This window comes from Festucalex cinctus, chromosome 10, assembly GCF_051991245.1.
Source record: "Festucalex cinctus isolate MCC-2025b chromosome 10, RoL_Fcin_1.0, whole genome shotgun sequence".
Lineage (NCBI taxonomy): Eukaryota > Metazoa > Chordata > Actinopteri > Syngnathiformes > Syngnathidae > Festucalex > Festucalex cinctus.
The window spans coordinates 25,485,118-25,729,388 of record NC_135420.1 but is presented as its reverse complement, the minus strand read 5'-3'; the positions used below and the strand labels follow the sequence as shown (position 1 = coordinate 25,729,388).

General features: G+C 40.1%; 20 protein-coding genes and 1 long non-coding RNA gene across 46 annotated transcripts in view; 11 read left to right on the top strand and 10 right to left on the bottom strand.

The window, feature by feature from the left end:
* Positions 1 to 4,223: 4,223 nt before the first annotated feature.
* Positions 4,224 to 59,327, bottom strand: palld (palladin, cytoskeletal associated protein). 4 transcript variants are annotated; one of them, XM_077533327.1, is made up of 21 exons: positions 59,189 to 59,327; positions 51,382 to 52,203; positions 29,679 to 29,854; positions 29,418 to 29,484; positions 29,219 to 29,336; positions 29,065 to 29,127; positions 28,400 to 28,541; positions 28,223 to 28,246; positions 27,518 to 27,637; positions 26,069 to 26,465; positions 15,059 to 15,733; positions 12,766 to 12,910; positions 12,488 to 12,589; positions 10,496 to 10,711; positions 10,270 to 10,419; positions 8,912 to 9,000; positions 8,568 to 8,700; positions 7,148 to 7,355; positions 6,052 to 6,217; positions 5,817 to 5,950; positions 4,224 to 4,938 (listed from the first exon to the last, which is right to left on the bottom strand). In XM_077533327.1, the coding sequence occupies exons 2-21, from the start codon at positions 52,200 to 52,202 to the stop codon at positions 4,775 to 4,777; spliced, it is 4,110 nt and encodes a 1,369-aa protein (XP_077389453.1). In that variant the 5' UTR covers position 52,203; positions 59,189 to 59,327; the 3' UTR covers positions 4,224 to 4,774. The 4 variants fall into 4 exon arrangements, with proteins under 4 accessions (XP_077389453.1, XP_077389452.1, XP_077389454.1 ...); XM_077533326.1 differs by lacking the exon at positions 59,189 to 59,327 and adding an exon at positions 53,190 to 53,212; XM_077533328.1 differs by lacking the exon at positions 59,189 to 59,327 and adding an exon at positions 53,101 to 53,121.
* LOC144027767 (uncharacterized) lies at positions 56,831 to 64,571 on the bottom strand. Its single transcript, XM_077535572.1, has 5 exons — positions 64,299 to 64,571; positions 61,724 to 63,633; positions 61,646 to 61,655; positions 60,211 to 60,468; positions 56,831 to 59,476 (listed from the first exon to the last, which is right to left on the bottom strand). Exons 1-5 carry the CDS (start codon positions 64,489 to 64,491, stop codon positions 58,128 to 58,130), a joined length of 3,720 nt encoding a protein of 1,239 aa, XP_077391698.1. The 5' UTR covers positions 64,492 to 64,571; the 3' UTR covers positions 56,831 to 58,127.
* A 602-nt stretch (positions 64,572 to 65,173) lies between these two features.
* On the bottom strand, positions 65,174 to 66,963 carry LOC144026584 (uncharacterized). The gene is made up of 2 exons (XM_077533332.1): positions 66,678 to 66,963; positions 65,174 to 66,451 (listed from the first exon to the last, which is right to left on the bottom strand). The coding sequence occupies exons 1-2, from the start codon at positions 66,868 to 66,870 to the stop codon at positions 65,589 to 65,591; spliced, it is 1,056 nt and encodes a 351-aa protein (XP_077389458.1). The 5' UTR covers positions 66,871 to 66,963; the 3' UTR covers positions 65,174 to 65,588.
* A 317-nt stretch (positions 66,964 to 67,280) lies between these two features.
* LOC144026585 (uncharacterized) lies at positions 67,281 to 69,537 on the bottom strand. The gene is made up of 2 exons (XM_077533333.1): positions 69,232 to 69,537; positions 67,281 to 68,725 (listed from the first exon to the last, which is right to left on the bottom strand). The coding sequence occupies exons 1-2, from the start codon at positions 69,422 to 69,424 to the stop codon at positions 67,872 to 67,874; spliced, it is 1,047 nt and encodes a 348-aa protein (XP_077389459.1). The 5' UTR covers positions 69,425 to 69,537; the 3' UTR covers positions 67,281 to 67,871.
* A 1,359-nt stretch (positions 69,538 to 70,896) lies between these two features.
* LOC144026583 (uncharacterized) lies at positions 70,897 to 73,308 on the bottom strand. Its single transcript, XM_077533330.1, has 2 exons — positions 72,838 to 73,308; positions 70,897 to 72,558 (listed from the first exon to the last, which is right to left on the bottom strand). The coding sequence occupies exons 1-2, from the start codon at positions 73,028 to 73,030 to the stop codon at positions 70,925 to 70,927; spliced, it is 1,827 nt and encodes a 608-aa protein (XP_077389456.1). The 5' UTR covers positions 73,031 to 73,308; the 3' UTR covers positions 70,897 to 70,924.
* Positions 73,309 to 73,804: 496 nt separating this feature from the next.
* Positions 73,805 to 80,997, bottom strand: anapc4 (anaphase promoting complex subunit 4). The gene is made up of 28 exons (XM_077533496.1): positions 80,834 to 80,997; positions 80,625 to 80,741; positions 80,438 to 80,543; positions 80,225 to 80,357; positions 80,048 to 80,122; positions 79,942 to 79,968; positions 79,810 to 79,854; positions 79,616 to 79,700; positions 79,374 to 79,481; positions 79,090 to 79,260; positions 78,940 to 79,004; positions 78,820 to 78,862; positions 77,918 to 77,994; positions 77,743 to 77,843; positions 77,624 to 77,675; positions 77,479 to 77,534; positions 76,887 to 76,933; positions 76,656 to 76,712; positions 76,527 to 76,583; positions 76,343 to 76,436; positions 76,148 to 76,245; positions 75,962 to 76,023; positions 75,827 to 75,865; positions 75,151 to 75,252; positions 74,898 to 74,975; positions 74,641 to 74,808; positions 74,426 to 74,549; positions 73,805 to 74,112 (listed from the first exon to the last, which is right to left on the bottom strand). Exons 2-28 carry the CDS (start codon positions 80,730 to 80,732, stop codon positions 73,903 to 73,905), a joined length of 2,388 nt encoding a protein of 795 aa, XP_077389622.1. The 5' UTR covers positions 80,733 to 80,741; positions 80,834 to 80,997; the 3' UTR covers positions 73,805 to 73,902.
* Positions 80,998 to 81,237: 240 nt separating this feature from the next.
* LOC144026645 (uncharacterized) lies at positions 81,238 to 84,187 on the top strand. The gene is made up of 2 exons (XM_077533497.1): positions 81,238 to 81,488; positions 83,127 to 84,187. The coding sequence occupies exons 1-2, from the start codon at positions 81,296 to 81,298 to the stop codon at positions 84,140 to 84,142; spliced, it is 1,209 nt and encodes a 402-aa protein (XP_077389623.1). The 5' UTR covers positions 81,238 to 81,295; the 3' UTR covers positions 84,143 to 84,187.
* A 560-nt stretch (positions 84,188 to 84,747) lies between these two features.
* On the top strand, positions 84,748 to 90,725 carry LOC144027766 (uncharacterized). Its single transcript, XM_077535571.1, has 5 exons — positions 84,748 to 85,033; positions 85,685 to 87,042; positions 88,007 to 88,013; positions 88,114 to 88,308; positions 88,784 to 90,725. Exons 1-5 carry the CDS (start codon positions 84,841 to 84,843, stop codon positions 89,830 to 89,832), a joined length of 2,802 nt encoding a protein of 933 aa, XP_077391697.1. The 5' UTR covers positions 84,748 to 84,840; the 3' UTR covers positions 89,833 to 90,725.
* Positions 90,726 to 90,837: 112 nt separating this feature from the next.
* On the top strand, positions 90,838 to 97,467 carry LOC144026642 (uncharacterized). Of its 3 annotated transcripts, XM_077533493.1 has the most exons (3): positions 90,838 to 91,474; positions 93,173 to 93,355; positions 94,069 to 97,467. In XM_077533493.1, exons 1-3 carry the CDS (start codon positions 91,282 to 91,284, stop codon positions 97,197 to 97,199), a joined length of 3,507 nt encoding a protein of 1,168 aa, XP_077389619.1. In that variant the 5' UTR covers positions 90,838 to 91,281; the 3' UTR covers positions 97,200 to 97,467. The 3 variants fall into 3 exon arrangements, with proteins under 3 accessions (XP_077389619.1, XP_077389620.1, XP_077389621.1); XM_077533494.1 differs by lacking the exon at positions 93,173 to 93,355; XM_077533495.1 differs by lacking the exon at positions 93,173 to 93,355 and having other exon boundaries at positions 90,875 to 90,970.
* A 1,136-nt stretch (positions 97,468 to 98,603) lies between these two features.
* Positions 98,604 to 102,816, bottom strand: sec22bb (SEC22 homolog B, vesicle trafficking protein b). The gene is given in 7 exon segments (XM_077533257.1): positions 98,604 to 99,350; positions 99,536 to 99,682; positions 100,219 to 100,379; positions 100,468 to 100,577; positions 101,652 to 101,663; positions 102,528 to 102,657; positions 102,659 to 102,816. Coding segments are annotated over 7 exon segments (858 nt in total). The 5' UTR covers positions 102,802 to 102,816; the 3' UTR covers positions 98,604 to 99,195.
* Positions 102,817 to 103,314: 498 nt separating this feature from the next.
* Positions 103,315 to 111,472, bottom strand: npl (N-acetylneuraminate pyruvate lyase (dihydrodipicolinate synthase)). Of its 5 annotated transcripts, none has more exons than XM_077533253.1 (12): positions 111,321 to 111,472; positions 109,956 to 110,028; positions 109,076 to 109,149; positions 107,425 to 107,512; positions 106,403 to 106,460; positions 105,317 to 105,392; positions 105,130 to 105,222; positions 104,907 to 105,052; positions 104,780 to 104,826; positions 103,935 to 104,019; positions 103,805 to 103,844; positions 103,315 to 103,575 (listed from the first exon to the last, which is right to left on the bottom strand). In XM_077533253.1, the coding sequence occupies exons 2-12, from the start codon at positions 110,024 to 110,026 to the stop codon at positions 103,430 to 103,432; spliced, it is 924 nt and encodes a 307-aa protein (XP_077389379.1). In that variant the 5' UTR covers positions 110,027 to 110,028; positions 111,321 to 111,472; the 3' UTR covers positions 103,315 to 103,429. The 5 variants fall into 5 exon arrangements, with proteins under 5 accessions (XP_077389379.1, XP_077389380.1, XP_077389378.1 ...); XM_077533254.1 differs by lacking the exon at positions 111,321 to 111,472 and adding an exon at positions 110,989 to 111,187; XM_077533252.1 differs by lacking the exon at positions 111,321 to 111,472 and adding an exon at positions 110,279 to 110,844.
* On the top strand, positions 110,347 to 125,634 carry edem3 (ER degradation enhancer, mannosidase alpha-like 3). Of its 6 annotated transcripts, none has more exons than XM_077533246.1 (21): positions 110,347 to 111,948; positions 112,041 to 112,086; positions 112,455 to 112,555; positions 113,185 to 113,224; positions 113,376 to 113,488; positions 113,595 to 113,748; positions 113,825 to 113,959; positions 115,227 to 115,332; positions 115,500 to 115,597; positions 116,532 to 116,657; positions 116,745 to 116,828; positions 117,282 to 117,365; positions 117,612 to 117,736; positions 117,912 to 118,083; positions 118,151 to 118,308; positions 119,368 to 119,512; positions 119,736 to 119,927; positions 120,572 to 120,737; positions 121,487 to 121,672; positions 121,924 to 121,971; positions 123,032 to 125,634. In XM_077533246.1, the coding sequence occupies exons 1-21, from the start codon at positions 111,860 to 111,862 to the stop codon at positions 123,328 to 123,330; spliced, it is 2,667 nt and encodes an 888-aa protein (XP_077389372.1). In that variant the 5' UTR covers positions 110,347 to 111,859; the 3' UTR covers positions 123,331 to 125,634. The 6 variants fall into 6 exon arrangements, with proteins under 6 accessions (XP_077389372.1, XP_077389371.1, XP_077389373.1 ...); XM_077533245.1 differs by having other exon boundaries at positions 121,487 to 121,678; XM_077533247.1 differs by having other exon boundaries at positions 110,348 to 111,948; positions 121,487 to 121,678; positions 121,924 to 121,938.
* A 1,872-nt stretch (positions 125,635 to 127,506) lies between these two features.
* Positions 127,507 to 154,417, top strand: LOC144026773 (uncharacterized protein C1orf21 homolog). Of its 2 annotated transcripts, none has more exons than XM_077533761.1 (6): positions 127,507 to 127,715; positions 144,393 to 144,525; positions 149,578 to 149,663; positions 151,439 to 151,503; positions 152,941 to 153,001; positions 153,631 to 154,417. In XM_077533761.1, exons 2-6 carry the CDS (start codon positions 144,435 to 144,437, stop codon positions 153,679 to 153,681), a joined length of 354 nt encoding a protein of 117 aa, XP_077389887.1. In that variant the 5' UTR covers positions 127,507 to 127,715; positions 144,393 to 144,434; the 3' UTR covers positions 153,682 to 154,417. The 2 variants fall into 2 exon arrangements, with proteins under 2 accessions (XP_077389887.1, XP_077389888.1); XM_077533762.1 differs by lacking the exon at positions 127,507 to 127,715 and adding an exon at positions 138,854 to 138,970.
* LOC144026774 (uncharacterized) lies at positions 149,756 to 179,564 on the bottom strand. Of its 2 annotated transcripts, XR_013285296.1 has the most exons (5): positions 179,396 to 179,564; positions 178,926 to 179,045; positions 173,241 to 173,405; positions 166,628 to 166,735; positions 149,756 to 150,812 (listed from the first exon to the last, which is right to left on the bottom strand). It is a non-coding gene; the product is annotated as an uncharacterized LOC144026774 (long non-coding RNA). The 2 variants fall into 2 exon arrangements; XR_013285295.1 differs by lacking the exon at positions 149,756 to 150,812 and having other exon boundaries at positions 165,591 to 166,735.
* colgalt2b (collagen beta(1-O)galactosyltransferase 2b) lies at positions 159,098 to 178,269 on the top strand. Of its 3 annotated transcripts, none has more exons than XM_077533759.1 (12): positions 159,098 to 159,733; positions 166,301 to 166,411; positions 166,621 to 166,738; positions 166,928 to 167,062; positions 168,259 to 168,463; positions 170,091 to 170,210; positions 171,760 to 171,833; positions 171,932 to 172,038; positions 172,398 to 172,530; positions 173,283 to 173,410; positions 173,594 to 173,800; positions 174,583 to 174,922. In XM_077533759.1, exons 1-12 carry the CDS (start codon positions 159,501 to 159,503, stop codon positions 174,629 to 174,631), a joined length of 1,620 nt encoding a protein of 539 aa, XP_077389885.1. In that variant the 5' UTR covers positions 159,098 to 159,500; the 3' UTR covers positions 174,632 to 174,922. The 3 variants fall into 3 exon arrangements, with proteins under 3 accessions (XP_077389885.1, XP_077389884.1, XP_077389886.1); XM_077533758.1 differs by lacking the exon at positions 174,583 to 174,922 and adding an exon at positions 176,637 to 178,269 and having other exon boundaries at positions 159,104 to 159,733; XM_077533760.1 differs by lacking the exons at positions 159,098 to 159,733; positions 174,583 to 174,922 and adding exons at positions 159,773 to 159,885; positions 176,637 to 178,269.
* Positions 179,565 to 179,942: 378 nt separating the features above from the next.
* rgl1 (ral guanine nucleotide dissociation stimulator-like 1) lies at positions 179,943 to 211,955 on the top strand. Of its 3 annotated transcripts, none has more exons than XM_077534134.1 (20): positions 179,943 to 179,980; positions 180,330 to 180,468; positions 181,744 to 181,948; positions 200,482 to 200,592; positions 203,180 to 203,388; positions 203,565 to 203,639; positions 203,729 to 203,919; positions 204,084 to 204,208; positions 204,299 to 204,514; positions 204,603 to 204,706; positions 204,796 to 204,880; positions 205,749 to 205,838; positions 205,948 to 206,034; positions 206,925 to 206,957; positions 207,035 to 207,156; positions 207,422 to 207,511; positions 208,520 to 208,700; positions 208,789 to 209,040; positions 209,860 to 209,974; positions 210,279 to 211,955. In XM_077534134.1, the coding sequence occupies exons 2-20, from the start codon at positions 180,347 to 180,349 to the stop codon at positions 210,479 to 210,481; spliced, it is 2,616 nt and encodes an 871-aa protein (XP_077390260.1). In that variant the 5' UTR covers positions 179,943 to 179,980; positions 180,330 to 180,346; the 3' UTR covers positions 210,482 to 211,955. The 3 variants fall into 3 exon arrangements, with proteins under 3 accessions (XP_077390260.1, XP_077390259.1, XP_077390261.1); XM_077534133.1 differs by having other exon boundaries at positions 179,956 to 180,073; XM_077534135.1 differs by lacking the exons at positions 179,943 to 179,980; positions 180,330 to 180,468; positions 181,744 to 181,948 and adding an exon at positions 194,301 to 194,749.
* LOC144026951 (uncharacterized) lies at positions 210,843 to 214,590 on the bottom strand. Of its 3 annotated transcripts, XM_077534138.1 has the most exons (5): positions 214,269 to 214,589; positions 213,668 to 214,057; positions 212,150 to 213,589; positions 211,830 to 211,923; positions 210,848 to 211,471 (listed from the first exon to the last, which is right to left on the bottom strand). In XM_077534138.1, the coding sequence occupies exons 1-3, from the start codon at positions 214,462 to 214,464 to the stop codon at positions 212,802 to 212,804; spliced, it is 1,374 nt and encodes a 457-aa protein (XP_077390264.1). In that variant the 5' UTR covers positions 214,465 to 214,589; the 3' UTR covers positions 210,848 to 211,471; positions 211,830 to 211,923; positions 212,150 to 212,801. The 3 variants fall into 3 exon arrangements, with proteins under 3 accessions (XP_077390262.1, XP_077390264.1, XP_077390263.1); XM_077534136.1 differs by having other exon boundaries at positions 210,843 to 211,471; positions 212,150 to 214,057; positions 214,269 to 214,590; XM_077534137.1 differs by lacking the exons at positions 210,848 to 211,471; positions 211,830 to 211,923 and having other exon boundaries at positions 212,074 to 214,057; positions 214,269 to 214,590.
* A 481-nt stretch (positions 214,591 to 215,071) lies between these two features.
* plin3 (perilipin 3) lies at positions 215,072 to 223,487 on the top strand. 2 transcript variants are annotated; one of them, XM_077533785.1, is made up of 9 exons: positions 215,072 to 215,202; positions 215,430 to 215,500; positions 217,801 to 217,876; positions 217,965 to 218,160; positions 218,406 to 218,488; positions 219,491 to 219,722; positions 220,234 to 220,568; positions 221,864 to 222,082; positions 222,160 to 223,487. In XM_077533785.1, exons 3-9 carry the CDS (start codon positions 217,823 to 217,825, stop codon positions 222,310 to 222,312), a joined length of 1,272 nt encoding a protein of 423 aa, XP_077389911.1. In that variant the 5' UTR covers positions 215,072 to 215,202; positions 215,430 to 215,500; positions 217,801 to 217,822; the 3' UTR covers positions 222,313 to 223,487. The 2 variants fall into 2 exon arrangements, with proteins under 2 accessions (XP_077389911.1, XP_077389912.1); XM_077533786.1 differs by lacking the exon at positions 215,430 to 215,500 and having other exon boundaries at positions 215,078 to 215,202.
* A 20-nt stretch (positions 223,488 to 223,507) lies between these two features.
* LOC144026784 (AN1-type zinc finger protein 5) lies at positions 223,508 to 229,561 on the top strand. 3 transcript variants are annotated; one of them, XM_077533781.1, is made up of 6 exons: positions 223,508 to 223,656; positions 225,454 to 225,654; positions 225,895 to 226,009; positions 227,318 to 227,451; positions 227,778 to 227,882; positions 228,572 to 229,561. In XM_077533781.1, the coding sequence occupies exons 2-6, from the start codon at positions 225,495 to 225,497 to the stop codon at positions 228,718 to 228,720; spliced, it is 663 nt and encodes a 220-aa protein (XP_077389907.1). In that variant the 5' UTR covers positions 223,508 to 223,656; positions 225,454 to 225,494; the 3' UTR covers positions 228,721 to 229,561. The 3 variants fall into 3 exon arrangements, with proteins under 3 accessions (XP_077389907.1, XP_077389909.1, XP_077389908.1); XM_077533783.1 differs by lacking the exon at positions 223,508 to 223,656 and adding an exon at positions 223,686 to 223,872; XM_077533782.1 differs by lacking the exon at positions 223,508 to 223,656 and adding an exon at positions 224,784 to 225,053.
* A 3,215-nt stretch (positions 229,562 to 232,776) lies between these two features.
* Positions 232,777 to 239,377, top strand: abhd17ab (abhydrolase domain containing 17A, depalmitoylase b). Its single transcript, XM_077534972.1, has 5 exons — positions 232,777 to 233,351; positions 234,481 to 234,842; positions 236,556 to 236,750; positions 236,918 to 237,097; positions 238,016 to 239,377. Exons 2-5 carry the CDS (start codon positions 234,487 to 234,489, stop codon positions 238,227 to 238,229), a joined length of 945 nt encoding a protein of 314 aa, XP_077391098.1. The 5' UTR covers positions 232,777 to 233,351; positions 234,481 to 234,486; the 3' UTR covers positions 238,230 to 239,377.
* Positions 239,378 to 240,620: 1,243 nt separating this feature from the next.
* Positions 240,621 to 244,271, top strand: part of LOC144027503 (uncharacterized) — a 5,245-nt gene continuing 1,594 nt past the window's right edge. Inside the window, exons 1-4 of the mRNA XM_077535088.1 lie at positions 240,621 to 241,097; positions 241,332 to 241,538; positions 241,648 to 241,941; positions 242,734 to 244,271. The exon at positions 242,734 to 244,271 is cut by the window's right edge and continues 62 nt beyond it. Of these exons, the coding sequence (XP_077391214.1) occupies positions 240,911 to 241,097; positions 241,332 to 241,538; positions 241,648 to 241,941; positions 242,734 to 243,068 (1,023 nt within the window). The 5' untranslated portion in view covers positions 240,621 to 240,910 and the 3' untranslated portion in view covers positions 243,069 to 244,271. The remainder of the gene's footprint in view (positions 241,098 to 241,331; positions 241,539 to 241,647; positions 241,942 to 242,733) is intronic.

Genomic DNA, 244,271 nt, shown 5'->3' with positions numbered 1-244,271 from the left:
TTGTTTTTATTTTTTTTTTAAATAAAGACCATGTATAGTAGGGTGTTTTTTTTTTTTTTTGTTTTTTTTAAAAAATAAAGACCATGTATAGTAGTGTGTGTTTTTTGTTTTTGTTTTTTTTTTTTTAATAAAGACCATGTATAGTAAGGTGTTTTTTTTTGTTTTTTTTTTAAATAAAGACCATGTATAGTAAGGTGTTTTTTTTGTTTTTTTGTTTTTTTTAATAAAGACCATGTATAGTAGTGTGTGTTTTTTTTTTGTTTTTTTTTGTTTTTTTAATAAAGACCATGTATAGTAGGGTGTTTTTTGTTTTTGTTTTTTGTTTTTAAATAAAGACCATGTATAGTAAGGTGTTTTTTTTTTTTTTTTTTTTTTTTAATAAAGACCATGTATAGTAGTGTGTGTTTTTTTTTTGTTTTTTTTTGTTTTTTTAATAAAGACCATGTATAGTAGGGTGTTTTTTGTTTTTGTTTTTTTGTTTTTAAATAAAGACCATGTATAGTAAGGTGTTTTTTTTTTTGTTTTTGTTTTTTTTTAAATAAAGACCATGTATAGTAAGGTGTTTTTTTGTTTTTTTTTGTTTTTTGTTTTGTAATAAAGACCATGTATAGTAGGGTGTTTTTTTTTTTTTTTTGTTTTTAAATAAAGACCATGTATAGTAAGGTGTTTTTTTTTTGTTTTTTTGTTTTTTGTTTTGTAATAAAGACCATGTATAGTAAGGTGTTTTTTTTGTTTTTTTTTGTTTTTTTTTGTTTTTTGTTTTGTAATAAAGACCATGTATAGTAGGGTGTTTTTTTTTTGTTTTTTGTTTTGTAATAAAGACCATGTATAGTAGGGTGTTTTTGTTTTTGTTTTTTGTTTTTAAATAAAGACCATGTATAGTAAGGTGTTTTTTTTGTTTTTTTGTTTTGTAATAAAGACCATGTATAGTAAGGTGTTTTTTTTTTTTGTTTTTTGTTTTTTTAAATAAAGACCATGTATAGTAGGGTGTTTTTTTTTGTTTTTTGTTTTTAAATAAAGACCATGTATAGTAAGGTGTTTTTTTTTTGTGTTTTTTTGTTTTGTAATAAAGACCATGTATAGTAAGGTGTTGTTTTGTTTTTTTTAAACGACCATAAATGGTGAGGCATTTTTTTAAATGACCATGTATAGTAAAACTTTTTTTCTAACAAAAATGACCATGTATAGTAAGACTTTTTTTTTTCTAACAAAAAATGACCATGTATAGTAAGGCTTTTTTTTTCTAACAAAAATGACCATGTATAGTAAGGCTTTTTTTGTAACAAAAATGACCATGTATAGTAAGACTTTTTTTTTTCTAACAAAAAATGACCATGTATAGTAAGGCTTTTTTTTTTCTTACAAAAAATGACCATGTATAGTAAGGCTTTTTTTTCTAACAAAAACGACCATGTATAGTAAGGCTTTTTTTTTTCTAACAAAAATGACCATGTATAGTAAGACTTTTTTTTTTCTTACAAAAAATGACCATGTATAGTAAGGCTTTTTTTTCTAACAAAAAATGACCATGTATAGTAAGGCTTTTTTTTTTTCTAACAAAAAATGACCATGTATAGTAAGGCTTTTTTTTTTTCTAACAAAAAATGACCATGTATAGTAAGGCTTTTTTTTTTTCTAACAAAAAATGACCATGTATAGTAAGGCTTTTTTTTTTTCTAACAAAAAATGACCATGTATAGTATGGCTTTTTTTTTCTAACAAAAAATGACCATGTATAGTAAGGCTTTTTTTTTCTAACAAAAATGACCATGTATAGTAAGGCTTTTTTTTGTAACAAAAATGACCATGTATAGTAAGACTTTTTTTTTTCTAACAAAAAATGACCATGTATAGTAAGGCTTTTTTTTTTTCTTACAAAAAATGACCATGTATAGTAAGGCTTTTTTTTCTAACAAAAACGACCATGTATAGTAAGGCTTTTTTTTTTCTAACAAAAATGACCATGTATAGTAAGACTTTTTTTTTTCTTACAAAAAATGACCATGTATAGTAAGGCTTTTTTTTCTAACAAAAAATGACCATGTATAGTAAGGCTTTTTTTTTTTCTAACAAAAAATGACCATGTATAGTAAGGCTTTTTTTTTTTCTAACAAAAAATGACCATGTATAGTAAGGCTTTTTTTTTTCTAACAAAAAATGACCATGTATAGTAAGGCTTTTTTTTTTTCTAACAAAAAATGACCATGTATAGTATGGCTTTTTTTTTCTAACAAAAAATGACCATGTATAGTAAGGCTTTTTTTTTTTTTCTAACAAAAAATGACCATGTATAGTAAGGTTTTTTTTTTTTCTAACAAAAAATGACCATGTATAGTAAGACTTTTTTTTTTCTAACAAAAAATGACCATGTATAGCAAGGCTTTTTTTTTCTAACAAAAAATGACCATGTATAGTAAGACTTTTTTTTCTAACAAAAAATGACCATGTATAGCAAGGCTTTTTTTTTTATTTTTTTTTAACAAAAAATGACCATGTATAGTAAGGCTTTTTTTTTTGTATTGTTTTGTTTTATCAAAAATGACCATGTATAGTAAGACTTTTTTTTTCTAACAAAAAATGACCATGTATATATAGTAAGGCTTTTGTTTCTAACAAAAAATGACCACGTATAGTAAGGCTTTTTTTTTTATTCTAACAAAAAATGACCATGTATAGTATGGCTTTTTTTTCTATCAAAAAATGACCATGTATAGCAAGGCTTTTTTTTTTTTTTTTTTCTAACAAAAATGACCATGTATAGTAAGGCTTTTTTTTTCCTAACAAAAAATGACCATGTATAGTAAGGCTTTTTTTTTTTTCTAACAAAAAATGACCATGTATAGTAAGACTTTTTTTTCTAACAAAAATGACCATGTATAGTAAGACTTTTTTTTTTTCTAACAAAAAATGACCATGTATAGTAAGGCTTTTTTTTTCTAACAAAAAATGACCATGTATAGCAAGGCTTTTTTTTTCTAACAAAAAATGACCATGTATAGTAAGGCTTTTTTTTTTCTAACAAAAAATGACCATGTATAGTAAGGCTTTTTTTTTCTAACGAAAAATGACCATGTATAGCAAGGCTTTTTTTTTTTTTTTTTTTTTCTAACAAAAAATGACCATGTATAGTAAGGCTTTTTTTTTTTTTTTTCCATCAAAAATGACCATGTATAGTAAGACTTTTTTTTTTCTAACAAAAAATGACCATGTATAGTCAGGCTTTTTTTTTCTAACAAAAATGACCATGTATAGTAAGGCTTTTTTTTTCTAACAAAAATGACCATGTATAGTAAGGCTTTTTTTTCTTACAAAAAATGACCATGTATAGTAAGGCTTTTTTTTTTTCTAACAAAAAATGACCATGTATAGTAAGGCTTTTTTTTTCTAACGAAAAATGACCATGTATAGCAAGGCTTTTTTTTTTTTTTTTTTTTTTCTACAAAAAATGACCATGTATAGTAAGGCTTTTTTTTTTTCTAACAAAAAATAACCATGTATAGTAATGCTTTTTTTTTCTAACAAAAAATGACCATGTATAGTAAGGCTTTTATTGTTTTTGTTTTTTTAATAAAGACCATGTAGTAAGGTTTTGTTGTTTTGTTTTTTAACGACCATAAATGGTGAGGCTTTTTTTTTTAAATGACCATGTATAGTAAGGCTTTTTTTTTTTTCTAACAAAAATGACCATGTATAGTAAGACTTTTTTTTTTCTAACAAAAAATGACCATGTATAGTAAGGCTTTTTTTTTTTTATTCTAACAAAAAATGACCTTGTATAGTAAGGCTTTTTTTTTCTAACAAAAAATGACCATGTATAGTAAGGCTTTTTTTTTTCTAACAAAAAATGACCATGTATAGTAAGGCTTTTATTGTTTTGTTTTTTTAATAAAGACCATGTAGTAAGGTTTTTTTTTATATATTTTTTTTAACGACCATAAATGGTGAGGCTTTTTTTTTTAAATGACCATGTATAGTAAGGTGTTTTTTTTTTTTCTTTTTTAAACGACCATAAATGGTGAGGCTTTTTTTTTTAGTGACTTGTGTATTATCGTAAGGCATTTTTTTAAATGACCATGTATAGTAAGGTTTTTTCTTTTAAATTTTATTTTATTTAATAAAGACCATGTATAGTAAGGGTTTATTTTCTTCTTCTTTCTTTTTAAATAATAAAATAAATAAATGCAATGCAATGCATATGTGATATACAGAAAGAGATCAGATCATGTTGTCGTAAGAATCTTTATTTGCAACGTTCATGAACTAAAATAATATCGTCAGCGGCGGAGATCATTCCATGTACAAGGCACGGCTGGGCATGGAAAACACACAAACACACTTGCTGATGGATTAATAACTAATAACCATAATGCGCTTATGACAGGAAAGATGGTAAATGTTTTGGCACTGTGTGTCCACGAGCACATGCAAAAAAAAAAAAAAAAAAAAAAGTGTCATTGTGATATAGGCGGATGATATAATTTAAAATGTCGGCTATGGAAATAGTTTTTTTCTTTTTAAATAAAAAAATAAACTGGACAATTTGTGACACTGAAAAGCATTCACATCGAACCAAAACAACAAACAGTTTGTCTTTCCAGAACCAAAACCGACACAACTTTCTCATAACTCATCCTTTAAGGCCCGGCCTCGCTCGCTCGCTCGCTCCACTTCTCCATCTTGCACTTGCCAGTCCAATTTGGAAGAAAAAAAAAAAAAAAAAGAAAAGACGAAGAAGAAGCAGGAAGGTGTGGCCATGGAGGGAAGGTGGCGCCCCCTACAGGTCGTCGCTCTCCACGAGGGAGCCGGGCGGCAGAGGGCTGCTGTCGGGGAAGAAGGCCGCCTTCACGTCCAGGCCGCGCTCCGTCAGGGCGGCGTAGCGGCTGCTGGACGGGCGCAGCGACTTCGCCTTCCGCGCGCTCGCCGGATGCTGCCACTGGCCTGAACGCGACCGCGAGCACGATCAGGATGGACGAGATGACGCACAGGACACAAAAAGACAACGTTAAAATTCATTCTTTTACATGAAGATATTTATCATGAAAAATGATGGGGGGAAAAAAATACCAATATTAAGACTTAAGTTTAAATTTATTTACAATACTGGGACTTCTTGAAAAAAGCAACTTTTAGACGTGGGATATTATCACTTTTACTCTTGAAATGTTATGTAAATTTGCTGGGAAAAAAAATTCATTCATTTTTCTTAATTTTTTTTTCCCAGAACCTTTTTGCAGGGTACAATACTCTTGTTGAAAAACAAAACAAAAAACAAACCAAACAAATAATGATTTTTTTTTCTGAAAAAATTGCAACTTTTTTTGTGCAAGATTTTTTTTAAATGAAAATGTTTTCTCGGTTTTTTTTCGTTTTTTTTTTTTTTTTTAAGAGTTTAGAGCTGTTTTTTTTTGTCTTTTTCCTGAAAAAATGCATTTTTTTTTGTGTGAAAGAATTTTTTTTAATGATAAATAATAATAAAAAAAAAAAGGTTCATCTTTTGTCTTTTTCACATATTGCATCTTTTCCCGGCCATTGTTTTTCAGTAAAAAAAAAAAAAAAAAAAAAAAAAAAAAAAAAAAAAAAATCATATTTTGACTTTTTTGAATTAAATTAAAAAAATTCATTGAGACATTATATATATTTTTTTGTTGTTGAAAATTTACAACTACTGAGTTTTTTTAAATATAGAATAAAATATTTGATCTTTTTTTTTCTAATATTAAAAATTGCTTGCATAAGAGTAAAAAACAAAACAAAAAACAAACAAACAAAAAAAAAACAAAAAACTGTGACATGTCGATGTTTTTTTAGTTTCTCACCGTAGACGTCGAGGCGTGCGGTGCTGGAGACGATGCCCGCCTCGTTCTTGGCCGCCACGGTGTACCAACCGGCGTCCTCTTTGCTGGCCGGCTGGATGATCATGCACAGGTAGCCGCAGTTGTCCTGATGCATGCTGGGACCCCCCGCCACCAAAAAAAAATGCAAAACAACACAGTGAGAAGAGCAGCCCAAAATTAAAAAAAAAAAAATAAAAATATTTGTTTTTCTTTTCACCTGATTCTATCGGTGTTGTGCGTGAGCGACTCGTTCTCGCGTTTCCAGAAGATCTGCGGGTACGGGACGCCGCTGATGCGACACTCCAGACGCACGGGGTGCCCCTCGGCCACGCTCGTGTTCTGCAGCTTCTCCGTGAACGACGGAGCTTTGTGCAACTCTTTGGCTGCGCGGGGGATAAAAAAAAAAAAAAAAAAATCATGTTAGGGCTCAGTTCTGTCTAACATTTATTTGGGGTGTAATTTCACTGTTGACCACTAGATGACAGCAACTTTCTTCCGTTGTATGACATTTTCTGTTAATATTAAGATGTTTTTTGAAACATTCTAACAACATCTTGAAAAAAAAACAAAAATCTAGGAAAATTTCTTGGAAAAAATTATAAATTATTTTTGCAATAGTCAGATTTTTCCCTCTTGAAAAATTACATTTTTTAAAAATTTCCTTTGCAGGGTATTATGGCATTTTTTCCTTGATAACATTATTTTTTTTAAGTTTGACCCACAAACCAAAAAAAAAACAAAAACAAAAAAACACAAAATATTACAACTCCATTGAAAGTCACGTGTGTTTTGGACTTTCCTTTTTTTTTTTTTTTTTACCTTTTTACCCTAAAGTTATTTTCTTGTAATATTGTTTTTTTTCTTAAAAAAAAAAAAAACTAAAATACATTTTTCTCTTCTTTTCACAGATTATTACTATTATGGATTTTTGCATAAAAAAAAACTTTAAAATTTACAATTTATTTGAATATGAATTTACAATCAGCAAATATTAAAATTATTTTTCCTTGAAAAAATATAAACCTTAAAAAGCAACTTTTTTTTTTGCAGGTTTTATCTAACTTTTTTTAAACAAGTTTTCTAAGATTTTTTTTAAACCTTTTTTTTTTTTCTTTTGGAAATACGTTTTTCCTTTAAATTCCTGTTGTAGATTTTAGTTTCAATGTCTATCATCATGCTGTCCAAAAAAAGCCAAAGAAAAAGCAAAACACACTTGTGAGTGTTTGATTTTTCACGGCCATTTTCACGTCAACGTTGCCGTCACCGAGCGTCCATTTTGGGTGTCGGCGTATGTCGTTTTGTTTTTTTCTTACCCGCAACGATGAGCTCGAGGTTGAAGGAGTTCTGTCCGGCGCGGTTGCTGGCGATGCACGTGTAGATGCCGGCGTCGCGGGCGCCCACCGGCTCGATGACCAGCGAGTGAACACCGTTCTCGCGCACCAACATCTTGTGGCCCGAGTCCGGTCGGATGGTCTGACCGTTGAGCTGCCAAATCAGGTCCGGGGTGGGCAGGCCGCTCACCTGCAATCAAGACAAACACACACGTCACGTACAGCTCAGTGCTGCCATCCATGTTGTGGCACAACATGGTACTGCAACATTCAATTCAAAACATTTCCCAAAAAAAGTTTGTGTGATCAAGTGGGAGTTTTGTGTGAGCGACTTTGTGCCATCTGGAATTTCCTCTGGAGAGTTTTGGCTGCCTCGGCACGGCGTGGAAATAAATAAAAGTGCGCTATAAATAGCGTTGACATTCAGACGCTGAGCTGGAATCGCAGCAGGAAGACGTTTTGTTTTATTACCTTTTGACATTTTCCGAAAAAGAATTTCTCAAGGCCAGACGACACGCGAGTGGAAAACAAAGAAGAAAAACAACAAATGAAAACAAACGTAAAAAAATGTTCCATTGGCGTGACAGCCAGTTAAGACACAAGCAAGTTTAGATTTTCATCTTGGTGATATTGGGATATGTTTATTTAATTTTTTAAAACTTATATTTTTAAATTACATAAAACTTCCTTGTACACTGTTTATTAATTGATGTAGTTTTATTATTTAACAAAGGTTTATTTTGATAATATTGTATATAATATAATAATATAATATATATAATATAATATAATATTATTTTATCTTATATTTTACTTTGAATTTTTTTTTAATATTAGAGATTTTTTTCCAGCAGGTTTAATTAATTATTTCATTAATATTATCTAATTATAGTACTATTTTGTTAATAATGTAATTTGGGACATTTGATCTTTTTTTTTTAGGTGGGTACATGTTTATTTTATTATTTTAAAATGATATTTTTAAACTACATAAAACTGTTTTTTTGTACAATGTTTATTAATTGATGGAGTTTTATTATTTAATCAAAGGGTTATTTTGATAATATAATGATCTTCATTATTTAGTCTTATATTTTATTTTGGAAACATTTTTCATTTTATTTTTATTTTTATAATAATATGAATTTTTTTTCAGCAGGTGAGATTTCTATTTATTTTTATTTATTAATATCTAATTATAGTACTATATTGTTAATACTGTAATTTGTTTGCAGATTTTTTAAAAAAAAATTTACACTTAAAAAAAATATATATATTTTTTTTTGTTTTTTGTTTTTTTTTCACATGGAAAATTTGACTAATTTCCCACAGGATGTGGAAAGTAGTCGTGTATTTGTTTATTTTTATTGGTAATTTTTTATTTTTTTATTTTTTTTGATACCTTGCAATCCATGCGACACAGTCGTCCCTCCTGCACGATGAGGTCGCCGGGCGCCTGCAGGAAGTGCGGGCGGAAGTGGCGCTCCTGGATGTTGTCGTTCTCGTCGCCGCTGTCTCGGGACCGCGACCTCGGCCTGGCGGTCCGCCAAAAAGAACGCATCTTCACTTTTCACGCGCATTCTTTCACTTTATTCACGTACAGTGTTTATTGTTACTAGCCAACGTTGTGCTGTGAATATTCTTGCCGGTTTGTACACTTTATTTGATATATTAGCACAAGACATCCGCAAAAGAAGCGCGCCGCAAGCGGCTGTCGGCCCTCACACGTGTGGTGCTGCCTCTCACCTGCGCATGTGTCCCGGCGCCGAGCGCTGGCTGCGACCTCGCTGGTTGACCGCCTGCACCATCATCCTGCCCGTGCAGCTCACTCGGCCCTGTGTGTAATACAGGCAGCAGTCACCAGAGGGCGCTCGCAAGCAAATAACAGGAAGGCATGAGAAACGACAACGTTTGGATTATTTGAGCCCTCCCACGCACTTAAAACAAAATGTATTGAAAGAATAATAATAAAAAAAAATCATGAGCTTAGCTTTTACTAGCTTTATTTTATCCATCCATTTTCTTGACCGCTTATTCCTCACAAGGGTCGCAGGGGTTGCTGGAGCCTATCTCAGCTGGCTTTGGGCAGTAGGCGAGAACATGCAAACTCCACCCAGGAAGGCCGGAGCGTGGACTCGAACCCGAGTCCTCAGTACTGGGAGGCGGACGTGCTAACCAGTCATCAAGCTTTATTTTATTTAATAAAAATAAAAAAAATAAAAAAATACTTTTTACTCGCTGCTATGCAAGCAGTTTCGAATATGGACATGAAACACAATTTAGCTTGTCATATCTTGAGAAAACTAATATTGATACTTTGTCTTCTTTTTGGGAAAGCACAACATCATTTTTTTTCTCTTAGAAATATGCATCATCACTAGTTTTTCTTATTTTTATGAAAGAGAAACATTGACAGATTATCTTCTTTTTAAAGGGATTCTTGACTCATTGAACAATTTTCAGCAGTGAAAAGTTCATATTATGTCCAGAATTAATTTGATTTTATTTTCCATGTACAATCAAATACATTTAAAAACTATTTTTTTCCTCTTGCTGTCGACTGATGATGACATCACCTATGTTGAGGAAGTCGGTAACAACCAATCATGGCTCACCTGTTTTCGAGGGTTGGTCAGCAAAGTGAGCCATGATTGGTCGTTACCTGCTTCCTCAGCACAGGTGATGTCATCATCAGTCGACAGTAAGACGAAAAATTACTTTTTAAAGGACTTTTTAGGGAAATGCTGCAATAATATTTTTGTTGTTTTGATTTTTGGTCTTTGGATGAACAGTGAAGCATCAGTAGTTAAGTTTTCTTTTTAGAAACGTGCAAAGTCGTGCAAACGTGCAGTTTGTTACGTTTCGGAAAGTGGAGCATCTTTTTTTCTTTTTAGGAAAGTGCACATTTACACTACCAGAAAAAAAGAAAATAAATAAATAAATAAATAAATAAATAAATAAAATCGCACCTGACTGAACTTAACATGGAACGTAACCGCAACCTGGATTCGAACGTTGAACCTCACAAGTGCGAGGCGCACAAGCTAACCGCTAAAGCCGGGAAAACACGTGCGGATGATGAAATGACGAGAGGCGCGTCCCACCTGGGGGTTTCCCGCCATGATGGTGTAGTTGCCGTCATCGTCCAGGGAGGCGGCGGCCGTGCGCAGCGTGCACGTGCCGTCAGCGGCGCGGCCGATGCGGTAGTGCTCGCTGCGCTTGGAGATCTGCTTGCCGTCTTTGAACCAGTACACCTGCGACACGCGCCGCCGCGTCACGTACACTCGACAGAAAAACGCATTTTGGAAGTTCATCTCCAGGTTTTCTGACCTTCGGTTTGGGGTCCCCGTGCACCTTGCAGCTGAAGGCGACGGGCATGCCTTCAAACACTTTGTAGTGTCTGAGCTTGCTGTGGAAGGACGGCGGCGTCCCGCAGACGTCCTCGTCGTGCTGCACGTCGTCGTCCGACTCCTCCACCGGCGAACGCTCCAGCCGGAACTCGATCTCGCTGATCAGGCGCTGCTCGAAGCTGGACACTTTGTACTCCTGACGCACACACACAGGCGGAAAAAAAAAAAAAAAAAAGTGAGTGTTACGACTCATTAGCGCCATGCTAGCGTAGCGACATGCGTGGATCTCAAAAAGCAACTTCCCGCCAAGCAAAGCGCTGAGCAAGGTGCAAAAAGAAGCACTTCGTTAAAGAGGTTCGAATGGACCAATCAGGGACGATGAAAGTTTTCATGTGACACTGGAGGCCGAATGGCGCCCATGAATGAACAAGAACCTTTTGCCAGAGGTGACACATCTGCATCAACAGGCCACTTGAAGGAGGCCTCCCTCCATTTTGAAATGTTTATACATTACACACAATATGCTGTGCAAAAGTATTGGGACACCCACAGGAAGCGCGGAGGAGGACACCATACAGACACGTAACATACAATATACGAATTGTGCAAAACTATTGGGACATCAACAGTAAGTGAAAATGGAAGAAAAACAAGACAGCAGTTGCCCTAAACGTACACTTGTTGCACTGGGCAAAAGTATTTGGACAACCACATAAATTATAATTACTGGACACAAGTATTGGGACACCTACAGGAAGTAAACATTCAAAAATATTGGTGAAAATATGTCATTTGTACAGTTTACTAACACTCAAAAAAGCTGGCACACCAACAAAAAAAAAGTCAAGCACATGCAGTTTGTATATTTCAAAAATATTGGGACACTTACAGGAAGTAAAAATTCAAAAATATTTGATGAAAATATGTAATTTGTAGAGTTCACTAATACATAAAAAATACTGGGACATCAACATAAAGTAAAGCACATGAAGTATGTACATTTCAAAAAATATTGGGACACCTACAGGAAGTAAAAAATGCAAAAATATTGATGAAAATATGCAAGTTGTACAGTGTACTAATATGCAAAAAAAATACTGGGACATGCAGTATGTACTTTTTCAAAAATATTGGGACACCTACAGGAAGTAAAAAATGCAAAAATATTCATGAAAATATGCAAGTTGTACAGTGTACTATTATGCAAAAAAATACTGGGACATGCAGTATGTACTTTTTCAAAAATATTGGGACACCTACAGGAAGTAAAAAATGCAAAAATATTGATGAAAATATGTAAGTTGTACAGTGTACTAATATGCAAAAAAAATACTGGGACATGCAGTATGTACTTTTTCAAAAATATTGGGACACCTACAGGAAGTAAAAAATGCAAAAATATTCCTGAAAATATGTAAGTTGTACAGTGTACTAATATGCAAAAAAATACTGGGACATGCAGTCTTACTTTTTCAAAAATATTGGGACACCTACAGGAAGTAAAAAATGCAAAAATATTCATGAAAATATGCAAGTTGTACAGTGTACTAATATGCAAACTTTACTGGGACACCAACAGGAACTGAATCACATGCAGTATGTACTTTTTCAAAAATATTGGGACACCTACAGGAAGTGAAAATGTGGTATCGGCTGTATAATGTTATAGAGGTATTGGGACACCAAGAAGAAGTAAATTGCACAGTACAAGTACTGTGCAAAAGAATTGGGACACTTCCTAACATGAAAATGAAAAAAAATATGGCATGGACATCAATATAACAGCTAAATATTATGTGTACGGTGCAAAAGTATTGAGACACCGACAGGAACTGAAAAATGGAAGAAAACATGGAAACTGATGATTGTGCAAAAGTATTGGGACAAGAACAGGTAGAGAAAATAGAGCGAGAAGGTCTTTGGAAGGGCCACGTGATCCCCGCGCGTCGATTCAACTTTCGTGTCCGCGTACCTGCGTGACGGGCTCCTCCTCGCCGTCCTGCGCCTTTAAGACGGTGGCGGCGTTGTCGGCGCCCAGCAGCCTGCGAGCCATCTTCTCCTCGTACGTTAGCCTCTGCAAGCATGGATGCATGTGGGGCGTCAGCGCGGGTTAGTGTGTCAGTAGCGCCGCACACACGCACAAACACTGAGTTGAAAACAGTTAGTAGCCGGATGTTAAGGAGGGTCCTGCTGCTGTAGGGTGTGCGTCGGTGGCCACGCACGCACGCGCGCGCACGCGCACGCACGCACCTGCTGGCCATTGCTGACGCGCTCCTCTTTGAATCGAAGCTTCCTCTCCAGGTCCTGGATGACGGCGTCCTTGGAGCCCTGGATGTCCGAGTCGGAGGCCATGCGAGGCGTGCGAGTGGCCGGAGACTTCTTGGGGAAGGCTTTGCTGCGCACACAACACATTTGCTTCAACAAAACGCAAAGGAAATTCAACTAAATTGGTTTATAGTAAATATACAAATATAATTGGCTAATACAGTCAAAAATGTGCATTTTTAAATTAAATTTGAATCTTAAGAGTGCGACGAGAACAAAAACAGGAGTGATATGCTCCCTCTTTTATGCTCCAGTAAAGAGGATAGACGACGATTTTTTAATGGAAAAATATGCAGAAATGTTTACATATTGAACTATAATTTACCTTGCTGCTGCTGTATTTTCTTATTTGCTACATTTGAAGAGCTTGCTAATAAAAATGTATTATCACATAAACACATTTAAATAAAGGCAAAAAAAAGTGTTCTTAAAAAGTATTAGTTGTAAATTATACATATTTTAAAAATTATACATCTATTTATTTCTATTTTAAATTATTTTATTATTTAAAATCTTGCTAGTAGAATCATTTTTTAAAAACAAAATGAGCAAGTAGGCTTATAGTTTAAGCCAATTAAATACAGACAAAAAAGTATTTTTTTTATGTAATTTTAGCAGATATCTGCAGTATTCTTTATGATTGTTATTTTATTTAAAATCTTGCTAGTAGAATCATTTTTTAAAAACAAAATGAGCAAGTAGGCTTATAGTTTAAGCCAATTAAATACAGACAAAAAAGTATTTTTTTATGTAATTTTAGCAGATATTATCTGCAGTATTCTTTATGATTGTTATTTTATTTAAAATCTTGCTAGCAGAATCATTTTTTAAAAACAACATTAGCAAGTAGGCTTATAGTTTCAGCCAATTAAATACAATTTTTTTTGTTAAATAATTTTAGGAGGTATTATATGTATTTTTCTTTATTATTATTATTATTATTATTATTTTTCTTTATTATTATTATTATTATTATTATCATTTATTGTTATTCTTATTTAAAATTATGCAAGTAAACTTATTCTCAACCAAAAATTAACAAGGTTGCTTACAGTTTAATTCAATTAAAAATAGCACATTACTTTTTAAAGTTGCAATATTATAATTCATGAGCGTCCCCTCACTACGACATGGTTCACCTCGTTATTTTGTAGATTTTTCTTTTTAGGTGCAATTTTCCAAAAATGTAAAAAAAATACAAATACTTCACGGATTTCATCTATAGCAGGTACTTTATGGAACGTTTCCCCAGCGCTGTTTTAACACTGTATCACATATATTTGAAATGATGCCTCTTTGAAGGATGAGTAAGTTAAGACGACATTATCTGAGTCCACACAATTAGGCCCGATCGACCCGCCCACTAACTAACTGGCTTCTATCAGCGCCAACATTCCAAAGCGGGTCGTCTTATCTCTGGCAGGCCAAAAGCAGAAATGCCAGGATGAACTGATGAATATTAATTGTTGAAGGTGGGGAAATAAAATAGTTCATGGCAAAGGAATGTACAGTACACCATTTTAGAGCAATCTACCAAATGAAAGAATAGAAAAAAAAAATAAGCCTTTTCGTGCTTTTTTACATTCTTTTATAATCAGCACCAGAAAAAAAAAGTAGGTAGCTCAAAAGGCTGCCATTTCTCCCAGTGGACTCACAAACAGGGATATCATAGTTTTGGAATTTTTCATTTTAGTTAGTTCTTATTTCGTTTTGAATTTTTTTGTATTTTTATTTTTTTGATTTAGTTAGTTTTAATTAGTAAATGCTTAGTTTTAATTTAATTGTAATTAGTTTCAGCATTATTAGTAGTTTTAGTTTCTGTTTTTTTTTTTTTTTATGTGTATTACTTGTGCACAATATTAAAAAAAAACAAAAAAAAAAACAGTGGGAGCGACATCATCTAAAGGTGCTTTTTCAAACGTCCTTATTCTGGTTAATATCTAAATAAATTAACATAAAATGTAGTTTCAGTTAGTTTTTGTTTTTTAAAAAACATTTTCGTTGTTATTTTATTTCGTTAACGAAATTGTTTTTTTTTTTAATTGTAGTTGTAATTTTTTTAGTTAGTTTTAGTGAACTAACATAACCTTGCTCACAAACTGTGCTGATCTCGTATCTAAAACGGGGAAATGCTGCCATCTACTGGTGGTTGTGCATCCACGGAGTCGATCCCATCCCCAGTTGTGACCACATCACTGAAATGCATTTGAGAACTCACACAGTGCCGTTTCCTCTGGGGAGGCCCAGCGCGTTGACCGTGGGGCTACCCGGCATGGTGGGCGTGGCCGGCAACACCGAGGACAGGAAGCTGGAAGCCGGAGACGGCGGGACGGAGGAGAATGGCGAGGATGCGTCCGAGAGGGCGGGGGACACGCATGCGGGCGGGGGAGGAGGGGGCGGAGGCGGGGGAGGCGGAGGAGGAGGGAAGTCCTGGCCGCCGCCCGACGGCGAAGGCAGGTTGGCGGACGCGAAGAAGGGCGGCGGCGGGGGCGGGAACAAGGGCGAGCCGGGCGAGTCCGCGGCCTTGGGGAACGGCGGCGCGGCCATCTTGCCGAAGGCTTTGTGCGAGGTGGGCGGGGACATGGGGGACGACAGGCTGGAGGCCGACGACCCCGAGGAGTGGGCGGCGTACCCGCCGCCGGCCCCGCCGCCGGGGTTCTGGGCGGCGATGAACTGCTTGGGCCGCGCGTAGTTGAAGGTGCTGGCCTGCATGGCGGTGCTGCTCTCCAGCTCCTGGAAGGAGGGGGGAGGAGGGAGGGGCGGAGACGGCGAGTCGGACGGGAGCGCTTCCTGCGGCGGAGGCGGGACTTCCTGGTTGTGCTGCTGCCAGAGGGCGGCTTCCTGCTGCTCCAATAGAATTTGCTCCTGAAGCTGCTTCAGCTGCAACGCGTTCCTGCATTGAATGGAAAACAACCCTTTGTCAATTTTTTTTTCAGAATCCGAATAGCTTTATTGACACAACTGTGCATAACAGAACAGGAGTCCGCCAGTTTGCCCCTTAGGGTGTCAGGTTTTCACAAATCAAAAGGAAAAACATAAAAAATGGGTGAAGGGGAAAAACAACAACCCCAGACTAAGCTTGGATGGATTTAGAAAAAAAAACTCAGCAAACAGGCACACAGTGAAAACAACAACACAGGAGAGCGGCACTGTATTAGCATTTGTGCTATCATTTTTCATTCAAAAGATTTTTGTCACTACGTTAGAATCGACACCCAGCCCTAATTTCCTCTATCGATTCAATTTTGTTTCACAAAAGTTCAGTTCCATTCGATTTCAATATTTTCGATTGCATTCAATTCACTTCACTTCACTTTAATCCAATATGGATTAATTATGGAACATCAAGTCTTAAAAAAAACTGCACAAACATTCAATTCCAAATTCAGTTTTGCCGAGTAAGTAACTGAGTAAATTATTTAGTTTCACTGGCATCAGCAAGGATGAGATGAAAAATAATTTCATAATTCTAATTCAATAATTGTAAATATATATATATATATATATATATATATATATATATATATATATATATATATATATATATATATATATATATATATATATATATATATATATATATATATAAACTGCAATGAATTAAATTCATGTGAACAGTAAATGTCAAGAAAACAGTAAAAAAAACTTGGCCTTTAAAATTCGATTTTCTTATAAATATATTGGAAAAGGAGATATTAAAATAATTGATTCCTGGATTTATGAATCAATTTCAGCCTCAAACAGGAAAATCGATTCAATACACATTATTCAATTTTTTTTTTTTTTAAACCCAGCCCTACTTTGCGTATAAAACAAGCAAACGGGCTCACAAAGTCACATCGCCAACTACTGGCCTGGCATGTGCAATGCAGTGTATTTGATCATTCAACTCAACTCAACTCGTTCCAAGTTACTGTCATCAATTCAATTTAGATTGCAATCAAATCCCACAGGTCCTCCTCGTCATGACGCAGCGAGTCAACCACGCTGGCGACCGCACCTCAGGAGGTTGCGCCATCGGGGGGGGGGGGCAAAACAGACTTAAACAATTAGAAACCAAAACATCAGCAGTGACACACGAGTGGCGAACAACAGGAAGCGCTGGTGTGGCGCTTATCTCCTCCGTGCATTGTCAACGCGTTTTTAGCCACACTTCGTGGACAGCGGCAGGCTGATAAGATATCAGCGCTGCGCCGCCTTTCCTTCACAGTCACACATGCAGACGAGGACATTGAAACCGTCCTACTTCGTCTGCTCCAGCATCCCACAAAATGAACAACAATGTGTGTTTTTAGAAATTAGAAAATTTGCAAATAAAAGCATACCCTTGTGAGCCCTTGTGATGTCATTTTCAGTCGACAGCAAGTTGCAAAATGTGTTTTTAAAAGGTACTAATTGTACATTAAACATAATGAAAATATCTAATTTATTATAGGCAAAACAATGTTTGACTGCCAAAAATGGCTAAATACGTAAAGTATCTCTTGAACTTAGTAATTGAATTACTTCATAATAAAAGTAACTAGTTACCAGGAAGAGTAACTATTTTCACTACTTAAAAAATAAATTATATCAAATATTTGGATTTTTTTTCAAAAAAATTCCATTATTACTATGATTACAATAACGATAACAGTGTTTCAAATATGGGGGGAATAATTTGTTAGTTAATTAGTCCATTTATGAAAAAAAGAACGCCACAGTTTTAGTTTTTGACTGTGCATTATTTGTAGTCCTTGTCGATTATTTTGTTTATATGTATCGCATGAAAAACCGGCGAGCCGTGCAATTGCTTCAGTCCTGAGTGAACACAAGAGGACTTATGACAATAAACATGAATGTAGGTCAGTTTAAGGTTGGAACTTTCAAACTAAACTCAGCGCCTGTTGAGTACAAGGCAAATCCCCAAGAGGTAAAGATAATCAGGAGTCCCCCAGGGTTTCGTTCACGTGCCCCTCACAATCTCTTCCAGATGTCCGACAATCACAACCGCACAGTCCTGCGACCCTGAAAATTATTTTCCTAACAATCCTGCATCCCAAACAATGATTTCTTTTTAAAGAGCCACGCGCTCGCGTGCGTCCAGCATGTATATACATTAGCTGCTCGCATTCCCCAAAGAGCGAAAGAGTGCTTTTTACTGGAATCGTTTGGCAGCTGGCGCGAGTTCTGCAGCAGCTCGATTTCCTTTTTTGGCTGTGCGCGAGCGTCGTCAACACTCGAGCACCAGCGGAGGGGAAACTTTTTTTTCATCGCGGCCTCGTCTCGCACTCCTCGCACGACACAGAAAAGCACATTCGGCAACTACACGTCCGTCCATACGTCCATCCTCCCATCATATAAGACAAGGAAACCGATGATCCAAAGCGTGTCACATCATTTGCCCTAAGGCAAGGAAAAGCTCATGATCCAAAGCATACCACATCATACATCAAAAAGCATGAAAGTAAGAAAATAACTGGGTTTATTGGAAGCATTTCGACATTTTAGAAAGCCCATATAAAAGCCATTACAAAAACAAAACAAAGCCGCCGCGTGTGATTATAAGGTCCGCCGCTGCTCACACGTCCCGAGGCCTCAACTAAAGGAGGGAAGTGTTCCTCCGTCGCCATGGCGACGCAGCTGTGTTTGCGCTCTCGGGCCGATCCAAGCCGACCCCGCAAAAAGTCGCTTTGAAGGCGCTGCCCTCTGCCTGCTCCTCGTTCCAGCTGTGACACCGCATTTCGGTTTCGCTCGGCTTTCAGTATAAATAGCTGCCGCCGCATCGGCGCAGCTGGCCGCCTCATTTGACAAGCCAGCTGATGACAGGAAATGTTGGGGACGGGGGGTGGGGGGGACGGTTACAGGAAGTTGATAAGTGCGCACGGCCGCTAATGAGGCCGTGCTGGATGTTTGCAAACAAAGCCAGCCACGCCACGCTACAGGCACGAGACAAGTGGTGCATTCGGGGGTCATAGGAAATGTGAGTGTGGACCAATAACAGACTCTCCAATGTGAGTCAGGCATCGCTAAAACGCTGCTGCAGCTGATTCGGGCCTAGGACAGGAAACACGTCATCATTTCCCAACAGTGGCTTGACACCAATGGCATCCGTCAGCCCCAAAGATTTTGCGTACGCAGGGAGCCATGTGACTTTTGCCGGCCAATCAACAAACAAAGTAAAAGTTGTGATTCAATATCGTGGAAAATAAAATGTATTAACTGTATATCCCTACTGGTGTGAAAGTAAGCATTGAATTAAAAATAAAATAAAATAAAATAAAATAAAATAAAATAAAATAAAATAAAATAAATAAATAAGGCATAATTTTTAATAAAATTAAAATTAAATTAAATTAAATTTAAATTTAAAGTAAAAAATAACAAATGAAACACTAAAATACAAAAGAAATCTAAAATATAAATACACTGATCTTATAAATACATCAAAATGGAAATGTAAAACAAAATATTTAAAAATAAATAAACAGAAAATAAAAAGTAATATACTATATAACAAAAACAAATATACAATATAAACTCATCCATCCATCTATTTTCTGACCCATGGCACCATAATAAACTATAACGACCATCAATCCAATATCTACTAAAATAGAATGAAAACAAGAAAAAAAAAATAATAGAAAAAAATAAAATATTAGAATTAAAAACAGAAACAAACAAAACACTGAATAGTAAAATAAAAAGGTAAACAAAACAAAATAATTACAATAAAACATTTAAATATATATATATATATATATATATATATATATATATATATATATATTAAAAGCAATTCGTTATGCTGTAAGTAATACAATGCAAATTATAACAACTATTTTTAAAAAGGGGGAAAAACTATAATAAAATGGTCGTGATCTGCCCTGAGAATCAAATGACCTGGTTGAATACTAATAATAAAGGGTGCATGGTTTCATAATCCCCCACCCCTCCACCTCCTAGCCAGCACAAAGCTCCCAAATATGGTTCCATGTCTCATTCAATGACAAATTTGACCCTGAAAATAACGGCTGCAACCTTTCATTTTTATTTTTTATTTTTTAAAGGAACGCTTATGTAATGAAGTCATAACTCATCTGAAAGTGGGACTTTCAAGCCTCACCGACAGCTTTGGCAAGAACTCTGCTGATAGGAATGTTCCCGGGACAATCTTGGCTGACCGTTGCCCTCCTAAACATGAGATGACACACATTTGATCAAAGAGAAAAAAAAAAAAAGTTTCATTCCTCACTCGCCTGCCTTGTCAGCTGACTTGGAAAAGACTTTCTTCACCGAGGCCCATTCTCAAAGCAACCCCCCCAAACCCCTTCAAAACCGCTCCTTGGCTCTACGCGGCCTCTAATTGCACACACACACACACACACATGCACACACATAAAATAGAACCAGACTGTTTTCCTTTCAAAGGCAGCACATAGAGGCTTTTTTCTTCCTTTTGCGTCTCACATTTCACGTCCTCCAACCATCCTTCTGCACCTTCATCCGTCCTCCTCCTCCTTCTCTCTCCCTCAATCACACAAGGAATGCCGGACGCATTCTTGTCCGGATCGCAACGGGACAGCATCTCCATCAAATGGGATTAGCGGCAGCAGGAGAAGCAGAAGCAGAAGCAGGAGGAGGAAGCACTTAAACCGAGTTTGTTATGAGAAGGAAAGCAAAAACAAAGCAGGACAATACTTTTGTCTAATCCAAAACACACAAACACGGGAAACTATTCCAACTTCATCAAAGTCCAAAGAAAGGCACGTCAAAAGCGGTTAACGCAGCCCGAGGCGCAACTTTCAGTCCAAAGCAAACGATCGGGATGGCTTTACCTTTTTTTGGAGCGTTTCGCGTCCTTTCCGTGCAGGAGCGTGCGGACGTCTGCGGCCCTGTCAGGTAGGAGCGACCTATATAGAGAGCGGCTCGGAGGCCCAGACGCTGACAGACACGCTCTGACTCCCTCCCACCCTCCCTCCCTCTCTTTTTCTCGCTCCCTCACCCTCCCGCCCTCCGCATGAGTCAGGCTGTCTGCCAGGCAGGGCCTCCTCCTCCCTCCCTCCATCGGCCTTCACAATAAAAGAACTTGAAGAGTAAAACATATTCCCTGCTCTCTCTCTCTCTTTTCCTGCATAAAAGAGCACAAGTGGTTCAACATCCATCAATCTAATCCAGGGGTGTCCAAACTACGGCCCGGGGGCCATTTGCGGCCCGCCGTCCATTTTTCAGTGGCCCGGGACATGTGCTAAAAATGGCGTTTGACTCAGTTCAAATAAAATAAACAAAACAAAAATGTTTGGAGATGGTCAAAGTAAGAAGGGAGGGTATCAAAAACCAGGTGCCATTAAAGGTTATTTTAGTTAACTAAAAACTAATGAAAAAACTAAAACTAAAATTCAAAAGATAATATTGTGACCGAAATAAAATAAAAACGAAAAAATAAAATAAAAAACAAATATGAACTGAAACTACATTTTATGTTTACAAAACTAACTATAATTATAGCAAATATGTCCGTTTTAGCCTTTGGTAGTTCATTTAATGCAATGAGCCTTTTGGGGATGATTTTAAATGTGATTTTTAGCAGATTTATTTTGATATTACCCGGAATGATGACGTTTGAAAGTATGTCACACAGAAGTGACATCATCTAGCAGCAGCCAATAGAAAAGCACCAAAAGATGACGTCGCTCCCATGCTGTTTTTTTAAATATTGCGCACAAGTAATACACATAAAAAAAAAAACCAAAAAAAACAATACTAATACTGAAACTAACAAACTAAACAAAAACTAAGCAACCCTGAAAACTAATAAAAACTAACTAAAATGATGAATTCCAAAACTATAATAACCCTCCTTCCATATTACAAATAAATTGGTTTATATACTGCAGCATTTTTCTAAATATGCAAAAGCACAAATCAATTATTTGTATAATTTTAGGACTAAACACAATTTCTCTTCATTATGTGGCCCTCAAATGAAAACATTTGGTCACCCCTGATCTAATCTATGGAATCAAAATGGGCTTAATCCAAAGCATACCACATCATAACTCCCTCATCTGTCTCCGGAAAAGCAACAGAAAGGAAAAAAACAACCTCATTATATGGCCATCATCTATCTATGGAAAGCAAACGATCATGATCCAAAGCATACCACATCGCTCCTTCTCCTCTATCACAACAAAGCACTTTCAGAGTAAATAATCTTCCCTGTGAGGTCTCCAATCACTTCACTGTCTTTGTCTTTAAAACGCAGCTCGAATGCGCTCGAGTTTGACGCGTGACAGCGTCATAATGGAAGACGGGTTGAAGGCGTCGTTCTCAAAAGTATCATGTGAAACGGGGGACAAATGCAAAGACACACGAGTCCTCCTTTGGTCCATTGAGGGTGATTTGTGTATGAAACATTATGGTTTTATGTGACCTGGACTGCAGTTTGAGCCAAGTGTCACTTTCATTGACGAGAAGCTTCAGCACGCAAAGTGAATGAAAATTTCTTAAAGAATCTATATCGCTGTCTTCAACTCATTCACTCCCAGGACATGTTTGCTGTTTTACTGGATTTGGACTGATTTTGCAAGGCCCATAGAATATTGTGTCCTATTGCTATAAAAACATTGACCCTACCAAAAGAAAGATTAGAGCCTCTTCTTTCATCAGGAAAAAAAATGTATTTCTATCTGGTTCCATTTTGCATCGATTAGCATTAGAATATGGCTAAGTTTCATCATTATTCACAAATCTGTTTAAAACTGTAGGGAAAAAGAGCTTTTTGGTCTCTTATACTCTGCTGCCATCTGCTGGCAGTTTTTGTAATAACTACCATTGCTCAAGCATTCCCTTCAGTTCAGAGGTTGCATTAAAGCTAAAACGTATAAATACATCATTGGGAGCATGGTAATAGTTAAAATAGAACGTATTTATACGTTTTTGGGAGTAAATGAGTTAAGAGAAAAACGCTCGTGATCCAAAGCACACCACATCATATGTCTAACATGCATCCGTCAATGAAATGAAATGAAATGAAAATACATAATGTACGTAAAACATTGAGTGGGACGTTTACGACATAATGTCCACCATGCTTCATGTGTTCAGAAATGACTTTATCAACTTTATTTTTTTTAAATACCTTTGTGAGTGACTCATTTCTATTTTTGTGTCTAATAACGCCCCCACCACGCTTTCAGTGTTTTCCAGCCTGTTGATGAATCAGTGTTGATGGATGCTGATGGGAGTGGGGGTCTGTTGGGGAGTGGGGGGGGGGGGGGGGGGGCGGGGGGGTCAATATGTCAAGTAACATGAGGCCGGGTCTCTGAGTCATTGCTATTGTTGACGCATTACAGTAGGCAAGAAGCCAGTCAAAGCGTAAAACATGATAGTTTATCAGACCGGCAGCATGACACAAGAATGGAGTTTGAGATCTGGATCAGGAGCAGCATTGTAAGGACCAAGACAGGAGTCAGGGTCCACATTGTTATAATTATGACAAGAATCCCAATTGAGATTTGAGAGTAGCATTATCAAGTAGATTTGAATCAGGAGGAAGAGCAGGAATTAGATTGAGATCGTGATCAGGAGTAGAGTCAGATTTAAGATTTGGGTCAGAATCAGAAACAAGATTCTAACATCAAGTTAAGATCCAGTTTAAGATTTGGGTCATAATCAGAATCAAGATTCTAACATCAAGTTAAGATGCAGTTTAAGATTTGGGTCAGAATCAGAATCAAGATTCTAACATCAAGTTAAGATCCAGTTTAAGATTTGGGTCAGAATCAGAATCAAGATTCTAACATCAAGTTAATAAGGACAAAAATCCAGTTTAAGATGAGCACACTCAACAGTGATCAGGATCAGATCAAGAAGACAAACAGATTAGAATTGGTGCTAGAATCGAAATTAAGATTGCAATCTGAATAAGGAATGCTTTTTCACAAAGTGAGAATCTGGATTAGTATTGGGATCGAAATGAGTTGCAGTCGTGAGATTAAGGATCAAGACTGAGATCCGAATTAGGATAAGTATCATGATTTAGAGTCAGATTATGATCACAGTTGGTATTCAGACTAAAATTAGAACCCGGACTAGAATCCAGATTAAGACCAACATTAATTTCAGAAATAGGATTTAGACTTGATTGACTTCAGAAGTGGAACCAGGATCAAATCCAGATTGTGGTCAGGATGAGTACAAAGATTCAGATCAAATTCCCATCCATTGTCAGGATTGAGACTGAGATCATGATCAGAACCAGTATCAAGATATCATGGCACACGCAATTATCCTTGCACCTTTTGTTTCCAATTATTATGAATTGGTCTATAATCCTCATTTGGATAAAACTGGATTCCCTGCGAGTGACATGATTGTGCACTTATCTGTGCGTGGTGGTCCCTGTTTAGCCTACCGGAATGTTCTTTCCGGGGAACCACGGCGTCCGCTGTCTGTGAGCAGACCGTTTAGTTTCCATGCTGTCAACTCGCAAACATACGAGTCCACTGAGGTCTTCCGTGACCTGCTTCCACTGTACTGTTCACCAGCCCCCCTTCTTTTCCCCCCATTGTCCCCCCTTCTCCACACAGCGAGGAAGGTCAGCTCCGACAGCTCTCTTCCTTTTTTGGAAACTTTCTCCATTCCATGCAGGTCACTCTAGCCTGACCGGCCAATTGCGTGCAGAGCTGGCCTGGCGTCTCAGCCAATCCCAAGCCTCGCATGTCCATTTAAGGACAGCCCATCTCTCAACACAGGAGGCCGATGGGACATTATATGATTTTTCTTGCCTCTCGTTCAGCTTTTCCGCTCCCCACCTCAGGCCTCTTTCTGTTGTCGCCCTCGTGGAAAGTGAGCCGCTCTCACTTTCGCTTGCTGGTGAAACCACATCCGAAGCACACATGCTGCTGATTTTGCGCGCAAAACCGCAAGCAACACCTCAGCGAGGGAGCTATTGTTAAGACTTCATTAGGGAGTTGATTACTTCCACTTCCACAAACATGCCGTGAGTCACGGCGCAGATATTCCACCAATGCCTGGCAGCCAAGCCGCAGCCTCCATCAGCAGCACGACACAAACGGAGAATTTCATGTTATTGTTTGCACCAAATTTCATTTACACGTTTGAAACCAATCCTTATATAAAGAGGATGATCAGGATGGAATCAGAATTAAGATCAAGAACAGAATCATGTGGAAAATTAGAATCAGAACACAGGATCAAGAAAAAGATCACAATCGGGGCCGGGATCAGGAATAAGACAGAGATAAGGACAAAGGCCTGAATCAGGAATTAAATTAAGATCAGAATCACAACAAGTACCAGCATCAATACTGAGACGAATCAGGATTAAGACCAAGCAGAATAAGAATCAAGATTAGAACTGAGATCAGGACTAGGATAATGAATTACTGAAATAAAAATCAAGATTAAATTCTGGTGCAAGTATTTCAAAAATTTAATCCAGATTAAATCGATCCCGATTTCCAAATCCCACTGTCCTCATCCATGGATCAGGATAATCTATCCCGGTAGTTAAAAACTTTGCTGGACGGGATCAAAAATAATCACGATCCTCTTGGATTGAGATTTCCAAATCCGGGAAAGGGAAGTGATGCTTATTTATTGATGAGTAGATGTAACACTATAATATGGAATCACACTTTAATACTATGCGATTAATTTAATGCTGTTTTTCAGGATCAAACTGATCCAGATTTGGGATTTTCTTTTTTTGGATTAATCTAGTTTAAAGGCAGGATTGGATTTCCAAATCTACTTTTGAATCTTCAAGGTTAATTAAATGTGGTTTGAAATAGTCTACCCAACTTTGGATCAGATTTGGGTTTAATCCAGTTTTGGTTTGAAATCTATTAGCTAAAATCTGTGAGTAATGGATGACCACCCAAAAATGGTTTTAATTGCCTATAGATTTCACAACATGGGTACATTTTTAGGTGAGTACTGGAGGATCGGTTCCCCACCCCCAAAAATGCAAATTCAAATGGTGAACTACAACTTCACGGGTATTTACTGTAAATACACATAAAGGCGGCATCTGGCAGACTATCCTGGCACACGGAAACATTGTCATGGCAGCGGAATGCTTTTGTTTCCGGGATTCCCCTCTTTCCCTTTTAACCCTTTCACAACGCTATCAGGTCTCCCATCGGCGCCTCGCTGGCGGAGGGTATGATACCCCCCCCCCCCCCCAGAGTGCAGACAAGCGGCGGGGGCAGGTACTCACAGCTTCGGTTTGGGTTTGGTGGGAAGTGGCGGGGCCTCCCTGCCGGGGGATGGCGACAGCCTTCTAGGGGTGGGAGGTGAGTCTGATGGGACCTTGATTGAAGTGTGGTCAGATCGCGGCGGAGGGGGAGGCGGGGGAGGAGGCGGGGGTGCGGGTTCTGCAGGCGGAGACGGTGGAGAGGCGGGTTGGCCATTGGGCACGCAGCTCATCTCCTCGTGCCTTTCCTCGCCATCCGGAGGCCACAGCTCCACTTGCTGAGGCGGCATCTTGGGTGGCAGTTCCAGCAGGCTGATCTCGGTGGGCGGGGGCGGGGGCGGCGGTGGGGGGAAGGATGCCCCATCCTCCATTGCGGAGCTATCTCCAGACACGCCGTTACTGGAGGAGGAGTCCTCGGCTCCTGAGGGGAAATAAACAGCAGGGAGAATGGGAATATTTCCTTTATTGCCCCCCCCCCCCTCTCATTCTGGCTTTCATCTAACTCAGTGTCTGTGTATCATCTCATCTGAAGCGGCCCCCCACTCAAGATCAGGCACTTCCTGTTTGGTCAAACCTCCCTCTGACTGTGTGACGCACTCACTCTTGCACTGAACACTTCATGTTTCAAAGGGGTGGAAAATTTGCCTTCAAATTCCACAGTTTGCTCTCATAATTCTGATCTCAGTCTTGAGCTAGGTCATGATCCTAATATCAATCTGGATTCTGATCCAGATTAGGATGTAAATTGTATTTGTCATTGCGATCCTAATCCTGATCTCAATCTTGCGCCTGATTTTGGTCCTGGCTCCAATGTTAGGTCTTAAACTGATTCCGATTCTAATTCTGATTTCAATCTAAACCCAGATCCTAATCGGATCCATATTCTGATGACAAATTTAACCCGGATTCTGATCCTAATTCAATTTTCATATTCTGATCAACTGCGATTGGTTGGCAACCAGTCCAGGGTGTCCCCTGCCTACTGCCCAGAGCCAGCTGAGATAGGCGCCAGCAGCCCCCGTGACCCTTGTGAGGAATAAGCGGTCAAGACAATGGATGGATGGATATTCTGATCAAATCTGATTTGTTTGATGGAGGATATGGTTCCACTCCAGTCCCATAAGCCGTACTAATGTAGGTCAAAGAGCGGACTATAACGGTGACAAATGGAAAATACAGGTATCTCTATCTTCACCTTTACTCTCCTTTGCTATGTCTTTAGCTAGGCAAAAGGGCCAAAATATTAGGGAACACGCAGAGTATGATACAGTACACTGCAAACTACAATCAGAATAATAAACACATTGTTCAGTTACTACTACTTCTACTTTCAATGAAAATTGCACATTTTAATTGTTGTAAAGACCCAATGTTGTCATAAAACAGGTGTACTTAATGAAGGGTCCCACCCACCCACACAAGCCCTCATTCAAACCACCACAGCAATGACAAACCCAAAAACACTGGAAGTACCCGCTGTTACAGTGAGTTGGGCGGAGCTGTTCACTGAACCATACGCGTTGGAGGCGGAGCAGCAGAACAGGCCTCCGTCTTCCGGAAAGGCCTCGGCGATAACCAGGGTGCAAATCTCATCTGAGGAAAACAAAACATGAGAATAACATCAAGAATGTTAAACAACAGGAAGAAATGTGCTGAAGATCCAAGTAGATATGTCCTGCGGGGTCCCACAGGGATCATATTTAGGTCATCTGATGTTCTCGATTTACATTTGTAACTACGTTTTTCTGTTTTCGCTGTTTACTGAGCTGAACCCTGAGGTCATTTTAGGTTGACTACATTTCATCTCCCCTCTTTCTAAACTGCAAATCTTTCACTGCGACACCCTTTTGATTCGCCGCACCACTTGAATGTGTGGAGTGTAAACGTCGCCCCGGGGCGAAAGCAGTAAAATGGAAACGAGACACCGACTGCAACGCTGACACGCTATTTCTTTGCAAATGAGACATGACAGACACATGAGACGTGATCGTCGAGGTCGGCAGTTTCTGTCGTTTGCACATGGGTGAGTCAAAACAAGTGTCCGTGCAGGTGAGTCACAGTCTGAAGCGCAAACACCTGAACACTGAAGTGTGTGCCTTGTTGTGATTCAGAGCGTTTACGTCGTCTGGCTTACACCTTGGGACATTGTTAAGTCAGACAGACGATCATAGGACGTACCTGACTCTGCTGCAGATCGAGGCTCTGATGCACATTTCATACCAAGAATAAAAAAAAAAAGAATCAGTCAATTTTATTTTATTTTTTAAGTATGTTAAAAAACACACAAGGAATCATATGGAAAAAAAATGCTGTCGTAAAATTTGCATTTTTAGCGTTCAAAGGTAAGTGACATACTTTTCTGGAGAATCCGAAAATCTGGAGAGTCCAGGATCTCCTCGCCTTGGCGGTACCACCTGACCTGCAGAGGCGGGGCCCCACGGACCCTGCACTCCAGAACCACCACCTGACCTTCGGACGCCTGCGCGTCCTGCAGCAGCTGGATGAAAACAAATTAGCAAAAGATGACGAAAAGATGAGAGAAACATCAGGGAAAAAACTAAAAGACAAAAAAACATCACAAAAAACTTGTAGAAAGATATATTAAACAAAACAAAAATGGCAAAAACAACGATCCACAAAAACTGATGATGATGATGGCAATAAATAAAAAGTACCGGTTAAAAAAAAAAAAAAAAGACTAAAGAGAAACCTGCAACAAAAAAAAAATGGCGAAAAAAGACCAAAAAAAAACCCAGACAAAATCATAGTAAAAATTAAGAAGAAGAAAAAAAAAAAAAAGAGACTACTTGGGATTGTGAACGAAATAATCAATGACCAAAAATATAAAGCCTGCCAAAAAAAATTGGACAAAAAACAATCTTACAAAAAAAGGAAACAAATACATGACAATATTACAAAAACAAATACAATACAATACATGACCAAAAAAAGTAACAAAGATTCCTAAAAAAATCTGTCAAAAAAAAAAAAATAATCAAGTTACGTGTATTTCGACTTACTTTTGTGAACGTAGGCGGACCTGAGCCATCGCCGCCGTACAGTGACGGCACCGGACTCTGCGTCTAAAGGGACCAAACACAAACACACAAAATATCTGAAGCCGTGACCCTGAATCGCCATTTTGTAACCCGCCGCTGATGGATGATATTTCACCCGCTGCGCAGGCTGCGACAGTGACTGGACCAGCGTGGAGCGATGAGGGAGAACCTCCGGAGTTTTGGGGGACGCCGAGCGTATCGTCAGGGACATGGAAGTCGTTTTCTTCTGCAGTCTAAGAAAAAAAAATAGGGATGACATATTTTTCATGTTTTACGCCACTCATCTTGTATAAAACATTACTGAAAAGACGTACATGGGCATGCTTGCCAATCTGGACTTGGACGGCGAACCTTCTCCGTCTGAGTCTGATGATGACGCTCCTAAAATGTGACGAGAACGAAGTTACATTTGTGTTTTGATTGCCATTATTTCATCCATCATGAAAACGTTATTCAAATGTTCACTATCTGCCAAACTGCTGCTTTTTGTGAAGTCAGCCGACGGCACCACTGTACACCGACATTCCATCAACTTCAATTTTTTTTTTCATGCTAAAAATAAGGCAGCACGCGACCTTCGATGTAAACCTCAGCCGAGGTGTTGTCCGCCCCGAGGCTGTTGGATGCCACGCAGGTGTAGCGTCCCGTGTCGTCCTCAAAGGCCTCGGCAATCACCAGCGTGTGAAGCTCGCCATCTCGCCAGATGTGGATGTCGGGGGAGTTGTGCAGCTCGCGACCCTCGCAGAACCACCTGCATCACAAATGTGACATAATCGAAACATTCGGCATTTAATAGACTTGATTGCGTGAATGTTTCCAGCATTTAAATGTATTGTATTTCATTCCCATTGACACTTTTAACCAGGGGTGTCAAAATTAGTGCCTTAATTTTAAGTTAATTAACTTCCGTTAATGACACTAATTTTTTTTAATGTGTGATTAATGACCGCCACTCACTTGGAAAGCCTGCACTGGGGGAATTCCAGTTGCAATGCAGCAAACACGTCCACATCAAAATTTAACAGTAATATATTTAATAATAATAATTAAAAAAAACTATTTGTGAAGTGGGGACTGGGGTCAAGTTGTATTTTACAATTTTAAAAATGTGCCGAATTTCACAAGTTACTTATTAAAAACTAGAGAGCTGTCACCAACGTCTTACAAATGCTATTATGCCATCTAGTGGCAGTAAAAATGACCTCAACACAAATCAATATCACACGTTTTTTTGGAGTACAGTATATCTTTTTAATGTTAATTCAGTTTTATGAATTATTATGAAATTACTGTATCTGTATATGTGTATATGACTAAAAGATGTAGCCATAATCTATTTAACATTTTTTTCCAATTTTATGTTTACAGGACTGTCTCCAAAAATTAGAATATTGTGATAAAGTTCTTTATTTTCTGTAACTATTTCTTGCAATATTTCAGTTGATTTGTAATGAATCCAGAATGTATGACATTTTTGTTTATTTAATTGCATTACAGAAAATAAAGGACTGGATCACAATATTCTAATTTGCTGAGATAGTCCTGTACAAGAGTATGAATTTATAAAAAGATACTGTACATTTTATTGTACTTTTAGAACAGATATAAAATTTGTAATTAATCGTGAGTTAACTATTGAAGTCATGCGATTAATTATGATTAATAATTATCGCCCGACACCCCGACTTTTAACATAATAGATTTATATCATTACCAATGTTTAGCTCATTCACTTCACCTTACTAATGATTTTACACATTTTTCCACCACATATTCCCCATTTTTCTCCAATACCAATCATTTTCATTCACTGTCATTCCATATCTTTCAATATCATTCCACATCATTCCATTGCATTCCACAGGATTCCATTTAATTCGAAATCACTTCATATCATCTAATATAATTCCATATTCTGCTAACACCATTCCATTTCATTCACTCCATTCTAAATGATTAAATGATTTCATCATTCATATCATATCATGTGAGGTGAAGTGTGTAAAAAAAAAAAAAAACGCCCAAAAAAAAAACAGTGCAATTAAAGTACTGCAATGCTCTTACATGTGGGCAAGGCGAGCCACAGTCGCCGAGTACAAAATGAAAACGTTTAAAATGAGTTGCTGCAGGCCTTTCAACTCACAGACACCAGCCAAGCTGACTCCAGTCCAATTACGTCACTCACTAGGCCACGCCCAATAAAGTCACACATCGAACACACGAATACTACTAGCGCACACAGGAAAACAAACACCGAATCCGCAGACAGAGGCCTGTCAGTCTCATCATAACTCAATCACACCCTTCACATACACGCACACACACATACACCTGCCCACGCTCGTCTGAGAGTCAAGTGGCAAACGGCAGCAATGCCCGAGGCGGAAGCACATTTGCGGGAAGCAGATACGCCCTTTCCCCTCCCCGTTCCCTCCAACATAATCATAAGTTGAATTATGCGCCGGTGAGTGGCACTCGTGTAAATCACTTTGATTCATGTATGGGCTATTTAAAGAGACAGTGTGCAGCCCTCACCCGTCTTGTTTTACTGTAAGTACAGCAGCCATGCAAAAATAAATAAATTGTGTTTATTTTCTCCATCAACCAAGCTAGCTATTCAATCATAAGGTGTGTTGAATTGGAGCCCATTTTTGTAATATCTTGACCCCAACCACCTTTCGAGTTAGGACCGGCAAAACAGTCAGACGACACTTCACACCGGACGACTGACACCTGACAGCGTGGGTGGGAGGAAAAAGTGCCCGTGGATAATTAGCCGCGGCGGCGCTGGCGAGAGAAAAAGAAACGTGGAAATGATGATGACAGGTGGGGCAGAACCCGGCTGGGCGTGCTGCGCCGTCTAATCGCGACAGGAAGCGCTTCGACTTGGCCGACGGTCTCATTTTAACACGTCAGGCTGCGTGTTAACACAATAGGGAGCGGACGTGCGAGGTGTTTTTATACAGACAAAAAAAAACAAAAAAAAAAAACGGGAGTGACAGAAACCACTTGCGTTGGTTTTTCCTCACTGTCTGTTGCCATTTTTTTTTTTTATTCCAGTTTCATTTGTGAATCAATAGAAAACTTAACGGATCATCGTGCCGTTTGTCACTTTTTTACTCACGACTGCCACCTCTGGCCCAAAGTGTAACTGCAGCATCTGTGTTAGGATCGTTCATTGTGCGCGTGCGAGTACGTGCACGATCTTAAAAAGTTGACAAACGAAGACATGAGGTAAGAAAAACTCCGCCCCCTCCCTCTCACCAAAGGAACTGTGGAGTGTGCGGGGGTCCGCACACTCTATTATAAAGGGAAGATAAAAGCTGATAAGTACAGTCGGAGTAAAACAGTCAGGACACTTAAATTCTCATCTGGGCATTGGTGGAGCATGTATGATGTAGAAAAAGCTCAATCATTACCTTTTTAAACGGCACAATGCACCTTTAATACATGGGAACCCCACTGATTTTTCAGGCGAACCGAACAACTTATTTGCTGAAAACTCGTGAAATCCAAATCACAGCATTTTTCTCACAAAATGTTGATCAATAAAGACTTTGGATCCTCCACTAATATTAATTAAAATATGAATCTAGAATACAAACATTTAAAATTCTGCCTTTTGATCACATGTGAAGATTGTATGCTAGCTTGAGAAGCTAACGCTACGTCTTCACTCATCAACACAAGTCAAAAAAGTTCATCAGCACTCACACTCCAGATGAAAATCCACCTTTTTGAAGCAAAGAGCTACTTTTTGGCTTCTGGTTAGTGCGAAAGGCGGCCATTTTGATACACACTGCTCAAATCATATTCAATGATATTAGGGCTGGCGGAAAACAATTAGCTAATTTTGCGAAGCTGACCACAAACATTGGTCGACACAAAAATTTCTAGAGAGTAATCGATGGAATAATCGATAGGATAGTGACAGCCTTACTTTTTCAAGTGACAAGTGTATGCTAGCTCAAGAAGCTAATGTAGCAATCAACATAACAATTTGGACTCAAACAAACAGCAGCGCTCGCAAAAAAAAACAATCCAAATTAAAGTCAGTTGCCAAAAAGCTAACTGTGTGCACTTGGGCAAATCTTAAGAACGCGACTTAGCTAGACGTCGACAGATGAACTGCCGCAACGCAGCCAACAATAACGTCCCGGTTTAATCAACTTTAATGGTCCGGCATCATCACAGATAATTACTCAACCCAAGTCTGCGAGAAACAGATGTTAGCATTTATTTCCGTATGGCGTGCGGCAGTAAACCATCTATCAAAAAAAAAAAAAAAAAAAAAGGCTGATTTGAAGAGGAAGGGAGGGAGGGTGAAAGTAAAGGTGGAGATTCTTTTCTTGGCCCCGGTGTAGCCTTACCACCCATTTCCTGTGCACACAAATTCCATTTTGAAAGCTATTATTCGAGAGATGGTGAATGAAGAGCCTTTTCTCCTCCACATTGGTGAACACACGCCCAACATGCATATGCCATCTTGCTCATCCAAAAGCCTGTCAACATGCACACAACACAAGTAATGTTCCAAACCCAAATTCTCTGCTCAAAGGCCACATTGGCCAACCCAAACAAATGGGTATTTGTATTTGAGCTATATTAAAAACAAATGCTAATATGAGGATCTAAAATGTGTAAAATTGTCTCGTGTAATAACTGGAGTTGCCCAGATTGGATCATGTGATTTTCAGCTGATACAAAGTAATTGTGATATTTTTTATTATGTTGTTTACAATAAGAAAATACTTTTTTTTTCCACACAAGGTATTGAAAGCTATTATTCAAGGCAGTGAGTGAATGGCTTTCATTTTTACAAAAGGTTGGCAAATTTACATTAATATCAAAAGTTTCTATTTTTTAAATTATTTATAATTAATACATTAACCAATTATTCACCATTTAATAACTATATATGTATATTATGTATATTAGTAAAAAAAAAAATTACTCATGCATTTATTATTTATTTATAAATGATAAAGCGAAAAATGAAGATACATTTTTTTATATAAAATAAGTAAAAAAAATAGCTGTTTTTTTATTTCGTCAAATAAATTTTTTAATTATTAATTTAATTCAAAATAAAAATTAAAAAATGTGCGTAATTGTGGATTTTTATTTGATCATCATACTCCATACTAAAACATTTGTAAAATCGATATATTTCCCATCATTTATTGACTAATTTAACTTCATTAAAATTAATTATGAATAACACAATTGTTTTACTATTATTACAATTTTGAAATAAACCATTTTGAGGTTTTACGTGAATAGTGTAACTTTTTGTTTCTTTTTGTACATCATCTCGGAATGACCCTCTGGCCATTTAAAAAGCAAATGTGGCCCTTGACAAAAAAAAAAAAAAAAAAGTTTACCCACCATCTAAACCAAAACTATCTAAAAATGGTTGAAATTAAATACGTTTTTTGTGCACTGGCCTTGCGAGTGCGTGCAAAGAGCCACCTTGGCCTGCACTCACCCTGCTTTTATTTTTGCCGCCGCTGACGGAAAAATCCACCAGAGCGGCTCTCTCCTTTCACCACAAACCGAAAAAGCATCCCGTGCCAGATGGCGGTGATGCGATCTGGACAGGAAGCGTGGGAGAACGTTCGCAAGCAAACACACTTCACATAATCAATGTAGGATGCAAAAAATAATAATAATAATAATCTGGGACAAAGAGGACGTAGTGATCCGTGTTTGTCTGTTGTTGCCCCAGCGTCGTGAAGCGCAGCTAACCGCACGAGTTCAAGCAGAGTGCAGCTGGACCCGCAGAGCTCGTCTTTAGACTTAATTACAAACTACAATAGAGACGTCCAAAGAGAGAGAGCGAGCGTGAGAGTGAAACTCGGTTTCTACTTTCCTAAACACTCCAGTTCATGGTAACCTTGGTTTCCCTCATATTTGTATCAGTTTTCAAAAGGTTTTTTTTTTCCAATCTGAATTTTGCCCCGATTTGTGTACATCTGTTTGGTTTTAAATGGTTCAATAGTTGGCAAGGCAAGTTTTTTTTTTTTTAGTTTTTTTTATTAACAAGGCAATAACCCTTCTGGTCTTCTCGGCAACACTCAGGAAACATCGGCGTAACACATTTGTTCAAACATCTGACTTTCAAAATAGACGCACATTGCATAATAGTTTCACAGTACTTGGACCAAAGGGTGACTTATTAAAGTCAAGTCAAGTCAAGTCAAGTCATCTTTATTTATATAGCGCTTTCAAACCCAATAACACTCAATAAACAAGCATCAAACTGTTTGTTGTTTTATTTTGAAGGCCTGTATTTTGACAGGATGTCACACCGATGTTGCCTCAACTTGTCCGAGTGTTGTCAAGCAGACCAGGAGCCTCTTTGTTATCTTAAGTTGTTTATTAAGGCTCACATTGTGTGATATGTCTTGCCCTCTATTGAACTCTAAGTTTACACAATACAACAAAGTTCTAAATAATGGTAAAAGTGAGGTAAAATGTTGATTTATCCACTTGATTAGTCATTTACGTAATGCTATGCGCTAAAGCTAACTTCAATCCGTCACTGACACACAACACCTGTTTTTCTGGCTATGACGTAAACGTTGAAAAACTGATGAACTAAGTAAGCACCAACGGAATTGCCTGAATTCCAAATGTTTGGATTACCTGTTATGAATTGGTAGAGAACAGGAAGTTGTGTGAAAAGTACTGAAACACTGACCAGTTGGTCAATCAAAATTTAAGAACAGGTCAAATATACAAGAAGTTCCCTGGTAAATAAAGCACATTTTAGATTCATGCTGAAATTCCACCCAACCTTTTTGAGAATCGTATTGTCTATGAGACCTTTATCATTTGTTCAAAAGTGCCAAGAATATGCTAGCACGAGAAGCTAACTTAGCAGGCTCGATCTGAGAATCCACTACGAATGAAAATTAAGTCTTACAACCTGGAACAGAGAGATATTTCACTACATTTTGATCTCAAGTGACAACAGATAATGTCAGCTTAAATACTACAAAATAAACAAACACTTTTAACACTGTTAATTTTGACTAACAAGTAACAAGCAGATGCTAGCGCAAGAAGCTAACATGCTGGTAGTTGTCTGAATCTTTACTCTGCGCTCTTTGTCAAATGGCACAAACAGAGAATGCAAATCAAAGTCCTTTATTTACAAAAAGCCGGCCACTTTTTGATCACGTGTGACAAGCAAATGGCGGCTAGCGTAATATGCTAACGTAGCGTTCTAAAGTCTTCATTCCGTGATCCTTGACATCAAACGGAACAAACAGATGGACTCAAATTTACCGGACTAAACAAGTCACAAAAGATCCCAAACTGTCATTTGTTGACAAAAATCTGCTCAAATAGCAACAAAGAAAGCCAACATTTGCGTCTCTGATCTTCAGCTAACACGCTAGGCTCATTAACTTGAAAGTAACTTCACACAGATTTTTCGGCACTGTCTGTAATTATTCTAATAAGGACAATCACAACTTGTGCGTCACGGCGGAAAAAGAAAAACGGACGCCAGCCAGAGATGATAAATGCAGGAATGTGGCCGCAGTAAAACAGAAGAAGACATTTTCATGACAGCGAGGGCTTCGGAGGTCAGGCGGAATATTCCGGACTCGGCGGACAGCTGCGGAATGACGAGCTGGGATGCGTATGCCTCGGGTCGAGCGGCGCTAAATCGGAATTGGCTGCTATAAGACCTGAAGAAGTCACGAATTTCACGCATTATCCATGGGGAAAATCATGGACAGACCAAATAAATGTTCACACTGGCAAAATTAATGGATCAAAAGTCAAACGTCTAAACATCCATTCATTTTCCAAACTGCGTATTCCTCATGAGATACATTACATATTTTAGCGACAATTTAGCGAAGCAAAACAATTTCTTTAAATAACAAAAATACAAAATAAATAAAAGAAAAATAAATAAAATAAATAAAAAAATATATAAAAATAGAAAAATAGTTAAGAAAAAAAAATCCAACATTGTAACAAAAGTTAAGTATTAGCTGCATGTTAGAAAAAAAAATACAAAAAATTAAAGCTGGGCAAAAAACAACAAAAAAACAAAAAACAAAAAAAAAAAACTGGAATATTCTACAACAATGATGCAAAATTATAATGGTAAAAATACCCCTTAAATATATATATAAAAAAAACAAGTTTGTTTTATCAAAACGTATTAGACAAAAATCCTAAAATTAAATGGATGAAATAAACAGACAACAATAATACAAAAATATTTGAAAAGAAAAGAATTATAAGACCAAAAATTAACATAACTGAAAAACATGAAATTATTAGAAAAAAACAAAAATATACAAACAGACCTACAAAAAGTACATAAATATTAGACAAGAAAATTGACAATAATAGTAGAAATGAATACTGATACAAATACCATGTGAAAACACACTATCAGCCAAATATTATATCAACCAAAAACCACACAAATATCAGCTGAAAACTACAAAAACATTAGTCAAACAAACCGATAACGACATGGCGCGTACATTTGTGAGCATGAGACGCACATACTACTAAAAGAGTGACAGACATATGCAGCAGCTGATCTACACATGCGCACACTCATGTTGCCAGGCTCCATCGCACACAAACACACGCACACACACTAATACGCACACAAAAAGCACAAACACTGGAACCTGCAAATCTTTGCATTTAAACTTGGAACCAGGCCTTCCTGTTTAATCCAAACGCTCCACCATAGTAGTTACTCATTCATTCATTCATTTGCTTGAATAGCAATGATGACTATTAAGAAGTCAAGCTGCCAATCAATGATCAATATGGAAATTGAAATACTCAAAATAACATACCTGAGCCGCAGTGCTGCCTCCTGAGTCAAACTCACAGCCTCGCACCCACACAAACACACACAAAACACACATTGAGAGTGACACACATGCCCGTACTGAATGGGTGAGGAGGGCGGGCGTGGGAGCGCCCCCCGCCCTCTCCCCAACCCGCCTCACCCCGAGTTGCCAAATTCCACACGAGATGAAAGAAAGGTCGCCGGAAAAGATTTGTACAATATCAAAGGGAATAAATCCGATTTTGGAGAATGTTCTGGGAAAATTACGCCTCAAAAATCAAAGTCAGAGTTCAAACCATCATCACAAGCTGGCAAATCTCGTGAGTTTGAATTTATTAACCCCACAAATATGTTTTTATTATCTTTTGCTTCTTTTTGGACAAACCTTGGCACACGTGTATATTTTAATAAGAGCAGAAATATAAAAAAAAAAATCTCTACAACAAAATTAAAATGATTCAGAATACAAAAGTCTTGGGGGAAAAAATACTAAAATTAAAAAAAACCTAGGGAGAATGATTAAAAATACTACAAATAATGAAAAATATAGAAATGGTAGGAAAAAATTACCTAATAATTTAATGAGTGCCAAACAGTAATTAAAAATAACACAAAAATATACAACAAAAATACTGAAAATATTGAAAAGAATAGGGGGGAAATTATTTAAACTAATACAAAAAAAATAAGGAAAAATATACAACTGGTAGAAAATGTATTTTTGAAAAATTTATATTTTGGTGAGAGCCAAAGCAGACAAGAAAAGTAATTATTTTGAATACAAAAATATTGGAAAAAAAATAGAAAAAACAGAAAAAAAAAGTAAAAAAAAAAAAAAAAAAAGCTTCAAATAATATACAAATATTAGGAAAAAAATCGAAAATTAAAAAATAATAATGTAAAAACAGCCAACACAATAAAAAGGAATATCTCTTATAAAATGAAAAATATTTTTCTAAAAAAAAAAAAGAAAACAGATTTTAAAAATAATATAAAACATTTGACAAATAAAAAATACTGTATATATAACTATACACGTTAAAATTCACCCATCCACTTTCTTGTGCTTATCAGGTCTTAAAAATATTTTAAAAATATTGGCTTGTCTGTACATAAACAAACAAATACCCAAATATAAATAATTCTCTTTGTCAACCATCTTCTGAGCTTAGTGATAACCATCGAACAGGAAATGCTATTAAATGCAACATAGCAAAAACTGTGCTATATACGAGCAATACAATTGACGACGAAACGTACAAGAGGACACCAACACAGCCGGCGTCCGTCCTGCAAATGTGTCAAATCCCGCAAGGAGACAGTCCTCTTAAGGACGCCACCGAAATAGATCCCGGGATCAGGCCCCATCTAAAAAGACCACTTTGGCGGGGGCGGCACCTGGCAAACGCCGGACAGATGGCTGCGGCCTTGCTGCTTCTTCCACATAAACACACTCACATTCGCACTCCTGCTCTGTGTACACACAAGACCATCGAGTGATCCCAAAAGTGATCTAAAAGTGAATTCTCCTCAGTCAGCACATAGAAAATCGTTTTGGTGGTTTGTGTGCTGCTCTCTGGTTCTCTTTCTGACTGTAGAGGATTAACATCCATTCACGCACAAGTGCGGCGACTTCTATTTCGCTCAGGGGAGACCCCCCCAGAGTGGGATTATTTGTGGAACTTGTTACTAGGAGGGGCCCACACGGCAGCCGTGTATCTGTGTAGTAGTTTCGAGGTGCTAAAAATAAGACTTGGGGTCCCCAAAGTGCAATCTAATTGTCTGGATGGGTTTTCTTTCTGTTGGTATTTTGGTAGACGAGTTAGGAATTTGCATTTGCGCCGTTGTGGGAGTGAACACGGCCAGGTTGATTGAGATTAGCACACACAAAATATAAAGAACTACAAGAAGATCTCCATGCCGTCAAATGGGCATTTGGAGACCGCCGTCCTCTCCCGATCACACATCTGTGTGCGTTTTAGGAGCGATTCCCGACCGGGATCAAGAGTTGGCCGCAGCAACGCTCAAATTCGCCGCTCCGCTCGGGCAAACTCAATCAATTTGTACTTGACTTTCGGACGGTTTCCGTGACCGCGCTCATCGATCTTGTTGACACCGAGCGCCTGCAGCTGCCCGAAGGCGTCTGGATGCTAACGTCCTGGGAAACGACAAGGGAAAAAAAAAAAAAAAAAGACCGCTGGGGAATCGATTCGTGGTCACGGTGATGCTGGGAGTTCTTTACTGAGGACGGTTTGGAGGACTCGCCAATTTGTTACAAACAGCTTCCCATGTGATCGCTATGCATTCATGTTTGCAACTGTTATGTTCTGGGGTTGGATCCCAAAAACTAGTGATAGACCGATATGGTTTTTTCAAGGCCGATACCAATACAGATTATTTGTAGTCAAGTTGGCCGATAACCGATATTTCAAGCCGATATTCATTTGCAGTAAAATGGGGAGGGGGGGGAATTCTTTCAAACTATATATAATTTCTCACTGAGTAACAAATTCATGTGAATGTAGCTCATTTGGGGTTTTTGTTAGGGTTTGTAAAAACGTTTCAAAAAGATTTTTGCGGTGAAAAATTGTGTGAATATGTTCCAAATGTGTTTACGACAAATAAAAACTGACTGCGAACATCTTACAAATCCTGATGAAAACCCCAAATTCGCTACGTTCGCAAGTATCCCCTGCTCAGTGAGCTTTATCGGCCTTCAGATTCAAAACATGGCCGATGCCGATATTTGTCAAAATGCCAAATATCGGCGCCGATAATCGGCCCCGGCCGATTATCGGTCTATCCCTACCAAAAACGCAGAAACAAATAAGAGGTTAACACTTTATTCGCATCACATCAAGAGGCGTGGAACTAACTTGACTAGACCAGAAAAAAAAAACGAGAAGGCATCGAGGAACAGAGGAGCAGGTGGCCAGCTGGACAGATGACAGATGAATAAATCGGCAAAGACACGCTTCTCTGTCAGACTTATATAGACAGCGACTGGATCCGATTGGCTGCGGCCTGACATGTGGGTAACCATGATAGGTCGCTGAAACAGGACTGACGTGGATTTCTCTGATTCGCTGCTGACTTGAGACGCGGGTAACACTGATTGGCTTCTGACCAGATAAAGAGATTAAAGATTCCGGACATCACATAGCCTCTGACCAGTTGAAACTAGTTGCTGGTTACATGCCGATTGCATCAGTTCAAATACAACAAAATACTGTAGTTACATGCCGATTGCATCTTGCATCAGTTCCAATAAAGTCAATTAAAACCAAACGTCAGACATTTGCCACAAACAAAACACAGTCATGACACCAACTACAAGCGGAGCAGTTCTCGTGTTAGCGGGATGAGGCTAGTAACGGTATGTCAGACTTCACCACTGGCTATGTACTAGTGTTCTAACCAAAACTGGTCTCAAAAACACATTTTGTGTGTCTTGGTTTTACCTTGTACTCGACCTCAACCTCGACCTTGGTCTCGGTCTTGGACTGTCTTGGATTTTTTTCGTCGACGAGTAGTGATCTGCTATCCTTCAGTTTAGGAGACGTGCTAGCTAAGGTGCTATACTTTGGTGGTAGCGCAAGCTAAATCTATAAAACTGGCCATTATTTTTCACTCTTCACTTCTAAATACCGGAATTTTTGAATAACTCGCTCCGGAGGGGCACCAGTCATGAAGAAGAAGAAAAAACATATGAGCTGCTCCAGAGTTTGTCACATTTTTGGCAAAACTTTGTTTTACAAAAACCAAGATCAAGAACAGTGGAGCTCAGACCGACACCCAAAATCCCCGTTCCCTAATCATGTTGACGGGAACGAACAGGTTCCGGTTGGATTCAAACTTCTGCTTCTAACTAACAATGGAAAAGTTTTCATTTTTAGTTTAAAATGGCTTAACATCGCATTGTAGCCAAAAGTCTAGTCAGTTTTTCCGCCATTTGGTGCTATACATAGTAAATCCTTGTGGCCGATGCCGCATGCTAAACTAAGACTACATTTCTTCTTCTACTTTCATTTGGCGGTTGCCAAAATGTGGCAGTAATGCGCAGAAAGTAGCAGAAGAGTTGACTTCTCTGCTTTTGAGAAAAAATCTTTACATTTTCTGTTTTTCTTAGAAAGACTTTTTCAATAAAAGTGCTTCCAAAGTAGCCTTTCAATTGCCTAATTTATACTGACCCGAGATAAAAATGATTTGCATTTAATCTGTAAACCAGAAAAAAAAAAAAAAAAAAATGCATTTTACAAAGTTCCCAAAATGTGTTTTTCGCATTTGAACACTTCCTATGGAGGAAATTGCTTCAAAATATGTGTTGAGCATTCGAGGTAGCATTGCATTACACTAGCCACTAAGCTTGGCCTTTGCGGAGGTCGTTCTTAATGCGGCTTTGGACTGCCAATGTGGAACACTCACACATCTCATCTGCTCATAAAACATGCACAGACCCAGCATTTTTTATTTTATTTTTTTTTACGGCTGTTATAAAAGATGTTGAGACACAAAAGACAAAGTGGCAACGTGGCTCCACATCAAACGCAGCCGGCATCCAGGGGAAAAAAAAAAAAGAAAAAAGAAAACAAGCCATCAAAGTGTGCATTTGAATGGACGTAAAGTCACGGAACAGGTGAGGGCGAGCAGATGCGGAGCGGAGCCGAGTTCAACGCCACAAAAGGCGAAGACGTCACATTGGCCAAGTTCCCCAGATTTTCCCCGACCTTCGCCGCTTCAACTGTCAACTGTCATGTGGCCTCCATTCTTCCTGTAAGCCAGCAAGTGGCTGCTTGACGCTTTTATAGGCTCAGACTTGCTTTTTCGTGATGTTTTGTCATCACACGGTCACAATTAGCGCTCAAAGTCTCCTTTCAAGTTTACGACGCTCAGCCTGAAAGCGTTTCATGTCGCTCCGGTGCCCGCAATCGGATTGTTGGGCGTGAGCTATGTCTTTAGATCGGCGGTTGCAATTTGTCAGCATCTGCGACAACTACAAGGGAGACCCCGGTTACATTCCAGACCCACACGCAATCGTGATGTGTGCTAAAGCTTGAACTCTGCAGATAACTCTGGAACTTTAAAGCTTTAAAGTGAAAGCCAAACTTTAACATTTCTTCACAATAATAATCTTATATGTGACCTCACTAGTCTAAACATGACATTCTGATTAATGCTACGTTTGTGGAATATGAGTTTGAGGGGGCGGCCATTTTGCCACTTGCTGTCGCGTGAAGATGACATCACAGTTGCTCAGGGCAGGCAACAACCAATCAGAGCTCGCCTGTTTTCTGAAGCTGAGCTGTGATTGGTTGGTACGTGAGACCTGAGGAAATGTGACGTCGTTTTCAGTCGACAGCATGTGGCAAAATGGCCGCCTTCTGGTATTTTAATGCTTAACGGTAACTCATATTCTACAAACGCAATATTAACCAGAATACCGTATTTAGACTAGTGGGGCTGCATAGAACATATTGCCAAAAAAAAAAATGGGGGTGGACTTTCCTTTAACTTTGACAGCACTAAAAAATAAATAAATAAATAAATAAATAAATAAATAAATAAATAATATATTTTTTAAAATGTATATTTAAACACCAAAATGTTTAACCAAATCTTATGCTCACATAGTCTACTATAGCTAAATGCTAACACATAATGTAAAATGCCTCTTATGGGCTAACAAAAATTAGCATGGATCAGTGGTGGTAAACTAATTTTGTGATTTACCATGTCAGACTGTTGTGACTGTGAAAATTATATACAGTACAGTAAATGGCCGCAAATTCACATAATCAGGTTATGTGTAGTCGACTGTAAACAGCTGTCCCTGCATTTCATTGTTATATGTATTTTTTAACAGTACATTGAATAGTGGCTGCCAAATATGAAAACTATACTTACAAAAATATTGTTCAATTTATTATAAGAATTGGGGATTTGGTGATTAAAACTTATCATATTCTGACCAACTACGAAAAATTGGTTATATATATATATATATATATATATATATATATATATTAGGGGTGTTAAAAAAAATCGATTCGGCGATATATCGCGATACTACATCGCGCGATTCTCGAATCGATTCAATAATCGGCAGAATCGATTTTTTTTTTTTTTTTTTTTTTTTAGGATTCACACCTTGAGCATGGAAGAATGTTATATGAACGGCACATTAAGCCTTAATATTTTTATTTTAATGCTGTTCAAACATGAAACAGATTACAACCTCTATAAGACTGAAATTTCAGATAAATAAATAATACATTTTCATATAAATCTTACACTCTACAAGCTTACTGATTAGTATTTTCTAAATATGAATGAAAAAAAATCGCAACAATCGACTTATAAATTCGTATCGGGATTAATCGGTATCGAATCGTGACCATTCGTATCGGGATTAATCGGTATCGAATCGTGACCATTCGTATCGGGATTAATCGGTATCGAATCGAATCGTGACCTGTGAATCGTGATACGAATCGAATCGTCAGGTACTAGGCAATTCACACCCCTAATATATATATATATATATATATATATATATATATATTTTTTTTTTTTTTTTTTTTTTTTGTGTGTGTCAAAATTTACAGCGGACTTCAAGTGGGAGTGAGAAATAAACAGCTTGAAGCATACACGTCTTCTTTTCCATTCGTATACGATTGTCTCTCATTTTTTTGAAGATGTGAGAACAGGATTAAGACTTTAAAAAAATAAATATATGGTCGCACTATAATGCAGATTTTCACGTATTTCACATATTTTACTTTGGTTATGTGCCGTGAGATTTTTTATTTTTTTTTAAATGTTAGTAAAATATCTTCGTACAGTAAAGGTTGTGAATCACGATGTTACCCGGTGTCATGTTGCGATGATGTCATTCTATTTCTGTTGCTGATGTTGCAACCAGGTGAACGGAATTGAACTATATCGCTGCATTAAGAGTCGGGTGTTAAATTCCTTTTAAAAATGTGAATCATTTCCAAAATCAATCTCTACAAACAATACCAAAACAAAATCGGCCTCACGCCACTCAGGCCGCTTACACTACGGAGCCCATTTCGAGGCCAACCCTAACATAGGCGAGAACCAAGCGACGGATTAGAGGGTATTCTGGGACGGTATGCAGTAAGAACCTCATGATGGGGTGAAGTCTCACCTCGTTGGGCGAAACTTCGCACCCCGTCTCCAGGCGACCTTTGGGGGAGACGCGACTCGAGTCTATAAGACGGAACGGACTCCACCGTCACGACTGCTGTTAACATGTCGGCGAGAAATAGCGATGGGTGAGCGTCTTGAGTTTTTTTTTTTTTTTAACCGCCGATATCTTTACGCACATCAGTTATCGCCACGGTGAGACGTAAACAATACGTCAATAGTGACAGGCTCGCACCCACTCGCCAAATATCGGCGGATTCTATACATGTGCGAAATAGGGGTGTTCCATATCATACCTTCTACGATATTACCGGTGTATTTTTTGGGGGGGGTGTTAAGAATTTGAAATATCGCGAAATTGACGTGGTGACGTAATCCATAACATCATACGTCATGTTGTCCATTTGGACGTACATGCGTCATTTGCTGCTACCGTAAAAACAATGCCGGAGCGTATGGCTGTGAGCAAAAGTTCATTCGAAAATATCGTCACCATAAAAAAAATAAAATAAAAAATAAAAAAAATAAAAATAAATAAATAAATAAAAAAAATTTAAAAAAAGAAGAAAAAAAATAAATAAAAATATCGTCACCGCAAATTTCTTTGAAATATCGGGATATTATTTTTAGGCCATATCACCCACCCCTTGTGCGAAATGACAAAAGTCGTGCGATTACATCTTTCTACGATCATGCAATAATGGATAGAGTGAAGCCTTGATTTCATTTTTTTTTAAATATCAAAAGTAGGGATGTAACGATATCCAAACATGATGATACGATAATTATTACGATATCGTGGGGAGGTTGGTGCTACTAAAAAAGGTCACAATATTGTAAAAAAATCAGCTCATACTTAAAAAAAAACACACACAATATTGTGCTTTTGTACATTACAGCAATTAAAAATAATATAAAAATATAAATATTATATGTAAAAATGTATAAATATAATATATATTGAGGCACTTGCTAATGCAAGCACACATTGACTCTTCACAAGCATATTACGTTCCCCGTCATCTGGCCGTTAATGTGGATTTTAAACATAAGAAGGGCCAAATCATGCCTTGTGAAAATTTAACTGCACTAAAAAAAAAAAAAAAAAAAAAAAAATAGCCACCAGAGGGGTGCTAGAACTTTACAAATGGAAATCAACCCGACTTGTTTAACAGATGTGCTGCTATTATCGCGACACGACGATATTACCGTTATCGTTACATCCCTGGTCAAAAAGGCGAAATGACATCAGGGCTTGCTCTGATTTCCTTTTTTAACTCATTGACTGCCATTGACGGGAAAAGACGTCAAATAATGCATTTTTGCTGAGCTGGCAGTGAATGTGTTAAACAAAATGTGCCAATATATTTTGTGATTATATTGCAGCATCCTTTTTTCCTTTTTTCTTTTTTAAGGCAAATTTTGCTTAAAAATCCATCAATTTTGGTTACATCTCATCTTAACTCATTGACTGCCATTGACGGAAAAAGACGTCAAGTCATGCATTTTTGCTGGGCTGGCAGTGAATGTGTTAAGAGGCAATTTTTTTAGTGTTTCCTCCTGTAGACATGAGGAGGAGTTCAAGTGAAGCCATTTGATCGTTAAACGAGTCAGCATTACAAAGTGGCTGCGTCATGAGTCAGCAGCCGGTCACCTGCTATGACTTCATCGCGCCGTTCCACTTCCCACTGCTCGAGGCCATCTGCTCGTACAGTCACAACACATGGCTCTCGTCTGTGTGGAAGCAAATGCGGGGATGAAGAAAAGAAGAAAAAAAAAAAAAAAAAAAGTAATCCATACACTCCGGTTGAATAAATGTTTTTTTTTTTCTAATTTAATTAAAGCCACTGAAGCGAGAATCCTATCTGGAGCTAAACGCCTGTGGCATTTCGCGGAAGCATCTCTTTCCAAAGGTCATCCTCGCTTCAATGGGAGTCAATGGAGACAAGGCGGAGATGACAACATCACCCCTCGCCGCCCCTCCCATGTTGTGTTTGCATAGCATTTAGCGTAATGGCACGGAAGAGCATCAGACTGAAGGAAAATGGCAACCTGAGTGAGTTATAATTGAGCAAAGTGGATTTTCTGTCTGCTCAGCAAAAGATGTCTAAATCTGTCAACAAACCAAAAAAAAAAACAGCGGAGACCACACACGTAGATGTTGAACAACTCGTTGACTTCACAATTTAATCATGAAATCAGTCACTTTAGTCTCCTTAATTGATTGAAATTTCTTTTTTTAAACAATTTTTTAGCCATCATGCAGTTGTACCGCCGTGCTTTTATTTTGAAGGCCTGACTTTACAGGAAGTTGACACTGACGATGACCGAGTGTTGCCGAGGAGATCGTGATAGTTGTTGTTTGCTTGTTGTTGCGAATGAAATACATTGGAATGAGTGAGGACATGTTTCCTCATTTGGCTCAGTTGTGCAATTGTTACCGAATTGAGGAGTCAAATAGGGAATTTAAAAAAATAAATAAAAATCTTGCATTGCACAATAACTGGGGGAAAAAAAGAAATCTACAAAGAGATGCAAATTCCCCTTTTGATCAGCAATGGACGTACTTACACAATAGGAAAACATTTCACAAAGCATAATCGTCAGAATGCAGGACACTCGTTTGGTGTGCGGTGGGAGTGATGGAAAAATGTATACAATCATAGGCCGATTTCTGTACATTCTTACATAATCACACTGGCTGACTTCATATTGTGACTGATGACAGATTCGACTTTTGTTAGGTTTGCGGTTGGGAGGCGATTTGCTGTGAACAACCACTGTGCATGCCGCTTTGCTCTTTGGTGGTCGGTTGTTTCCCCCATCCAAGAAAATACAGCAAATCATCCTTGAGCTTATCCAGATCTCCGAGATATTATTTTGACGGTAACAAAAGGGAGACAAACTTGTGGCTGAACAGATGAAGGCCACGCCCGGGAGCCTCTTTCAGAGCTGCCACATCCACTCCTTCATTTTGGATGGAACGGATACGCCACTCACTCACGCCACAACAACATAACTATCATTTGGTGAATACTACTAATTGATGTAAGATCTCACTCTGCTGCAAAAAATAAAATATATTATTAGTGTGTCCTTTAATAGAAGAAAAGTGAGATAAAACCACCCTGAAGATGTCGTTTGTCTGAGGAAATTGCTGCAGACGCACTTGTAGATGGACTCATTATAGTTTGCTGCCCCCTAGCGGTCATTATACGGAAGTGCAGTCCATAGAGCGACATAAGCTCCTCGATAGATAGATAGATAGATAGATAGATAGATAGATAGATAGATAGATAGATAGATAGATAGATAGATAGATAGATAGATAGGAGAAGCAAACCTATTTTAGATGATGTCACATAATTAGGTTATAAATACAAGATGGTGGAGCACCTACTATGACAGTTTAATTTCCATAATTAGCAGTCGGACATATGATGTGACACGCTTTGGATCATGAAACGTACCTTTCCGTATGGACGTCGGACATACTGTATGGTGTGATGTGCTTTGAGTCAAGAGCTGTTCTTTGCCAGATAGAGAGATAGCTGATGGACATGATGTGGTATGCGTTGGATCATGAGCTGTTCTTGCTGCTCAAATTGGGGAGTAAAAATAAAACCAAATTTTTTCCAAGTGTTTGTTCTGATCTCGATCTAAATAACTAGAATTTAAAAAAAAAAGCTAAAATACTTATAATAATAATATAACTGGATCCGGTACGGACAAAACTGTACCGTTAACTCATTCACTGCCTTTGACAAGTATACTTGTCAATTGTATTTTTTAGAGCGGTGCTAAATGGGGGCGAATCTGAGCATGCTCCACTGTAAATATCAAACTTGGAAACAACTTTACTGATGCCCAACCACCGGTAGATGACATCATTGCCCCATTTTATAGGAAATAAACACAGTTTCAGAGTCCATGGGAGAAATGGCTGTATTTTGTCAAACCTACATTTTTCTGCTGTCAATTATAAAAGAACGGGACGGGACAAAAAGTAGGGAGTCTATTCTGTTATTTGGTAGATTCGGTTTATATATAATTATTGAATGTAATATCACGTGAGTATTGGAAATGTAAAAATTTTCTATAATGACTGGCAGTGAATGAGTTAATGGAGAAAATGAAAGCTGAGCCAGAGACATGAACACTTTTCTGGCTCTCACTTATCACAACGTTGAGTCTGGACTGCATCACTGATACTGATAAACGTCTGCGAACACATTCCCATGTCACCGAATTGTGATTTAAGTCCAGTCAAAGAGTTACTGGCCATAACAGGTACACCTGCAAACATCTAATGATATGATCACGCTCACCTTAACTTCATCCACATTTAACTGTACTGATTTGTCTCATGCTAAATAGTGAACTCCCATTCACTTGATTGCCAAATACTGAGCCCCACTAGCAACCTGCACTGCATTGCTTCTTCTCAAGTAATGAAAACACAATCAACTGCTTGCAAAATAGTGATCCCACAGTTGAGTATACTTCCTTTGCTTTCCACCAAATAATGAACCAGCATTGAATGCCATCGCTTTGCTTCCAGCCAAACAGTGAAGCCACATTTGATTCAACTGCTTGCCAAATACTGAAATCCCTCGTAAATTGCACCACTTCTTGTCAAATAATGAACCCAAATCTAACTGCTTGCAAAATAGTGAACCTGCAGCTGTGTTTTGCTTTCTGCCAAATAATGAACCTGCATGGCAAACAGTGAAGCTACATTCAACTAATACATTTTTTTTCTCTTTTCAGCCATTTGTTGAACACCACGAAACCGCAAAAACACAAACACTCACGCAAAAGATGCCACAGCTCACGCACGCCCAGACATTGCCACACAGAGAATCACACTATGCGTTGTCAAATAGTGAACTCACAATCAACTGAATGTCTCTTTGCTAGTTACCAAATAGTGAATCTACACTCAATCACTTGCCAAATAGTGTACCCATATTTAACTGAACATCTTTTCTAGTTTCCAAATAGCGAACCCACCTTGAACCCAACAACATCCGTGAAAGTTGCCAAATAGTGAGCCCACCTTGAACCGAACAGCTTTTCTGGGCAGCCAAATAGTGAACTCACATTTAACGGAACATGTCTGCTAGTTGCCAAATACCGAATTCACCATGAACCGAACATCTTTGCAAAAGTTGTAAATCCACATTGAATCACTTGCCAAATAGTGAACTGACATTTAACTCATTCACTCCCAGCCATTTTCACAAAAGCAATCCCCTTCACTCCCAGCTGTTTTACTGGATTTTGACTGATTTTGCAAGGCCCACAGAATCCATCCATCCATCCATCTTCCTCCGCTTATCCGGGGTCGGGTCGCGGGGGAAGCAGCTTCAGGAGGGAAACTCAGACTTCCCTCTCCCCAGCCACTTCAACCAGCTCCTCCGGTGGGATCCCAAGGCGTTCCCAGGCCAGCCGAGAGACATAGTCTCTCCAGCGTGTCCTGGGAGGCCCACAGAATATTGTGTTCTATTTCTATAAAAGCATGAACCTACCAAAAGAAAGATTAAAGTTTCTTCTTTCACCAGGGAAAAAAAAAAAGTTCATTTCTATCTCTTTCCGTTTTGCACCAATTAGCATTAGAATGTAGCTAAGTTGAATCATTATTCACAAATCTATTTATAATTTTGAGTAAATTAGCTTTTTTTCCAACATGGCCCTGGTTGATCTCTTATACTCTGCTGCCTCCTGCTGGCCGTTTTGTAATTACGGTACTACCATTGTTTTCACCTGTTCTTTGCAGTTGGGAGGCTGCATCAAAAAAAAAAAAAAAGCATTAAAAAAAAAAAAAAAAAGTATAAAAACGTATAAATACGTCTTTGGGACAATTAAAACTCTTTGACTGCCAAAGACGTTTCACGATGATTAGTAAAATTCCAATGAATGGAATGCGATCTTTCATTTCGTAGCCACATTGTATATGTAGTAAAGGCAAACAATATTCTTTTTGCCTTGAAAGATGAGTTAAAATGCTCAAAAGCGGCTGGCACTGTGGATTTTTTTGTTTTGTTTTTATAACGCCTGGCAGTCAAAGAGTTAAAAACATTTAAAATAGAACGTATTTATACGTTTTTGGGAGCAAATGAGCTACCTGAATCATCTTTTTACTAGTTGCCAAATAGTGAACCCACCTTGAACCAAACATATTTGCTAGTTGTCAATATTGAATGGCTTGCCAAATAGTGAACCCACCGTTAACTCACAGCAAAAAAAAAAAAAAAAAAAAGGTGTACCTGATGAGTGGGAGTGGATTTCCACTGACTCTGCATTCCAGACGAATGGGGCTACCCTCCGCCACCTCCTGACTCTTAAGCTTCTGCACGAAGCACGGCGGCGACAGGGGTCCCGTTGTGGCTGGGGCCCCCCCAACGTGTGGGCTTTCGGGAGCAGCCGGCGCCCCCTCCGGAGGGCCCGCTTTCTGCGTCTGCTCCGTCTGGCAGGATGCGGCGGCGGGCACAGCCGGGGCCCCCTGAGGGCCCGGCCGCTGGTTCCCGGGTGACAGATATCCGCTATCCGGGGAGGACGACTCCCCCTCCCCGCCGTGCTCCAGGTGAGAGGAACCTTTAAAAATGGATGACAGCTCCTCGATGAATGTAGCGGCGCGGCTGCAAAACTCCGAGGCCGAAGACGCACGGTCGTTTAACTCCAAGCCTTCGTGGAGCAGCCGAGGTTTATCCTGCTTGTAGACCGGCGGGACCGGCTTGAGGCGGCCCCCCTTCTCGGGTGAGGACGCATCGGCCTGACTAACAGTTGGACTGGTGTCATCCGTGCCGGAGGTTTTAGTTTCCTGGACAACTTCACTGGGGGTCTGTTGGGGGTCCAGATGCGGATCCTCAGACGTTTCCTCGAAAGCCTCCCAGGCCAGGTCCAGACTGCGGTTGATCTCCTCGGCGCTCAGGAAGGCGGTGAGGTCGGCGAAGTCCCCGTCGCCGCTGTCCATCTCAGCCCGGAGGGCGGCATCCCCCTCCAGGGCGGCGGCGGGAACGCCTTCCGCAGAGTCCTTGAGCAACACAGAGATTGGGGGGAGTGGCTGGTTCCAACTCCCGTCCTGCATCCTGCAAAATAAAACAAATCTGTTAGAAATGAAAGTTATCATCATTACTAAACACATTTCTACCACTACACCGTGGCGTTAGCTAGCTAGCAATGCCCGAAAATGCATCTTCTCAAGCACCAGAAGCATATTAGCTCGTGAGCTAGCTACCAGCTAGCGCCTCTCATGGGGGCCTGGAAAATCACCTGACAACATTGTGTGATTTTTGTTTTTCAAGCCACTGGATGCTTTAAATATTTTTCATGGGTCAAACATTTTGGAATGTGTAGGCTTGAGAAAGATGCTAGCAATGTAGCATCCACCTAGGTACGAAAATTTGGAATGTGCCCCAGTGGTCTAAATTCAGGAAACTGCAAGTTGAACAATGTAACTACATTGAAAGCTGTCATATGGAACTTTGTATATACATTTTTTAATGACTCATGGACTCAAAATGACATTTTAAATGTTCTTATATGACCTGAGCAGAGTAGTGTAAAAGGTACACTTCTGTGCTCTGGAGGCGCTGTCAACAGTGCTTGTATGGATTGTAATTGTATTATGTACTTTGTTTGTCTCTTTTGTGTTACTTTATGGACCTTCTTTGAGTCTGAAATAAAGTTTGATTGATTTCAGCGCACATGGTTTCCCTCTCAATGACTACAGCAGGATTTCGAAAGTCTTCTAAAGCTTCCATTTTACATATTAACTACATATTACATATTAAAACATCTAGGCCAGGAGTGGGCAAATAATTTTGCATCGGGACCACGTGAGAAAATGGAAGGTTGCTATTTAAGGGTCAAGCTAACATGCTAAACTCAACATATGACTGTATTATTTGTTATGTAGTAAAGCTGCATTCGAGGATGGTCGTAAGTCGGATTTATCCGAGCTGTTTTTTTTTCCCAGTTCCGACCTGAAAGCGTTCGAGGCGAACGTAAACAACCAAAATGGCGGCTAGTGCCGAATATTTATGAATGGAGTAAATTGTGTTTTTTAGCCTACCATTCGCGTCTGTTTCCAAACGGGTCGCCATTGTAGAGTGACGTCACAGACCGTCGAAGAAGTCGACGTCCTTTTTTTTTCTTTTTTCTTTTTTTTTCACCCCGTCTAAGTTCGCAAGTGGGATTTCCGAGTTCTTGGGGGCTTTCCCGTACACATTTCGATATTTGAACTCGGAAAAGTCTGCTTTCTGACCATCCTCGAATGCAGCATTAGAAAGTCTTATTTTACATTTTTTTTAAATATCTCACACTTTGAAGTTGATAACATTTTGACTCATATTAGCTGTTGTCATTTATAATGTCACAGTATCACTTCTAGTACACCTAATATGTACAGTATATGCAACTGTAGATTAGTATTATGCCTAAATCTCCTGGCATTCTCTCCACTGTGCCGGAAATTAGAACGCTAACATTTGGACCACTGTCCAAATATTTTCTAGTTCCTGAACATATCAAATGTATCAAAAAAAGTTGCTAGGTTGTAAATGTAGGTCAGTGCTTCTGATCGCTGACCCTGACCCCTGTGAAAGATTTCGACTGCTCCAACACATCAACATTAAAATCTTATTTACACACTGAGATGTTACTTCCAATACGGCCGATATATATTTTGAACTTTTTGGCAACTGTTTGAACGCGTGGGGTGTTACGAAACAACCGTGTACGTCTCGCTCCGTGCTCGGGTGCCTCGTGGCGTCCCGAGGAGCAGCTGCTGTTATTTTTAAACCCGCCGGGGCCGTGCCGCAGGCACCGTGACGCCCGCCTCGGTCCGCGGGCCAAGCCAGGGGAAGGGGGCAGGGTGGTCCTTGAACTTTCCGTGAAAAGTTAAAAAAAATAAATAAAAAATAAAGTGTGGATGGGATGGTGTTTATGAAGGCATAATGCAATCGTCATTGAACGCAGCATCCATGAGATGGAAGGCCACATTAAATATGAATGTGGAAAGTTTCACACGACACCACATGAAGCCTGCCGGACCTCCAGCTATCAATAGCGGAAATGGATTTCTGACATATAGAAAAACAAAAACATTCATTATTATTTAAAATGCGATGTGTTGCCATGTTTCTCCCTCACAATTGATGTGACCTGCCGGGCGAGACCGTCTTGCATGCTGACTCGTTAAAAAGTGTACTTGACGAATATATTCGTCAATGGTAGTGAACGAATTAATTAAGAGCCAACTTATAATTTTGTAAATTCCAAGTTTAGTCACAAAAATTCCATGGAATGGGACCAAATTTTAAAAATGTTTGTGATATAATCGGGGGGTGTATTCTTGAACAATTAGAATGTGGAACAATTAAAGTAAGCTGTAATGCTAAACCATGAAAGTTGTCTTTTTTTTTTCTTTTTTTTTATCCCAGCCATGAGACTAAAAAAATAAACCTTGCCTGATCAAAGTGTTACATAAGAACTAGACTAAGTGCAATTTCTGAAGAAATTGCGTGGGAATGCTGAAAGCACATGGAGAGATAAATTATGAAATTATAACCTCCTGGTTACCGGACAATGCGCTTTACCAACTGTGCCATTGAAAATGAATGGGGAGAAGTTGATATTAAAATGTTAAATTGTGCAAATACTATAATTAATGTGGAATCAGACGATAAATACCCCGGGAGGCGTGAATTATTTTTGAAGCTAGTTGAAGTTTGAACAATGTAAATTGGAAGAATTATGTGGGAGTTATTAGGCGGCAAAAAAAAAGTGTGGAGAATAAAAAAAAAAAACATATGTGGGAATGCTTCAGCCCAATAATAATAATCCCAATATCACACACACTCGCCTTCAAGTGAGCTTCTCGTCCAAACTTCCTTCTTTTCTTAGCGTTTTGTCCTTCCAGTTTCAACTCGGGAATGAGCCCAAAAAGGAAGAAGCGTCCCTGTCCTTATTGGTCCGTACGGCAGCTAGCGAGACCACCTTTTGGGTTCGGGGGTCCGATGTGGCTCTGCGGTCGCCGGCTGGGGCTGTTCGCTGACTCTGTGTGCATGTGTGTGTGTGTGTGTGTGATGGGGGGGCTAAATTTGGCTCCCCCCCGGATCAGGTTTCACAGCCGGGCTACTGGCAAGGAGCGAGAGCGGTGTTAAGGTATTGCACCTGACAGATGATTGCAATGTGTCGCACAAACAAGCACAACTGCTGTACTCGCATTAGTGGACAAGTGAGTACATAATTCGAGTGAGGACGTAATTCGTTATGTCACAGTGTTAGTGTAGTGGTTACGGTTTTGGCTAATGCTTTGTTTTGTGTCTAGCTAGCTACACGCTTCAGCGTGTTTCATCTGTAAATGGGCATGGAGAGGCGGACTTTCGAAACCGTGTTGTCAAGGTCAAATACAGTTTAGGCCCCTTTCATTTTTAACGACGTTTTAGCACGTCCGCCTCGCAGTACTGAGGACGCAAGATCGAGTCCGGGCTCCGGGCTTCCTGGGTGGAGTTTGCATGTTCTCCCTTTAAAAATGTGGTCACTTTCCATGGAATTTTTGTGACTAAACCTGGAATTTACAAAATTATAATTTGGCTCTTAATTAACTCGTTCACTGCCATTGACGAATATATTCGTCAAGTACAATTTTTAACGGGTACGCATGCAAGATGGCCTCGCCCGGCTTGTCACGTCGATTTTATTTAAATTATTTTATACCGTCTTGCCCTTGTTTGTGTACTGGGAACGCTGCTCATGTTGTACCCGATTTGGACACTTAGGGGCGGTGTGGTTCTGATACACAGTTAAGTTGTAGCTACATTAGAGAGAAGGAAAAAGTCATGATCAAGTTATGCCAATAGAAGTTTTTTTTTTGTTTTTTTTTTGCAGCGTATGAAGAGCATATGCCGGTGAGTAATGTGAAGATGAAGCGTTTGTATGAACAGACGTTCTTTTGAGGGATAAAAGTGCCACGAGCAGCACGCTAATTAGCATTAGCGAGTTAGACTGGAGTAGCTCATGACAATTATTTGCTCATCTATAAAATGAAGCAGAAATCATTGCCAAGCAAATCATTTTTAATCGAATGGCAGACCCAAAAATCTGAATCGCATCGTGAGACAGTCAAAGATTCCCACCCCTAGTATCAAACATTTATCTATTGAGCGTAGGAAGACTTGGCTGGAAAACTCCGCCCACGCCATCTTAGTCCAAGCCAGACGCTGATCCTGGCCGAGGGGCTTCTACGCTTGGCTGCGGGGCAACTGTGCCCATATGAGGAGCATCCCGGGGCCTCAGAAAGACGACTTTTTGGAGCGCGTCCAGCGACACCACCGGCAGCTCGGGAGCGTCGCTTCTCGTCTATTTGTGGGGCCACGCTATCACATTTGGCGAAGCTATTCCCGGTTCTTCTTCGTCAACCCGCTGATTACACTGGAGTGGGCTCGAGATAGGCCCCAGGAGGAATTTCCAGTGTGAAACACGCGCACGCATAAAACTCGCGTACTCGTCATCGTGCCACAAGAGTGTCGAGCGGTTATATCGTTTTAAAATAGCCGCATGAGTTCACTAAAACGTGTATAGCCGATAGCTTACTTTATCTGCGAGGGTGTAAGAATAGTGCAAGAATATTTCTATTCTTACACGACATATCGACTGCACCACCCCCGATGTCACAGATTGTCTTGACATGACACAAACGTACACAAAGACTCTGGTAAATGTATTTTATTATTTATTTCATTTAAAAAAAATGTACAAGCCACTTTCGAAGTCACATTCTAACAGAGAGAGGTTAGCCGCCGCGTAATAAAACTAAAAGCGAGTTACACTGACAAGAAAGATGTCATACAGTTTGAGATTCAGTCAGAAAGTGTTGGTTATTTAAAAAAAAAAAAAAAAAATTGTTAAAAAGACATATTACATAAAATGTACCTTGTAAATACGTATACATAAATAAACTAAAATAATAAATGACACAGCCAAGTCAGTCTTTCGTCTGCCTGTTTATGAAAATGTAAGCTGATGGCCATGATTAAAGGTTAGCACTGTATATCGTTAAATGAGCCAGTGGTGGCTTTGAGGAAGCGCCAATCGTTTGCAGTCTGGATGGAGAGGAGCAAATAGGTTTAGCGGATTAATTATGCTGGCCAAAAAAATAAAAATGTAAAAATTTTAAAAACAATTCGAGTGCCAAAGATATTTTAATGGTGTCCAAGTAATTTTAGGCTGCTGAACCCCAAAATGACATCCGTTTCTTTGAATTGGGTCTTTTTTTTTGAGGTAGCAATAATTTTTATTTTTTTGCTTTTTATTTAATCTTTAATTTTGTTTGTTTTAATTTTTTTTCTCTTCTCACAAGTGTGCTTAAAATGTTTTTCCCCAATATTTTATACATGCTCATAAAAAAAAATAAAAAATGCTTTGACAGTTTACAAAATGTACTTTGATCGTTCCTAAAATTTGTGTTTGACGTCACCTGTTTTTGCATGTTTACTATTAATATTGACTTATTTTCTGAATGTTGCTAGATTTTCATATGAAACATAATTTGCATATAGAACACTCTGCGATTGCCGTCTTTCACAATATCGCATAGAAAATCAAACATTTTTGCCCTTTTTCTGACTACGAGCCATTTAATGTTTTCTGAATTGTCAATTTGAAATAATGTCCTGTTTTTTTTTATTTTAAATTTGATTTCTTTTATCCAATTTATTTATTAATCAGAAAAAACAACCGAGTACTGTAATATTATTAAAATTATTGTTAGTCTCGCAGCCCAAGTTTGTGTGTCAGAAATTCCTTGCCACCAATTACTACTTTCCTATTAGCCAGAGCTTTGGCGCCATCTAGAGGCGATTACTGAAAGAGCACAAAAATACACAAACAGGTGTGAAATGTTGAATTTTTCAGCGTAGAGTTGATGAGTTCATCTGGAGAACATCGGCGACCTTTTTAAGACACTTTTTGAAATTGTTGAAAAAACGTTAGCGATAACGCGATTGAATTAAATCCCCGCCGAGTCTTTCCTGCGGTTTTTCTGACCGGCGCACACGTGGCTGTTCACTTGCGTCTTAAACGTGAATCTTTTCTGACAGACGTCGCAGCTGAAGAGTCTCTCGCCGGTGTGCGTCCTCATGTGCATGGTGACGTACGCTTTGGTGGAGAAGCCTTTGTTGCACACGGGGCAGGTGAAGGGTTTCTCCCCGGTGTGCGTCCTCATGTGCGTCCTGACGTCCCGCTTGCAGAAGAAGCAGCGGCCGCACACCTCGCAGCTGAAGGGTTTCTCGCCCGTGTGCGTCCTCATGTGCGTCTTCAGGTGCGCTTTGGTGAAGAAGCGTTTGGCGCACACGGTGCAGCTGAACGGCTTGTCGGCAAAGTGCCGCTTCATGTGGATCTTCAAGTACTGCTTGAGGGAGAAGCGCTCGCCGCAGATGGTGCAGCCGAAGGGTTTCTCGCCCGAGTGCGTCTCCACGTGCGTCTTCATGTCCGACTTGGTGGAGAAGCTTTTGCCGCACACGGCGCAGCTGAAGGGTTTCTCCCCGGTGTGCGTGCGCATGTGTCGCTTCAGCGTCCCCTTCAGGCTGAAGGTTTTGCCGCACTCGGCGCAGATGAACTGCGCGCCGTCGGCGGGCTGCGTCTGGTCGGCTTTCGCGGGCTTGCGAGCCCGCTCGATCTCGGGGGGGTGCGACGCGGCATCGTCGGCGCCCGCTTGCGACGTGCCGCAGAGCTCGCCGTCGCCGTGCGCGTCCAGCTCGGCTTTGCTGGAGAAACCTTTGGCGCAAGCCAAGCAGGCGAAAGGTTTTTCCAGAGAATGCGTTCTCATGTGAATCATCAAATATTTCTTCACGGGGAATTTTTTAGCGCAGATGTCACAATTAAAAGGTTTCTCGCCCGTGTGTTTGGCCTGCACGTGCACCTTCAAATCCGACTTCCTGGTGAAGCTTTTGCTGCAAAAGGAGCACGCGAACGGTTTCTCTCCGCTGTGCGTTCGCATGTGCCTGTTCAAATTCCCCCTCTGGATAAACGTTTTGCCGCATTCGGTGCAAATTAACGGGTTGTTGTCACCTTTAGGGTCCGAAGGTTCTTTGGCGTCGTCGCTGTGCTCCGTGTCGGTAGATGGGGACATCGGGTCGTCCACGTCTGATAGCGGGGTGTCTGCTTGTTGTCTATCAGCTTTCGCTTCAATTCCCGAGCTGGTGCCGCCTCGGTTCTCCTCGCTTTTCACAGCAAGGCTGGTCCACTCGTCATCCTCCTCCTCATCATCTTCCTCTTTAACATGAGGGGTCTCTGTTGGCTCCTCCTGCTGCTCAGAGGGAACATCTTCTTCACTCTCCACCAACACCTGCTGGATGTCTGAAGGACATAAAAGGAAACTTTGGAAGGCTTTTTATTTTGGGAGTGACAATTTGAAATGCTACGTACTTGGTCATAATCTGGGTTTGGCTTCTGTCTAAGCAAAAAAAAAAAAAAAAAAAAAAAAAAAACGAGGGTATTACCTGTGCTGCGGTGTAGTTATTTGATTGTTTTTTTCACCTTTAGTCTTTTGTAACTGTTTGAGCTTATAAGTTATTATAAGTATTATAAGTGCCAGTATCAGACAGCTATTATAAATCCTCTAAAATCGGCCAACTGTTGCTGATATATATTTTTCTACATGTTGACACATTACAGCATAAAACACAGATATTGTCATTCACTCATTCATCCCCGCCGCCCAAAAAGGAAATCAGAAAAAAAACTCAATTTGTCGAATTTTGTCTCTGTTGTAAAGTTAAACAAATATTATAGGACAAAATTTATATAATTTAGCTCCAGTGTAGTAGGTGGGTAAAATCAAATAATTAAATTAATATAATGCATTTTAAATAACTTCACTCGTTTCTTTGCAATTAGGCAGTCATTGGATGTAGTAAAATGTAATCAGAAAAGGGCGACAACGAAATTACCGTAATGCAGACACGCAAACAAAAATTATGGCTGCAAAGGCAGACTGCAACTAATTACTCAAAGTTGAAAAAAAAATTAAATAAATAGGCGAAGAAGCAGATGGTTATGATTGGAGTAGACTGGAGAACTAGAGAACAAACCCGACGCGTGTAATCCAACTTGTGGCTTGAGAACGGCGTCAAGTAGTTGTCGTTGTCGTTCGTTCTCCTCTTTGGTTCGACAAAGTTCCTCCTCGTAGTCCGCGAAGGTTCTCTCGAACAGTTGGAAGATCTCCTCGACGGCCACGTTGAGCCGCTGCTTCACCAGCTCTCGCAACATCCTGACTTTACACATTTTCACGGTTCTGAAGGCGTTAGCTAGCCAGCCCAGCGCGCCGTTGACAACTTCCGCCTTTTCTTCTTCGGTGGTTAAATTATGCGGTAGACCGCGTTACTGCCGTCATTAGGATTCTTTTCATTTTGTGTGCAGACTAGTAGTATCGTTTTTTTATGTTCAATTTCGATTTATTTAAAGCATTTTTGTTCGAACTGGAGTCGTTTGAAGTACTCAATGAATGAAGTCGAGGTGAGGTTTGTATTATCTTTGTCATGTTTTATTTCTTTTTTTTTTTTTTATGTTATATTTTGTTTTGGGGCGTGGCTTTAAAATACACACATATTTATTTGTACATGGTAAATGGACTGCTTTTTATATAGCACTTTAACTACACCCTATGGTGCCCAAAGCGCTTTACAATTCCTCACATTCACCCATTCACTCACACACGTAATTATTAAACGCAAAAGCAGCATTTTTTTTTTTTCCAATTTCTTTAATTAGTTCCAGGCTGTGAGCATCATGAAACATCAACTGCACAGGTAACGTTTTAAGTAACATTCTAACACTCCTGGCAGTCACACAAGTATAAATAGAAGTTAGTCAGTATAAAAAACAACAACAAAAAGTTAAACTACTCACGTTTTTTTTAGACGCCTGACATGTGTCGCAAGCGGTGTAACAGCACATCATTAGACGTTAACGTATGCTGAAGCTCCACTTTTGTGATTACAGTATATTGACATTGGAATAGTATCCAGGATAGAAAACACATGACGACGTGATTATGATGTACGCTTAATACAAACACAAAGAGTTGTAAATGCACATTATTAACCATTCATCTATTTTCTATTGCGCTTATCCTTGTTGGGGTGGCAGCAGGTCCAGAGGAGGGTTACATCCTAGACTCGGCAGCAGGGCACATATTGCACAAAAAAACAAAAAAACATTGTCATTTTTAATGATTTGTTTCAAAAAGTTTTTTTTAATTATCTTTTTTTTTTTTTTAAATCTATATTTGGCATGTTTTGCAAGTTTTCAAAAATTCAATTTGGGTTACATTTCGCCCAAATTGTGGCAGGTTTGTGAGCATTTTTCATATTTTTGTTAACCAATTCCCCCCTTGATTATTTTCGCCCTCATTTTTGTATATTTATGTCTACTATTGTCCATATTTTTAGCGGTTGTTTACATTCTGCTATGTTTGTGAGGGTCGACTGTCCAAACAACCAGTTCAGGTTGTATGCCACCTTTCACCCAAAGTCAGCTGGCATGTTCAACAAATATATACAAAAACACTATGGCACTTAAACAGATTGACAGAATTACCTTTTAAAGTCCTGCAGTGTCGTTAGTGCTGTTTTTGTATCCGGTACACACGTGACTGTAGACTTGCGTCTTAAACGTGAATCTTTTATGACAGGCGTCGCAGCTGAAGAGTCTTTCGCCGGTGTGCGTCCTCATGTGCATGGAGACGTACGTCTTGGTGGAGAAGCCTTTGTTGCACACGGGGCAGGTGAAGGGTTTCTCCCCGGTGTGCGTCCTCATGTGCGTCCTGACGTCCCGCTTGCAGAAGAAGCAGCGGCCGCACACCTCGCAGCTGAAGGGTTTCTCCCCCGTGTGTCTCTTCATGTGCGTCTTCAGGTGCGCCTTGGTGTTGAAGCGTTTGGCGCAGACGGAGCAGGCGAACGGCTTGTCGGCAAAGTGCCGCTTCATGTGCACGCTCAGGTAGTGCTTGAGGGAGAAGGACTCGCTGCACAGAGTGCAGTTGAACAGTTTTTCCGCCGAGTGTGTTCTCATGTGGATGGTCAAGTCGCCGTTCCGCGAGAAGCGTTTGCCGCAAGCGGCGCAGCCGAAGGGTTTCTCCCCGGTGTGGATTCGCATGTGTCGGTTCAAGGTGGCCTTCTGGACGAAGGACTTGCCGCATTCGGAGCAGATGAAACCAGTGTGTTGCGCCGCGGCGTCGCGTTTGGAGCTCTTTTCCAGATCCGCTTCCGAAGACTGCGCCGTCGTGTCGTCCGCTTGCGATCCAGCGCATTCGGCGTCCGTGGCCGCGTGCGCTTCCAGTTCTTCTTTTGCGGCGAAGGCCTTCCCGCACGCCGAGCAGATGAACGGGAGGTGGCCGTCGTGCTTCCTCATGTGCGTGATCAAATATCTCTTGACGGGGAAGCTTTTGGCACAGACGGCGCATTCGAAAGGCTTGTCGCCCGTGTGCTTGACCTGCACGTGCACCTTCAGATCCGACTTGCGGGTGAAGCATTTGGCGCAGAACGAACAGCCGAAAGGTTTCTCCCCGGTGTGCGTTATCATGTGTCTGTTTAAATGGCCCTTGTGGTAAAAGGTTTTCCCGCATTTGGAGCACACAAAGTTATTATTGTCGCCATCTCCGTCTGGCTTCTTACCCGCCTCTTTGCCGTCGTCGCTGTGATCCGTGTCAGAAGAGCGAGACATGACATCGTCATCGTCCAGATCAGAAAGTGGAGCAAAATTGCTCACAACTTGTGACTGCACCTCACTGGAGCTGCTGGTGGCTTTTTCGTTCTCCTCCGTGTGCGTCGTCACGTGCAACGCGAGGCACTCCCGACTGGAGAATCGTTTCATGCAAAGCGAGCAGGCAAACGGTTTCTCGGACACGTGCGTCCTCATGTGATTGATAAGTTTGTACTTATCTCGGAAGCCTTTGGCGCAAACCGAGCAGGAGTACGGATGCTCCCCCGTGTGGATTCGCATGTGTCGGTTCATGTGATGCTTCAAGTAGAAGGTTTTGGAGCAAAATGAGCAAGCGAAGTGTTTCTCTCCCGTGTGCGTGATCATGTGGATTTTTAAGCTTCCTTTGTGCGCGAACCTTTTGCCGCATTCGGAGCACTTGAATTGTTTGTTGTCCGCGTGATGTGTCGCGTCGCCTTGGGAGGTCTTTTCCGAAGTTTCTTTGGCGCCCTCGCTGTGGTCCGTGTCGGACGGATGTGACATCGCGTCGTCCATGTCTGACAGTGGAGCGTCGGCTTCTCTGTTCTGCTCACCTTGACCCTGATGAAGACGCTGGGCTTCATCGTCGTCGTCTTCACTCTTCACGGGAACACCGCCGGGAAGCGTGAAAGAGGTAATGTCAGCCCCCTCCTCCGGTTTATCAAGCTGCTCCCCATCCTGACCGCTCCACGCTTCCTCCTTAATCCGAGGGGGCTCTGAAGGCTCCCCAGCGTTGGATGGAGCCTCTTCTTGTCTCTCCACCGACACCTGCTGGATGTCTGAAGCACACCAAAAACACGGCAATTATTGCCCAGGGTTTTCTCACTCACACTTTATCACACCTTGTCTGGGTTACACTAAGTCTCATCAAAGGAAAAAAAACAAAAAACAAACTTCAATACAGCGGTATGTTGAAACTAAGAGAATTAAGAAACAAACATCACATGACCAAACTTAAAAAAAACAAAAACAAAAAACAGATGAGGCATGATTCGTCGTCACTTTTTTTTTCTTTTTTAATAGGATACAAATTCACACTAAATCTCTACCTCCATTGGCTTTGCGTTAAGATTTTGGTCAGAAATTGGTGCATTTTCACTGCTTTTAAACAGTAATATCTTTCTTAGTGTTTGGCACACTTAAAATGATACTTGTATCATTGGGATCGTCTTTAAAAGGCACGTCTAATCATGCCAGTTATGTGTAAATCAATAACGCTCTGAAATTTTACCCACATAGCTAGATGGCGTGAAATTTCGCACGCCTCTGTCGGAAATGAGCACATGATGCCTTCCGATGCTGTAAAAGCAGGTAGTCAAAATGGCGGACTGGAACTAATCACGAATTAGTTCCAATGCGCCATTAAAGAAATCTATAAAGGCTACTTGGTAAGAAAATAAATTAGCTATCTATTTAACATGTGAGGTGAAAATGTCAAGCAAACCTGTTGAGCGAACTCCAACTTGAGGTTTGAGAACTGAGTCCAGTAGTTCGCGTTGTCGCACGTTCTCCGCTTTCGTTCGACAGATTTCCTCCTCGTACTCCACGAGAGTTTGGTCAAACAGTTCAAATATCTCCTCGATGGCCACGTTTAGTCGCTGCTTCACCAGTTCGCGCAGCATTCTGACTTTACACATTTTTCCACACCGTCCCAATCCCGCTAGCTGTCACCCGCTATGTGATGCTAACTTCCGTCTTTTTCTTCTTCAGTGGTGGTTTGTTGTGCAGTTAACATCCGAGGTGGCGCCTTGCTGCCATCTTGCGGATACACTTGGCTGCTACGAAGCACTTTTCTTCTTTGTGTGCTAAAATGCATTTTTGTTTTATTTATCCTTGTTATGTTTCAATGTTTTAATAATTCAGTTAGATGTAAAACTGTTACATAAAGCTTTGGTGTACGTAAAGTTTTTTTTTTTTTTTTTTTTTTAAATAAAAACACTTACCTTTCCTATTCCTTTGCTATTTAAAACTAATTTTTAAATTCTAAATGAATATACATTTAACTTAAAAGTTGTTAATTGTGTTGTGATTATTTCGAGTATTACCACCACACGTCTACAGTACAATGTATTATTATTTTTGTTAGCCTAATAGTATGTGCATTTTATTTCATTAATAGACCAAACAAACAATTGTATCAGTGTAAAAAAAACGTTTTTAAATATTTTTTAAATACTCACCCTTAAATTGCATGCAATAAAATTAATAGATACTAAACTAAATAATGCTTCTAAGCAAACAAACATAACATAAACAAACGGTGAGCCATACAAATAATCACAATAAAATAATTTTAATAAAAACTAAATGTCACAATAATCACGCAAAAACATTACAGATGAAATAAAGCTACAAGCAGTGACAAATGGTCCCTTTCACCCGTTTTCTCATGGCGAATGCTCTGAATGATCATCAAACACTGACACCACTTTGTCAAAATGCGAAATCTTGATGAAGACGACTGTTTACCAATTTTAATGGAATGAGGAAATACTTTGGTGTATTCACATGCGATAAGAAATTTGAAATTGCACGAAAACTGGTGGCTGACGGTCAGCGATTTATGATTTATTTTTTGTGAGTTATGCCAATAAGGTGCCTTTGAGATTTTTCGCCATGGCTGCGGCATCCATTACAACGCACTGGTGTTTGTCCCGCATGACTGCATGCGTCGCAAGCAAGTACCTGTATCAATCACATTCTTCTTCTAGGTGAACTTTTTTTCGTCAAATCGTCACCCCGGTTGAAGCGTTTCAGGAAAACCGGAGCATGTGAAGAGTTTCTCTCCACCGTGCGTCAACATGTGCCTGCTCAGCATCGCCTTACCGACGAACGTTTCGCCGCACACCGAGCAGCTCAAGCGGCTCCCGTCGCCTTCCGCCGTCTCGTGTTGTCTCGCGTGTAACACGAGACACTGCGCGCTGGAGAATCTTTTAGCGCAAACCGAGCAGGTGAAAGGTGTGTGGGCGGCGTGCGTTTTCATGTGTATCATCAAGTATTTCCTCAGAGTGAAGCCTTTGGCGCAAATCACGCAGCTGAAAGGCTTCTCGTCCGTATGCGTGGCCATGTGGGTCTTCAAGTCGCACTTTCTCAAGAACCGTTTAGCGCAGAACGAGCACGCGAAATGTTTCTCTCCCGTGTGTATGATCATGTGCGTTTTCAGCGACTTCTTATAGGCGAACGTCCTCCCGCACTCGGTGCAGACGAAGCGTTTTTTGCCGCCTTGAGAGTTCGAAGGTTGTTTGGCGCCATCTCTGTGATCCACGTCGGGCAACGGTGACATCACGTCAGGCATGTCTGATAACGGAGTGAAGTTGTTGACCGGTGAGTGTCCATTTCCAGCGGCTTCTCTGTTCTCCTCATTTTGACTGGCACGAAGCTGATCTTCGTCCTCTTCTCCCTTCACGTGGACGCCGTCGCCGGCCCATGTGAACTGGCTGACGTCAGCCTCTTCCTCCAGCCTTTGAAGCTGCTCCCCATCATCCTGACTACTCCACACGTTCTGCTCTTCTTTTTTAATCAGGGAGGGCTCTGCTGGCCCCTCCTGCTCGACATCAGGAACCTCGTCTTCACTCTCCACCAGCACCTGCTGCGTGTCTGCACCACACAAGGGAAGCACGTACAAATTTGGACAAATATTACAAAAGATTGATTCCAGAGAGTCTTGAAAGAATCACAACAAAAAAATAAATAAATTATATGACACATACTACGCAGTTCGTACAGTGTACACTTTCACGTTTTGACAGATACATGTTACATAAAACACGAATGGTAGAATAGTAACGGGAAAAGGTCAAAGTAAGCAAATGTAAGGTCAAACCTTCTCTGTGTAGTCGAACGTGAGGCTTGAGAAGAGCGTCCAGGAGTTCGCGTTGTCGTTCTTTCTCCTCTTTGGTTCGACAAAGTTCCTCCTCGTACTCCGCTATCGTCCTTTCAAACAGTTCAAATATCTCTTCGACGGCCACGTTTAGCCGCTGCTTCACCAACGTTCTCAGGATTCGGACTTTACACATTTTTTTTTTATATATATATATACAAAACCAGAGACCCTGATCGTGTGTTTACGTTGCTAACACCAACGTCTGGCTAACAACATAGGACGGCAACCTAGGCGCTGACATATGACGTCAATTATAGGCGACACAGTATAAAGGACAACTTCGTTTTATTATTTTTTTAAAGTTTTGTGCAGTTTTAATCCAAAATAGATCGGGATTAATATTATCAGAACATAAAATGTTGTCCTTATCACACAGGATATGGTCAAGTAAAACTACTGCATCAAATATATTTTTTAGGATGTTATATTTGATTGTTTATAGGCATAGAACTTCGGTGTGGTGTCTTGAGGTCTCTTCCAACATGGTCGTCGTCATTTATGCAAATAGCACAACCCAAACAGAAAATGAGAAAGAGGAAGGTAAAAAGTTCATAGAAGTGATTTTATTATACATAAACAATGGATACATTTTTCTTAAAAAAAAAAATATATATATATATATATATATATAAATTTCAGCTTCAGCTAGACTGTGTTCATGTCATAAACAAAACATGTTTATTCATCCTTAGAAATCTTCTGGCACAAAGTGAAACATAATTAAGTGACTTACAGTAATCCCCACATATTTGCAGTTCCCTCATCACAAATTCATCTGTTTTTCTGTGGAAGCAACACCCAGCAATTCCCCGCAAAGCTCACCTATTTGTGCTTTTTTTTTTTGTAACACCCAAACATGTCCCCAAAGCCCTGTTTCAATAAGAATAGATTTCAACAAAATATGATTAAGTGATAATGATACATCTTGACTAATGTACAAGTTTTATATGTCGGCAAGTTTTAGCCACTTGTAGTTTTCAAATAATTTGTAATCCAATTATTGTTAAGGTCTCTAATAATAATGTTGTACATGTGGTGTATGGTGGTTAACTATTAATATAGGCATTTTTTTTTTCTCCCAATTTTTTTTGAGGGTACCAAAACCAACCTGTGAGAGGCAGCATTGTGCCACAGTTACTGTTGGCTCTCAGTGTGACGTTTAATGTGGACGGTGAGCGTTTCCTGACGGGAGAAACATTTGCTACAGATGTGGCAAACGAAAGGCTTCTCCCCCGTGTGTTGTCTGAGGTGTACGCTAAAAGACGAACTGCCGGCGAAACCTTTGCCGCAAACGGGACACGTGAAGGGTTTCTCCTCGGTGTGTAATTTCATGTGAATCCGCAGCGACGAGTTACAAGACAAACCTTTGCCGCAAATTGGACACGAGTAAGGCTTCTGGCCGGTGTGTTTGCTCATGTGACTCCTCAAGCCGAACTTATCCCGGAATCCTTTCGCGCAAACCGAGCAGGAATAGGGATGCTCGCCCGTGTGGATTCTCATGTGTCTGTTCACGTGATGCCTTAGGGAGAATCTTTTATTGCAAACGGAGCACGCGAAACGTTTCTCGCCCGTGTGCGTGACCATGTGATTTCTCAAAACGCTTCTGTTGACAAACGTTTTGCCGCATTCGGAGCAGGTGTAGAGCTTTTTGTCACCTTTGGACTCCGACGGTTCTTTGGCGTTGTCGTTATCCGAGGACTGTGACACGCCGTCCACGTCTGATAGCGGCGCCAAGTCACGGTGTTCTCCGTCGGCTTCTGTTGTCGAAGTTTGAGCCGAGCCGCCGCCTATGTTTTCCTCATTTGGAAGCCACGAGGACTGAGCGCCGTCATCTTCGATCTTCACGTCTTCAGCAGACAGCATGACCGTCGTGATGTCATCCTCCCCCCACATGTCCTCTTCTTCCTTTTTAATGTGGATGTGTTGCACCTGCTTCTCCTCTGAGGGAACGTCATCATCTTGATTCTGCACCAACACGTGCTGCACATCTGCACCACATATGGTGGAAAGCACAACAATGTATTAGAGGCGGGCAATTTATTATTATTATTATTCGTTATATACCGTAGCGTCTATTAGATAAGGTGAGAACTTATGTGCAGTGACATTTAGACATGTGATAAAGCCACAGATTTGTTTGCATTGTTGTAATATGTTTTATGACTTATGTTTACGTCACACCTGTTTGGTAGAAAATGAACCCGGAAATGGATTACAATGGATAAAAAATCTGTTACGAATTTTGCCATTCAGCTTCTTGAGAGAAAGGAGGAAGTTGCGCAAAAAAACAGGCAAAGAAACACTGAATTATTTCACCTAAAAGTAAAATGATGATCAGCTGTATTTTTTTGTGATTTTGTCGTAATGTTGATTATAAAAAAAAAAAAAAAAAAAGTAAGTCAAAATGGTGGCTGCTTAATTGCAATGGCGGACTGGCGAACTCCTCAATCAAATATAAACGATATGATTATGTGAGGTGCAATTGTAAACAAACCCTCTGCGTGAAGTCCGTTTTGATGGTTGAAAACATTGTCGAGGAGTTCGCGTTGGCGCTCGTTCTCCTCCTTTGTTCGACAAAGTTCTTCCTCGTACTCCGCGATGGTTCTTTCGAACAGTCCGAATATTTCTTCGACGGCCACGTTAAGTCGCTGCTTCACCAACGCTCTCAAAATTTTAACTTTACACATTTTCACACACTTGCAGTGGCTCTCTGCTTGGCGATGGGGTACAAAATGTGCCTTTTTTTCCCCCCTCGTCTTCGGGTAGGAATGTATTGTTGTGTGGGTTGTGGTGACCCAAAACGCACACGTAGACAGTTCCGCCCAAAAAGCCATTCTGCGCATGCGTATATTGGGCCGCCATCTTTGGCATACTACGGTATGCCGCTGGGGGTAAAACACATAATTTTGCGATTATTTTTGTAAATTAATATGCTTAGGATAAATGTAAATTAAAAAGTCTGGCGATGTGTATCATTTTTACCATCGTTCCGCAAATATTGTCAACGTTCATACTTTTATTTATCAAATCAAAAAGATCAGATTTGATGGAGTAATACCATTTTCATACTAAAATTGGGCAATTTAAATTGTTTCTATTCATTGTCAACTTGTTTCCATTATTAAATAATTTTGTGTTTTTTTTTCCTTTAGAAATTGTAAAATAAAATTTGTTGACTAAACAGCTTCATATTTTTTTTATGTCACTAGTTAGTTGGTTGTAAATCAACCACAAATAAATGAGACGAAAAAGTTAAAAATAAATAAATAAAAATGACAAACTACTGTATCATATTTTTCATCACTATGTTTAGACTAATATATCCAGGATTGTAGTCATGTTATACATGAATAAAGTTGTTTATTTTCAATATTTAAATTGAAATTGTCATAAAGTATGACACTTTTCATCTTGGCTAATCAACATAACGTTTTTTACGATAAGTAGTCATTAAAAATAAAATAGTTTGCATGTGGTAATTGTAAAACACTATACAGTTATATATCATAATTTCCGGACTACAGAGCGCACCTGATTATAAGCCTCACCCACTACATTTTTAAAGGAAAAAACATTTTGTTAATACATAAGCCGCACCTGACTATAAGCCGCATGTGCCCACATTGAAACATGAGCTTTTTTTTTTTTTTTTTTAACAAAGAAAGACGGTACACATAAAGTGTTTTCAAAGTTTTAATAATATACCTTAGCTTTTCTTTCCAAACAGTGCCTGCGACGCGGCAGCAATACGGTAGTAACGCGGCACTAACAGGGCTGGTCGATTGCTTTTAATTTGAAAGCTGCGTCATATGCATTTCTTCTTGCATTTTCTATGATGAGGGTCCGTTCATGCTCATTTTATTCATGCATTAAACTTGCGTCTTCCTCTACACATATATTCCACCTGTCTCACTCTTACCTTTTCTGCTCGAGCGCCCTCTGGCGGCCGTTAAAAAAATGCATAAATTAGCCGCGTCATTGCAGAAGCCACAGGGTTGAAACTAGTGTGGGACAAAAGTCGCAGGTAAAAGTCCGGAAATTACAGTACATATATTTCAGAGTTTCACCTAATGCACTTGGGTCTGCACCAGATATTTGTATATAATTTTCTCATTTAAAATGTGTAAAAAAATGTTCATGTCAATGACCGCATACAATGTTTTGCATACGTGAAAATTATTTATTTTTTAAGGTCCGGCACCTTGACCAGGACACGCGTGATTGTCGAGCAGCCTCTCGCTTACGAACCATCCGCCGCATGTGTCGCAGTTGAACCTTTTTTCCCCCGTGTGCGCCGTCATGTGATTCTCCAGCTCCGCTTTGGTGGTGAAGCGTTTGGGACACAGAAAGCATGCGAAAGGTTTCTCCTCGCTGTGTCTCCTCGTGTGCAAGGTCATGTACTTTTTGACGGCGAAGCCTTTGTTGCAGACGGGGCAGGCGAAGGGCCTCTCGCCCGTGTGCTTGACGCGGATGTGGATCTTCATGTCCGACTTTCGGGAGAAGACTTTGGCGCAGAGGGAGCAGCTGAATGGCCTCACCCCCGCGTGCGTTTTCAGGTGGCGGATGAAGTGGGACCTGTGCTGGAAGGTTTGGCCGCACTGGAAGCAGTGGAGCCGCTCGGGGTCAGCGTCTTTCCGGTCGTCGTGCGTCTTTGGGGGTTCTTTGGTGTCTGTCTCGTCGACGTCGCCGACTTCTTGTGACTCAGCTTCTGTTGTCGCGTCTTGGCCCAAGTTGCTGGACAAGTGTTCTCTCGTGTGCAATATCAGCGACGCCAAACTGGAGCAGCTCTTCGCGCAAACCGTGCAGGTGAAATTCTTCTCGCCCGAGTGTTTCTTCAGATGCCTTATCAAGCCGGGCCTGTAGCGAAAGCGCATGTTGCAAACAGAGCAGGGGAACGGCTTCTCCCCCGTGTGCACCATCATGTGCTTGATCATTTCCGACTTATCCCGGAATCTCTTGGCGCAAACGGAGCAAGCGAAGGGTTTCTCCCCGGTGTGTATTCGCATGTGTCGGTTCAAGTTGCCCTTCTGCCCGAACGATTTGCCGCACTCGAAGCAGATGAACGGACTGCCGTGGCTGCCGTTGCCCTCCGCCGGTTCTTTCGGGAGACCGTCGCCGTCCGCCGGCCGACTCGCTCTCTCGCCGGTGTGCGTGGTGATGTGCAACACAAGGCATTCCCTGCTGGAGAAGCTTTTCTTACAAATGTAGCAGGTGAAGGGTTTGACGGCCGTGTGCGATCTCGTGTGCATGATCAGTTTGTACTTGTCGGCGAAGCCTTTGGCGCACACGGAGCAGGAGAAGGGATTCTCCCCCGTGTGGATTCTCATGTGCCGCTGCATGTGATGCTTCAAGGAGAATCTTTTGGCGCAAAATGAACAAGCAAATTGTTTCTCTCCGGTGTGCGTGATCATGTGGATTTTCAAGCTGCCCTTGTGGGCGAACGCCTTCCCGCACTGCAGGCATTTAAAATCTTGATTGTTGGTGTGATGCTTCGTATCACTTTTAGACTTCTTTTTAGCCTTGGCTGGTTCGGCGTCGCCGCTGCGTTCGGCATCAGAAGACGTGTCCTCGTCCACGTCGGACACCGGAGCGAATGAGCTGGCGCTCGGAGGCTCCGCCCCACTTTGACTGCGTTCGCCATCGTCTTCGCTCTTGACGGGGGCAGCTGTCATCATCAACGTGGTGATGTCGGCCTCCGCCGGACTCTGAAGGGTCCACTCGTCCTCCTCTTCCTTTTTAATGCAGGGGGGCTCTGCTGACTCCCTCTGCTCAGAGTCACATGGAAGCTCTTCTTGACTCTCCACCAGCACCTGCTGGATGTCTGCCATGGTATAAAAAAAATAATAATAAGACCAAGCAAAATATTTTCAAAACTTTTGCCACCATTATATCACATGTCTAACTCCATTTTTCAAAATGAAATATTTTAGAGAGTGGAGGTATCACATTTTACAGAATTTTACCGTAATGTCGACTATGAACATGCAAGGTAAAATTGTGAATGGCATGACTGACTGAAATTAAGCAGTCATATGAAACAATGGATGCATACACACATATCTAAAGAACATGTGAGGTGAAATTTCGCTAGTAAACAAACCTGTTGCGTGCAGTCCAGTTTGATGCTTGAAAAAGTTGTCAAGCGTCTCACGTTGTCGCTCGTTCTCCTCTTTGGTTCGACAAAGTTCCTCTTCGTACTCCGCGATGGTTCTCTCGAAGATTACGAATATCTCTTCGACGGCCACATTTAGTCGCTGCTTGACCAACTCTCTCAGGTTTCGGACTTTACACATGTTTGAATTCAAACTAGTAGTGCTGTTGTACGCAACAACTCACTAAGCTTAGCCCTGTCGTGTTTTCAGCTAGCTAAGAAGCTAATTTGAGGAAGTCAGTTATGTTATCAAAGACGATTTAATACATCATCTACAACTAACTCCATACATTTATATACGGCATTAAAAAAGGCACAGTGTTATTTATTTATTTATTTTAAATTCTGATGGCTCCCAGCATAAAATAACTGTGGTTAGTAAAGCTGCCGCTGCCAACAAGCCACACTGCGCATGCTTACAATACCTTTCTTCTTCGCCCGCCATTTTACGACAGAAAACAGCCAGCGGCACCAAATTGACGCCATCTCCTGGAAATTCAGATGGGAAATCCTCCACGATATCTACATTCCCAGCATACTGTAAATCATTTTTTTTATTTTCCCGACATTACAGGAAGATGTATTTATATAATAATCAATTAATATGGAATTTTCAATTTGGAGCTTTGATTTAGCATTCCTGTATTTTCAGCTACAACTAGTAGGGGACAAAACAATTTCAAGCTTTGCAAATTTTTGCAGCATTTTGTGATACATGTACTTTTCCCCATAGAAAATAAGGTATAATGTAGTACAGACGTTCCGGCGGTGTCTCTGTTTGTGTTACCAACTTCCGGGTTGTTCTTCTTCGGTGGTGGTTTTCCATCATGGCTTATCGCCATATTGAAGTACAGTACTCGTTAGGATGGATAGATAAAATATAATATAATAGAATAAAATATAATATAATACAATGTAAAATTCAAACACAGAAGTATATACATCTTTATTTTAAGACAATATTGTTCAACTTTATGTAAAAAAACAACAAACCAAAAAAAAGTAAACAGTAATTTACAGATCAGATGTCTCCTCCGACTCCAAATGTTCTTCAGTTTTCCCCTCTTCGTCATTTCTAACTTCGGCACTCTCGTCTCCCTGGCTGGTCATGGTGGCGTCAAGTGTATCTTGCTCAGCGGTGTCATTCTGTGGCTCGGCCCCCTCATCATCCTCATCTTCCACGTCCATCTCAAAGACACGGAGGTGCCTCAGATTTTCGCTCAGCTGCAAGGCGGTGGTGGAAAGAATGAAAGACAAGTCACCAAAGGTGTTTGGTTCGGTTCGTGCGCAGTAATCCCTGAATAATAGTGACATAGCAAAAACAGCAAGTATTTAATGCCCCCACTAAAAAATAATTCAAGAATTGCTCATATTAATAGTTTAAATTGTAACTACAGCGAACACGCATATTCACGGTTTGGGCATTCCCAAATTTGCGGATTCATAATAATAATGTAGTAGAAAGAGAAGGTGAATTTGAATGGTGAAACCCCAGTCTGCGGGGGATTACTGTACACCACGCGAGGTTGGCGCTTACCACGCAGGCTACTTCTCGGATGCCGTTGACTGCGACAAATTGAGCCTTCATGCCCTCCAGTTCCCGCCACTGATTTCCCAGCACCAGACCTTGGCAGGGAATGCTGTCGCTCTGCTGGTCCAACCTGAACACGCAAGTAGGAAATATTATTCGTGAGCTTTGATAATATGGCAACGTCATACCCTAGACTGGTTGGCTTTAAAGAGGCAACACACCTCAAATTGGGCGTCCACTTGAATTCACTCTCACAGTTGAGCATCGACGAGAGAGGAACCTGCGCCAGGACATTGCGACTGTTGTCCTCGTCTGTTCCCTGAAGGATGACGGTCAGCATCTCGTCGCTATAGAAACGAGCGTCCAGGCAGCGGTAGACGTCGTGCGGCCTGGAAAAGATCAACCGAGAGTTTAAATCTAGCAAAAAGTCGGCCCTCTCGCTGGGTCGGGTGTATCAACCTCTCTCTCAGACACTCACCGGGGCTCTGCGCTCTCGCCTTCTGAGGCGTCGAGATGGTGGCTCAGGTCGAGACACGTGACACTGTTGGGGATGTGTCTGCGAGAAACACTTTTTGTAAGTAGGTCGGTTGGTTAAATTTCAATCTAAGAAGCTCCTTGCAAGTTTTTTTTTCTTCGTTTGTCCATTTGTCAAAGAAACAAATCAATAAAAAAAGTTGGGTAGTTAACTGTAAGTCAGACGACCTGTTTATATTAGCAAATAAAAACACCACCTGTTTGGGTCGCTTCCTTTGCGCAACAAGTAGAGTTTGTGTGGCAAAACGTGCGGCATGCAGAACACCACACAGTGCATTTTGGACTTCCTGTCATTCCACCTGTGGAACAAACACGCACACAATCACATTGGGAGCTCACGTCTTCATCACATGCCACTGATTGCAGGGGTGAAATTTATATTGATACCAAACACAGATTATTATAACGCCTTTTATTCTAATTAAGCCATTTTCAATGTCAGCAAAAGTATGGGATCAAGTGTACATTAATAAATGTCTATGCACAATATCAGATTAGCAAATTATACTATTTCGATGTGTTAAAAAAACAACAACAGAGCTTTAATTAAAAATCACACTCTTAGATCACATTTTCTTAATTTATTTTGGAATTAATTTTTGATATATAAAATACAGATGAAACTTAAAGACTCATAAAAATAACAATGAAAAATAAAAAATAAATTTCAACAATGTTGTTGATTAGCTGTGTCAGATTCTAAGCCGTATAAAGAGCAGATTAAGGGTGATTATTAAGGTCTTATCATTAGAAAATTTTATGTAAATCTTTAAGAATTTGCAGACACCCAGTTAAAAGAACCAAAAAAAAAATCCCAATTTACAACAATGATAATTGATGAACATGTATGGTCGCTTGTCTCATTTTACTTACAACGATGGAAGCTCAAAAAGTCGCTGTGTGTTTTCAGACCTGAGGGTTAAAAAAAAAAGCACACAAAATTTTACATATTTCATCATAAATGATATTATCAATAATCGCTCGTTGTCACGTGGCGAAAGATCCTACCGCAGTGGCGCCGAGTACAGCGTCAGAAAAGCAGCCTGTTTCACAGACTTCCCGATAACTTCCTGCACACGAAACCAGAAAAAGTGTCACATCTTCATCATCATCATCATCATCACATGAACATTCTCATTTTGTCCCGCGTGAGCATCGTCAAGAGAGCAACAATCAGTCAGTCAGTAGTCTCACCGCAGGTTTCTGCAGACAGAGCTCGATCACATTCTCCATCATCCTTTTGACAAAATGCAAAGACTTTTTGGGAAAGGAAGGAAACAGCAGGGGGCTCTCTGGGGAAAAAAAAAAAAAAAAAAAAAAAAAAAAAACATGAACTTTTTGCAAATGGGCAAACAAAACAAAGTGTGCAAAAAATATTTCGAAAATCACTCTTCAGGTGTGCGCTGTCCTGTAAAAACTTGAGCCACTGGTTGCCCTTGGTACTGGGTGGAGATACGAGATCCTCGTCCTCATCCTTCAGGTACTACAAAATAAATGTCAGGAATCGAGCAAAAGGCTATGACGTCATCATGCGAAGTGGATGTTAACAACATGTTGTCACAAAGCTACTTACCTGACCGACCCGCTCTACGTTGAAGTACTTCCCTTTCCGATCAAAGAGCTGCTCATTCTGAGGGGAGAACGTAAGACTCAAAACTTGAACATGAATTTCCATACAGTTTTTGTTTGTTTGTAACACCACCTCGCTGAAATGCTCCGAGAGGAAATCGGCAACAAAGGCGATGTCCTTCTGCGTCATCTGGGGGAAGCAAAATAAAATAAAATAATAATAATAATAGCATGAAATTATAGACGCAAGGAACAGGCCCTCAGAAATCTTGATCACACACACCAGAAATTTGGTCACATTTTGATTTAAAAAAAACTGTCGTTAACTTTTATTTCAATACTTAAAAAAAATAAAAAATCTCACCTTGTTGAGTTCTGGAGGGACATGCTCATCGCACATTCTGAGCATCGCTACCAAGAGAAAGAATAACTACAGTGTTAAAAAAAAAAATAAATAAAATAATAATAATAATAATAATAATACAGCTCTCCATGAGATTGTTCTTCTCAGAGGATAAATAAAATGCGCCTGTGAGTAACCTGTCTGCATGTGCGCCACTGATTGTGTTGAAATACCTGTTGCTTAAATTGTTATAAACCACCACCACGTAGATGCCATTTGCTAGCATTTCCCATTACGTGTTAGCATTAAGCTAGCAGACTTAAACAACTACGTGGTTATTTTTATACACAATATAATTCCCTGAGTGTAAATTTCAACCAGGAGGCAATAAACAAGCTGAAGCCTCTCTCTTTTTTTTTTTTTTTTTTTGAAGACCTGTTTACTATCTGCCAAATGAAAAAATACAAAATAAATAAATCACATATCTCAAAAAACTCCTAAGTCAAGTCACTCGTACCTCAAGGAACCACTATACTCCACATACATCCTCGGAGGGAATGTTGGATACAAAAAAAAAAAAAAAATGCAAATAAAAATACAAAAACCTACATACCCACATACAGCCAGCGGAAAAAGGCTTTAAAGTTCTTCATGCTCTTGTCGATCACCCTGCACGTCAAAAATCGATCACCGAAAGTGCAGAAGCTTCAAATTTGAGTTTCAAACTAGATTATTAGGAAAACAGCCAATTAACTTACTGCAGGAGTTCGCTGGTTTTTAAGGAAAAAGAGCCCACGGCTGTGATGGCACCTGGAAGCAAAAATTGAAACTATGTCAAATATTTGCGCTCATTTGCTGTGTGAATGCGGCAAGCTACCTTCTATGGCGGCCGAATCCAAGCCGAGGGGTTCGAACTTCTTCTTCCACAGGGACATGCCTTTCACCTCGCTCAGGTGGTAGAGCAGCGCCTCGGAGCCGCTGTGAGAGGCGCAAGCGAGGCGTTTGCTGGATGCTGTGAAATCGGAACGGGCACTGAAGGGAGGCACTTCTACCTTTGTAGGTGGCTGATCACCAGCTTCTGGATGCTGGAGTAAGACGACTCGATGGTCTGGCCGAGCTTCTTCAGGCCCTGCAAAGGAAACGGGAGGAAAAACGAAACAAAATTTGTCTACTCGTGTAACAGGATGCACAAAAAAATTGCATTTTGGTGGCAGGAAATTCACCAAAAACTTTTCTTTTTTGGTCCCCCAAAAATGTAAATTATCTGGCAAAAATTATTTAAAAAAATAAAATAAATAAAAAATAAACTTGACACATCAGCAATAGAATTGCGATAGACTATATAGCATGATTTAATTTAGAAAAAAAATTAGGTTGGATAGAATTATTACTAACCGAAAATTACGATTATCTGATGAAAAAAAAAAATTGACTACAGGACAGACAATCAATCCATGAAAGAAAATATGACCCAAAAATGTAAACAAATTTCATAAAAAGTGACGGAAATCTGACAAGACTTTCGACAGTACTATCACTCCCAACACCCCCATAAAAAAATAAAAATAGATATTAAAAAAAAAACCCCATCAGATTCATGTACAGATTTGGGTCAGACAAAATATAAAAAAATATATATATAAATAATATAGCAAAAATTAGATTTAAAAAAAACAAACAAAAAAATCACAGAAACTGTACCTCTGATTTTAAATCTGATTAAAAAAATATATATACATGTGCAAATAAGTGAGTGATTCTGGCACATTCAGACAAAAAAAATACTGACCAAAACGGGCAAATATTCAGCATATTTAGCATAACTTATCTCCTGATATGGCGACACATTTAAAAATAAATAAAATAAATAACCAATGTCACCAAAGCAGCACCTTTCGTGTAATACATTTTGCTGCATTATTGGTAACAGACACCCCCCACCACTTACACTCACCTTGACAGTCAGCTGGTTCATGAGAAGAGCCTGCAATTCAGGACTGGAAAGTAAAAGTACAATGTTAGCATTCTACCTAAAACTTGAGTGTACTACAAAAAGGAACTGAACTGTTCTCACCTCGACTGTCCCCACAAAAGAAGCTCCAGGAACTCGTCTTGTACCTGCGTGCTTGTGTTCTTTTCCTGAAGTTAAAAAAACAAACAAACAGAACCGGAATTATTTCCGTGGCAAAGCGGCACAAGGGGGAAGGACTCGGCCTGAGCCGACCTGCACAAACTTGGTCAGCCGGAGGTCCATCTGCATGAGGATTTCCTCCCAGGCCTCGCACATGCACGTGAGCGACAGGTGCAGGTACTGCAGCAGCGTGGAGATGTGGGTGAACTTGCGCGCCATCCTGGTGAGCTCGGGGAGGCAGTCGGACAGCAGGCCCGTGTCCAGCTGATCGATATCGCCAAACAATTTTCAATGCAACATGAAACCTTACAACTAATTCAATGTCATTTTCGAATATTTTTTTTCCCATCCCAAATGCCACCTGAAAACTGTCTCACCTGAACAAAGCAAATCTCCGCCTGGTCCTCCGCAGACTTCACCTCGGTGATGACGGCCAGAGACTTTAGGTCACTGGCCAGACTTAACGTGCGGCAGCTTCCAGAAACCTGCAAGTCAAAGATGAGGTTAAAACAGATTTTCTCGTTCTAAAATCTCGTAATGATACAATGGCTCAGCTTCAAGATAAACTGCTGATGTTAAGAGTTGAAGTTCTACTTCTAGTTCAGCACAAACGTCATACACCGGCTAACGTTGCAATCTTGTACATCCCGTAGGCGTAAAGCTCCACGTTGCCGACGTCTCCTCCGAGGACGAGTATGTTCAGCCTACACGGAGACAAACGGTGCTTTAAAACCAACAACAACAACAACAACAACAAAAAATCCAACAGCTCTGCAACGCTTTTGTTGTTGGAACATAAACATATAAAGTTACCGGACTTCTCCAAGGAGGTTCATGATCTCGTCAGACTTCTCCTCACTGCAGAAAAACACATTATTAATTAATAATATGACTGCATATGAATAGTCCCATTAGGCTTTAAAACAAATGTTAAAATGGGTTTACCTGAAGAGCTTTGATGTTGTGCTGTAGCTGGAGAACAAAAAACAAAAGAAAAAAACAAAGCGATGTTTGCTAACCTGAGGAGATGTTTATAATCTATTTGTCTTACCTCTTTGGGAGCGAGGCTAATTTGGGCAGAAACAGCTTGGATTCATCCTCTGACTGATAAAAGGATCCGAGGGCACTGGAGCACATCGACAAGGACACAAAACGTCGTAATATCGTCTAATTCTTGAGTGTCTTAAATATACTCCTTTTTGGACATCTTCAAGGCAAAACTGCCTACCCGCTTTCCTCTGTCACCTCCATCCAATGCATGCAGCTGACGGGGTTCTGCATGTGGAACACATGCAGGATCTCCGCTTTCTCCACCCCGCACAAAACCACCTGCTTCGTGTCTCCGAGGCTGAAGGCCAGAACTGACCAATCAGGAGAAGGGGAGAAGGAGAGACACAGGAATTCATCATGTTTACTGTAAACTGACACAAGCGTTGCTCACTTTTGCCGTCAGGTCTCCAGGCGAGTGCGGTGATCTCCTTCCCGATGTGCTCGCTGGGCGCCAAGCTCCAAACCCGCTGGAAATTGGTCAAGCGGTGCAGCAGCAACTACAATACAATAAAATAACAATAAAGAGAGTGCAAAACGGTATAACACATCCATACCGGCAATCCTTTAGAGTAGCCTACCTCTCCAGTTGTGCTGGCCAGAGCGATGAGATCTCTTTTGGGCGACCATGCCATACACAGCACGGGATTGGGAAGCTGCTTCTTTCCGACTTGTCGGAAGGCAGGCATCGCTTTGTGCTACATGATGCAAAACAATACAAGAAACGCATTGCATGATTACTTCTCTCTCTTATATTCGACTAAACCCGGTTATTGTGCTGATATCTTACCTTTATTGTCCTCCAACGTTACACCAAGAGTAAATTTTGATTGACGAGCTTACATACGAGAAGAAACGTCGATATTAGGTTTTTTGTCGGTCATGCAATTCGCTTATTTTTGCTGCTCCGCGGGCAGCGCCATGTTCTTTTCCCTTTGACCAATCATCGTGAAGCAACGGTCAGCGGGAAGGGACAATTTTACTCAGACGAAAAACGCAAAACACAAAAAAACAAAAATAATAAAATCAGTTAAGAGTGGGGTTTTTAGTTAACCGTTAACTATATATTTCAAACTAAATCACAATAATATTAGCTTTTATATATATATTTTGCCATATATGCTAGTTGACGATAGAAATAAAGTTTATTACAGGAAAATATACTCGGTACCGTGCGTGACGTAATATTTATGCGACCCACGACTACCACTCACAGAGGAAAACAAGGGAGCTGGTCGCTACGACATTAAAAATGTGTAAAGTCCGAATGTTGAGAACGTTGGTGAGAGAGCGACTAAACGTGGCCGTCGAAGAGATATTTGAACTATTTGAAAGGACGATAGCGGAGTACGAGGAGGAACTGTGTCGAAGCAAAGAGGAGAATGAGCGACAACGCGAACTGCTGGACGCTGTTTACAAGCCTCAAGTTGGGCTTCATGGAGCAGGTTTGTTTACCATCAAAACCTCATTTTTCACAAACAAAACAAAGCAGCCGAGAGCAACCGATTTTTAACATTAGCACATCTTTTACCATTGAACAACGATTGCTTTGACAAATTAGACCCAACTGACAGATAACACGGGCTTGAGCAGAGGCCACCAAGGACAAAACATTAATGATTTAAGGTGATGTTACTAACATGAATGATAACGTTCTTTAATGTGTATTGATAGAATGAATGCCATGTTACAAGATGATATGAGATAGTCGGGTTGTCACAGAGACACTGGTATTAAATTCCTTTAGTATAGTGCCAACTTCATTAACGTTTGAACATGCCTCATCACTGCTTGATAAATATATGAGCTAAAGCCAGCATAACACACAACACGCACCCCCATTTATGGTAACACAGTCTGCACAGCACACACACTCATTTATCACAACACATATATTTAAATTGGAGTAGGGTATTAAGGTCAGGATGACATGAAATGTATTTTTATTCAAGTTTTGTTCAAGTGTTGTATTCATATTAATCATCAAGGGTGTTTTATGGGCAATATGTTATGTAATGCTTTGAAAGAGTTTTTATTCCTAAATAAGAGGTATAGTTCATCTCTAGGACATAGGAGCCACGACAACATAAAAAATAGACATTGTCTATAAATGTGTTTTACAGAACAGACAAAACTGGCATTGTTGAGGGAAGTCACAAGGTGTCAGGGGAAGTGAATCTGGGGTTTTGCAAGTTTCGTGAAGTCCACAAAACAGGCCTTTTTAGGAACTGAAACCGATTGTAAGCACCATATGTCTTGTGACTCAGTAGTCTGTCAAAACCAGTACAGACCGGCTGGGACAAATAAAACAAGCCCTTGCGGTCCTAACAAAGACAGCTAAACTTATTTAGGTCTTAACAAGTACAATCGATCATTAGAAAGGGAGCCGCTGTACAAAGAGTGTGATTAGATGTATATCCTTAAATCATTAACTCATTCACTCCCAAAAACGTATTTATACGTTTTTTAGGTTTTTGTTTTCTAGAGTTTTTGTATGAAGGCTTTGATGCAGTTTCTGACCTGAAGTGGTCGCTTAAAGCAATGGTAGTTATTACAAAAAAAAAACGGCCAGCAGGTGGCAGCAAAGTATAAAGAGATCAACCAGGTCCATGTTGCAACAAGCTCTTTTTCCCAGTATTTTCAACAGGTTTGTGAATAATGATGAAACTTAGCTAATTCTAATGCCAATTACTACAAAACAGATAAAAAATATACCATACTCTCTTTTTTATTTTATTTTTTCCCCGATGAAAGAAAAGACACATTTTTCTTTTGGTAGGTTCCATGTTTTTATAGCAATAGAACATGAAAATGGCTGGGAGTGAATGAGTTAAAGGTTACTCTTTAAGGGTGTTGATCTAAAGTAAGATGGGGCTGACGTTCTAAAACTGGGGCGGTGAGAACCTCAACGAATCCTTTTCAAAGCCAGCTTAGAGAGTCCCCGTCACCTCTGTAAATCCCGTGTTACTGCGGTTGGAGACAAAGGGGGACTTTAACCCTTTATAACAGAGAGTTGGCTCGGTAAGCGAGATCAGACACAACGCTTATTGTTAAAATTCGTCTGCTTATGTCTGTGCCCGTAGACATCCAGCAGGTGTTGGTGGAGAGTCAAGACGAGGTTCCTTCTGACCATGTGCAGCAAGAAAGGGGCTCCAATGTGCATGTTAAAGAAGAAGAAGAAGAGGAGGACGTGCGACTCAGACAGGATGGGGAGGCTGACATCGCTGCAGTCAAATTGACTGAGAAGAGTGAAGATGACGAAGCTCCATTCAAACAGCAACATTGCAACACAGGCAGCACCTCAAGTCGACACTGTGGAGCTTTGGACGACAGGATGTCACACTCTTCTGACACTGATCTTGGCACCAAAAAGACTCATAAGAGCTCTCCCGATGATGTCAGTCCGTTTATCTGCTCTGAATGCGGCAAAACGTTTGTCCAGAAGTTCACTTTGAACAGACACATGAGGATCCACACCGGGGAAAAACCTTTCAGCTGCGCGGTTTGCGCTCGGAGCTTCTCGAGGAAGTCGGAAATGACCGCTCACGCGTTATCGCACACGGGTGAGAAACCTTTCAAGTGCGCCGTGTGCGACAAAACATTCTCCGTGAAAAAATACATGATGGCGCACATGAGGACGCACTCCAGAGAGAAACCTTTCACCTGCACAGCTTGCGCGAAAAGTTTCTCGACGAAAGCGCATTTGAAGATACACACCAGGACGCACACCGGGGAGCGACCTTTCAGCTGCGAAGTTTGCGACAGAAACTTCACGAGGAAGTCGGAGTTGATGACGCACATGGCGACGCACACGGGCGAGAAGCCTTTCGACTGTTCCATCTGTGCTAAAAGTTTCTCAGCCAGGAAGTATTTGATGATGCACATGAAAAGACACTCAGCGGGGAAACCTTTTACTTGCGCCGTATGCGCTAAAAACTTCTCCAGTAAAGCTTATGTTATGATACATATGAGGACCCACACGGGGGAGAGGCTGTTCAGCTGTGACACTTGTGATAAAACATTCACATTTAGGACTCAGGTCAACAATCATGTTTGTACTGGGGACAAAAATATCAAGAATAACAATGCAGGACTTTAAATGCTGCATATAGGTGCATGTCAATAAAGTGTTATCTTGACTACTTACGAGTAGGGCTGAATGATCTTCGAATATAATATAATATAATAATCGAATTGGGATTTTTATTTATTTATTTATTTTTTGCTCTCATATTGCAATTTAATTTACAATTTTTTTTTCTTCTCCAAAATCCTCTTCCCATGTATTTGTTTAACACAAGCAATACATTAATCTGTATTACATTATAAGTATTACGTTTTCATCTCTTAGGTTAGGCTGAAGCTAAAGTAAAGGCAAATGAACCATTAATTAATAAAAGACAGTTTATGTACTTCAACTAGAGTTGTTGCCTTGGTAAACATTTTTACTTGCTGTGGATTACAACATTAACGCAGACATGCCGACATAGCCGCCATTTTTAAACGGTCCGGGAGACTGACTTCGACACGGATTGATTCACATCCGCGAGGCTATGCGGTTATGATACCAGACAGGTGAGTAAACTTAGAACTTGTGTGTTCAAAAAGTTACGAACTCGTCGTAAGGGAGGACACCCTTGTCAAAGCTTTTATTTTCCGCCAGGCGATGGCAGCAATGTAACACAGTAAACATTAGCTTGCTACTTCCTCCACCACCGAAGAAAAACAAAACAAAACCGGAAGTTAGCAACACGTCGCTGAGCGCAGAGCGAGCGTCCCTGCAGAAAACAAAAAAAAATGTGTAAAGTGCAAATGTTGCGAGAGTTGGTGAAGCAGCGACTAAACGAGGCTGCGGAAGAGATATTCGACCTGTTTGAAAAGACGATCGCGGAGTACGAGGAGGAGCTTTGTCGATCGAAAGAAGAGAACGAGCGGCAACGCGAACTGTTGGACGCTGTTTTCACGCCTCAATCTGAGCTCGACAAAGCAGGTTTGTTTACGTTTTGTCTTTTTTCCTTTGTTCTCGTTATATTTCTACTTGATCATTTCACACGCTGGCTGCGATTTCTCATTGTTTGCGTGGGTAGCCAGCGGGGCGAGTCGACGTCGAGTACTTGCACTCGAATGAACCCAACTTCAAATTGTATGTTGTATTAAGTTAACAAACATATAATTTATTACCACTTATCCAAACTAATATTTACCGACATTGAAGTGATGTAGTAAAATATAATAGTAAAAATAAATAAATAACAGAGTTGACTTCTTTATGTTTAACCTCTTTAATTTGTCAACATTAGGCTACACGTTGTGACTCAGAATTGATTCGACTGTCCAGGTCAAAGTGACAGACCAAGTGAAAATCTCATTCTATTAAACACATTACTGTATAATGGTATCACCTAATGCCTTTTGTCCTTTTAGGGCCAAGGGTTGACTTGAATCTATGCTATAGGCAGAAGAATTAAATGCTCATCCAGAAGATACAGATTACAAATGCCCAAATTTACATTTTTTCATGTTAAGAGAAGTTGATTTTTTTCCCCGTTTTGTTTTGTTTTTGCTTTGTGCTGTTATCATCTCGAATATTGATGCTGATACCTAGTATCGGTTTGATACTCACAATCTTTCTGTTCTGTAGACACCCAACATCCAGATGAGGTTCCACCTGAGCCGGAGGAGGAACAGGAGGAGTTCGCAGAGCCCGCCCACATTAAAGAAGAAGAGCAAGACGTGTGGAGCAATCAGGAGGGAGGGCAGCTTCGGAGGCCGAAGGAGGCAGATATCACCACATTACCACTGACTGATCGCCCTATGAAACATGAAGATGATGAAAACGGCGCTCACTTCTCCCAGCATCACCGCAGTCAAAGTGAAGAGAACCGAAACTCTGGCAGAAGAAACCAAGCCTACGCTCCACTGTCCGATATGGACGAGCATGACGTCACATCGTCCGAGACGGATCGCAGCGACGGCGCCAAAGAACGTCCGAAGCGTCCCAACGACGGCAAAGGCGACGCCGCGCATCGCGCCAACGACCGACTCTTCAACTGCTCCGAATGCGGCAAGACGTTCAGCCGGAGGGGAACCTTGAACCGACACATGAGGACGCACACCGGAGAGAAACCTTTCGCTTGCTCGTTTTGCTCTAAAATCTTCTCTTTAAAGCATCACAGGGACCGTCACATGCAAATACACACCGGGGAAAAACCCTTTTCCTGTTTATTTTGCCCTAAAAGATTCCGAGACCGGTCCAAAATGATGACGCACATGAGAACGCACGCTCCTGAGCTGCCGATTTCCTCCAGTCCGCCCGCCATAAGGGAAGCTGACGAAAAACACTTTCAAGCTCCTCACTCACAACCGGACAACCCGGCTGCACTATCAGACCCGGAGGACGCCGTGTCACACTCTTCCGGGAGCGAGCACGGCGACGACGGCGAAGAAACTGACAAGAACTCCAAGAAGTACATGTGTTCCGAATGCGGCAAAATGTTCGGCCGCATGGGAAGTTTGAACCGACACATGACGACGCACACCGGAGAGAAACCTTTCCCTTGCTCAACTTGCGCGAAAAGCTTCTCTTCTAAGGAACACATGAAAAGACACATGATGATCCACACGGGGGAGACTCCCTTCCCCTGCACCGTGTGCGCGAAAAGATTTCGAGATAAGTGCGAAATGATACTGCACATGAGAACGCACACGGGCGAGAGAACCTCGACGTGCCCGCTTTGTCGCAAGTGTTTCTCCCGGAAGGATGATTTGGTGTTGCACATGAGAACGCACACGGGGGGACATTTCACCTGCGCTGTTTGCCATAAAAGATTCTCCAGTAAAAAGTACGTGATGATACACATGAGGACGCACACCGGGGAGAAGCCGTTCGGTTGCAACGCGTGCGACAAGAGGTTCACGTATAAATACCAGGTGACCAGACACAAGTGCGTGAGTTCCGACGCGTCGGAACTTCGGAAGCGACGTCACAATCAGTTTTGTTGAATGGTGAGTAGCTGGGATGATTTACAACATTCATAATTTCACATGAGCAGACTTTCCATGTCGATTCAAAACGGTTATGATGTTCATAATTCCTTGGGAATGCATCAATACCACTTTTTTTTTTTTTTGTCCAATTACTTACATATTGATACTGGCAATCATGAAGAAACGTTTTTTTAAGCAAATTTAAAACAAAAATTAAGTGTGGCATAAGTTGTTGCACTGAAAGCACTTTTTATATTAGCAACTTGTCATTACTGATATTTTTAACATCTGACAGCAGGTTTAGCGAACATTCTTGCTGCATGGTCTCATTGTAACCACTAGGGGGTACTAAAGAGTACAAAAGAGACGAAGAAGAAGGTGAAATCTGGTTGGTATAACTACAGACTATAAGTGCATGGTAAGAACAAGTCGGAAAATGGATGCTATTTTACCTGTGTGTGGTCAGTACAACTACAAAATAAAGTTGGGGGGTACAAAACTTGAGAATACTACAAGTTATCTGCCTGAGCAGAGTACAATTTGCAGTTGGCTCAAACTGTTTCTTCCTGTGTTGTCTCCAACAAGCTCTTACCCATAAGGATATGTTAGGTTGAAGAAGTGGTATCAGTCTGTAGTATCTGTGCATGTTTACAAATACTGTACAGTATACTGGTATTCAACCGTGATTGTACGCAAAGAAAATAATATCTCATGTTATGGTTGTTTAATAAAAAATATAAGTGTGCAACTGTGCAGTAATAGGAATTGAAACAAGCAGTGTCACTTTGTGAAATGAGTTAATATAAGTTAGTAAGTAAATGTTTTGTAGAATTTTTCACAGAGGATTCAAAGTGCTTCACATGAATACAGCCACACCATAAGTCATACATATAAAAAATAAAGAACACAACATTTTACAGGAAATTAGTAAAGCCATCAAGTTGTAACGAAGCGCTTTACTGTTTTGTCCCCAAAGGCATGCCGTAGGTACTTTTCAAACATGGCGACCGCTCAACGCATGCGCACTCATAATCAGGACGTCGAAGCTGGACTTGGCTGCACGTTGCTCAAGTGAAGCCTGAAAAATGTGTAAAGTAAAAATTCTGAAAACGTTGGTGACACAACGACTAGACGTGGCCGTCGAGGAGATATTAGAACTATTTGCGAAAACGATAGCGGACTACGAGGAGGAACTTTGTCGTGCAAAGGAGGAGAACGAACGACAATGCAAACTACTGAACGCCGTTTACACGCCTCAGGTTGTCTCACACGAAGCAGGTTAGTGCACGTGTTTAGGTTAATAATAAGAAGTTATTAATGTTAGCGCTCACGCCTTATTTTTATTTTTTTACGATGTAGTTTGTCTAAGTGGACTTGCCGTAGAATTTTTGATGACAGTCCCAAATCTGATTGGCTCGCCATAGTGGCACGTGATAAGAGATGCGTTAATATTGTTTAAAAATGTAGGTATATTTTTTAAGACCTTGTAGGCCCCGAACTAGATAAATATAATTAAAAAAAACAAACATTTTTATTACATTTACACGTATTTATTAATTATTGCTCTTACATTTGTTTTAGTTCCTCAAACCTTTCCATTCTTTTGATGCCTTCCTCCATCCCAAATGTCCTTCCTGTGGATACAACCTTCCTTTCTACCTCCCTTCTTTTCCTCCATCTTACTTTTTACTTCTGTTAATGTACTTATTTGCAAATGTCACTTTTTGTTAATCATGTTCCTCATGTCATGCAGACAAGCAGCCGGTGCCGGTGCAGCGTCGCGAAGTAAAAGTTGTTCCCTCTGAGCAGCAGGAGGCTCCAGCAGAGCCTCCCCACATTAAAAAGGACGTGTGGCCCAGTCAGCATGGGGAGCAGCTTCAAACGCTGGAGGAGAAGGACGTCACCGCGTTCACTTTGACTGGTGTCCATTTAAAGAGCGAAGAAGATGAAGGTCAGTCCTCACAACTTCATCACGGTCAAAATGAGGAGACGTTAGATCCACACGTCACAACAGAACAGCACTATGAAGGCCTAAACTCACAACCAGAGAAACTAGCGCCACTGTCCGATTTGGACGATATGATGTCACAGTCCGCTGACACTGATCACAACGACCGCACCAAAGAAGCCCTGAAGACTAAAAATAAATCTGGTGGTGATATGACGCATCACACTGTCAACAAGAACTTCAAGTGTTCCGAATGTGGGAAAACGTTTCTCCACAAAGGAGCTTTGAACCGACACATGACAACGCACAGCGAAGAAAAGCCTTTCATCTGTACCGTTTGCGCCAAAGGCTTCTCCTTGAAATCCAACATGAAAAGACACATGCCGGTCCATTACGATCCGAGCGGCGGCTCGACTTGGGACGCGACGAGCGTTGCGCTGAGCTGCCCGGAATGCGGCAAAACGTTTGGGCAGAAGTGCAACCTGATCACGCACATGAGAACGCACACCGGGGAGAAACCATTCGCATGTTCGTACTGCGGCAGAAGATTCCACACGAAGCTTCACGTGAAGAGACACACGGTCATTCACACCGGGGAGAAACCGTTCTCCTGTTCGTATTGCGGGAAACGATTCCTCGAGAAGTACGACATGATGAATCACACGAGGTTGCACACCGGTGAGAAACCTTACAGCTGCTCCTCGTGCGCTAAATGTTTCTCTCGGAGGTCGTATCTGAGAATACACATGAGAACTCACGCTGAGGAGAAAGCTTTGAGCTGTAACAGTCAACGTGAGACAACAGAAGGTGATGGACAACAATGTGAAGATCTCCAGTCACAAAAAAAAAAATAACTTTGCGCCACTTACAGATATGGATGACATGATGTCACATCAGCAAAGTTAAGAGGATCGGAAGTGACTACCAGTAATATTTTTGCTGCCACAAGGTATCGGTTTCTTAAGGTATCACGTTCTCGTGGAGGCTGCCAATACCATCCACTGATACTTAAGGGGATACTTCACTTATTTAGCCCATTATAGCAATAAAAAAAAAAAAGTTAATATTTTGTCTATAATTAAATCGATACTCTCATTATTATTAAGTTGCAAAATGTGTTTTTAACGGTACTAATTGTACGTGAAAAATAATGAAAGTATCAAATTAATTATAGGCAAAATATTAATGTTTGACTGCCAAAAATGGCTAAATAAGTAAAGTATGCCTTTAAAGGCAAAAAAAAAAAAATGCTAGTTTTATGCTAATTTTATTAAATGATAGTTTTATTAGTTTTGCTCACACGTTTCTAACTTGTATAGAGACCTGTTCATGATTTATATAAAATGGAATTAAAATGTATTATTGTTGCACATGCACACGTACAGAGCGATGACATTCACATAACCACAACCCTTCCAAAATACATTAAAAAAAGAGGCAGAACGTCCACAATTACGTCTGGTTTGGCAACAGACCGTCAATAATTTCAGTCAGCCTTGAGTCTTTCACTTGAACTCGCAATGGGCATCAATTGATCGATTTTTCCACCTTCTTTGCCACCATCTTTTCCACCTTGGTATCGGATATGAGAAGTGTCTCATAAGTTTCATTCGAACTGCCACTGAGTACACTCGTCACTTGAGTCTGACGTGTTGACTTTTCGTCTCACGATGACGTCATAATAGGCCTGAGCGATGATGACAAAAGTTGTAATCACGCCTATTTTGATTCAAAACGTCATATTTATTTAGCTACCAAAAAATAAATTTTAACTGGAAAATTATAGAAGCGTATTGCTTTCATTTGGATTTTTTTTTTTTTTTGCGAGTAATTTTGTTTTAACTTCCCCTTCACGTTATTGCTGAGCAATAGGTGGCGGTAGTGCGCTATTAAGTCTGTGAACCGCCGTTAAACTCAAAAGAGGAAGAAGACGAGGATGAGGAAGAAAAGAACAAGCAGCAGCACAGCGGACCGTGAGTTGAGTGGACATTGGTACGCGGCGGTAAACTTAGGGCATTGAGAGAGGGGAATACGATTCGGTGTGTGAAGCAGTTTTATCATTTTTTAGGGCGACTAAGCTGATTTGTAGAGGTAGGGACCTGAGTGCTATTGCTACACACACACACAACTTGTACAGTAGGGGGCGGTATTCACCTGAACGTTGCTTGCAATCCGCCAATAATTTAAAGAGGAATAAGAGCAAGCAGACTTCTTAGCTGTGCTGAGCGGGCTCAACCGTTGCTGTATTTCTAGCTAGCTTATCTTCACCATTGGCAAAGAAGGAACGTAACTTTACGCGAAACATGTGTAAAGTCACAAAGTTAAGAGACTTGGTGAAGCGGAAGCTAGACGTAGCAGTCGAAGAGATATTCGAGCTGTTTGAGAAGACGATTGCAGAGTACGAGGAGGAAGTCCGCCGAAGCAAAGAGGCGAGCGAGCAATGGCATCGTGAGCAGTTGGACGCTGTTTCCAAACCTCGTGTTCGACTGCGAAGAGGTACCTGGTTTGTCACTCTACTTCCTCATTTCCATACTGTAAGGTTTATTGAGCGAACCCAATTTGTCGTTCGTGGGAAAAAAAATAAATATCAAAGGCGATGCAAAAACAATACGCCTACGTCAGACTCAAAATCATCATCATGTCATATTTCAAAAACAACAATAAACAATATACATTTCTAGCTTGGACACGTGTTGTACAGACCTTCAAGTTTTTAGTTCTTCTTTTTTTTCTTTTTTTTTAACCAACTGCTCCAAGTGGCCACCACCGTCAGCACGGACAACAACGTCTTTGTCTGAGTTTTCAAGTAGGGGTGAACGATTTTGAAAAATAATCTTATTAATGATTTTTTTTTTTCCTCCCCTAATTGTAAAAATTGTATATATGCCATAAAATAGTATAGAGAGGATCCTTTGGACGGCATTGTTGCACTGAAGTGCATTGATTTCTGCTTTTTTTCAAAAAGTCAAGTTCAGGCTCTGGTCTTTATTCCTGCCTACTGATGCATTTTATTAATAACTTTGACCTCCCCCCACACACCCCTCAATACTGCGATTGCGGATCAATACCAAATATTTTTTCAAGTTCCTCTTCTCTTCCCATGTATTTTCTAAACACAAGCGAAAAACACATTTTTTACATGTACAAATGTTTTGATCTTATAGGTTAATCATACACTGAAGGCAAATTGATCCATGAAGTAATATGAACAACGGTGTATTTGAGTCTTTGAAGCGTTTACAATGACAACTTCACAAAATTGTACCAAACAAGTGTGTCGTAAATAGAAGCCAGGAAGTCATGATTCAGATTACAACAATCGTGCAAACTTTTATATAAATCACTTAAAGGCCCAGTATGCAGGTTTCACTCAGGAAAATGCACTTTTTAAATACAGGATGTACACACTTTAACTTTCTCTCAGTCTACACATCTGGGTTTATGTTAATCTTTGGTGGTGATTTTGTCCTTGGCGCCGAGACGCGTGGAAGACTCAAATGTACTCAGTAGTTAGTCTGAAACTGTGAAAATATTTTGGTGAAAGCCCAGCATTATAGGGCTGCTTAAGTTTTACGAAAATATTAATCACGATTATATTGGTAAGAATTGAAAACACTTTGTAATTGTGGAGTGTAATAATTGAAATTGTAATTTAATTGTAATTAATAGCACAGCCCGATATGACATGTTACTGGGTTTAAAGGGATGATGTAGAACTACAGAGGGAAAAAAAAATAGTGCCTGTGAAATCCATGACTGTGAGTTGGCTTTGCCCAACATGGAGCGGTATTTCCAATCCAAAATATACACAAGTGCAACAAAAACGGCACAGAGTGTGTTGTGACGATAACGAGATGGTCATTAAACCTGCTAGAGTGGCGTGTGGGATCAATACTGTTTGATGCCTCTGTTAACACCGAGATCGCTTTCCAAATGTAAACATTGATGTAGATGTGGGCTTTCCATCAAATACTGCCAGAAGGTTCATCATTTCGTCACTGACGGACGCCCAAATTGCTGACAAATGATGGGGAACTTTGAAAAAAACTGACGCACTAAGAACCGACGGAAGCGGTTTTCTTCTCCACGGCATTTTTTTTTTTTTTTTTTTTTTTTACCTTTCTTACCTTTTTTGTGTGTTTTTTCTAATTTTATTTGACTGTTTCTCTCCTGTGCTACGCCGGCGTGACGTAGCAAGTAGTACGTTCTTGACGGCGATTGGCTGTCGCCAAGACAACAAAGAAGATGGCAACGAAGAAGATGAAAATGAAGCAGAAGACGACAAAGATGATGATGACGACGAAGATGATGATGACGGCGATGAAGACTACAAAGAAGAAGAAGAGGATGACGAAGACTACGAAGATGAAGAAGAAGGTTTGTCGGTCCTGAAATAGTGGTGACAAACTGTAATTTAGCAATAATGGAAGCCTGCTCAAAATATCGATGACGGAAAGACGGACTGGTCCTAAAATAGCGGTGAGGAACTGTAATTTAGCGATGACGCAAACGCAGTTAAAATAAGTATGACAGAGTGACGACGGATTGACGATGACGGACATGTGGCCCGGAAGCTGACTGACCGGCGAAATTTATTGACGTGCCCACCTCTGCTGCCTTATGTGAACTTTATACCACACTCTGAACGTATTTTTTTTTTTATTAAGTTGTCGTAGTGAACATGTAAGACAGTGTTACGTAAGTTAACTTAAAAAAAACAACAAAAAACTGATATTCAGGCGTCAATTGCCTTTATTTGAGCATAATCCTAACCTATAACAAAATATTTACGTAAAATAAATGTCCATCAATCCATTTTCCAAACTGCTCATGGTCACGTGATGTTACATAAATTAATTCCAATTTTTCCAATTAATGTATGAAAAATAATTCATGAATAAATGTATGAAAAAATAATCGCATACATCGCAATTGCAATATTGGGGGGGGGGGGGGGGGTCGCAGTTAGATTGTTTTTAGAAATTGCTCAGTCCTAGTCCATAACTTCTTTGTAGTGAAAGCAATCTATATTTCCCCTATTTAACAATCTATTTTCATTCATTCACATTGCATTCATTCATGTCATGTAGGTGGACGGCATGCGGGGAAGGAAGGAGAAGACGAGGCTTCCTCCGAGGAGCAGGAGGAGCCACCGGCAAAAAAAAGGAAGGCCATGAGGAGGACGGGACTCAGGTCAAGTCAGCGCAAGAAAACAACAGCTGATGGAGAACACAAACAAGAAGATCTCCAGTCTCCACCGGACTACTTGGCTCCAATATCCGACATGGATGACATAGATTCAGACTCTGACAGAGATCAGCGTGTCAATGCCAAAGAACCTTTGAAGAGAAATCAGAAGCTGAAGTGCTCTGAATGTGGCGATTGGTTTGCCAACAAGGAAGATTTGGATCGACACGCCAAAGGGCACACCGGAGAGAAACAGACACCTTTGAATTCCGCAGTGGTCAGGAAACCGTCCGGTGCTGTCAAATCCTTTACCTGTTCGGTTTGCACGAAAAGCTTCCCGAGTCGGGACATTCTCATAGGTCACATAAGAGCCCACACCGAGGAGAAACAGTCGGCCGCCGGTAGCTCGAGTCAACAAGCGAAAACGGAAGCCGGCAAACAACGCGGTAAAGATCTTGACTCGCAACCAGCCCGCTTGGCTCCGGTGTCGGATATGGACGACATGACAGCCGATTCTTCGGACTCTGATCACGGTGGTGACGCCAAAAAACCTTTGGAGAAAAATAAGAAGTTCAAGTGCTCGGAATGTGATGAAATGTTTGTCCACAAGAGAGATTTGGACAAACACGCGACAACGCACACTGGAAAGAAGCCTTTGAATATCGCAGTTGCCACTAGACCATCCGGTGCCGTTAAATCTTTCACCTGCTCAGTTTGTAAGAAAAGCTTCCAAAGTAGAGACCTTCTCATATCACACATACGGGAACACACTGAGGAGAAACCGGTGACGTCTACTCGTCAACATGTGGCGACAGAAGGTAAAAATCTTCACTCAGAACCAGGGAAGTTGGATCCAGTCACAAAACCATCCGGCCCCATTAAATCTTTCACCTGCTCAGTTTGTAAGAAAAGCTTCGTAAGTAGAGACCTTCTCATATCACACATACGAGAACACACCAAGGAGAAACCGGTGGCCTCCACTAGTCAACATGTGACGACAGAAGGAAAAAATCTTCACTCAGAACCAGGGAAGTTAGATCCAGTCACAAAACCATCCGGCGACATTAAATCCGAGGAGGAACCGGTGGCCTGCGCTCGTCTACGTGTGAGGGAAGGTAAAAATCTTCACTCAGAACCAGGGAAGTTGGATCCAGTCACAAAACCACCCAGCGCCATTAAATCCGAGGAGGAACCGGTGGCCTGCACTAGTCAACATGTGGTGAAGGAAGGTACAAGTCCTCACTCCCACCCAGACAAGTCATCGCAAGTCATGAAACCAACCAGCACTGTTAAATATTTCAACTGCCCAGTTTGTAAGAAAAGCTTCACAAATGGGGATTTTCTCACGTCGCACATGCGAGTACACAGCGAGGAGAAACCGGTGGCCTCCACTAGCTCGAGTCAAAATGTGGTGGCGACGGAAAATAAAAATCTTCACTCCCAAGCGGACAAGTCATCACCAGTCACGAAACCAACCAGCACTGCCAAATCTTTCATCTGTTCAGTTTGTAAGAAAAGCTTCACGAGTAGCGACTTTCTCACGTCGCACATGCGAGTACACGGCGAGGAGAAACCGGTGGCCTCCACTAGTCAACAAGTGGTGTCGGAAGGTAAGAATCTTCACTCGCAGCAAGGCAAGTCATCGCCAGCCACTAAACCATCCAGCGCGGTTAACTCTTTCAACTGCTCAGTTTGTAAGAAAAGCTTCACGAGCAGCGACTTTCTCACGTCGCACATGCGAGTACACGGCGAGGAGAAACCGGTGGCCTCCACTAGCGCAAGTCAAAATGTGGTAACAAAAGGTGAAAACCTTCACTCGCAACAAGGGAAGTCATCACCAGTCACGAAACCAACCAGCACTGTCGAATCTTTCATCTGTTCAGTTTGGAAGAAAAGCTTCACGAGTAGCGACTGTCTCACGTCGCACATGCGAGTACACGGCGAGGAGAAGCCGGTGGCCTCCACGAGTCAACAGGTGGTGACAGAAGGTAAAAATCTTCACTCACAGCCAGGGAAGTTGGCTCCAGTCAAAAAAACAGCCGAAACTGTGAAATCTTTCAACTGCTCATTTTGTAAGAAAAGCTTCGCGAGTCGCGACTTTCTCACGACGCACATGCGAGTTCACACCGAGGTGAAACCGGTGGCCTCCGCTAGCGCAACTCCAACCGTGGTGGTAACAGAAGGTAAAAAACTTCACGCACAACCAGACAAGGACGACGTGACGTCAGACTCGTCCGATACGGATCACGATGCTAACGAAGCGTCGGAGACGAACAAGAAGTTGAAGTGCGCGGAATGCGGCGAGATGTTTGTCCGCCAGGTAGATTTGGATGGACACGTGAGAACGCACACTGAGAAGAAAGCTCCCAATTCCACAGGTGTTACTAAACTCTTCTACACGGTCAAATCTTTTACATGCGCCATTTGTATGAAAGTCTTCACGAGTAACGACGCGCTCCTGACGCACGTGAGCGAACACGCCGACGAGAAAGTGTCGACCTCCGCCAGCTCGAGTCAGCCTGCGACGGCGGACGTGAACGGAAAACACGATCTACAGTCTGAGCCGGAGAGCCTCTTCGCTCCGCTATCCTATTCGGACATAACGGCGTCGTCTGGAGACGATCCCGACGGCAACAGCAGCGTATCGCTGGCGACGACCAAGACCTCTGAAGGCGAAGCACAAAGCAACAAACAATCAAAACTGTTTGCTTGCGCGGTTTGCGATAAAAGCTACTCCAGGAAGGACCATTTGAAGCGACACATGATGAAAGTCCATGCAGCGGGAAAGTCAAAAGCTGGCGAAGGCTCACAAGCGCGCGACGACGCTGAGAAACGTTTGAACGCGAGGAAGAAGTTGAAACGTCACAAACGAAACTTGAAGTGCGCGCATTGTCAAAAAAGATTTAGCCATATTAGCCATTTGACTCAACATTTGGCAGTGCACAGCCTCGAGAAACCTTTTGCCTGCCAGTCGTGTGACGAAAAGTTCAGTTTTCCTGAGGCGATGAGGATGCATATTCAGAACCAGCACTGATGACAAGGGGGCGTTTTGTTTTGTTTTTTGACACTGTTAATGCTAGAAAAATTCCAAGACGGGACTGACGGTGTTTTAGCAAGCACTCCATTGCAATACTTATGCAGAAATTTTTTATTTTTTTTGTACATGTTCTTATTGCATTTTATTTGTATGTATGTACGATTACACTTGTTCTTACGGTGACGAAGCAGCTGTGATTTTTTTTTCTCTTTTTTTTTTTTTCTGACTAGTTGTGATTAGTGTGTGTTTTTCACTGTCACTATTGGCTATCGAGCCAGCCATTTTTGACGTCTCAAATAGACACAACTGTGACTCTAATAAGGCGCAAAGCACCAAATACTGACTCCATACATAAGCCTCCCTCTGTGCCCCATCCACAAACAAGTTGTTTTTACTTTGCATGTGAAGTGTGTTGTTTTAAGTTTCAGCTCACAGTTCCAATTAATAGATTTAGCTTGGATTACCTGGTCTCAGGGTTGGATCTGTTTTGTTTAGGGTAGTTGACACCTTATGTAAAACTGAATTTGCAGAGGGATTAAAATGTTCAGATTACGCTGAGAGTAAACCACTCGAATCTGGAAATTTGACCTGCCTTGCTGAATTCTCGAATAGACTGCCGCCCTGACCAAGCCGAATTCCTGTCTTCATCACCACTGAGAGACAAACGGAAAAACGTTATTTCCCACCCACATGTGCATCCACTGTCTGATTTTGCTTGATTAGAAATGACACAATTTCTGGGGCATACATTTAGCACCAAAAATAAAAAACAAAATAAATCCCTCGCATCTTAGTTGTTGCGTGGAATCTAACTTTGCATCATTCTTCATATGTTGCTTGTATTCCACTGTTTCATTTCCGTCGTTTTTTTTTTTTGTCAATAAATTTGTCCTTTCTAAAGTACCAAATTCCATGTTTTGTGTTCATTGGGGGGAAAAAATGGCCTGTACACTGGGTAAACAAATTTTGGGTAGCAGCCCTTGAGATAAAAGTTTTTATAGGGTATGTCAAGATGCTATCAGTGACCCTGCACGATCGGTGCGCGCATGCGCAGAAGATTCCGCCATTGGATCGCCAGCTACGGCAACTTCACTAGAACAAAATGCCTGTTATTTGATGGATGTTTATGAGATCTCCAAAATTCGAATTATGCTGCACCAAGCTACACGGCTGGTTGCTGATTTGATTAGCCAATATTAGCGTGTTTGAACTGGTCAAAAGTCCGCCATTTTTTTCCCCTGGTCAATATTTTTTTTTGTAAACGTAACACATAAGACAAAGGTGATAAAGAAGCGATAACATTGATATGAAGTGTGGTAGGTCTTGTTATAAAACAAAATATCCCGCATGCAGTTCAAAAGACCTTTTCAGTAAAACATCACATAACTCAGTACACGGAAGTGTGCGCTGTGCTAACATTTTTATTTATTTTTTATTCACAAGACAGCAGACGGAACAGAAAAGCAGCCTGCGACTCTACCGCCTGTACCTGGACTAACTTGGAAATTTACACGGGTAAACTTTGTACAAAATAAAAAGGTTGTGGTGCAATGGCGCAGAAAAGTCGCGTGCTGGGGTTTATTACTCTAGAAATGTCTTGCGATAGTGTGAGGAGAAATTTTCCAAAATACATAAGCATGGTGTCACCGGCTGACGGTTTGATTATGAAATCATGTTCGAGCGTCAACGAATGGCAAAACATACTTTGGTGTAAACTACACAGTATTAATTATAGTATGAAGCAGCATTTGCAAAGGTCTGAGAAACTTACAACCAAAAGTCCCTTGGTTTTATCCTCTGTTTTTGCACTCTCATCATCTTCAAAACAACAAGTTGACTTTTCCAACACGGGGCCACTAATCCCCAAACCGTCATGCTTTATTTTATCCTTCTGCAAAAGTGCCTTTGTCTTAAAAGTCTTATAAGGGGGTACATTTTTGTTGTTGTTATTGTTGTTGTATGTGGATGTCGACTACTGCACTGTACTGCCTCCTCAGAGCCACCAGAAGCGTACGTAGACGATGAGCATGATGAAGAAAACGCCGCCGGCCGCCAGCTTGGCGTACGTGGAGCGCGTGTTCAGGTATTTGGCGTCGCTGCGGTACTTCTTGGACAGGCTGGACAAGTTGCTGGCCTTGGAGTCCAACGCTGGGGGCGGAGAAGAAGAAAAAAAAAAAACACAAAAAACACGAGGCAAATTCAAAAAGTTTGTCCAAATGCTGTAACAAATTGTACTTCCTATACAGTGGTTCCCTTCCTGGAATTGTTATTTATCCTTGTTGAGTGATGTAACGTAACAGATCTCGGTCCTTCGTTCGGCTAATCCATTTTACCTGACAAGGCCTCTCCTCTCTGCAGCACCTCTTCGATGTTGGCCACCATGATCCTCTGCACATCCTGCAGCTCCGTGTTGATGCTGCCCAGGTTCCGCCGCGCTCGGCTGTCAATGTAGGCCTTCTTGGTCTTTTGGATGTACGTATCTGCAACACGCACAGGACGCGCCATGACTCAGTCGCACGCGGGCGCTCTCTCGTGGGTACGTGACAGAATCGTCTTTGATGTCTCGTAGTAAGAAATTTGTTCGCACAGTTGTGCTTTTAAGTGAAACATTTGTTGATGACAGACAAACAAGTACACTGTGTTCCAACTAAGTCTTTCATTTGCGTTTTTAGGGTTGGAACGCCCATGGAACTAGGGGCGTGGAAAACAAATAAAAAGAGGGTGAGGAGGGGATTTATTTTTTATTTTTTATTTTTTTTTTAACTATTACTAAATCAGACAATTATTAATGGCATGTAAAATTGTTTATTTGACTAATTTATTTTTTTTAATTTAATTTATGATTCACATTTTTTTATTTTTTTTTTATTTTAGGATTTACAATAAAATCGCTTCACCAATTATTTAAAGAAACAAATGATTAAAAATTGGGCGGGACAGGTGGCTATGAAGAGTTTAAATAATACAGACCAATGAGCAGGCCCGGAAACGCCGGCGATGAAAAGTTTGCGCTTACCAAACTCGATGAAGGAGTACGGCCGGGAGACGGTGGGCACCTTCTTGCCGTGCTGCTCGTGGAACTCGGCCTGCAGGTCCTCCAGGTAGGCGAAGGCCAACTTCTTGGGGAAGCTGGCTTCGCAGAGCACCAGGTAGCACACGCCTTTCTCCAGGACGTAACTGCTCGCAAAACAACAAACGTAACCAATTACAAATACTTGGATGCTGTCGTTTTTTTTTTTTTTTTTTTTCCTGGTTTGCGACTCACTGGAAGGACATGGATCCGGCCTCTAGGGTGCAGCGCGTGGGGCTTTGCTCGTTGAGTTTCCTGAAGAGCTGCTTGGCTTGACTCTGGTACTGCTGCAGGTCCCGGCCCAACTGCAACATACAGCACACTAGAGCTGCACAATATATCGGGAAAAAAAATACGGATATCGTGATACTGGCCTATGCAATATGCATATCGCAAAGACATGCAAAAAGTTTGATATGGAATTTATGCTTTTATCTGAATTTAACCGACTGTCAGGTTTACCTGATATAGGGATGTAATGATAACGGCAATATCGTGATATTAAAACTGCCACAATATCGTCGTCGTCATGTTCACGATATTTAACTCTTTGACCGCCAAAAACGTTTAATAACGTTTAATAAAATCACCGTGTATGCCACCATAAACGTTAAGTGACGTCAACTACTTTTTTTGGGGTGGAAAATATTAGTGGTCAGTGCAACGTCCAAGTGCAGTGCAGCCGGGTCAATGAGTTGTGAAATCAAAAACACCCACTAACTACGGCCAGCAGATGGCAGCGGTAGCTGCTCGGGCCCTAACTAGAGCTGCGAATTACAACGAAACATGACGCAATCTGATGAAATAGAACGTTTTCAAGGCTGACGTGAATGATCAAAGCCTTTGTAACATTAAACATAATTTGACGGCGCGTCACTCAACAAAAAATATTAGTATCAAAGTCACTGTTCTTTTCTGTTCTTTTCTTTTCAATTTTCGCTCAATGTGACTCAAATGACCGATTTTCAAATGGTGATTACTAAAGAACGGAATAAGGTAGAAACATACTTTTTTTTGTAATGAAATGCGATCTTTCATGCGGTACCCATGTTGTATATGTAGCAAAAGAACACAATATTCTGTTTGCTTCGAAAAATTAGTTAAAATGCTCGAAATCCACTGGCACTGGAGGTTGTCTTTTAATAACGTGTGGCAGTAAAAGAGTTAAAAGCTACACATCTGTAAAAAAAAAAAAAAAAAAAAGTCAGGTTGATTTCCATTTGTGCCGTTCTAGCACCCTCTAGTGGAGTTTAATTTTCATTAGGGATGTTTTGGCCCTTCTATGCTTAAAATCCACACTAATTGTCAGATAAAGCACATCAACACAAAAAAAAAAAAAAAAAAGATGATGGGACATAAGGCACACAACAGCAACCAACCTTTTCGCTTCCCTTGTTGATAGCAAGTGAGAGAGCAGGGAGAGAATGTTAGACTTCAGTTTACAGTATATCAATTCACTTATACACTATTATATGATTTGATGGTCATAGTTAGGAGCAGTAGTGGAAGAAAGCAAGGAATAGCTTCTAAAAGGCGCTAATATTTTAAGGTAATATTACATTTTTAAAATTATTGGTGTTTATCACAAGTCTGAAACATATTATTCTTATTTAGATAAATGTGTAATATCTGCCTATTTAATATTTGTTGGGTAACCCACTGGAAACATTTTTATCCAATACAACAATACTGTAAGTCAATAAATGCAATATAGTACAATATCAACATTCACTAGAAAATTATTAATTGTGTTTTGCATACAAAAATGGCAACAACACTAATAAATAACTATTAGATACGAAAATCTAAAATTGTTAATTATCAAATATTTACATTAAGGAAAATATAGCTATATGAAGTACAATTTATGCGCAAACATTTTTTTTTATACATATATATATATAGAGAGAGAGAATTTGTATTTATTTTTATTACAGTATCTACCTGTATATAATATTTTCCCCCCAAGGAAATCTGCTGTATTACAAATCCTAATTATAGATTATGTCATGCATATTTAGTATTGGTCAAATCATAAAGATTCTGATAGAAATCAGACAGCTTTGACAATATGTAAATAAACAAGCCCCTTGTCCACTGCACAGGCCTGCATCAAGAGGACAGAAAACGATGTTCTTGTTGAACACGTGGAAATAACTGGACTGGACGAAACCGCAAAGGCGTTTTGCATACGCTCGCGACACACAAACACAAAACCCAAAGGAGGTCAACAAACAAGCGGCGTCGCGTAGAACCTGCTCGTCCTCCTGCATCGAGGCGGCCAGCGGCAGGCCGTCGGCCAGCCGAGCGATCATCGTCAGCAGCACCATCTTCTCCGCCGACGCCACACGACCTTTCGGATTTTGTTGCTTTTGACAGCCTGGAGGGAGCCCGAGTGGAAAAGGGAGCACCAGGACCACCGGGACGGATGACGTGAGGACGCTGAGCTGGCCGGAAGCGCGTCACCGCAGCGTTGGCGTCCGTCAACTTAACACTTCCGGTAACGTCGCCAGCCGGAACGTTTTCCATCTTGAGAATAGTTCCGTCCAATATTTCTCGTGTTTATCTGTAGGAAACAAACTTGCTTCTTTTTTTAAATTGTTTACATATCCCACTCACATCGCTTTATCGTAAGTGAATAAATTATTCCTTCCTATTATTATTATTTTTGCCAAATTAATCGGGAAAGTCGAAATCGCTTAATATTCCCTTATTGCAATATATTAAGCAGCAACTTCCTGTTTAACCTGTTTCAAATCCATCTCATCTCCAATGTGGCCCGGGGTGCTTGCAGCTCGAGTTACCTGGATATCAAGAACATAAACGCACAAACGGCTTCCCATAGGCTGCTTGTTTCCTGTTGCAAAATGTGCACTTTCAAATAGCCAACAGGGGGAAGCATTGTCACGTTTAAACAGGCAGCAAGTGGAACATAAACTGACAATTCAACATAACATACATATGAAGACGACCTTCAAATAAAATAACACCACTTTATCTTTAATGACAAAACACGCGATAGAAACACACAATTGCAATTAATACAGTAAAAGAAGAAATCCCTTTATTTCTGTAACAGTATGCGTTTGAAAGGAAGGCCATTGTGAAGACAGATCCAGTCGGTAAATGCGGAGAGGAAGGAGTTGCTGCGGTGACATCAGTGTATAGGGAAGAGGTGCTGGTACTTCTGCTTGATGGACACGGCGTGGCCTTGGGGACACGGCATGACGGGGAGGCGCGGGGGGCCCAGCTGCAGGCCCGATACCTCGTTCATCAGCTGCTTGTTCACGCCCACGTCGAATCCTGACAATCATGAGGGAGAAGTTTCAAGGAGGCAGACAGGTATGGACAAATAAATAAGAAACCCTCCTCCCTTTTGACCTTTGCACATTTGCTGTTCCAATTACACTTTATCACCCTTCAAACTTATTTGAATACAAACAAAGCACAAACTGCCAGTTGCTTTCCTTTCCCACGAGAGGACATTACAATAAGTTAAACTGTTTTGGAAAAAAAAAAAAATCCCACTCACCAACTTTAACAGCGTGCCTTATGAGCTCTTGCATCTTGAACTAGTCGAAAGGAAACAGAAAAGAGGACAAAGATTAGCATTTTTAACGCACGAAAAAAAAAAGAAAAAAAAAAAGAAAAAAAAACTGTACCTGAAGGTTCCTGGCCTGTGCGATGTTGCCGCTCTCAAACTCAGACAGCAGTTTGTTCATGTGACTTCCCAGGTAGTTGTAAGTGCTGCGGGTAGAGCGACGAATGCGTGTGAATTGAGCAATGAACGTGATCCAAATTCATCTTTCCCCATTGAAATGAGTAGAAATGCAATTAATCCGTTTCAGCCTCCCTTTAAAACGTCAACTAAAATTGTGTAATGTGTATTTTAATGATAAAAAATAGGCACTATACTGGAGTGTAGTTTATTAAAAATTTAAGTGACAAAAAAATTAATAGCTCAGAATTTTAATTGAATAAGTTTAATTAATAATTTTGAACAGGTTGTGAATCATGATTGCATGCTTTAATGCACTGTGCTGCTCTTTCTAGTGTGCTCCGGCTGGCTGTTAGAACACAGCAAGCAAAAAGTACAGAAAATATTAAAAACTGCACACGTGTGATCAAAAATTAAGTTTCATCCTCAATTTCACAAGAAATTCCCCCTTTTTTTTTTTTTTTTTTTTGCAATTACCGAACAAGGTCTAACAAAAAAACTAACTAAAACTAACTAAGCCCCCCCCCCTCCGATATGCTGATTTTGTAATTGTGGTGTTTAATAATACAAATTGTAATTATTAATAATACTGAAACTAATTAAAACTAAGCTAAATCTAAACATTTTTTTTAAACTAAAACTAATAAAAACAGAAAAAAAAATACATTTAAATAAATAAAACTTCAAAATGAAATAAACTAACTAAATAAAAACTAACGTAAATAAAAAAATAAAAAAATAAAATAAAATTCTAAAACTATAATAACCTTGGAATGTTGTAAAACTAACCTGCCAACTGCTCCGTGGGCTCCCAGGACGAGTGCTGCCAGCAGTTGCTGCGCGACAGGACAAGAGGACGTGATTAAGCGACAACGCAGGCGACGCTGCGGGTTATGTGGGCGTTAGCGCAGCGGACCTCGTCCACGCCGTAGAGGACGGACCAGTCGGGCTGGATGTGGCTGATGCACTGGCCGAAATCCAGCAGGTCGCTCCCGGAGAATTTCACCCCTCGGAAGGACGGAATCAGCGTCTCGATGCCGTCTAGCAAGTCGCTTACGGGCACTTAGACGAGACGAGACCATTTTACCGATGTCCTGATATTTTGTGAAAAGTGTATACAAAACGCAACGACGACTCACCGTTCACCCCAGTTAGAGCTGGAAGGTGGTAGTAGTAGAAAGGCACAGTCGGGGCCACGGCGGCAACCTGCTGGAGGTATGCCCTCAGCGACTCTGAGAAGGGGAAAAGGTGCACGTCTGTGTTGTTTTCTAATTTTCACGTGTGACCACATTCGAACGCGTTTTCTCCGCTTAAAGTCGCGCATACCTGCGGAGCGAGGTTTGAAGAAGGAGGGGGCGATGACTGCTATGCCGTCAGCGCCGATCTCCACTGCATGGCGAGCCTGGACAAATAGAAGAAACGACTTCTATTTAGAATAGGATTCGACTGATATGCACTTTTTTTGAGGCCGATGCCAATTTTTGGCAGATGAAAAAATACAGATTACCGATTAATCTGCCGATTATTTATTAAAAATATATATATGATGCACACTTGAAATAACAATGACAAAATAAAAACAATAAGAAAGTGAATTAACAATCGAATAAACTCAAATAATAGCAACTGAAAAAAACAGTAAGAACAAATACTGAGTGTTCCTGTGCATTCTGGCCTCTTGGGGGCAGTGTGGTGCTGTGCATCCATGGCGTACACACTTAAAGTGAGTATAAAAGAAAGTTGCGATTGAATTCTATTAAAATAACTCATTTTTTTCACACATTGGGAAGAATTTGTGCCTTTGCGTAATGTTATATCATCTTCGGGTTCGTGTTCCCACAACATTTGTGTGTGGATATTCGTTAATTTAAGGAAAAACACTCCCAAAGTCGATGCTAACGTTAGCATTTGATAACTTCCTGTTAGCGTTAAGCTAGCGATGTTTTAAAAACCAAGCAAGTTTTGTATTAAATATTTAATTTAAGTAATCTTTCTATGGTTATTTTAAAGTACTCTTTAAACAAAGTTGAGTTGAGTTTGCAATACTTTTACATACATTTTTTTTTTTAGATTTAATTTAAATATTTTTTTTAATATACGCATTTAAAAAAAATCTAATACATTTTTTGAATTTTTTTTCAATTTAATTTCATACTTAATTAATTTACAACAGATAGAAAGGTGGACAAAAAGAAGAAGAAAAAAAAAGGCAGATTTTTTTTCAGATTTTAAAAGAGCTAACATCGGCCACCAACAAAATGGAGACCTCGCATTCCAGTAATTGAACGAGATGTTGCGCAGGCGTGACCTCATCTCACGTGTGATCCAGTGTGAATTATTTGCATTTGTTTTGCTTATTTATTTAACTGTGCAGGTGTGCAATTATCCCGAACACTGATAAGAGAAACTCACCAGCTCTTGGGAATCTTTCAGACTGGTGCAACCAACATGCACAATCACCTGCTCCAGTCTGTATTTAAAACACATACACCGAAGAAACAATTAACAACTTACAGGGAAACACTTTTGTTTTGCTTCATAATGATATCATTATTATCATAATTAATATAAGAGCATCAATTCAATTGTAAAATGAATAAATAAGCAACATATTTAGGTTGTGATGTTTTTGGATTCAAATCTGTTCATCTGCCACCTGCTGTTAACGCATTCAATCCCAAAAACGTTTAAATACGTTTTTTCATACTTTGTCCTTCACTCCCAAAAACATTTTTATACTTTTTTATTTTATTTTATTTTTTTTATGCAAGAGCATACAGAAGGCTTTGACGCAGCTACTGGCATGAAGAGGTGGCTTAAAGCAATGGTACTTGTTACAAAAAATAGCCAGCAGGTGGCAGCAGAGAATGAGATCAGCCAGGGCCATGTTGCAACAAGCTCTTTTTGACAGTGATTTCACCATAATATTGAATATTGATGAAACATAGCATTGTAATGCTAATTGCCGCAAAATGGAAACTGATAGAAATATACTTTTTCCATTGAGGAAATAAGAGACTTTAATCTTTATTTTGGTAGGTTCCATGTTTTTTTTTGTTTTTTTATAGCAATAGAACGCAACATTCCGTGGGCCTTGCGAAATCAGTACAAATCCAGTAAAACAGCCGGGAGCAAAGGGTGAAAATGGCTGGGAGTGAATGTTTATGTATGAAGAATATGGTCACAACCAGTGTTACCCACATTACCTTGAAAAAAATTACCGATTACTTCAGTTTAAAAGCAACTTAATTACTTTTATTGGTTACTTTATTTTAAAATTAAATTATATTAAAGTGCTTTCATCAAAAAGTATGAAGCACAAAGGACTACTTTTCGTCAAGATAAAACTTGATCTCTCTCTCTCTCTCTCTCTCTCTCTCTCTCTCTGGCTACCTCCGAATGTTTTGAACTCCCGCATCCATGCCAAGACTTACTTTCCCTTAGCTTTCCGACACCACTCCTCCGCCAGTAACTTCCTCTCGGCGACGCTGAGAGACATGCCCTCTCCGGTGGTGCCGTTCACTGCGAGCAAAAATACCGTCTTGTTATTTTAACAGGCTAACATGGGATTCGGATAGCGCATCTTCAACAGGTGAAAGGTCACTGGGCTAGATAGATAGAAAGAAACAAACATTGTGGTCAACAAATAGAGGAAACATAGGGGGGGGGGGGGGGGGTGGATAAATACCAAGTGAACTAAGCACCTGCTTAACTCATTTGCTCCCAATAACGTGTAAATACGTTTTTTTATGTTGTAAGTGTCCCAAAGACGTATTTATACGTTTTTTTTGTTTTTTGTTTTTTTTATGCTAGAGCATACAGAAGGTTTTGATGCAGCCTCTCAACTGCAAAGAACGGTTGCAGAAATGGTAGTTATTACACAAAAGGCCAGCAGGTGGCAGCAGAGCAGAGGAGATCAACCAGGGCCATGTTGAAAAAAAGCTCAATTACTTTGAATTTTAAATAGATTTGTGAAAACTGATGAAACTTAGCTCTCTTCTAATGCTAATTGCTGCAAAACGGAAACAGATAGAAACATAAATTTTTTTTCCTGATAAAAGAAGAGACTTTAATCTTTCTTTTGGTAGGTTCCATGCTTTTATAGCAATTGAACACAATAGTCTGTGGGCCATGCAAAATCAGTCAAAAGCCAGTAAAACAGCTGGGAGCGAACGGGATTGCTTCTGTGAAAATGGCTGGGAGTGAATGAGTTAACCACTAGGGCGCCCCAAGAGTGTTAACTGCTCAGTCAACCAGACACTAACTAGTTTTTACTTATAGTCTGCATTCTACTCGCCAATTGTGGTTTTTATTGACGGTACAGTGATTTTACTGCTGCTCGTGCAATCTCTTGTGGTTCATCAGAACGACGTGTCACATGACTGCGGCCTCAAATTACCTCGTATATACGTTAAACGGGCGGACTACGAAAACAACAGCGATAGCAAGCGCCGTCGTCGGTTTCTGCTGACAAATCTCAGCATGTTGTCCTTTTGTCTAACTTCACAAAAGACAGAAAAAATAGCAAAAAATCTGTAGATTTTTTAAAAAGGGTTTCTTATGTTGTAATGTGTTAATGTGCCACAAAAAAATCTAATATTATGAGTCATATTAATCATATTATGCAACATAGACCCTAAGCAGCAAACAAATTTAAGGATTATGTGATACTAAAGCGGAACCACAAAATTTGACCCACAAGAAAAATGATGAGTGGTCTTGTTCAGGGCAGGATATTTGATTTCAACATCACAGCTAATATGGTTCCTGTTGAGAAGTGGTGGGGCGTCCATTTTGTACCAACAGATGAGACTTATCCAACTTTAATCCACCTCTCGATTACCACGTCACAGTTAAAGAAATAAAAGGTGGAATAAGTCTACTAAGTCCTCACAAAAGGCCCCAGGTACCAAATGCACGTGTGGCCGCTGCCTTTCAAGACAATTTGAGAAACAAAATTGACAAACTGAGAGAAGAGGTTATGCTAATATGGTTAGCACAGATGCGACAACATGGCTGACTGAGGTGGGAACAAGCACACATAGCGGACAGGTACTGAAAGGAACAATGTATGCACAAACTTACCAAAAACGCTATTTACACCTTGCTTCTCTTTCAAGTAGTCAATATAAGGTCCAATCTCTGATAGGTTGACTTCACTGTTATGGGAAAACACATGCAGCCCCCCCCACATTTGGCAAAATGACATCTACAAGATGGCGCCAATTTGCGAACACAAGTGGGCGACAAATGAACAGGGTCAACTCATCTGCTATTTGGAGTCTATTGTAAGTTCTCCCAAACAACTTCCATTCTCACATGACCAACTTCTCTCTTAGCTTGCGAATATCAGTGCTGACATCCTCTTTCTAACTTGCTTATTCTTCTTTTTTTTTTCCCCCACCCTGTTGTTTTGTCATCCAACTGTATCTCATCATGTGTCCCAAAAGTCCCGACACATTTGTTTCAGGTGTCATTCGGACAGACGTGAGGCCATCAGCATTTAAAAGCTTCACCTTGCACTCAGCACATTTTTTCTGTTAGCTGCCGTTTGAGATGCGTATGCCCGTCGTCACGCTGCTCCAAAGTGTAGAACAATTTAATCGAATTAAGGCAAGTTTTTGAAAAAAACAGGATCTGTTCTTGAAAAACCACGAAGCCGAAGGCGTCCTACTTCCACCCACTAATCAAAAACGCTGAACTTCCGGAGCAGGCAACTGCGAAAAGCCGGGAGTGTCTATTCTGAAGTGACCCATGGGCGAGAAGGGAATGATTTGCAAAAACTACAAAACCTAAACTGCAAAATGTTGATAGCCTCATGTATTTCTGAATTATACCTCAAATGGAATAGAAAATTGGAAGTGTATAGTGACTTTTGGGGCACCCTCTATATTCAAAATACTGTATTGTATGTACAGTATATAATATACATTTATTTACTTAAAAAAATAATAATAATACATACCCTTGAGAGGTGAAAGGAGTGAATGCGGCCGCAACCAGGCCAGTCAATTTCTTCCCAGCAGATTGAGCCATAGCTGACGGATCCACGATTACGTGCAAAAATAAAATAAAATTTAAAATACAATACAATGACACAAAACACATGCAAACCTAACACGTAGGCGTTCCACATGTAACATAATACTAGTGTACTACCCACCTGTCGTTACATTAAAATTTAATGGCATTCAAAAGCAAACGCACGATACTGTAAATAAACTCTTGCGGATATGAAGCCGGCGAAAAGTGGAAATCCATTTTCCCGAGTGCAAGCTCCTAACATACCTGTTCCAACTCGTCCCTTCTCCTTGCGAGCGTGAGTCAAGTACTGCACTTTTGGGGAAGCCGGGTGCGGATTATAATCATGTTGGATGTTTGAGCTCGGGAGATTGTTGATGTGCCTTGTTGAACCTTCTCACGTGAACGCGTCAAGTGAGCGCAAAGTATTGTGGGAAAAGTAGTTTTGGCTTCTGATGCCTAAACAAAACACGTAAATGTTACATAATCTCATTTCAATTTGACTTATTAAAATGGACTGAACGTCGATTTGGGCGAGGGCCAAGCGGCATTTAGGTTATACGGGAAATACTATGCATTGTTCTATGGCTTTGGTAGCAGGACTGGTTGACTACATTACATTTTACATTCTTATGCCGTTACTTAAAGTATAATTCAGTGGGAACAGTTACGATATTAAAACAAAAGCGTTGCTTAGCGATATAATAACGACCCGATCGTGAGGACACATGACGTTCTTCTTTTACCATTTTTTGGGGGAAGATATACACTCTGAAGAAAATTCGGTCTGACAGGCATCGTATCTTTGACATGCCGATGAAAATCAGAAGAACGACCTTATTTTAAATAAATATGTTTAATAATGAACACATAAAACAATAAAATGACGCGTACTTCATCTTTGTTAGAGATTTGCCATGGGAAAAATGTTCACGATTGCAACCTGAGAGTCACAACTCGGGTAATATAAACCTTACAGGAAGCGGATGTTGTCGAGTCTTTTTAAGATGGCCGCAGCAGGCTAAGAAAAAAAAAAAAGAAAAAGCAACAGAAGACGGCTAATTTGGCTTCCAGTTCTTACTCCACGGTAACGGACTTTAAACATTACGCTACCATTGGCATCGTTTCACCAAATGGAATATTTTTTAATGGTTTTCCCGTGACATTTTTCTTTTGTCGTATCCGCGGCGAGTTATCACACCGGCTAGCGACAAGCTAGCTGGCCTAATTAAACTATGGCAAGTGCAAGAGTCTTCCGGCTGCGATGACGAAACCAGTTAGTCAAGATCTGGTAATTATTATCACTTACGATTGACCGGTAGATTTGCTGATGGTTGTAACCGCCATGAAGAGCTGTTTGTCAAGGACTGCAGTTATTCGCCCCAATTTAAAAACTGGGGAGTGAGTGGGCCTTTTGAATGTTACTGTACAGGAAGTCACCAACCTGGTTTCGTGTTGTGTGTGCGTGTATACTGTAAGTGACAGTGGGTTTTAGTTGCTTTCCATGCAAGTTGTCACACCCAAGAATTCTACACTTATTTAATAAATTGTAAAATAAAAAACAACAACACAAGTCTATGTATTTGGGCTACGTGGCACACATCCTGCTTCCAATAGATCCGGGTGACAGCATGGAAAAGTAAACAAGAATTACCTGTAGCTAACCAGTGAAATGGCACCTATACAACATTGTTGTTAGTCATTTACCGGCAAGGGAGATGGCGTGTCAGTACTTGAGGCTTCACTGTGTAGTAGTTGTAGTTTTTTTTCTTCTTGCTGCTATTGTAACAAAATGGCAATAGTCTAATCGAGAGTCAAGTTCTTTAAATTGCTGCACGTCTGGCCACAATGCCATCGGCACTGTTCGTCTTGATGCTGCTTGCGGCATTATGTAGCCTGGGATGTGCCATGTCACGGGACGAGAAGCTAAAGTTGAGGTGAGTGCAAGAAAAAAAAAAAACATGATTTAATCATGATGAAAATCAGCAACTGAACCTAAAGATGCACATCTGTTCTTTCCTCACAAAAGGAATCAAGTGGTAGAGATGTTTGACCACGCGTACCAAAATTACATGGTAAGTCGTCGCTTTTAATTTTTCAGATGTCAAAAAAAAAAAAAAAAAACATCTTTCTCAGTCAGACTGTGATCATCAGGAAAGCTTCCTGAAGTTAAAAATTATCTGACTTACACCAGAAACAACAGCACAGTGACTAAATGTGATACGCAAATTTTTTTTTTTTTTACTTTGTAGTACGGTTTTCTTAAAAACACATTCCAAATGTTTTTGTGGATTAATGGCATTTCCATTCATTTCAATAGGGAAAGATGATTTGACGTTGATATGAGCGTGGTCATGGAATGAATTAGATGTGAAATTACCACAAAAATAAAAGCTGAAGTAAAGTGTCAGATGACACGATTGTCATTGTCCATTTTCTCAAGGACCATGCTTACCCAGCCGACGAGCTGATGCCGCTAACGTGCAGAGGAAGAGTACGTGGACTGGAACCCAGTCGGGGCGATGTGGACGATGCGCTTGGAAAGTAAGTAATTGAAGAATACAGTATTTGGGTCATTCCAGAAATCGGCACCAACATTTTTGAAAACTCAACCATTTATTTTATATTTTTTTAATGTAGAAAAATACAGGTAACATCCTTTATATCCTTTGATATATTTTTTATTTATTTATTTTTATTTTTTATTTTTTTTTATTTTTATTTTTTTTATTTTTTGGTAGCTCAGCCCTCGATGGTACACTTTGATGACTTATCATGTGCCGTTTTCCAGATACTCAGGCACCTGAAATGCTAATATATGTTCAGTATTACTGTAACGTTTGCAATTCTAAACTAATTTTTAAGTTTTCACTCGAATATGCTAGCTGTGTTAACCTCTATGCTAAGTGGTCAAGAACAAACTTAGCTGTATAATCAAAATAGAAAAATACTTTTTTTTTTTTTTTGATTGAGGGTTGAATTATTTTGAGTGATGCATTTTATTATGGCTGAAAAAGTTGAAAAAAAATAAAAAAAAAATAAAAACATATTTACAATTTTGAAAATTTTATTTTTTTATTTTTTTATTTTTTAGCACTACAATTATTTGCTGTGTTATTTCAGTATTTCAATGCATGCCCTTTCATGTGTTAACGCTTGTTTGTCTCTTGTAGGTTCTCGTTGACCCTCATAGACACTCTGGATACACTTGTGGTGAGCATTTCAATGAGATAAAATTGAACAATAATTCATTCTGTTTCATACGTTCCTTAAAAGACAACTTTTGTTGCAACACCATCCAAACAGTGGCCAATATGTCTGTCGCGGTGCCTTTTAACAGCAATTCTCGTTTTCCCTCCGCCAGCTTTTGAACAAAACGGCGGAGTTTGAGGCTGCGGTCAGAAGAGTCCTGTCCGACGTCAGGTTGGACAATGACATCGTGGTGTCTGTATTTGAAACCAACATTCGAGTCCTCGGGTAAGGATAATAGTCCATTCACAGCATGTATTGTCTCAGAAAATAAGTCTGACTTAAGTTTCTTACCTGTGATTACTGTTATTGATGTCTTACTTATGCTGCTCAGGGGTCTGTTGGGCGGCCACTCCATGGCTGTGATGCTGAAGGAAGAAGGGCAACACATGCGCTGGTACCAGGACGAGCTGCTGCACATGGCCAAAGACTTGGGCCTCCGACTGCTGCCGGCATTCAACACCAGCAGTGGCCTTCCTTACCCGAGGGTGAGAAACGTGAACTGCTTTAACGTTGAGAAGCAACATATCGAGATTGTTTTTTTTTTTTTTTTTTTTTCCACAGGTGAACTTGAAGTACGGCGTCAGGGGTCCTGAGTCGCGGACGGGCACAGAAACGGACACCTGTACGGCATGCGCGGGGACCATCATCCTGGAATTTGCTGCCTTAAGTCGCTTCACTGGTGATCCTGTGTTTGAGGTTGGGCCCACCTCAGCTAATCCAGGCCTTCATCTTAGCGACGTTGTGACTCTGTTCTGTTGTTACAATGCAGAATTCCAGCCTAGGATGCGATCGAATTTGCAGTCATTTGAGCAGCAAGTAGCTGTTTAGCACTTACTGAACGATTCTTCTTCTTCTTCTTCTTCTTCTTCAAAAAAAAAGAGACTTCACAGCTCTTGTTTGAAGTTTAGTGTTGAATTAAAAATAAAACAAAGAGCATGCACATTTATATAAAGGGTAAGGCAAGTAAAACATTTTTTTTTCAATAAATTAAAATCCACTTTTTTTTTTTTATCCATCTCAAGAGGCGGCCATTTTGCCTTGTACAGCCATTTGCTGTCGACCGAAAAATGACATGATAGTGCTTACGGACTCAGAATAATGTTAAAAAAAAAATACAAATAATGAAGATGGCAGCTCACCTGTTTTCTAGGTTTTTATGTCATGTGACCAGCAGTTGACCAATCCCATCGTAGTAGTTCCATAAGCGAGTTGGCCAAACTCTCTCTCAATACGGCGCTGATTCAACAGCGCCCCCTGCTGTAAAGTTTACTGGCTTTGCGTGTGTGGATCTTGGGTTTTCGGCACGTAGAATTGCTCGGCAGAATATCACTGCCAAAAGTCACGTGACTTTTATCCGTAGTTGTAGAATTGCTTTTTACGTACGCAGAACATTTTTTTGCACTTGAAAGATTTTTTTATTTTTATTTTTTTTTAATTGAAGATATGCTTTGTGTACGTAGATCACGTTTTTTTGTGTTTATGGAGTTTTGGCATGATTCTAACTCCATACTGACCCCCGTAGAGAGACAAAACATAATTTACACACTTATAAACACATTTATGTCTTTATATTTAGTATAGCATTAATTTAGTTATTCGAAGTAACTTCGGGACAATCCGAGTGGGATAAATCCGACTTCCCACCTTCCTCAAATGCAGCTTGTGATGTCATTTTCAATCGCCAGCAAGTGGCAAAATGGCCGCTCCCCTGAGGGGGATAAAAACGGTTGGATTTTGCTGCTTAATTCATATTTCACAAACACAATATTAGTCATAATGTCATATTTAGACTAGTAGGTGTACATAGAGCATATTATTCTAAAGTTAACAATGCAAAATGCCATGCTAATGAATAGCATCTATGTGGTAGCATTTGAATGCTTCAAGCACTGAGTATTTGAAAACAAAAATAGAACAATACTCAGGCACATATTTTAAAACAAAGCTTCCCTCACGCTTGCAGGCCCACGCCCGGAGAGCCCTGGACTTTCTTTGGGAGAAGAGGCAGCGGAACAGCAATCTGGTGGGAACCACCATCAATATCCACTCAGGAGAGTGGGTCCGCCGCGGTGAGCGGAGCGCACGGTAGTAGATGAGGTGGGAAGTAGCTGGTGGCAGAATAAGGACACGAGATGGGAAGATTCGATTGTGCCAAGGGTGGAGGAGTTTGAAAAAAAAAAAATCCTTTTATTTGTGCGATGACTCACATTAAGAAGCATGCACGCTTTGTTTCTAGACAGTGGAGTTGGAGCGGGAATTGACTCATACTATGAATACCTCCTCAAGGCCTACGTTCTTCTGGGAGATGAGCAGTTTCTTCAGCGGTTCAATATTGTGAGTGTGTACCGCACACAAACTGTGCACCTAAGCAGTTGCATAGCAACCTGATAATACACAGGATAATTCAATAGACTGTATCGCACGTTTTCAATGTCTTGTAGTTTGTTTTCTGTGCGCCATTTCTGTAAATAGTGGCCAGGCGTGTTTAGCTACTTAACTCATTCACGAGCAGCCATTTTCACTGAAGCAACCCCCTTCGCTCCCGGCTGTTTTACTGGATTTGGACTGATTTTGCAAGGCCCACAGAATATTGTGTTCCTTTGGAACCTACCAAAAGAAAGATTAGAGTCTCTTCTTTCATCAGGGGAAAAAGTATGTTTCTATTTGTTTCCGTTTTGCAGCAATTACCATTAGAATATATCTTAAGTTTCATCATTGTTCACAAATCCGTTTAGAACTGTAGAGGAACGAGCTTGTTTACAACATGGCCTGGGTTGATCTCTTATACTCTGCTGCCATCTGCTGGCCGTTTTTGTAATAACTACCGTTGCCTCAACTATTCTCTGCAGTACAGAGGCTGCATCAAAGCACTTCTGTTTGCTTTAGCTAGCATAAAAAAACACAGCAAAGAAATGTATAAATATGTCTTTGGGGCATTTAAAACATTTAAAATAGACTGTATTATACGTTTTTGGGATTAAATTAGTTAATTGAGGAGGACATTCATTTGTGTATTGTATTTTTCTTATATATGTCACGAGATTGCAGAAAAGCACAATTTAAAAATTAGATGTGGTTACAGCCTCACAATTTTAACAGTCAATAACAGCTATTTGTTTTGTTTTGTTTTCTGAAGGGAATTAGGTTGTTTACCTTCCCAAACTGAATGATGCACGGCCACTTTTTGAGGAAATATGTTGCCCATGTTTGTGTAATCTGTTCCTTTTTTTGTGGGGGGAAATAAGACTTTTTGTATCATTTCGCTCAGCACTATGCATCCATCATGAAATACATAAGTCAGCCCCCCCTGCTGTTGGACGTGCACATCCACAAACCTCTGCTTCCCGCTCGCACCTGGATGGACTCGCTGTTGGCGTTCTTCCCTGGTCTGCAGGTCAGATTGGATCACGTTGAATGTTTTTTTTTTTTTTTTTCTTCCCCCCCAACATTTCATTCATTGTTTCCTCTGTTGACTTCCCAGGTGTTGAAGGGAGACATCCGACCAGCCATTGAAACTCATGAAATGTTGTATCAAGTTACCAAAAAACACAACTTCCTACCAGAGGTAACCAGTCGGACTTAAATGTTGACTTTTTGAGCTTTTATCTAAAAGTTGATCTTACACTGAAGGCGAACATTTTAGATCGTTACCGGTAAACAAGACAAACCGGTGCATCTTCTTGGTTAGAAAGCGCTGTCAAATACACCCGACATCAATTATTTCAAACAAAGTCAAACTGCAAAGTCCTCTCATAGTGAAAGAATGTAAACTGAATTCATTTGTTCCAAGTGCAATCTATTACTAAATGTAACGATTAAATGCAATGTTAAACGATGAGGCCAAATTACACATAAATCTAGCCCAGAAAGGAACGTCCTGAAATCTTCACGTGTGCATTCATGGAAACGATACGCCAGACAGCCTGAGGCTTTTGGCGCATTCTAGCTCCAATCTATTCAAGTTCCACTTTGAAATGCTGCAATAGCGCACTGACGCTTTCCTCTCTCGTCTCCCCAGGCCTTCACCACTGATTTCAGGGTACACTGGGCCCAGCATCCTCTGAGGCCGGAGTTTGCTGAGAGCACCTATTTTCTTTACAAGGTAAAAAGTCAATGCAGATGTCTTGTTCGCTTCAGAGTACACCTCTACTGTTTTGAATTGTTGTCAATTTGTGATATTTCACAAAAACTCACCATGAATGTGAATCTCTTTTGTTTTTGCTCTTCTGAGCGGCTATTAAAAAGCAAAATGTAATCATTTGTGAGCGGATGGATGGAACCTATGCTTCGTGTGGAATAAGGATAAAAATGCGCCGCTAAAATAATGGAAAATGTGTTCGCGCGCCAGGCCACAGGAGACCCGTACTACCTTGAAGCGGGTCGCACCATCATGGACAACCTCAACCGCTTTGCTCGGGTCCCGTGCGGTTTCGCTGCCATGAAGGACGTGCGGACCGGCAGCCACGAGGACCGGTAAGGGTTGATAGAGGCAACAAATTGTTGGTGATGCCAAATTTGTGTGTATTTATTTATGACTATATGCTATAAATGGCGCTTGATTCCAAACTGTGCCGCTATCGAGCCTGCCAATGACGTGCAAGCTCATGATCGCATATTAAACATCGAAATGGCATTTTTCTCCCCATAGAATGGACTCGTTCTTCCTCGCCGAGATGTTCAAGTACCTGTTCCTGCTTTTCGCTGATCCGGAGGACCTACGCTTCGACGTGGAGGACTACATCTTCACGACCGAAGCACATCTGTTGCCTCTGTCTCTCTCCACGACGCCGCACGTCTCATCCGTTCCCCCCAATCAAACGGTAATTGTCCCCATGAGCAAACCACTTTCAAACACGGCACTTTCTAACGCAAGGCCATGTGGTCAAGATTCCTCAAGTCGAGCAGGAGGAGCTGGACGACTCCAACTTTGACTGGACCTGCCCCAACACGCGTCTCCTGTTCCCCGACCCGGCCTTCCCGCGGAACCTGAGGGAACCCATTCGGAGCGCCGTGGACAGGAGCTGCCCGCGGCCTGCTCCTTACAGGTTGTTATTTCCTGATACCGTGGTCACATGACTTCCGGGTTTTTACAGTTATGAACCATCGCTTGTCGGGCCGGGTATCGATTCCAATTCCCTCAATTGGTTCGATTTTGATTCACAAGAGTTCAGTTCAATTCAATATTGATTTTTTTCCCATTCGACTGACTTCAATCTGATATTGATTAATTATGGAACAGCAACTCTTTTTAAATATGAAGGACATGATAAAAACTTCACCAACATTACATTTTGTGGAGGCAGTAACTGGTTAAATAATTTAGTTTATTAATAAAATTAACATGGGTTATGATCGCGAATGAGTTCCACAAACATTGACATCAGCAAGGATGACATGAAAATATTTTCATTATTCTAATTCAGTAATTGTGGATCTAAATTATTCTGAATTGTCTTAAAGTGCAATAAGTCAGCTCTTTCATAAATGTAAGAAAAATACTTTTAAATTGATGTGAACAATAAATTTCAAATCCCCTCCAAAAAAACTTTGGCCTTTAAAATTCTATTTTCTTATGAATTTATGGGGAAAAGATATATTAAAATGATCGGTTCATGGTTTTATAACTTGATATGACCCGAAAATTAGAATCGATTTATAGATTATTCGAATTTTTTTTTTTTAACCCTGCCCTTGTCGCTTGATCGATTTTTTTTTTTTTTTTTTTTTTTATAAACAAAATAAAATTAGATGTGAGCAAGCTTTGGATATGCCAAAAAATTGAAAAAAAAATTGAATAGTTGAATGATTTTGCAAAATCTAATCTACATTTTTTTTTTTTCCATCAATTCAATATTGCGATTGCAGTTTCAAGGTCCTCTTCCTATGTATTTTTAATACACACAAGCAATAAATTAATCTCCTGAATTTGATGAATTGTTCAGACCTAGTACATACTATTCACTTTAAAAAAACAGCAATGTCGTAGCAGGCACGCACGCAAGCAACCGTCAATGGTCATTTTCGAATCAGCACGTGTTTCCTGTACTGCATTTTGAAGTCAGCTTCCTGATTCAAACCTGCTTGTTCATTCCTCCATCCTACAGGGAACCCGGCATGGGAGCCCCTCCTCTGCGAGCGCAGGACTTCATGGCGAACAACCCGGAACATCTGGAGCTGCTGAGGAGGATGGGCGTCAGCCTCATCCACCTGAAAGATGGCCGGGTGCAGCTGGTGCAGCACGCCACGCAGGTAACAAAGAAATGCCGTCATGTGCAGTTCCGGGTATTTGTATGAGTCATGATTAACTAATAGTCTTCACGACAGATGGGAATGATTCTGTGGTGGAGGTGATGTCATGTTTTTTTAGTACACACAAGGGGGAGACATTTTGTTAAATTAAGGCTCAAGTCATGATATGTCATAAAACCTTTTATGGCACCTTTTTCTCTCACATCGCCAACTCGACGTGTAGGCGGTGAGCCCCATCGCCGCCGAGGACGGCGTGCGCTTCATGCAGGAGATGATGGAGCTTTCCAGCCAGCAGCAGAAGGAGCAGCTGCCCCCCCGAGCCATTCAGATCGTCTCGCACCCGTTCTTCGGCCGCGTCGTGCTGACGGCCGGCCCGGCGCAGTTCGGCACGGATTTGTCCAAAAGCGCCACGGGGGTGAGCTGTTGCCACTGTTATAGACCTCGAGTTGGACAATTTGAAGTTCAACAGTTTGATAATCTGTCAGGGTTACCTGTTTGACATTGATTTAACTCATTCACTGCCTTTGACAAGTATACTTGTCAATTGTATTTTTTAGAGCGGTGCTAAATGGGGGCGAATCTGAGCATGCTCCACTGTAAATATCAAACTTGGAAACAACTTTACTGATGCCCAACCACCGGTAGATGACATCATTGCCCCATTTTATAGGAAATAAACACAGTTTCAGAGTCCATGGGAGAAATGGCTGTATTTTGGCAAACCTACATTTTTCTGCTGTCAATTATAAAAGAACGGGACGGGACAAAAAGTAGGGAGTCTATTCTGTTATTTGGTAGATTCGGTTTATATATAATTATTGAATGTCATATCACGTGAGTATTGGAAATGTAAAAATTTTCTATAATGACTGGCAGTGAATGACATGACACAAAAAGGAGAGACGACACTCAGTTCAGGGCTCGCGAGGAGAGATCGGAGGAACTGACTGATACAAGTCACTCCTGCACTCTCTGAAGATTCCTCTCCTCACCCTCTCTATTTAACACAGATTTCTGAGTGAGTTTGCGATAATTTCTTAACAGACAAAACGTCCGCAGGTTCGAGGCTTTGTCACGGTGGCCGAACCGTACACGGGCTGCGGCGAGATCACCAACGGCGAGGAGGTGCAAGGCCACATCGCGCTGCTGCAGAGGGGCCAGTGCATGTTCGCCGAGAAGGCGCGGCACATCCAGAAGGCCGGCGCCATCGGAGGCATCGTCGTCGGTGAGCGTTGCTGATGCCACGAGGAAGATGAACCCGTTGATGAGATTAGCCGGCGGTTAAACGGATTACCTCCAAGGCAGACAGTCAGATAAGTCGTGTGTGATGAGCCGTTAATTGGGTTTTTTCCTGCGTCGTATGATTATTTTCCACAACAACCGCCGCCACGCTTGTTGTCATGACAAGAAAGTATGAAACATCAAATAATCTCACGGAAATTATACTAAATGCTCATAATTGTTTTTTTTGTTTTTTTTAGCTGTAAAATTACATTCCTAAAATGTGACCTGAGTAGTCATTGGGAAAATTACTTTGGAAATGTAACTAATTACTTTTTGCTGTGGGTGTTGTTTTTTGGATAACGTGTTGCAGTAAAAGAGTTAATTATTTATTTTCTCCCACTGATATAACAGATTACATCAATTTTGTAATACAATTACATAATGTGGTTACAAGTAATTAGTTACTCCCCAACCCTGATCATTAACGATAAATAGCACGCTAGCACAAACCGACGTGACATTACGCACGGGCAAACAATTTTTTGCACGTTACACAAAAGATGCAAGTCATAAAGTTATTCACCCACCAAAATAAATGTTTGAGAATAAAAATAAATGAAGACCTTCAACAAACAACATCAAGAACAGGCGTTTTCGGTGAATAACAAAGGATCGATCGGTTCTCAAACAAATACTCTCGAAAAGACAAATGTTAAAATGCCTCATGATTTTTTTTTCTTGTCTTGTCAGACGACAACGAGGGAAGCAGCAGCGACACGGCGCCGCTCTTCCAGATGGCCGGCGACGGCCGCAGCACGGACGACATCGCCCTGCCCCTCCTCTTCCTCTTCCACAAGGAGGGCAACATCCTGCTGGAGGCGCTGAAGGAGTACCGCCAGGTGGAGGTTCTGCTCGGCGACAAAGCCCGGGACCGAGGTGAGGGTGCGTGCGTGCATGTGTGTCCTTTTGTTTTTGTTTGTTTGTTTGTTTGCGTCTTCTCATCAAAGCCGCTCATCCTCATCACGCCTAACCTGTTTGCTTGGTGAATGAAAGCTGAGGCTTCGACGTTCCATTTCTGGATATGAGCCGACACTCTCCCTTCCCTCTGCTCGCTCACTTGCCTTCTTCTCCTCTCTTCCCCACCCAACCCCCGCCTTGCCTGACCCTCTCATTTTGTGGACAAACAGCCGCCATATTCAAAGGTAAACCTCTTCCCGGAAGTCTGTTTGAGGGCAGTAAGTATTCCTCTCTGCTTTTCTGCACTCACATCGTCTCAATTTTACATGTGAGTGAATCCCGGTTTATATACCTGATAGGGATACTTTACTTATTTAGCTGTTTTGGGGCAGTCAAATGTGAATATTTTGGCTATAATAAATTGGATATTTTATTTATTTTTCACGCACAATTGGTACCTTTTAAAAACACATTTTGCAATTTGACAATTGACACAAATTTGTTCAGAGAAAGTTGTCTCTGTTAAGAAGACATTAGTATTTGTTTTTTTTTTGTTTTTGTTTTTTTTTAAAAACAAACAAAAAAAACACTAAAGTACTCCCTGTGAAGAAGACACCAGTTCTAATATTGTGTTTCAGCGATGGTAGAAAAAGAAACGATTTTCTCATTGGCTAAAAAATCAGTTTGTCTTGAGTAGTTTCATCGGAGATTATGGTGGATTTGTGACCTGACCAATATATCGATAATCGCGGTAGCGTCACATCGTGAGCTAAACGTTATTATGAGCCTTGTATCGCATAACGTATCGTGAGGTACGGAGATGTTCCCACGCCTATTAGACATCGTTCCAACAGGAACGTACCAAATATAAATGATATTTCTCCCCTGAAACACACAAAAAAAAAACGTAATATGATCGTCATCTTATAAATCTGTGGAGTGTGAACGATGAACCGTGATATATTGTTAGATTACTGTCTGAATCTGATGTTTACTTGAGCAACTTGTTTACGTTCCACCAAATAAACGGAAGCTCGTCTTTTCATCCACGACCTTGCGTTTCTAGTTCAGTGCGTACTCTTGTATTTATAGAACGCGCACTTGAGGGGGAATATTAATCCTGCCAGATTTGCCCGCGCAACTTTTTGGCTTCTTTTCCTCCATTGTGGCTATTTCTCTCTCAGCAACATGAGAGGTGGGGGGGGGAGATTTCATCCTGTGACTCACCACAGGCAGGCTGTGAGCTGTCAGCCTCTTTGTGGAAAAGCGCTCTATTTTTTGCGCGTCTCACGTCTTTTATTTTTTGCGTCCCCGCCCACCGCTCGCCTTCCTTTTCAGGCGCCGACGTCCGTGAGGCGGAGGAGGACTGTCAAACCGAGGCCACCTCGCCGACGGCGTCCGAGTCGGAGGCGACGACGACGACGTCGGGGAAAGATGGAGACGCCTCTCCGACCGGGGGCGAGGACGTCGGGCCGGCGGAGGACGTCGGGCCGGCGGAGGCCGACGCGCCGAAAGCGGACGGCGGCGAGGAAGAGGAGCAGCGGGTCGACGGCGCCGGACGGTCGGCGGACCGGCTGCTGGCCGACTGGCGGGACGACCTGGAAGCCTTCCGGCAGATGGAGAAAGACGAGCTTTGATGCCGACGGGCAAATGGTGAACTCACACGCCGCCGCCTCATCTGCGGACGGCACGCGGTGCCACGGCGAGGCCTGGCATCGGTGGACCACGATGGAGACCCGCTTGATGATGGATGGATTAAGAGCAGGGTGCTTGCCTAGAGTTGCAATTTTTTATTTTATTTTTTTAAGTTGGAAACTTTCCATGGTAATTGGAAAAAAATGTTTATACTTGAATATGGCCTTTTCAATACATTACTTTCCAACCATAAATTCCCATGAAAAGTTTCCAATTTGGAATATTTCCAAAATTTCCCTGCTTTAATTTCCATGGAAATTTACCAGAAAATTTCCAGCCCTTTTGCAACCCAATTCTTACCTCACTGTGTCTGACATTTCTTTACCACAAACTATTAGTAGCAAGAGAGGCTGATTTATTTTTTTTTTCTTTTGAATTTAGACCGGTGTTTCCTACTGAGCCCCTAAGGTGACATGGAAGAAATATAAAAGTAAAAATTGGAAAAAAACGTTTGCGTTCCCTCGCAAAGATTGCGAGAGGACGTTTTTTATTTTTATTTTTTATTTGTTTTATTTTAACGAGTTAATGTACTTCCGGTCATCTTCCTTGTGACCAAAAATGACGAGGATGGAACGTGTAAATATAAAACAAAACAGTGGCGAAGCTTTCCCGAAGCGACAAGGATGGATCGAGCGTGTATTTTCCCACTGCTTTGTTTACACGTTCCGCCCATGTCGCTTTTGCTCACATGGAAGATGACCCGGAAGTGTTACGGAGCCCCTACGATGACATGGTAGGGAAAAAAAACAACAACTTTGCGTTCCCTCGCAAAAAAACAGAACAGTTTGCGTTCGCAAGGTTTTTTGCGAGAGAACGCAAAGTTTTTTTGTTTTGTTTTTTCTACCATGTCACCTTAGGGGCTCCGTAGTTTCCCAACCAAGCCACGTAAATGACTTTCTTTTCAAAAAGGTGTCTCATATCTTCTAACTCACCACCAAACCAAAAAAAATAAAAAAGTCACAGGTAGTGTATTCTGTACACTTTGTGATTGGGTCCCATCTCAATTTACCAACAAGCTGACATTCCGTTTCAGTGTGAAATTTGAGTATGTTTAGTTGAACACAAAGCTATTATTGTGTTGTATGAATAGCAACAAGTGGGCACATGTTAATTACACCTTCCGCCATCTAGTGGAAGAGTATCGAATTGTTCTGGCTGTCGCTACAAGTCGCTTAACGTAGCTAGATGAACACAGATGAGGTAACTCGGTTTACGTTTATAATCAATTCTCCCCTATGAAATGGAAGATGTTATACATAATTTTCTGACAATTATGTTGAATTTGGATCATTTGTGTGGTTGGAAATCATTGATCTGGACCTCCACAAATGCAGGAAAAAGAACTATTGAACTTTGTCAATGCATTTTACTGGCTTGGGAAATTCAGAAAAATGGCCACAAAGTTGTATCGAAATCAACTGTTTTCTTTATTGTATTTGCTTAATTTAAACATCAGCTCCTTTGTTAAGGTAATGATTTGCGCTGGTGTCCTCGATGCATTTCAGTTGTTTTGTTAAAAAAAAAAAAAAAATCACCGAGTGTCGCCCAGCGTCATTCATTCACCAGTGGAAATTAATTTAATGAAAATGTGATTTTAATTTCTTGACATGAAGTGTGTGGTGGGAGGGGTCTAATCCTGCATCGACTATGGCTGCCACTGTGGAGGCTTTATGAGTAACCAAACATCACATCCACTCACTGTTATGAAGTCACCTTATTGTAAATTAATACACTACTCACAAAAAAAATGTGGGAGTTTTGGAGCTTTTGTTGTGAATTTTCCAGATTAACCTCAAATGTGCTACAGGTTCATTTTACGTGTTTGTGCTCTGCATCAGTCAGCCCCTCATTATTACGGAGTAATTTTATACACTGAAATTATGATCAGTGCATTTTTTTTTCTTAAAAACCTTTAATAAAAAAAAAAAAAAAAAGTGTTTATTTAGTGTGCTGGAACGGATTAATTGTATTTCCATTCATTTCAATGTGGAAAGATGATTTGAGATACCAGTGTGGCCACGGAACGACTTGAACAGCACTGGATTCCAAATTTTTGTGAGTAGTGTATTGGTTAGTGTTTATTGACTGAACTAACACAAAAAAAGCTGTTGGCTCACTTTCATGCTCGTAACCAACCAAGCCACAGCAACGTGTCACGTCCGTGATGGCCGCCGAGGGGTGCTAAACTAACAATGATTATGAGCAGGAAGATGAATGATTAACTTAATAAAACAAGAGACTTTTAAGTTGTCTTGGTTGTGTTTGGACGTGAAACCGTGCATGAGAAATGTCAATTATTGTCAGTTATGACATCATTTTCAGTCAACAGTAGAGGGCGGCATTGACCAAAATGGCGGCCCACAAGATGATAATGAAACCTGCTTATTGTTTCACAAAAGCAATTAATCAGAATACTTTAGTTAGACTAGTGGGTCACATACAACATATTCATTCTTGCAACAAAAAAAGCCTTTTTTTTAATTGTATTTGTTTGTTTTATTTAGCTGTAATTTATGTTTGTGTAATTGACGATATGGTCCAACATGGGGTTTAAAAAAATAAAAAATAAAAAATGCGGTAAAAGTCGAGCAAAGCAAGTAAGTCACTGTCACATCTTGATTGAAATCGGCTGCCTCTTAAATGATTAATGATGTATACATAATAAATACACGACCTTTAAAGGCTTGGGGAGTTGAGGGGGGAAAAATGCCAGTAGCTCATCTTGTTGGATTACTTTCACTGTTGCAAGCACAGGACGGGAAAGAAAGAAAAAGTATTCACTCTGTTTTACTAGAACCTGGTGTAAAACAAGACTAAGAAAAATAGTCGACTCCTTCAGTGAGAGTACACATACTAGTAGTACAGATTCTGAAATGTATTTGGAATTCTTTCTATCCAGCTTGGTCCATGTACCAGTACATCTTTATCTAGAATAAGTACGTTAGCAGTGAGATGTAAGTTAAATATTTGTACTTTGCCACTTACGACCACTGCCGGAATGTAAGGAGTACAAATAATAGGAAAAAGTTGTCAGAAAAATTAACACTTAACTAAAATACAGCTACATTAAAAATATTTTATCATAACGAAATATTTGTACTAGGGGTGTGAATTGCCTAGTACCTGACGATTCGATTCGTATCACGATTCACAGGTCACGATTCGATTCGATACCGATTAATCCCGATACGAATGGTCACGATTCGATACCGATTAATCCCGATACGAATTTATAAGTCGATTGTTGCGATTGTTTTCCATTCAAATTTAGAAAATACTATCAGTAAATTTGTACATGTACACTGTAAGATTTGTATGAATATATTTATCTAAAACTTGAGGCTTATAACCGTGAGCCACTGTACACAAACAGTTTGCAATCTGTTTCACATTTGAACAGCATTAAAATAAAAATATTAAGGCTTAATGTGCCGTTCATATAACATTCTTCCATGCTCAAGGTGTGAATCCTAAAAAAAAAAAAAAAAAAAAAAAAAAAAAAAAAAAAAAAAAAAAATCGATTTTTTTTTTAATTGAATCGATTCGAGAATCGCGCGATGTGGTATCGCGATATATCGCCGAATCGATTTTTTTTTTTTTTAACACCCCTAATTTGTACACAGTTTCATCAATTAAATATTTGTACTTGGTTACTTTCGACCCCTGCGGGTTTTTTCTAATGGAGAAGAGTTAAAAGTCAAAATACAAATACAGTATATAAAAAAAAATGCACTAAAGTAGAGTAAGTTGTACTTTTCTCCAACCATCGCAGTTTTGGAATGTAGAAAGAATGTTATCCAAAATACTCAAGTACTTGGAATTTCTAAAATAAATCAAATAAATTACTTTTACTTTCCTTTTACGCTTTTTGCTTTCAATTAAAGGGTGTAATGATAAAAGGTCGTCAGAAAAAATACAAGCTCCTCCCCAATAAATCAATAAATAAAAACATTTAAAAACATTGGACAAACAATTTAAAAAAAAAAAAACGGTAAAAAAAAAACAACAACAAAAAAAAAACAGTACAGTACTGTAGTTTGATAGAGTAACGAAGTATTTGTACTCGGTTACTTGTAAGAGGGTTGGTCACCGTCACGTCTCCCGCCGTGATTGGTGGCTTTGCTCCGCGGCAAGATGGCTGCGTTGGCGCCCTCACTCAATAGCGGCATCCTGGTGGAATGACGCAAGCCGCACACTTCGCCTTCAGTCCTCGGAGGCTCGCAGCAGTCACATCCCCGCCCGACCCACCGCCGAGCCCGGAAGAAGACCGAGCGGCTTCACCTCCCCTCCGTAGCCTGGACCGAGCGGAACCGGCGCCTCTTGCCTCGTAAGTACTTTTTGTTTCCCTCCATGCGCTTCCTTCCTTGTCGCTTTTTGTTGTTGTTTCGTCCCCCACGCCGGGGGGTGTCTGGTTCGTGTAGTTCCCCGGGGCTCCACCGCGGAGCACTGGAACCGCTTTCGTTTGTTGTCGACACCCCCTCCACCCTCCAGTCTCTCCCCGCCTCGCGAGGCCCCCTTAGCCGCCGACAAGCACTCAACAGATGGAAGGAAGCCACGGTGCTTGCCTGCGGTTCAGTGGAAATGAAAGTGCTGCGCTAGAAGAGGCTTTATGGAGCAAAAACACTCAGGCATATTTATTTAACAAGGACATAAGGAAAATCTCACAGCAGAAAAATGTCACCACAAAGTTTTTAAATTCGTTCTGTGACGAAGCTGCCTACTCGGTTTATGTAGTGGACCACAGTGGGAAAATTGGCGACCATCTCTAAGGAAAACTGCGCAACCTATATTAGGTTTTGATGCTCCGCCTTCAGTTAATTGCACTGTATTATTATTTTTTTAATTGAACCACAAAAACATGGCGCGATTGTCATCTGAGAGGCTATTGGTTGTCCGAATGTCCAATTCACTGACTGCAATTTGGCGATGTAGATTACGTTTACAAGCTGTCAACGAAACCAGAGTATAATCTAGGTCTTGAAATGATGATCAAAAATACTTATCCATTAATTTAATAATAATTTGTCAAGTAATCGCTGCAGCTCTAATATATGTATTTTATTTATTTATGTAGTGTGTAGAATAAGTTCTACGCATCCATGTTTACTTATTGTTACATGAACAGTTGACGTGATAAAGCCACAGATTTGTTTGCATGATTGTTGTAATCTGATTTATGATTTACTGACTTATGTTTACACCTCACTTTGGTAGAATTTGGCGAGGTTGTCGTCAAGTGTTATGTAAGTTAACAACTCTAGTTGAAGTACATAAATAAATGTATTTGGCGTAAACGTAACCTATGAGACCAACCCATTTATGTATCGTTTGCGTTTGTTAAAAAATACATTCAGCCCTATTCTCCAATCTTTGGGTAAACGTAGGGAATCAACAGATTCCTGAAAAAGATACTTACCTACAGTAACAAAGTATTGTTTTGTACTTGATTACTACCCTGCTAGTTGCACGTGAGAAACAGCTGACATCAGGCTGCTGCTGATGTATTTAAACATGCGGCGTGCTGCCGAGATATCCCAACAGCAGATGACAACATCCGCTCGGTGGCTGCGGCGCTCACCCCGCCTGACGCTAAATCGGGTTGGCGCGCCCAGGGTGGCGTCTTGTGCCCTCGTCTGTAAATTTGCCTGCTGATTTATCCCGTCCGTCCGCCTCGCTCTCTCGCTCTACGGTGAGCGATCGTGCGCGCCGGTCTCCTCCTCGTATCTTCCCTTCTGTCTGCTTGACCCACCTGCCACCTTTTGGCTATCGTGTCAAATTCATTTTCATCTGAGTGACGATCAAGACGTGCATAATCACCAGTTGCCCTTGGATTTCATTGTTATTGTAGACCTTTTCAACATGACGTCATATGTACTTCCGGGTAATTATTTTACTTATGAATTAGTAAACAAACAGTGACTACATTATTACACTATCTGCCAGAGTGCCGCTTATTGAGGAGGGAGTTGATTTGAGTTTGCCCACATCATACAAGGTGTGTACATTTTTGCATGTAAGCCAAAGCAGAAAAAAAAACACCTAAAGCTGGGCCACTCGTATCTCAAGGTACGACTGACTGTACTCAAATAAAGTACAAATGCAGTGCTTGAAAAATTGTTTCATCATTGTAGCGAAGCCACAGATGATTAATCCGCAGACTGATATGATTAGCCGATAGTAGATATTATTGAAATTGTAAAAATCGGCACTGGCAGATTTTTTTTTTCTCAGAAAAACAATCAGCCAAAAAATGGGGCATTTTTTTTGTGTTTTTTTTTTTTTTTTTTTTTTACTCGAAAAAAATCAGCGAAAGATTCTTATTATTATTATTATTATTATTATTTTTGTCATTATTATTATTATTTTGTTTTACCGGGGGGATCAGCGAAATATTATTATGATGATTATTATTATTATTATTATTTTATTTTATTTTTATTTTTTTTTGCTGGAAAAAAATTGGCTGATTGATTATTTATTTATTTATTTATTTATTTTTGTGGCTGTGGAATAATAATTGAATGAATATTTTTTTTGAAGAATTAAAATATGCAGAGTATTTGGTGCCACAAAAAATTAAACTGATTTTTGCCTTCTTTTAACACATAAGAAAATAAGAAAAAGACAATGACATTCAAAACAGCCTCCCCCCCCCAAATAAAATCAGCAAAAAAAATCATCAGTTTTCCGATTTTTTTTTTGTCTCTCTATTAATAAATTAAACAAGAACAAAGTATTGAAAAACAGTCAAATGATCTGCCTGTTGTTGATATATTTATTGTTGTAAGCATTAAAGGAGCAAAAAAAAAAAGCTGTATTAATTATTATACAGTATATCCATCCATCCATCCATCAATTTTCTGAACCGCTTGCTCCTCACAAGGGTCGCAGGGGGTGCTGGAGCCCATCTCAGCTGGCTATGGGCAGTAGGCGGGGGACACTCTGAACGAGTTGCCAGCCAATCGCAGGGCATATTATAAAGTATATATTTTTTTTAATTAATCGGGACTTATCAGATTGTATTGCTTATCAGAAATTTGTCCTTCCAAATATCAGAATCTACATCGGCCACAAAAAAATCCTTATCAGTCGGGCCCTAGTTTTGGGGTAGACACTATTTTCTGTACATAAGTTAAATCCGGGCTCCGTTGATTCCAAGTCGGTTAAATCGACGTTCCACTGTCAAAACAAATCCATTTGACAGCCCCGAGTTATCTGCTAAAATGAATGATGTCACAATCCAGAGTTAGCCTGTCTGGCGTGGTCCGTGACTGTGCCCGGGCCCACCGGAGCAATCAGGTGTGACAACAAGGTGGTCTGAAGGCAAACCCCCTGAAGTCAGCGTAACGCGATCCCGCGGGCTTGTGTGTCTTCTCTGCCCTTCGGATGGCCTCGCCGGCACAGAAACACAACAATAAAAAAGCCGCTTTCAACTGCATCGACGTCTTCCCGGCGTTGCTAAATGCTAATCAAGGCGCTCGCACGTTTTTGTTGCGGCAGTCCGTTCGCGTCACGTGGATGTGTTTACAGTGCGCGTTCAAAAGTCCACAAAGCTGAGTTTACGACGTGCTTACCTTTGCGATACAATGATTCCCAGTTCAGGTATGTCATTTTCACAAAAAAGTAGAAGACTCGTTTGCTTGATTAAAGTACCTTCAAACATACTCGCAAATACGTTCGAACATACTTGTCGGCTAAATGCTACAAACATAGCATATTTTCCCCAAATCCATACCCTGTTGCATTGTGGGAAAAATTTTGAACCTAAATTATGCACTGCAGACAAATTAACTCATTCACTGGCAGCCATTTTCAGTTGAAGCAACCCCCTTCGCTCCCGGCTGTTTCACTGGATTTTGGCTAGTTTTGCGAGGCCCACAGAATATTGTGTTCTATTGCTATAAAACCATACAACCTACCAAAACAAAGATTAGAGTCTCTTCTAGTGATAGACCGATATGGCTTTTTCAAGGCCGATACTGATACCGATTATTAGTAGTCAAGGAGAACGATAACCGATATTTCAAGCCGATATTTATTTGCTGTAGAAGAGAAAATATTAGTGTAAAAATTAAAAAGTACTTTTTCTTTTCAATTTTAAACGATATTGGCAACTTTGTTTAAAAATTATATTTAAAAAAAATTGCAGGGAGTTTCAACATTTCTTTTTTTTTTTTTTTTTTACTTTTTTAATTCTTAAAAATAAAACATGTAGGGAATTCCCAGTGTCAGCATCCTTATTTATAAAGTGGAAATTGAAATAGATCCATAAATGAAAAGTTCCTGTATTTCACTGTGCAAAAAAATGAACGCAAACGTAGCAAATTTGGGGTTTTCATCAGGATTCATAAAAAGTTTCAAAAGATTTTTGCAGAAGGTGAACAAATTGTCAGAATGTGTTCAAAATACCCGCTTTATTGGCTTTCAGATTGGTCAAAAGGCCGATACCGATATTTGTCAAACTGCCAAATATCGGCACCGATAATCGGCCCGGCCGATAATCGGTCTATCCCTAGTCTCTTCTTTCATTAAGAAAAAAAAAGTATGTTTCTATCTGTTTCCGTTTGGCAGGAATTAGCATTAGAATATAGTTAAGTTTCATCATTATTCACAAATCTGTTTAAAACGGTGGGGAAAAGAGGTTGTTGCAACATGGCCCTGGTTGATCTCTTATACTCTGCTGCCACCCGCTGGCCGTTTTTTGTAATCACTAGTACCATTGCTTCAAGCGTTCTCTTCAGTTCAGAGGCTGCATCAAAGCCTTCTGTATGCTCTAGCATAAAAAACAAACAAACATATAAATGCATCTGTGGGAGCATGGTAATATTTAAAATAGAACATATTTATACGTTTTTGGGAGCAAATGAGTTAAGAAATCATAAAAGTTACGAGTACAATTTTTTAAAATTTTCAAACGTGTTGGTATAATGTGTGTCAAATGCTTTAAAAAAAAACGTGTTTTGAAAAAAAACGTGTTTTGTTTTCACCCACGTCTGAGCAAGTAATAGCCCGTGGCATTGTGGGAAAATAGGCTTTGTTTATAGCATTTAGTACGATCGAGTAAGTACGTTCGAACGTACTCGCCAGTTTAAAAATGTTTACTCCACATTGGCACTTCCAGACTCCAGTGAAATTTACTGTAAAACTGGAATTAAATATTTTCCATTTAAACACTAAATTTAAGTGTTGAAATAAACTATAAAAAAAAATTTAGTCAACATCTTCTATTTTAATGTTAACGTTAGGGCTGGAGTGGGAAAAAAGTCAGCTAAGAAAATCACAAAAAAATGGTTGACAAAAACATTTTTACCTAGAGGCATTTCCGGCACCATCGTACATCAACCGCGCAGACACTTCCAGGCCACAAAATGTAAATTCTTTGTACACTATCTAAACCACACATGACCTTTTCACAGTCTTCTGACTTCCAAAAATCTTGTATAGCTTTGTGGCCGGATACGCGCCGGTCATCAAGTTTGCAAAGGGATGCAAAATGTCAGGTACATTCCCGAACGGTTTCCGGTAAATTTCCGTTCATTTCTGCTCATTTCCATGGAAAGTTTCATGGCTTTCATCATGATTCCATCCATCGTTGCCGCGCTCGAAGCATGAAAATTGTTTGCAACCTGACTGCTTTTTACCACCTGAGCAACTTTTGATGAATATGACTCAGTATTAACTTGTGTCGAAAATAATAACATCGCCGTGTTGAGACGTGAACCTTCCCCACGGCGGCGGCGCTTGCCAATTAAAGTCCCAGGATTGATTAATTTCCTTCAGATGAGATCATTTTCAATGAATATTAATGGTTGGCTGCTTTTTTTTTTTTTTTTTTTTGAGTTGCTGCGGTAGTTGCAATTCAAATGGATAGCCTTCAAACATGGGCCAAAACAATCGTCCAATTGGGCCAAATGGATGACTATTTTCCCCTTTAAAACGTTATCGAAGAAAACCGAAGTTTCCGGCACTGTGAAAGTACCCTGAATGCAGCATTTTGCTTGCGTAGCATTAGCAACTAGCAAGTGTGTTATTCTGTTGTCCCAAAGCATTCTTTAAGTTGTTTAATGAGGCCGCACTTGGCGGTAACTGTAAAACTAAATACACAATGTTAAGAATTACATCTACTGTATATTTAAATACAAAACATGCTTTGTTTTTGAGACATCGCTAGCCAAGCGCTAACAAGAAGTCCTTTAAGATGTTTAATGGCACTTGGAGTTAACTGTAAAATTAAAGACACAACGTTCAGAATTACATCCACGATTAATTTAAAACAAGACTTGCTTTGTTTTTAAAACATTGCTACCCTAACGCTAACAGGAAGTTATCAAATGCTCATAGCATAAATTGAAAAGTTAAATACAAAACTTAAACAAGTAAAAACCTCGCAATTGTTTTCTCCAGTAAATAAGGTTTTCCAAAAATTCTCAAATATCTGAAATGTTAAGATTTTTCACTGATTTTTAAGTTCAAACAAAAACAAAGTGCAGACAGTTCACAGGGTCAACAGCAGCTCTTATAACGTGAACTGAAATTTTTAATAAGTTGTCCCCGGAAGTCAACTGTTTTTGTGGCGAAAACATAACGTTACAAGAATATTTTCAAGTATAAAGTCGTAACAATTAGAGAATTGTCCTACTTTTTAGGATGGAATTCTACTATGACAACAATTTTGCCAATCGTCGTAATATTATTTTGACTTTACTCTTATAAAACGCTGACTTTTAGTCATAATACTTTAAGCAAAAAAATAAATAAAAAATAATCACAATATAATAGTAAGTGAGCGTCCATGCTTACACATCCAAAATGACAACACTGGCAACTAGCATGAATAAGATGCTAGCAGTGAATTAACAACCCACACTCACTAGGCCATGCCCCTTAAAGGCACAAATAACACATGAGTGGAGCGTGTTACTTCATCCCAATATCCAGAATGTCAAAAAACAAAAAGACTGACACATAGTAGCTAGCTGAATGCACACTGGTAGCAAAGCGGTCGCTCTCTCTCTCGCCATAATATTTACTCAAGCCAGGCAGCAAAATGCTGCAGCGCTTCTCTGGTCCCACTTTAAGACCTCCATCAGCCTGACAAGCTTGTGGGGAGCTCGCCAACACACACAAGCCCGACAGTAAAGCCCAGCAGTGGGGAAGTAACGAATCCTGAGTAGATTTGTCAGGTATATGTACTTTGCTTGAGAATCTGTTTTTCTAACGACAATTGACATTGAAAAATCTGTACTTTCTACTCCAAACAAACAGGCCTGTTACTTTGTATCAAACAATTTATCTACCAAGGGAAAGCTAAAGCTAATGTATCATTAGCTAATTTAGCATTTTTGTTGTTAGCCAGTTCACAATGTTAACTAGCTAAACGACGGGAACCGTTTTAAAAACACGAGTGAAAGACGGATAAGTTTAGGCACATGATACTCAAAGTTATGTATATGTAATAGTGTCAACAGTAGGGGTGTTAAAAAAAATCGATTCGGCAATATATCGCGATACTACAGCACGCAATTCTCGAATCGATTCAATAGGCAGCCGAATCGATTTTTTTAACATCCATTTTTGATGGAAAAATATTCAACAAAACGTCTAACTTTCACACCTTAAGCATGGAAGAATGTTATATTAATGGAACATTTAGCGTTAATATTTTATTTCAATGCTGTTCAAACATGCAAAATGTTAAACCTGTTTGTTGCATACAGTGGCTCACAGTTATAAGATAATAATACATCTTCATACAAATCTTACAGTGTACATGTACTGTATAATGTAACTGAATGGTATTTTATAAATTTGAGTAAAAAATAATGCAACAATCGACTTGTAAATTCGTATCGGGATTAATCGGTATCGAATCGAATCGTGACCTATGAATCGTGATACGGATCGAATCGTCAGGTACTAGGCAATTCACACCCCTAGTCAACAGTACGTCTTTGTTTTGCGTGTCGGTTCTTGGAGTGAACGGCGAATGAATGCTATTAAAAAAAAAAAAAAAAAAACCATTTACAGGCCTTTCTGGATTTTATTTTTGTTATTTCATAGTGTGAGAAGTCAAACGTAACATCACCCCCACCCCCCCCTTTCTTTTCCATCCACTTCTCAGCAGTAATTGTAAGGACAGCATCTTATTTTTCTTTATATTTTAATGTATTTTTGACTTTTTCTTTTTTTTTTTTTAATGCAAATTATTTTTCTGTAAATATCGACTTTAATGGGCAAAATCGACTTAAGTTGAAATTCGGGAACGGAACTTCGACGTGACTCGAGGACTCCCTGTATAATAAATAGATTTTGTTCTTCTTTTTTAAACATAAAATAATATCATCAGTACATCAACTTTTGGCAGAATCTTTTTTTTTTTTTTTTTCTCACAAGTATCTGTACTATCAACTCCAAGTACTTTTTTTTTTTTTTTTTTTTTAATACCAGATTTGGTAACGCTTACTCTGCAGCTCCTTGTGTCGTCGTCTCGTTATTGTAAGCAGGCGCGACGAGGGCTCGAAGATTTGGCGGGCCAGGGAGGGGGCGGGGCTTCGCTTACACAGGAGCTCCTCTGTTTTCCAGCATGAAAAAACGGCACGGTGATTGACAGCATGGGACTTGTTGCATAGCTGTGGCATGTGCTGCAGAAGATTGTCAAGTTGTTACACACGCGCGCTCCTGACTGGCAGCACGCCCGTGTTTTCACTTACAGGCCCCTTAAAAACCCACTTGAGCTTAAATAGACGGTTTACGGTACACGGACTTTGGTAGGCCGTTGTAAAAGGTCGCTCATGAAATTGTTTTTGCGTGTCATTTACTGTTGATAAATATTGATTGTGAACTGCTCCAGATTACGTATAGCGCAGTCGCTTGCCGTTGTACTGCGCTTTCGTGACGTGATAGCATTAAGAGTTGGATGACGTCTGATTAGTCCCACGCTAAAGGTCAAAGGTAACGATTACGTGACCAGCCAGTTGTGTAAAGGGGCACAAAAAAAGACCCAAGCCAGACAGACAAGACGTCCACATCTGGATCACTTTAAAGTGGGTACATACATACCGATTTAAGTTTGGAGCTATGAGTAGTTATCAAAAATGGGGGTAGATTCACTTACAAAGCAAACGCAAGGGGCTCTAGATGCATTCCCTGGGGTGCGCCACTTAGCCACTTTTTCACTCTGCTAGCTTGACGTACAGGTTTAATTTGTTCCTGTTAGTAACTCAGTTTACTCGCATCTCAAATTGTGATTGAGACGCGGGACGCTGATATTAAGATTTTATTCTCATATTACGACATAATTCTCTTATCACTACTACTTTCTGTACATATAGCATTACACTAAGACTATTTGCACTCGTGCCCGGCTAATTGAATTGTCTGTAATCGGTTACTGTATCAGAATTTTATTCTGCCAAATGTCAGAATCGGCATCATCCTCAAAAAAAAAAAAAAGAAAATCAGTAAGGCCTTACTTATGACTTGCTTTAATGCAAGTAATGACTTGACACAACTTGTTTGAAATTTCGTGTGCGCGCAACTTGATGACTTGCTTGCCACAGTAACGTGGGACTTGCTTGAAATCTGAAGGTTAAGACTTGAGACGCTTTTATATAACTTGCACAAAGTGTTTCGTGACTTACAGTACTCCCACCACTGATTAAAAAGTCACTTTGGTTTCTGCCATTTCCACTTCCTAATGTCAAAAAGTGCTCGTGGTTGCTGATATTGACATTTTTTGGGATTTAAATCCGAACGTGTTGCAATGCTTTCAATGCATCCATCGGTTATATATTTTTGTTTACATTTCTTTCAGTATTATGTCATGTCAAAGCGTGTCTATATAAGAGATCTCACAATTTGCTGTCAGGCTTTTTGGATGGATTCAATTTGGCTGTCTCGCTTTCATTCCTATGGCTTGTTTGTGCACCGTCACAGTGGAGGGAGATGACACAAATAAATGCAGTTTGTGACGAGGCTGTTTTTTTTTGTTTTTGTTTTTGTTTTTCCCCCAAAGCGGGGCCAGGTCACAATGTCTGGCGTGAAAATGATTTGTCATGCACACGGTTGTTGTGACGGAGGCATCGTCGCCATGAATTGAGCGCCTTGTTGCTGTTGCGCAACACAATCAGCCGCTGCGAGCCTGCAGCGTCGTGGCGTATTCCTCTCACATTGTGCTGAGATAATGAAAAGTGAACATTCTTTTCCTATGTTTCTATGAGTCTGTCCTCGGAAGAAAAACTACTTTAAAAATCAAGCAATTGAATACAGGAATGAAATCAAAATATGTCAAAAGAGAATTAATTTTATGTTTTATTGTGAAGTTTTCGATTTTAAAATTTCCATAAGTCCTAAATTTACGTTGAAAGTTGTAATATAAATGAAAATTTATGATATAGAAAAAATCTGATAAAAATATTTTTCCAAAAATGGGAGACTTTTATATAACATCGTTTTGAAGAAATTTAAAAATACATTTTTAAGGTCTTTTATTCTTTCACAACACTTAAAAAAAAACAATACAAAAACATGTAAACACAAGAAGAGAGAGCAAGATAAAAAGTTAGATACAAATATTGTACGAGCAGTGTGACAGCAATGTGTTGACAATAACAAACACATTTTTATTGATCATCTCACAAAATACATCAAATGTACATTTTTAATACAGCCGTCACTTTCTGTTGGCATAAAAAGCAGGATTAAGAAGGACGTGAACGATTACATAAACATCAGCAAAAATAGACTGAGCTCAAAGTACTTCCTGTTTTCGTTGTAATTTACTCTCTGTCAAACTAAATAGTGTGCCACCATCTAGTGGCCAAGAGTGAAATTACACGCAAAATAAAGAATAAAATAGTTATAAACTATGCAAAATAAAAATCCGCAAAATAGCAGGGCTGCAAACTCAGAATCTGCGATAGAGGCAGTTTTACTGTATACTGCAAGAATCCCTAAAAACGATTACGTTCGTAAATATCCGCAAAATAGCGGTGGCGTAAATATTGACCTGCAATATACTGAAGCAAGGGTTCACATTGTAATTAAAAAACAAAAATAAATCATAACATTTGAGTGCTTATAACCCCCCCCCCCAAAAAAAGCCGATGTGAAAGTGTGAAAAGGCGTCACTTCTCCATCCAGGAGTTGCCGGAATGTTGAAGTGTTAAAAATGGGGGACCTTCGCCCTGCACGCTTCCTGCTCGTGTTCCTCTTCTTGTTCGCTTGGGCCCAGCCCGTTTTTCAGGCTCGGTGGCCGCCTGCCTCTGGCGTCTGCGGAACCTTGCGGCTCGTACGCTGCTTCTTGTTTACCTCCTGATGCAAGCGTGCCCGCTCTCTCTCCCTCTCTAGTTCCTCCGTCTACAAACTGTCTATAAAAAAGGGAGGCCTGTTCACACCAGCCGCACTCGGTCACCACCCAAACTCCACGTAGGCAGGACGAGGCGGGCAAGCCCGAGGGTTTGGTTCGCTGCCTTGTTGTAAGAATGACGTTTTGGCCCAGGGCGTGTTTTTGTTGTTGTTGTTTTAAGGCTCGCTCGATGGCTCCCGGTCTGGCAACCTGCTTGATGACATCATGACTAATGAGTAAGGCTTCCACGCTGCCGAGTATGATTATAGGGAGTTGCATTTAACGTTAAAATGGGATTATGTTAGAGCAGCTCGTGTGATACAGACTGAGGTGGCAAAATAGTACTCGCAGTCTGTACTCACAGTAAGTTAGAAGTACGGATCGGGCGTGCGTCAAACATGGCCGTTCATAATCGCATGCGATTTATGAAAGTGCGTAGTTGTGACATATCGTCATAGAGAACACATATTTAGCTTAAGCTAAAATAGCACGGCCACCAATGCTAAGCTAACATTAGCGCTGCAAGCATACTGACGTTGCTAGCATGACTTGCGCATGGTTTTTGTGTGTTGTCGTAGCTTAGAAATGTGAACTAACAAACAAAATATACTAATTTAACTGAAGATGGCAATTAGGAAAAAATATGTTATGAATGTTTGTGATTTTTCTGGATTTCTGCCATTTTTTTTTAGGCTAGCAGAAGAAGTAACGCATTCTCTACAAATCATTCAGTGTCATTTTATGTTACTTTATGTCTTAATGACCGTTGAAAATATGAAAACCCAACTTAAGTGGAGTAGACAGACTTATGAGAAATGTATCCATCCATCTATTTTCTTGACCACTTATTCCTCACAAGGGTCGTGTGGGGTGCTGGGGCCTATCTCAGCTGGCTATGGGCAGTAGGTGGGGTACACCCTGGAAATATATACAGTATTAAAAAAATATATATATTTTAAATAAGAGCATGGATTGGAAATATGTTTCTTCTCCAAATCTGTTGCATCATACATTAACTCATTTGTTCCCAAAGACGTTTTTATACTTTTTCATTTTTTTAATGCTAGAGCATACAAAAGGCTTTGATGCAGCCTCTGAACTGAAGAAAACGCTTGAAGCAATGGTAGTTATTACAAAAACGGCCAGCAGGTGGCAGCAAAGTATAAGAGATCAACCAGGTCCATGTTGCAAAAAACTCTTTTTTTTTTTTCCCCCCACTGTTTTAAACATTTTTGTGATGAAACTTAGCTAAATTCTAATGTTAATTCCTGCAAAAAACAGAAACAGATAGAAACATACTTTTTTTTTTTTCCTGATGAAAGAAGAGATGCTAATCTTTCTTTTGGTAGGTTTGATGTTTTTATAGCAATAATAGAACACAATATTCTGTGGGCATTGCAAAAGCAGTCAAAATCCAGTAAAACAGCCGGGAGCGAAGGGGGTTGCTTCAGCGAAAATGGCGGCGAGTGAATGAGTGCGAGACAGCTTTTGAAAACAACCCAAATGGTTCGGTTTGACTGGTTTGGTTTAGTTTGGTTTGCATGTCTGGCATGAACAACATAGGCATGAACAACTTTTTTTTTTTTTTTTTTTTTTCATGAGAAGAAAAAGAGTTTACATCAGCACTTTATGCTAGCTGAGATAGCAACGCACATGGCTACGCCGTCTTACTGCTCTCTTCTTCGGTGCTCTTTTTGTACTGCGAAGATTCGAGTGCGTTTCATTACCCGCATAACATATCAGACAACAAACGAGATACTTTAGCTTTCCAACACTGGACCTGGAACATATCCCCTTGCAATAAACGCGACTTCCTTGTATACCCATTCTGAATTAACTTACAAAGACATTTTGAACAATTCTATCTGTTCTACTTTGCGGGAACAGTTTGGAGAAGATCCCCAAAGCAAGGCCCATATAATCTCTCCAATTTTGGGACAAAAATGTTCTCAGACGCACTCCGTCTTGCAGAAGTTCTTCCCAGAAAAGTGGAAGCTGCATATTTTCCTACACTTTAGATTCCTGTAGTTGTAATGACTAGGTGTCCCCATACTTTTTAAGCTTTTTTCCTTATGTGGTGTTATTTTTTATTTTTTTCCCATTAATGGCTTTTTGGTAAATGACCATATGAGCTCCAAGGACAAGAGTCACACCATGAGGATGAATAGTGTGCACTATTCTGGAATAACATCTAGTTTGAAAGCTCTCGAGGTGTTTGCAAACAAAATCCTGCGTTGAGTGAGTGTGCAGAGATTTTTGATGACTGCCGCTCGTGATTTTTATTTATAAACTTATGAGACTCGGCGTACATGACTCAAGTGTGAAGTCGCCAATTTTAGTACTTGATAAGTTACTACTTGCTTGGTTTGCATGCGATTCTTCTTGACTTGAATTATATAACTTGACATATCCGTCCGGGTTACATTTGAAATTATGTTTTTGTTTTTTGTGACATTTGCTTTGGGTTTTGGAAGAAGTTATTTTTAGATCTAACTTTATTCATCAGTCACTGTAAAACACACAAAGACAGGTAAGCTACATTAACGTCATAGCTAACATGCACATTTACGCATTTAACTAATTTGGTCCCAATAACGTGTAAATGCGTTTTCTTTTTCATGTTTTAAGTGTCCCAAAGACGTATTTATACGTTTGTTTGTTTTTTTATGCTAGAGCATACAGAAGGCTTTGATGCAGCCTCTCAACTGCAAAGGACGGTTGCAGAAATGGTAGTTATTACACAAACGGTCAGCAGGTGGCAGCAGAGCAAAGGAGATCAACCAGGGCCATGCAGAAAAAAAGCTAAATTACTTACAATTTTAAATAGATTTAAGAAAACTGATGAAACTTAGCTCTCTTCTAATGCTAATTGCTGCAAAACGGAAACAGATAGAAACATACTTTTTTTTTTTTCCTGATGAAAGAAGAGACTTTAATCTTTCTTTTGCTTTTAGAGCAATTGGACACAATATTCTGCAAAATCAGTCAAAATTCAGTAAAACAGCCGGGAGCGAACGGGATTGCTTCTGTGAAAATGGCGGCGAGTGAATGAGTTACTTAAGACGACTTAGTAACTAACAGACCTTATGGAAACTCTCATGCTTAACCCAAGTCATGTCTGGACTCGGCTTGCTTGAAATTTAGGACACTTGACTTGGCTTGATTCGGGCCACAGTAACTTGAGACATTTTTGAGTCTTCTCCCACTCGCCTGTTGCTCCTCCCCACGCATCACCCGGAATTAGAGCGGCCTGCCTTGCAGATTCGCGCAGCCTAGCATTATCCGGCGCTCACAACAAAAGCTCCGGGGCCGCCGCCGCTCTATTTTTAGCGCGCCGCTACTCACAAATTGATGTTTCAATACGCTGCAAATGAGAGGCCTTCAATCGTGCGCTGCCTCAATCAACCTTGTGAAGCGGCCTGCTTTTGTGAAGGCGGTTTTCCAATGAGATTCTCTGTACTCTTTAACTGGGTGGACTTTTGCACTCTTGCTTTATGAGGCACTTAATGACAGTGGTGGGAAGTAAACAAGTGCAAATACTTTTACAGTACTTTTTTTTTTTTTCAAGTTTTTCAAGGATGCCTTTTTTTTTTTTAACCTTCTCATCCTATATTTATAAACATCTGTACTTTTTATTCCTTACACTGTAAAAAAAAAACAGTTCAGGGTGTACCAGCTGGGATAGGCTCCAGCACCCATGCGACCCTTGTGAGGAGAAGCGGCTAAGAAAATGGTCGGATGGATAAATGGCTAAATAATAAATTCCGAAAAGTGAAAATAAAAACAAATATAACAAAACAAATTAAATTAAATAAAAAAATATAAATATATAATATAAAACTATATCGGATTATATATTTTTTTATATCTATTTTTATTTTCACTTTTAGTCATTTATTGATTTATTTAGCCATTTATTTATTTTGGAATTTTGTCAGTTTTGGTCCTCCATATAGTGCTAGGATTAACCCTGCTTGTACCAGGAAGGCCTGCGACAAGCTGATAAGTCTCAAGTGCTTTCTTGTGCACAAGCTTAGCGCAAACCGAGATTCTTCCACAGTTTTGTGAAGGGTAATTTTGGTACAAATACAGATCAAGTTTTGTATATAGAAATGTATTTTTGAGGGGTTAAATTGGGGTTAGTTTAGGAGTTGCGTAAAAAGAAGCTTTGGATTTACAACTTTGCGTGGATGACTACATAAGTAGTTTTATCTAGTGTTTGTGTTAATTGCAGTACTACCTACCTAACTTCTACTAATACTACTACAAGGCTTATTTAGGTCCTAGTGTTAGTACGTGTCTCTTGAATGTTGAGCAAGTACACCGGTGATTGTGCGGCTGGTTTGAATCAGCTGAAGCAACACAACAACATGCCAGGTGACTCTGCTTTTAGCGCCCTATTGTACCCGAATACAAAGATCCCATGGCCACACCCTGCACACACCTGCCGCTGCCTGTCGTAGTCGTATCCACACAAATGGCGGGTGGTTGCCTGCCTCGAACACACACACACACACACACACACACACACACACACACACACACACACATACACACACACAACTCGCACTGTTCTTGTGTTCACTTCAAACTCTGCGAGTTCTTTTTGATACTTTGGTTTTCCTTCTCAGCGTGTCCCGTCGCAGTTAGCAGTTAGCGGTAATAAATATTCTAAAACTATAATAACCTTGGTGTGACAAAAAAATAAATTCTTAAAAAAAAAAAAAGACACTGATGAAGCTTAACTTATTTGCTTCCAATAACGTGTAAATATGTTTTTGTTTTTTTTAATGTTCTAAGTGTCCCAAAAACGTATTTATACGTTTTGTTTTGGGTTTTTTTTTTTTATGCTAGAGCATACAGAAGGCTTTGATGCTTTGTGCATTTCGAAACTTGGCCATCAGTAGGGATTTACCAGACTTTATCCACATCTTATGTTGACTTGATTTATGGGTGTGATAACCGCCAAAGTGGCCAAAACATTCCTAATTAAAATTAGGGTAAAAGCATTAATAAAGTAACCACCAGAGGGTGCTAGAACTGCAAAAAATTGGACTACACCCTCGCCTTTTTAATTCATTTGCTCCCAATAACGTGTAAATACTTTTTTTTTTAATGTTTTAAGTGTCCCAAAGACGTATTTATACGGTTTATTTTTTGTTTTTTTTTATGCTAGAGCATACAGAAGGCTTTGATGCAGCCTCTCAACTGCAAAGAACGGTGGCAGAAATGGTAGTTATTACACAAACGGCCAGCAGGTGGCAGCAGAGCAATGGAAATCAACCAGGGCCATGTAGAAAAAAAGCTCAATTACTTACAATTTTGAATGGATTTGTGAAAACTGATAAAACTTAGCTCTCTTCTAATGCTAATTGCTGCAAAACGGAAACAGATAGAAACATACTTTTTTTTTTTTCCTGATGAAAGAAGAGACTTTAATCTTTCTTTTGGTAGGTTCCATGCTTTTATAGCAATAGAACACAATATTCTTCCAATAACGTGTAAATATGTTTTTTTTTTTTTTTTTAATGTTCTAAGTGTCCCAAAAACGTATTTATACGTTTTGTTTTGGGGGTTTTTTTTTATGCTAGAGCATACAGCAAACTGTGAGATGAAAAATGTCTTCTTCTTTTTTTTTTGTTGCGATTTGTTGGGCAGGTGAGAGTGCGATGAGGAGAGCGTTCCCAGCGTGAGGAGGCCATGGGCTGCACCTCGGCCAAGCAGGTGTCGGCCGTGCCCAACGAAGACGAGGCCCGCGGCAAGGCCTACAGCAATGGGGACCTCTTCGCTGGTCAGTCGCTGCACGCGTTCACTCGATCCGTCACGCTTCCACTCTCACTTTCACATTCGATCTCATTCTCTCACGCACGTGCTCGTGACTCAATTCTTGCCAACTCCGTTTCCTGTCCTTAATCCCTCGGCATTGACCCACTGGCCTGTCAATATACTCTCGTGATCATAGCTCCTAATCCTCTGGCCCTCGATGCCCATAAGTGTCAAGTCTGTTGTTTTTTGGGGAGAGGAGTCTTGTGACACGCTGGCCGATGAGGTTACCGAGCAGATGTTAATTGAGTGCTTTGGCGCCGGTTAATCCGCAGATTTCGTGCGCAAATGCGCCCCTGATGGTTGTGAGATGTGTGATGGAATGGGACTCGTTTTCAATGGAGATTGATAGCCCGATGGGGTTTTTTTTTGTTTTCAGGGCGTAGTTTCAGTAGTAACTGAAATTTGCAGCCAATATTCATTTTCACTAAAAGAGAAAATGTTAAATTACTATAAAAATGACTGTTAAGATTTGCAAAAAGAGTTTTTTTTTTTTTTTTTTTTTTTTTTTTTTTTTTATCTTAGTGAATAGACATCTTTGTTTTAAAATTCTAACAAAAATTTCAGGGACCTCCCAGTGTTAAAAAGTTGAACAAAAACTTAAAACAATAGCTCCCTTTTCTTGTCTACAATAAATACAGATTTGCCAAATTTTCTAAATATTTCAAATGTTGCATTTTACTTATTTTAGTACTAAACGAAGTCTCTGGGATGGCATTCCTGTGGATGAACTCCTCCTGGGTGCCTTTCCTCACAGGGTTCTTCTGTGCCCCGCCGTGTTGTGGTTTGCGTGTGGGTATGTGGGGGCTTTTTCTTTTTATTGTTTTGTGGATGTTTTAATTATTCAGAACTTTGAGTTGCATTTGAATGTATGAAAGGTGCTATATAAATCAAGTTTAATTTGATAAATTTAAAAAAAACAAAAAAAAAACAGAAAGTGCAGAGAGATCCCAGGGTCAGCACGAGAATCCGTTACAACAGAAAATTTGCTGATTTGATGATGTGTTGTTTGGGCCTAGTTTGGCAAAACCTGTTGTGAGCTGAAGCAGCAGACGTGGGCGCCGCCATATTATCGATCCACTGCCGAGACTGACAATCGTAAATCAAACATGGATAACTCTTAGATGTGTGAGTGTATTCACTGTATTTGTGCGTTTATTACAACTGGCCCGTCAACAGATTGCCAGTCAGGCCTTGCTCTCTCTCTCTAAACGCGTTTGTGTCCCAGATATTGTCTGATGCTGTCAGCTTGTGGTCACTAAACCGCTAACGACCCCTTCCTCCTCCTCCTCCTCCTCCTCCTCCTCCTCCTCCTCCCTCTCTCACTCTCGCACAATAACCGGAAAAAGGCTGAGCCCCGTGACACAAACAGCACTTGAAAAACGGCATCACTCCCGACGACACGGTGTCGTTTATCCGCTACGGCGCGTCGAGGCGACGTGTCCGCCCGACTGGTCCGGAGGTCCGTCGTCTCTTCTGATGTCAGCCATTTTGGCACACGAGCAGCTTGAGAGAGGAAGTTTTGTTCACATTCAAATGTATTGATTATACAGCGGTACTTTGACTTGTGAGTGGAATTTGCTCTGTGAGCAAGCTTAAATGGCGGAACGTGCATTGATGACGTTGGCTCTCCTTGCCCACATGCCTGGGCATTACAGTGCATTCATTACTCTAAACAAAAAAACAAAACTACACTTGGGCACAAGCTAGGGCTGGGAAATCTGAATTAATTTGATACATCGTCATTTTAAAAATCAAGTTGTTGAAAATTTGCCAAATCTTATCGTGAAATCGAGTCTTGTCTTCCGGATTATTAAAAGCTGCTGTTCTGATGTTCACTTCCATCCAAATGTTTTTGTGAGTTGTAATTTTATAGCTACCATCTACTTGATTGTGACATTTCAGCACAAACAATTGAATGCTAAATTTATGCTAAAACCGATTTCGAATCAGGATATATTATTGTTTTCTGAACATTTTGCACAGGAATTATTTTGGAATTAATGAAACATTTAAATAAATGTTTTTTGGGTTTATTAAATTAAAATCGCAATCGCCCAGAATGACTTAATTTCTTTATTTTATTATTTATTTATTTGCTTATTTATTTTATTTTTATTTTTATTTTTTAATTATTTTTATTTTTTTTTGTCATATTACCCAACCCTAGCGAGAGCATATCTGAAGCTTGCTCGTAGCTAAAAAGTTAATGGGATACTTGACTGATTTAGCCATTTTTGGCAGTCAAAACATAAATTTTTTGCCTATAATAAATTTCATATTTTCATTATTTTTCATATCCAATTAGTACCTTTTAAAAACACATTTTTGCAACTTGCTGTCGACTGAAAATGACATCACAAGGGGTCACGTAACCAATCACAGCTCAGCATGTGAATGTCACATGACCAAACCTAGAAAACAGGTGAGCTGTGATCGATTGGTGTGATTGGTGAGCGGGATTGCTTTTGTTTGTCCGCAGCAAAATGTGCACGTGTCTGCGTCCTGATTGGTTTACGAGGTTATGCGGGTGTGGTTTACGGTAAGGTCAGTTGGACAGAAGTTGAGTTCACTCCCACAACGGCTCAAATAATGACGCTAGACTTGTGCTGTGCGGGAAAATAGGGGTCTTCATCTTTTTTTTTTGCCATGGTCGGTCGGATCCTCGTCTGATTCTGAAGCATCTCGCGGTGTGCGGCGGCCCTTACTTCACCCTACCTACTCATCCGCATCCTCCTCAGGCTGCGGAATATTAAACATGACATTTTACGGGGATTATCTTCGGTTTCAAATGCGAACGGCTTTGAATTCCCCGCCGCCATCGCCGCAAACTGTTGCACGTCGGCCGAGGCCTGCGGAGTGTTTGTTATCACGCCCTGGTGTGTGCGGCCGGCGGGCGGGCTGCGTACGTGTGTTTCGGCATGCTGAGACACGAGACTCCTCGCTCCCACTGGTTTACATTCCTCGCGCAAACAGCAGCAAAGAACAACCACCCCCACCCCCCACCCCTCCTCATCCTTTCTCTTCTTTTTTTCTTTCTATCTTTTAATCTGGGGCCAGCTTTCCACTTTAATTGCTCCACCATCATCTGAGGTTGCCGCGGCGATGACGCACACACGCAAGGTGATGGACAAGCATGACATGGAGCACACGCCAATCCGTCGTCACCATGACACCCCCCCCCCCCCCCCGCCCCTTTCCTTGGGCGGAGCAAAGCAATCGGCTGGGTGCAGAGTTGCACAGATGGGACGGATAAACGGCGCTGATAGCCGGCGGGGGTTAAAAGGCATCGTGTGAAAATGATACAGTGGAGTGAGTGCGCATCACATCCGGGAGGGGTCAAATGCAGTGGGAGGGAGGGAGGGGTCGGGGTTCACGATCTCACACTATCACACATTTATTCTTCATTTCTGTTCTAAACAAAAAAAATGTCATTCGATTGTGTCAGCGCGACATTAACAGAGCGATAACGCGATGACCGTTGACGGACAGTTGAGCGATGCGGGGCACGGTAACCACGGCGACCGGCGGCTCAACGTCCACAATCTACGTGACGGGTGAATCGCTTTCTGTGAGAAGAAGCTCCAAGCGGCGTCTATATTGCCCAAGTGTGCTCGTCAGGTGTCGTATTATTTATGATTTATTTTTTATTTTATTTTTTCATTTTTTTTTTACACACTCGCCGCCACTGAGCTCATCGGCAGTGTCAAAAGCTGTTCAGGGACACGTTCACTTTCATCTGCTCCGCCATTAAAAAGTGTTGAAGAGATCCAGATGTCTTCCAGCGGACGTTTGGAACATCGTGATGTACTGCACGTATTGTTATTCAGGACAATGTTTTTTGTATCATATTTTGGTGTCAAACAAGATTATTGATACATTAACATCATGTATAAAAATAAATAAATTATTTCAGTTATTAATTAAATTCATATTATTAAAGAAGCCAAGTGTGAACATTTTGACTTGAAACAGCAAATATTAATCAGATGTCTTTTTTTTCTTATTTTTTATGTTAATTTAATTTACTTTTTTCGAGCACATAGTTTTTGAGATTTTATTTTCAACCTATAAAAGCTTGCGCAATACCGAATTTTACAGTATGTTGTAATTTATAGCTGTGATGTTTTCAGAAAAAAAAAATCCATCTGTTGCTCAAACTTACCCTTAATTCATAAATATTATGAATTATATTACTATATTATTGCATATTCTAATATTGTTGTGATGCTGATGAAAACCTGAGGTGTTACAATAAAAAAGAGGGCATATTTGGAATCGGCACAAAAAAATGTCGAGACAAGTTTACTTGCATCTCTGATCTAAAAAAAAAAAAAAAAAAAGTAAAAATTTGTTGACCAGTGTAATTTTTATATACATACATTTATAATTAGTAATTTAAAAAATTATGTGTAAGTGAATTAAAAACAAAAGCAAAATGTTTGCGTGTGAGCATTGTGCGAGCAAAACAAATTTTCAAAATGAAAGTTATTTGCAATAATGTTATATGAATAATAAAAATACAAAGTGTACAATAATATAAACGTGTGCATAAATGTATGACAAAATTTTAAAAAAATTGTTTGACCCTCCTGTGTGAGTTTTACTGTTTTCCTGGCATTCAGTAACCTGCTGAAAAGTGCTTTGGTGACCGTGGCTCTCCTTTCCCACATGTGAGGGCATCACAGTTGTATTAGCCCTGCAGAAATCTCTTTTAAAAGAAATGCCGTAAAAAAAAAAATCAAAGTTGTAAAAATAGCAGAGAAAAGAATTATGAACTGCAGTATAGCAGGGGGAACTTAATCATTTAGAATACTGTCTGCTCAGGACCTCAAAATCTAATAATAGGTTTTGGTCCATATGGAAAGAAAGTGCAGTACAGTATTTTGAAATGTTGATTTTTCTGTCCATTCACAAGATGTCGAGGAGCATAAAATGATGGATGAAAACGTCTTTATATGCCGCCTTGTTTCTTCTCTACCTTTTTTCCAATCATGCTTCTTTTCTCTTTTTCTCCCAGATGAATACAAGATGAAGGGAGTGGAGGAGGTGAAGTACATGAGAGGGGAGGAAAACCGCATCAATGCACGCAACCAGGAGAACTTGGTGAGAAACGACACTCTTGTTGAATTTGCTTTTTTTTTTCCCAGATCATTTATAAGGTACACTTGCCCACTATATATTTATATTAGTATGATTTTATCTCCCATTTGCTAGTTAATTTATTGATAACATTAAGTTAGTTCTCAAAATGAGGTATAGCAATTTTATTTGTCCCAGTTGAAGTTTCCCATAAAACCAACAGACCCATAAAGCAAAAGAGAATTAAGCATTGTATATTTAACATCAAAATGTTCACGCAAAAGTCCGTTAGTTTATTTTTAACTCTTTGACGGCCGAAAACGTTTAACAACAATTAATAAAATCATGATGTATGCCGCCATAAATGTTAAATGACGTCAACTACGGGTTTTTTTTTTGTTTGTTTGTTTTTTTTAAACCAATGGGAAGTGCAACGTCTTAAGTGCAGCGCTGCCTTTCAATGGGTTGTGGAATCAAAAACAGCCACTAACTATGGCCAGCAGATGGCAGCATTGTATTCTCTTTTCAATGGGTTGCCGTTGTATGGAATTCAAATCAAATCTGATGAAATGGAACGTTTTCAAGGATGTCGTGAATGATCAAAGCCTTTGTCACATTAAACGTAATTCATAGAACGTCACTAAACAAAAAAAAATATTCGTGTCAAAGTCACTGTTGTGGAGAAAATATATCTTTTGACAAAAAAGCTTGTTTATCTTCACTCAAATTACCTGATTTCAAATGGTGGTTACTAAAGAACGGTATAAGGTAGAAACATTTTTTTTTTTTTCCTAATAAAAGAATAGAATGCGATCTTTCATTTGGCACCCACATTGTACGTGTAGTAAAAGCACACAATATTCTGTTTTCCTTGAAAGATGAGTTAAAATGCTCGGAAAACGGCTGGCACTGTGGGGCTTTTTTTTTTTTTTTTGATAACGTGTGGCAGTAAAAGAGATAATATAACACATTCGCTGCAGCCAGGCAAAAATGACATCATTTGACGTCTTTTTCCGTCAATGGCAGTGAATGAGATAACAAAAATTAGCGTTGCTGTTAACATTGCAACAACGCATGTAAACAGAGCGTACAAAGATACTCACAGGCCATATATTCTCTTGTGGAGCTTAGTAGGGGACCTTCTCCGCCTCTTGCGCCACAATGTGAACTCGCCTGTATAATATAAAACAAAAACGTTTATAAAAAAACAAAAAAAAAAACGATACGACAGCTAAAAATGAAGCGCGATGATAGCGCTCAAATTCCAAAGTTGAGGAGTGTGCGTGTGGTAGCCAATCAGGTAGGTCTGCCTCCCGTCCCGCTCGGCTATAAACATGAACTAATGTAAGTCGTAAATCTCGCTCCAACAGAAGCAGCCGCTGTTGTATATCAGCGCGCTGACGCTCGGTATTAACGTGAAGCGCTTATCCTCTGGTCCATGTCGGACACGCTTTCGTCAAGATCTTCCATTAAAAAAAAAAAAATGGAAAGGTTTCTGTTAGCATATGTTAGCATTAAGCTAGTAGACGTTTATTAGATAGAATAACATGGTTTGGTGAATTTGAATGTGTGATTCTCTTTGGTTTTATGTGCCAGTTTTTAAGAAATTTCAAATTAGGACGACGAAGCAGCTTGAAGCAAGCATGCTGAACCTTTATGTGAGCGAGAGTCTCCTGTCCATTTCCTCAAAGTGATGTTCGACGATCATCTCTTCTCCACACCGATTGAGTGCTTGAATCCATAGTTTGCTTTTTAATCAACTTTAAAAGCTCCTAGTTGTCATAATGTGTGTGTTTCAGGAGAGGAGTAACGCGCCGCAAAGGGGCAAGCTTCAGAAAGAGGCGGCGGCAAACATTAAATCAAAGTAAGTGGGCAAAAAGTTTTCTTTTGTCAAGATTTGAGTAGCTGCTAACGTGATTAAGTAGGAAATTAATGAAAATAAAATGGCACAAATGCAAGTTGACTTTAGTTCTGGCAGCAAAATGTCGGTTTCGACTTCTATAGTAGAGCAAAAATGGTGAAACAAAAAAACAAAAAAAAAAGCTGGCGTGACTTTGCATGCCCTTTTCGCATCGGCACCATTTACTGTATATAGAACAGCGACGTGGAGGGGAAAAAATGATAAAATAAAACACGCTGGTCGACTTTGGTTCCCCCTTTTTGCATCCGAGCCGTTGAGATTAACTCATTCACTCCCAGCCATTTTCACTGGCGCAAACCCCTTCACTCCCGGCTGGATTTTGACTGATTTTGCAAGGTCCACAGAATGTTGTTCTAGTGCTATAAAAACATGGAACCTACCAAAAGAAAGATTAGAGTCTCTTCTTTCATCAGGAAAAAAAAGTATATTTGTATCTGTTTCCGTTTTGCAGCAATTAGCATTAGAATATAGCTAAGTTTCATCATTATTCACATTCCTGGTGAAAACACCAGCAAAAAGAGCTTGTTGCAACATGACCCTGGCACATCTCTTACACTCTGCTGCCACCTGATGGCCATTTTTGTAATAACTACCATTGCTTTAAGCCACCTCTTCATGTCAGAAAATGCATCTAAGCCTCAAAGCCTTGTTTGCTCTTACATTAAAAAAAATAATAAAGAAATAAATACAAAAAAAAATCAAAAAACGTATAAATACGTTTTTGGGAGCGAAGGACAAAGTACCAAAAAACGTATTTACATGTTTTTGGGTTCGAATGACTTAAACAGCAACACGGCAATTGACGTCAACGGCGCCCCTCGTTAGGATTGACACAGACTGGCTCAAGCTTAGCCAGCCGACTCCCACGTCACTCACCAGGTCAGCCCCCACCTTTTTAAAGCCACACGCACTCAACGTCACAGATATTTTCATGTGGAGCGTGAGGATGGCGACCATAAGACCTGCGCCTCACCTGCACATTTGGTTATTTGCTAATGCTAAATCTTTTTTTTATTTTATTTTTTTACTTTTCTACACAACATCATGGAAAAGGGCATAAAAATGCTGAGTCATCTTTTCTTTTAGGGGCTGTTTAAAAAGAAATTCTGTCTTGCTATGACGAGCTGACATCTAGTCGCATCTAGTGTAGCAAATGTCACGCCCGCTAACTGAAGACTAAGCTGATATTTTTACTAGACAGACGTTTAAATTCCTTCCGGGCCGAGCTGTTCTCACACTGTACCGAGGAATTGCGTGTGTGCATAGAAGGGAAGCGGGCGGGGGGGGTTGCAATGGAAAATTCTCATGATGTATTTGTTGCTGCCTCCTCCTCCTCCTCCTCTTCGTCCTCATCCTCCAACTTCCTCTCTGTTCGCCCAGCATTCACACGTCAGAGAGCCAGCAGGAATTCTTCCGGATGCTGGATGAGAAGATTGAGAAGGTGAGGGGAGGGCAGGGCAGGGCAGGGGAGGGGTGCGTTCGTTTGTTTGTTTGTTTCATCTCGAAACTGACGGGCGGGTGGTGGCCTCTGCTGATGAATGTCCATGTCTCTGTTTAATGGTGGAAATGCCGTTTATCCATTCCAGTCGTAGCCCCAAAAAACTTATAACTGGGAAAAATATTACTTGATTAAAAACATACAGTAATAACATAGTAATTACATGGAATTAAAAAATAATTACAGTTTTTATCACATTGCATCAAGAGAATGGCTATTGTGTTTTTGGTGTGCCAGCCTTGGCCACCAGGGGGCAGCTTAAGACAAACAGCAGAAATATACTGTTCATTGAGGCATCTCAACTCCTCGCAGCTCATCAGTACGGCACTGATACTAGTCGCTCTTCGCAGAGGAGAAAGAATATGTGCCTGTGAGTACGTCCACGTTTGTTTATGAGTTGCTGCACGGTTTGCACGCAGTCCGTTGCTTGAAGGGTTGTATCACTGAAACGTAGATGCTATTTAGCATTAGCATTAAGCTAGAGGAGAGAACGGCTAAGCTAGGTGGCTGTGAAAAACAAAAAAAACAGTAATGACACATTAAATGAAAAAACTTTGTGTTTTATTTACCAGGGGCGAGACTACTGCTCAGAAGGGGAGGAAGAAGAGGAAGAGGGGACATAGCACAGAGGCCCCGCCCACTACCCCCACCCACTCCTCAAACCAACTGAGACCCTCACAGTTGTGTGAGCGTGCATACGACGTGTCGTGCGAGAGTTGAATCAGTATTTTTACCAGCGCATGTGCAGGATTGTAAGTAAGTATGACAAAGGTGGGACAAAAAAAGACGTTTTTTTTTTTTTTTTTTTTCCCTCCCTTCCCACCCGGGACCCCGAGAACGGGGGGGACTAACATTCCCAAATGAGGTGGCGAAGAATTACGGGACGTCACGCTGGACTTTATTGGTGGACAAGTCGGACGGGAAGATTTTTGGGATATTTTAATAAGACAACGCTACCCTTTCTCCCCCCCCCCCGATTTTTTTTTTTTTTTTTTCTTGAACACTTGTAAATTATCAACATGGAACAGATTAATGTCTCATCCTCCCTCAAAATACATGAACACACTTTAAGTTCACCAGCAGACATTCAAGTCAATTTCTATTTTATTTTTTTTTTCGAGTATACAAACAAACAATCAAACAAACATTCAGGCAGTGTAGCAACAACCAACTGAAAATGGAAGATGAAGATGAGGATGAGGATGAGGATGAGGATGGGGAGGATGATGAGAATGCGTGGTTGCCGCGGAGATGCAGACCCGAGTACTTTTCTGTTGTTTTGTTTACCGCAGACTTCCTTGTTATATTATTTGTATATGGGGTTTTTTTCTATTAAAATAAAAACAGCAAAGCTCGTAACTATTTGTGTGCGTGAAGTGTGCATGTGTGAGTCCGAGGTTGAGGGAGTGTGTGTCGCTAGCTTAATTCAGCATTTTTTTTATTATTATTTATATAATTTATTTGTATTTCATATTTTGTTGTTTTCATTAAATCATGTTTTAAATTGCGTAAAAATTTATAATGTTTAAAACCATTAATTTACACAGTTTTCTAAATGATCAAACATCAGTTTGGTGCCAACTCGGGATCAACTGAACAGTTCTATTTTTATTTATTTATTTATTTATTTATTTATTTATTAATAATAAAAATGTGAATAAAACGGTGTAATTTATATGATTGATTGATTGTAATTTAAATTGATTGAATTTAAAGATTTAAGCAATCATATTTTCCCATGTGAAAAATTGTGGGGGGAAAAAATGTGACTAAGTATTTAGTTTTATGCTTAATAAATAAATAAATAAAAATATTTTAGAAAAATATATTTGTATATACAGTATATATAAAATAATAAAACTAAGCTCATGAGTCTTCTTCACCTGAAGACTTTCCCACCACTCTTATGAGGCACTCCCCCTAGTGGCCCGCCAAGTAATTGCTCAATAAGTAATGAACAATGGAGCTGTTATAGTGGCTGTATATTAATACACAAATATCGCGATACTTGCGTAGGCGTATCGATAATCTATCGTCAGACAACGTATCACGATTTATCGCGTTATCGATATATATAGTCGGGCTGCTAATAATTTGAGTGATATTTTCTAAAATATTAAAATGTTGAACTAAATCCATTTTGCACAAAAATTCTCGAGGTTTGTTGGTCACATTTCCGACAGCAACATCGTCAGTCAGTGCTTGATTGCAAGTGGGCATGCACTTTTTTATTTTTTTTATTTTACAATTTCAATTGATCTGACGTTCATAAATAAAGCGCTGACTCAGCATCCTTCCCCTGGGCCGGACTTTAATGTGCACCCTAAAGCACCCCCACTGATTAGCAACATTGTGAACATGGCCGACACGCCTTTTCTTTCCGGTGACATAATAATCAGCAAAGATATGTCTTTATGTTGACATATATGAGACGGAACGTCTTCAATCTGATGACACTCCAAACAAATAGTGCAGATGACACAAACGACTACTTTCCTATTTGCACTGGAGTGCGCCTAAAACGGGAGCTTTATTTACAGATGTGACTCAATGTGTGTGTGCTCTTTCCTTTGCCCCACACGGCTGATGACTCAACAGGGAGGAGGGGTTGAGTGAGGTCGCAGTATAGCTTGCCAATGCTGCTTTGCTGACCTAAACAAAAGCACCCACATATACATTTTACTACCGATATTTGTGCCATCAAACTATTCTATTTTCTTCACTTTATTATTATTATTTTTTTTAGTGTTTCTCTTGGCCGCACTGCTTCAAAGTACTTGCATGCAAGGATGTCAATTTATTTATTTTTGTTATCCAATCAGCTTTCAGCTTCTTTGTGTTGCCATGCCAATCTAATCTGCCCTGAGAATTCAGGTTAACTTCGACTAACTATTAGGGATGCAACGATATCCAAACATCACGATAACGATGTTATCACGATATGAAGGTCACGATACGATAATTATCACGATATTGTTGGCGATATTTAAAAATATTGTAAAAAAAAAAAAAAAAAAAAAAAAAAGAGCTCATACTAAAAAAAAAAAAGCACTATATTGTGCTTTTGTACATAACAGCAATGCATATAAACCACCTTACAATCTCTAATAATATTGAGGCACTTATTTGCGAATGCAAGCACACATTGATCGCTTCACAAGCAAATTAGGTTCGCCTTCATCTGACAATTAGCATAATTTTAAACATGGAAGGCCAAAACATCCCTAATGAAAATTAAATAGCACTATTAACTCATTGACTGCCATTGACGGAAAAAGACGTCAAATAATGCATTTTTCCTGGGCTGGCAGTGAATGTGTTAAACACAATGTGCCAATATATTTTGTGATTATATTGCAGCCTCCTTTTTTCATTTTTTTTTTTTTAAGGCAAATGTTGCTTAAAAATCCATCAATTTTGGTTACATCTCATCTTAAGTCATTGACTGCCATTGACGGAAAAATACGTCAAATAATGCATTTTTTGCTGGGCTGGCAGTGAATGTGTTAATTAAACTAGCCACTAGAGGGTGCTAGAACTGCCCAAATGGAAATCAACCTGACTTTTTTTAACAAATGTATTCCTTTTAAATATTGCGAACATGACGACGACGATACTGTGGCAGTTTTAATATCACAATATCACGATATTGCCCTTATCGTTACATCCTTAGAATGAAGTTGCACAACCGTAGTGGGTTGTTGACTTCATTTTATTTCTTTATTTATTTTAAATACATTTGTACTGGGTGTTCTATACAAAATATGTATTATATGAACAAATGGGAACATTTTTAATAGAAAATTACCAATCATTTTGTGCAATTTTGCTATATTGCGGATAATGATAATGTCATTTCTTTAATAGAATTTTTTTTTTTTTATTGGTCTGGGGGAAAAAAAATGAACATCCTGAATCGAGCGAAGGCCCAGATAGCAAATTTGGTGCGCCACATCAGCTACCCGTCTACCCCCCACAATTTGTATGTAAAGCCTCTCCACAGTGTGGATTACCTCCTCAACACGAATGGGTGCCCCCCCAAGCTTTTACAATTAGATTTTGCATTCACGCCACACGCCCACAAAGGGATGACCTACTTGAAAAAGCACAACATTTGTGGCCGTTCACTGACTCCGCCCCTCTTTTTTTTGTACAGTGTTATTTTTTAATTATTTGTTGTTATTGCTGCTGCGAATTGCCTGAGAAAGGAAATGTTCACCGTTGATGATTTACTCGCGAGGTTGAAGGATCCGTCATTAGCTGAGTCAGACGTGCTTGGAAGCAGTCCAGTTTGCAATCAACCTCACGTGTCTCGTCATCATCTCCTCAAGACGGTGCCGGGATTCATCTCACATACTGGCCGAAGACAGTGCGAGTGTGCGCAAGAGGAGCCGGAGAAATAGTGTGTATGTGTGAGAGTGACTGTGGGGAGTGTGTATAAGTGAGAGAGGGAGCAAAAGCGTAACAGTGAGAGAACCTGAGGATATGGGAGGTGTATGTGAGAGTTTCAGTGAGAGACAGACAAAAGAAGAGAGGTGTGTGCATGTGCATTGTTTTATGAGAGAGGAAAAATACAAGTGTGAGTGAGTGTGTGAATGTGGGGAATGTATGAGAGCGAGCGTGTGCATTTGTTTGTATGTGAGAGATGTTGCCTTGAAGACTGAAGCAAGAGCGCCCTCTGCCGTCCAAAAGTTCGCTCATCTTTGCAATTTTAAAATTCAAACTTGTCGCACACAATTATTGACATCCATACATCATAAAGCAAAATATGACTTGTGACAGGACGTCTCATTGTTTGATAGTAAATATTTTCATCCAAAAACGACACAACAAATACTTTCACTTTCCTCTGACACACTATTTATTATTTATTTATTAATGTCAAACAGATTATAAATACATTTCGAAAGTATCTTTACAGTTCGTAATTTAGTTCATATAGACGAATATGAGGATATTCTTGGTCACTAGAGTACGTACGGAGAAAATGAACAGTTATGTTATCAAACGTATTTGTTTTGGCTGGCTGCAATGACGTCATTTTGCCCACCAGGTGGCAGCATACGCTAGTTCATTTTCACTCACTGTTATCGCAATAATATCCTCCTGACTACTAGAATAACTTTGGCAGTGAGCCACTCATCTTATTCCACAAGTATCTGTACTTAAGTGGAGAGTGCGAGTATACTTTTGCCACCTGTTGTATTAGGCCACACTCAATTTCTGCTGTTTTCTCTTCTTTCTTTTTTTTGCTCAGGCACGCCTCAGACAGCCCCTCCTGCCCAAGTTGTCATTACCTCAGCAAGGAGGCAAAACGTTCTCCTGAACGGCCGCCATGCCAGCTCAAATAAACAGAGCGGCGTGGCCGTCTTGTGCCCGTCTGTCATTAGGGGAAGCTTCGCTCGTTTAATAAAACAAAGTGCAGGAAAATTACAGCGACGCAAAAAGACTGACTGAGACAGTTCAGCAGCCATTTTGGATGCACTTTGAAACCACTTTTTTTTTTTTTTAAGTTTTTTTTTTTCCATTATTATTATTTTTAACGCTCGTTAATACCAGGGACTTTTTTTTTTAACAATTAAAATGATAATATAACACATTAACAATGAGTGGTTTTGTCAGCATGTATTGGGCATACCTCAAAAGTCAAAATCAAAACTCAGGATTTATTTTGAAAACAAGCAACTACCATAACTGATGTTATCAATATTTTTTTAATATATATTTAATATCCAATTACCTTACAGGCCTCTCCTCCTGGGTGACGTACATCTTAGCGTAAATTACTTAATTTCCGGTTCCAGTTCTGTTTAGCGACTAAATTTTTCTCTCCAGCGTCCGGAAACGTATTAATTTGCCTATTTAGCATGTTCAAAGTTTAATGTTACCCGTTTTGACACAGTTCCACCCAGATATCTTTGAAAAGTGGTCTCATCACCCAAGTAGCCTATACTTCAGGTGTTAAACGCGTTAGCTTAGCAATTAGCATGGCCTTTCCCTCCGTCAGAACAACACTTGTTAGAAATGTAGAGTTTATGACGAATTGTGCGATTTCGCATCGTGTTTAGCCGCAACAGTAGCTAGATGAAACTTGTTGCTAGCCTAGCTGGAGTGTGTTCTGTTTTTGCTACTCATTGTGTTCTAATGAGGCGCAAAATTATAATTTTGCTTTGTAAACAGCGCTGCGAAACTTTCAAGCCTTGCAGTACTTTTATTTTTTTGCATTTATACTGGTTGTCAGTTAAATGCTGATTGTTCCTAGTAGCGGCTTTCCTCTGTATCTCAAAAGTTGCTGAGTGGCTTCAAGGTGAAGGTGTGACAGGGCAGGAGTCTCTCTCACCCGCTCCCTCCCTTCTCTCTCTCACACACACTCCACATTTCACTCTCGGTGAGTGCGGGCGGGTCCAGCAGCAGCAGCAACACAACCAGGAAAGCCGACGAGATGCCTCTGCTGCTGTTGGCCGCTCTGTGCGCTCTCTGGGTCGGCGCGGCCACGGGCTCGGAACCGGTGACCCTGGTGCAGGGGGCGGCGGACGCGAGCCCCGCGCGTGAGTCGGCCTTGCTCCGACCCAAAGTCCTGATCGCCATTGTGGCTCGCAACGCGGAGCACAGCCTCGCTCAGCACCTGGGATGCATCGAGAGGCTGGACTACCCCAAGGAGCGCATCGCGGTCTGGTCAGTGCAACACTTCGCTGCGGCCCGCCATATCATCATTGTTGTTACAAGAAGTTTTTTTTTGTTGTTTTTTTAATTGTGTGCACTTGAAAGCGCCGTTTTGCATTAGTGACAGAGTCTGACTGTGCACGGAGGCGGCCATAAAGCAGCAGGTAAACTCTCTTTAGTGCATTATTATGAAGAGACGATAGAATCATAAACCGCGACCGGGGGTGCTTAAAAGGAGACATTAAGTTGCTTTGACAGCAGGATTAAAAGAGAAGAAGGAGGGAGGGGGGGGGGGGGGGGTGTTATTAGTGGGGCTAAAATAAGTCATGCGTGTCCAAAAATGTGGAGCGAAGCTGCTCAATTTGGATCACGTGGAAAGGCAATGGGGAGGTCAGTTAATTAGGTACACCGGGACAGTCTAGTAAAGAGTAAAAAAAAAAAAAAAAAAAAACTATATTGAAGGTGAATGAGGTGAGTTTTCTTATTTGTTGTAGCGTTGTCAGTCAAAATAAAACACACAAAAAAAATGAATGACGTGACCGTCGTGACGTTATATTGTCTTTCACGCTGACGTCACGTCGTACGAGTTATTACGAGGCCGTCAAGTCAAGCACGAGCGCGACAGTCAGTCACTATGTTGGCCCTCTGCCACACTTTTGGGCTTGTCAAGGCTTTTTTTCTTTTTCTTTTATCTTTTATCTTCCGCTTCAGGCGGCGGTGATGTTTTTGTGTGCGTTTCCCGTCTATGTGTGTTTTTTCCCGTCTGTGAGACGTCGGCATGAAAAGTGGCGGAACGCTGAGAAAAACTCACTGGGCCGTCGAAGAATGTGATAAATCACGCAAAATGCAAACCAGTATTTGGAGTGCTGTCAACCAACGACACATCGCGCCTCATCATTCAGATTATTATTTTTTAATGAGTTTGCGCACTTTCAACGTAGTACCACAATTTGCCACAACATGCCAGGCAGCACTGAGCTCTACTGGAAGAGTTCTAGCGTGATTAATAGCAAGAAGAAGAAGACGCAAGCAGACGCTATAATCTTCAAGCTAGCAGACGTTTGTTAAAAGAAAAAGACTACTTGTCTACCTAATTAGCCTACTTATCGAAATACCTTCTTTCCTTCCAACATTCCTTCATTTCTTGTTTCCTTCCTTATCTTCCTTATTACCTTCCAAGTTACTACCTTCGTTCCCTCCTATACATCCAACTTTTTCTTCCTTCCTCACTTCCTTCTTTCCTTCCTTCCTACCCAGAGAGTACATGTGAAGTGTACACACCCCAGTTCAAATGCCACGTTTTTGTGATGACAAAACTTAGAAGATAAATGATTTCAAATCTTTTCAAACTCAACCTCATTTAAAATGGATCTTCGAGCAGAGTAGTCAAAATAAACAATCTGAGATGTTGTTGAACAAGTGTGCACACCCTCTTCAAAGTGGGTGATGTGACTGTGAATGAACCAATCAGATTCCAATCAAGTCACACGATAACACGAGGTGGTGTAGATGTTATGATAATTGTTTATATCGAGTTCTCGATTTTTATTGAAATGTGTGTTGCATTAGTCATATCGTCCACCTGTGACGCAACTTTTGTTTTGTTTTTTGGAAACTCTCCAAAAGCAAATCCAAAATTCCGATTGCCATTTTGCAGCTGACTTTTATTATCCCGTCATGACGTCTTTTTCAAATCCATCGTCGAAAACGTAATCACAGCGGGTTGATAAGCAGGCAGGAAAATGTTTCAAATTGCTCTTTGTGGATCAGTTGATATTTCAACTGATTAGCCTGCATGGAGATCCTTCGCGCACATGGAAGGCTTCCATGAAAACAATTAGTTTACATTATGCTGAGTCATGCAAACCAGATGTGGGCGACTATTGAGACAGGATATACGCTTATGTTAAAATATCTTTTTTTTTTTTGTCTCATTTTTCCCCCAGAGCTATTTATATAATTAAAAAAATATATATCAGAAAAATATATAATACATTTCAATTAAATCCAAAAATACTAACTTTGATATCTGATTAATCATTAGTTAGCTGCCATAACTATGTCCAAACTACAAATATAAACAAGAAACTATGTTGACGTGAGTGGAAGAGCTTCATTTAGTTAAGCCATAGCCTCGTCTAATAGAAATAAAGTCCTGTGCTGCCATCTGGTGGTATGCATAGGCAATTACAAACCATACTGTTGTGGCTCTGTCAATACATCTTTGTTCTGATGTAATGTGAAGCAGCATGTGGCTCATTATCACAGATTTTCAATACAACTTCTGTAATATGTTGTCTTTCAATCCAGCATTGTTGGAAAAATTTACCCAAATGGCAAAAATATGGCACATTCCTTTTCATCCATGTTTGCCTTGTTGTCTGTGTTTTTATTTTATTTTTGGGTGTCATTATTAAGCGAGCAGATGTGTAATTAATTCCGTTGGACTAATTACTTTCTTCAAATTTGACTAGATCACAAAGCTGTGTTTCATCATGGCAGGTGTGTTGCCTGCAGACACGCGAGATGACATTTTACAGTTTTTAATTGTTCTGTAAAAAAATAAATAAAGAACAGAATAATCACATTTACTATTTTGAGTCAATTAAAATCAAGATTAAATGTTGCCAATATTGTTTTATTATAACTAATAAAAAAAACTTTTTTTTATTTTTTTTTTTATGTATTTTCAAATCATTAATCAGCGTTTTCATTTGACATGACAATGTAGCTCAAAGTCAGCCATGTTCCTTTTGCCAAAGCCCGACTTTCCCAAACGAGCCCCGTGCAGCCCCCCGAAGACAAAAGTCTTCATGGGAACGTTTTATCGGCATTTATTTGCCGGCGTGGTGTAAACAAAAAAACAACTGATGACATCCCAGAGCTTGATTAGAGGCCTGTTTGTGTTTCTTCTCTTTCGCTGCCCCGCAGGAGGGAAACCGAATTTTGTGGCTTTGCTTGTTTTTGGGACAGAATTCCAAAAGACTGGCAACCTGGTGCTGCTTTTGGCTTCACTGATTTCATACTCGACGTGGGAAAGCATCATTTTCGAGTCACATCCCTCGTTGTTGTTTGTCGCATGTCTCAAGTGACACCTTCAATGCCGCGTGTTTTCCTCAGCGCCTTTTATGTGCACTTCAATAGCGTTGGGGGCAAAGACGCAAGCCTCCGCGTAACCTTGAATGTGACTACGGAATGTCACACTTGAGCGCAAGTCCACATTTTTGTTGACGCTGAGACTCATGAGGAATTTGTCGCTCTATTTCTTCTCGGCCTTCATGGGAAAGACGTTCAAATATCGAGCGTATTTTTACAAGATTATGCTGAGATTCGGGGAATGATGCGGATGTGCTGAAGCTACGTCCTGCTCGACTGTCAATCAGATATCACCTCTACAATCTACTTTGTCAAGCATCTTCTTGATGCTAACAAATTAGCACGTTTGAGCGGTGAAAATATCCCACACTTTTTCCCGTGTGACGACGAGGCACTCTAAAGCGGCCACACCAGCGCCAAGCTCATGTCAACACACCGGTAGTCACATCCAGACTTATTTAACATTTTTTATTTTTTACCTCGCTTCAAACGTCCGTCTGTGACGTGCATGCACTCGTGGCTGAAAACGAGGCGTTCTAAACCGGCCACACCAGCTCCAAGCTCATGTCAACACACTGGTTGTCACACCAGACTTTTAAATTATTATTATTTTTTTTACCTCGCCTCAAATCTCCTTCCGTGATGTGCATGCACTTATGGCTGACAATGAGGCGTTCTAAAATGGCCACACTAGCCAGAAGCATTGGAATGCTGTCAGTCACGTTAGACTTTTAAATCATTTTTTTTTAAGTCGCTCTTCCACCTTCTCTCTGTGACATGCATGCACTCATGGCTAACAACGATGCACTCTAAAGTGGCCCCACAGTGCCAAGCTCCTATCAACTCTTTGGCTGTCATGTCAGGCATTTTTAACGTTTTGTTTTGTTTTAATCCACTTTCCCACCTTCTAATTGTGACTTCCGCATACTCATGGCTGACAACGAGACGCTCTAAAGTGGCCATGTCAGACCAATTTTTCTTTTTCTTTTTGCTATTATTATTTTTTTGTTGCTGTCATTACACAGCTTTACTTAACTTTAGATTTGGCAAATATATTTGATGCAATACATTAACATTCAGATTTTTTATTTTTGGGGGGTAAAAATGAAAATATGCAGTAACGGTGATCATAAAATGTATCCTGGTTCGTCCACTAATATAATACAAAGTAGGGAATGATATCTGTTTATTACAAACCATTATAGCATCAACACGACTTGAAGTTTGTTATTCTTGGGCTACCTTGTTATGTCGTGAAGGGTCAGAAGAGTTGCAGGTTCCAATAAGTGGGGCCCCTGGACACGTGTTGTCCAGATGTTTATATACCAAGACAGCGAAGGAAATGAGAAGGTAACTAAAACACCTTCGGGGTGCAGAATAATGAGGCTGCAGTTTACTATCAATCTTTAAGGGCGACGTCACATGTTACAGGAAACAATATTACAAATGTTTATTTTGTAATGTTTCTCATGGATGCACTGCTTCTAGTATATGTGGAGGTTAGATTTTTTTATTTATTTTTTTTGTCCAATCAGATATCAGCCTCCAGGTGTTGCTATCTCAACGTAATGTTGTTATTGTGACTTTCGCCACCAAATGTATTCTCGCGTCCTGACTACATCACATCCACTTGATAAAACTGGCCGCGGGCGTGTAATATTTTGCGTTTGACGTTTGACAGTGATGCTTCATTATACAGATGCAAAAAAAAAAAAGCAGCAATGAAGACGCAGGCAGATGTCGTCATCATCGCGTTAGTCATCGTGGAAAGTCACAGTGTGTGCTCGCTCGGAGAGCTGAGAGGGGAAAGGGCCGTCGGTGCGCACACGTGAAAAAACAAAAAAAGACGAGAGCCACTGAGGAGAAGCTGCACTAAAAAGTCAGTGAAAACAACCACATTCAAAACATGTCAACAATAAGCTAAAAGGAAGCAATTTGGTCTTTAATGTGTCAACTTTGATTGCAATATGTTGATGGTTTAGATCCAACTTGGCCAGCAAGACGTTTTGTGTTAGCTTGGGTTGCCCCACTGCTGTATGGTGTTCCGCAGGGGTCAATGTTGGGGCCCCTGATGTTTTCATTGTATTTGCTGTCCCACACTCACACAACAACAACAACCTGACACGTGCAATTTTTTTTGTACTACTTATCACCAAATTACACACCCTGGCACTCACAAGTAAAATAACGTGCGCCGAAAGCAGCTGTCAGTCGCCACCGCTCGCTGTCATTTGCCGGCAATACTGAAGAATAACACGTCTATTAGCAAACGACAAGTTTCTCTTACCTGGAAGTGTGCACACACATAAACATAAGCACACATTTGGTTTGGTGGACTTTTCCACTGCTCGCTGCTGTGACTCTCTTGCAAAGTCTATTTTGGACTGTGTAGACACGCACGCATGCATCACACTTGGAGGGCCTTTATTTTTAAATAGTGTATTAACGGAGTTGCAAAATTTGGGGCTCTTTATCTATCTATCTATCTGTCTGTCTGTCTGTCTAGATTAGCTGTCTGTCTGTGTCTGCTTGTCTGGCTAGATTAGCTGTCTGTCTGTCTGGCTGGCTAGATTAGCTGTCTGTATGTCTTTCTGGCTAGATTAGCTGTCTGGCTAGCTAGTTATCTTGCTAGATTAGCTGTCTGGCTACCTAGCTAGTAAACTAGATTAGCTGTCTGGCTATTTTGCTAGATTAGCTGTCTGGCTAGCTAGTTATCTTGCTAGATTAGCTGTCTGGCTGGCTAGCGAGCTAGCTAGCTATATTAGCTGGCTGGCTAGCTACCTAAAATAGCTAACTGGATTAGCTATCTAGCTAGATAGCTAATCATTTTATAATCCATAATCCATGTAGTGTTGTCTCCTTTCATCCAGATTTATGTACCGTATGTTTGCATGACCTGAATAGCCTGAAGCTAGAACGTGTCACTTACTGTCTTGTTGTAGCACATGTATGTGTCTCACAAGAGCGTGTTAGCGGTTGAAGAAGCGTGTAAATATGTGTTTGCGTCTCTACTCATTACTACAGTACAGACAGAGTCAGGTGTTGCCTACTTTTACTGGCACAGAATGAAATAACAACAAGCAGTCGTCACGCGGCGACTTCCTTCTGTATGACTGAACACGCACGCACGCACACACACATGCACATGCACGTGTACAAGCTTGTTGGTACATGCTTTTGGTTTGAATGCGCATACCCAAACGCACTACATGAAAGAGGCGAGGTAAGGTTTATTTGTGTTGGAGAGATTCCATAGTGCTTTACAAATGCAAAGTAATAACCGGAGTCACATTAAGATCAATCCGAGCATAAAAGAAGGTCAAACAAAAACAGTAAAATCACGAAAAACCCAAACTGTCAAGCTAAAATCGTGATGAAACAAGACGCGTTTCATTTATGACTTGTAACTGGCACACACGTCCCAATTCTTTTGTCCACCATAATCCAAGCGAGTCATCAGCTCTAACGTCGGTGTCGTTTCAGGGCCGCCACCGACCACAACGTGGACAACACCACGGCCATGTTGCGAGAATGGCTGAAGAACGCGCAGCGCTTCTACCATTACGTGGAGTGGAGGCCCATGGAGGAGCCCAGGTCAGCCGTTAGCAGTTTTGCAATTTTCATTTGAGTTACTTTTCTATTTCGTTTTGAGTTTCCTATCTTTTTTTCTTCTTTTATTTACTTTGAATTAGTTTTCACCAACATCTACAAGCTAGCATGTTGTCACTTTCCATTTTTCCAAGTTGCCAACTTCTAAAACGGATCCAGTATTATTATTATAATATATATATATTGTATTTTAGGTCTTACACTGACGAGTGGGGTCCGAAGCACTGGCCTGCGTCCAGGTTCAACCACGTGATGAAGCTGCGGCAGGCGGCGCTCAAGGCGGCCAGGGAACGCTGGGCCGACTTTATACTGGTAAGAGAAAGACGCCAAAATGGTTTTAAATGGTTGTCAGTGCGATTTGCAGTCATTTCAATCCAGCATTTACAACAATTGATTTCTGACTTCAATCTTTTTCCTGTCCAATCTCTTAACTGGATTTATTCATTTAGTAAATCAAATGTATGTTTCGTAATAGTCTGCCTGGGTTTTTCGGTTGTGTAGTTTGTAGACAGCGACAACCTGCTGACCAACCCGCGTGTGCTCAACCTTCTCGTTGCCGAGAACTTGACCGTGGCCGCCCCCATGTTGGAGTCCCGTTCCTTGTACTCCAATTACTGGTGCGGCATGACCCCACAGGTACATCCCAGACATCCGTCCGGTCATCCATTTGTCCATCATTCATCCATCCAGACCTCAAACTCTTCATCCATTCATCATCCACTCATCTGTCCATCCATCGTCCACCCATCATTCTTCCATCTATCTATCTGTTCATCATCCGTCCGTCTATCCATCCATTCACTCATCTATCCATCCATCCATCATCCATCTATTCATCTCCCCATCATCCATCCATCATCCATCCATCCATCCATCTCCCCATCATCCATCCATCCATCATCCATCCATCCATCCATCCATCCAACATCCATCCATTCATCTGCCCATCATCCATCCATCCATCCAACCATCATCCATCTATTCATCTCCCCATCATCCATCCATCATCCATCCATCCATCCATCTCCCCATCATCCATCCATCCATCCAACATCCATCCATTCATCTGCCCATCATCCATCCATCCATCCATCCATCATCCATCTATTCATCTCCCCATCATCCATCCATCATCCATCCATCCATCCATCTCCCCATCATCCATCCATCCATCATCCATCCATCCATCCATCCATCCATCCTTTCATCCATCCATCCAACATCCATCCATTCATCTGCCCATCATCCATCCATCCATCCATCATCCATCTATTCATCTCCCCATCATCCATCCATCCATCCATCTCCCCATCATCCATCCATCCATCATCCATCCATCCATCCATCCATCCATCCATCCTTTCATCCATCCATCCAACATCCATCCATTCATCTGCCCATCATCCATCCATCCATCCATCATCCATCTATTCATCTCCCCATCATCCATCCATCCATCCATCTCCCCATCATCCATCCATCCATCCATCCAACATCCATCCATTCATCTGCCCATCATCCATCCATCATCCATCATCCATCCATCTCTCCATCCATTCACCCGAACAGCCATCCATTCATCTGTCCATCCATCCATCCATCCATCTCCCCATCATCCATCCATCCATCCATCCTTTCATCCATCCATCCAACATCCATCCATTCATCTGCCCATCATCCATCCATCCATCCATCCATCATCCATCTATTCATCTCCCCATCATCCATCCATCATCCATCCATCTATCCATCCATTCACCCGAACAGCCATCCATCCATCCATCCATATGAAAAAAAAGAAACACACAAAAACAATATGTTGTGTCGTTCAGGGCTACTACAAGAGAACCCCGGACTACCAGCCAATCAGGGAGTGGAAGCGTCTGGGCTGCTTCCCGGTCCCGATGGTGCACAGCACGTTCCTGCTGGACCTGAGACGGGAGGCCAGCCGAGACCTTGCCTTCTACCCGCCTCACCCCGACTACAGCTGGGCCTTCGATGACATCATGGTGTTTGCATTCTCCGCACGTCAGGCGGGTGAGTCGTAAGCTCGCGGCAAACTAGCACATTTGGAACCCGCCTGACAATTGTATTTAACGTCCAATCAACTGACACAAGTAGGCAAACGTACTTAAAGAGAAGCACAGATACTTGCACTTACATGTACTTTGTCACTTCCCACAACTGCTCAACAGTAAGCTGCTTTTTATTTGTTTACTCATTGTCAAATCAGCGTGTTTGGCTTATAACAAAGAGGACATTGTAGCATGAGTGAAAGCAGATAGATGACCAAAACCATGTGTACGAATTGTTTGTGGGTGTGTGCTGTTAAACGTGCAAACACAACCATGGAGATTTCCATTTCATAGACTTGACAAGAATGTGTTGCGTTTGCCTGCCAGTATGTTGAATCACAATTTTGGCTTGCAGGGTCACAGGTTTTTGTATTTGGTACCCAGTTGCCCGACTTAACCCCACCTCGTGATACCACCGCCATCGCGTCGCAATTAGAGAAATCCTGCTTGCTGCTTGATGAACCCCCAAAAATGCTCAAGGGCACATTTTGTAGCTGTGCAGCGCGTTCATTAGTGTGTGTTAGTGGCCTGCACGTTGCATGTAGGACAAGGTTGCCACAGGGACATTACATTCTTGTGGATAGAGTGTCATGGAATTTGATCGTCCTTGTTGTTTTCAAGGCTTCAGTATTACTCAGGTAAAAGTTTTAAAGGGTCAAATGCTTGGAATTTGGCACAGTACAATTGATTCCAGTAAATACTGATTCATTAATTATAGTTAAATTACATGCCTATTTGTTGATCTAAAATAATACACATATTCGGAGATGAATAAGTTAGTTACATAAATTAATTAATTAAGAAAAATGCAGTTACATAACTCATTTGCTCCCGAAAACGTATGTTCTATTTTAAATATTGCCATGCTCCCAAAAACGTATTTATACGTTTTTTATGTTTTGTTTTGTTTTGTTTTTATGCTAGAGCATACAGAAGGCTTTGATGCAGCCTCTGAACTGAAGACAATGCTTGAAGAAATGGTAGTTATTACAAAAACGGGCCGCAGATGGCAGCTGAGTATAAGAGATGAACCAGGGCCATGTTGCAAAAGGTTTTTTTCCCCACTGTTTGAAACAGATTTGTGAATAATGATGAAACTTAGCTATATTCTGCAAAACTGAAACAGATAGAAATCCATGTTTTTTCCTGTTGAAAGAAGAGACTAATCTTCCTTTTGGTAGGCTCCGTGTTTTTATAACAATAGAACACAATATTCTGTGGGCCTTGCAAAATCAGTAAAAATCCAGTGAAACAGCCGAGAGCAAAGGGGATTGCGAAATGTGAAAATTACTGGGAGTGAATTAATTAATAAATAATTAATTTTAAAAAATGTGTGAATGTAATTAATTTTATTAAATGAAATTTCTATCAATTAATAATAATTACAGGCATGCTCATTTTTAAATTAAATTAATAACCTTCCATAATTAAATACTACATAAATTAAATACATAACTCAAAATCAAATCAAAATAAAATTACATTCAATTTGTATTCATTTGCTACATTAAATACATATTCTTTCTTATTTGACTAAAATTTAAATCAAATCAAATAGTTGTTCATTTGTATATGTGTGTGTCCTCCAGGTGTGCAGATGCACGTGTGTAACAAAGAGCACTACGGCTTCCTTCCCGTCCCCCTCAAGCCGCACCAGAATGTGGAAGACGAGCGTGAGAGTTTCATACACACCATCACGGAGGCCTTGAGTGAGTTGACACGCGCACGCACGTATACACGCGCTTTCCAGCAATCTGTCACGCCTCACGTTGCCGCCTCCTCCTCGGCCTGTTCCCCTTGACCTCCAGTGGCGTCTCTGATTGCATCCTGTCAGCCTCAATGCGCCCGCTTTGTCTTTTTCTGCCTTTTGCTTTTTGCTTTTCTGTCCTCCCTTCCACTTTCTATCCTGCAGAGCTCAACACATGACTTGAAAAGGAAATACTCAATCGTGGACACTATTTTGCTCTCAGGTGCTCATAAAACGTTCATTGAGCAAACATATAATCACTTGGTTTTAGAATACCATCTTGAAAAATACATACTGTACAGTGGTTATAAAAAGTCTATACACCCCGCCATGTTCAAATCCCAAGTTTTTGTGGAAAAAAAAATAGACTAAGGTAATTAATTTTAAAACATTTCCCCACCATTAACTCATTCGCTCGCAGCCATTTTCACAGAAGCAGTCCCCTTTGCTCTCGGCTGTTTTACTGGATTTTGACTGATTTTGCAAGGCCCACAAAATATTGTGTTCTATTGCTATAAAAACATGGAACCTATCAAAAGAAAGATTAAAGTCTCTTCTTTCATCAAGAAAAAAAAGTATATTTCTATCTGTTTCAATTTTGCAGCAATTAGCATTAGAATATAGCTAAGTTTCATCAATTTTCACAAATCTATTTAGAATTGTGAGTAATTGAGCTTTTTCTCAACATGGCCCTGGTTGACCTCCATTACTCTGCTGCCACCTGCTGGCCGTTTGTGTAATAACTGCCATTTCTGCAACTGTTCTTTGCAGTTGAGAGGCTGCATCAAAGCCTTCTGTATGCTCTCGAATAAAAACAAAAAAACGTATAAATACGTCTTTGGGACACTTAAAAATGGGAGAGAAAAAGCGTATTTACACGTTATTGGGAGCAAATGAGTTAATGTGGCCTTTAATCTACAACTCCATTTAAAGAAAAAAGAAGCAACAGAAATAATGTGGTTGCATATGTGTTCACACCCTTGTAAATAGCCCTGTTCACAATGAACCAATCACATTCAACCACGTTAAATGGGAGTCAGCACGCAGCTGCCACCATTTAAAGTGCTTCTGATTAATTTCAGATGTTCCAGTTGGCTTTTCATGACATTTTGTTTTGCTTTTGAGTGAAACCTGTATGTTAATTAAAACTGACGACTACTTCAAACTCGTCATTTCATCCACATTTTCCCACATGTTAAAATAGCAGTATGGGCTAGCATAGAAAAAAAAAAACATCAGGAAAGACTACTAAATTAGTGATTAGATGAGTGAATTCTGAATGCAGCCACACCTCCAGTTTTAAGAGGGTGTGCACACATTTGCAAACACTACGTTGTTTATTTTTATTATCCCACTTGAAAAGGATTTTTTTTTTTTTTCGTTAATTCATTTGAGAATAGATGTAGTGGTTATAGGCCAGATTGATGGTGGATTTTATTTATTTATTTAATTTTGCTGTTGTCAAAATGTAAAGATAAATGGGTGTGTACATTTCTCTTTGTGCCCCACAGTTGACCACAATCTTGAGCCTTCAGACCGCCTGTACTCTCCGCCATCGCCGCAGGACACCATGGGTTTCGATGACGTAAATGACTTTTAGCCTTTTAAAATGACTTCTCTTCCGGTCTTTTTTTTTTCCTTTCCTCGCCACATGAGACGAATGTGTCACGTGTTTATGTTTAGATCTTCCTGATAAATCTGAAGCGTCGGCTGGACCGAAGAAGCCGGATGTTGAAAACAATGTCGGCACTGGGCCTGCACGCCACTCGCTCGGCGGCGGTGGACGGCAAGTAGGTCAACGTCTTAATCTCAAAACCTTTGACCCAGCTCGTTTTGTGAATGGACAGATTGCTAATTATTGTATTGTGTATATGCGAATGATCTGGTCAATGCTTGAGCAGTGTGTATGTGAATAGAAATCCAGATGTTGACTTTGGGGCTTGCTGGAAATCCGGCTATACGGTCTCTCGTCTCATCTAGTTATCCAAACTCTCAACTTCCTATCCACTTCTCTCGCTTTAATCCTGCTGAGAAAGTCTTAATCCCGTTCCCCGCCCCCTCCTAGCATGCATGCTACGACATGCAGTGGGTGACTAACAGTTTTTCGAGCAAGTAATCTGAGCGTGACTTCTTTCTCTCAACCTCTCAGAGCTCTGAACACGTCCCAGCTGCAGGCGCTGGGAATCGAAATGCTGCCCGGCTACAAGGACCCGTACTCGGGCCGGGTCCTGACCCGGGGCGAGATCGGCTGCTTCCTTAGTCATCACTCCATATGGAGCCAGGTGAGAGTAGCGAAGGGGCTGTATGACTCGAGCCTTGTCTGACAAAGTGAAGTATACGCTGCAAGATCCTAAAAGGAACACATCAGGCCACTATCCAAAGAAATTCAAGAGCAAATGAGAAGAAAAGTGATTAACATCTGTAAGTCTGGAAATGGTTGCTATGCTATTTCCAGGACTTTGAGACTCCAGTGAAGCATGGTCAGATCAGATCTTTTATCCACAATTGGAGAAAACTGGGAACGGTCCAACCTTCCCAAGAGTCATCAGCTGAAGTAAATTACTCCCACGAGTGCCACGACGGCTCATCTAGGAGCTAGCAAAAGAACCACAAGCTAACTTAACAGAAGCTAGCTTAGGGCATCTCAAATTTACCCAAAGTATCTTGATGATCCCTAAGGCCTTTAATGAAAACTGACAAGAGAAAAAGTAAAACTTTTTGGAAGATCTGGCATAAAACTAACAGGTGGTAATGTGATGGTCCGGGGCTGCTGTGTTACTTCAGGACCTGGACGACTTTTGATTAATGAAAAAATTGTTGAACGTCCAACCATCATCTTGTGTCCTCAAATCAGGATCAAACTTTTGGATCATAGCAGGACTTTTTTTTTTTTTTTGTGGGGCCAAGTCAAAAGCTGGATTAAAAAAATACATTATGACTGAGTTTTAAAAGGTTCTTCAAAGCCTTTAAAAAAAAAAAATCAGGATCGTACCTGTGGCAGCACGTGTACCAAGCCATCATTTTGGATCCGCAGGTGGTGGAGCGTGGCCTTCAGAAAGTTCTCGTTCTTGAGGACGACGTGAGGTTCGAGCCCCGCTTTAAACGACGACTGCAGGCCATCATGGACGACGTGGATAAAGCCCAGCTGGACTGGGACCTCATGTAAGAATACAGAGTAAACCACGTTGACAAATTAGGTGTTCGGAATTAGAACTGTCAAAAATAATCAACTCATCGCCAAGTACTCACGACATACGTAGAGCAGTGTACGTTGACTTATGGGAGCCCCAATTTGAGATTTTTCAGTAAGCCCGAGATCGTCTTTTTTTTTTTTTTGTACTTTAGCTATGTGGGGCGCAAGCGGATGCAAGTGCAGCAGCCCGAGCGCTCGGTGGACGGCGTCAACAACCTGGTGGAGGCCGACTACTCCTACTGGACGCTGGGCTACGTGCTGTCGCTGCAGGGAGCCAGAAAGCTACTGGACGCCAAACCCTTCACGAAGATGCTGCCCGTCGATGAGTTCCTGCCTGTCATGTTCAACAAACACCCCAAGTAAGGCCTTCATTTACTTAATTTGACAGATTGTATAAAAAAACACAACACCGGTTTGGACTTTTCCTTGTACAGATGTGAAGCAATCTCTTCAGGTGGGCCCCAGGGCTCCATCCTGGGGCCCCCTGTGTTTCATGTTCTACCTCCGTCCCCTCTGCACCTTTTTTCGTAATTCCAGCTCTACCTATACTGCAAACCCAACATTTCACTTCCTCACTCCTTCTTCACCTTTTACTTATCAGAAATCAACACCTGGTTCACTTTGAACTTCACGAAATCAAACCGTCGCAAAAGTAAAGATCTCTGTTGCTACAAAATCAACATTATCCAAAGTTGACAGTTTATAATGCTTGTCACTCTGCCTCGGTACATTCCGTTCTCAAGTTGCTATCTTGCTACATGTTAGCATAACACCTGCTAGCATGTTAGCATCATATCAATCATCACTGGAAATAGTAAGAAAATATTTTCAGCATTCATTTTTCGAGTGTAATACAGCGAACAGAAGACAAGTGAGTGTGTTCATGTTACATTCACAAACACAAACATGGAAGACCCTTTTAGACAAGCTCGGCGGGCGCAAATATTGACTGATGACTCCAAATAGACGCGCGCAGGTGCACTACAGTCTTACATAAAGGAGTCAGCAGGTGACACGGAACAAACCCTGAGGCGTCGTTTGTTACACTTTGCACGGCGTTTTCTAGTTATAAGCGCCTCTTCTATCCCTTTTTATTCCAGCAAACTGTTTTTTTTGTTTTTTGTTTTTTTTTTCTCAATAGTGACCACCATCTTCATGCACACAGTGAACAGTGCTTGGATTGTTCCTGAGGCTGCACATTACAGAGGGCGCACAGTGCCATTTGTATTCTATCTCGTACACGGGTGGGCAAATGACTTTGCTCGGGCGGCACATTGAAGAGTTTTTGTACATTAGGATTTTTTTTTATTGAAATGATTTTATTTTATTTTTTTACAATAAATAATTATGCTTTTGTTTTGATTTTAACTCATTCACTGCCAGCCCAGTAAAAAATCATCTTTGACGTCTATAGCCGTCTATGGCAGTGAACGTGTGAATAATTAATTTAACCATAATTAATCATCTAATTATTTAATAAAACTAAATATGTAATATGATTTGTTTTTCTATTTATTTGCTTATTTTTACTAAATAAATTAAAAGATAAATGAATAAAAACAAATAACTCTTGCTTTGTCTTCGTCCATCACACCTCTCATGCCCTCGCATCTTTTGACCGTTTTTTCTTTTTTTCCCCACTCTGTACCTTCTGCGCGGCTCCCCTCAACAAACGTTTGACTTTGTGCACTGGACCTGTGTCGCTAACTCCTCCCCCTCGCTTGCCTCTCTTCGAGGAATGCGGGCCGGCAAATGCTCTTCCTGCCTTTCGGAGAAGGGGACAGGATTCCCATTGATAGCGGACTGGCGGTGGGGGCGGGCTAGGGATGGATGCTGTGCGTGTGCGTGTGTTACTATGCAAATACACAGGGATGTGTGTCCAGTGTTCCCTGTATAGATTACTGTGAAAATACACAGTCATTCATTCACTCAGTAGACACGTGATTTAATGCATTGTTGGTGGAAAGGAAATAGAAATGAGACGGAGAGTTTTTACAGTCGACATGCAGTATTTTTTACAATGAACACATTGCAGTCGCTAGTTATTAATTTTCTACAACTTTTTATCACATTTGGATTCAAACTGTATCAAATGTTTCACAATGTTTCAAGGGATATTTTCTACAGAAACCTTGCAATATATATATTTTTAAGACTAAATAGATTCATTTAGTGAACGCTATAACTGTATTTACTTTTTCTCTAAAGCTATGATGCAATATTTTGTTTCAATATTTGATTAGTGTAGGGTCACCAAGCTTTTTGAAATGTACCTCCTGGGTACTAGTAATAAAACCGAAGGACTAACAGGACTACTGGGGGGAATTCCAGGAAATACTGTATGATATTTATTTATTTATTTATTTATTTTTGCCACACTAGTAGAATAAAGTGTAATTGCACATCCAGTACAGTAGGTGGCAGTGGCGCTCATATTGTCAGCCATACAAACAGTAAACAAACAGTAATACTAAAAAAAAAAAAAATCCCCGCAAGTGTTTACAGTTTCAAATGATCACTCCTGCAACATCTCCTAGGAAATTACAATATCTCATTGAACAATTGTCAGCAGTGAAAAGTTCAGATTTTGTCCAGAATGAATTTGATAACTTCATTATTTTTCATGGACAATTATGGTAATACATTTAAAAGTAATTTTTCGACTTGCTGTCGACTGATGATGACATCACCTGTGCTGAGGAAGTCGGTCACGGCCAATCATGGCTCACCTGTTTTCTGACTTTGGTCAGTAAACTGAGCCATGATTGGCCGTTACCTACTTCCTCAGCACAGGTGATGTCATCATCAGTCGACAGCAAGTCCAAAAACTACTTTTTAAAGGTATTAATTTTACATGAAAAATAATAGTTACCACATTAATTATAGAAAAAAATATTAACTTTTTACTGATGAAAATGGCTCAATGAGTCAAGTATCACTTTAAGCTAGTTTTAGAATAGGCCTGTAGGCACCAGGTTGGGATGACTGAAAAGTCTACAGCCACACTACAAACCATTTTGCCAAAAATTTCCCGTGCAGACTTGGGTGCATTAGTGGAGTCCAGAGTTCAAAGCAAACATGGTGAAGCAGCAATTAGCTGTTATGCTGTACCACCGTACAGCTCACATGAAAAATTGTCGATATCTTTATTATCATCCACCCGCCTTGTAAAGTCTTTGCCCGTATCGTCCCCAGCGTGGAGTACATGTCGCACTACGAGCCGCGGGACCTGCGGGCCTTCTCGGTGGAGCCGCTGCTCATCTACCCGACGCACTACACGGGCGAGCCGGGCTACATCAGCGACACCGAGACCTCCACCATCTGGGACGACGAGGCCGTGGCCACCGACTGGGACCGGCAGCACGCCCGCAAGACGGCCCAGCAGGGCCGCATCCGCGCCGTGGCCCAGAACAGCGTCACGGGCGACTCGCCGCCGCCCGCCGCCAGGGCCTCGCGGGACGAACTGTGAACTTGGTGGAACTTTGGGGACATTTTGGGAGACGTTTTGAAAAGACACTTGAAGCGGAGTTACTGTATACGTACAAGACGAGGAAGTACCTTAATTTATTCGCAGCGTGCATCCTTTGGTCGTTTGTGCTACCGTATTTCCTCAAATAGTGGTCGTCATCCACTTTGGGCAAGTAAACTAAGCGCCTGCCTCCTTTTTCATCACGAGGGAACAGCAGACGCAATTGTAAAACACTGACGTTGAACTGCAGTGCAAACTCTTTTGCAAACTAAAACAGCAGCAACTTTAAAAAAAAATCAATTAATTCAAACTCCATTAGGCACGGGCCGATTACCGTCGAAAACTGTGCGTCAACTCAACTGCAGAGAACGGGTGGGAAAAAAAAATGGTAGTAATTACAAAAAGGCCCAGCAGGTTGCAGCAGAGTATAAGAGATCAACCAGGGCCATGATGAAAACAAGCTGATTTCCTCACAATTCTAAATAGATTTGTGAATAATGATGAAACTTAGCTATATTCTAATGCTAATTGCTGCAAAATGGAAACGGCTAGAAATACTTTTTTTTTTTTTTTTTTTTTTTCCCCTGATGAAAGAGACTAATCTTTCTTTTGGTAGGTTCCATGTTTTTATAGCAATAGAACACAATATTCTGTGGGCCTTGCAAAATCAGTCAAAATCCAGTAAAACAGCAGGGAGTGAAGGGGGTTGCTTCAGTGAAAATGGCTGGGAGTCAATGAGTTAAACACACACACACCCGGTGCCAACTGGTACTAGTTAGCCCCAAGGACAACATGAGTAGCCTACGGTCTGTTCTTTCTTTCTTTCTTTCTTTGAATGAGTGAATTGGTTTAAGGTAGTTTGCATGCCAAATTGTTTGCCTTTCCCCATCTGCAGTTGAGTAAATGAAAGTCCCTGACCACTATTTGTTGGAAATACGGTGTCCAAATCAGACTTCAGGTGTGTTACGTTATTTAAAATGAAATGTTTACTTGTGGACAGCCTTGGAACAAAAGAATCCATTAATGTCATCTGTGAAGAACAAAAGCATCATCGTTTCTTTTTTACAAGCTGGTGTGCACATGGATGCACATATTTCAGAGTGTCACATGACCACACACACACACATAGCCCAACCCTTTTTCGCCAAAATGTAGCGTTGCAGCAGGCGGGTCCTGCTTGTTAGCAGAGCATCATTCGCACATAATGTCTGACACACAAAATTTGTATTCTTGTTATATATTATTATATATTTCGGTTCATTCTAGGGGATTTTTTAACGTATGTCCTCACCAAACAAACACCCAGACTGATTTGATAGACTTGTTTTCATGATGAACCAATAAAACAACTTCCTCGTTTGTGTTGTCGCTCATTCTTCTGAGAAATGAAAGCCGCAAATGTGAAGGAGGATTTTACAGTTTAAAAAACAAAACAAAACACACATACAATTTTGAACCAACAGTACATGAGTAAAATGGTGTGGAAAATAGCAGCTCCAGTTTTTCTTCCACACGAGCACATCACATACGTCTGATTATTTTCCATGTAATATTAACTAATAACATGGGCCAGCCTTCATCGAGTCGAGAATATTTTGGTGTTCCGCACAAACAAACTACTACAGCTCTGTTCTCATGACCTCCTGGCGAGACAGCCTCCGGTGGTGTTACACAACTTACAACCGTGCTCCATAAAAAAAGATTTCCAACTTGAAAGGGAACATGTGGCCCCATAAATGAATTTGAGGTTGAGGTGAAGGTGATTAAGGAAGAGGACCACGTGCTGTTTTATACTTCCTGTCTGCAGGAGGAGCTGAAGAGGCAAATTAGGAGAAAAGTGGGGCCTTGTGCTGGGTTAAGACAACCTGGCACTGTTTTGAGTTGTCAAAGAAATCCATATTATGTCGCTCTTACATGAGAAATAAGATAATGGGTGTTGAGGTTATTTATTTAGATTTACCTGATAACATTACATGGACATAAAAAAAAATGTAAATACAATACACCATACTCACCAGAAATGCTGATTGTTAACTGTTCAGATGTGTTTTGCTAGTCCAACTGTTACAGTTGTTGTGAACAACAAATCAGTGGAGGGAAAAATGATGTGGTCATCAAGGGTCAGCGCTCTGGTCCTGCAAGGATGAATTTGAAATTTGATTGGCTAAAGAAATAAGTTACATGATTGTGAAGGCCCAGGGCAGATTAGATTGACATGGTAACACATAGAGGCTGAAATCTGATTGGACAGATAATCTTACAACCAGAATGCATACTGGAAGAAGTGCAGGCCTGAGAAATGCTACAGAATGAAGAGAATAAACTGTTGGAAGTATATTACACCAATAAATTATAAATTATCAATCAAGATGCCGCTTCTAATTGATTTGTTTCGCGTTTCCAGTGATATACTGTGAAACCTGCGCGGCGTTACGCTACCATCTGCTGGTCATTAGATACAATTGGCCACTTTTAAATTACTTACGTGTTCTTATTTTAACCAGAAGAGGGAAGTGTAGACTCGAGTTGAAGTGCTTCAGTCTTTTACCACCGCCCCTCTCGACCTGCTCATTTTACTTTATTTTGGAGCTGAATGAACAAAATTGAAGTAAACAGCCTCTTCGACGTCGCCGTCAGTGGCGTCGCCATTTTATACGGACGACAGTTACGTCACGATTACGTCAAACGATTAAACGAACAACACATTTTATTTAGTGCTTGGATAATAATAATAATAATAATAATAATAATAATAATAATAATAATAATAATAATAATAATAATAATAATAATAATAATACATCTGGCATTACGTCGCAGCTGCGTCAGGTGATCCATGAAGTGACCAACGTTTTTGATTTAGCTCGTAAAAAAAGCATTGGAGAAAAAAAAAATCACAATACAGAAAATATTAGGCAAATTTTCTGGGTCATTGAAAAAAAAGATCCCCGTTTAACGGTAAGGAAAATCTCCCAAGTCAAACACTAGTGCTCGTCACATTTGCGTCACGTAAACACGGAAGTTAGTAATCCTTTTGATTGAGCCCGCGAAGAAGATGTAGAAGAAAATGGTAAGAAGCAAAAATAATTATTAATAGACGCGAATATTACCTTAATGGAGAGAAGAATTGCCATTTAAAGGTTCGCCTCTGGCCCTGGCAAAGGTTTGTCAAACATTTATCGATATTAATTGTTTATTTGTGGTAGGGTCTTAGCCTGAGTGATTGATCCCCACCTCCCCCCACCCCTTAAAATGTTTTGAATTATTATATCCATTAATGGTTTAAAACATAACTTTACAACTATTATGAATCCAAAGCACATATAATAATAATAATAATAATAATAATAATATAATTTCAAACTCATTTAATAAAATTGCAATTTTCCTAATACCGCCACATGTTCCACATATTGCAGGTGAAGCAAAACTTTCCATGTGTGTCCAAGTTCCAGTAGGCCTTGTTGGATGTCAGGAAGTTGAATGTCCATCCAGTGATGTTTTCAAAGTGGCACAGGAAACGGAGGAAGGAGAACACTTCATCCTGGGCATTACTGGGTGATTTGCTTTTTCTCCTCACACACACACACACGCACACACACACACCCACCCACCCACACACACACACACACACACACTCGGGCTATCACGGCCTGTTACAGTGGCATTTTAATGATTGACATGTTTCCTAAGTGCTCGTGACTCACTCCTTTTATATGTGCGCAAATGTATTTTCAGAGGAGACGTATTGCATTAAGCTTCCAGAGAAATTTTGTCTGATTGAGTCACAGTCGTGAGTCACTGACACAAGTTGATGCCGCAGCACTGTGTGCGTGTGTGTCTTTTATATGTGTGTTCACACCATGGGTTGTTTATTTACTCTAAAAACAACAGGATGCAAAGTCTGACAGTAGGAAGCGGATTTAGAAGCGCGACAAGCGCACTGTACAACATTAACTGCTGATTCCAAGCGCATTGTGCACACCAGCTCTGGTCTAATCCTCTTGACGAGCCGAGTTTTACACATGACTTGGCCTAGACTTGCTCACGTACACTCCCCCGCATGCACTCACACAGCAGAAATGTTACACATTGATCATGTGGGTGATGGTTTGGCCTTTGAACGCACTTAGATTGTCACTTAATTGTGTGCTCACTTTATTAGGTACAATTGCAAAGTCTACAGCGATGCAAGCCAGTACCAGAACTTTATTTTTTAAAAATCTCCCTCTACAAAGAGCATAGTCCTTATGCAACCCCAAATTATTATTATTATTTTTTAAATAATTCATCTCTAAAAATCCATTTCTACATACCTACTATAGTTCTCAGTCTCAGTCCCAGTAATTCATTATCATCAAACATTTATAACGAATTGAGAAAAAAATCTGTTAATTCAATTGATGTTTCAAGACATTTCTATAGATCATCGTGGAAAGATTTGACCAAGCTTTGTAAAGGTTGACATTTTCTCATTATATTGTGTAAGTGTACCTAATGAATTTTCCCTCGTCAGTGGAAAAAGGAAAATGTGCCTCGATTGTTTTGGATTCTTGGAGGCTCTGGCACAACATCCTGCTGTCTATCTCAGCTTTCCTGTCTTGGAGTTCACTCCAGTGTTTTGTGAAGGCTCCTCCCCCCTCCTCCTCATCTCTCCTCCCCTCTGACTGGGATGAATGGTGGGGGGAAGGAAAAAAAAAGGAGAGACAACAAGAGTTTTAATCACTCACGCGCTCGAGTGGCACTGGCCAGCCGACTTCCACGCGCAGCAGGAGACAGAGGAGGCCGGTGAAAACTAGATTGATTTTTTTTTGTCTTGTGGACTCCATCCAGGCTGGAGCATGTGCTGGCGTCCGGAGGGCTGAGGCAAATGGTCAGCATGATCTCCCAATACCCGCTGGCCACCATCTTACCCTGGCCTCCAGTAATGGGCCACCACTGCCCCGACCTGGACTGCACCCTGCTTCTGGAGGGCGACGGAGGGGTGGCCCTGCAAAGGTACCAGGCGCGCTCGCCGGAAGGAAGCCCACGACACTGGGTGAGTAAGCCCTTCTGGCGATTATGAAAGTAATTGAGTAGAGTAATTGAGCCCCACCCATAGATGGCACCAAAGCACATTTTCCTCTTTAGACAAGGCTATGGCCTGGCTAAATGTCTCTGTAGATTCTCAGTCGTCCAGGTGTGACTGGGCAACTGGACTCGTCTTTGTTGGGGATGTTTAACCTTTAATCCAAAAGGCTTTGTTAGTTGTTTTTCGTGTGTACTCTCCCAATTTGTGGTTACAAAAGGGTTGTTGTTGGCTGGTGACTGGCTGTGTTGCATTCATTCTTCTGTGGAAAGAGACATTCTTTAGGGGGGGAGATGTCAGGACATTGTTGCAAGCCAAGTGAGAGGTGATTGTGGAAACCTCTGTTTTGAGACTGCCTTTCTAGTTTTTTGTTTTTTTTAATATCATGAACTCATTTGCTCCCCAAAAATGTTCTATTTAAAATGTATTATGACATATTTATCCGTTTTTATGCAAGAGCATACAGAAGGCAGCCTCTCTACTGCAGAGAACAGTTGAAGCAATGGTAGTTATTAAAAAATGGCCAACAGGTGGCAGCAGAGTATAAGAGATCAACCAGGGCCATGTTAAAACAAGCTGATTTCCCCACAGTTCTAAGCAGATTTGTGAGTACTGATGAAACTTAGCTATATTCTAATGCTAATTGCTGAAAAACGGAAACAGATAAAAACATACTTTTTTCCCCTGATGAAAGAAGAAACTCTAATCTTGCTTTTGTTAGGTTCCATGTTTTTATAGCAATAGAACACAATATTCTGTGAGCCTTGCAACATCAGTGGGTGCTTCGGAGAGTGATCAAGCTTAATCCACAACGACTTCAGATTTTTAAGCCTCATAATAACGTGAAGTAACAGCTTTGCGCAAACGCCTGATCTAGGAGTTCAATGTTTTCATCAGGTGGGTAGCACAGCGGCTGCGTGATTTGCCAAGAACAGATCTTGTTTCGAGAAACTTGCCATGAATAGAATATTTGACAATTTCACAATAATCACGGGGTTCACTGCTGTACACTCAATTGTTTAGTCTGCTCTCTTCTGTGTTTTCATTTGAGGGAATCACGGGTTCTTCCAGTCTTGTTAAACAAGCTGGCAGATGTTGGCCTTGGCTTGCGCTCTTTCTGCAGTTGCGTCGTCAAGGATGCGAGCCCAACTAGGGAACGTTCAGGAATAGAATTCTTTTTACAAAACAAAGCTGGCGGTCACGTGCCCTTCATTTCCTTCCTCTCTTTGCATCCAAAAACACAAACCGGACGGTGACCTCGAGTAACTGAACCGGGGAGGAGCGCTGACCTCACACTGACAGAGAAAACCGACTCCCCTGAGTGCAGAATCCCAGAAATGACTCCTGATGCGTGTCACGGGCTAAATCTGAGCTCGGCAAAAATTTATGGTCGCATGTCAGCGTCTGCGTTTTGTCACGGTGGGACTGACATGCTGTGACATGCACGTGCGGTTGGCGAGCCATCAAAAAGGGTGCTTCAAGTGTTTGGGTGACAGGAAATAAAGTGCGACCTCCAAATCTCTTGCCCGACTTCTAAGTGGTTCTAAATGTAAAACTGTTAGTCCCCCTTTAGGAAACAATGTCAAGTGAATTCATCTGTTCCTGGCACAAAGTAGTGCCAACATTTTAACATCAACAATTTTCCTCTTGTCATTTTCGGTACAAGGAGGTTTTGGATGTGTACTGAAAGGACCCTGTTGTCACCCTCTCTTTTGGTGGGGGAAGAAAGAAAAAAAAACAAAAAACAAGTAAACATAAACAAGATCATGGTGGTTTCTACAAGAATAGTGCTTAATATTAAAAAAAAAAAAATGTGTCAAGAAAAATATTGTGACTTTATCTTTAAAAATTTGATTTATTATGATTTTTTTGTTTTTGTTTAGTGTCGTAATATTACGAATGTGTGTCAAAAATATATTTTTTTCTTATATCGTACTCGTACCCTTAAAAAGTCCAACTTTATTCATGAAGTATGAAATGTAATCATAATCAAGTGTCTATATCAACCTTAATTTACTGAATTAATTTACATAATTTACTTAATTTTAAAACATATTTTTCTTGAAAATGGGCATTTATTTTGTCTAAAAAAATGCAACTTTTATCTCTTCATATTATGATTTTTATTTGACTTTTCTTTTCAAAAAATGTCTTATAATATTACATCATTTTAAAAATGTCTTTATCCTTGAACTTTTTTCTCTCAAAAAAAATAACATCCTGAATATTTGTTCTTTAAATATTCAGACTTTTATCTTGAAAAAATTATTTTTTTTTAACTTAATTTTTGTAATATGCCTTACCTGTAACTATATAACTATCTAAAAAAATCTAACTTTGCTCATATTGTTTATTTAAAAATATATCATGTAATATTACAACAATTACAATTATACTTATTGTTATATTCAGAATTTTTTTATGAAAAAAAATTCAACTTTCGTACTCAAAAATTATAATATTCTGACAATTGAAAAATTCAACTTTCTATCCCCCAAATTATAATGTGACAACTAAATTCTCTTAAAATGACTTTATTGAAAGATATCTATATATGTGGATGTTGCTTTCCGTTGAAATATTACAACTTTCATTTCGAGGATGATGTCACCGCAACGTGTCAGCCGCCGTCAGTGTGTGCGCGCGCCGTTGTCACAGTTGCTTGTGCGGACGGTTTGGCCGCCATGTCGCTTGTCTTAACATCCTGGCTCGCGCATCCTCACTGCTGGCTGCGCGCTTTCCGACCATTGTTTGCCGGCCTTGGGGGAGGTTAGGGAGCGCTCACTCACTGCATCCATCAGCGCCTTGTGACTTTTACAGCGTTATAAGGCAATAAAAGTCATCATAAAGAGAGCTGCAGGATTCCTGTGAATTATGTAACAATAAAGCCTTAAGTGTGCAAATATTGGTTGTGTGCACACCGCAAAAAAACACTACAAAATAGGATGTTTTGTTTTGTTTTTCCGATGACATAATGCTGTAAATATAGATTACATATCTGTGAATATTTGACCATGACTCGTGTGCGCTCTGTGACGTTGCGCGCGAACATCTGACGTAATAATAGTGCAAGGCAGTGGCTGAGTGACAAATTGATCATGAAATCCATTGCCAACACTTATAAATATTGATCCGTATCGATATTATTGATTAGTTGTTGCAGCTCTAATATGTAGATTGGTAGAGAATGACAACTCTCAAAATTGGACCATTTTAAGAGATGGATTTATTAACATACGGTAGAAATTCTCCCAATCAGAGTCTTGACTAATTTGACGATACCGTTTATATAAATTAAAATAAAAAATAAAAAATAAAAAAGCAAGGGGAGCCAGTGGAAGGCTCTTGTGTGACCTAATGTGTTTCTCCCGGTCAAGTCACTTTATTTCCCTCACTTAAGGTGTACAATGTTATGAAACCATGCCAGTTATAAAAAGAAAAAGAAAAACAAAAAAGAGGCGGCAGACCTGATTACCGTAATCGCTACTCGAGAGATGATATGGGAGCCCCGTTATCAAAGAGTTCACCGATTATCATGAGACTCTCACAGCAGCTCGCCTGATGTGTGTTTTTTTTTTTTTGCAAAAACAGGTGGCGAAAGTACTGTACCCACACTCTGTACTTAAGTAGAAGAACTGGAGACAAACTTATTGTGAACAAAACCTTTGTTTCTGATACAGATGATGAGTCACTGATGTATCAAATTGCCGCGTTATTATATCGCCAACTATTGTTTAGTGTCAGATTTCTTTGGTATGATGACCCTAGTACTCAAAGTAGTTATGCTATTCCTGCTGCCAGTACATGTGGGCGTAAAATGTATTTATTTATTCATTTTTGTCCAATCAGATTTCAGTGTATATGTGTTGCTATTTCAAGATATTCTGCACAGGGGATGCACGTTAGGATTTTTTCTACATAAAGGGGTGTCAAAATAAGTATGTTAATTTGGAGTTAATTTAAAGTTCCTTTAACGCCACTATTGGAAAGCCTGTAGTGGGAGATAGATAGCTCTTAATATGAAGAAAAATGCACTTATGAATGCAATTATGCCATCTAGTGGCAGATAAAAGGACATCAACACAAATTTTAACTCAATTTTATAAATTATTATAAAATTACTGTGTCAGTGACTAAAAGATGCAGCCATATTTCTATTAGTTTAACATTTTTCCTACTTTTATGTTAACAAGAGTACACTTGCAAAACATATTGCATTGTCCATTTTATTGTATAATTAAAACAGATATAAAATGTTCGATTAATCGTGAGTTAACTATTGATGGCATGCGTTAACTCATTTGCTCCCAAAAACGTATAAATATGTTTGTTTGTTTTTATGTTTTAAGTGTCCAAAAGACGTATTTATACGTTTTTTGTTGTTGTTGTTGTTTTTTATGCTAGAGCATACAGAAGGCTTTGATGCAGCCTCTCAACTACAAAGACGGGTTGCAGAAATGGTAGTTATTATACTTTCAGCCACTTTTGATACATTCCATGTTTTGTTTTGTTTTTTATAGTAATAGAACACAATATTCTGTAGGCCTTGCAAAATCAGTCAAAATCCAGTAAAACAGTCGGGATTGCTTCGGTGAAAATGGCTGGGAGAGTATTAGTTAATTACGATTAATAATTTTAATCGACTGACACCCCTAATACGTACATTTTCTTGCTACTTAAATTGTGTATTTTTATCCCTGTAAAGCATTTTGTGTTTCATTTTGAAAGTATGAAAAGTTGTATGTAAATCAAATTTGATTCGATTTTCAGCCCCAGGTACCAAACGCATGCCCACCACTGTTGACGGTTTTCAAGTTCACAGAGGTCAAACGCTGCCAAGAACTTGACCGAGTTTAAACCTCTTTATTTATTTTTTTTACCGCTCTCCGTTTTACAACTTTGACCGAACAATTAAGTTTTTTGTTTTGGTTTTTTTATCCTCCTCTCGCTCTCACACACTTACTTACCGAGGCAGCGATCCAATTAAGCCGCGGGCGGATCCATTAATTAGAATATGAGCACCGCCGGCTGGATGGTTGAGTAACTTCAAAAAGGTCACGAGCTGGAAATGCAGAAGTGACAGTCGACAGGGAAAGCAGGCGGAAAGGACGAAGAATTTCCACAGTGGTTTGATGGTCATTGAAAAAAAAACAAAAAAACAAATAAGAAAGCTGATCGAGCACTCCTCCTTCCTCTTTCTTGTTTCATGAATAGAGAAGTAAGTGTCGGTTGGATGCTGAATGCTCGGTGACGTCTCAGTGTTTCCCTTTCCCAAACTTGCTGATGGTCTGTTTTGATGACTTGACAACACACTTTGAACTAACAGGACTGCAAAACCACTTCTCATTTTGACATCCTGTTTCATATTTATTTGTCCGTCACGTAGCACCATTGCGCTGAAAGAGAACATTTTTGTTTGTGTGTGTGCTTTTTTGTTCTTGCCAGGACTGAATCGATATTGCGATTCAATATGCGATTACTTTTTGAACAAATGTATCTTCTCGTGGCTTCGCTGACCAGTGTGAAAGGGGCTTTTATCTCCCGAAGGCCTATTTCCCACCGCGCTTTTACAAATTGGGACAACTCGGTCTCTCATTCAGGGGCAAGCGATGGCTTCGTAATTAAAAGACTGACTGTTGTCATTCGGAACGAAAAAAAAAGAAAAAAAAAAAAAGAAAGGCCTATATATCCCAACGTAGCATTTTACTCCTAAAAAATTACATTACATTAATGGCAGTTTTCTGTTCTTCTCATTTCTGATTTCTAGTTCCTGATGAGGTCGCAAGTATTGATACTTTGAAATATGACCGGGTATCAATGAAAATACAGGGAGCCCCATTAAAGTCAATATTTACATCATAATAATTTGCACAAAAAAAGGGCGATATTTAAAAAGGTTGTAAAAAAAACAACCTCATACTAAAAAAAGCACAATATTGTGTGTTTTTTTACATAACAGCAATGCATGCATCCACCTACAATCTCTAATAACAATATTGAGGCACTTACTTGCTAATGCAAGCACACATTGATCGCTTCACAAGCAAATTACGTTCTCCTTCATCTGACAATTAGTATAGATTTTAAACATAGAAGGCCAAAACATCACTAATGAAAATTAAACTGCACTAATAAACTAGCCGCTAGAGGGTGTTAGAACTGCACAAATGGATATCAACGTGACTTTTTTTTTAACAGATGTGTTCCTTTTAAATATTGTGACCATGACGACGACGATATTGTGGAAGTTTTAATATCACAATATTGCCCTTATCTTTACATCCCTAGTACACAATGTGTTCAGTCTATTTAAAATGAAACAACTTTGCTTCAGTAATGTCTGTTTAGCTTATTGCTAACAAACAATGCAAAAGGCCATCAACTGGCTAACGGATTTTTCTACATTTGACTATTTTTCTTATTAAAAACAAGTTGCATTTTTTTGGGATGCCTACAACAGATTAATAGCAATTCTATGAATTCCTATGAATTATTTCAAATTATGTTACGGACCTCCAAGCGACCAATTTCGTACCCTTATGTGTCCAGGGACCCCGGTTTGATAACTCCGTATCTAGAATGTATTTAACATCAGATATTTGGTTTTGTTTTGACTGCGAATTGCCCACATTACACACACATGCAAGTCCAGGCTTGTTGGTATTAGCCAAGACGCATGACAAGGATCAAGCTCGCATCGTGATGTGTGTAATTGTGAGTGTGTTGCCGTCAGTTGTCCGGTTAATAATGTGAGTCATCAGCTCTCAGCAGTCAGCACAACACGGCGGATTTGAATGTGTCATTTATTTATTTTTATTTTTTTTAGTATTCCGGCTCATGTTGTTCACATTTTTTTGTTGAGCGTGTTGTTTTGTGCGTCACTCGCTCAGTTTCATTTCCTAACACAACAACAGTTTGCGCCAGTTTTTTTCTGGCTCGCTCTCACTTGGTGTGTGATTGCTTCAGTTCAAAACCCACAATTAGTTGCGACTTTGACGGGAGCCCACCAATTTTCTTTTCTCATTTGTCGTCTGTGGTGTGTACTATATGCAGTGTAGTTCCTAGCTTGAGACCCCATGTGGGCTTTTATGAACCTGAGCTTTGAACAGACCCCACAAGGGGGCGCAAATTCTCCATATCAATGCCAATGATTTACATGTGTTGCCAGTAGTAAAACATTTCACGTAGCATTTTTTGGGGGGACGATAGACAGATTGTGTGGAGGGTTTTGCGTGTTGTTTTTGTTGCGTATGTGACAAGTTGGGGTTTGCGTGGATCTGTTGGGTAACAGATGGTCCTTCTCTCATTAGCGACAGGTCAGACAGAAGCAACCCGGTCCAGACTGACTCATTCAAGAAGGCTTAGCCAGGGCTTAGCTTGGTAGGCGGCTGGGGGGCGTAGGGGGCACATGACTGTGTGGTAGGGTTGTGTATGTGTTTATATATGTGTGTGTCTGTCTAATTTAGAGGTCCAACACCTGAAAGTAGAGGCATCACATGGTCCAAGTCAGGAGGATTATCCCAGTTTTTTGCGCTACTGACCCCAAAAAGGAAGCGATGGGGGGAGCTGTTATGATCTTCCTATGAAAAAAAAAAAAAAAAAAAAAAAAAGGGTGGGGGAAATGTGATTCGTCATAATTTAAGTGGTTATGAAACTCCCCAAGAAACTTTTCCTCCCAGCTGTGTCAGCTGTGAGTTTTTGGATTCAAAGGAGGCGGGGTTTAAACCTCCAAGCTCTGGCCTTTACTGGAAGTGATGTCAGCTCAAGAAAGAAAAACAGAAAGAAAGAAAGCAGGGAGGACAATGATTGTGAGTGACATAAGAGACGAGGAGGAGAGGGGGGCCGCAAGCGAGCCAGCCCCTTTAATGTGGTCTGAACAAAGGTTCCGCTTGACCGGAACGAGAACGCAGCTGTGCAAGTTGTTTGGCTGGTTGTCACCGCTGGGTCCACCACGCGACGACGCAGCCGAACCGCAGCCTTTACAAATCACAACAAAAGTCATTTCGGCTCATCTGGAACAAGTTTATGAATCCTCACATATAAAGTTGTTGTTCGTTGTTATGGTTAACCTCGCAGGGCCGCTATATGATTGTGAAAACCGTATACAGTATACAGTGACTTGATGTACGCCATTATCAATGCTAGTTTTGTTAGCCTGTCAATAGTGTTTCACATTCCGTGTTAGCATTAAGCTAGCAGACGTCCCTCAAAGAAAGTTATGTTGTATCGTGTGTAATTCTGTTCGCTTAACTGAGTACAAAAAACTCAACCAAACGCTAGCTTGAAACTCGAAAAAGTCGTAAGTCAAGGTACCACGGTGTCAAGATTTTTAGCGGACTTTTTTGGGAACTATCTTCATCTACTACTATATACTAGATAGAGTGATTAGAGCGGGTAACGGCGAATAAATGATTGATTCCGAACCCATCTGACCTCAACTCGTGACTTGCGGCTATGAACTCTGCCCTCTACTGGCACCCACATGTTTTGACACAAACCCTTTGCTCGTAAACTGAGGGAGACAAAAACAAGAACAGACATTTTGGCAGCAGCAGGACGTTTTTTTTTTTTCTTTTCTTCTGTCTTTCTTCCCAACATGACACAACAACACATTGACACCGGGATCTTGTTTCCCCGCTAAAAGGCAAACTAGGACTCGTCCGTGTGTGGGTGGATTCATGCAGTCATTTGTCTTTGGAAGCCCGACGCGAGATTACATCACGCTCTGTGAGATGAGCCCGTGTGGATCTTCTCAGGTTCTGACTGTACCGTGAACTCAACCCCAAGTGGAGATAACGTCCCCTTTCAAGTTAATCTCCTACACTTTCCCTGATATACGACGACCATCTTATCTGACATGTAAACAGCACGGGCCGTTTAAAAGTCAACTATCGTCCCCTTTGTATCCTGACATTTTTTCACCCTTCCTTCGCCCCCCTTCCTTCTACTTTTATGACTTTTTTTGGACAGGGTCTGGACCAGCCAGCAGGTATGAGGCAGAAGTGGAAATTTTAGCTCAATGCTAACACACAATGCAAAAACCATAGATGAGCTCACGAATAGCATCCGTGTCGCAGTGTTGTTACCCTTTAAGCAACAAATATTGGAACGCAAACTGTAAAGCAATACATGTAGAATGGTAATATAAGAATACTCACAGGCATGTTTTCTTTATCCTCTGCAAAGAGCAACTTACAGTATGTCTATTTTATACTGCCGTCTGTTGGACAAAGAGTGTACACTGTCCACAAGAAGCAGAAGCAACATTTTTTTTTTTTTTTAGGTTAGTGTTTTTTACATTTTTTTTTCATTGGAGCCTGGAACGATTCATGGCATTTCCATTCATTTCGATGTAGAAATGATTTAAAACATGAGTGTTTACGAATGATGAACAAAGTATAGACTGAAATGTACTGAAAGTGAACTAAAATATAAAGAGAACTTCTTTTTTTTTTGCTCCCTTTTTTGTAAGCTGAAATTGATGATCTGACAAATCTGTCTAAATTTGTTCTAGTGAGCACTTCTCCTTTGCCAAGCCAATCCAACTACCTCGCGGGGATGTCATATGAAAACGCTGATTATTAGGCACTATTGTTTGGCTGATGTTGTGAATAGAATAACGAAAGAAAAAAATGCAGAAAAGATAGCTCACCTTGCCCACATGTGAGGGCATTATGTTATGTTAACTGCTCCCCCTTTCACTTCAAAATGTACAAAGTTCAGATATACGTTTTAAATTTTTGGTAGTAAAACTGCAAAGTGGTCAGAAAAATAAATAGTCAAAGTTACAGATACCTGAAAAATCTACCGACGTAAGTATTAGTACTTGGTTAATTCCCACCACTGGTATGAGGACAACAGAGTCAGGGAGCTGGAGGCAGGAAGTGGGAGATTTCCTGGAATGTACGTTTTTTGTTTTTTCTTTCTTTCCCCCCCAACATGTGGTGCAATAACAGTGCCAGCGACGCTCCGCCTGTTTTTTTGTGTCTGTACTGTAGCACCACGTTAACACAGAGACGAGCGCTCTTAGGAAGTTGAATAATAGCAGGAACTGACAGTAATAAAAAAAAACAACAACGTCGTCGTCATCATCCATTTTGGGGGTTTATTTGCTGCGTCATTAGTCTGCTGTCAGAAAGTTTGACGCCACTTTTACAACTTTGAAAGCCAAGTGCAAGTTTCTATTAAATGACTCCGTAACAGATAAAAGCACAAGGCTGTAAATAGAGTAATTCTTAAAAAAATTTTTTTTCCTACTGTTGATTTTTCTTCATTTTTTGCAGTTTTGTTTAGTCAACATTGGCGCCAAAGCACTACTTTTATATTAGCCAAGGCCTTGGAACATCTCATGTCATTTTAGAAAGACCACAAAAGCAGCAAATTAGCAAATTTTTCAGTGGATAACAAAGGATAGCTGGTGAAAATGTGATAAAGCCGAATCACAAATCGTTGAAGGTTTGATGACCTGACGTCAAATCAAACACCCCATGTAAGTGTTATTTTGCCGAAAGGCTACGATTACAGAAAACATGTGACATAAGTCAGATTGAAAGACGTTCCCCCCGCGTCGGCTCATCCATCAGAGGCCGTCACATTTGCCCGACGCCTGGTTTTCTCGCCGCGATGACATCACTCCCTCTGGGAGGTCCTTTGAGGTCGTAACCTTTCCCACTGACCCCCGCGGGATTCCCAGCGCTCCGCAGACCCGATCGGGGCGGCTCGGTCTGGGAACTGGAGCCGGGCCAGATGTGAGGCCGAAACGCACGGTGATAACGCCCGCGCCCTCACCTTCTTACATGAGGGCCTTGTGAGCTCGTGGGTGACGCTCGCGATGACGTTGGGGGATCCAGCAGACTGTCACACATGCACAAAAAAAATATATATATATAAAAAAAAATGGGTTGCAGCAGCATCTGTCCCACAGAAAATGATGACGCGTTAAAAAGTGAGGCTTCGGAACAATTTATGACTCTGGATCAGTGATAACCTCCACCAAGGAAGTTGTCTTCATCAGCATTACTGACTCCAATAAAGTTATGATTTCATCGCTATTCCTTTATTAGTTGAGGTTTATTGACATTTATGTATGAGTAACCTCTGCCAAGGAAATTTTGGTCGTATTACTTTGGGTTTGTCAGTTACCTCCACCAAGGAAGTTGTCGTTCTATTTTCTTTGGCTTTTTTGTTTGTTAATTTTGTAAAAATGTTTATGATCTCCATCGTTGTTGTTTGTTAGTCATCGTTACTTAGTCACAGAGTTTTACTCCACTGAGAATCATTGTAGTTGATTTTTTTTCATGGTATCGCTTGACCGGGAAGCCGCTTGTGATTTCTCACAAACATCCACAATACAACTTTTGTCCATAATGAGACCGCGGCTTGATTCATATATTCCCGTTTATTCACATCAGTGGGTCGTTTTTTTTTGTTTTTTTTAAGTTTGTCTTTTTTTGGCCATTGACAGTGGAAGCAGTGTGGGCCGTTCTCACACACTCGGGCCATTCTCCTCTTTGCGCCTTGACAATGCACAGCGCCGATGACGCCATGCACCGCCTTCCTTGTATTGTCCCGCATGGGGAGGCCCCGAGGCAGCAGCTGCTTCACTCGCGACGACAACGTAGCATTTGCATACGTTGAAAACATTTATCATCATTCACATCTTAATGGTGTACTTTATATGGGATAAATATGTTAAAAATGCAGTGTTGGCAAAGAGGCCATAAAAATATTCACACTGAGCAGAAGGACAACCCAGATACTCTCTGCAGAACTAGCACTGATTCAACTCCTATTACTTAAGTAAAAGAAAAAACAAGTACAGACTCTGAAATGTACTTAAGTGTATTTGACTGTCAATTACAGTTATAAACAACACATTGAGAATTTTATATTACATCACATAAGATTATCTTCAAGTCTGCTCGATTTATGCTGACAAAAAGCAGAAACAAATAGCAAAAGTACTGTGGCAGTAAGCATAAGTTATTTGAACACAAACGGTTGGAGCAGCACATAGACATAAGGAGATTCACTATCGTGTATATTTCTGCAATGCAAATGCTTCACACTGTGAAAACAAACATCACCTTGTATTCCTATAACCTGTGACTGTCATACAAACCAGGCAAATTGTTTATACAGCATTAGTCAAAGAAAGGACATTTCATCAAATTTTGAAACCAAAATAATCCTCACAAATCAAATTACAATGATCCAAAGTCTAATGTTTTCAATGAGTGGAGAACTTCCTTTCACCAAGTTAAACCGCCATTTTGAATTTTACGTTTATTTCATGATGTGTTTTTTACGGCATTTTTTATTTGGCGTTGGATGTGATTTTATTTTTTCGTAATAAATAGTATTTTTCTTGGCTTTACTATTGAGAAACACTGGTTTGGATTAAGGGAAGCTATGAGAGCGAGAAAAAAAAATCCCCTTGGTCATATTTCTATGTGTTTTACGGTAATGGCGGCAGAAGGAGGAGTTGGGGGCTGCATGTTGTGAGGGCGGAGGAAGAGGTGGAGGAGGAGGAGGCGGAGGCGGCTCATTCAACAGAAGAAGCTCGCTCGAGAGTAGCGGAACATTTGGACTTTTCCCCTTTGGACGGTACCGCGCCAGCGAGTGCTTAAAGAAAGAGGATAAACAAACACAAAAGAGCGAAAGGTGCCATCTTTGTGTCCTTCATCGTAAGGACTTTTTGGCGGCCTCTGATGCTGTCCCCGGACCATGAGAGAAGGACTCGCCATGAAGTTCGCCTGGAAGAGTAAAATGGTAAACAACAACAACAACAAAATATTTAATCGTGTTTTGGAAGAAGAGTTTGCTTTGAGAGAGGGTGAAGAAGTAGGAAGGAAGGAGGGGGGGGGGGTCTTAAGCTTGGGAAAGTAGGGATAAAGAAGAGGGGGAGGCGGCGGGGTGGCCTCTTTCATGTTGTGATTGATTTCGCATCGGACGCATTCACAAGACGTTAGGTTGACTTTTTTTTTTTTTCCCCTCCCTCGGGATGATGATGAGATGAAAACTTTAGTTTGTGGCATACAGAGTAAAATTGAACTTTTCCAACTTCTTTAAGGCAAAAAAAAAAAAAGCTTCTCAAAACTCCTACTATGCAAACCGACAGTTTATTTATTCTATAGCACTTGTATTAAAGGTCCATAATGCACTAGCATTCTCTTTGGACTCACCAGTAAGTCAATGCAGCAAACTAGTAAAGTTTTTGCCCTTTCAGCACACTAGTAGGACAACTACTATATATCACTAGTGAGGTAAAACTGCACTAGTAGTAATGTTACTTAAGTGGAATGTGCAGCAGTCATTTTACATACGAATGAACTTGGCAGTCTGTCAAAACTTGTCAAAAGGGGTGTTTTCTTCAAAGACAGATCTCTCCAATAAAAGGCGATTTGATACGTATCTTGATATATTTTAAAGTGGCACGATTTGGTTCATTCGATGCACATGCAATTGCACGTCTTTTAAATCAAACCAATTTTCCCATTTTGTCACAACCATATCTACTCGGATGCAAAAGTTGTACTAGTATGCCAAAGGTGTGGAAGGTGTGATAAACTGTTTGATCATTTATTTGATAACCAAACTAAGGACCATATACTATTAGTTTACTCTTTATCCTCACAAGTATGACAATTAATTGCGCTAGTAGAACGACTGCCTGTTATAGTCACTTTTTTTTCCCACTACTAGTGCTCACATTGGCCTATAGTAACATGCACTTATCTTCAACCTTACTAGGAAACTACTGCGTTGCACTTTGTAGCACTACCAGGCCCAACTAGTAGGCAAGTGTCATGCACTAGTAGCATTTCCATAATGCAATTTGATCACTGCTATCCTTGGTATCCAATTTTAAGTGCATGCATTACTAGTAGGTAGTAGGTACAGTCTGCTCTCACTAGTAGGACAACTGCAAGTTCCTAGTGAGGCAAAACTGTGCACTAGTAGTTGACATCTGTAAACTACTGCTAGTGACATCAATTTCTAGTGCTTCATGTAAAAGTGGCGCTAGTTGTGGAAAACGCATAGCTTGTAAGACACAGTTGTTCTGCTAGTGCACTGAATTGTCTTACCAGTGAGGGCAAAGAATGTCCTAGTACATATATCTTCAACTGGATATCAAGGATAAGGAGTAAATGGTTTTCCGTACTCCTCTTCCTACTACTGCTGCATCTTTTTGTGAGGGTGCAGATAACAACCAGGCCTCTGTTTACATCCCCACAGGCTCTTTTGATAAAACATGTGCTCTGTGTACTATTAACTTTGATTAGTAGTCTAAAAATACTCGGATTTGGTCTCACTGCAAGCCTGACTGACCTGTAGAGATTTTGGGATCAAAGACACACATACACACAGTGTGTTTGTGCAGCCGGGCCGGGCCGGGCCTGGTCGGGCTGGGCCAGCCCTCCCGTCTATTGTTTTGGGAGTATGCAGACTGCATGACTCATGGGCTGATCCGTCTTTGCAGCTGGACGTGGAGACGTGTTGCTGACCCGTGAGCTTGGGGAATTGTCTGTCCAATTGACCGTCCAACTCCAAAACAGTCCTGCTTTGAAGGAAAACCACAGGAGTCTGTGTATCATTTGTTCGTTTAATTTTTGATTGGCAACCTCAAATAAAAAAATTAAAAAAAAGATACTATACAAAAAAAAGAGTAAAAAAGGCCAGGGGACTGCATTTGAAGTTAATATGCACTTGGTCATGTTTTTGTGACCTGGAAATTTGGTAACGGGTAAAGAGATTCATTTGCTTGTATTGCTTGAACCGATTAGTCGACTACCGCATCAACGTTTAATGCTTGAAGTCGAAACACTATTGAAACACAAGATGAGACCAACTTTTATGTTAGTCACTGTGCTGTTGATAAGCTTGACATTTTTTTCTGCATTTGATCAGCAGCAGATTACTATTCTCGTGCTTTATTGCAATTTTTTTCTTTGTAATTGCGCTGTTCTTTTTTTCCTTGTTCTTTTATATATACTTGAATGTATGTGGCGTTCCTTTATGTATTCATTACAGCATGAATTGTGTTCCGCCTTCTTGGCCAGATCGCCCTTAGTTGAAAAAGAGACCTCAGTCTACTTGGGTTTTTATTTTCTGGTTAAATAAATTAAGTAAAATTGATTGTTGAAGAGGAACGTGCACGTGCTACAGTCGACGACTTGGCGTAATGGTCAGATATTCTTTTTTCAGTTCAGTTTTGTTTTCTGTCCGTCGAGATGCATCTTTATATGAAACCAATCCCATCACAAAAATCTTTTGCTATTCAACCCCTATTAGCTTGCTTGCTACTAGACGCGGTAACAAATATTAAAACCAAAAGTGAACTGCAGTAAATTATATTATTATTTTTTGCACAGGATAAAGAATATACGCCGAGTATTGTTGTATGTTTTTTTTTTGTTTTTTTTTTGCATGTGCTGCTACTGCTGATTTCAAATACAAGTTGAGAGGTTTATAAGTACTGCAACATCAATGCTAGTCATTTTGTCTATGATGTTTTGCATTGTGTGTTAGCATTAAGCTAGTAGGCCTTCGTAAGGAAAAGTTATGTTTGTTAAATGCGCATGTAATTCTCTTTTGACCTTAAAAAAAAACACACTAATCGTTATGAATTTCGCTTCCACCATCTTGCATTCGTCGTCACGTGAATATTTGCTCGCAACTTGACCTTTTCTCGCCTCCCTTTTGACTCGAAAGCCACGCGAGCGTGTGATCCAGACCTCAGCTGCCTGCGAGTTTGTGCGAGCACTTGGCCGTCATGTTGCATGCGTGGTGTTCGGTTCTGGCCCGTCTCCTGTCGACGCTTCTGTTTTTGTCTCCGCATGTTGATGTGTCAGCAGAATTCAGTGCTAGCTTTCAACTCGCTACTCTCGTCTGTTTTTTTTTTGTTTTTTTTAAATCTGCATTGTTATTCCTACACCCTCCCCCCTTGCTAGTTTGTTTATGGCCCCTGTGAGTGATGAACCCCATTCACACTGGCCACCTCAGTGCTGGCTTTGCAGTGTGTAAGGTATGCACCTCCCTAAAGTGAAATTGATAATAGTTTGTGATATATAAGACAAAGAAACCATGATCCCAAAACAGTTTGATTCTGAATTCATATTACATGACCCGCAAATTTGCCGACTTGTGGGACGTATCATTGGAGGCAAGTAGCTGGAAGCCATGACAAGAGTTTAACATTTCTGCCTTATGACATGCTCAAGTAAAATTACAGATACCTGAAAGTGGGCATAAGTACAGTAAAACGGGTTTTTGCACTTGGTTACTTACTTGCCACCACTGCCGCCCGTGCCTTTTCTACAGAATGCAATGACAACTGCAACGACAATGACACTGCATTCCACAATCCGATAATTAGATGCAGATGCCTTTGTTGCAGTACTTGGACTATCTCTTCCTTCTTTGCTGTCGGTGCTGGTGATACAGAACGGCAACTGAGCAAAAATGCTGCTCTTTACAGGTCAGTGTGAAAGTGGCTATTGACATGGTGCTCAAAAGTCCCTCAGGGTACAATATACTCCAATGTCCCCCTTAAGGCTAATTATTGGTAACTGTGTGTGCCTTTGTTGGTTTACAAGTCAAGGGTACAAAGAGTGCCTTGAGGATATCGCCTCTTTCACAAGTCAATGTAATGAGAAACTTAAACCAGTTGCAATTCTAAAAACAGATAAAGCCTCAGAGGAAGTGTTATAAAGAGGTGAATTAATTTAGAAGAAATGCACCCTAAGTGCTTGATAACGAGACCTCTTATGTTTGTTAGCTTGAGGTTTTTAGCAGAACAAACATACACAAGCAACGAAGACTTCCCAGTCACTTCTGCGAACAACAACAAACTTTAGCTCCTCCAACAACTTATCACAATTTTAGAACTGCATCACTTCAACTACTACTTTGCTATTAGACATAGGTTTAAACAGGCAGACGCTCACTGTATATAAACAATGATGCATAGCGCAATCAACGTTAATCAAAAATAAAACATGCGGTGAGTGGCCCAATAAAATAAACCCGCCACCAATTTGGGGTCCTAAATTGGCGCGTGCAGTCATGCTGCGCGTTGATTTCTACTGGAGCGCTCCCAATAAACGTCTGATGCAGAGTTGTCGCATCGGGGCTCATTTAGGAGTCAGCGCACATTCCCGCTCTGTCCTCGTCAACCTTTCATGGCTCCCTGAAGGTTGCGCAGCTCCGGCTTCACCTCCACCGAGACAGGGAGGCACAGTAAAATAGATGGATGGGGAATTAAAGGGAGTGAAGGAGAGGGAGGAAGAGAGGGAGGAAGGCCTGGGCATGCTGCAGTGTTGGGGGTTGGGAAGGTCTTGATGCTACAGCACTTTGCGTCCCTCTTAAAAATGTGCACGACTTACATGTCGCCATTTTAATTCCGATTTCGTTCACCTACCTCAATGACATTGACTCAATTGAGTTTATCAGAGGCTGCGTTTGGATTCACCCCTGATCCTCTGTATAGTGAGTTTGCAATTTTGTAGTGCTGTTCAAATGTGTAGTAAGTAAAACTGCAGCCATCAAATATGGTGACCCACAAGAGAGAACCATTCAGAAGCTACCTGGAAGGAAAAGGAAGGTTAGATGAGTTTTACATGTTTCTGGGTTCCAGGGCATGATAGACATTGAAAGGGAGTAGCTTGCTGTGGAGAAAGTTTTGTGGTGGAGAGTATTCATCTCCTTGTCTCGTCAGTCACCGCATCGCCAAATCGATTATTATAGTAAATGAGATGTAAAAAAAAACATAGTCGGGAATGAGTGAATATTTCCGAGCTTACATTGTCTCTCAGGTCGTCCCAACTTCAGTAGAAATCAAGGCCAAACTTTGTATAAGCACCAAACAGATTTTTGTCATTCCGATGGGTGCATTATTCACTGATAAGCTAAGAAAAAATGCCCATAAAAAATGCCAATAACAATGCTGAAATAGTCAGAATGTCGTAGACGGCTGGCCTTTGCCAAGGCCTGTCTGTCTTAATTTGTATCAGTGCCTGCCTTCATAGACGTCCATCTCCTGCATATGGCTGAGTGAAGTTGTTAAGTGTTTACCTTTTCTCTAAGAAATTAAGGAAATATCTTGTTTTCGAAACCTCTTTTTTTTGTAGTTAAATCTTTTCTAACAAAAAATTGTATAGTAAATGCCCTTTTCCAATGTGACTGAGGTTACAAAATAGATTCCGTCAGAATGTTAAAGGTTCTTCCTTGACCCTTATGTCAACCCTCCACAAATTGATGTGGAACTGGGTCGAGTAGTATTTTTATTTATTTTTTTGCTATAAAAACATAGTGTCGGGACGTCTTTGGCGGAGGTGAACTTGATCCCCTTTGAGCCCTCCTCCATCTTTAACCCACACCGTTTATCAGAACCAAAATGGAATGGCTTCTTCTTGAACCTTGCTGGCGAACAAAGAAACTGTGAAGAGAATTCAAACTCTAATGCAGACTTTTCTTTTTCTTTTTTTTTCAAATTTTTGCAGAGCTCCGTGCAGGACTGGGGAGAGGAAGTAGAGGAAGGAGCGATCTACAATGTGACGCTAAAAAGAGTTCAGATTCAGCAGGCGGCCAACAAGGGCGCCAGATGGCTCGGGGTGAGTTATTTACAGTAAAATGAAACAAAAACGAAAAAATAAATAAATAAATAAATAAATAAAAATAAAAAAACTACATCCAAGTTGTCACAACTGTCTTAATTATTTTGTAGTAGAACAAAATTGGGAACAAAAAAACTGTTTCATTTCAGTTGGTCAGTAGGCTTTATTTTTTATTTGTATATTTTATTCATTTATATTGTTGATAAGTTTCATGTTAGAAGTGCAGTCTACATGTCATTCAAACATGAATAGTTGAAATGATAAAGCCACAATTTTGTTTTTATTATTAATCTGCTTTATGATTTACTGATTTAAATTGACTCCACACTTGTTCAGTATAATTTTGAGAATTGTCGTAGTAAATGCTTTAAAGACTGAAACTCAAAGAATTTAGTACGTTTACAACTAAGATAAGCAAAATATCTTTTTTTGTTAATTCATGGTTCATTTGCCTTTATTTTAGCCTCAGTCTAACCTATAAAAACAAAAAATTTATATTTCATAAATCTGATATTGTTTATTGTAAAACAGATTAATTTATTGTTTCTATATATTATTATTATTATTATTATTATTATTATTATTATTAATAATAATAATATTTCTTTTTTTTCTTTTTTCTTTTTCAGATTAAACTGAGTAAATATAAAAAGGAGTCTGAAAAATAATACGGTCAGGGGTACCATGAGTGCTGTAACTTACAAGTTTTCGAAGTTACATTTTTGATTTGCTTCACAAGCCAACATGTGTTGCATTTTTCACTCTCTTAGTGCCAAATATGCCAAGTCAGTCCAAGTGAAATGTCATGTGTGAGAGCACGGAGACATCCGGCTTCTTGAACTCCCCTCTATTGTTTTCAAAGTGCTCGGTTGTGCGCTGGCGCCTCTCTGCATTGTGTTGTTTTAACATTTGCGTTATAAATCTCCCACTCTGGACTTCACCTTTAGCAGCAGTCTGCACTGACGCCTGTTTCTCTGTCTCTCTCTCTCTCTCTCTCTCTCTTTTAGCCAAAGCATGTGATTTCCTGACTTTCCCAGCTTGGCGGGCAAACTGCTTCCCCCCCATTTCCTCATCTATCCCACCCACTCTCTCTGCCTTTGCAGCAGCAGTTTGTCGAAATGCTGCTCCGGCATTAAAAGGCATTAACGGCTTTTCCTTGAGTTGCGCGTTTCGCGGCCGTATGCAAAAAGACAACCTCTGTTTCCTTAACGCTGTTGTTTACGCGGCATTGGGACACGCTCAGCAGTATTTCCAGTAAACCGCCGTGAGCTACCTTTGCGGGGGATTTTGCCGCTGGGGTGTGCGGACACGCGTTATTTGAGGCATTTAGCACAAATGATTAGTTAGAAAAATGTCTGTTGTTTACACGAGAAAGTTGGATCTTGTGTTCAGCAGGCTAAAAGGGGAACATTTGCCAACATGAGAAAGTGTTATGTGGAGTTGCGTGGCACATTTCCCAATCAATCAATGAATCAATCACCCCGAATCTTAATTTGAACAACTGTGTTCTATCAGTTCCCACCAACACCAGAAATGTCTAGTATTTCTTCCTGACTTTTGTCCCTCTTTTGTATTCATTACCAGCAGTTATTTACCAACGAACAAGATCTCGACACTATTCCTTCATTCAGTGTGGAAGTGTTTCAAACCCAATTTGCGGGCTCGCTTTGCAAGGTCATTGCATGTGCAGTTGATTTTTACACAGTGAACCCCTGCACCAGCTCACAGTGACGGATAAGTGTTTTCCTTGACTTGTTATCAGAGGGGAGTGCTGGGGTAACTTGGGAGAAAGAGGAGGAGGGGGTCTGCTGTGATTAAAAGCAGATTGGAGAGTTTCCTGCCCTAGCGTGCTAACCTCGCCGAGCTCCCTCTCTCCCTCCCTCCTTCCTCGTCTGTGCCACTTCTTCTTCTTCTTCTACGTCTCCCGGTCCCTCCTGGACGTTCTGCAACTACTCAAGCCACAATAGTAGGACACATCTGGAGATGTGTGAGAGGGAGGGGGGAAATATAGGTCAAGATTGTTCCTCCCTCTTTCTGTTCCGGCATATTTGCTTGTTTTCAATAGGATGACCTCATCTCTTGCGTTCCCGTAACAAACACCAGACACTACACGGTACAGTAGGGCTGCTCACCTATGAAGAAAATATTAATCAGGATTGTATTGGTAATAATTGAAGTCACGATGAGGGCGATCATTTATTTTTTGGTACAAAATTACATATTTCCGTGCTGTTTCAGCGCCGCCACCTGGCGGTCGGGAGGGACAAAACAGCACAAGAAAATGTTTAAATGTAAAAAAATATTAAGACAAATAAAATTCGTTGAAACACTATAATTATGCAAGTTTCTTTTGGATGAAACAAAAGTTATTAAATGTGTTATTTTAAAATAAAATAAGTTTAAGATGAATTGCACAGCTCTACGGTACGGGTGGCCATACACACTGAACGTCACAGATACTACAGTTTAATGTGAGGATGACCGACGGCTTCAAGTGGACAAAAATAAAACCTGCACTACTCATGTGAATCACTGCTACACAATCTAATCCTACATGTTGATGTGTGTGTGTGCTTGTGATCAGGCGGAGGGCGACCGCTTGCCTCCCGGCCACACGGTGAGCCAACTGGAAACGTGCAAGATCCGAAGTATCCGCGCCGGGACGCTGGAGCGTCTGGTGGAGACGCTGCTGACGGCGTTCGGCGACAACGACCTCACGTACACGTCCATCTTCCTGTCCACCTACAGAGCCTTCGCCAGCACGCAGGCGGTACTGCAGCTGCTGCTTGACAGGTATGCACTCAAACCAGTTTTGAGTAACCCCACGCTATATCGCAGATTATTCTTTTAAACATAGCAGTTTAAAGTATAATGTTTAAAAAGTGTCTTTTAATAAGTTGGTATCTCTATTGCAGTAACCTGAACGTTCCATCACCAGGCTTTTATTTACAGCCGTGTTATTGTTACAGATATGGAAGTGCAGAAGAAAATGAGCCAGGTGCCAAAACAAGCCAAGTGTCTGAAACCAATGGAGCCATCAGAAAGTGAGATTTCTTTAGCGTTAGTGGAACTTGTTCCTCTCTTTTCAAGTGCGTCCACGTCAAAAAACTTTTGTCCTCGTCCGTCTCCGCAGTGCCTTAGCCTCAATCCTGCGTGCCTGGCTGGACCAGTGTCCCGAAGACTTCCAGGAGCCTCCAGACTACCCCTGCCTACACAGGCTGATGGACTACCTGCGCAGGGCCCTGCCCGGCTCCGAGGCCCTGCGACGGGCCGAGGGGCTGCTGGAGCAGCTGCAGTTGCAGGCCAGCGTGGACGAGACTGACGGTAGATATCGATGGACTCAAAAAATTTTTTTTTTTTTTTTTTTTACCCCACTTCGAAATTATTTTACAAATTTTGAATGTAATTTTGTAATGTAATTTTGAATGTGATTTTATTTTTATTTTTTTAATTAAAAACACATGACCAAAAAATATTTGTTTTTTCAGCTGGATTCCACAACAATAGTTCTTACTGCCCTGGCGAGGAGGATGAAGTCGACATGGAGGTCCAAGAGGATTTCTTGTCGTTTGATTCCGACCTGGTGGCTGAGCAGCTGACCTACATGGACGCAGTAAGTGCGAGCAGACCCAAAAGCAACATGGCGATCTGTTTTCAAAGGGAAACAGGTGCGTAACGCGATCCTGTTTGCTTCTGGCCGCAGCTGCTGTTCCAAAAAGTGGTCGCGTACCACTGCCTGGGCTCCATTTGGTCCCAGAGGGATAAGAAACACAACAAACACAGCGCCCCCACCGTCCGGGCCACCATCACGCAGTTCAACGCCGTGGCGGCCTGCGTGGTCAGCACCGTGCTGAGGCACCGACAGATACGACCGCACGTCAGAGCCAGGGTCATCCAGCGCTGGATTGACATCGCTCAGGTTGGATGCACAAAAAAACTCTTTGGGAGAAAAAAACAAAACAGTGATTCTCAAGTGTCAAGAAATAACGTTAGTTGTCTCCTAACAGGAGTGTCGCATCCGTAAAAATTTCTCCTCCCTGCATGCCATCGTGTCTGCGCTGAATTCCAACCCTCTGTACAGGCTGAAGAGAGCGTGGAATTGCGTACATAAGTAAGACTCGTAAAATGGTTTGAAATCCAATACGGCAGCGGGTGACGTTTTGCGTGTCTGACTGGCTTTTTTGTTTGTTTTCACGACAGAGACAGCAAGCAGACATTTGACGAGCTGTCTGACATCTTTTCTGTGCACAACAACCACCTAATCAGCAGAGAGCTGCTCATGAGGGTGAGTTTTTTTTTTTTATGTATGCTATTTTTTTTACAATAATGATCATATACCGCAGCAGGATAATAAAATTTTCTTTCATCAAATTTGAGTACAATTTAAATGAAACTCCCATTCATGGGTTGTAGGGATCAATCCAATTTTTTGACGATTACGACCTTGACACCAATTACTACCAAAAGTTGCTATTTAGCAAGGCTTTGGCATCATCTTGTGGCCTTTTTGGGTGTTACAGAAAGATCCCCAAAAAGGTTTTTATTTTCTTAGTGACCTGATAGCACTTAAAAGCCTTGCAAGGTATACACTTGGGTTTTGACGGCCAATAATAAAGCCATTACAGATTTAACTTAACAAACTATTTACATTTTCAGTTAACTTTATAAGAGATGCTGCTTACTCTGGGAACTCTCTGCATATTCTATTTTTGATTAAAAGCAGTAAGCTTGTGTTTTAAAATGCAATTTACTAAATTTCTTCATGCAGAGTAAAGTATAGTGATAAGTGAGCTAACATATCAATTTTCATATGAACTTGGTTGTTGTAAATCAAGTATTCTGCTAAATACAGTATTTTGTATATGTGTTCTGTCTTTCTGACATCTCGCCAGTAGTGCTTTTTTATTTTGGGGCTTCTCAGTATATAGAAAATGTCCAATATAAACAGTGAGATCTTAGGAGACTAATAAAGTTTTTTTTCCATGTCTTCATAAACCCTTTTTGTGTTTACCGAGCACTCACTTAGTGATCACTCGCCTCCTGCTATAAAGTCGACAACTTAAAAGAGACTCGAACCACACATTCCGTCAGTCACAAAAGTTTAGAATTTCCCTGACCAAAGCTATTTTCTTCCTCCCCGTTGGCCCCCACAGGAAGGTACTTCAAAGTTTGCCAGTCTGGAGAGTTGTGCCAAGGAGCATCAGAAGCGCACCCACAAGAGACTCCAGCTGCAGAAGGAAATGGTGAGACAAAGGCTGGAAGTTTTGGCTAAAACTGGCTTTCACGGGATATTTTTCAACGCCACGCTGTGGCTACACGTCATTGACAAATTGAATGTCTTTCCCTCCATAGGGAGCCATGCAGGGAACCATACCTTACTTGGGGACATTTCTGACTGACCTGACCATGCTTGACACAGCACTTCCTGACCTGGTGGAGGTAACTCAGTGATGTTTTCTTTATGTAACTCATTTGCTCCCAAAAAACCTATAAATCTGTTCTATTTTAAATGTTTTAAGTGTCCCAAAGACGTATCTATACGTTTTTTATGCTAGCGCATACAGAAAGAAGGCTTTGATGCAGCCCCTCAACTGCAAAGAACGGTTGAAGAAATGGTAGTTATTACACAAACGGCCAGCAGGTGGCAGCAGAGCAAAAGAGATCAACTAGGGCCATGTTGAAGAAAAGCTCAAATACTCAATTTGTGAATAATGATGAAACTTAGCTATATTCTAATGCTAATTGCTGCAAAACGGTAAAAGATAGAAATATACTTTTAGCCATAGAACACGATATTCTATGGGCCTTGCAAAATCAGTCAAAATCCAGTAAAACAGCCGGGAGTGAAGGGGATTGCTTCTGTAAAATGGCTAGGAGTGAATTTAAAATTAAAATTGGGAGGCGAGAACGGATTAAGGGAATCTTCATTCATTTCAATGGGGAAAGATGATTTGAGTGTTTGAATTAATAAGGGCATGGTCACAGAATCAATTCTAGATGTATGTTGAAGCTAGTATTTTCAATAGGATTTTTTTTTTTATGGCAAGGAATCAAATTGTTCAATCGTGCAGGTGTACCTAATAAAATGTCCGTGGGTTTGTTTGTGAGAGCACACGTTTGCAAATTTGCTCAAGCCCTCCACATCAGAGCGAGCGTCTGTCGTAAGCCGCCGTTACCAACCGCGGCGCAAATTTTCCGAGCGTATGTGTGAGGAATTTGTGGTCAGCCGGTTTGTGTGAGCGGTGCGCCCTTAATGCTGTTTGCCTAAGCCGGCCGCTGGCTCGTGACGTGCGGGGGTCCTGACAGCGCGCTCTTTGTGTCCTCCGCAGGGTGGTCTCATCAACTTTGAGAAGAGACGAAGGGTAAGCGCCACATCTGTCCGCGAGGGGCTTGGGTTTCAAAGGCAAGCGACTGATCAGATGTTTTGAAAATTGTGCAGGAGTTTGAGGTGATCGCTCAGATCAAGCTGCTGCAGTCGGCCTGCAACAGCTACTGCCTGACTCCGGATCACGTCTTCCTGCGCTGGTTCAAGAGCCAGACTCAGCTCACTGAGGAGGAAAGGTAATGGGAGGGCCACACACCACAAATGTTGTTTTTCGCTTTTCTTCACCACTTTGAACTTTGCCGGAGGTCTTCACTCCAACTTGAGTGCGTTTGTCGTCATCTATTAGACAACAAATGAAAGTAGTGCATGAGGTCATCGCTCAGTGCTTCCATTGTCCGCACGCACAATGTCGTATTCTTCTTTTGTGGCACTTGTGCGCTCCCCACTGATGCATTCAAAGTCCCTTCACGACGGTAATGATTTCTGATGCTTCCATTGCAGCTACGCCCTGTCGTGTGAAATCGAAGGCCTCGGCGAAAGCAGCCCGACGTCACCCAAGCCCCGAAAAAGTATGGTGAAGAGACTCAGCCTGTGAGTACAACAGCAGACATTTGCCATGAGAAAATCGTCTTCTTCTTCAAAAAAATTAAGATATTTTTTAATGTCTACATCAGATTATTTTCAATTAATTGGCTCCCTCTAGTGGTATGTGAAAAAAATCCCCTGCCAAGTACTATTTCAAGTTGAATATATTAGCATTCAACTTGCTATATTTCAAGTAGAAGTCAACCTTCAAGGGATACTTCACTCATTGAACAATTTTCAGCAGTGAAAGGTTCATATTTTGTTCAGAATTAATTTGATAAGTGTTCATTATTTTTCATGTACAATTAATACCTTTTAAAAAGTAATTTTTCTGAGGAAGTAGCTAACGACGAATCATGGTTCACCTGTTTTCTGGGGTTGGTCAGCAAGCTGAGCCATGATTGTTCGTTACCTACTTCCTCAGCACAGGTGATGTCATCTTTAGTTGGCAGCAAGTAGAAAAATTACTTTTTAAAAGTATTAATTGTACATGAAACACATGAAGTTACCACATTAATTATAGATCAAATATGAACTTTTTACTGCTGAAAATAGCTCAATGAGTCAAGTATCAATTTAAACATTTCTTGACAATAATATGTTGTATGTGACATGACTAGTCTAAACATGACAATTCCGATTAATATTACATTTGTGAAATATGAGTTATGAAGCAACATCCAGCCGTTTTTATCCATCTCAGAGGGCGACCATTTTGCCACTTGCTGTCGACTGATGATGACTACACAGTTGCTCGGGTGAGCTGTGATTGGTTGTTGCCTGAGACCTGAGCAACTGTGATGTCATCTTCAGTTGACAGCAAGTGGCAAAATGGCCGCCCCATGAGATGGATAAAAATGGCTGGATTTTGCGGCTTAACTCATATTCCACTAACGCGATATTAAAGCAGTATACTGTATTTAGCCTTGTGGGGCTGCATAGAACACAATAATGTCAAGATTTTTTTTAGTTTTTATTTTATTTAATTCCCCTTTAACAACATTTTTCTTCCAGGCTGTTCCTGGGTGCAGACAGCAGCGCATCCTGTTCTCCCCTGCGAGATACGCCGCGCTCGCCGCCGACCGGCAGCTCGGGGGAGAGCATGGACTCGGTCAGCGTGTCCTCCAGTGACTCCAGCAGCCCCTCAGACAGCGAGGGGCTCACCCCCACCCACGGCGTAGACCCCCAGAATAAGGTAGAATCAGGATCAAGATTGAGATCAGAATGATGGTCTGTTTAAAAAAAAAAAAAAAAAAGTAACATTTTCTTTGCGTGTCTTTCAGCTGTCGGAGTCGTCTTCTTGCACTTCGCTCCATTCCATGGACACGGGCTCATCCACCGCCAGCGTTTCCGTGACGACCGTGTCGCCCTCGCTTCCGGGGCCCCCGTGCACCCACCGACGCTCCGTGTCCCTCACGCCCCTGTCGCCCTCGTCCCCCGGCCAAACGCCGGCGTATAACACGCAGGCCCAGGACGCTTGCATCATCAGAGTCAGCCTGGAGCACGGCAACGGAAACCTCTACAAGAGCATACTGGTAAAAACGCTTTGACAACAAAATTCGACTTTTCATACATGACTGTATTTTTTATTTTATATTATTATTTTTTTTGACAATCATAATTTTACCAGAAACAATTACAATTACTATGAGAATTTTAAAAACAAAAAATGTAAATAATAATAATAATAATAATAATAATAATAATAATAATTATTATTATTATTATTCCTTATAAAAATTCCTCACATTCTTGAATGTCTTTGGCAATTTTATGACCAAACATAAAAAGGTAGGCGACAGCACAAAAATACATTTTCTATTTTGACTTCTTATTATTGTTATTATTACTATTATTATTATTATTATTATTATTATTATTATTATTATTATTAGTGGTGGTAGTAGTAGTAGTAGTATAAAATAATTACAAATTTATAATTATAATTACAGTGTAATTATTAGTATTTGTATTATTTAAAATATACTTTTGACTACAAATATGTACTTTTCATTTTTGATTTTTTTGACAATCATAATTTTACCAGAAAAAAATACAATTACTATGAGAATAAAATCTTTTTTTTTTTTTTTTTTGGGTCAGGAATAAAATTTGACACTTTTAGCTTAGCTTAATGCTAGCACACAATGTAAAACGCTATAGAGTGGCTAACAAGGCTAGCATTGATGTCATGATAGGTTTAGAATTTCTTCAAGCATTAAGTTGTTAAAAAGTTTGCGTCTATTCAGTAGAAATGACTTTTTCACCTCTGAATTTTTGACTAAATTCTCTTAATAATAATAATACGTTTTGTACTCTATTAAGATTGTTTGGGTTTTTTTTGGCCTTGTCAGCTGACGAGTCAAGACAAGACGCGGGCGGTGATTTCCCGAGCCATGGCCAAGCACAACCTGGAGCAGGAACCGGAGGACGGCTACGAGCTGGTGCAGGTCATCTCTGACGACCGAGGTACGCATCAGTCATCATCATCATCATCATCATTCAGATTCATCACTGAGCAAAATGTAATCATCTTAATGCTTGCTGGCACGGGTGCACGTCTTTAAAGGAGCCGCTAGCTATAAGAGCAGCAAGGTGACTTTGAGACTGACTATACACTGCAGAATAAATAAATAAATCTGAATAACAATTTAAAAAAAAAAAAAAAAAAAAAATCATATAAAAATGCTGTAGTTATTTTTACTTTAAGTTTCTTTTATACATAAATGTTTGTGGTGAGGTTCTGATCTCGTTTCCTTTTTTCCCGCGCCAGAGCTGATCATCCCGGACAACGCCAACGTCTTCTACGCCATGAACACGTCGGCCAACTTCGACTTCCTGCTGCGCGCTCGCGGATCGGCGGCGCGGCCTGGCGCGCCGGTCCAGATGCGCGTGCGCTGCAGCTCCACGCTGCCCCGGACGCACCACCATCACCGCTCCAGCCTGTCGCTCCGGCTCAGTAAAGTCACGCTGTGAACGAACGACCGAACGTAACACTACTCTGGAAACGCAAAATGGACGCCCGCGGATGGCGGCAAGACCGAGCCCCGAAAAAACATTTCTTCAAAATATATTCTAATTGGTGAGCATTAGTTCAATTCTATTTCTATTTCCGTGAGGAGGACTGTCGATGAACTAAAATGGCCACCGCCTGTGGCTGATTGACTGCTGTGAACCGATGACACCTTGTCCAAGGAACAGGGAGGAGGAAACAGCGACCCCCGGTGGCCTCCTTGTCTTACTGCAAGTTGAATTTGCACATTGAAGAAAAAAAAAAAAAGGAGCCTGCCCAAAAAGCTCCCGAGCGCCAACAGTATTCTCTTCGCATCATTATTAGTGTTATTTTTTTAATAATAATAATAATATTATTGTTATTATAGACAAACGTGGGACATACAACAGTCTTCCTGTTAGTAGGACTGTGTGTGTGTGTGTGTATGAGAGCGATTGTAGCAGAGTGTGTGCCTGTGAATGAGTGGGTGCATGAGAGAGGAATTTACAAGAGTTTGTGTCATTGATAGTATAGTTATGTGAGAGGTTGAATATGTGAGAGTGCTGTAAGAGTATAATTGTGTGTGAAAGTAGATGAATGTAAGTGTATGGTAATGTGTGTGAGAGAGTAATTGTGTTTGACAGATCTTTTTGTGAGTGAATGTGTGAGTGTAGCACTGTGTGTAAGAGTAATTGAACGTGTGTGAAAGTGGTCAAATGTGAGTGTATGTTAATGTGGTGAGAGAGAGTAATTGAGTGTGTGCCAGATGGTTGTGAGAGAGGGTGTGAGTGAATGTGTGAGTGTAAGAGAGTAATTAAATATGTGTGACTGTAAGAATGTCAGTGAGTGAGAGCGATCCGCATGACGAATGTCCAGCGTGCATTCTGATTGGTTCGCCCGGCTTGCCCGTTCTCTATGGGCGGGTCCTGAGTGGCCTTCGGTGTTTGCGTGGGGGGGGCACGTGATGTGTTGCTCTGAAACGAAGCACACAAGTTGCACTTGTCACTTGGCCCAACTTGCCAACAGGATGTGAAGACACAACATGAACATGTCAGTGTTGCTTTTTCTACCTTAATTTTGTATAATGCCAGTCAAGTGGAGGCTGACCGAGAATTTGAGCGTCATCAAGTCAAGAAAATGAAACTCCACATTTCAAAAATAAAATTACTCCAAAAACTCAAAAAAAAAAAAAAAAAAAAAAAAAAAAACCTTAACTTTACATTTATTTCGAGCTGCTATGGAGGAAAAAAAAACGAAAGTTGTTTGTTGGCGCGTAGGCCACATTGCAGCCTGACTGACACGTTTGTGATGATGACATCACTTCAGGCTTACAGTTAGTTGGGACTTGGTCATCTTTCAGGTCCGTGCAGCACTTGGACGGAAAATCAAATTGTTCATCATTGCCAAAGACTCTTCCATCTTCTACCTGAAACAATAAATTATTCATTATCAATATCACACACGTCTTTGTCTTTTTTTTATTTTTTTTTATTTTATTTTTTTATTATTATTATTATTTTGGTTGTCTACATGCAGGACCATGCACAGAATCCCACCAAAAAATAAAAATGAAACATTTTAAGTTCAAACAAGTATTTATTTACATAAAGAATCATTACATTTGTAGAATGAAAAAAAAAAAAAAAAACTACCTTTAAACATGTTTCTGGAGGCCCATGTTTCCGTACGATTCGGTTTTTGAAGATTTTTCCTCCAAAATGTCCCAGATTTTGTAGTCTGTAAAATGTATTTTTGATATGTTGGGGTATCTGAAACAGATTGATTTACATTATAACCTATATGAAAAATTGCTTCAAATGTCAAACGACTCGGTTTTAGTCACATTTTTAAACAGAGGTTCAACTGTCCATGATTTGCTTGAACCTTGAGCCTGCGTTCACTTTGTGACTGAATTTTTTATTTTTTTTGCTCGAAGTAAACAGGAAGTGTTTCTTAGTTCACTATTCACGTGTGCTTGATTTTAGCGTGTCAAATTGTGCGCGACGTGATGTTCATAGGGGGAATATTTTATACGACTAAGCCACAAAATTAACCACAAAAACCAACCAAAACCAAATCAACAGCATTGTAAGTTTTCCATCTCAAACCCATAGTTGCATTTTTTTGCACATTTTTTGTATGTCAAATACTTTTCCGTCACGCGTTTTGCTGCATTCAGAGATGCTATAATATTTTCCATCAGCTTCTGTTGTCATGTGTTGACTTGACTTGGAGGTAGATGGCTTGTCTCCAGCGCGTCTTCTTACGTATTTGATGAGATATAATGTGGTATAGACGGGAACTTTAGCACAAATTGGGCATGTAAAACGCTTCTCGTCTGTGTGCTTTCATGTGTCGGCGTAAACTTGCGTTGTTGGAGAACTTTTCCGCACACTCAGAACAGCTGAACGGTTTCCTATCAATACGCGTCACGCCACCTTTCGACTTCTTCTCGGTCTTCGGGCGTTCTTTGTTGTGGTCACGGCGATCGGCGTCGGACGACATCAGGTCAGCATCCGATAGCGGAGCAAATATACTGTCTGGAACTTCGCGGCGTTTTCCATCAGCTTCTTTTGTCAAGCGTTGACGCGATCTGGCCTCGTTCTTGGTGTGAGTCGTCATATGGAACTTGAGGCTATTTCGGCCCTCAAATTGGTGATTACAATACAAGCAGGTGAAAGACTTCTCGGCGACGTGCGTTCTCATGTGCTTGGTCAGGTGCGCATTTCGGCTGAATGTTTTGCCGCACACGGGGCAGGTGCAAGTTTTTTTCGCAGCGTGTACCCTCATGTGCCTTATCATGTCGCACTTTTCCACGAATTTTCTCGGACACACGAGGCAGGCGAAAGGTCTCACCCCCGTGTGTCTTCTCATGTGTCGAGCCGCGGCATGTCTGAATAAGAAGCTTTTATGGCAAACGGTGCAACCAAAAGGCTTCTCTTCGGCGTGTGTCCTCGTGTGTATTTTCAAACCTGTTTTGCTCGCATATGTTTTGCCACACTGAGAGCAGCGAAATCGCTTGTTGTCAGCGTGACGCGTCGTTTGGCCTTTAGAGTTCATTTTAGTCTTCCGCCGTTCTTGCATGTCGTCGTCTGTGTGAGAAGAGTAGGACGATGTGTCAGTCATCGCTCCTCTGCCGTCTTCCGTCATCACACTTAACGTGTCCTCACCTTCACTGTGACGAAGCCCTTGAAGCTCGTCTGCATCCTGACGGCTCGCCACGTCCTCCTTTCTAAAGTGGAGAGGCTCCGCCTCCTGCTTCAGACTGGAGCTGCACTCCATCATTTCATCCATAGCTGGTAGTGGAGCGACGTCGCCTGCTTGAAGTTGCGATCCTTCTTCACCTTCTGTTGTCGCGCGCCGACTTAAATTCTCCTCACTTTGCCGGCGACGAAGCTCTGACGACTGAGCTTCACCATCTTCACTTTTCACACCAGTCAGTGGCAACATGTTGACATAAGCCGGCTCCTTCAATGCTTGCTCCCCGATCTGACTGCGCCACACGCCATCTTCCTTTTTAATATGGAGTCGTTCTGCTGGCTGCCAGACCTTCAGCACATCTGCACCAGACAAGGAAAGCAGTAGAAAATACAAATAATAATAATAATTGCTATTTGTGTGTAACAGCAGCACTCCAAAAATATTTTGAAGCATGATGCACAGCAATTTGCCACCGAAGGCCACATATATTATTGGAATAAAGTCCTTTGTGCAGTGCAATGTGTGTAAAATGTTTTGTTTTCCCCATGATGACGCCAGACGTAAACAAACCTGCTCTGGGCAGTCGAACACGAGGCATGAGAACCGCGTGCAGCAGCTCACGTTGTCGTCGTTCGTTCTCCTCTTTGGTTCGACAAAGTTCCTCCTCGTACTCTACGATCGTCCTGTCAAACAGTTCGATAATCTGTCTGACGGTTGTGCTTAGTAGCTGCTTCAACAACAGTCGCCGATTTTTGACTTTGTACATTTTTTTTTTTAACACACGTTAGCTCTCAGCTAAACTATGCGCAGCGAACTTTAGCGTCTCGTCTATTTGCATTTAAACAACTGTTTTGCGCCGGTGGCTCCCTGCTTCGACTTCTCTTGGAGTTGTTGTTTGGAAAATGGGTTCATTATCGCCACCTAACGGTGTGGAGTATGCCTCGAATTTTGTTATAATGTCGCCCACTATTTTTTTTTAAAAATAAAATAAAGAACTTGAAATATAGATTTTAAAAGCTTCTTTTCTTTGTTGTTTTTTTTTTCTGCTGTGCTTCTGATGTTGTTAACGGCTGTGTTTGTTGATGCTTGTTGTAGGTGTTGTCTTTCCTTGTGTAAAGCACATTGAGTTGCCTTGTGCATGAAATGTGCTATATAAATAAACTTACCACGCCTTTAAAATCGATTTAAAGCAATTATGTCATAATTGTAATATAGTACGGTAATGAAATCATAAAAAAAGGCGTAGCCAAGGATTTCTAAAGTGGGCGGGGTCGTAGTCCTTGTAGTTTTTCCCGTTCTCTGACTTGAACTCTGACATGTGATGCGCTGTGATTTGATTGGTCAAAAGTTCATAGCTCACATCTTTGCTCCGCCTTCCAGTCCGGATTAAAACTGCCAATGCGCGGTCCAGTCGAGATTTGAACGCAGACACAGACTGAAACGTCTCCACACTGTCTGGCCAGACAAGAACAAGAGAAACCCACGACCAAGAGCAACAGCTAAGGTCAGCCTTTTATTTTTGAAAGTTTGGTTCCACTTTTTTTTTTTTTTTTAAAGGGCCTTTTAACTTTGAGCTGCCATGTTGCTAAATTGACGTCACGTGCCCTTGTAAACTCTGTCTGCGACATAAATGTCTCACTTATGTTTAAATTATTTACACCGTATGAGAAGTTGTGATCGCTAAACCATGTGAAATGACATGTGACAATTGTACTGACTTGACTCGTATAGTGTTCGTCATCTGGGGTAAAGTTCGTCATCCAGAAAGTGGAAGAGAAGTCAGCTGCCGAGCCACTACTACGGTAAAACTACGCCCTCTTTGGGGGACTATTTCACGTGCAAGTCTTTACGTTACCCGAAGGACTAAAACATTTTTATATTAATCTAATTTAAATTTAATGGTAGAGCTTTACAGTTTATAATTGGGGGAAGTAACAAAGAGTATGTTGTTACTGTAGAATTTTTTATTTATTTATTTATTTTTTTATGTATCTGTGCTTGTTTATATTTCTAAAATGGATACCTGTAATTTCTTCTCCATCTATCAACACCAGCGACGTATAGTGACAGTCTGAACAATTAAATTCTCTTCCACTATATAGCAGAAGGTAAACTAAACCTGTTGCCAGCATACAACCGAATAAGAAGTAGCTTATTACCAGTATATCAGCTTTGTATTCAATTTAAAAGTTCTCTCATTTCGATATTTTGTGAGTCACACAATCACTGTGTGGAATGTGAGGGTGGCGACCCCAGGTGGACAACAATAATACTGCACCTCACATTTATTATTATCATTATTATTATTATTATTATTATTATTCTTACATTCATTTATTAATCTGCTAAATAGTTTTTAATCTGATTAATCTATTCAATAATCAGTGGAAATTTTTATTTCATACATATTAAATAGCTGCAGCTGAAAATTGGTTGTGCGCTGTGATGTTTTTCAAATATAAAATGGTTGCCTCAGCTCAATATAACTCAGGAGATGCTGTTCGGTAAGTGCTGTTATAATATTTTTTTTTCTCCTCAATATGACACTACTTTACGACTACAGGTATCTCAATAGTTTCCTGCTGATATGCCAGTTGGCCCATAAATATCAAAGGTCGTTTTAGTGCAAAATTTCTCTTTGCAGTTCATCATTTTAAAATAAGACTGGGGTGGAAAAAAAAACAAACTTCAAGAGTACAAATTAGCTTTAAATTGTGCTCTGTTTGCCTGTAGTATTCTTGTTTCTGTAAGTGATACGTGATAACAGCCTTCTTGTCAAGCAACAGTTTCTCTGGAATTCCTCTCAAGTGAGTTAATCAGGGAGTCGCAGTCGTAAAAAAAAACTTGTGATCATGCCGTGCCTGTTGAAACACGTTGCCCAACCTTGATGTTGCAACAAAATGACATTTTGGAGTCAGAGTGCACTGGCTGATGTCAGCACCAGCAGGGAATTTCACCCTTGACCACATCAATGACACAGGGTGATTGCAATTATGGGGTAATGAGGCAAGTTCCTATCTTACTTTTACAACTGAACCTCCAGTGGTGGCTGCTCAGGGATATCGAAAGCGCTGACCTAGATTTACAACCCAAATTTGAATATTTGTTTCATTTATTGTCATCATTACATTTCTCTTGGTTGCACTGCTTCCGGCACATGTTGGATTTTTTTTTTTTTTTGGACCAATCACATTTCAGCTTCCGTGTTGCCACGTCAATCCAATCTGCTTTCTACTCTGTAATGCTGACCAATATAACTTCAGTTAGATTAGCGGAGGAACTCTTTGTTTAAGGAATTGTAACGATAACTGTGCAACAATATTGTCGTCATGTCACAATATTAATTTAAAAGCGCCACAGTTGTTAACTCATTCACTCGCCGCCATTTTCACATTTCGCAATCCCGGCTGTTTTACTAGATTTTGACTGATTTTGCAAGGCCCACAGAATATTGTGTTCAATTGCTATAAAAGCATGGAACCTATGAAAAGAAAGATTAAAGTCTCTTTTTTTCATCAGGAAAAAAAAAGTATGTTTCTAGCTGTTTCCGTTTTGCAGTAATTAGCATTAGAAGAGAGCTAAGTTTCATCAGTTTTCACAAATCTATTTAAAATTGTAAGTAATTGAGCTTTTTTTTCTAGATGGCCCTGGTCGATCTCCTTTGCTCTGCTGCCACCTGCTGGCCGTTTGTGTAATAAGTACCATTTCTGCAACCGTTCTTTGCAGTTGAGAGGCTGCATCAAAGCCTTCTGTATACTGCAGCATAAAAAAACAAAAAAACGTATAAATACGTCTTTGGGACACTTAAAACATAAAAAACGTATTTACACGTTACTGGGAGCAAATTAGTTAAAAAGGCCACGGTGTAGTCCAATTTTTTGCAGTTCTAGCACCCTCTGGTGGTTACTTTATTAATGCTTTTACCCTAATTTTAATTAGAAATGTTTTGGCCACTTTGGCGGTTATCGCACCCATAAATCAAGTCAACATAAGATGTGGATAAAGTCTGGTGAATCCCTACTGATGGCCAAGTTTCGAAATGCACAGCCCACACACTTTTGTGAACGAGCAATGTGACTCCCGTTTTCAATTTTCTTGTCAGATTATATTCAGGAGTCACAACAATGGCAGACGAGAAGACTAATGAGGTTGGACCTACAGCTAACGGGGAGCCGCAGGTGAGGGTCATCATGACCTAAAAACACAATTTAGAAAGCCTCTGGCGCTGCCATGTTTTTGTTTTTTCCCCCCTCTTCTTTTCCGTAGAATGTTGTTTCTCGCGTAAGCAACTTGCCACTGGTGAGTTCTGCTTGCGGCGCGGTCTGCAACGCTTACACGAGCACCAAAGACAGCGTGCCCATGCTGAAGGGAGTGATGGATGTGGCCGAAAGCGGCGTCCGAACCCTTGGAGCGGCTGCCGCCACGGGATCCAAGCCTCTTTTGAACATTATCGAGCCACAACGTAGGTTCTACGATTCGATAATGGCGCATATCATGTTCCCTAGTTACAAATATATACAAATGTAAATATTTATAGTTAGACTCAGTTAGGTTTCTGAACAAGTCAGATTATGTTGCTGTCATAACTGAGCAACCCTTTGCCATCCAAATGTATGAAATGTTCTACTCATGCAGGGGTGCTGGTGTCATTATTTTTAAATTTTGTGCCACACAAAGCGAAAATGTGATGATATATTCTCTTCACAGTGGCGACAGTGAATGAATACGCCATGAAAGGGCTGGACAAGATGGAGGAGAAGCTGCCGATTCTTCAGCGGCCAGCAGAAAAGGTCCGAAAGATATTTTGCATCAAACATTTTTAACACATTTTGGTCATGATTGCATCAATTAATGGGGTCATAGATTGTGCAAGTGTACCTAATGAAGTGGCTGGTGATTTATTTATTTTTTTTATTTTTTTTAATGTAATGATTTTAAATTATGGTCACAAAATAGTCAAGACAAAATCTATTTTGGGATTCTGATTGCTTTCAAATGGCGTTTTTTGTTTGTTTTGTTTTTTCTCATACAGTGAACAAAATCAATTGAATTCAAACATTGGAAGTAAAATTACATAACATCACACAAGTAAAAAACAAACAAACTATTTAATTGCTGGATGTACAGTGGGACAGTTTAGTTCTTATGGTGGTGATGTAGAAGCAGTAGTTGGAGTAAGTGTGAAAAAGAAAATACTGGCTATAAGCATAAGACAAAATAAAAAATTAAAAAAATTAGGCCACACATTCTCATGGCGCACAATCAAAAAAAAAAATACTTGTGCTTACACCAGTTGTAGGACATAACAAAGTACAAATATTTTGTTCTACTACAAAAATAGTTCATTCTATTTGAACCCGCCCGTGAATAGTGAAAAATAAGTAATTTTTGCCCCCTTAAAAAGTTTATAATTGCCAATATTAAATAGCATAAGCTTTCAATATACCACAAACTATATTCCAAAACGCTTGAATATTTTATCGACACTCATCTTACATTACTCTCATAAATAAATGGCTTGCATGTTGTTTAGAAAACAATCCAGCAGAAGTGTCTGAATATTATTGCCTTTGCAATCCATTAAAAATAAGAATTGGCAAGCAATAACAAAACCTCACTCGTCATTTGTTAGCTTTTGCAAAAAGACAGCAGAGTAAAAAACTTAAGCTCAACATAACAGCATACTTTTGTGACACCAATAACTACTTTTCTATTGTCCAGGGATTTGTGGCATCTTCGAGCATCAGCAAACTTTCATACACACACGACAATTTCCAACCGCCATCTTCCAGGTGGTGTCCGACACGCTGGGAATGGTGTGCCAGTCGGTGACGGGTGCCAAAGACGCCGTGGTTGGGGTCGTGATGGGCGGCGTGGAGAAGACCCGGGCGGCCGTCAGCGGGGGCATCAGCACGGTGATGGGCACCAGCGTGGGCCAGATGGTCAGCAACGGCATGGGCCTGGCACTCGCCCGCTCCGAGGACTGGGTGGAGCACAACCTGCCGCTCACCGAGCGGGAGCTGGGTAGGAACGGGTCTGCGGAAGCATGGCGGCGTATTACTACTTTTTCCATCATCTCCTTAAGACATTCACTGCCAGCCCAGCAAAAATGCATTATTTGACGTCTTTTTCCGTCAATGGCAGTCAATGACTTAAGATGAGATGTAACCAAAATTGATGGATTTTTAAGCAACATTTGCCTTAAAAAATGGAAAAAAGGAGGCTGCAATATAATCACAAAATATATTGGCACATTGTGTTTAACACATTCACTGCCAGCCCAGCAGAAATGCATTATTTGATGTCTTTTTCCGTCAATGGCAGTCAATGACTTAAGATGAGATGTAACCAAAATTGATGGATTTTTAAGCAACATTTCCCTTAAAAAAAAAATGGAAAAAAGGAGGCTGCAATATAATCACAAAATATATTGGCACATTGTGTTTAACACATTCACTGCCAGCCCAGAAAAAAATGCATTATTTGACGTCTTTTTCCGTCAATGGCAGTCAATGAGTTAAATCTTGTTCCTCAGCTGCAGTGGCTGAACCTGCCGCCGAGCAGGGGGCCGTCTCGTCGGCCAGTCCCAGCTACTTTGTGCGTCTGGGCAACCTGTCTGCCAAAGTGCGGGAGCGAGCCCTCCAGCAATCCCTGGTGCGCGCGCGGCGGGCCAGAGACGCCACGCACGCCGCGGTGGCCCAGATGACCAGCACCCTGGACCTGCTGGAGACCGCCCGCACCAGTATGGCTTTGGGGAGTAACCAAATAGGGGGCGCCATTGAGCAGCTGCAACAGCGCTGGGCTGAGTGGAGCCAGAGGCAACCGGGAGGGGGGCAAGCTGAATCTGGTGGGAGCCAGGATGAGGCGGAGGTCAGTGCCTTGTTATTTAGTTTTTTATTTATAATACGTCTATTTACTGGGTCATGTTCTATGAAGGACCTAAAATGCAAAAATAAAAAAGAAATGGATAATTAACTCATTCACTCCCAGCCAGGATTTTGACTGATTTTGCAACGTCCACAGAATATTGTGTTCTGTTGCTATCAAAACATAGAACCTACCAAAAGGAAAGATTAGATTCCCTTCTTTCATCAGGAAAAAAAAAAAGGATATTTCTATCTGTTTCCATTTTGTAGCAATTAGCATTAGGATATAGCTAAGTTTCCTCATTATTCACAAGTCTGTTTAGAATTGTGGGGAAAGAGCTTCTTTCATCATGGCCCTGGTTGATCGCTTATACTGTGCTGCCACCTGCTGACTGTTTTTGTAATTACAACCATTGTTTCATCCGTTCTCTGAAGTTGAGATGCTGCATTAAAGCCTTTTGTATGCTCATCTAGCATTAAAAAAATAAATACATTTATTTATATTTTATATCTTATTTAATTTTTGAATTGTATTTTTATATTTGTTTTTATTTTCACTTTTATTCAATTATTTATTTAACTCATTTCCCAAAAACGTATAAATATGTCTTTGGGACACCTAAAACATTTAAAATAGAACGTATTTATACGTTTTTGGGACCAAATGAGTTGAATAAATAATTGAATAAACTTGAAAATAAAATAAGATATAAAAATATAATTCAAAAATAAATAAATAAATAAAAACAAATCATAAATAAGAGTAAAAATAAAAAAACAAGATTCAAAAGACAAATGTCTAAATAAATATAAAAATATATATGTACACTTAAATATCAATTAATTAAAAGCGGTCTGCTCGCACATTTACCGTACTTATTTCATGCTGGACGCTGTCGGCACAAAATCTTATTCAAATGAGGGGGCGGACCCTGCTGTTGCAAACTGCCTTTCAATGGTCGAGTGAGCAGGTCGGCGAACAAGGAAGCCTCGCCGGCTTGCATGGAGAACTCCAGCAATGGACGACTTATCTTGTCCACTGTCACAACTTGCGATCGGTCCAACCCAAGATACGCTTAGGACCGCCCCCTCATTTCAATAACTGCTGACAGCGTGTCTGCAGCATGAAATAAATAAATATGTGTGCAGTGTTTTTTGTTTGTTTTTTTTATTTTACTTTTCATTTATTTTTAATTTTGATGGTTTTGGTCCTCCACAATGTTCCACACCCACCAATCAATAAAATCCCCATCATAAACAGAGGTTCGCTATGTCTCGGTTGTCATTTGTCGCCCACAGCGGCTGGAGTGGCGCGTGCTCTCCATGGCGCGAGGCCTGAGCGAGCAGCTGCGTTCGGCGAGCGCCAACGTGGTGTCGAGCGCTCAGGGTCTGCCGGGAGCCGTGCAGGAGCAGCTGACCAGAGCGAGACGCTCGGCCGACGAGCTGCAAGCCTCTCTGTTGGACACCAGCACCCTCACGCCCGTCCTCCTGGAGAGGAGCCGTCACCACTTGACCCAAGTGTGAATTTCCCCCACGGCATGTGTTTTTGGGACAGATTTGTTGGCGGCACGTGTTTAAATGTGTTGTTTTTGTAGGTTCAGCAGTCTCTAGATGGCGTCACAGAGTACTTACTCAACAACACGCCACTCAACTGGCTGGTGGGACCCTTTGCGCCCATGATCACGGAGAGGATGGCGGGAGACCCGCAAACGGCCGAGTCGCTCCAGCAAACGTCGAATGCTTCTTAGTCATGTTTTTGCATTTTCAATAATTGTATTGCATAGTATTAGATGTGTTCCTACTGTCAACAGTGAAAAATATGAGTAATTGACACCCTCTAAAATGTTTAGATTGTCTTATATTGGGAGTTTCAACTCTTTGGACCAAGCGCTGCTGTGAATAGCCAAAATCCACAAGTAGGCCTAATTGGCAAACACCAAAATAAGTTATAATTGCCTATAGATGGCATCAAAGCGTGTTTTCTATTCAACAAAGCTCAGGCCTGACTAAATGAAGCTCTTTTGCTCATCTCAACATAGTTCCTTGGCCTCAAGATGCCAAAGCAATTATTATATATGAGTCAATATCACCAGAAGTTGCCTTTGAGAATTCACATTCACACTAAAAAGTTTTTTGTTGTTGTTTTGTTTTTATATCAATTGAACATGATAATTGTACTGTTATGATTTCCACTTTGTTTAAATAATAGATTATAGTAACTGCAATCAACGAACATGCAAACAGACAAATGGGAACTTGCTGACTGGTGTTAAGAAGACAGGGTGGACATTGCTTGCGAATGTTACAATATAATGACTACATGGTGGACCTTGAGTTAACTTGAAAGTTGTTTACAGCCTCTTTTTGAAGAAAAACAAAAATGTTGGTCCCAACGACATTGAAATAAACAATCCTATGACAGGGTCGGGTGGACAGCAATTTCAGGGACTTTTTTTTTTTTTTTTTTTTTTTGATAATTATGCACTGTAGTTCATCCAGTGAATACAAAATGGTAAAAAAAAATAAGAAAACGCGTTTTCAGACGCTTGACATTGTACTGTATGTGCAAATGTTTGACCACTTGTAATAAGACCTCAAGAGTTTCTAATTCTTCCATTTGAATGATACCCAAAGGCACATAAAATGATATTGACCCAGACCTGGCTTTGAATAGGTGGGGGTTCACTGTGGCCCCCAACACTGCCATTAATGTTTGCTATGCCTTGAATTTAGTTAATCATAAAAGACTTGTGGCCTTAGAATATTACGTCAGTGCACTTTACTATTGAAAAGCATAATTGTGTGCCTTAAAATTTCAAGTGCCCTTGTTAGTTTGCATACGCACACTTTGTAACCATTGGTTTTATGCTGTTTTTAATTGCAGTATTATGTGGATGATGTGAATAAAGGCCGGTTAAGGAGTTGGATTGTTCGGTGGTTTACTTTTTGTGTTGCTGGGGGATGACGTCATGCTGGTTGTTTCCAATGTCGGGAGCTCGCGCACTAGCGTAGGAGGCCGCTCGGCGCACAACTTCTCCCGACAAAAATTCAACCCCAAGGTCGTCGACAGCCGCCGGTACCGTGACGCCCAGGTACCCGTCGTCCCGCTCGACCCGCCCAAGAAAGTCCTCGTTCGGCGTGAATGTTCGTTTGCTTGATGGAAACCGCAGACCTTGATGATGTCTGGCCGCTTACGTTAGCATCCGTGCTAACGCTAGTCGGCGGCTAACACGGCTTTTGTTCGATTTTCGACACAAGAGGAATTTACGGATGAGATTGTTTTTTCTCACTGTCTACATTTATCCGCCGTAAGATTCCGCCGAGTGACATATAAGATTAAAAATGAGTTTTGTTTTGTTTTTTTTTGTTCCGAGAGGCTTGTTTGCTTTGTGCTACGGTCCCCACTTCTCGTCAATTGTTTCCTGCTGCCGACTAAACTCAATGCGCTCATTCACACTGGCTCAGCTTTAAAAGCACTTTATTTTAAACCTTTTTTTTGTACCTTGAAGACATTTTAGGACGCTGGTGAACATGTTCATTTGTATGTGTTCCTTTTGTTGTTTCTGAGCGCCCAAAAGCGACACCGTAAACCGTTTTCTCCAACTTGCTCGATTTGTACGTTTTTAATAGAATTGACAGCGAACTAAAAATATCTTGTGTGGCTTTTACTTGAACGAAACACACTATGATATGTAAAATGTTTTATTTTAACTCACTTTATGATTCATAGTCACAGCTAGCATCGAACACGTAATGAAAAGTAACCCCTGGTTGACTTCAAATAAGTGCAAAAGCTTGAATTTTTGAGGCGAACCCAGTTTTACTTGAAGAAAAACAAGCGATAGCATCAATATTAAGCATTTCCTTTTCGAACGTTAAACTTGCTGTTTTGTCGACACTGTTACTAGCTAACGTTAACCCCCCCCGTTGAGTTCTAATAAGTTCACAAACTTTGGCTTTAGGCAAATCCTGTTTTACTTCAAGAAAAACACTATATTACCATTTCCTTGAACACACACACCCACTTGTCGATTCATCAGGTTGTGCTACTTGGTTCATGTTTGAATGAACAATAACCTGGGTAGAGTTAAAAAAAAAAAAAAAACTAGCTGAAGGCTAACATAACTAGATAAATATATCAGGAATATTTAGCTATGATGTTATATGGCCCCAGCTTGTTTGTTAGAAAGGGCACCCCGCTCACTGAATTAGAGTCGTTTTACGTTATGTTTAATTCACGGCCCTTTATTCGTTTAAATAAGACGGCTTGTGCTTTGTCGCGAGGAAACGACGTGTCCATTTTCGCAGGCCGGTTGGAGTTTTGTCTCTGCTTAAAATAAAACAGCCCGACTAAAAAAAAAAATGAACAACTCGTTGCGTGTTGGTGACGTCACTCGGCAACTTGGAGGTGAAGTCTGCTCATTTTTGTTGTCTCGCTTCAAGTGTACTGTACGATAAAGCGCGGGGCCCGGATGACACAGAGAACGAGGTAAAGTGCGAACGTGCGGAAAGCGCCAACTAGACTTAACGCGTCACTTTGTATCCCGCTGCACACAATTGGTAATACATGCGTGCCATCATGCAATGGGTGGAAGGGTGCATGACAATTAGCAATGCAGACTTTACCTTTGCGTATACATTGGCAAACTTGCAATTTCTCGCTATGTAAATAGTGCCCAAGTGGAGTGTTTCACTCTATAAAGACCCCCAAACACACCCCCACTCAAGCGTTTTTTCAGTTGCGCAAAGTTAAGTTGTGGCGCGTATGAAGTGGACTTTGGAGTTGTTTGTATTTAACAACTCCAAAGCCCAGTCGACTCATTCCGTTACTCAGCGTGGATCACCTTGACTTAACTCTTGCAACCCCCCCCCCTCTCCCCAAACTCCAGGAAAATCCACTCCCATCCCCCCTCACCCTCTCTGTTGGAGCATGGCTCAGGAGACCAATCAGACCCAGGTGCCAATGCTTTGCACGATGGGATGCGGTTTCTACGGTAACCCCCGCACCAACGGCATGTGCTCGGTCTGTTACAAGGAACACCTACAGAGACAACAGGGAGGGGGGAGATCCAGTCCCCCGGGGGAGAAAGGTAGGAAGAGCAAAGCTACATTTGTAATAAATCAATAATGTTTGCAACAATTAACACATTCACTGCCATAGACGATTTTAGACGTCAAAGATTATTTTTTCCCTGGACTGGCAGTGAATGAGTTAAGCGGAACGAGATCATTTTCCAGCGGTTGGAATTCACTGTATCGGATGGCATTAGCGTAAAAGAGCATCACGTGATGTGAAATTGAGACTTTTTTTTTTTCTGTGCCCCGCGCAGCTGCAACGTCGCCGTCAGGGATGCCGGGGCCTGCCGATGTGGTTCCAGAGAGCACAGCCCCCGCGCCCGTCACAGAGGCGGCAGGGCGGACTTCGCCCGACGAAGCAACATGCAGGTGGGGATGGCCTGTGCATTCATCGCTCAGATTCTCAGAGCCTCTTTGGCGCCGCTCCAATGAATAATTGAATGACTAAAATAATTTGGTGGCAAAAAAAAAAAAAGTCACCGAACAAGGAGACGGTTAACCTCGCATTCACTGACACCCATGTCACTCACCATGTCAAACACCGCCTTTTAAAGTGTAAAAAAAAAATAAAAATATGCACTCAAAGGTGCTACAGTAGAGCATGGATGGCAACGTGCTTTTTGGTTTATTTTATTGGTCTTTGCGCGGCCATATCTCTCGAACCCTACGCCCGACCGGGGACATAAGGGCATCCGCGGATTCGTCTCGACGAGACCATTCTAACGGCGTCTGTCCCGTCCCTCCACGACATTCAATTCTGGAGATAGAAAATATATACCGTGCTGTATAACAAGTACATTCAAAACAAAACATACTTTTAATGGAATAAAATGACTGTAAATGGAAAAAAAAAAAAGATGAATGAAAAAGCAATCATAATAAACTAAAAATCATACCAAAACGAAAAAACATAATAAATAAAAATATAAATACTGTGCTATATACTGTAATAAGTAAATAAAAGAAAACATACTTTTAATGGAAAAAAATGAATGTAAATAAAAAAAAAACATGATGAATGAAAAAGCATTTATAATAAACTAAAAAACATAAATGAAAATATATATATACTTTGCTGTATGCTGTAATAAGTAAATTAAAAAAAACATACTCTTAATGGAAAAAGTGAATCTAAATGGAAAAAAGAAAATAAATGAAAAAACATTTATAATGAAGTAAAAATCATACCAAAACTTAATAAATGGAAAAAAATATCGATAATTAACGGGATTATTATTATTTTTTTAATTAATGGGGCTTTCCATTATTGCAGGTCGTTTTTGGAATGGAACACTGCATAATTATAATACAAAATTGTGTGCAAAATCACTCTAACAGTTAAACATGGCTACCAAATATACTAGTGACTATTTTCAAGAAAAAAAATCATGAAGTTAAGACCAAACACGTTTTGTTTTTGTTTTTCTGGAATAAAAAGTTGAAATTTTAAATTTGTATTTTTTCCAAAAACATCAAATTATTTTGTCAGGATAAAAAGTCACCATCTTACAAGAATATTCTTTTTTTTCCCCCAAGATAAAGCCATAACATTGTGCTATTAAAGTCAAAGTATAACGAGGGAAACAAATGATTCATTTAAAAGTCATAATCGGATGTATGGATGGCACATTTCACCATACGAATGTAACACTTGTGTGCAATCTTCCGTCGCTGTAGTGTCAGTCCTGGCTCTGCCAGTCCAGTAACTCAACAGATGACGGCCATGAGCATCTCCCAGGACTCGGGAGCCGTCGACTCGGATCGAGCGGAGGCTGATGATGCCGAAGAAGAGGAATCGTCCAGCACCTCAGGTACGAATCCACGAGCCTAAAGCGGAGTGTACGCACGACCCGTTTGTAACGTCTCGACCAACTGTAGAATGTGAGTAATCTCATAATGTCACGAAAACAACGGTTAATAGGAAAGTAGTAATTGGTTAGTTTTCCAGTCTATTTTGTCCCAAGCACTTCAGTCAACAAACAAACTGAGACTCACAGAAACGAGACAAGATGGCTCTTGACGGCTATAAAGTTGAAATTGTTTTGCATTCGACTCCTTGAATTTGCACTTTGACCGCCCCCCCCCCCCCCCGCGACTTTCACAAAGAAATGACAATCGGCTCCTTGTGTCTCGACAGAGCCAGCGGGAGAAGCTGCACAGACCTCTGATGGCGAGCAGACTCCTGATAAAAACAAGAAAAAGAACCGCTGCTTTTCTTGCCGGAAGAAAGTTGGCCTCACTGGTAAGACTGCGCTTGATTTTGCATGGTTTTTTTTTGTGTGTTTTTTTTGTTTTTTTTTTCTCCTCACGCCTTACCTTATATGGTTCGGGCTGGGTTTTAAAAAAATCGATGAATCAATAACAAATCTCTTAAAAATAAATAATAATTATAAAATAAAAAAGGAATCAATAACGAATCAATTTCCCGACCCTGAGCGATTCACAGAGTGGATTTTTTTTTTTTTCTACCTCATTTGAAGTCATGTCTTCGTTTATCAACTGTGGCTGTCTCTCTTATATTATTGTGATTTTTTTTTTTATTCTCCACACATTTTTGCCACCTAACAGCTCCCACATAATACTTACAATTTACACTGTTCAAATTTCAACTAGCTTCAAAAATTCACGCCTCCCGTGATGGTTTATATCGTCTTGATTCCACATTACTTCCAATATTTGCACAATTTTAAATGTCTAATATCAACTTTTCCCCATTCATTTTCAATGAGACAGACATTGAGCTTTCGAAGTATCACTTTCCACCCCCACTTCCGTACATATAACCTATCATCATTAGCGGGTGTCTGATACTGCTCGGTGGCACAGTTGGTAAAGTGCATTGCCCAGTAAACCATAATTTATCTTCTCCGTTTCAAACATAAAATACACCCGAATGTTGACCTCCAAATCTTCTGCTTCCTGTGCCGCAAGGTTTCGACTGCCGCTGCGGCAACCTGTTCTGTGCCATCCACCGTTACTCCGACAAACATGACTGTCCCTACGATTACCGGAGCGCTGCCGCTGCCCGCATACGCAAGGAGAACCCCATCGTGGTGGCCGAGAAAATCCAGAAGTTATGAAGACTCGAGTGCGACCACGACGACGACGACGACGACGATGACGCCTCTTGACAATTGGCAACAACAACAACGGTGACACCCGATATCACGGCTTCATTCGTTCATGGTGATCTTAAGCCGGGGGGGGGGGGGGGAAGGGGGGGAGGGGCAACGCACTCGCAGCCGCTGTCCAGACACTTTTCCCTTACTAGCATCTCCACTAGTGACTGAGTGTTTTTCTGTATGATTGTGTTTGTATGTGAGAGTGTGAGTGTGGGAGAAGAGCAGCAGGGGCTCGGACATGCTGTGGGGAGGCGTTTAAAATTCCTTGTCGTTCAGGGGGTATGTTTTTTTTTCTTTTTCTTTTTTTTTTTCTTTAATTTCCCATCCCTGTGAAGAAAGAAGAACGGATCATGAGGTCATTTCCACACCAACGGGGAGATCAGCGAGACCTTTTTCGAAGGGCTTCAGATTCTATTCTCCGCCAGTAAAAATGATGTCAACCGTCAAATTGGCCCCCCCACCCCCAACTTTCTCAATCGCCACATTTTTGGACTTTCTCAGCATTTTTCCAGCAATGTCTCTCTTTGATATATTGACTTATATAGGGTGCATGAACAGTTATCTGAACGGGAGAGCAGGTGTAACTTGACTTAACCGAGTGATTGAATATGTTTTTTTTTTTTTTTTTTTTTTTTTTTCTGTTTTAATGAACGTATGACTTCAGAAGATCTATATTAATATATTGTAGTTAGCTTGTGTGATTGCATTCTATTTATTTTTTTGATCATTTGGTGGGTCCGCTGGAGGATTTGGCAGCATGGGTCGGCAAATCGCGGCAGATTTGCATTTTTTTTTTTTTTTTAAACAAATTCCATTTTGATTATACAGTATAACCATTGCAGTAGGAGGGGGAAACCATACGTACATAAGCTCTGACTAGTGAAGCCGTTTGAGTTGCGCGAAAAGGTCATTCGGGGACAGAAGCACAAGCGAAAACGCCTTTGAGCCTCTTTCACACAAAATTATCCTTGACTCACGTCTATCTAATAGATGATTATTTTCTCTGTTGTCTGCACATACGACGTACATAGTTGCGTTCACTCAATTTCAATATTTGGCTTCCAGGGCAAACAACTTTTGAGATGAACTTGATTTGACCGTTTGATTGCATGTCCCGCTGTTCAATTTTCCACTTATAGTTGTGCGACTAGTTGTTCTTTAACACATTCATTGCCAGACCAGAAAAAAAAAAAAATGCATCATTTGACGTCTTTTTCCGTCAATGGCAGTGAATGAGTTAACAAGGAGCTGAATGGTCAAAATTTACAACGGGTGATTGAGCCATGAAAAATGTTCAAGGACGTCAAATTCTCTGCTTGTCCATGATTCTGCTGCCAGGCACAAACCTGCTCGTCCGTGGATATTTTTCACCTGTTGTGAATTTAGCTGTTTTGGATTCTTGCTGGAGAAACAGCCAGTCGTGCAAAAAAAAAAAAAAAGTATTAAAACATACAATAATATATTGGCCAGGTGGCACAAAATTGTAAGATTCTAATGTCATATTTACATAAAGTGAAGTAAAAGAAATGGGTACATTTTTACAAACATTTAGCACATAACTCAACTGGGCTGCAACTATCAATTATTTTAATAATTGATTAATTTCAGTTATTTTTTGTATTAATAGATGAATCAGATTTAACCCCCCACCCCCAAAAATAAAAAATAAATTATGTGCATTACTTAATTCAAAAACAATTTTATTTTATTTTTTTAAATCTTTTCAGTGCAGTGTGAAAGAGGCTAAAGAAGCGTGTGGCGCACCTGCTCAGTTTTGTTCAGCATCTGGGGTCATTTTCAGTTTTTTTTTTTTGTTTTTTTTTATTCTTAAAGGCGCGGCGTGTTGCTTTCAAATGGCCTTTTGTTAATTTTATTTTATTGTATTTTATATATTTTTTTGTGAACAACTGAGTGAAGCTCCTTGTCGCTCCAAGCACCAGCAGACCACTGACACGTGCTGAATGAAAACTGACCCGGCTTGCAAAAAAAAATTGCTACAAATAGGCTACTCACAAAAATGCTAGCGATAGTAGGCGTTCGGGTGAAATTCAAACACACGATAATCTTTTTGGGTTAATGTGGCTAAAACGGCAATCATTGACCTACTTTTCACTGATGTGGTTGCGAGGTACTTTTTACTAGCAAGCCTGTTCGTGCGCAAGCTAGCCAGCTAGCGTAACTTCGTAGCAAAATATTACAGCCATGAGAGGATATAAACAAAAACGGATATTTTTGTCTCTTCAGCTTCTTAATGGAGACCAGAAAGTTGTGCAAAAATGAATGACGCATTGGACAAGTTGCTACTTTGAAAAGTCTAAAAGGTCCATTTTAAGATCACGAGATAAATAGTGCATTTTCGGTTCATCTGGAGATTTCACCCGAAATCCTAATATGCCAAAGTTTTTGTTTTTTTTGTGAATAGTGTCTACGTGTGTGCTTGTACAACCAAGTGGACGCCCCCCCCCCCCCCCCCCCCCCCCCCCCCCCCCCAGCTGCTTCTTGAAAGATATAATCATAATGATCATATGCATGTGTGCTGCCTAACATACACGTTACAGTTTTTGTAGCCAGTTCCAATGAGCCACATAGCGGTAGCACAATGCATGGCTGCAAACTGCAGGTCCAATTTAACAAATGTTTTAACCCCTAATGTAAATATGATATGGCTGCTGCCGGATAGAAAAAAAAAAGTGTGAGGGTTAATGGAATAGTGCATTTAAGGACTTTGCGTAATTATCCGACCACTCTTCTACAGTACAACGAATGATCTCCTGCAGGCCACGTGCATTCATCGTATGACATACTATCCTCCATCTTGTATTCCGTTTGTAGCATAGTGATGTTGCTGCTGTTTGAAAAGATGGTCAAGAGGGCTTTTTTGTTCCTACACTAACATTTGAGGGACCAGCTCAATGTGCTGTTGTTGGATGATTGGCCTTTTATCATAAATCCGAGCAAAGTGTCAGGTTGAGAACATTCGGATTCCTTTTGGGGCCCCTTCCAAGTTACGATTTATTTTGTGGTGGATCTTTACCCCTTTACCCCCTTTTTTATCTTCGCCCCCTCTTTTTTTTTTTAAATTTTTTTCCTCTCAAATAAAGAGTTAATTGAATGTAAACCAACACAATTTATATACATTATACATTCTAAAGCTTTGAATTGACTGTTTAAGCAGGGAATGCAAGCTTAAAGTGAGTGACTGTTAGCCCTAATAATCTTAATACCCTTACTTTTTGTTTAATAGTTTTTAAAAAAAAATTCTGTCTTTGTCTTTAATCATCACGCAGCTGGTGTAATTTGGCGATAAGAGAACGAGAGACCTGAAGATAATTTCATTTATTTTGTCCGAAGGAAAAAGAACTGAACTAATGGACATGAATGGAAATTGTGTGTTCCCAGAGTGCTAGTTGTTTTTGTCCCTTTTTTTTGGCACTCCAAGCCAGAGCGCCTTCCTCCTCCCCTCCAGAAATACCACCAGATATCTTTTCATTTTGTTTTTTTCTTTTCCAGATTTAGGATTGTATGACATGTTCAAGTACAAAAAAACAATAAAATCACAAAGTTTATTTTAAATGAGTTGTTCTTGTTTTTATTGATGTAGAAAAAGGTAAAAAAAAAATAAAAAATAGAACTTTAATGACTCTTAAAAGACGAAGGTGTTGGCCTTGTTGGAGTCGGAGTATTTTGGGTCAACTTCCGGTTTAAATTTATGTCTTAAAATTCCGTTAATATATTAAATTGTAATCATATTCATCTAATTTAGAAAAGTTATAAACATGTGTAAGACAAAACTTTGAACTTTTTAAATTGTTTCAGTGAGCGTAATGAAATTAACATACAATTTGAAAATGTACGAATTTTTATTTTCATCATTATATAAAAAATATTTGACATGTTTTTAAATTGGCCCTCCTCTCTCTTTTATTTTATTTTTTATTTAATTAATACGAATTCGTCACGCAGCCTGCTCGGTAGGTTTCCCTTAAATGTCCCGTGAAAAATGTTGGACGTCACATCCGGTAGCTGTCATTTCCGGATGCGGCGAACTTGGCAAAACACAATACGAACGATTATGGATTAAAAAGACAAATTCCGAGACAAGAGGAGACGCAGCTGTTACATGGACATTAACCAAGATACAATGACAAGCTTTGGAGACCGCATTCCAATCTCTTTTTGCTTTCGTTTGTCTCCGTAGGAACATTGTTGTTTGCTTGTTTTAAACCGGTTTACCGTCGTCTCCTTGCTACTTAGCGCTGAGCCCGGGTTAGCATTAGCTGGCACGAGGACAACAAATCAGCATTATCTGGGCTCCATTGTGACGTCATTGGCACACAGGATCCGAAACACATTCATCCATTTTCGCTGCTTTATTTATTACAACCTTGTGACATTTCTGCTTGAATTCCGGATATACCTTTTTGTTCATTTATCTATTGACAAAATGGATGAGAGCAGTAGGACTTGAGTCCCAAGTTATGCGGTGAATAATTATTTCCACGTCATTGAACGGAATTCAGGAAGGAGACCTTTTTTTTTCAGCAATATCGTTTGAAAATTAGCTCATGCAAAGAGACTCCAATAAACAGGTAAGTTCACAACTCTATTTAAGGTTTTATTTACACGGATTTCTTCTTACTTTTAATCCCCACATTTCATTCAAATTCTTCGTTTCGTGACAGTGGTGGGAAACAACTCGGCCCGACAGATAACATGTCTGACAATCGCTCTCCTTAAAATCGGCCAAAATCGGTCGTTTTTTTTTTTTTTTTTTTTTTTTTTTTTTTTTTTTTTAAAAGGATTTATATTTTACTGATTTGATTATTTTTACACATTGGCAAATTACAGCATGCAACAAAGATAATGACATTCAATCCTAAAAAGCCCAATTTTGGCTGGTTTTCTCTCTACTGGAAAGGTCAAGAAATACTAAAAGCGTCAAGGGGGCAAAAAGTATTTTTTTTTTTTTTTTTTACATAATTCACCTGATTTAACAGTGATTGGAATTTTATTCCGCCAAATATTGAAATTGGAATCGGCCTTAAAAAAAATTAAAAAAAAAATAAAATACATAGTATGCAGTAGCAAGATTTTATTTTTTATTTTTTGGTGCAAAACAAGAAAATGTTTAAACGTAAAAAAAAAAAAATGAAGACATTATTTGAAACAATATAATTATGCAAGCTCCTTTTGGATGAAACGAAATATATTAAATTATTATTTTTTTATTTAAAAAAGGTGCAAATGTGTAAGTTTAAACGACTCAAAAATGAGTATTAATAATCATTTTTTTTTTATGATTATGCTGATTTTGTAATTTTGGGTTGTAATAATTGAAATTGTAATTGAATTTTGATTAATTGCACCCCCCTAGCTAGACTTTATTTTTTCCAACACATTTCATTCACAAAACACCTCGTGTTTGTAGTCAGAAAAATATATGTACTCAAGAAAAAATCTATTGAGAGTAATTGTTTGTATTTATTGATTATATCCCATATAATTTTTTTGTTTGTTTGTTTTTGTTTTTTTGCTTTTGTTGTTTCCACCATGTCAAGGTCATTTTAGTCCAGATTGCTCTTGCTTTGCTTTCGAATGTGAAGAATGCGGCGGCTCAGTTCAAGGGCAAATCTATTCTCATGGGATCCGCCCTCCCCAAATCCTGAACTTTTTTTTTTTTTTTTTTGGAACGATAACTTTTGCCGCCTCTCGTTTCAGTGAAGGATGAACGGCCTGTCTGTCAGCGAACTGTGCGGCCTCTTCTGCTGCCCGCCGTGCCCCAGCCGGATCGCCGCCAAGCTGGCCTTCCTGCCGCCGGAGCCCACGTACGCCTTCATCCGCGATCCGGAAGCCGGCTCGGACTCGGGCGCGCCCGAGTCGGGCGGGGGGACGTCGAGCCTGCGCGCTCGCGCCTCGCCGCCGACGCCCTCGCCGGAGACGAGATGGAGGCTCCACCTGACGGAGCGCGCCGAGTTCCAGTACTCGCAGCGCGAGCTGGACACGGTGGAGGTCTCGTTTGCGCAATCCAGCCGAGGGAACAAAATCGGCTGCATGTACATCCGCTGCGTTCCCAATTCCAGGTGCGTTCAACCAAATCTTGTTTTACAACCGGTTTTCACAACCCTTATTGAACCATTTTTATCAGGCTTTATATGATTAGGAGCCCGATCAATAAGTTAAAAAAAAAAAAAAAAAATGTGATCAGTAGATCTTTTCAAATTATTTAAACAACTTCTTTTTTTTTTTTTTTAAATACTGTACAGTTGAAACATGCAACTCGCAGGGATTTGGTACCGGCCCACAAATAGTCCAAATTTGCATGTGATTGATCGTATCTAATCAATGACTTCATTTATTGATCAGCAAATGATGACATGACAACCGATCACCGATTTTTACATCAAATGCGCATTATCAGCCAATCCGATCCAGCTGATCAGATCAGTGTAAAGCCTCATTTTCTTTATTTATTATTATTATTATTATTTTTTTAAATTTGATTCAATGGATCGATATTAATAAGTCTTCAGCCAAAAAAATCCGATATTTGTCGATATTTTATTTCTTTATTTTCCCTGTTTGTTGTAAGTAAAAAAAATGAGAAACATGCTATAAAATGAGAATTAAAAAAATATATATAGAAAATTGATCAATAAAATAGAGAAGAGATATGACAAAAACATTCAAATAAAAATGTAAAAAAAAATATATAATCGAGCTAGAAAATGTGTAACAATTATAAACTTACTGAAAATAAAATAATGTACTGGTAATGCTGCTAAAATAAAAAAATAAAAATAAACAAGAATACTAAAGTTATTTTTAAAAAACTTACAAAATGTATAAAATAAAAAATTAATATTAAGTAATATTTAGTGCAGAAAAATTTAATTAATGCAACACAATAACACGAACAACTTTTAGTATAGGTCAACTAGAAAATTATTACAATTTGTATTATGGCACTAAATAATTATGTATTATAGAATTATTAGTATTATGGTACTAAATAAATTATTTTTAGAAATCTTAGAAAATTTAATAAAATAAAAAATGAATGTAAAGTCATACTTATTAAATTATAGTATATATAATGTAATATATTTATAATAAATATTATTAAAAATTAGAATTGATGCAAAACAAAATGCAACAAAATATCACAAGAAACTCGAACTTTAGGTCAACTGAAAAATTATTGCAATTTGTATGATGGTACTAAAGAATTATAAAATGTATTATATAATTATCAGTATTATGGTACTAAATAAATTATCAGAAATCTTGGAAAATGAATAAACTAAAAAAAATGCATATAAAGTAATATTTATTGCAAAAAAAAAAAAATAGAATTAATGCAAAACAAAATTTAATGCAACAAAATAACACAAGAAACTCAAACTTTAGTATAGGTCAACTAGACATTTATTACAATAAATTTTTATTATAAATATAGTTATATAAGTGTAGTCCACATTGAAAACCCCTTTCGACCTTCAATGAAACTAGCATCAACGTTGCAGCAATGTCAACCAAATTCTTTACATTCTGTTTATTAGTGTATGTTTTCACAAAGTGCAATCTTGCAGGCTGCTATTTTATTAAAAAAAAAGAAAAAAAGATAAAATGCAATTTAAATCACTTGTTTTCCATTTTCTGCTATTCAAACAAAGTTGAAATCAATTGAAAAGGAACCGATCTCGTGTCACAGCAAAATGAGCCCAAACTGGGCTTGGCGGTTTCCGTTTTTGGTTGAGTGTTTTTTTTTTGTTTTTTTTGTTTTTTGCGCGCAGGTTCACGGTGCTGTTCTCGCACGGCAACGCGGTGGACCTGGGCCAGATGAGCAGCTTCTACTTGGGCCTGGGCACGCGCATCAACTGCAACGTCTTCTCCTACGACTACTCGGGCTACGGCGTCAGCGGCGGCAAGCCCACCGAGAAGGACCTCTACGCCGACATCGACGCCGCCTGGCACGCGCTCCGCACCAGGTCGCTCGCCTTCGTTCGCCCCCAGTGGACACGCCCCTATCCAAATGGATTTTTTTTTTTTTTGCCATAGGAAAACCAAGAAAAATCATTTGACAACTTTGTCACCACCCATTTGTGTTCTAGGAGGCTTTTCCAGACATTTTTATTTGTATTTTTTGGTCCCTCAGGTACGGCGTGAGCCCCGAGAGCATCATCCTGTACGGCCAGAGCATCGGCACGGTTCCCACCGTGGACCTGGCGTCCCGCTACGAGTGCGCCGCCGTGGTCCTGCACTCGCCGCTCACGTCGGGCATGCGGGTGGCCTTCCCCGACACCAAGAAGACGTACTGCTTCGACGCCTTCCCCAAGTCAGTCGCGCTCGCTCCAACAGTTTGCAAATACTTGCTGGACGAAGCCATTTTTGGCAAATGCTACGGAGAAGGTTGTGGATTTTTGTCCCGTTTTTGGCCTCGTTCAGCTCTTTAAATATTACAGTAATATAGTTTTAGAATTAGGTTGTGTACTATAATATTATGTTTTTAAAATAAGAATACAAATAAATAAATAAAACGATTAAGAATAAATTTTAAAAAATACTTAAAACAAATTCAAAATAATACAAAAACATACAAAATATAAAAACTAAAAATAAATACATTAAAAAATACAAAATATAAAAATAAAAAAATAAAAATTAATAACAAAATAAAATTAGAAAATACATATAAATATATATCAAATAAATTAAATAATTCAAAAATAAAAATTCAAAAATACAAAAATATACAAATTAAAAAAATAAATTAAAAAAGTAAAAATGAATAAAAATAAAGTTTAAAATATATTAAAATAGTACAAAATATAAAAAAATTAAAATAACTACAAAATATAAAAATAATTAAAAAATATAGAATTAAAAACAAAAAACTAAAAATGAATAACAAAATAAAATTAAAAAATACATGTAAATATAAAAATAAAATGAATTAAAATAAATACAAAATATAAATTAACAAAAAACTAAAAATGAATAACAAAGTAAAATAAAAAATACAAAATATAAACATTAAAATAAAAATAAATGAACACAATTAATTAAAAAATACGAAACATTAAAATAAAAAAATAAAAATGAGTAAATAAAATAAAATGGTAAATGGACTGCTTTTTATATAGCGCTTTAACTACACCATTAAAAAAAAAAAAAAACACGACATAAAAATTACCAATAAATACAAAAAAATTCAAGCATGAAATCCTGAAAGTGTTGTGTTGTGTTCCGGCAGCATCGAGAAAGTGTCCAAGATCACGTCCCCCGTGCTGGTGATCCACGGCACCGAGGACGAGGTGATCGACTTCTCGCACGGCCTGACGCTGTTCGAGCTCTGCCCCAAGGCCGTGGAACCGCTGTGGGTGGAGGGGGCGGGGCACAACGACATCGAACTCTACTCGCAGTACCTGGAGCGCCTGCGACGCTTCATCGGGCACGAGCTGGCCTGAGGACGCCGGACGGCTGCGGCAAAAAAAGGGACTACGCCACTCGGGAACCCACTTACGAGCTGTCAATTTAGTTTGTGTTTTTGCCAGACAGTCCGACAAAATGATCACGCATGCAAGGAGCTGCTCTTAATTGCACATATCCAACACACGGATAATACACTGCATTCAGTAATGACACGTTTAGTTTTTTTTTTGTTTTTTTTTTACTACATATTTACGCTGCTTAAAAAAAATGAATCAAGATCATTAGTGAGTTTAATTAAGTCACCTCAATCGAGAAAATTTACTCGTAAGTCAAGGTACCACTGTCTACAATTTTTTTATTTAAAGGGATTTTAATGAATAAAAACTGTTTTTAAAAAGTTGCTTTGTTTAGTAAAATGAAGAATCTGTTCCTTGCTCAGGTGTTCCCATTTTTTGATGATGTCAAGTGTGAGGTCATCTACTTTTAGTGCTTCCTAACCTTTATTGAGCCAAGGCGGTACATTTGATATTCGTAAACTCTCAATAGCGTGAAACCAGACAAAAAAAAAAATAATAATGACACAAAAAGTATGAATGATAAAATGATGATGATCTCATAAATGTCCTGAAAGTGATTTGCTTTTTATGAATGGCAGGTTGATTGTATCTTCTGCCATCTAGTGGAAGAGCATTGAAATGTCGTGCCTGCCACTATACATACGTCACGAGGCACAGATTGATGAACGTTTGTTTAGTGTTGTGACTAAATGATCATTTTCAGACAATTTCCCACGGTCACGTGGTGGTTGGGAATCGCCGGTCTACCTCGAAGCCTGCTTTGTGTTTTCTTCTTTGTCCGATGACCATCAAACCAAAAATGTTTTCAGTCCGTTGGATTTAATTTCCGAATGTGTATGAAAAGACCACATTTGTCCATATGAAGCACTCGGGAAGCTTTGAATTATGTTTGATTTGTATGTTGTTGTTTTTTCTTAAATCGGTGCTAACCACTCTTGGGACTTTAGCTATCTTTCAGGCTTTCATGATGTATGAACCAAAGTTGTGTTCTTCACTAACCGACTCACATGACAAAGATGATTCTTTTGGTTTGGCTCCTGGACTTTCATTCTATCGTGGCTGCTTTCCAACATGAAGGAAGAACGTTTAATAAATCAACAAATGAAGATTCGCTTGCTCCAATCTGATCCTTTTTTTTCCCCTCAATGACACTACAAAAAGGGAACTAACTTTCTTACTGGCTTCCTCTCATTCCAAAATTGACATATATATATATATATATATATATATATATATATATACATATTAAAGGGTCTAATCAGGGCCTGTTGTAAGGACAACGTGAGGAGATGTTGACAGATGGATGTTAAGCTGCATTACACACGACAGAAACAAGCTGGTGTGGCATTCTGCAATCCTTTTAGGGATTAATTTTAGAGCCACGTATTTTCTTATTGTACGAACATCCACCATTTTTTCCCCTCTAATAATACGGTTATCTTTGTAGTTTTTTGTTGATTAAATGCCCACTGGATTTAGCCATATATAGGAGGGTGCAAAAATAGGTATAGCTAAGCCTTATGTACTGCATTCACTTGAAGAAGTGTATTGAGAACAATTATTAATATATGTATTTTATTATTAATAATGTATTTGTTTTTCCCTTGTTTAAGCACCCTCAGTTGACACTCCCTACCACTAGATGGCGGCAATGTACGGCAATGGCGATGTTGCCAAATGCAGGTGGAGTTGGAATTTGTCCCTCAAAATTTTAACACCATTGATTATTATGTTTGTCCTGAATGTCATTCCAAATCCACAAAAATGTATTAGGCCTACTCACATTGTACTGCAGGGGCAGTATAAGACCCGGTGTTCATATTCACAGTTCGCAGCTGAACATGTTCTCTTTAAAAAAAAAAAAAAATTATACCCAATATTTGTTATATACCTTTTTTTTTTTTCATCGGGATTTTGTCCCCATTTAACCCATGTTTCTTTGTGGGAAATGAATGTGTATTATCTGTTTGGGAAGAATATTTGGGAGTTTATTAAAAATATTAACAAAAATAGAACACCTATTTATTTATTTATTTATTTATTTATTAAACGACATTAAACAGAATGTGGTCATGGGCCGCCAGTTGCCTATCCTTGACGTACAGTAACTGTCTACACTTGTAAACTAGTTTGTCTCTTTACGTTCCTTTTATTATGTTTTATCATGTTTTTATTAACAACGTAACATTATTATTATTATTATTATTATTATTATTATTATTATTATTATTATTATTATTATTATTATTATTATTATTATTATTATTATTTTACGAATATAGCTCGTAAGGAAGGCTACCGTTGTTGACTTTATTGATGGAGTCTCAAATGTGTCCTAGCGGTGGCGCTAATTATCCCATTACCTGTTTACCATCCCCAAAACAAGCTAAAGAAGAAGTGGACCGCTGCTAGTAGAGCCATAAATGAGCAAAGCGACATAGCATAAGCACTTATTTGGATTGACTTTTTGCTTCTATCAGCACGGGTTTTTCGTCTTATAGTAAAACACTTCAACATATTTCTAAAACTCGTTAAAGTGTATGCTAACTACGTTAGCATATCTTGCTAGCAGCAAACGGAGACGCTAAGTTCAGCAGCCCACAGTTTAGCAACGAGCTAACTTTGTCGTTGTAGGCAAAATGTGTAAAGTTCGACTTTTGAGAACGTGGGTGAAGCAGCGGCTAAACGTGGCCGTCGAAGAGATATTTGAACTGTTTGAGAAGACGATAGCAGAGTTTGAGGAAGAACTTTGTTGTGGCAAAAAGGAGAATGAGCGAGGACAACGCAAACTGCTGGACGCGATGCCCGGTCCATCACACGAAACAGGTTTGTTTATTTTATTTTTGCAATATATATAACAAATTTTTGACAGACCAGAATGCAAACAGCATAACATATACGAATCACTTAATTCCAATATTTGTTACATATTGATTTATTCCCCGTATTCTCTTCATTCTGTAGAATGTTCCTTGGACAGACTGCTTCCAGTAGTCAATACATTATTTGTTGTTTACTTTATGCACTGACACACTCCTGTATTTTCCTTATGTGGGGCAGATGTGTGGCAGGTGTTGGCGGAGAGTCAGGAAGAAGAAGAGGTTCCCTCTGAGCAACAGGAGGAGCCGGCAGAGCTCTCCTCCCACATTAAAGAGGAAGAGGAGCAGATGTGCAGCAGTCGGGATGGGGAGCAGCTTCGAGGGATGGAGGAGGATGTCAAAACGGTGCCATGGACCAGCAACCTTGTGGAAAGTGAAGATGAAAAAGGTCAGTCATCACAGCTTCATCACCACACACTTTGCCGAACCACATATGACAAAAATGCTATTTTAAATATGGACAAAATAATAGATTTTATTTTTTAATAATAATAAAGAGGACATGTGGAACAATCCGCACGGGGAGCGACTTCAACGGCCGGGTGAGGCCGATGCGATCACGTTCACACAGACTGGCGTCCGTGTGAAGAGTGAAGAGGATGAAGGTCAGTCTTCGCGGCTTCGTCACAACCCAAGTGCGAAGTTCAGTCAACACGCGGCAACGGAAGCTGTCGGAGCAAGCTGCGGCGAGCCGCGTTCAATGCCGGACGCGAACGTGATGACTCAGTCGTCTGACGCGGATCACGTTGACGACCCCAGAGAGCCTTTGGCGACGAATGAGCAGTCGAAAGGTGATGCAACACGTCACACTGACATCAAAAACAGTGGAACGAAACTTTTCCCGTGCTCAGTTTGCGATAAAAGATGTCCGCCAAGAGTTGTATGAGTACACACGTGCTAATACACACGGGAGGCAAAGCGTTTTCCTGTTCTATCTGTGATAAACGATTCCACGATAAAACGCATGAAAAGACACACAAAGGTGAAACCCTTTCCGTGTTCAGTTTGTACTAAAGGTTTCCATTTTAGATCTGAATTGAAAATGCACATGAGCGCAAACACTGGCGAGAAGCCGTTCACGTGCAGGTCGTATATCGCACTCATAACAACAGAAGCTTGACGGCGAATGCTTCAACTGCTCTGAATGTGGCAAAATGTTTGCCAGGAAAGGAAATTCGAAAAAATCACATGTTGACGCACAGTCGACAAATGTCAATTTTAAAAATAGGTCCACTGAAAATGTCTGCCTCGAAGCTCCGCCCCGGAATCATGTTTGCACCGATGTCCACGTTTCTACACGGATCCTTTTTGCGGTTGCGCACAGTGGACAGGAAGTTCTTGAGCTTGTTGTAGCTAACAGGCAGAGATCCACTTGTTTACTCATGGACTCTTTTTGAAACATCATCTGTAAGTGACTTTTAAGATATTATTACATGTGTGAACTAAATGGTAGTGTGTTTGTTTACTTTGGGGGAAAAAAAATGGCAATCGCTAGTGTGCTAATGCTAATCCAGATTGCTAACCGTTTCGCAAATTTTGTTGGCGTTTAGGAACATATTGAATTGGATTTTTTTTTTTTCAAGGAATGACATCAAAAGGAGCCGAGAGGGCAAGGAGATATCGGGAACGTCGAGACGCCGACCCGGACAGAAGAAGAAAGTATCTTGAGAAGGAACGGCACAAATGGAAAAAACAAAGAGAGACTGGAAAGAAGAAGAGCATCCATGAGCTCAGTGAGATAGAAAAGAGGGCGTTAAGAATGAAATGGAGAGAGGCCAAAAGTCAGTCCAGGGAAAGAAACAGGGCGAGTGCTTTGCTGCAATCGGAGACGCCACCGAACTTGCCTGCAGCTGCGAAATTTCCTGAAATTCGTCCTGCGCCGATGATCGTCAGGTTCTATCATTGGAAGTTGAGCTGATGAGGTTTGATTGATTTGGCACATTCTTAAATGTCAATGTAAAGCGAGCTCTTGTATATTTTAACTTAAAAGTATTTGTAGTTATTTATGATAGTATTTATTGTCTATGTTTTGTCATGTTTTTTTTTTTTGTTTCATGTTAATAAATTATTCTCACAAGTTAGCACAATATTTTCTGTGATTCCTTTATAGACAAATAGTATTATTGTTTGAAAGTTTGACCAGATAAATCATACATTTTACTATCAGAAATTTATTGTTTAGTAAGTGACTAAAAGCCTTCTGGAATGCACACTATTTGTTTAAGAAAGATATTTATTTTGTTATGTTTTGGATTTGGGCTGTTTTTTGTTTTTTTTTTGGACGAAATATGTGCTATTTGTCTATATGCGTTTACTGTTCAAAGCAGACAACTTGTATTGTGGCCCACCATGAAAACATGTTTGACACCACTGCTCTTTAAATATAGTTTAAACTGAAGCTGGAGCTCTATATATTTTTTGTTTGTTTAATGATAAAACCTGTTCATTCTTTCCTTAAAATAAAAAAAAAATATTTGAACTTTTTCCTTCTTAGACTTTTTTTTTTTTTGATTTTGTGTTACTTCACCAATTAATACATGGTTTTAGTACAAGTAGTAGTAGATAGACAGGTAGATAATTTACATTATATTTATTATAATTTAAAGACAGTATGTTTTTTATAGTCAATCTTGCTGTCTCAATGTATGCCAATTGGCGGCGGTAATGTACATTAAACGTAATTGCCAAAGGCCGTAAACACCACAGAAGAAGAAGAATGCGGAAGTAATCCACGGTGGTTACTGAGCGACGGAGCGCATCCGAGTTGAAGGTGATCTCGTTTTTCTCCGCGTTGCATTTGTTTTTTGTTTTTTTCCTCGCGCAACACGCGTCTCACGTGTGACACAAGATACGACAGTCGCGGCGTTCGAGCTTAAACTCGTCGAATCGAACGTGCTTAAGTTACAGACGTTGGCGTTAGCTTAGCTTGCTAGCGTTCAAATTAGCCACACGTCACAAAGCAGCGAGCTAGCACTATCGTGGCAAAAAAAATGTGTAAAGTCACCATATTGAGAGAATTAATGAAGCGGCGACTAAACCTCGCCGTGGAGGAAATTTATCAACTTTTTGAAAGAACCATCATGGAGTACGAGGAGGAACTCAGTCGAACAAAAGAGGAGAA

Bases quoted from the DNA above. Each gene is read 5' to 3' on its own strand.
- LOC144026784 (XM_077533781.1), top strand. From the start codon at position 225,495: ATGGCTCAGGAGACCAATCAGACCCAGGTGCCAATGCTTTGCACGATG. The intron at 227,452-227,777 runs GTACGAATCCAC...GTGTCTCGACAG, and splicing joins GGAATCGTCCAGCACCTCAG to AGCCAGCGGGAGAAGCTGCA. The intron at 227,883-228,571 runs GTAAGACTGCGC...CTGTGCCGCAAG, and splicing joins GAAGAAAGTTGGCCTCACTG to GTTTCGACTGCCGCTGCGGC.
- LOC144026642 (XM_077533493.1), top strand. From the start codon at position 91,282: ATGTGTAAAGTCACAAAGTTAAGAGACTTGGTGAAGCGGAAGCTAGAC. The intron at 91,475-93,172 runs GTACCTGGTTTG...GGCGTGACGTAG, and splicing joins TCGTGTTCGACTGCGAAGAG to CAAGTAGTACGTTCTTGACG. The intron at 93,356-94,068 runs GTTTGTCGGTCC...CATGTCATGTAG, and splicing joins CTACGAAGATGAAGAAGAAG to GTGGACGGCATGCGGGGAAG.
- colgalt2b (XM_077533758.1), top strand. From the start codon at position 159,501: ATGCCTCTGCTGCTGTTGGCCGCTCTGTGCGCTCTCTGGGTCGGCGCG. The intron at 159,734-166,300 runs GTCAGTGCAACA...GTGTCGTTTCAG, and splicing joins AAGGAGCGCATCGCGGTCTG to GGCCGCCACCGACCACAACG. The intron at 167,063-168,258 runs GTACATCCCAGA...TGTGTCGTTCAG, and splicing joins GGTGCGGCATGACCCCACAG to GGCTACTACAAGAGAACCCC.
- anapc4 (XM_077533496.1), bottom strand. From the start codon at position 80,732: ATGCCTGCCTTCCGACAAGTCGGAAAGAAGCAGCTTCCCAATCCCGTG. The intron at 76,934-77,478 runs GTATGTAGGTTT...TTCTCTTGGTAG, and splicing joins TTTCCGCTGGCTGTATGTGG to CGATGCTCAGAATGTGCGAT. The intron at 74,809-74,897 runs GTGAGTGTCTGA...GATCTTTTCCAG, and splicing joins GGCGAGAGCGCAGAGCCCCG to GCCGCACGACGTCTACCGCT.
- abhd17ab (XM_077534972.1), top strand. From the start codon at position 234,487: ATGAACGGCCTGTCTGTCAGCGAACTGTGCGGCCTCTTCTGCTGCCCG. The intron at 234,843-236,555 runs GTGCGTTCAACC...TTTTGCGCGCAG, and splicing joins CGCTGCGTTCCCAATTCCAG to GTTCACGGTGCTGTTCTCGC. The intron at 237,098-238,015 runs GTCAGTCGCGCT...GTGTTCCGGCAG, and splicing joins TGCTTCGACGCCTTCCCCAA to CATCGAGAAAGTGTCCAAGA.
- LOC144026645 (XM_077533497.1), top strand. From the start codon at position 81,296: ATGTGTAAAGTCCGAATGTTGAGAACGTTGGTGAGAGAGCGACTAAAC. The intron at 81,489-83,126 runs GTTTGTTTACCA...CTGTGCCCGTAG, and splicing joins AGTTGGGCTTCATGGAGCAG to ACATCCAGCAGGTGTTGGTG.
- LOC144027767 (XM_077535572.1), bottom strand. From the start codon at position 64,491: ATGTGTAAAGTCAGAATGCTGCGCGAACTGGTGAAGCAGCGACTAAAC. The intron at 63,634-64,298 runs GTTTGCTTGACA...GGTGTGCTTCAG, and splicing joins AGTTGGAGTTCGCTCAACAG to ACATCCAGCAGGTGTCGGTG. The intron at 59,477-60,210 runs GTTTGTTCTCTA...TATGTCCTTCAG, and splicing joins AGTTGGATTACACGCGTCGG to ACATCCAGCAGGTGTTGGTG.
- LOC144026773 (XM_077533761.1), top strand. From the start codon at position 144,435: ATGGGCTGCACCTCGGCCAAGCAGGTGTCGGCCGTGCCCAACGAAGAC. The intron at 149,664-151,438 runs GTGAGAAACGAC...TGTGTGTTTCAG, and splicing joins CACGCAACCAGGAGAACTTG to GAGAGGAGTAACGCGCCGCA. The intron at 151,504-152,940 runs GTAAGTGGGCAA...CTGTTCGCCCAG, and splicing joins GCGGCAAACATTAAATCAAA to CATTCACACGTCAGAGAGCC.
- LOC144026951 (XM_077534136.1), bottom strand. From the start codon at position 214,464: ATGTACAAAGTCAAAAATCGGCGACTGTTGTTGAAGCAGCTACTAAGC. The intron at 214,058-214,268 runs GTTTGTTTACGT...TGTCTGGTGCAG, and splicing joins TGTTCGACTGCCCAGAGCAG to ATGTGCTGAAGGTCTGGCAG.
- npl (XM_077533253.1), bottom strand. From the start codon at position 110,026: ATGGCTCAATCTGCTGGGAAGAAATTGACTGGCCTGGTTGCGGCCGCA. The intron at 106,461-107,424 runs GTAAGTCTTGGC...TTTTAAATACAG, and splicing joins TGTCGGAAAGCTAAGGGAAA to ACTGGAGCAGGTGATTGTGC. The intron at 103,845-103,934 runs GTACAGTTTTTT...CCTTTCGACTAG, and splicing joins CACAGGCCAGGAACCTTCAG to TTCAAGATGCAAGAGCTCAT.
- rgl1 (XM_077534134.1), top strand. From the start codon at position 180,347: ATGTGTGTCCAAGTTCCAGTAGGCCTTGTTGGATGTCAGGAAGTTGAA. The intron at 203,640-203,728 runs GTGAGATTTCTT...CCGTCTCCGCAG, and splicing joins ACCAATGGAGCCATCAGAAA to TGCCTTAGCCTCAATCCTGC. The intron at 209,041-209,859 runs GTAAAAACGCTT...TGGCCTTGTCAG, and splicing joins ACCTCTACAAGAGCATACTG to CTGACGAGTCAAGACAAGAC.
- LOC144027766 (XM_077535571.1), top strand. From the start codon at position 84,841: ATGTGTAAAGTGCAAATGTTGCGAGAGTTGGTGAAGCAGCGACTAAAC. The intron at 85,034-85,684 runs GTTTGTTTACGT...TCTGTTCTGTAG, and splicing joins ATCTGAGCTCGACAAAGCAG to ACACCCAACATCCAGATGAG. The intron at 88,309-88,783 runs GTTAGTGCACGT...CATGTCATGCAG, and splicing joins GGTTGTCTCACACGAAGCAG to ACAAGCAGCCGGTGCCGGTG.
- palld (XM_077533327.1), bottom strand. From the start codon at position 52,202: ATGCAGGACGGGAGTTGGAACCAGCCACTCCCCCCAATCTCTGTGTTG. The intron at 28,247-28,399 runs GTATGTCACTTA...AATGTGCATCAG, and splicing joins TTTTCGGATTCTCCAGAAAA to AGCCTCGATCTGCAGCAGAG. The intron at 4,939-5,816 runs GTGAGAAACTAA...GGTCGCGTTCAG, and splicing joins CGCACGCCTCGACGTCTACG to GCCAGTGGCAGCATCCGGCG.
- LOC144026585 (XM_077533333.1), bottom strand. From the start codon at position 69,424: ATGTGTAAAGTTAAAATTTTGAGAGCGTTGGTGAAGCAGCGACTTAAC. The intron at 68,726-69,231 runs GTTTGTTTACAA...TATGTGGTGCAG, and splicing joins AAACGGACTTCACGCAGAGG to ATGTGCAGCACGTGTTGGTG.
- LOC144026583 (XM_077533330.1), bottom strand. From the start codon at position 73,030: ATGTGTAAAGTCCGAAACCTGAGAGAGTTGGTCAAGCAGCGACTAAAT. The intron at 72,559-72,837 runs GTTTGTTTACTA...ATACCATGGCAG, and splicing joins AACTGGACTGCACGCAACAG to ACATCCAGCAGGTGCTGGTG.
- plin3 (XM_077533785.1), top strand. From the start codon at position 217,823: ATGGCAGACGAGAAGACTAATGAGGTTGGACCTACAGCTAACGGGGAG. The intron at 218,489-219,490 runs GTCCGAAAGATA...GCCATCTTCCAG, and splicing joins TTCAGCGGCCAGCAGAAAAG to GTGGTGTCCGACACGCTGGG. The intron at 219,723-220,233 runs GTAGGAACGGGT...CTTGTTCCTCAG, and splicing joins GCTCACCGAGCGGGAGCTGG to CTGCAGTGGCTGAACCTGCC.
- LOC144026584 (XM_077533332.1), bottom strand. From the start codon at position 66,870: ATGTGTAAAGTCCGAATCCTGAGAACGTTGGTGAAGCAGCGGCTAAAC. The intron at 66,452-66,677 runs GTTTGACCTTAC...TGTGTGGTGCAG, and splicing joins CGTTCGACTACACAGAGAAG to ACACGCAGCAGGTGCTGGTG.
- edem3 (XM_077533245.1), top strand. From the start codon at position 111,860: ATGCCATCGGCACTGTTCGTCTTGATGCTGCTTGCGGCATTATGTAGC. The intron at 113,749-113,824 runs GTGAGAAACGTG...TTTTTTCCACAG, and splicing joins GTGGCCTTCCTTACCCGAGG to GTGAACTTGAAGTACGGCGT. The intron at 118,084-118,150 runs GTAATTGTCCCC...CATGTGGTCAAG, and splicing joins CCGTTCCCCCCAATCAAACG to ATTCCTCAAGTCGAGCAGGA.